Consider the following 212,259-nt stretch of genomic DNA (forward strand, 5'->3'; position numbering starts at 1 on the left):
TGAGAAAAGTAAAATGGAACATTACCTGTGTAATTGGTGGCCCAATTGCAATGCATAAAGCCAAGTTATCTGATACAAATATATTGACACTATAAGCTGCACAAATAAACTGGGAGACCTTGGCTCCATGTTTCCTAAGAGGGCAACACTCACCTGTGAGGTCACTGGCAGTGATTGTGTTGAGAAGGCCAAGCTGCTGTCCTGCAGACACCTCCATCCTCCCCCCTGCTCCACCCGAGCACACGGACGAAGAGCCATCCACTGCCAGACCCTCTGCCTCGTCCACTAAACGGTCCATCAGATCTCTGAGGAGTAAAAAACAACTGTGACTATTATGCAGCAGATTTTTAGAAGAATTTTTTTTAAACGCATACATAATGAGCTGTTTATTTTGGCTGCTGTGTATGGTAATGGCCCCAAAGGTTTACTGATTTTCCCCCCCATTACAATCAGGGCTCACAGTTAAAGTACTATACTGTATACTTTCCTACAACTAAAGTACAACTTAATACTACTATACTTAAATACTAGCAGCTTTACAAACGGTGATTCCAAGTCAAAAAATCATGAAGGCATGACCATTGATCTTTCTCTTATTTATGATATGCAGTCATTTTGTTTTTGTTCATTTGCATGTGAAGACTTTTTCTATTATATTCAATAACAATTTACTGTAAGCAATATGACTGACTTACGTCACACCAGGATAAATGTTATATTTCTTTTTCCCGAACCGGTTCTGCTGAACAAAATAATCAAAACGTTCAGACTTTTTCCACATGTAGTAAAAGGCTACACACTCTGCCACGGTCCTCGTTGGAACCTACAATGACAAAAGTGTAAAGGGCAGTTAATTACAGAGAACCGCATTTTATTTTGTTTTTCTGAATTTGTTCAAAACAGCAAAAATGCAATAAACAAGATGATTTGATCTGATGAGCTGCTTCAATTCAAATGAAGCAACCAACCTTGTTTTTCTGAATTAGATGGAAGTTCTTTTCATAAATCTGGAGCGCATGCTCAAAATTTCGACACTCTTCTTCAGACCACGGTGGCGATTCTTCTACAGAGAAAACAAACACAGTGACAGATTAATATTGTGCTTCCAAAACAATCTGGACCCAACATTTTTGTTTACTGTTGGGTAAAATTACCTTTTGAGGATTTAGGATTACTGCAGTACCGCATTAGGGCCTCGGTCATATTGTAGTTACATTTTACAAGCTCATACAAAGCCTAGAAAGAGAGAGACACAAATTAAATCATTCAGCAAATATAGCTACACCTGAAACAACTCAAAACTGAAACAAATGTTGGGACCCACTGTTTGAATAAATCAGCATTGTTGTCATAAAGCTTTTCAAGAAAACTAGAAAACCTGTGATCTGTGCAGACTGGAGTTAACATAAAATAAAGCTAAAATAAACCTGTTCATTGTCTTGTATGTGTCCTCCACATGTAGAGCTCTCTGTGCTACTGTCTGTAGTCTGAGACAGTGCTTTTCTGAGGTAGTCTTCCACCTTCCTCTCTGGCAACATGTCAGGACACCAGAGCAACTGATCCTCCTCCACATACACTGCAATATACAAAGAGAGACAAATTTACCACCATATTTATACAAACAAACAAAAAAATAAACAAGTAAACTGATTTTCTGGAAATCTAATTAACCAGCTTGTAAAATGATAGCTAATGTAATATAAAAACATACAATTAATTACTAAAGAAAATAGTTTCTGGGTTTTTAGTTATGCATTTCTACCCAATTGTCCCTCAAAAAATAAATAAATAAAAATAAAATAAAAAAATAAAGTTAATGGCCAATATGTAAGCTAAAAGATGTGTATAGTATGACTAGCAGTAAAATTCGAATGGATGTGCATTGTACAGCTGTGAAGTGCGGTAAGTTTAAACACATAAATGAAACCTTTTGTTTGGAGTCATCACAAAAGTGAACAAGAATGGGCATTGTGAGTTATTTGTCCACTGAGAGAATATAAACTAAAAAAATAAACAAACAGCCATGAAATTAAATCTGCCTGTTCTATGTGTCCAAACTACTCATTTGTTCTACTCATTTATTCCTGTAACTTATTTTAAAATGTGATACTTTTCCTTATTACATATGAAAGAGTGCATAATCTCCAAGCATAATTCTATATTTTGACAACACTACTGAATCACTCACTCTTATCATCACAGTAGAAGCTCAGGCCTACAGGAACTTCTGCTTGGTACTGTGACCCAACCATTATTTCCTGTAAGAAAAGTAAAACGGCTCAATTCATACTTGTAATAAGGCATTAACCATATTATTCCATCTTAATGTATGGTATGTTAAGACACTGACCTTCCTTGAGTCCTCTGGACTAAGACCCTCCTCCTCTCCCTCAGACTCCTTATCACCGTCATAAGTAGCGTTGGCTGAAACAGACAAAAAAAACATCATGAATCCTGGCATTAGAATAAAACTATAAAGAAGATTAAACTAGAACCAAGTTAAGAATTAATCATAAGAACCTTCAAAAACAGACACAACGCATGTAATTAGATAAACAAAATGAGATCAGACTGATTTTTCACCAAAAAAAAAAAAAATCCTAAAGATTAAAAATGATTCTTAAATTCTTTGTTAGTTTTGATTGTGTATGCTTTTTATTTTTTAAAGAACACTAAGAACAATTATTTTGATTGTATTTAATTATTGTTAAATAATAGAAGAAATGTTTTTTTCTAATCAGCATTGTATGCTGAGTCTACATATATAATATTTCAACGCAATTCAATGCAACATTTGGTCAGGAAGATGAATTTCTTACATCATTCTCATAACATTTCATATTTCTGTTGACTCACATCTGAGTGTTCTTGGGAAAAAGTCAGTGGCTTCATGGGAGGTAACAGAGGGGGTCAGATCATCAGCTGAAGACTGCGTCTCTTCCTCATAGTCTCCTGACAGCAGATCTTTGGCTATCTCTTCCTACAAACATGTCCAGAAAATCATCTCAATTTGTTTTTACTCCAAGTCAATTATGTTTTCAATTTTGAATTATGAAATCAAATTATCTGGGAAAATCACACAAGTTACCTTATCCAGGGTCATGTCTGGAAAGTCATCAGCTAGTTCACCAGAGGAGCTGTCCAGGCTCGACCCTGCAGCTGTGTTGACTGATGGGTCATAACGATAGATGGCCAACAGTTCCTCCAGAGGCATATTCCCTTCCTATAATCAAGTCACATCGGACATATATAGGTATATTTATGTTTTTAACAGTTATGAGGGTTTAATTTAATGTTGTTGTAACGTCTTCCAAAATGTTAGTTCCTTTTAAACAACAATAAACATCCATTCTGTCATCAACCTCTTTTGTTTATCTCTATAACAATAAACAAAGGTTAATAGGTTAGTGAGAATGATTAAGTCCTCTGTTTGGAAGACTTTCCTGTGTCAGAAATCTTACACAAAAACTGTTACAATGTGCTGACACTGTTCCGTAAACTATAGAATCACTATAGAATATTCCACTACACCAAATTATTTGTTAATTTTTTATTTGGTTATTTTTAACGCTCGTATTATGTGGCACATCCATTATACCACCAAACCTCAAGGAATGTTTAATTAAAACAGAACTTAATTATATGATGGTCATATTGGCCAATGAAAAAGCAAAGCTGCAGTTATAGAAAATTAATCATCACTGGCTGTCCAATCAGAATACAGATATTCGATAAAATATGCTAATGAATTGTCGACCATTAAAACAATTTCCCATCTTCGAAATCTCAGTTTAACCCTCTGACAACAAAATGCATATTAGATCGAAAAGATAACACAGCTAATGTTTAAAATCTTACCTTCTCCAGATCCGCCAGTTCAGCGCTGAAGTTCTTGTCTCCTTCCTGCGCCTCTTCTTCTTCTAAAGTCCGCTCATCGTCGTACTCGTGAACCAGCATCTCTGCTGTCGGGTCAAAGTCATGATCCTCCGAGGACAGAGAGCCAACTGTGCACAGAGAGCATTAATTTACATTTACAGCATCTACCAGACTTACATTATCTCATTTTTATACAACTCAGCAATTTAGTGTTAGGGGCCTTGCTCAGGGGCCCAACAGTGGCAGCTTATTGGAGCTGGGATTCAAACACACAACCTTCAGATACCACCAATAATAATAATAATAATAATAATAATAATAATAATAATAATCTTCAATATGCAATAATTAAAATAAACCATACATGAGCTACAATACAAAAAAACCCAAAACATTTTATTTGGGTACATACCAGGGCTTGAACTCCCGAGGGAAGCCTGAAGAGACAAACAGACGTATTATCGGTAAGTTAATTCAATATAAATCCCAAGAAAATAATCAATCTGTCGAAGAAATGATGCTTGAACGAGTCCTGGTTAAAGCTAACATTCTAACTGGTGGCTTTTGCACAGCGACTAATCAAGAGGCCCAAAGATAACCGGAGAAGCATCACTGGAGTTCAGTTAATGCTTAAATCACACTTTATTTAACGCGTACAAAACACAAAATGATAACATTTGCACAAAAACTCGGCTTTTGCATTATGTTATCCTCCAACAGAAAGTATTTATATTAGCATTAACGCTTTTTTTTTGCTAACGGAGCAAACCTGCTTGTGTCCGAGGTGCGGGGGGAAAAACATAAACAAACCTTTACAGCACGAAGTGTAGCCGTATTTCACCATTCAAACACATGCAGAGTAAACAAACGGCTCCTTAGCAAGCACATAACACCCCGTAAAATAAACCTGATTTCATTCACGATTTTCTCCGGTTGTTTAACCGAAATGAATAATAAATGCTCGAGCGCAGTTTTGTGCTGTGTTTTAGCCGCGGCTCTGAGCGGACAGCTAGCGTTAGCTAACGGGACCCGATAGCAAAAAGGCCCATCGAGCTGTTACATCCATCTATAAATACACTTTTCTCCTGCAGAGTTTCAAACCTGTAAGGAAAAAACCACGGTGTGCAACAAAGAGAAAGTGCATTACATAACGTATTTCTAAAAAAAATAAAAACCAGCCCCCAAAATCATCAAATAGACGAATTTTAAATCTGACACTTCTTTCCAGCTTTCCCTCTTACCTCCGCCATATTGGTAGCGTTAGCCTCATAAGCCAGCTCGCGCCCAGTACCCGGATGGGCTCGGGTAGCCAATGGAAGGTCCAGGCGGCGGTGCGGCTCAGTTTAACTTGACCACTGACTTTTAAATATGTTTGTATTAAAAGCAGAAACAAGGTTATTGATATTCTGTTTGGAAGACTTTTTAACTGGTTTGCATATGGATTTATGTCGTCATATAAATATTTATATATACAGTATTGCAAGGTTAAAAAAATATCACTGAAATCATCAAAATCTTAACACCGAGGAAAGCGCTGGTGAAACGTAACCAGGTTGTAAGAACTTCTTCCAAAGGCCAAAAAAAGAAACAAGAGCAAGAAAAAAAAGAGAGAGTAGGCAATTTATTGAAAACTGCATTTAAACTCAAACAAAAATAATTTAAAGCGGGTCATCAGCTTATCAAAAGTTTAAGACCATAGCCTTTAAAAGTTAAAATCTGTGCAGAAATATGGCTTTAATGTCATTGTGCTTCAGACGGTCATAATGTCATGATGTCAAATGACATTAGCAAATGCAAAAGCAAAAAAGGTTTCTGTTTTTGAACATGGCAGGATTGTTGAGCTGCACAATCAAGGGCTGTCACAATGTACCGGAGATCCCACTGGAGATGTTTCCTACCTGGCACAGTGGCACATCCTTTTTTCTTAATTGGAAAATGGAGCTTCAGGTTGTGCAGGGGCATCAAACGGTGGCTGGCTAAGTGCACTTGGTGCAGCAGACATCCCTCTTGAGTGAGGGCCCTCGTCTGTGTGGTAATGGCTTGGTCTTTCAACAGGACAAAGCTGCAGTTCACAAGGCCGGCCTGATGAAGGACTTCTTCCAGGACAATAACGTTGCACTTGGACCATCCTGCGTGTTCCCCTGATCTAAATCCCCTTTGAGAATGTTTGGTGTGGATGACAAGGGAAGTTTACAAAAACGGACGTCAGTTCCAGACTGTGGAGGCCCTTCGTGAAGCCATCTTCACCACATCGAGCAACGTTCCCACCGACCACATGGAAACAATTGCATCAAGCATGTTGAAAAGAGCGTTTGAAGCATCAACAAGAACGGTGGGGTTACTCACTCCTAAGTCGTTTTTTTTTTGACACTTTTTGTTCTGTTGTTGGTGTTTTTGGGCTATGGTCGTAAACTTTTTACATTTTGAAGCAGTTCTTACAACCTGGTTATGATCCACCAGCGCAGAATGCAAATACTTGGAATGTTTTCCCCAGGCTTAAGATTTTGTTCAGGAGTGTGTCGTATGCAAAGGTTTAGGAACCCCTGACAATTTCCATGATTTTCATTTATAAATATTTGGGTGTTTGGATCAGCGATTTCATTTTGATCTTTCAAATAACTGAAAGACACAGTAATATTTCAGTAGTGAAAGGAGGTTTATTGGATTAACAGAAAATGTTCAATATGCATCAAAACGAAATTAGACAGGTGCATAAATTTGGGCACCCATGCCATTTTGTTGATTTGAATACCTGTAAGTACGTAACACTGATTCATTTTAACACACATTTGGTTTGGTGAGCTCATTAAGCCTTGAACTTCATAGACGGGTGCATCCAATCATGAGAAAAGGTATTTAAGGTGGCCAATTCAAAATGTTGTTCTCTTTGACTCTCCTCAGAAGAGTGGCAACATGGAGGCCTCAAAACAACTCTCAAATGACCTGACAAAAAAGATTGTTCAACATTATGGTTTAGGGGAGGGCTACAAAAAGTTATCGCAGAGATATAAGCTGTCAGTGTCCACTGTGAGGAACAGTGGACTGTGAGGAAATGGAAGTCCACAGGCACAGTTCTTGTTAAGGCCAGAAGTGGCAGGCCACGTAAAATATTGGAGAGGCAAAGGCGAAGGATGGTGAGAACGGTCAAAAACAGCCCACAGACCACCTCCAAAGACCTACATCAACTTGTTGCAGATGGTGTCACTGTGCATCGTTCAACAATTCAGCGCACTTTGTACAAGGTGAAGCTGTACAGGAGAGTGATGCGAAAGAAGCCTTTTCTGCACACACGGTACAAACCGAGTCGCTTGAGGTATGCAAACGCACATTTGGAATAAGGTGCTGTGGAGTGATGAAACAAAGATTGAGCTATTGGGTCATAACAAGGGGCGTTATGCATGGCGGCAAAAGAACACAGCATTCCAATAAAAACACTTGCTACCCACAGTAAAATTGGGTGGAGGTTCCATCATGCTGTGGGGCTGTGTGCCCAGTGCCGGTACTGGGAATCTGGTTAAAGTTGATGGTCGCATGGATTCCACTCAATATCAGCAGATTCTTCAGAATAATGTTGAGGAATCAGTCACAAATCTGAAGTTACTCCAGGGCTGGATATTTCAACAAGACAACGACCCAAAACACTGCTCAAAATCTACTCGGGCATTTATGCAGAGGAACAAGTACAATGTTCTGGAGTCGCCATCCCAGTCCCCAGACCTGAATATCATTGAACATCTGTGGGGTGATTTAAAGCGGGCTGTCCATGCTCGGCAACCATCAAACCTAACTGAACTGGAGATGTTTTGTAAGGAGGAATGGTCCAAAATACATTCATCCAGAATCCAGACACTCATTACAGGCTATAGGCAGCATCTAGAGGCTGTTATTTCTGCTAAAGGAGCGTCTACTAAATATTGATGTGATTTTTTTTTTGTTGGGGTGCCCAAATTTATGCACCTGTCTAATTTTGTTTTGATGCATATTGCACATTTTCTGTTTAATCAAATAACAAATAACTGATAGATCAAATAACTGAAATTGCTGATCCAAACAGGGGGGCACGGTGGCACGGTGGCTTAATGGTTAGCATGTTCGCCTCACACCTCCAGGGTTGGGGGTTCGATTCCCGCCTCCACCTTGTGTGTGTGGAGTTTGCATGTTCTCCCCGTGCCTCAGGGGTTTCCTCCGGGTACTCCAGTTTCCTCCCCCGGTCCAAAGACATGCATGGTAGGTTGATTGGCATCTCTGGAAAATTGTCCCTAGTGTGTGAGTGTCGTGAGTGAATGAGAGTGTGTGTGCCCTGCGATGGGTTGGCACTCCGTCCAGGGTGTATCCTGACTTGATGCCCGATGACGCCTGAGATAGGCACAGGCTCCCCGTGACCCGAGGTGTTTCGGATAAGTGGTAGAAGATGAATGAATGAATGAATGCTGATCCAAACAACCAAATATTTATAAATGAAAATCAGGGAAATTGTCAGGGGTTCCTAAACTTTTGCATATGACTGTGTGTGTGTATGTATGTATGTGTATATATATATATATATATATATATATAAAACACTTTCTTTAACAATAGATATTGAAACACACACACACACGTTCAATCCTCTTATATATAAAGACAGATCTTATCATGCTTTATGCTGGAACCATTCATTTTACATTCTTCTCTACTAATGTTATCCGTTCATCTTCAGTATTTGCAAAACTGCTACTTTGTTCATGTTTAAGGTGGATCCAGAGCTTAGTTTTACATGTATCCACAGGGTGGCAGTAAAAGATATTACACTGGATCAAAAACAAATAGCTTCAAACTGAAAGATTTTTCATTACAACAAGAAGACAGTCCCTGTCCAAGTGTTTTGAAAGGCTTTTCCAATGGAAGTAGCTTTGCAGATAGAGACCTTAGCCTTGTTAAATACCTACGTAATTGTAGTGTGTGTGTGTATTTGTGTGTGTGCCACTTTATAAGCCACTTTATTGACTAATATAAACCCCTTCAGAATAAGAATGCTATCAAAATATACAGAAGTGATTTAATGTTCATTTAATACTAAAGTCATATTTTGGCTGAACTGTTAATAAAGACACGTCATATCTTAATAAACATATTTTTAGTTGTCAAAGGCAGCAAGACATTAAAAAAGAATTGCAACTTTATCACTTTTAACAATTTTAACTTTAACACTTTTTGTAACCTGTTGAGATTTTAAGAGTATAGATATTGAAAAAACATGCAAGGTTTTCCCACAAAAAAAACAAAAACAAAAACATTTTCCCACAAAAAAACAAACCTTCACTGGGTATAAAATCCCTAGTCATATTTCTTTCCTTTCACATTCATCAGAATCAACTTGAACCTGCTCATAGTGCACATCAATACAAGAATGCTTTGGATTAAAATTTCTTTTCAACATGTATTAAAATATGCAAATGTTGCATTATCTATTTAAATCTTGTATTTAAATACAAAAGTTCTATTTAAATACAAAAGTATGTATTCCTGCATTTATTCCAGCATGTATTTCAGCATTTCCACGACAGTCTCCGGATTTATGGCAAACTTTACCAGGATAAAGTTGATCCTTAAAATAAATGAATGAAAACTAACTATTTACATATGATACAACTGTCATGTACAAACTTTTTACAGTTTTAAAGACAAAACGTTTCACTTAAAGTCACAGCTAATCTGACAATTATGCCAAACTCTGGCTTAAAGACCCATTAAGCAGTCTAATGATGTGTATGTAGGTAGTAAGTTCTGCACTCTTCCATCCTGACTTAATATACACCATATTTGTCTATCACTGGCCATTCTAGATACTCCTTAACATATTTCCATTATTTGGTTACCTTTGCTGGGTCATAATACGCCATATTATATTTATAAGCCTGTTGTGTAGTTAAGTTAAGGCTCCTTAAATGTCCCAATTCAAATAGAGGTGACTCATAGTATGATGATGTAATCACGAAGCCCAGCTTGCTACCACTTATTATCTATCATAAGAGCCTTTTTCCGGACTCTAATGTACTTGACCCTCATGACTGCACCTAGAGCATACTGACCTTGGTGCTACCTGCGTTTCACATCATTGTATTCAGCACATTATCCTCGCCCATACTGTTCTCCTCTTAAACCAGGAAGTCCTAGTATAGTGAGACAGGCCTTAGCTGTGCTCACACATAAGCACAGTCAGCACAGGATGCCTCTCCCAGAGTCTGATAATCCTCTGTGGGAGCCTAATGCAGCCATCAGCATGTTTCCAGCTATAGATACACAAATCATAACACTGTTCTCTGGCTGTATAGCTCAGAGGATATGATTATCATTTGTCACTCATCTAATTAAAAGAGGCAAATCTCTGGATAAAAGTGTAACACTTTAGCAGAATGAAAAATCTTTTTATTTGTCAAATGAAAATAGGCATAAAACATTAATAAAATAGGTCATGACTTCCTGCCTATTCCCTGCATATGGTGGTGCAAATTTCGCATTGAAAATATGTCCTTTGGATGTGTATCATATGCTAATACCTTTTTTCTTTCCTTAGTTTTATGCATTAATTTTGCATTACTTTGTTACTATACTCTGCTCCTAGTGTTGTGTGTGCGTAAAGTAGATACGTGTCAGGATGATATTATGACAATCAGAACAAGCAATGCTGTATGCTGTAATCAGGCAATTTACACTGAAGCTTAAAATAGAACCAAAACCAACAAAATAACACTCGCTTTCTGACCACATAAGTGTTCCATATTTTCCCTGCTATTTTCAACTTCTCCCCGCACACAGTCACTTTTCCCCTCCTAATAAGTACAGCACTAAAAATTGCAGTTATTGCCTGTGAATCAAAATACAATGCCAGACTAGATTACTTTACAGGTGCAAAGTGTGTAGTATTATCTATTACTGTAAAAAACAAACCAAACAAGATCGAAAACCAATCTACTTTTAGAATATAATGTAGTGTGCAAAATTAAAAAAACATATATACTCATTTTGAGAATATTATATTGCATTATAATAATGCATTTAATTTGTTTTCAGTTACAGCACCATCATGGTCAGGGTCAAGATGGATCCTTTCATGGGAACACTTGATACAGTATGAAGACACATCCACATCCACATAAACTATGGTCTAGTGCCATTAATAAGCTAACTACTGTATAATAAGTATAAAAAATTACTAAGCATCATCAAGAATATAATGATCCAGTATATAAGGCCAATTAGAAGAAGCAGCCTTTATTTTTGTCACATATACATTACAGCACAGAGAAATTCTTTCTTTGCATATCCTTATTTTTTAGGCAGGGTCAGCCATGATACAGCACCGCTGGAGCAGTGAGCGTTAAGGGCCTTGTTCAAGGGCCCAACAGTGGCAGCTTGGCAATGCTGGGGCTTGAACCCTGATCCTCTATTCAACAACTCAGAGCCTTAACTGCTTAAGCCTCCACTGCTATGAATATGTTAGCTATGAATACATGATGCTAAAAAGTAGTTAGTGTTTAATCTTGGAATAACATCCAATATTCTCTGAAAGACTTATTTGAGCAAATAACTAAACCATCTTCCATGGCTTCAGCTGTGTGAGATCCTCATGAAATTTCTGTGTGGAAAGCTATTTGAAAGTGCATCTCAGAAAAGGCACCATATGTAAATGAAATAAGCCTGGGTTAGTATGCTGTTGAATTTCCAGGTTGACGCATTCAGCACTATTTTTAGATAAATATTAGTAGATTTGTGTGCATGAAAACCAGAGCATCCTACATTGCACACCAGTAAAAGTTATTATTTGATATTTACTGGACCTTAACACAGCATTCCTTTAGTCATACCTCTGCTTCCTGCCTCTCTAAGGAAGGAGGCCTCCTACATCCTCTGCAGATGCTTCCAGCATCCTCCTCTCTCTCCCGGCCATCCTGAAATGCCAACGAGTTGTCTGATCAACACGTACACCCCCTAGTTCCTCATTAACAAAATTAACAGTGGGATGCAAGAAAGAAAATAGTGTAATTATTCCCTTTGCTGTAATTCAGTTATAATTAGTTGGATTTGACCTTTATGTTTTGTGGAATGCGTACAAGAACTGATCAACTATTTCTTACCATTTTATGTAATGTAAGTGGTGCGTCGATTATGCTGGCAGGAATATTACAGATGCAGTCACAGAGGGTTAAGTGCAGAGGCCAGTGCTTTACCAATGCGTCATTAATGCAGTAAAACACTGACTCAGTGGCTAAATGAAATTATGTTCTAAAAAGCAAGGAAGAAACGGAAGCATACCATATATGGCAGTCCGGGGTTATTCCTCTGCGCGTGAGTCAGTGTTTAGCACGTGGGTGAGTGAAAACCCCTGCAATAATGATGGAGTTCCCTAGCGATGCCTAGCCTGAGATATACATCTGCATTTTGGTAGTGATGGACTTAAGTAGTGGTAGGTTTTAATGGATTTTTAACGGAGTGAAAAGCAAAAAAAAAATATAAGGTCAAGAGATACAGTACACTAATGGGGATAGACATGTTACACAAATACCTCTGAGGTCTAGTTATCATCATTCAGTCATCTTCAGTAACTGCTTTACTTCATTTTTGCAGAGAATTTGAATTGATGCCTATTCACTAACACTAGGTTGGAATGCAGTCTAGACTGGACACCAGTCATACCATGCACATAGATAGTATGACACGCATTGCCAATTCAACCCACCACCATATTTTTGAGAAGGATGAAGAAACTGTAGAATCACACACACATACATTGGGAGAACATACAAATCTCTGTATAGGCAGTAACCAGAGCTAAGGGTCAAATCAAAACACTACCCATTGCCCCATCGTGCCTACTCAGGGCTAGTTATCAACTCAGTTCAAGTGGGATTTAATGGTCATTACTGTATATACTCTGGAATTAAATGTCATTTCTCCAGGACTAAGGTGCAACACATAACAGTATTCACCAGTGTTAGACAGAACAATAAATGTACTGTAAACTACTGAGTAGTAAAGCAGCAATAAGTATAGCAGCATTATTTGCAACAAAAGATTCATGGTGTTTTTTATTTTAATGATCACTGTGTGGATCACAGATCTCCCAAAGCGTTTCAGAGAACCCTAGCAAGCAGTCTTCTCTGTATGTTTTCTTTGTCGTCATATTTTGCTGGTTAAAACTTATTCATTCTGCACTGAATTTACATAATTTACAGAATTAATAATTATGTAATGTGTACATATGTAATTATGTAATGTGTACGTTATTTCCACATTAATAAAATATAGGGAAAAAATACAATTACTGTGAAAAGTCAATATATTAGGTGGTGCAAAAGTGCTCACCTCCTTATCTGGAGACAGCAATCTATGAGTCAAGTAACAATGCCATACATTTTGAAAAGGACTGATGGCATTACTCCTTCTCTATTTCTCGTCAGTCGGAATGGCACTAGTTAATTGTGGGAGTCTGTGAGCTCATGTACGCAGAAGAGTGAAGATTGAAGTTTACTCCAAATGTGTTACTCTGCCCTGTGACACAGTATGAGCAGCAGTTTGAAAAGATGCTGTTGTTCAGCTTTACATGTATTGGAGAAAGCATGTGTTTTTTCCATCATCTGTTATTGGTAGCTGTCATGTGATATGGGAGAGTTAGCTAGTGGGTGAGAATTGGTGAGGCCAATCCGGGAGGGAAAATTTAAAAGGTAAGTAAGCTACAAAGTGGAATTTTGTGATATATTCTGGAATGCAGAAATTGATTAATAATTTATTATGATCTTGAATATCACTGCATAAATCTTAAAACCAATATATAATTATTAAGCCTTTCCAGACATTTTGAGAATTACATATTCAACATGATTTGGAAAAATTTCTTGTTTTCACTGCTCATATTTTAGCAGTAGAAATGCAAAGATAATTGATTTGATTATACGTTCAGGTAAAACTTTGTTTCAAACTCAGCCACAGAGTTGGGATAAATAATTTACAAGGATGTCTAAATATCAGCCATCTGTGTATGTGAGGCATACTCATGCTCGTGGGAATGTCCTAACACGTTGCGGACTGACTGTGACAAATGAAAATGCGCTATAACACCGCTTAGTCATCGTGATCACAAATGGGGAAGCCAGTTAAAAGCTGATGTCATCTGTATGTGCAAGTTTTGTTATCTGGCAAATAAGGAGAAGTTGAACTTAGGTTACTTCATCATCAACATCAAATGGAAATGGAAATCACCCCTTTTATGATGAATCAGAGGTTTGAAAGACATAAAAATGCATGGGAATGCAAACAAAGGAAATGCCAACTGCCTGTGGCTGTGCAACATTTCTGTTTACTGTAGCAACTCAAGTGGCATGCAAATGAAGCAGATTTCATCTTACAGATATTTGCTGCCAAAAGAACGTTCATCACTGAGATACTTGTGATTCTACATTACAGGACATTTTATATAAGGCATAAGCAAAACTGTTACAGAACATAGAACATATAGCATGTGATATCTGAACATAGCAGTCAAACCTCTGACATATTTGCCACAGAATGTATTAGTAATGCTACACATTATCTGTGCAAACTATCACACGAACAAAATGATGCATGTGACATCCCTATTACTGTTTACACCAGATGCTAATGTGTGGTTGACGGATATTCACAACATTTCCAGACACGTTTTAAAATTCTGTTTAAAATATGTAGGATAGACAATATTTGCATTATTCCCACATGTATAATGACAGAATTAGTAAATAAAGGTCTTTAAGACACATATATGTCTTTAAGGACCTTTTATTGGCATTTTTTTAATGCAGATCATTAATGCTGGGTCTAAATCTATATCAAACTCCAACCTTATATAATAGTTTTGATACTTTTAGTTTTGAAACAAAAGCAGCAGCAAAAATGATAAACAAAGCAATGACAAACTTGAAATACAATCATGCCAAAATGACTGAAAGTGTGTTTCTATGCTTAGAAGGAATATTAGTGAAGGTCAGACAAGGTTTACAAGTCTTTGTAAGAAAACTATGATGGCTATTCAAAACCCAATCCAGTTAAATTCCAAACCTCCCCAAACATTCATAGAATTCCAAGATCCTGAATATATAAATTATATTAGTATTAATTAAAAGTATTATTAAACATATTAATGTATTATAGTTAAAACCAAATACTTAAGTATTCAGTGTCAACCATCCAGTGTGACAGGGAGTGTGAAAAAGAGGTGAAGAAGCAAATGCAGTCGGGATGGAGTGGGTGGAGAACAGTGTCAGGAGTGTTGTATGACAAAAAAATGTAAGCAAGAATCAAAGGAAAGGTGTAGAAGACAGTAGTGAGACCAGCTATGCTGTATGGGTTATAAACTATAGCAGTGATGAAAAGACATGAGGCAGAGATGAGGATGTTAAGGTTTTCTTTAGGAGTGATGAGGATGGACGGGATTAGGAACGAGCACATCAGAGGGACAGCTCAGATTGCCTGATTTGGGGACAAGGTCAGAGAGGCTAGATTCAGATGTTTTAGACATGTACAGAGGAAGGAGATGGTTATATTGGTAGAAGGATGTTGAAGATGGAGCTGCCTGGTAAGAGGTCAAGAGTAAGGCCAAAAAGGAGATATATGGATGTGGTAAATGAGGACATGAAGGTAATTGGTGTGAGAGTAGAGGATGCCGAGGATAGAGTTAGGTGGGAACAGCTGATCCCACAGGCCACCCCAACGGGAAAAGCAGAAAGTAGAAGAAGAAGAACAATACAGTATGATTATACAATGTTTATATGAAACACTAATGAACAAATCAATTCACACTCAGTAAGCCTTCAGATTTTAAGAGCAGTCCGATGCTAATACTGTGCCTTATAGTTAAAACACCATCTTATTTATCTTCCAAAAATTCCACATCACATTCACGCTTCATTTTTTTCTGCACACATTTTTTTCTGCATGCAGTTTTATTTTCCATGTGATTTTTTTAAAAATTAATTTTCACATTCAAATCCTTCATTTAGCCAAACATTCATATAATTAATCTGAAAAAATTGAATCCAAGACAAAAGTAGCTAATTTCCTCTGACTGGCAACCTTGCTCGGTCAATATGGCATGACCAGCAGCTTCCCAAAACAATCAAGTTGAAACAGAAAACAGGATCTAGAGCTGGGAACTCCCTTTGCCTCAGTTAACTTTCTCATGATCAGGGTCACGGGCCTTTACTGGAGGAAAACAACATCATCAGTCATATTGTAGTGAGAAATCAAAACATGTGATAAACAAATACCACTATTACACTATTAACTCAAACCTTGTTCATTTTTCACTGTTTGACGTTCATTATGTCCAGATTTTTTTTTCCGGAATGAGAACAGTTGTTTTTTTTTTTTAAGCTAGGAGCAATTTCACACTATATAAACACAGTCTAAATGCAGAGATGCTCCGGAAGCGCTGTTCACACAAATGATTTGGTTTTCACAGTCCATCTAGCCCATTATTAGAAATACAGCCGTCTGCAGTGTGACTCATCTCAGCCATAATTAGCTTGTGAGATTTGTACTTAAATTTTGCTTGCCAACTCTGCCTTTAGCCATATTGAGCTGTATTCCTCAAATGGAGAGAAGCCCATTAGAGACTTCCACTTTCCACTTACGCTGTGCCACTAAAATACCCCTACTCACGGCACTGCTCCCAGTGTGCCAAATGTAGAAAACTATAATGAAAGAAGACTGCCTTGGACTATGTTTAATGAGTTTGTAGATGTTCTGTATGCTCCTATTTTTATTCATTAATTTATTTTTAAAAACCTTTTTCTCCTGGTAAGGGTCACAATGTTATTACGTAATTACTCAAATCAGAATCATCCCAGATATAGATATTACAGATATCTAGACATGACAAGAAGTAGCTTGAGGTTATCTGATTGATTTTACACTACTGTGAGAAATGTGTTCATTATATATCACAAAGATTCCAGTAAAAATAGAGAAAGAGAAAAATGAAAATTAGCAGCAGAATTTCCCTGTAGTTTCTGTACAAAATCCACATGATTTATCCAGAACTGTCACGTGTCAAAGCAGAGTGCTTATTCGCTTCCTTTGTGTAGAATAACTTTGCCAATAGGCTTTGGCTTTATTACACTGAAAACATCTTAAAGCTGAAAAAAGATTTATTTCAAGAACTCAAGAGACTTTCAATGATGTAATAATGTCCAATGATCATGCTGCCTTTTGGAATTTATTTAAAACTTCCTGTTTTCTTGAAATGTTTGAGAATACCTGTTTGTCAGTATGTATGAATGTGATATGAATTGCTAATGAGATTTGTCATTTGTTTGTTGTTAATTAAGATTGTTAATAAAGACTCACATTCCCTTAAATTGAAGCAGCCTGTAAAAATATCTGACTGCCACTGTGTTCCACTGAGAATTTTGTTTTTTAAAAAAATGAAAAATTGCAGCCTTTTGAAAAAGGGCAAGCACTGATGATAGAAACGTCTGTGTGATAGATCAATAAGATGTGAACACTTTAATGTGTTTGACTAAGCGATGTTTAAGACTGCCAGGACCACAGTTGTTCTTTTGGAAGTGGGCCGTGTGCAAGTTTCGTAGCTAAATGCTAATTACAAAATCATCACATTGTAACTGTCTTTGTAGTTAATTAAAGGTCCATGTTGTTTCATGCTTGTTTCCTTTCCATTTACGTTTTTTTTTTTTTTTTTTTTTTTTTTGAGAAAGCTGAAGAACAAGATTCATGAGAAAAACTAGTGCTCAAAAATCCCTGAAAAACATTGCACTGCATTGTTATTACAGTATATATCCTCTACCAAAATAGTAGTGTGTTTCGTTCACTTTGGGTGAGGGTATCATTTACAGACACGTGGTGTATTGTTTAGGTCAGCATGCAGCAGTGTGATGCTAGGGTAATTAATTCATTTATAGTACTTTATAGCTGATGAACTTGTGAATTGTTGGATGTTTAACCTTTTACAATTTTGTAATATCTAGTTGTGAAGGCACAATCTTGAGTTGTTTGTTCCCTCAAAGGAGATGAACAAATAACAAATGGTTGTATTAATGCTCATAAGGACTTGGGACTAAGAACTGCTGCCTCTCATTATTCACTGCTTTATTAGAGTACAGTAAATCAGAAATGCACAGATTCTCATCTTCTCTAGAGTACACTACTGCTATATACTGTACATATATAAAGAGGAGCTGTGGTCTTGAAGACAACAACCTCCTAATCAATACTCAATTTTCGAACTGTACTGTATATGTCTGTAGAAAGCACATTATTCATAATATCACTCTCTGGTGTTTATAACAGTTTATAATCACACCCTTCAGTGTCACCCAAATGAGGATGAGGTTCCCTTCTCAGTCTGTTTCCTCTCAATGTTTCTTCCTTCTTCCATCTAAGGGAGTTTTTCCTCGCTGCAGTCACCTCAGTCACCTCAGTCTTGTTCATTGGGGATAAATACAAACACATTTATTTATAAGTCTAATATTAATCTTGTCCTTTTTTATCATATCAATCTGTATAATATTAAACTTTTTGTACTATATTTCTTATGTTCTGTAAAGCTGCTTTGAGACAATGTCCATTGTTAAAAGCGATATACAGATAGAATTTAACTGAACTGAACTGAATATCAGAGATTTTCATCATCAGCAGTGTACAGTACTAATAGAATAAAGATTTTCATCATCAATTGATCACAGTACTATTAGATTGAGAGATTTCCTTCAAGTACGGTTCAAAAACATTGAAGATTCTTGGAACAAATAGAAAACATTGTCAATACTTGAGCTGCACTTAACCTCCATAAGGATCAGCATCACATCTGAGTGACTATCATCCTAAGAATGGGACAATATTGACTCATTCCCCAAAAGATATCAAGCTCTGCATGAGGGAGTATACTGTGAAAGGGACACTTGATATGCATTCTCCAATAAATAGCAACTACCCTTATTTGGTCCAGAACTTAAGTGAATAGAATGATCGCATCGCTGTGGTGGACATGGACAGTGAGGAAACAGCTCTAGCAGCCCTTAGTTTAGTCCCATAACTATGGTTATGTATGTAGCATTTTATTTTTAAATAAAAGTCTTTATTAATTTGTAAATCTAAGACCAAATATTGATAATATTGCTCTCATGCTCTTTAGGTCCTGCAGACTTCTAAGAAGTCCCTATGACCTGTGAAAACCCTTTACTTTATCAACATCTCATCTCATCCATCTTTCCCATAATTATTAGTGAACAGACACATTACTTAACAGAAACATTACAGAAAACACTGCTTTGAAATCTGCACTATTCAAAAGCTTCAAAAGGCTCCTCATGGACATGAGAAACTTTGAAACAGGCTTCTGAAGGTTTTATTCTGCCCTCTTCAACCCTCAAACACACACACACTTCAGACAGATATTGACATGTCTTATGTAACACGATACACAGTGTGAAGTATTTTTTATGGATTTTTACTCATCAGCTAATATTACGAGGAAAATGAATGCAATTGTATGCTTGAAAATTTGTAGCAGTTCAGCACAATTTATATGAAAAGGATGTAATTATTATCTTTTGTTCCACTTTCTTTTTTCTTTTTTTTTTTTACGGTAAATGGAAGCAAGATCCAACAATTGATTCATACATCTAATAACATAATTATAACCATAGTCTAATAATGTTGTGTGATGATCTACCGAAGACCATGCTACAGTATGAAATCTGAAAAGAAAATATAAAACAGAGTGTAAAATAGGATTCCTGCCATCTGATTTGAAAAACTGCGTAAGCAGAAGCAACAAAAGGGTTGAACATCCGGCAGGAAGAGGGTCAACCGGCAGAGTTCCCCAGGACTTCCTCATCATTAATTCTGGACATCCATTACTGTGTTCCTCCACCTTTATGCACTATATGACCAAAAGTACTGTATGTGGACACCTAACCTTCACAATCATATGTGCTTGTTGAACCAGCTTGATGCTGAGTTCAGCTTTTGCTGCTATAACAGTGTGCTGTGTGAACGGGGGCTTGGTCATGCTGGAACAAGTTTGGGCCTTTCTATATCATTCTAAACAAGCATTCAAGATAGTTGTATGCTTACAATTTGGAGAGGGAACATATATTAGTGTGGTGGGCAGGTGGCACATATTTTTCTTTTTTAATGTAATATATCTTAAGAGTTCACTAACACACTTCTTTCTGTGCAGTGGTGTGGTGACAACTGACGATTTGTACCACTGTAGTAAATAAGTTCACTTTCGTTAAGACAAGAACACTATATATTACTCTCTCATTAAGATTCACATCAGTTAAAGAATCATTTAATTGAACTAAATGCAGATAATAAGAAGGGGACTACATTTGGGAATAAAAAAATAAATTATTATATATCCTAGCTTGGTTGAGTATCGAAACACAAAATCAACAATAATATGTTACAGGGCCAACATGGTTTTTATTTGCAATTGCTCGTGATTTTTTTTTTTTTTTTTTTTTGCTCTTTGCTGATTTGGCTTGACAAGCAAAGTGGAAAACTCTGGGAGCAAAGGGTCGCTAACATTTCCGGTCCACATCACCAGCTCAGCATGCTGGATTGCTTATTATTGTCCCAATTTGAGTCATGTTGACCTAACTACCTTATGCAACAAGCTCAATCCAGCAGAGGATTTGTAAAAAGCATATTTTTAGAGTGTGTATACCATGTATTCAGTTAGAATGCAGAGCCATGTTGATGAAACGTCCTCTTCTGAGAGCTGTTTGTCTCACACCTTTCTTACAGAAGTAGTCCACCTGATCATTACACCTGCATCCTCTTTCTCTGCACTTTTCTTCACTTATCTCCAGTTTCTTTTAGTCGAATCCTGTCCTATCCTATCCTGTCATTCCCTTTGATCATTCTTGTTTCAGATATGAATAACTAACCAGTCATGACAGGGCCCTGTTTTTAAGGTCAGTTTGCTGCTGGGAGCAAAGCCATGTTTCATTATGATCAGATTGCTGTCTGATTGCCTACAGGAAATTGAATAAAAAGTCTGCTAAATCCAATACTCACAGCTCCATCTATATCATGCATTTAAAGCAATTGGCCTTTAAATCTTCATATATAAGGTGAGCTTGCTGCTTTTGGATATTCTGCATCATTATATTGCATAGTGGATTGCTTAAATCAGAGCCCTGGAGAAGAATTTGGAAGCAAAGCAACTGGTAAAGCATCAACTGTTAAAGATTTGTTTAATCTCATCTGAATACAAAAACGCAATGATTAATGACTAATTACTACTAGTGATCAAAGCAGCTTTAGTGATAAAAGCTTGTTTCTTTGTGCATGTCCCAACAATCAGATGAGGCAATTTTCTTGTCAGTGGTTCATTAGCAGTACTAATATAAAATGAATTTTTAAATTTCATTTGAAATTCAGTTTGTTCCCAAGTGGCTCTATAGTCTAAAGCAGACAGGCTGGATTTTCAAGGAAATTTATTTATTAAGTAAAGTCCACAAAAGTCTGAACTTCTTTAATGCTGCTTTTTAAAACAAAAGAAAGAAAAACTATTTATCCAGTTAGCTACTGCTACCACACAATTCCTTCCAAAATCATGACTCTTTAGTGTCTCCATTTTTGCTCCATTCTGGCAAAGAACATCTAGTGTGAACACCACTTAAGCATTTGCCTTATCAAGAATTTCCATTTATATGAAGCCACAGCACTGGACATTCAAGAGAACATAATCTTCTCTGGTTGAGTGGGATGATTTTACTCTTTCTATTGATATTCTTTTGAGTGCCATGTAATTTTGCTTGGGCAGCATTTTGGAAAAGATGATGAGATGTGATGTTGATATCCCTTTACATTACAAACATCACATATCTCCAGTAATTATGAGCAAACAGAAACATTACTTAACAGAAACATTACAGAAAACACTGCTTTGAAATCTGCGCTGTTTAAAAGCTTCAAAAGGCTCCTCATGGACATGAGAAACTATGAAACAGGCTTCTGAAGGTCGTTATTCTGCCCTCTTCAACCCTCAAACACACAGATATTTATGTCTTATGTAACATGCTACACAGTGTGAAGTTTTTTCATGGCTTTTCACTCATCAGTTAATATTATAAGGAAAATGAACACAACTTACCAGAATCAGAATCAGAAAGAGCTTTATTGCCAGGTATGTTTTCACATGCGAGGAAATTGTTTTAGTGGCAGAAGCTCCACAGTGTAACAGAATGACATATACAATATATACAATTTGTATGTACAAGTGTGAAATGTGCAATTGAAATATAAATAGTATGTGCTTTAATTAATAATGTGTAAGAATAGTGTTGTGTGTTCTGCGTATGTTAAGTGTTCGTCAGATGGATTGCCTGAGGGAAGAAACTGTTCCTATGTCTGGTCGTTCTGGTGTTCAGGGCTCTGTAGCGTCGACCAGATGGCAACAGTTCAAAGAGGGAGTGTGCTGGATGTGAGGGGTCCAGAGTGATTGTCTTTGCCCTTATGCTCACTCTGGAGAAATACAGAACTTGGAGAGTGGGGAGAGTTGTGCCAATGGTTCGCTCAGCAGTCCGGACTACCCTCTGTAGTCTTCTGAGGTCAGATTTGGTAGGTTGTTAAGGTTGTTAAGACCGCACCAGACAGCCAGCCATTCATCCTCCAGTCTGTAGGCAGGCTCATCACCGTCCTGGATGAGGCCGATCAGTGTGGTGTCGTCTACAAACTTCAGGAGCTTGACAGAGGGGTCATTAGAGATGCAGTCATTTGTGTACAGAGAGAAGAGCAGTGGGGAGAGGACACAACCCTGAGGGCCACCAGTGCTGATGGTGCGGGTGCTTATGCTTGAAAGTTCAATAGTAGTTCAATACAATTTATATGGAAAGAAAGTCATTCATCTCTTGCTCCAATGTTTTTTTTTTTAAGGTGAATGGAAACAAGCTTTGTTGATTTGCTTGGGCAGCATTTTGAAAAAAAAGGTGCTTTGGAACCATATGTTGTTTTTTGAGGCCTATAATTACAAAGCCTTATAGTACACAACATCTAAAATGTCAAAAAACATTAATGCTGCAATACCAATGTGAATATTGGTGCAGTGTTTACTTGTTGGGATTGAGAATCAGTGTGACATTAAGCTGAATTTGGGAATTATTTCTCTCTTTTGGAAGCAGTAGTGCTTCATGTCCAACCTACAAACATGTTCATACTCTGACAGAGCATAAACAAATTGTTATTTTATTTCTCTAAATGTATATCAGATGAAAGACATGCTACTTCCTCTTACATTTCATATATGTTGTTTGGCTCTACTCTATTCTAATCACTTTAAGTCCATGTACAGTTTACAAATGCATGGGTATATCCTAAAATACTACAGATATTTCAGTAACTCTGCTGTATTTGGTTTATTGATGGATGTGGAGAAGGAGCACCAAGCAAGAAATGATACAATCAGTAATGATCGACCAACCATGCTTCTTGTTGTACTGTAAACTGTAATTTCATTTTCTGTATTACATTATTTCAGTTTACAAATAAATGTTTTTGTTTTGTTAGATTTAATTAGCCACATCCACAGTGTGTTCCCAATGTGTAGGTGTTTGGTTAGTAGGTCTAGAGAACAAATCTGTTGATAGTTTTCTTGTTATCTGGATCACACAGGCAATTACATCACTATGAACAGAAAATAACCTCTTCCTCTGTGTGCGTGCGTGCGTGCATGCGTGTTTGTGTGTGTGTGTGTGTGTGTGTGTGTGTGCGCGCGTGTGTGTGTGAGAGAGAGAGAGAGAGAGAGAGAGAGAGAGAGAAAGAGAGAGCGAGAGAGAGAGTTTTAAAGTAGGTTTAATAGCTCCGAATTCATTAGTGCTCATTAGTTAATTAAATAGAGACAGAGATGGAGCAACATGGAACTAGTGCACTAAAGTACATTTAATAGCCCTGTGTTTTTGTTGTAAGAGTGTGTGCATGTTTGTGTTCTTTGGGGCTGAAGATTGGTGTTCTCTCTCTGTACCATGTGACAACTAAGTACCAATACCACCCCCATCTTCCTCTCTGAAACACACACTCTCTCACACTCACTCACTCACACACAGACACACACACACACACACATTCTGAGCTGATCCTCCCCCGGTCCACCTTGTTCTATGCTTTCTGGCTGAAACAGAAGAAAAACTCTATCAGCAGGGTTACACATGGTCCATGTAATATCACAGACAAAAAAGAACACAAGACAAGCAATTGATTTCTCTGTACCAAATACCAGGCTTCAGTCCTAGTAGCTGCAGGCTGAATACTAATTATGAAGTATTTTGCACAAATGGTGGACATGTTGAGGACAATTTGTTCTACTTACTAAAACGGCTTTCTGTTCATGCATACGGCTTTAATTTTTTTGCAGCACATCTATAAATTCATTCATATTCTTATAGTTGAAAAGCATATTTATAATTTGTATAGCTTCATGCTGAACGCATTATGATGATTTTAATGAGGCATATTTGAGAAATGACAAATGTTCAGTGCTACATGTGCAAAATGGAGACATGTAAACACAAACAAAAAGATGAAGAGAAAAAAATACAGAAGAGGGAGGACCTATTGGTGATGATTTAATACTGTCTGATAAGTCAACAATGGAATGAAAAAAAGTCAGCGGAAGATGCCAAGCACGTGTGCATGTGAATGAGTGTGCTTCACGGACAGAAGAGTGATAGAGAATGAATGAGAGAGAGAGAGAGAGAGAGAGAGAGAGAGAGAGAGTGTTTGGCTAATGTGAGTTTGAGCCTTATCATTATCCTGAAAGTACTAGACAGATTGAGAAGACAAATGCCAAAGTGTGAGTGCATGTGCCAATGTGTGAATGTGTGTGATAGTGCTTTTTTTTTTGCCTAAGGCGCTCTCCCTGCGTCATTTCTGACACCTGTTTCCTGCCCCCTGCCACGCTTCTGTATGACCCCCCCTCTCCGCCTACGGCGTAACAGCCGTCCTCTTGTTAGCACACACACAGCAGTGAACAGGGAGCTGGCTCCTCCACAGCTCACTGACTCACCAGCTTCAGTGGGAGAGAAAAGCCAATCACAGCTGTACAGCCAGGGAAAGTGTTGCTTTATGTGCTGAATGAGAGAGCCACTACTGCTGCACACAAATGAGCCAGCTCAAAATAAGAAATGATTGTTGGGTAATTTTACTCAGGGTAATTTATTTATAGACACATTGATTGTTGTGCCCTGGGCTTTAATATATAAAAAAAAGCTATCTTCAGCATCTAAATGGGGATCACGTTTATATGTCTCTTTTCTTAAAACTCTGACATCTTCACAATCATGTAACATTATCAGTCCAGAATGAACTGTATTTGATCATTTATTAGGTACATCAACACTGTGCCTTTACACATTGGCCACTGCTTTGTACACCTACAAAATGTACACAGACGCACTTAACGGTACATTGTGTTCCTTCACATACTGGAGCATAGAGTAAGGAGAAATAAGTAATCAGACACTTTTGTTTTGTGTGCATTTACTGAACGTGCTTAGAAATGTGAAAAACATTTTATATCTCTGCATAAAAATGGTCATGTTTAAAAAAAAGATTAATATAATGTGTGAACAATGAAAAATACATCTAGTGGCAACATATAATAAATACATTGTCATTTTTTTCCTAAGCTTTCATGCAAGTATCAAGGCAGTGTCTTAAATGAAATTAAATCGAATATATAATATTTTTTTTGCTTGTCTTGATAGCAGGATGACACTGGAATGAACTAATATCCTATTACCTAGAAAGTGAACCTGCAAAGTGTTCAATGTTTTGGCCAATAAGTGTCAACACGATTTTAACTGAATGCTGGCCATCTGATTTCCACCAGGATCAGAGACTGGTGGAAATCATCACCATGGAGTATAGAGGAGCTTCATGCTTGACCCCTAACATGCCATGGCACCCAAGAGGAGTGTCTTCTCTTCATGGACATGCTGCTTCAGGAGATCTGCACTAATGGGTTTCACCATGAACTTTCTCAAAATATAACATCATATTCCCAGTATTATCAGTGTCTTAAGGTGTGTCAGATCCTCATGACATTATGGTATAAATATCCTCAGGACATTGTGGAACTTGCTTGCTCAGTCAGACAACTTGCTGTGTGCAACAGACAGAAGTGTAAGTATCAGAGTTGCCAGTGTCATGACTTTTATGCCAAATTGAACAAGTTTAAAAATACTCCACATCCTCCATTTAAATGCAATATTGTTCTGCAAACAAAGATCAAAACATGTAGTGCAGACAATGTATCTGTGTGATAAAGAACTGTTTGAAACAGAATGTGTATCACAATACCAATGTGATTTTGTTTACCATTCAAAGGCTGGGAAAAATAAGAACAATGTCCCTGTTTTTTTCCAGTGTCTGAATATTTTGGGCTAGTTACAGATTTTTTTTTTTTTTTTTTTGGTTGGGATGACAATTTTGCAGAAACCTGGCAACCCTATGTAATGATATTAGCTCATTGGGAATCTCACCAATGCAAATGACTCTGTGTTGTACAAAGTGAACACTTGCCTGAAGCTCATTATTTGGTGTGACTTATCCTCACCACCTGGGTACAATGCTTACAGGAACACAGAGGAAATTCACATGTTGGACACTCTAGATAAAGTCTGTTGCATCTCTGCTGCTAAATCACCCAAGATTAGATGAAATATTACTCCATCCATGTTTACAGAGTGAAATGAGGCAACGTTCAAAGTGAGTGAGTCGAAGGGAGATGAAGAGTGAAGGAGCTATGTTTGACCTGATCTGATCTGACACATCCTCCTTTGGCTTATAAGCAGATCTGGTATCTCTTCACACCATAAATAGCCAATAGCAGCAGATCTGCTAACAAGCATGCCCCCGGGCATGAATCACTCACATGCCCACAAGCGTGAGACAACACACCAGCCATACTGCTCAAAAGAGGCATGATGAACATTAGGATAGAGACACGTGATCAGTCTTTAGTTTATAAGAAGTAGAATTACCCTCACATGAGGCTTCACATGAGAGCATACTTCCTTTTTCTCACTCTCTGAGCTTTATTTCCTCTCGCCTTTCAGCATTAGGACAAATTGTCACTCTGGGAGTTTATTTGTAAAAATATACTTGAAAGTATACTTTTAGATTTCAGTATGGGTTCAATATTTTTCCTAACGGTAGCATATGATTATTATCAAAACAACAGGAAAAAACACACCCACAGAGTTGAAATGGTCACTTTCTGATGCCAAGCATTACTGTAACCAGACTTCCTTTTCACACTATTGTTGTTCTATCCAACTGGCAAAACAAGGGATATCCAATTGGATATGTGCCAACACCTTCATGCTGTAAACACTGACTAACCCTTGCTTCTCTCAGTGCCTTTCACCATCGTTGACTGAATATGTCCAACATATGCCTGATCCACACCGTTTCTCAGACCACTTTAATGGCTTGTTCTATATCTAAAATGATATCTTTGTCATATTCTGCGTGGCCAAAAGGTTTGTGGACACATGACTCATATGTGCTTTTTTTAAAACATCTTATAATGTCCACTCTTCTGGGAAGGCTTTCTGCATAGAGCTACAAGACCATTCAGCCACAAGCTCATAGGTGAGATCAACCCTGGGGTGTAGTCAACATTGTAGGTCATCCCAACGGTGTTCAGCTCTGTGCTGGCCATTTGAGTTCTTCCAATCCAACCTTAGCAAAACATGTTTTCATGGTCCTTGCTCCTGGAGATTGTTACACTGCAGCATACAAAGACATTCTATAAAATTTTTGTTTCCAGCTTTGTTGAAACAGCTTGGGAAACAACCACAAACAGGCTCATAACCACATCATCACATGCCCATAATATTTTAGCCAGATAATGTACCTCTGATGCTGTGCCTTTTCATGATTTATACAATAAGTATTCAGAACTCCCTTCACTATTTTCAATGTTGTTATGTTGCAGCCAGATACTTCAATCGTTCATTTTTTTCCCTCATTAATCTAGACTCATTTCCCCATAATAACAAAGTGAATACAGAATTCTAGAAATGTTTGCAAATGTATGGAAAAGGAAAAACTGAAAAAAAAAAGATAAAAATACATAAGTATTCAGTCCCTTTGCAACGACACTTTATATTTAGCTCAGGTGCCTCACATTTTTATGTCATTATGGGGTACTGAGTGTAGATTAATGAGAAAAAAAAATGAATTTGAATGGTTGCAGTTTTAGGCTGCAAGATAACAAAATAGAAGAACATGAAGGAGGTCTGAATACTTTCTGATTGCACTGTATAACAACATTTGCTAAAACAACAGAAGCTTAAACTTTAAACAGAATAAAGTTTACTTTAAAAAAGAATGATTATTTACACTAATTGTACCAAATATAATATAGGTTTTATGCATGACCATCTTTTTATGTCTGGCTACTGTAGGTTTAAATGAAAAGCTGTTTCATGCATTGACTTTATCTTCACATTTTAATGTCAAATGTTTCTAATTGGGGCGCACGGTGGCTTAGTGGTTAGCACGTTCGCCTCACACCTCCAGGGTTGGGGGTTTGATTCCCGCCTCTGCCTTGTGTGTGTGGAGTTTGCATGTTCTCCCTGTGCCTCGGAGGTTTCCTCCCCCGGTCCAAAGACATGCATAGTAGGTTGATTGGCATCTCTGGAAAATTGTCTATAGTGTGTGATTATGTGAGTGTATGAGTGTGTGTGTGCACCCTGCGATGGGTTGGCACACCGTCCAGGGTGTATCCTGCCTTGATGCCCGATGACGCCTGAGATAGGCACAGGCTCCCCGTGACCCGAGGTAGTTCGGATAAGTGGTAGAAAATGAGTGAGTGAGCGAGAGAGTGTTTCTAATTGTATTTTTGTAGTTTTGGTCAACAATAACATGTCCAGTTTGTAATAGGAGATATAAGACAATTCAATATGAATTAATCATATTTAATGGCTAGGTATTAACAAAGCAATTTCGCAATGATAGCATTTTTTATTGGTTAAATGGAAATACAGTCCTGTATTGGTTTATAACTTATATCCAATGTTATGGAACAACATCCACAAAACAAGTTATCAAATTCCTGTTATCACTTATTGCAGATATAAAGTCATTCTCTCATCATCTTCTCAGTTTTTCTTTCTTTTCTTTTTTTTTTAAAGGAAACATGCAGCTTTTCATATTACTGATAAACCGTAGACTGTACTGCAGTCTGTCCTGAAGACTTTCCTGGGAGGACATTTAAAGAAACAAAGGTGAATAGGGAGACTTTTCTTTAAAATTGAAACACGTTTTTCTTTCTTAAAGAGCAACATGTTAATCTGTTAATATTAGTCTTAAATAATGCAGCGTGTCCACCATACAAGTTGCTATGATTTAGCTGTTACTACAGAAACAGAATGAGCTAATTAATATAAAGCTGTGATTTGCCTTGCTACTGGAAGTACCATCAGAACACTTTTTATAGAAAATTAGTCATAATCTTTAAACCACTCAGAATGGAGGATTCAGTGATGCTGTGGTATACGTTACATTATCAGACCTTATGATCAATATAAAACTGTTGGGTGTACAATTACAATGTTGTGGTTTTGGAGAATAAATTATATACCAATACATTATTTTTTATTCTGGAAGTATAGAAAATAAGTCAGTTTAGTAGCAGGAATGTTCCAATGTGAATTAAATTGTCATTTTTAAGCAGTACTTTCTGAAGGAAATTTTTTGTAGCGTGTTGTACTCTGTGATTTTGTACTCTGTGATTTTGCACTTGTGGAAATCTGTCAGATCTCAGAGAGAGCCTGACAAACATAGAGTACAATCTTAAACTCCTCTTTTATAATAGTGTATACTGTTGTTCAGGAAATGACAAAGGTCTGCCCATTATATGTGCTTGTAGTAATAATATATTTCCTTTATTTTATTTTATTAAAAAATAGTTAAGCGAACGATGACTGTACCAAATGGCAGATTGGATGCTGGGATCTTTTTAGTAACCATCTCACTCTTCTACAGTCTTGTGTGTCACATCATGCACGTCCAAAGCACATCACAAAATGTCTAATCTGATCCAATACCAATCCAGTCTTTCAGGAGTGGAGAGGAGAGGTTGCCATATTTGGTACTGGGAAAGTACATTTCTGTAACTAATTTTAAAAAATAACACAGTCACATGGTCTCTTGTTGCTTGTGGGCCACTAAAGCATTTCCCTGAATAACCGATTAACTGAAAAGCGTAATGATTATGACGATTTTGCTCTGTGTGCATAAAGAACTGTGAAGGAGGTTTGCTTGCTGAGTCGCTTAGGAAACCACTTCGGCTGACGTCAATTCAGTTTGCTACCTTATCGAAGAGGCGTTGTGTGTGTATGTGTGTGGGGGGGGAGCATTTTCAGAGCTATCAAACAGTTATTCATAGCCAATAGAGTCAGTTGGAGCTTGCTCAATTAAAAAAAACAGACATGCATGCTCTCTCTTAGAACAAAACCAGAACAAAGACTTTGTCATCCTTCTGAATACTTCCATGTCAGTCCAGCTTCATGTGGTTCTTCAAATTTAAATGAACTATTGTTTGGAAAGGTTTCGGTATGAACATAATTTTGTTTTTAACCATATAAACCATTATTTGAGCCATAGCGACTTCAGTGGTTGGCACATTTGCCTTACACCTCCACAGTTGGGGGTTTGATTCCCACCTCTGCCTTGTATGTGAGGAGTTTACATGTTCTTCTCGTGCCTCTGTGTTTCCTCTGGGTTCTTTGTTTTCCTCCCCAGTTCAAAGACATGCACTGTAAGCTGACTGGCTTAAATTGTCTGTAGTGTGTGAGTGCGTGTGCAGTTGTGCCCTGCAATAGACTAACATCCTGTACAGGGTGTACCATGCTTTGTGCCTGGAGACTCCTGGGATATGCTCCAGGTTCTCCATGACCAGTATATAGAATGAATGGATGGTGGAGTTGCTACACAACACCAGTGTTCAAGGCTTATTCTGTAACTCTGAATGAAATTGCAGTGTTTTTCAGATATTCCAGTTTCCTCTTCCTTTTTAATAATGTGCCAGTAGTATCAAAGGCTACTCTAAATTTCCCCTAGGTGTGAATGAGTATTTGATGCTCTATGATCGCTTAGTGTCATGTCTTGAGTGTATTTCTACCTTACACCTTGTCCTGTTGTCCTGATATAGTCTCTATATCTACCACTAAAGCAGTTACTGTGGATGAATGAACATTTACAAGTAACACCACACCCCCATTACCTCATATATTTTCCTGTATACGCAAATCTAGAGAAAACTGGATGACATCTTCTATGTGTGACGGTTCGTGTGGAACTGAAGCCCACACAGTTTTATACAGTACATTGGCAAATGCTGCTACCTTTTTTGTAGCTCCAGCTAAAGCACACACACACACCCACACACAACTGTTGGCAAGCTTCAAGAGAGTTAAGAAGACTTTTTCCGAGGTCACTGAATCTCACTGAACAATCCATACTGATGGTGTGTGGGCCTGTAGACCATCTGACATGCTCTTCCGTCTGAAGCCTCAGCAAGACAGAGAGTGGAAAGTCTCTGATACGTAAGCACACTACGTACGGAAACCAAATCAGATAGAACACTTGGCAAGTTGGCAAAGGGAAGTATCAACATATTTATTTGTGTATATAAGTCTGTGCTGATGGTAGAGAGCAGCCTAATTGAAACGTAAAGGAATACGGATTTTGAATCAACCATGACAATTACCTTACTCATTAGCAATTGGAGAATATTCAGGAGATTCTGTACACCTTATCTCATGAAATGAGTGATAGATTTGTCTGGCTGTTTGCTGCAGAATATCTCAGCCAACATTGTGAAATAAGGTGAAACTTCTACTTATTTTACTGCCCCAATAATGTAAAAGTTTATGCCTTTGTCATGGCTTCTTGGCTTTGTTTCCTCAGCATTAATGAAATTAATAATTATTGTTATAATAATATGTAAATCTTGACCCAGTATCATATATTATCACTGATTGTATGAACCTTTTCCTGAACACAAGATGAGAAAGTACTGTATTTACTTATTTTTAATACATCACTTCCATGAAAGGTGATCAACTCAATGACTGTTACTTAACATAACTGTATTTTGATAGGCACCTCATTTAAAAATGAGTCACATTTATTAATTAATTATTCAGTTATTCATCATGGTGTTTATGAATACACTTCATGGTGTTGTCATGGTTATAATGTTGGTTGCTAACAGGCTTTTGACCATGATACAGTTCAAACATGACTTTTGAACACCATGAATTTGTCCTTTAGCTTATTTTGCAATTCAGTCAATAATGCTCCTGTGTTTAGTTTTAAAAAAGAAAAAGAGATCAACGTCGGCTTGTAATAATGCTGTTGTCGCTTCTGTTACATTTTATTTATATATATATATATATATATATATATATATATATATATATATATATATATATATATACACATACATACATACACACACACACCAGCGAAATACAAGAAACATTTAATTACACTGCAACAATTGATATAAAAAACAGGACAATTTTATTTAGAGCAGTTTTTATCATTTTAATAAAAATAAATAAAATAAATATTTACATAATAAATATTTGCTAATATCTAACAAATGAATTGGTCTCACACATACACACACTGACATGCAAAAAAAGAAAAAAAATTGTCTCATCAACAGACATTTTTTTTTTGCTTTAAATCCAGCTTTCATCTCTGAGTTTCTCTAAATCTATCTAAAAGTTTCCATTGTCCTCTTTTCCCTGGTTCCAGCCCAGTCTCAGTTTTCCTCATTTTCTTAAAACATAATGCTACATTCATTTCTCCTTCCCTTATAACATCCACTATCTTCTTTTCACAGCACCTACTTCTATTCAATCAAACTTTCACTAACAGTCTTTCAGCATTAATTACCACTTCCACACTAATTAACAGTTCCAGTTTGCCTCTGTGCTTTAGCCAATGTTCAGTTCACAGATTTTTCGTGCTTGCACATACGCACGCACACACACGCATGCACGCACATGCACGGAGTGAGACACGCGGAGTCTCATGGCGCTTTTTTGCATCTCTGCTGAAGCATGTTGAGTGCGTAATCCATACGACTGCGCAGCTCTGAGGTGCAGCCTTCCCTCAGGAGAGCACTCAGTTTAAAAGTGGCGGATGTTCGCTCCTCGTTGATGTACGTCAAGAGGTAATCATCCTGCTGGGTGCACAGGATAAGTTTGGTGTGGTCGTGGTAGAAGTTTACCTGTTTGGAGAGACAGAGGCTGTTTGTCATCCTAGAAATGTAACAGGATGTGGAGCATTGTTATGCCAGTGGTGAGTCACTGTGATACCACTGTGTGCGTAGGCTTCTTCTTGATCTTAAAATAAGCTCACCGGATCAACTATTTAGAGCAAGAAATGTGCACAGTATTTGTAAAAGGAAATACACAGCGAGAGACTAGGATGTTATTTTACGTGTAGAACTGCATGCTGAATGAAGGTGAAATACTGAAGAGAGAAATGGTTGGTGAAATTAAAAAAAAAACTGAAGGACTCGTCAGGAAGCGTGATTCAATGAATAGGCTTCTAAGAACAGGTTGTGATTACCGCTATTACCGCTATTATAAATGCGATTACTGCATTCAAAAAACATACAGAAACGAGTTGCTTCCTGGATACCAGTGTATGAAGGAAGAATAGGCTGTAAAAGCTTCTTTGATTACCTGGAATGTGCCGTCATTGAAGAGCATCATAAGAGCCCGGTCTGACTTCAGCCATTGCAGCAGATAGAGTCTGGGCTTTTCAGCATCAGTGTCAATCACCATATCACCTCCCTAATGACATGAGGAAATATTAACTTTGATACAACTAGAAAATCATGTTTAGTTTTAACACAGCACAGCAACCTTACAGCTTCTCAAACTACTCATATTAATGTTATAAATGAAGACTAACAAGAAACAAATGATGCTGCTTCAGACTAAAGCCATGAAATATTTTTTAAAAAAATGTACATGACCAAGCATTTTTTTAAGTGTAAATGTAGGTTAATTTCCCACTCACATCCATCAGGTTTTCTTCCATGTAGTGAGCAAAGTACTTGAGGATAGTGACCTGGCCCACACAGTTCTCAGGAACATCAGTTGTGTACATGACAGCACATTGACCCATCTCAGCATGCTGCAATACAGTCCTGTCCAGAAAGATAAACACAGAAAGGGAACATTAAACAGGCTTGTAAACACCTCACATCGTTTGAGTGAAAATGCTAGGTTATTTAGTGATCTTAAAAGGATCTTTGTTAGTAGCAGTAAGATATCAATTTCTTACAACACTGCACTGTAGTTTTTACAACTATCTAATAAAGAGCTATTTTGCACTACTAGGTGATGATGGTCACTTTTCCCCTTTTGGGAGTACTCATGTTCCTCATGTATTTAATTTTACATTGCCTGTTGCTATCACACCACAACTTTCCAAACTACCCATCCACATAATTAATTACCTATTTACTACCTATATATTTGAGTATGTTCCTGCTATGAGCACACAACTTGCTACCAACTACCAACCTACCTATGTATCTAGCTACATAAGAACCTAGCTTATTAATCACCTATGTTCTAAGCTACTACATAACAAACGTAACTATTAATACCTGCATACTTACCTATGCAAGCATGTATCTGTTAACAAAACTATCTACAGTATTTTGAGTTGTCTACATACCTAAAAAGGACCCATGTGCTCAAGAACTACTTAACAATGACCTATCTTATCTTAATGACTACCTACCTACCAATCCAAATACCTGCCTAACCAATTAACTATCTAATTAACCAATTAACTAACTAAATTTTCATCTTTATCCCAAGTCTCATCTTTCCTGTTTTCACAATGTGTGAATTCATTCAAGCCATTTGTACTTATACTACATTTATCTAACAGCAACTAACAACTGAGTCTACCACCAAAATCCCTCAAAACATATGTGTTGTGTAATTGACATAACTCGTGTGAGAATCATAATGACGTTCAGCACTTGACAACTGTGCTCATTAAATCAAATGATTTGAGTTGGCAATTAAGCAAGCCCTAACACCTACGTTTTGTCAGCTAGGAGACTCATGTGTGTTCCGCTGTTGAAGAGGACGCCCACAGTGTTGTTGGCTAGCTGATAACCAAAGCCGTATTTGTTGGAATAATCCACCCACTTTGTTACCCACTGCATGCTGCTGCATCCGCTAGCCTTGGGTAATTTCTCAGCTGTGGATGAAGAATGGATTGTCATTTACACGTGAACCTAAAGTGCCTTCCACCTTGAATGGATTTTATGAATTTGTGAATACAGCGTGTTTGTATGAAGTACCTGTGGGCATGTGTTCGAGGCAGCCTCGTAAAACACTGGCAATGGCTTCTGCCACAGAGCATGTTGTACTGTCCTCCAGGCCTGCAGATCAAAAGGGAATGCTCAGCATCAGATTTGCTTATGAAGTGCTGTGAGACAAAAAAATCTGACAGTTGTCTGATTGATGGAAGAAATACATATATACACACACACACACACACCCACTTACATTCACTGCTGCTGCTGTAGCTCCCGAGGCTGCCTCTGACGATCATGAGGATTGTGTCTCGGGCTTCAGGCTGTGTGACTGTTGCCTGGGAAACAGGCTTTCCAGCCGGTAGTGACGGAGTCCCTCTTTCCTAAAAAGGCAAACGGAAGAGGAAGGGGGAATGTGAGGACTGCAAGTCATTGTCGTTCGCCCTGTTCTCCTCAGCTCCTGAGTGTTCTCAATGAAGAGTGAGATAACCCCAGCTCACCTCTGCAGTTGGCGTTGCAGGTTGCTTATTAATAGAGGCTGTCTTGAGGTCATGGCAGAGTTTGTAGATGTCGTCTTCTTCTTTGGCTGTCTTATCTATAATTGGGAGGACTGTCTTAATTAAAGAGCTATGATGTTATGGTAGATTTGTATATACTTAGTCTACTACTTACTGAGATTTTCATAGTATTTGGCTTTGTCTCTTTTGCCACCAAACAGGGCAGCAGCGGCTTTCCTAAAAAAGCTCTTGGCAGGGCTGGAGATGTGGAAGTCTGGAGCAGAGAAACAACAGCTGGAAGGCAGAGTCTCTGGCATAAAGCCCTGTGGGGACAGCAATCGCCAGTTAAGATCTGAATGTTAAAATCATCTAACGTTGTGGACACAAACTTCACAAAATAAAAAACTGACCTGTGAGAGAAATTCATGCTGTGCAATTTCATCGAGCTTCGGGCGATCCGCTGGGTCACGGGAGAGCATGCTGGCAATAAGCTGCCTGGCTGGGAGTGACAGGGAGGAAGGCAAGGAGTAACGAGCCTCTTTAATACAGCGATACGTCTCCTTTAGGTTATTGGTCTCAAATGGAGGTTTGCCCTGGAGCAGAGTGTACCTGCAGGGAAAAGGGTGAATATCAGTATTTTAAATATTTAAATTATCCTTTTACCATCAGTTTCTTCAATTACCATATGATTTTATTTGGTCATTTGGCTTTATTGGTCAAAGACATTTATGTAATGATCAGAATTGAATTTCATCTGCCCTGCAGAACAGTGCTTCCATTGTTTATTGGTTTGTTGTGGAGTAAAAGCAATAGAGGACTTACATAACACAGCCCAGGGCCCAGACATCTGACTCCCAGCCATGGCCCTGTTTATTCAACACTTCTGGAGAAAGGTAATTTGGTGTGCCACAGATCGTCTTACGCCTGTTGCTCACTGGCTCCAATTTGGCAGCCAGTCCAAAATCTCCAACCTTCAGCTCCATGGAGTCACTCACAAATAAGTTCCCTAAAGAGTAAATGAACAAAATTGACCACCGGTTTTGGAACGTTAGCTACAAAGGTTGCAGCAAAAAGCCTGTATCATTATTATTATTATTATTATTATTATTATTATTATTAATTTTAAGCTTCGTTTTGAGCTTCATACCAAGTTTGAGGTCACGGTGTAGGATCTCTTGATCGTGCAGGTATTTCAGAGCAGACACCGTCTGCTTGAGGTAATACCTCACCTCTGGCTCGGTTAGCACTTTGCGTGCCTTCAGGATGTGTGCCAATGACTGAACAAACACAGAATTCACAGAAAGACAAATTTGTAGGACATTCACATGCTGAACCACTGCTTTTATTCAAAAAATATTCTAATATTCTGAAACCAATATTTCTCAAAATGTTGCCCCTCAAAAAAGTGGCACAGATTTATTATTATTATTAATTTTATTTTTAAATACTTCTTTCTTTCTTTCTTTCTTTCTTTCTTTCTTTCATTTAAACTGTGCCAAGGAGAGGTGGTGTCATTTTTAAGGATGCATGATGACGGGCTGGATGACTCACTCTTCTGCTGCAATACTCCAGTAAGATGTAGATGTTATCTTTATCCTCAAAATGGTGATAGAAATGAACGATGTGTTTGTGGTTCAGTCCTCTGTGCAACTCGATCTCCCTGTTAATCTGCAAAGCAGCATAACACCGTGAATTAGAACAGAGGAATGACATGAAGCAAAAGTGACTGACAGCTAAATAACGGCGTGCGCCTTCGCTCACCTTCTCGCGCTGGTGCGGTTTGGCGACGCGCGCGTGCGGGATGATTTTGGCCGCAAAGACCTTTCCAGCTGACAGATCAGTCAGCTCGTAGCATTTAGCAAACCCTCCCTGTCACACACAGAGCAGGAATAAACACAATGCAAAGCAAAGACAAACTAACACTTCACTAAAGATAACGCGAGCGACTTTTCTGCGATGCAATTGCGCACCTTTCCAAGTACTTTTCCGCGACAGTAACACTTCCCAGTGACCGGATCCGTGATGACGCGTGAGAACTCCGTAGTGTTGGCACTCTGCTCTTCTTTCTTCCGCCGCTGCTCAATCGGTTTGTTAAGCTCACACATCCTGTCGTTATTAGTCGGCACTTGGTTAGAACCGCTCCTTGGGCTCTCCATGATTCATCTACAACTCAGATTTTGTGCGTCTCTGTTATTGCCGCTCGGTTTTATACCGAAAACTCCGCCCTCTGTCTAGACTCCCAACGCAAACACCAATTTAACGTCACAACCAAAGACATCATCGCGCATGCGCTTTGTATAGAGCATTTCAGAGTTGTGTGGTGTTACTTCTTTTTTCCCCATTAAAATAAACAAATGCAAGAAAACAAACAAACAAAAAAAAACATATCTTATTCACCAGAATTATTCTAAACAAACAAAAATAAGCATATTAAATACATTTAAATGACATTAGTGTGTGTGCCCTGCGATGGGTTGGCACTCCGTCCAGGGTGTATAATACCTTGATGCCCGATGACGCCTGAGATAGGCACAGGCTCCCCGTGACCCGAGGTAGTTCGGATAAGCGGTAGAAAATGAATGAATGAATGAATGAATGAATGAATGAATGAATGACATTATGTAGCACACACCATTATCCATAGCAACTGAGAGAAGTGATTTGTATTCTCTATCAAAAACATATCTTCATGCAACTATAATAATTCGCTGAGCAATAGGTAGAGTTCAGTTTTTTGTTTGAAGGCATGCAGTGACTCAGTTGTTCAGACAGCCTGTGAAAGTTCATTTCACCACCTGTCTTGACTCGTGTCTTCTTGGTACCTTGAAGGATGGTGGGTGCAGTTGAGTCATGCTAGAGACCTGAAGGGAGCCTGGTGCAGAGCAGGGTGTGATAAGTGTATTCAGCTAGGTTTTAGGCAAGAGATCAGCAAAGATCCAGCAGAGAGAATACAAAAACGTGTGCGATGTAGGATAATTTGGGAACACTGAAAACAAGACAAATTGCTGCATTGCAGTAGTCTAGACTTGTGATGGCCTGAATGGCTTCCAGAGACAGAAATATGAAACTATCTTAATTTTTTAAGTTTATTTTTGTCAACTGTTTTAAATAATTTTCTTGAAGGGTGACAATAATTCTGTACTTGAGTGTATTTCTTCTCAGATATATCACTGGTTCACAATTACATCCTCCCATCATGCTCTGCTCAATTCTGAACTAAACTGAAGCAACAGAGCATCACCTTGTGGTTAATGTGATGTAGGACTACCTAAAAAGGCTCATTCCATTACATAGTGTATAATGGATCTCCATAGTTTTCTGTTTCCCAAACATCTGTCAGCACTTCATTAGAAACTCAGACTGCGTCTTATGTTTAATGTTTTTTCTCCTTTGCTCAATATTTTGCATCTTCTCAGCTTCTTCTTTGCTCAATCCAACATTTCCATTAGGCAAATGATTCCCACTCCCAGTTCCCCAATGCGCATGGTCTCATAAAGCCTGCTTTAGACCTGATACCCAGGTATCACAATGAGTGGTCATTGACCATTTAGCCATAAACCCTTGAGATCCATTATTCACAGCAGGTGAAACACCTCAGATGAAATTTTGGTAAAAATCTTCACAAGTCGCTGGATACCAATCTACCTTATATCCATGAATATCCACTAATTTTTTTATATTCCTTTCCTCAAACCCACAGTCCTTAGTCCATTGGATGAAACTGAAACACAACCACCATCAGCACTAGACATCAATGAACCATCCTGGACCCTCATGGGGCAAACTTCAATCCTGAATGACTAGGAGCTTTAAAGCCCTGAGAAACATGGCTGGGACCCAGCAGAAGCTATTTTGGATGCTAATCTGATCCAATCGTTCTACACATAACAACCAGACCATCCAATTCTCAAACCCAGAGGTTGCCCAGAGTGATATTTCTACTCTCTGGAAAGAGTAGAAATGAGTGATTTCTGTTGTGCGCAGATTTTTAGCCTACTCACAATTGCATATGCAGTTGAATTATTCTAACCATGCTTCTCAACCAAGTACAAACAACATCCAATGATCAGAAGAATCACAAGTAACCAATTCATGTTCACAACCCATAAAATTATAGGCTAACACTCCCATATCCTATCATCACACACCATTCATAAACTTCACTGTTACTTTGCAAGATCTTGCTTCAGCATTTGCACCTGTGGCAAAACTGACCTGTGGTGTGTGTTCCTGTTTCTTGTTGGCTCTGAAGCTAGTGTTTGCTTATTACTTTGTTCATGCTGGTTTGCTGAAGCCTGACCTTTGGCTAAATTTGTTTGCTTATTTTTCATCATCATCTGTATAATATTCTCTGCGATTCATGACAGCTGGTCTTCCATCTGCATCCTGTCTCTAAATCCTTTTGAAGCGGTGTCACTGCACCTACAGTGATCTTGTGTCAGCTTAAACCTCATCAGAATAAGCATGATAATTATAAACCATTGTTCATGGTGAGTTGGAGGCAGCAGATGGCCCATGGAGAGATGAGATAGCAGACATGCTGAACTGTGTCTGCCATGAAGTCTTTGAGTGCAAAGCTGCCTTCTGCCCTGGGCCATGCACGTGAGCCACAACACATGAAAAGGAATTCAATTGATGTCCATTAGTGTTGTTTTTTAGTACAAAGAGGTTCATAATGCTGTAGGGCTGTATTGAGTGAGCACAATATACCAAGATGTTGTTCTGTAAGATGTTTTAAACCCAATTTCCTCTCAATTTGATTATTTGGCATTAACTAGCTAAGACGTGACCACCAACAGAAAAGGCTAATTGCTAACACATGATTCCTCTGAGACTCGTGAAATACAAACAGTTTTCATTAATGTTAGCTAATTTTGTTAGATGGTTGGCTAGCTTAATTAAACTAGTTTGCATTTGTTACAGTTAAATATTAGTGGGATTTCACTGAATATTGATTTGCACTGTGATGATCAAAATGATTTAATTAATCAAGAACATTTACTCTGAATTACTTTCTAATTAAAGATTTAGAAAGTTTTCATTAAAATTAAGCTAAGGTGGATCACTTGAAAAAAAAAGTGATTTTTAAGTTTATGTGTACTATGGCTGGCCATGGCTCATTCTCTATCCAAAATATTCATAAAATTGTGTGGAAATCACACTTTTTTTCACATCTCGAGGCAGACTGACTGCTGTTATTCTTTATTTAGCCCCACATTCAACATGCACTTTAAGGCTAAAAAGTCTAAGTAAAAGATTTGTTACGTACATTTATTTCTGTTTTCTTAAATAAAGATGTCAAAGTACAATTCTGGCAGGAAACAAAATATGAATTTGTTGAAACGGCAATTTTCATACTTTTTGAAATATTTCCCAGAATTTAGCTACTTCTGACAGGTTTTCTCATTGTGCCGTATATACAGTATTTAAAATAAAGCATTCCAACTTTTTTTATTATGCAAAATCTAATACTTTCACTTTTACTCGATTAAAAATATATGTTATGGTCACTAAAGTTAATATAACATTTCACTTAAATTGAATAATTGCTGTGGGTTTTAAAATATCCATTTGGCAGTAGTGAAAAAAAGGCTTGCAGTGATTTGTTGGAGCTCATGCTCATGGGAGTCTGCGAACTGTAGCCATGTCGTAGGCCCAGGCCTGGTCCAGTCCTTCTCCCTCTGATGCTGAAGCATGCCAGTGAGGGAATGGGAAACGACAGGCGATCACCCTGGCATCATGATCCAACTCCTGCTCTAACTTCCTGCCTAGTACTTCCATCTGAGGAGAACCCGATATGGCAAAAACATCAAACAGAAATATGTGTAAGCATCTGTGACTCATGCTCCAAATGTTGTTCACTAGGGTTATTTTAATAATCAGCAAATTTGTTTCTGTTGCTTGACTTTACTCCTCCCACTCCTACTTTCTTCTGGGCATATGTTTTATAAACACAAGATGCATCTGATATGCATATACATACCACTCCAGGTGCCAAGAAGACTGTCAAATTCTTATATCGGGACAAATCAGTCTGTGAAATATCAAATTACCAAATCAATTAGGCATACACCGCAGGAATGACCATAAGGTATGAACATATACATATTCCTCCAATTTGTAGTTTACAGACTAGAGATATAATATATGGCCAAAGGTTTGTGGACACCTGACTGTTACACCCATATGAGGATCTTCTCCATTATCTTTGTTTGCTCTACTATTAAGTGTTCCCTTGACCAGATATTTATGGCCAAAAACCTGACAAATGCTCTTTTAATTATTGAATGCCAAATCCCCACAACCGCAGACTAAGATCTAGAGAAGAAGAGTAGAAGTTTTTATAACAGCAAATGGGGAACCAAGATTAGTAGAGAATGTTCCACAAACACATATGAATATAATGGTCAGGTGTCCACAAACCTCTGTAAATTCACTCAGTTTAAACCAGATATTCTGCAATTCACTGCATAGTTTTTTTTCTCCAAATTACGAGCCAATTGGAGCCAAAAAGATAGATATTGTGGCACTATCCATTTACTTATAGACTGTAACCATTTACTCAAGAGACTCGTACACAAAGAGATATGAAGAATGTAAAATACCTTCCAGAAATCCTCATTCACAAATCTTGCTGTAGAATTTGGAAGTCCCATCCACCTTGCTCTGGCTCTTGCATAGCCAATCAAAATGGAGTTTATTTCAAAACCGGTACACTGGAAGCCCAATGACGAGGCAGCAAACACCTAAAAAAAGAATAAAATAAAGTCACTGAATGAGACTAAGGTTATCAGAATCTGGTCTAAGGCTGATTTTAAACATACTGGACATATTTTTTACATCATGGAAAAGTTGATTTTTAATTTTCCACAAATCCACGAACTGTATTATGATGAATAAATAAACAAGCTGTTAGGAAAATCTATTGGAAGTCTTCAGAATTTATTTATTCATTTAACCTTTGAAGATTGCATCAAGGGTCAATATACAGGTGCAACTCAATACATTAGAATGTCTTGGAAAAGTTCATTTATTTCAGTAATTCAACTCAAATAGTAAAACTCGTGTATTATATAAATTCAGTACAGACTGACTGAAATAGTTTAAGTCTTTGGTTCTTTTAATTGTGATGGCTCACATTTAACAAATCACCCACGATTTAAAAAAAATTGAATATGGTGACATGCCAATCAGCTAATCAACTCAAAACACTTGCAAAGGTTTAATAAGCCATCAAAATTGTCTCTCAATTTGGTTCACTAGGCTACACAATCATGGGGAAGACTGCTTATGCGACAGTTGTCCAGTAGGCAATCAGTGACACCCTTCAGAAGGAGGGTAAGCCACAAACATTCGTTGCCAAAGAAGCTGGCTGTTCACAGAGTGCTGTATCCAAGCATGTTAACAGAAAGTTGAGTGGAACGAAAAAGTGTGGAAGTGTCTGCCTCAATTACTGAAATAAATGAACTTTTCCACAACATCCTAATTTATTGAGATGCACCTGTATATGCATTAATTCAACTATTTATAACTTATTTATCTTACACACCCTTTTTGGCTCTCACTTTGAGCTGTACTTAAATAAATGCGTAAAATCTGCTTCATAAAGAAATACAATTAGAACACCAAAGAACAACAATTACAATTATTATTATTATTATTATTGTCCATTAAACATTAGGCATGAGGCTAAGTCTAAAACAAACAGGAAGCCAGGGCAACACACATACATGACACACGCACAAGCATTCATATACTCTTTCAAACCTAGTGGTAATTTAACACAGGTAATCTAACTACTGGCATCTTTTCGGCGGGTGGGAAGAAACTAGAGAACATCAGAAGAACCCCAATCAGACAGTAACCTGAACTCAGGACTCAACCAAGGATGCTGGAACAACACTATCTGCTGCACCCCCATACCACTCATGTGTGATATAATTATTATTCTTTGACATATTATTAGAAGACATTAAATACTGCACATTTCTTTTCTTCTCACTGTCATGTTGCTGAAATCGCAAATTTAACTATTACTCTTTGATGTACTCTGTTCCTCTGTTCTAAGCACTCACCAGTCTTCCATCTCCAGAACCCAGATCTGCCAGACAGCCTCTTCTGCCTTGCAGAAGCTTCATAATGTTGTGTGTTTGCACCCTGCTTGAGGGCAAGAACGGCACCTGCACAGTAGAGACAGGACTTATGTCTCTGCCTGGTGTGTCTAAGAGTTCATTGAGGAGGGTGGACAAGAAAGAATTTCATAAGTACGCATTCAGGTCATGGGGGAAGGTTAGGTGGATGTTTGCATGAAAAATACATTATTTTTATACTTTTACATTATTATACATAGTACCAGCTAAATGTTTGCATGCAGTGTAGGGAACATCGGCCTTAAATTAACGTAGGTTACCTTCATGTTGCATATATGAATTTTTGCTTTCTTGTTCAAAATGAATATCATCATATGCATGATGCACATGCTATAGATCACAGCTCTTGATCAGCTCTTGATCACAGAAATGGAAACAAGACCAGATGTAGAGACTGTATTTATTTGTTCTTCTGATTCAATTTAACCTTGATTGAAACATGATTTGAGGAATTACCTTTGATTTTTTTTTTTGTACTGAATTGAATGTATTTCTAAAACTGCTGACTTAACAAGTTGTTTTTCATTTTGAACTAGAAAAAAAACAACAGTTTATGTGGAAGGTTCTTTAATACAGTTGGATAAAAATGGTCTAAAGTGTTCAAAGCTGCCATCAAATCTATTCTGTAGAATCCAAATTTCCCCAAACTTTTGATTGACATGTTACCTTTAGACTTGTTGGCACTTTTCGAAAACCAGGGAGAGCAAAAACTCTCCAAAGTCCGTAAGAGGCCATAAGCATAGCTCCAGAGGCAGCCATGAATATCGGCTTATCATAAGCATGATGTAACTTTTTGTCCTGAAGTATGATGTCAATAGAGTCTTCCATGATAATCCAAGATGGAAATGCTGAAACAGAGTTAATGAACATGGGTGCTATTTTAGCATTTCTTCAATCTTTAATGAAACTTAGCAGTTCTCCCGTGAATAAAATATGTGCCCATTTATTTTATATGCCTTGTGAATAAAAAATAAAGCTCTACTTACTGGACCATTGACATTGGAAAAACTCACTGAGCCAAATAATCAAATCTGCAGATTTTCTCTGGCACCATTCCATAAAAAAACTTTTGTAGTTATAAGAAATTGAACAAACTGAATCACACAGAAAACATAAAAGCTATCTTCACCTCTCGCTGTGGATGACTGTGAATCATCTCTCTCAAGTCAAGTCATTAAGTTTTTATTGTGAATTAAAGCAATGTTTCTCCTGGAACCATGAAGCTACATAAAATAACACAGAGCTACATAAAGACAACACAGCTAAATAAAGGCAACACAGAAATATTTAAAGACAACATAGGGTTACATAAAGACAACATAGAGCTACAAAAGTCTACATAGAGCAGCATAAAGACAACATAGTGCTACAAGACAACACAGAACTACATAAACAACACAGTGCTACATAAACAACACAGCTCTGCATAAAGACAACACAGAGCTACATAAAGACAACGCAGAGCTAAATAAAAACAACACAGTGCTGCATAAAGACAACACAGAGCTAAATAAAGACAACACAGAGCTACATAAAGACAACCAGAGGTGGGAGTAAGTCACACATGTGCAAGTCACAAGTAAGTCTCAAGTTATGAATGTCAAGTCAAAGTTAAGTCAAGTCTTTTTTTAATATTTGCCAAGCAAGTCGGAAATCTCAAATTTGCGACTTAAGTCTGACTCGAGTCAAGTCGAGTCCCCCAACTCTGAGTCATTTATCTCAAGTCCGAGTCAAGTCTCAAGTCATGAATGTCAAGTCAAAGTCAAGTCGAGTCTTTTTTAATATTTGTCAAGCAAGTTTCAAGTCTCAAATTTGTGACTTAAGTCTGACTCGAGTCAAGTCATATGACTCGAGTCCCCCATCTCTGAAGACAACACAGAGCTACATAGAAACAACACAGTGCTGCATAAAGACAACACAGAGCTACATAAAAACAACACAGCACTGCATAAAGACAACACAGAGCTACATAAAAACAACAGCGCTGCATAAAGACAACACAGAGCTACATAAAAACAACACAGCACTGCATAAAGACAACACAGAGCTACATAAAAACAACACAGCACTGCATAAAGACAACACAGAGCTACATAAAAACAGCACAGCTACATAAAGACAACACAGAGCTACATAAAGACAACACAGAGCTACATAAAGACAATAAAGAGCTACATAAACAACATAGAGCTACATAAAGACAACACAGAGCTACATAAAGACAATAAAGGGCTACATATACAACACAGAGGCAACACAGAGCTACATAAAAACAACACAGTACAAGATAAAGAGAGCATAGAGCTACAAGACAACATAGAGCTATGTAAATACACAAAGCTACATAAAGAAAAAACACAGAGCTACATAAAAACAACACAGCGCTGCATAAAGATAACACAGAGCTACATAAAGACAACACAGAGCTACATAAAAGCAACACAGCGCTGCATTAAGACAAAACAGAGCTACATAAAGACAACACAAAGCTACATAAAAACAACACAGCGCTGCATTAAGACAACACAGAGCTACATAAAAACAACATAGCGCTGCATAAAGACAATGCAGAGCTACATAAAAACAGCACAGCTACATAAAGACAACACAGAGCTACATAAAGACAACATAGAGCTACATAAAAACAGCAAAAGTCAAGTCAAGAAGCTTTTATTGTCATTTCAACCATATACATTCAACCAAATGAGACGTTTCTCCAGGATCATGGTGCTACATAAAACAAAGACAGGGCTTTGTTTTACATAAAGACAACACAGAGCTACATAAAGACAATAAAGAGCTACATAAACAACCTAGAGCTACATAAAGGCAATACAACGCTATATAAAGACAACACAGAGCTACATCTCAAAAATTAAGTATGCATAGTTAAAAAATAAGTATGCATACTCAAAAAGTAAGTATACAAATAAAAAAAACACTATGCATACTTAATTTTTGAGTATGCATAATCAAAAATTAAGTACGCATACTTACAAAATAAGTATGCATACTTAAAAAAATAAATATGCATAGTATGCATACTCAAAAATTAAGTGTGCATAATATTTTTTTTAAATTCATATTAATATACTACAGTATGTATATTGTGTACTATAATCTGCAAACTTAAAAGACAAGAATGTAAATATGAATAATCTCTGAGTAAATATACAATTCTGCAGTCACAACACACACACACACACACACACACACACACACACACACTGATTCACATGAGAAAGAAAGCAGAAATAGCAAAGTATTAATTCCATTAAAATAGCTATAATCCAGCCAAAGCATGTATACTTATTTTTAAGCATGCATACGTAAGCATATACTTAAGCATGCATACTTCCACAAGCCATCAGTCTCCTCAATAACTTAACTGAACTGTACTGAGCACAACACACATATGCACATCAACTGTATGGACTGCACAGACCTCACCAACACACACTCTTCCAATATACATCCATCAAACTGTTTACATGCTGTTTTGCACACTGTTTTTGCTCTTTACACATGCTGCCTCATATTTCAGTTGATTGGTGTTTTGCACAATACTTTACAATACGTCATGTAACTGCTGCTATATAAACTCGTAATGCTTATAACTTCTGTCAGAAAAAAAACAAAGTCAGTTTTATTCTATTTAATCCAAGCGATGGCGCCAGAACTCCATGTTTAACAGCTGGAACCACATTCCTTGTGTGTGTCAACAAACTTGGCCAATAAACACGATTCTAATTCTGATTCTGATGTTTACTTTCCAAACAGACTCTAGAAAAGGTTTTAACGACAAAAACAAAGTCCAAATCAGTGCATATATAAAGTACACGTGCATAAAGTGAATACATTGAGTATGGGGTATAAACTATATGCATTAATGATGCAAACAAACAAACAAACAAAAATAACTCGTGAAAGTCAAACTTAACTAAAGTTAAGGTCATACACACACAACATTCCCGTTGAACTGACATCACACAAGCGAGATTAGTTTATATTAAAGACGGGAAATGCATATTGCAAAAGCGTCAGCGGTACAAAACTCAACACAAACCGAAAGTGTCTGAAGAAATTACGCAGTTCAGTAACTTACCTGAAAACTACGTTTCCCATCAGTCTCGTGCCAAGTGGGCGGGGCCTGTGCATGTCGTCACATGACGGAGTGAGAAAGACAACTGGGAATTGTGAAATCTGTCAAATTATGTCAAATAAACTTCATTAAAAATAAAATTCAGTTGTTGTGCCAGGTATAAAATAAAAATAATTTCTTCTTTTACCAATTATGTAATCCAATCTCCACTGTAAAATAGGTTTCACTGTATTGCTTTCATTGCATTGAATGTCTATATCTATATTGGCTAATTATTATTATTATTATTATTATTATTATTATTATTATTATTATTATTATTATTATTACTATTACTATTATTATTATTATTGTTATTATTATTATCATTATTGTTATTATTTGTTTCTGAATTTCTCTACTCATTTATGTAGTCTGTAATAATTAATTAATTAATTAATTAATTAATTAATCTATCTATTTATTTATTTTTTTTTGACTTGTTATAGTACCTCGAAGAACAAAAGTGTATGTTGAATCATTACGTTTGTAACTTTGCGTTGTTATTTAGCGACATTTGACCACCAGAGTGCGCTGTGGTGTGATGTTTAGAAGTATGACATTTTCTCCTTCTCCTTTGTGTCATACCTGCCAGAAAATAACAAATCGTGATAATAAATAAATAAATAAATAAATAAATAAATAAATAAATAAATAAAACTAATAATAATAGAAGCATAGGATATTGCTTATATTTCTGAAAACTATGTTTTTCAAAATTGTACACATTTCGGAAACATAATGTCTTAGTCACTATGGGTAGTGAAATGGTCAGATAGTATAACAAATTGTATTTGCTTCTGGTTTAGAGAGAAAGCTCTCCTCCTCTTCCTCCTCCTCCTCATCCTCCTCCTCTTACTCCTACTCTATTTGTATGTATTTCAGTCTCTATTCTTTCTTCTTTTACCAATTATATAATCCAGTCTCCACTGTAAAATAAGCTTTCATTGCATTTTTTTCATGCGTGCTCAGTATTTTTTGTAAGTTTATATTCAGGGGTGGCAGGTGGAGTTAGTATTATTTTTCATTGATTTGCAGTATGTCTTATTATTCTTATTATCATGAGGGCAAATTAGACATGGGCTTTAAGTTACTGAAGCTGTCAGTCTGTACAACCATGTACAAGCAATCGGTATTTTACATCTTAGGCGGTTGCCCATGGTTATATGAACAGAAAGCTCTAAAATACAAATAAATGCCTCCTACAGTAGGAGTTGCCACCCGGCAACTTTGTCGCGAGAAAAAAAAATACTAGCGCGCATGCGCAGCCTGGTTGTATTTTTATGTTCATCAATGTTCTGCGCAATAGATTTTCTTTTTTTGTGCAGTGTTAAAGTGGAATAGTTGTATATATCATAGTATCCTCTTTTGTTCATAGCACTTCATTTAGTCAGTCATCATGACTTTTTTGTTCACAGCAGAGATGCGAACTAAATCTATAAACTTTTAACTTATTGTAATGTGTAATGTCTGAAAGCACAACAATGCCACAATTCCTTGTGTGCATAGTGTACTTTGGAAGATAAAGTAGGCTTAGATTTGCTTACAGATATGTTGCTATACAGTTATTATGGTAAATCTGTGCGCATGCGCAGTTCAAGACATGCAGATAGGGCTTGTGACAGCTCCCATTTCCTCATATGAAACACTGACTGAATGGATTTGGGTGGAGAGTGAGCGCTTGTGACGTCCGAACCGAGCATCAGTCTGCATCTAAGATTTATTCCAGAAACCGACTCCACCTGTTCAGAAAAAGCGACCCTGAAACCACACGTCGCTTTTTAAACGTCTCTCTAAATTTGGAAATGGATTTATATGGAAAGGTAAGGTGGATAAATATGATTTTTTTTTGTCAAAACAGAGAGGCGGTAGCTTTTTGGAGATGATGATAAACAGTGATTTAGGAACATGGTTATATAAAGAAAGACTAAATACACCTATAAATCTAACGCAGTAAATTATGGTTTGTGTTTGGAAGCATAATTTGTGCAAAATGGAAGCGTTAAAGCAAAATTTTATCCCAATCTTAGAGAAGATGTGCTCAGTAGAAATATAAAAGGTTTATCTGTGATTAATAGTGTCTTTTTGAAAAGTTAGGCTCTATAAAAAAGGATTGGATTAAAGGAATCTAGTCTGTTTAGTAAAGTACTGAATTTTTATCTGAATACCGAATCAGTTCTTAAGATGTGGACAGCTCCTGGTGCTGATGCTACAGTTAGCAGTTAGCGGTGCTTTCTAACTTCACTTGCTCGTTTTCCTGAAACGATTTGGTCGCTACACCACTAACTATTGTTTAGTAAAACATTTTAAGCAAATATCACGAATAATTTCGTCGATATGTAAGAGGTTTTGAAATACGACACTAAGTCAATAAAAGGGGTGAGTCGTTAATGCATTTCCGGTTTGGTCCGCATGCGATACCGTGTAATATCGCGATACTTTGGAACTAACAATACAACCTGTAACTAAACTGCAGCTAAATCTTATCGAACGATGTATAGAGCTACAACTTTTACTAAATATGTCCATTTCTTGTATCATTTAAACATATTTCGAACCAGAGATTTCCACAAATTCACGAACTGTATTATGATGAATACATAAACAAGCTGTTAGGAAAAACTATTGGAAGTCTTCAGAATTTATTTATTCATTTAACCTTTGAAGATTGCATCAAGGGTCAATATACAGGTGCAACTCAATACATTAGAATGTCTTGGAAAAGTTCATTTATTTCAGTAATTTAATTCAAATAGTGAAACTCATGTATTATATACATTCAGTACACACAGACTGAAGTAGTTTTTGGGTCTTTGGCTCTTTAAATTGTGATGAATTTGGCTCACATAATTGACTCACATACTTCATAAGACCTAAAGACCTATAAGACCTTCATAAGAAAAAAAAACATTTTTAGTGAATTGTTGGCCTTCTGGAAAGTATGTTCATTTACTGTAGATGTACTCAATACTCCTTTTGCTTTAATTACTGCCTCAATTCAGCGTGGCATGGAGTGATCAGTCTGTGGCACTGCTGAGGTGGTATAGAAGCCCAGGTTTCTAGTTTCTCATTTTCCTCTTGAAAATACCCAATAGATAATCAAGCACACCAACACCAGGGTCATTTAACCAACTTTTGGTGCTTTTGGCAGTGTGGGCAGGTGTCAAATTCTGCTGGAAAATGAAATCAGCATCTTTAAAAAGCTGGTCAGCAGAAGGAAGCATGAAGTGCTCTAAAATGTCTTGTTGCAGTGACTTAGGTTTTCAAAAAACACAATAGACCAACACCAGCAGATGACATTGCACCCCAAATCATCACAGACTGTGGAAACATAACACTGGACTTCAAGCAACTTGGGCTATGAGCTGCTCCATCCTTCCTCCAGACTCTTGACTTTGGTTTCCGAATGAAATACAAAACTTGCTCTCATCTGAAAAGAGGACTTTGGACCACTGGGCAACAGTTCAGTTCTCCTTCTCCTTAGCCCAGCTAAGACCTCTAACTCAGGAGTGGCTTAACAAGAGGAATACAACAACTGTAACCAAATTCCTTGACATGTCTGTGTGTGGTGGCTCTTGGTGCTTTGATCCCAGCCTCAGTCCATTCCTTGTGAAGTTTACCCAAATTCCCGAATCGATTTTGCTTGACAAGCCTCTCAAGGCTGCAGTTCTCTCGGCTGGTTGTGTATCATTTTCTTCCACACTTTTTCCTTCCACTCAACTTTCTGTTAACATGCTTGGATACAGCACTCTGTGAACAGGCAGCTTCTTTGGCAATGAATGTTTGTGGCTTACCCTCCTTTTGAAGGGTGTCATTGATTGTCTTCTGAATTCCCAATGATTGTGCCCAAATAGATTGTGATTGTGTCCAAATTGAGAGACCATTTTTATGGCTCAGGAAATCTTTGCAAGTGTTTTGAGTTGATTAGCTGATTGTCACCATATTCAATTTTTTTGAGATTTGGTGAATTGGTGGGTGTTTTGTTGAATGTTAGCCAAAATCCTCACAATTAAAAGTATCAAAGACTTAAACTACTTCAGTCTGTGTGTATTGAATTTATATAATACACAAGTTTCACTATTGAATTACTGAAATAAATGAACATTCTAATTTATTGCGATGCACCTGTATACAAAATTGTATTATTAGTAAATTTACAGAAATTGAAAATGTCTATGTTGTTTGTCCCCTGTCATGTTATCAATTTTCCTTTGTTTTTCCTTTATTTTTTAAGATGGCAACCACTCAAGATGGAAAACAGAAAGATAACTCAGATCAAAACTTTGACTATATGTTCAAACTGTTGATCATCGGGAACAGTAGTGCTGGTAAGACGTCATTCCTGTTCCGTTACGCCGATGACTCGTTTACATCAGCTTTCGTCAGCACAGTAGGGATCGACTTCAGGGTCAAAACCGTGTACAGGAACGACAAGAGCATCAAGTTGCAGATCTGGGTAATGTAACAGGGTCCATCTCTTTAACGTATGCACCTGTGAAGCATTATGAAGAATGTAAACACATCTATGGATAGTTCATTCTGACTCTAAGCCTGATTAAACTTGGCACTGTGAACATGTTTGGCCATGTTGGTAATAATAGAAATTTAGCCACCAAAGTCTGTCCATCTATTCATTAGTTTAAATGTATTTGTAGACTGTAGCACATGTTCATAAAAGTCCTAGTGAAAATAAATCCTGATGAATATAATAACAGTCTTTAAGCAAGGAACATACAAACCCAATATAAAACAAACTAAGCACAGGGCCGCCTGGGCTAGGTCAAAGGAAACATGGCTTATAAAAGGATAGATAAGCATCTACTGCAGATGGCTGTATCCTGGCCCCACATCTTGTTATCCACAACATTGTGTGCAAAGCGCTTGGTGTGCCAGATCACAGCAGTTTGTCTTCTTTTTAGCCCTTTCACTGATGAAGACAGACAAGTGCCACATTAATAGCATCAATTCAGTATTAAAATAATTACTAGGGTGTCCATCTGTTCTAATAAGATGAGTATATCTGATAAAAAGTAAATCTGTGAATTTATGCAGATGAAATTAATTATTCATGCAGTATATTTTATTGAAGATTATATTTGTTTTGTGTATATTTGACTATCACTTATTAGTTAGCCAGGAAACATAATATTGTAGAGCTGGGGTTTCATTAACCTGTAGTAACTCAGCTGAGTTTCCTTGCTAAAATAAACATTCTACATAATATTTAGACTATTTTTACAAGAAGAATGAAAGAAAGTCTAATGAAGCATCTTCGATATGCTTTGTGCAGGACACAGCAGGCCAGGAGCGCTACAGGACCATTACTACAGCTTACTATCGTGGAGCCATGGGATTCATTCTCATGTATGATATCACTAATGAAGAGTCCTTCGCAGCTGTGCAAGACTGGTGAGTTAATAATGTGATGAGTCATGATTCGTTCAGTTAATTTAGCAATCCATCCATCCATCCATCCATCCATTATCCATCCATTATGCATCCATTCTCTATCCATTCATCCATCAATCCATTTATTCATCCATTTATCCACCCTTTCCGAGCCCACTCTCCCATCTTTCACCCACCCACCCACCATCCATCTATCCATCCCAAACTCACCCTCCCATCTGTCCACCCCAGCCTCCATCCATTTAACCATCCATCCATCCTTCCATCCACCCATATATCCATCCATCTACCTATCTAGCCTCCATCCATCTATAAATTCATCTATCCCAAACCCACCCTCCTATCTGTCCACCCACACACACATATCCATCCATCCATCCATTCAGCCTAGTCCCATCTAAATCCTTCATCACAATCATCACAGATGTTCTGATATCATTCTTAAAACACAGAAAAATATTTACTGATGTAAATGTAATTTTTTAATGAAATAAAATCATTAAAAACTATCATATCAATAAATCAGAGGTTTTTTGTAGCATGACGAAATGTTTTTAATGGCCTTGCAAGAGTAGGATTTTGTCAGTATTGAAGCTTATGAGTGTCACTGGCAGAATGGCAATTAATCCCAGCACAGCAGTTGATTTATGGTGGATCTAAATCCTCTGATGTTGGGACATAAAGAGGCTTTTAATGATGCACTGCTGTCTGTTGTGTGCTTTCAGGTCAACTCAGATTAAGACCTACTCATGGGACAATGCCCAGGTGGTCCTCGTTGGAAATAAATGTGACATGGAGGAGGAGAGGATAGTGTCTGTGGACAGTGGAAGACTTCTGGCAGAACAGCTGGGTGAGAGAAACAGTCCTGTTCAGTGTTGTGTTAGACAACTGGGTCAAAAGGAGCTCAGAAGAAGCAAAAATAGAATGTGAAAGCTGGAGAGAGGAAACATATTTAAACACTACCAGCAGGTCTAGAAATAGATTCACGTTCTCCTTATGAGCAGGTGCATAAGAATAGGACAGAAGAAAAAAGAGATGTTCGATAAATGTCACCTTTACTGTTACAATTTCGAGGTTTCGAGGAGATATTTTTTCCTTTTTTATTTTTCTTAATGTCTATCTAACACATATCAAGCATATCTGTCATCAGTACTGACAAGAATTTCAGTTTTCTTTGTATGGAGAAAATAAAACATTCAGCACTCTTGCTTCCTGGAGTTCTTTGAACCCCACTTTACCTCTGGTCTAGAGTTTAGTGAAAACCTTTTGCCATGACCTTACCATGGCATTACTATCCCTCCCCTGTCAAGGAAAGTGACACTAGCCAATGTGGGTGTCTGTGAGCTCACATAGTTATGAATGTAGTTAATGCTTTCCTCCAAGTGTGCACAGTGTGTTATGTTTTTCTTTGACACAGTATGAGCAGTAGTTAGATGTGACTGACTGGCTTCATGTGTCTTAAAGGAAGAATGCTTGAGTATTCATCCCTGGCTGGTAGGTGTGGTATGTTGGGAAGAGCTGATAGCTGGAAAAATATAAAGGTGGGATAAAGGGTTCAGATTAGGTGCATTCTCTCGCCACCTTTTGAACACCTTCTTTCTCTCTTCCTAAGGGTTTGAGTTCTTCGAGACAAGTGCGAAGGACAATATTAACGTCAAGCAGACCTTTGAGTGCCTGGTAGATGTTATCTGTGATAAAATGGCTGACAGTCTTGAGACCAACCCTGCTGAATCTACTGGCGCAACCACAGCCAAACTGACCGACAGCGATGTGCCGCCCCAGCAGTCCGAGTGCAGCTGCTAGTGATAACTAAACAGGCTGTAAGTGTGTATGTGTGTGTTTGTGTGTATGTGCGTATGGTTTCTGTGCTATTGCCAATCTTTCAGACAAAAAAATACATCACCGAACCCTAAGGTCAAAATGTAGTTTAGCGAGAAGCTTCGCAAAATTTTTTGGAAAAAAAATAGGAACGGTTTTCTCTAACTCTCTCTATCTCTAACTCTAGGATTATCTGTGCGGAACTCTTAGTTTAGATTGGTGAAAAACTCATAGATATGGTGATGTTGTGCCAAAATATCACAGTGTCAGAGGTCCCCTGTGTGATTATATCACTGTAAAGGCCTTAAATTATGCACTGAGGTTTAGATAATCGCAGTAGATCTCCTAAACTGCGCAATACGCTGTTTGTGTCATTTAAGATGAAAAAAATAAAAAATAAAAAAGCCATGAACTGAAATAGCAGCTGTGCTTATTCCCACTCGCCTCAGGGGAATTACTTATGTGACTATTGATTTCTTTCTACCTAATGTACATATATAATTGGTAAGCTTTTGTTATATCCTAACTAACGAGTGTTTTGTTGATTGAAGTCTATTACAATATGTATTAAAATGCTATGCCATTATAAGTGAATAAATGTGGCCTTAAAACCTGTAAAAAGCTTTTTGTTCTTTTTTCTTCATTTGTGAGGTTGTGAAGTTTTTAACTCCACGTTACACGACACGTCTGATTACAAATTCCGACAAAAAGAAGTGACACAGATGTACGCAGTCAACCCATGCTTTCATTTATTCTGGTGCATATAAAACATTTTTATTCAATTTTAATTTTTTTTTTATAAGTTTAACTTCTACAGTTCTATCCAATAGACTGTCATAAATAAGGAATCCATTAAACAACTACATTGTCTTGTGAAACCTCCAGATAAGTTGGCATTCAAGTCACATAACAAAAAATAGTTATCCCTAAATAGCTTCTTTTCTGATGATGTAAAAAGATGGAATGAATAAAAAAAAGGAAACAGAGCCACTGATTCTATCCATTTAGGGCAATTAGGAATCTACAGTATATGTGTCAAAATTAGTCTCCACTCAAGGATTGGAGTTTATAAAGACATACCATCCTTTATCCAAAATGAAAAAGCCTAATGTCCCCAATGGAAATGCAAAGTGTTTTTCTTTTCATATTGCATGTTACACAGATGTCAGTAAAAAATTCTATTTGTAATGATCTAGCATGAATCATTTGCTTCAGTCAAGTTAATTATTAACACAGACTGAGAATCCAGTCAGACTAAATGAAAAAAAAAAAAAAATAAAAAAAATAAACCCATCAATTTACACCAAACTAGAGCGATCAAATTCTGCTTTGGCACACATTCATACCGTCTCATCCGAATGTATCGGAACAGCAAGGCAAATTCTTTTCTTTTTGCTTTACACGGAAGACATTTGGGTTTGGGATCAAAACATAATATTAGACAACAGATCAGAAGCTCAGCTTAGCTCAGCTTTTATATATTGATACTGAATACATATAGATCAGTCATCAGAAATATTGGAACATGTGACTGATAGGTGTTTCCTGTTTCCCAGGTGTGTCGTGATTATCAGCTCTGAACATCTACGTCTGGTTTCGATCTCTGGGTTTCATTTGAGTTGAAAATTTGTCATAAAAAAGGACAACGGAACATGAAATAAACATTTTCTGTGGGAGAAATGAAGGAAAATCAATCAGAGCCACTGAACAAAAATTGAGTGTAGCCTATATATCCAATCTGTTATGTCCTTAATAAGGAAGAAACCACTGGTGTACTAACAGCCAGATATAGAAAAAGCCAGGCAAGAAAACAACAGCAGATGACAACAGAGGTGAAGGTTTCACAATCATCCATTTTAAAAGAAGAAATTGAGAGTAGAATTATAGAGGCCATGCAACAAGATCTAAAACAATTCGAAACATTCTTTCTACCAATTTAGAGGAATTCATACAAACTAAAATACAGTCCTATAAAATTGGTTGAGCTGCCTCCAAAGATGCCTTATGCCAAAGATGTACTAAAGATGTTTAACACATGTAGATGTAAATATCAAGAAATGAAAGCTGAAATTCTGATCTGTTGTCCCATATTCACCATCAGTGTCTACAGTGTCTAGCAAAAAAAGCCCAAGAATTTTGATCTCAATTCTTTCCAATATTTTCAGAGGGGACCGTATATATATATCACATCTTTCCAAAGTTTAGCACATAATCATATGCTGACAGCTTAGAAAAAACACATCTATCGGATCTGGTTAAAAAACAGCATTACAGTGTGCTGCCAAATGTAGTGACACCAAACAATCATCCATACTGGCCTTTTTCAACAACTGACAAAAAGAAATATTCATCTCTTACACCTGAAAATAAGGAAAACAACAATAAAATACATTAAGGTCAATTCCAGCCAGCAGTTTTTTTTCTTTAGTGCAGCGAGAAGATAAGAAACTTAAATAAAAAAGTTTATTAAGGCACAACCCTCTGGCCAAGGGACTGCTGTTTCTCTAAAGAAAGAAAACACACATAAAATTGGATTTCTTCACTCCTCCACACAAAACGATCTCGTAGGAGATGCTTATAGATGGGTCCTTAGTATACTGAAGAGAAAATAAAACATTCTCTCAATAAGAGTTCTGTAATACAGCAACACCATCACCATTAGGGATGATAGAATCATTTACAACATGGTAAGAACAACAGTATGTACTGTACAGCACAATAAATACATGTAAACGGACAGAAATGAGAAACCACTGAAAGCAAGGAAACTGACTGAGGATTGCTGATGGAGAGGAAATCATTTGGCAATGACAAGAAATAAAAAATAAAAAAATAAAAAAATCCAAGGTTGGGCCATTTCTAAATGTTGGGTCTTTATACAGTTTGTTTTTTTAAAACTAGTGGTTACGTTACAGTTACTGCATTCTAATCAAAATATACTCAGACTTGTTCACTCGTCACCTTGATGCTGCTACAGGATTTGATTTCACCATGCTACAAGCACAGAAACAATAATAATGATAAGAAATTAGAAAGAGGCTCATAATGGTGAACATGAACTGAACAGGTGTACTGGGACAGTTTTAGCACTGTGATCATTTAAGGAATAAAGAAGAAGAAGAAGAAGAAGAAGAAGAAGATGAAGAAGCAGAAGACGAATGGGAAAAAAGACAGAGAAGCAGAAGAAGAAGAAGAAGAAGAAGAAGAGAAAGAAGAAGACTTACTGGCCTTCAGCCTTAGGCTCATCTTAACCAGCTATATACTTTGAAGCACACTGCAGTGCAGTTTCACAATGAATTCACTGGCTTACAGATGCTAAAGCACTAATGTGATTGATACAGAACTGTGTTGAGTTTGAGCTGCATGCCTGGCACTGGTACTTCTCCACAGTCATCTAAAGATTTAGGAGCTACAGCTAGAAGGACTTTGCTTGTTTGCAGTTGAGACCAAAAGTCTGAGACTACTAATGAAAATGCTTCTAATTTGCATTAGTTTTAAAACTGCTAACTGCAAATTATATCACCATCAATAAATCAGCAAGAAATATTAATATGAATTTCTGAATTCCTTAGTAATTTATGCGTTCACCTTTTATGTGCACTCGAGCTGGCATGGACTCCACTCGTTTGTGTAAAACCTGATGATTCATGATAATTCATTCATCCTTCCTTCACTGGCCTTGTATAGGAGTTAGTCAATATTGCAAATTCACTTATGTTTAAATAGTGACCTAGAAATCCTGGACATTTAATATTCTAGATATTGAACAGTTCCTTTTTTTTGTTTTCAGTTTTTTCTGTTTTCAATGTAATCTTTCGCATCCTACAGCATTTGGTAGATACCCTTATTCAGAGCAACTTACATTTATCTCATTTACAGGAACATCAGTGGCAGCTTGGTGGCCATGGGATTTGAACTCATGACCTTCCGATCAGTAGTCCAACACCTTAACCAGAGAGCTTCTACTTCATATAGACAAAATAGTTGAATACCAAATGAACCTTCAAAAATGAAGCTACCAAACTGTACTGTTCCTCGTCACTGGGTTGCTACCATCAATACTTATAGTATTTACCTTTAACCTTTAGAAAGGTAGTTAATTCAACATATTTGACCATTGATGTAACTTTGAATCTTTACTGAGAGTTAAATATTTAATGATGGTTAAATATTGCTTTGTTAATTATGTATTCATTAGTATCAATATGTTCTAATGACCACATGTTAATTGTAATGTCAAAAAACATCCTCCACTTTTTGTTAGGAACATAACAACAGTTTTTTTTGTTTTCACAAAATTCTGTGCGTTATGTGTGAAATTCTTAAATATCAGCGGTTTCTGAAATACTCAAACCAGCCCCTCATTGTACTAACATCCATGTCAAGGGTAAAGTTGCAGAGATCACATTTTTTTTACATATTCCTAATAAATTGGTCAGTAAGCTAATAAAAGTAAGCAGTAAAGAGACATTTAGGGATCAATAGAGTGAAACAACCAATTACTGGATTTGCCATCTACATTTTGACCTGTATATGAATCTTTAGCCCAGATTTTGCAAAATGTTTTGAGATGAAGAAGCAGGAAGCTTCTGGTTTAGTCTATTTTTTGACAGGCAACAAAATCTTAAGGCTTGCCTAAGCAACATCGAGAAAATAAAAAATAAAAAGACGATGATTAGAGTCAGTTATTATGTAACTGATGGCCTGCACCAAACGGAGCACTCTTTCTATTAAATAATGAACAAAAATGTTATAAAGACGTCACATAACATAAAAATACCAACAACAACAACAACAACAACAAAAACACTCTTTGGCAGTTGCCGATTGTAATTTTTTTTCAGTTTGAATTCCTTGTGCCATGAGTCATTTCTATTAGCTTTGGTAATGAGTCTATCTACACTAAGCACTGCAAATAAAGTAGATCTAGACTTTGAGGAAGAAATAACATTCGAATTGTGTAGTGAACGTCTACCAGCTGCATGTGTCTCCATGCAATGAAGCTCCCACCAAACCACTAGTTTGATAAAAAACAGATGGTCTGATGGGTGTTTTGGCAAATAAAACTGAAAACTCTTTTAAATTCCACCTTAGTTAAAAACAGAAATATTAACAAATTACAAAAAAAGTGTGTTTCATGGAAAAGACTTTCCTGAGTACAAAAATGGTTTAAACGGCACTAGTCATGGATGAAGAGTTAAAAAAATAAAAGTAAAACGATCATAAGGATGTTGTCAGTGGCGGTGAGAGGGAAATGAATATACACTCTTGGATAGATGTACAGTTCACACATACACAAAAAAAACAAAAAATATGAAAAACCCTACAGCTTATCCATAAATAAGTGGCTCTCATGTCTAGTATAAAAAAGTCCGGATGCTATCTCATACTGTGTTACGTATTGGCAGTGTCCTGCTCTTCCTCCTCCTCCTCTTCCTCCTCCTCTTCCTCCTCCTCCTCCTCTCGTTCCACTAAAACACAGGGTTCTGATATCTCGCCCTCTTCCTCTCTCGGCTCCTCTCCTACCTCCTCCCCCTCAGTCACCTGTTCATCCAGCGGGAACTCAGTACACTCCGAGTCCTGTGTGCAAAGGGTTTTAGAGTCACTGCAGCTGTTCTCATCTTCTTCCTCTTCCTCCTCGTCCTCCTCGTCTGGAGGGCTGCCGCTGTCCTTTTCCGTGTCTGATTCTCCGTCCTCCTCCAGCGTGAGCTCAAACTGGAACTTGTCGTGGGTGGTGTTGCGCCGCCCATCTGTATTTGTGTCCAGTGAGGGGGATGGGCTCTGCGGGATGGTGCTCTGGTACCACTCCCTGTTGTCCTCCAACGTGTCCAAGATGTCCTGGGCATCAGGGTGCACCAGGTCTGCCCACGTTTCCCACAGCGGGTGGACAATGTAGTCTATAAAGCCCACCTGGAGGAGAATGGAGGCAATTCTGTCAGATTGTAATTAAGGCAAACAACCCACCCACCCACCTATCCATCCATCCATCCTTTCAATCCATCCATCCATCCATCCATCCATCCATCCATCCATCCATCCATCCATCCATCCATCTATCTATCTATCTATCTATCTATCTATCTATCTATCTATCTATCTATCTATCGATCCAGACAAAAATCTTCCAGCACGGGCCTTTGGCCCATATTATCATTAAGTTGAAAGTATTAACAGGTGATACTTGGTACTCCCATAAAATATGAGAGAATTGCATTCATCCAGTTGTGCCTGAGAGACCAAGAGAACAAAACTGGCTGTTCTCTCTGGATAAGAGGAATAGCTTTAGTCTCTCCTCAGTCTAGCCATTCATGGATGGTTATAAGATATCAAGCTAACAGGTGAGAGCTGGCTAGTGCATGAGAATTGCCAATGACTAAAAATTGCAAGACAAAATATAACTTGAAACTGACTGTCTAGACAAAGATGACTCTGCTGACGACAAGTCTGGACAGGTCAGACATTTGAACTTGACCCTGTCAGGACCAATTTCAGAATCTAATCAGTTCATCTTCTATAATATATGGAATGATAATTGGAATGTTAAGTACATATATTCAGTCACCTCTTGAAATATCAAGCTAACGAGAGTGTCAAGCATACAGACAGACGGCCCAAGAACATAATGCCTCCAGCACCTAGAGGTGAAATGTATATATAGTATAATAGTTCACAGGTCTGCAGTCTCTTACCTGGGATTTCTCAACTGAAGCGTTGTGTTTGTCACACATGGGGCTTATCTCCATGCCACGCTCCCTCTCACGGTCTCCCTGGCTGAAGAACTCCTCCATGATGCGGTCCGTCCACTGGCGGTACAGCTGCAGAGGCTTGGTGGGGTTACTGAGGTCTGCACAATGCACCATGTTCTGTAGCACCTAAAGTACAAGCAGACAAAAAAACAATCATCAACAGAAATGCAGAAAGTCTGACCCTGCTTATAGCTCCTGAGAGTCAAGCATGACATGTAATTGCAATCCATCACATTCTGTCATATATATATATATATATATATATATATATATATATATATATATATATATATATATATATATATATATATATAATGCTGCCACTGTTGTGTGGTTAACTTACCTGTATCCTGTCTGAATAATTATCCAGCAGCAGTACTCCAGAGCTGGTGACTTTTTTTGTCTCCACCATGGTTTTAAGATCTGCCAGTAAATTCATGTGTTTCGACATGTCCGTCGCCAGAACCTGCAAAAGACCCAAAACATGCTCAATAAAAAGCCCTTTAATGTACGGTGGCCGGGAAGTGCAAAACACATTAACAAATCCGAAAACACATTAACAAATCCGAAAACAAATTAACAAATCCCAAAACACATTAACAAATCAGAAAACAAATTAACAAATCCCAAAACACATTAACAAATCCCAAAACAAATTAACAAATCCCAAAACAAATTAACAAATCCCAAAACACATTTCGGATTTGTTAATGTGTTTTGCACTTCCCGGCCACCGTATTAACCTGAATGAAAGCGCTAATAATGAGATGAAGTGCAGATAAATAGTCTGTAACTAACTATGTCGATGACCATCTTGCGCAGCGACTGTCTCTGTTTCTTGGTGAGGTTCTGGAAGATGTCACAGTTCTCCTCCTGCAGCAGCTTAAAGCCCACAGCCAGGTGATGGTTCTCCAACACAGACGAGTCATTATACATCAGAGCCAGCTCAGAGTCTGAGGAAGAAAAGATCCATCATTTACCAGTGACAGATTTCATATGCATTCATGTTATGATACGCGTATGTGTGTGTAGGTACAAAGGGGTCACAAAGTGAAGGGAAATCCTAGCAGCTTTGGTTAATGCTGTGTATTTTTTTGGTTTCGCTGCGTTTCTGTCCTGATGGAAGTGGCGTCTTCCAGGATGACTCTGCCCCCATCCAGAGTACACGACGAATCTCTGAACGACCTACTGTGTAGGAAATTTATGTCAATCATACGTTATGGCATTCACACTGAACAGATCTAAACCCAGTGAATGTGGGATTTTGGAGCACTGTGTGAGACAGCGTTCTGTACCACTGCCATCAAAACTGAAATATTTTTTTGAAGAATGCTATTCCTCCCTGCAGAACACTTAAATGTTTTTTTCATCCTTTACTTTGCGACCTGTCTGTACGTGTGTACGTATTTGTATCTAGTCCACTGTGCTCGGTCTAGAGCAATGTGAGTTCTCTGAAACTATCTTCAATCTATTTGTGTTACTCAAAGGCCAAAAAAAAGCACAAAACATTATTCTAGGCAATATTATTCTAAAAATGGTAGCATAGAATCCGTACTAGTTTATTTTTAGAGGACAGAGGCATAGACACAAATAGATAATGGGTCATGGTGACAATATCTTGACTGATAAGCCAAGTTCTCACTCTGTCAGCTTGATGTGCTGTGCTGCTGGCAGGAGAGAATACACGACTTACTAGTGTTAATGAGGAACTGGTTGGAGACGCCAGGATGATCGACATCATGTATCGCGCTGGCAAATATGGCAGCAAGAATCTCTAAATCTGTGAAAACAGCCTATTGAACAAAGAACAGGAAGAGTGGAGAAAAAAGCATTTGTTTACTTGACTAAAATGATAAAAATAAAATGCAAATCACAAATGCAATCAGCTTATAATCAGTATAAAAGTGTGTTATTACACCTCCTTAAATAATAAAGCTGTTTAACAAACCAAACACACACTTTGTGTGTACATGCACATAAATATCTGATGCCTGCTAAAAACCCTTATTTGGCAATACATTTGTAAAACACATTTACATACACTTAGGTTTAATAATAATCGCACTGGAAGGTTTCCACGACTGATTTCTTTTCACAGCGTCACAAGTACCTAATCTATTAGTTTAGCTGCATTTCCTTGTAGTTTAATTAAATTCAAATGAAGTTTCTTCAGATTCTCATGACTGTAAGAACTTCGTGACTAAATGCTTCCAAACCTCCTGACTGAGTTTAAGTTTAAAAATAAACTGGTATGTTTTATGGGCTGAATTGAAGCAGGGCAGATCCTAAAACTGGTGATTGTTGTGTGGTACCTCGAGAGCAGGGCTGGAGAGCAGCACATGAGTGGACTGAGTCACGTCGGCAGCGTGGATGTTGTTGTGGTAGGCAACATCGCTATGGTAATGGTCTTCTAACGTCATCAGATACGTTATAAAAGTGTCAAGTGGAATTTTAAATGTTTTTAATAAGTCTCTCTCCTGTAAGGTAGCAGATAGGGGAAAAAATACATGAGGATCCACTGAAAATGCAACAGAAACGGCAACAGAATGATCAATTATCAATCATTATCAATGGGAATCTGGGAAATTTATAGATATAAAACAACAAAAAAGTTTCACACCTGGAATATTGTGTACATCATAACTGTTAAAGGTCTGTTGCCAGAGAACTCTGTGACTTTGAAAACATTAAGGCCCCATTTGTTCACATCTTCAAGCTCCTGAAAAGAAAAAAAAAACAAAAAACAATGTGATGCTTTATGAAATATCCAGTGAGAGTATCTGCTGTTCTCATGATGATAATGTACATTTCCCAAAAATCCCTGCAGTGCACAAGACACCTGGGGCTATCCATCATTTCCCAAACAGTTCAGTAGCATAAAAACAAAACTAAACAAATGAAACACACAAAAATTTTAAATAAAGCTAGCTAAAACCGATATTAAAAAAACTTGCCACTTTATATCCATAAAATGCTAAAATGAACAGCCTAAAGTATGAAATGACTTCAACACATTGCTCACACACTCTCTCTCTCGATCTCTCTCACACACACACACACACAAACACACACACACCTTGGCCAGTGATTCCTCTGTGTCTGTCTTGACTCCAAAGCGAGGGATGTTGGAATTGGTGAGGCTGGAACTGTGAGTGAGCTTCTTCACGCCGCTGATTTGGGACATCGGCCGCTTCTTCTTCTCTTTGTCCTTCTGTGACTGTGGAGACGGCATTTCCACTTCATGCTGCTTGTCTGCCAAGGCACGTTAACACACACACACAAGTGTAAGGGTAAAGCAAAAAAAAAAAAAGGAATTGTCTATAAAGCAGGAAACTGGATCCTATACTATTTTATCATATATATATATATATATTATTCTGTAGCATCTCTATGGACCCCACACCTACATCCATGGCTCATGGCATTATAACAAGATTATGAAACTATGTTTATGATTCTTGTTATCACTTACCTAAAAAAGTATTAGAGATGAACTCAGACACCTGGTTTCCAGAGCGGCTCATTTCAGACAGGTGGGTCAGCTCTCGGTTCAACATCCTCTTGAACTGTGAAGGTGTATGTGTACAGAGTTAAAACATTGGCACATAAAGAATTTTTCGGAACATTTCTGACATGAACTGCCAAAATAATCAGAAAACATTTAAATTGCTGTTGAAATGTCACATGTAAATTGATGGAAATAAAATTGACATCTTGAAAAAATAAAATCTCATGCACTGTTCCTTGTCCAATCAAAATAAGATAAAAACCAAAAGAAAATTCTAGATAATTTTGCCCTGTTCTTATTTTCAAACTATGTTTGGCTCCAGATGGTCTGAAAACTCAAGGCCGAGTTTCTCAGATGAGCCATAACACATGAAGACAGAATCTGCTCTATCTCACCCTTAGAAAAACGAGGTCACAGTGACACACTCAGTCACGAGGTAGGAGGCCTCGAAAAACATGGGCAGCAATGCAAGTCTACATGGGCCACAAGCCTGACAGCAAGCAGGACAAAAGACAATGTCAAATCGTGTTTAGACACAGAGGAATGAGAACCATTACAAAAGATTTACAGGACAAACTGTGTGGGAAGTGAGACATGGAAATGGCAGCAGTGAGGACTTGGCTAGACACTAACAAGATAAACAACAACATTTGCCTGTACGTTTAGAGTCATTATCTGAGAAACAATAGCAGGTCATTCATTCACAACCCTACATACATAATAGCCAGCCACTAACTCTATTAATCAATAAATCAGCTCATTTACACATCCATCCATCCATCCATCCATCCATATATTCCCCGCCCTCTCTGTGAATATTTGTCCATAGGTAGTACATTATCATTTTCATTAAAAAAAGTAAAGCCTTCCATATCTTAGGTGCTAATTTATGGAACAGTTATTTAATTTAGGAACTTCAGTTCCTAAAGCTGGGACAAGACTCCTCGGTAAATTCAACAACTCAATCAAGCAGTTTATTTACACATCCAAGCTTCTCTCTCTCTTTTTGTTTGTTGGTTCTAAGATTATATCTGTTTCTGTTTCATAAAAAAAACCCTTTTTCTCAGACATACTAATTTATAGGAAAAGGAACAAAAACCCTTTATTAACCCTTTAAACTCTCAGGGCCTAATGGTGGCTTAATCAAGACTCATTCTTCAATCAACAACTTAATCCATTCACATTTCCATGCATCCCCCTCTCTGTCTATGTGTGTATCTGACCATATGGTTCTGAGAGTATATCAGTGTCAGTGTCAAAAAAAACCTTCTGTCTCTGAGCTACTAATAAAAGGGGGAAAAACCTTATTCTTAACCCTTAAACCTGTCAGTGCCTAATGATGGATCAATACTCCTTGCTAAATCCATCAGGAAACCAGTTAATTTACACATCCACACATCTCTCACTCTTTCTTTGTATAATACTGAAGCTACAAATGATGCCAGTACATCTGTATAACAGTGTTATGAGAAAACCATCACTTCGTAATGTGGTTATTTATAGGAAGGGGAAAAAATCATCATTTTTAGCCACTTAAACTCTTAGGAACATATGATAAGCTCAGGTTTACTTGCCTAAATCTTATCTTTTTGTTCCTCTATTTAATTTGACCAGGTCATGTATGAAACATTTTGCAATCTGGTGTGTTTGTCTTATATACTCATTTTTTTGAAAAAATACTTATTTATACTCACTGTTTGCGTTAGTGTGAATATTGAGTTGTCATTTGTACCGAATTGTAATTAGCAACTAAACAATGGATTACTATGTGCATTAGTGATAAAACGTATATCTTTACAACTTTAGAGATGAAGAAGTGATGAATGTGCAAGATTTTGCTGTCGTTAATTTCTGTTGGTTTGTTTGTTATGCAATGTTCACACTGTGTAAAAGGCAGTCAGAGTTTGAAAATGGTGTTAATGCAAAGCAGCAGAAAAATAAATCATCAGGTTTTCAAATAACAACAACCCTATATAATCACTAGAAAATAAAAACTGATGCATCCTTTATTATGTATCAATATGTCAATGACCCGCTTACCTTTATGTATCCCCAAGAAACGGTAAGCAAGTAATTTGCCTCAGGCATTTTGAGAAACGAGCTTGTACGTATAACAGATAAAACTGCACTGCTTAACTGGAGAGATGAAAACGGTAATAATACAATATGAATGAAATATTCCTCTTCATATGTCCGCAATAAGTTAGAACACCATCACAGTCCAGACATTTCTCTGAATGATCCAAAACATCCTTCCTTGGTGTAACCTGCATTTATCACATATACTGCTGGAGCAGATTCCGAGTAAAACAGACAAACGAGGGAGCCGATAGCATCTTTCTAAGCACACAGCGAACTCAGAGATGCTCATGCCTGAGAGGCAGAAAACCCTCCGTCAACAGCTTCCAAATAAGGCTCTGTTTCACACCATCATCATTCAGGTGAGAGAGGCTCAGACTGCAGCCCCCGCTCCCTCTCCGACCATCAGGCTGTGAACACTGCTTGAGCTTATTGGTCAGACTGAGGTCTATGCAAAACTGAGAGGTGGGATCTGTCTCTCCAGCTCTGCCCCTCTCTTCTCCGGAGCTGTGCGGTTCAAAGCGAACACTTAGTGTAATCCCCATGATACCTGGTCATAATCAAATGAACATTGAGTACTGTATGTGGGGGACTATGCAATTGTGTGATTCTGCTCTGTGTTTGAGTGTGTGTGTGTGTGTGTGTGTGTGTGTATGCGTGTGTGTGCCAGTCAGAGTGAGGTAATCAGCACGACATGCTGATACGTAGGTATTGTCTCATCCTGTAATAAATATTCAGTGAAAGGAGAAGATTCACAAGGCTCGCTCATGTGGGGTGTCAGAGAGCATATGTGAGAAGCTATTATAATGACGTCGCTTTAAGGAGACATGCTCTGTTCTGTTCTGTGATAACATAGAGGCACTAAAGACAGTACTCCTTTGTCTTAGTTAAGTCATAATATGTTAGAATGTATGACTAAAAAATTGCAAAAGCATTTCTACTGTTCAATTTGGAGCTTTAATAATTTAGATGACTCCTGGGTAAATAGCCATCCTATATAATTATGGCCCCATGTACAACCATGATATTCAAAATACAGCTTTTGAATTTTTAAGCTTTTGAATTAAAAACAAAACAAAATTTTTAGCCCATGTTCTACTCTGACCTTACAGTGTATGGAACTAGAGTTAGTTACATTATTCTTTAAACCATGTCTCATAAAATCCATTACAATTTAGGATGCCTTTCTTTTTCTTATGTAATCTGATATCAAGCAATTACATTTTCACAAGATGTAACTGAGTGTTATAACACACATATCCACTTACTTTACAGTGCCAATACCAGTGTGCATTCGTGTAGCAACAGCACAATGCATAATAGGAAGATACAGGTCAAGAGCTTCAGTAAATGCTCACAGGAAACAGCAGAACTGGGAAAAAACATGGTCTCTTTGACTTGACTTTTCTGGTGGCATTGCTTTGGTGCCACATGGGTTGGTTTGAGTATTTGGTAATGGTAACAGTCACAAAATGGTGTGAAAACATCAACAACAGTTCAGAGTGTGTAAATTCTGTGTTGATAAGTATGGTCAGGAAGGATAAAGTAACTGGTGAGCAGAAAAGCAACTAAGTATTCAGAAATCATTGACACTTCTGCTACAACAGCAGAAGACCACATCAGGTTCCTCTCCTGTCTGCAAAGAACAAAATTAGAGGCCATCATTGTTAGACTCCCCCAAACTGGACAGTTAAGAAAGAGAACTGGTGGAACTCTAATATTCCACTGTAAAGTTTGCGTGAGTCTGGACCATGATAGCCTCAGTTTCTTGTTCTTGGCTGAAAATAAGTGGTACCTGACCCTGATGTGGTCTTCTGCTGTTGTAGCCGAAAATTTGATGAAGTGGATTAAGTTTATACACTAGTCTGAGGTTGCTTTAGGAATTTGGTTCTGTATGATGGAGGAATGTAGGATAAAAGCGGGTGAATGAGTTAACGTGCTATAAAAAGTCTTCATTCATTGCTTTTTCTGCAAGCGCTTTATACTGAGCAGGGTTGGGTTAGATCCGGAGGCTAGGCCGGGAAGGATGGGAGTGAAGTGGGAATACACCATGAATGGGATGCTAGTCCATCACAGGCGCCATGCACCCACACATTGAGTCACACCTAGGGGCAATTTATAGTTACCAGTCTGCTTACCAGCATGCTTTTTTGATTGTAGGAGAAAACTGCTTTAACCCATTAAATTCCAGAAATCGATCAGCAAATCAAAAATGACCTTCCTCCTTTCCTTAACTACAGACATTTTCACTCTAGTTACAGAAAAAATACTTCAAGATGAAGAACAGGAGGTGTGGGATTTTGGGAAAATTTCAAGTTTGCCTAGGAGAACAATCTCCTGTCCTGTCAATATATCCATAATAATGTAAAAATATTATGAATGTGATGCCCATATCTGGATAAGAAACATGACACTTAACTCTCAACTACCATTAAAAAAAATGTGTGGGATTTGATTAGCAATTAAGGCAAAGTCCATGAATGTAAATCCTGTGATAATCAGCTCTGGTCTTTCAGTAGTCCCAGAATAGCTCCATCCAATAATGTGGACAGTAGAGGAAGAGACTGAGCTGAAAGGGTGACGTGGGATTGTTTCACACTTCTGCTCCCTCAGAGACGACGGCAGAACGCTGCCTCATTTACAGCTTTCCTGGAGCAGATGAGCCAGTCAGAATCGGGCAGTGTGGGCTCATGCGGACACACGCGTGTGTTGTTTCTATTGTCGATATGTCTGCAAGGTGTTAAAACACTCACTCTTGGTGGCAAACGGAAAAAAAAACAAGATATGAGCCAATTTTTAGCTGTGAATTCTCTAAAAAGGTTTTATTCCTGTAGACTGAGATCTAAATAGCAACTCTATTTTGAATGTGTGGCATTAATTTAAAAATAAACTTCACAAAGAACTGTTAGTCCATAGATACAGATTTTATGAAATATTGTTAATCAACTATCTCTTTCATAACAAAACACTTTGCGCAGAGAGGAAATGTGTATATGTAAAATACTGACTATTATAGCTTTTACACACACACACACACGCACTACAATCAACCTCACAATCACTGATACTCTATAAGCAAAGTTAATAAACTTTTTTTTTTACAGATTTCTCTAATATGTGGCAAAAATTACTGACATACTGGCAATTACTGAGTATATAACATAACTGCGAACAAATTGCCACTCTTTTAAATTTGATCTCAGTCTCAATTCTTTCAGTGCCTTTGGTATGTGAGGTTGTACACAAATTTGCCAATGAGAGCAATGTTCCAGCATATGGAACAGTACACCATTTACTCATATGTGGACCTATTAAATCTCACAGAATTGCCATTTAGTTAATTCTCGGATTTGCCAAGTTCCTTCTCCTTCTCTATATTTAATGGCAAGTTTATTCATTCATTCGTTCATTTTCTACCGCTTATCCGAACTACCTCGGGTCACGGGGAGCCTCTCAGGCGTCATCGGGCATCAAGGCAGGATACACCCTGGACGGAGTGCCAACCCATCACAGGGCACACACACACACTCTCATTCACACTACGGACAATTTTCCAGAGATGCCAATCAACCTACCATGCATGTCTTTGGACCGGGGGAGGAAACCGGAGTACCCGGAGGAAACCCCAGAGGCACGGGGAGAACATGCAAACTCCACACACACAAGACAGAGGCGGGAATCGAACCCCCAACCCTGGAGGTGTGAGGCAAACGTGCTAACCACTAAGCCACCGTGCCCCACCCTCTTAAACTCATGTTTTACATTTTATACCATGGGTCTATGAAAAGTACTATATATAAAGACATTTGGGTTGGAGATTAAAATTGAATACGAGTCATCAGATTTCATTTTCTTATATTTATATAAGATCAGTCAATTTTTAGCCCTACAGACAGCTCCTTGACCTTCATTTTCATCTATCCTTTTTAACAACAAACGTGGTCTACACAGGTGAAATCCAGGGCTCAAACCAAGAACATATATCCAGACCTATTAATTATGTAAACAATCAATATAACAGCACACACCTGGCCAACGAGATACATCTCATAGTCACACGCTCCAATATTTTGATCAATTGAAAAAAGTTAAAACAAGAGGTGTCATATTGTAGAAGTTGTTTAACACATCTAGATGTACACAGAAGGAAATGAAAGCTGAGATTCTATCAGCTTATATTTATCTTCTGAACTCAATCATAAATGGCTTCGGTATATATTAACAACAAAGATATTCCTCCAGTGTTTTGCTAAAAAGCTTCGACTTCCATAACTGTGTAAATAATTCTTACTAAATTATTCTTACTAAATTATTCTTATTCTTACTTGAATACTAAATACACTTTTCTATGATATTTAACTTACATCCATCGCTATAGGCGCTAGCATCATTTCTGAAAATTATTATTATATAGTACTTAAATATATAACACACACACAAACACACACACATACAAATAATTAGAAAATGCTCATGCAGTTTGTCACTTCATACACTGTTAAAGTATTTAATTAGGAAACATAAAGTACCAATAAAAGCTGACACTGATGCTGGCACTGGTACTGGATTTGTGTTGTGGTGCTGCTGCTGCTGGCGAGCTTGAGCAACAAAGAAAGCTGACAGGCCTTGTGTGTTACCATGGAAACATGGGGGGCAGGCAGTTGAAGTGGAAACAACAAGACGTGAATGCTAGGTGCCCTTACACTAATAGGTGACCACTTCTTTAAGATGCTTGGCTGTGTACGTGCAGCATCAGCAGCGTGCTCTAAGCACTGGGATTTTGAGCGGTGGTGTTGTGGCGCAGCTGACTGGCTGGGGTTGATTAGCATGCTGCATGTGTGCTAAGATCCTGATGGAGAGTGTGCGCATGCTCAGTGCAGTAGACAAGAGATTTTTGCTACCATCGTTGTAAACACTAAGAGCAAGGTTTGGGCTTACAGAAACATGGAGCTTCACAATGCAGTGCGGCATGGCACAAACAGACACACACACACACACACATACACACATGGCAACAGGGCCTTAAACAGACACAATGTGCAGTGATAAAATTAGGTTATTGACAGGTAACATTGACGCTCCAAAAATGTGACACAAGGGACAGTGCATTAGGAAGATCACAAACCAAGTGCTGATCTAAACATTAAAGATAATTTAACTGAATGTAGGGTTACACTGAACCTGTTAATGGTTTAATAAGACATTCCCAGGAGTAAGAAACAAAGAGGTCTTTGGGGAAACTGATGAGTAAAGAGGGGACTCAAGAGTCAGAGACATACCAACAAACACTAAAAGAGAGCTCAGTACACCAGAACTGTTCTATGACACCTGGACCACTCTGTGGCATCATAACTCTCAGCTGAAGTAAAGCAATAAGTCTTATCTTACCTTGTTAGAGGCCATCTCGCTGACCGAGTGCCGGGTCTGCAGGGTCTCCAGCTGGTCTAGGCACCAGTCGAGCTCCTCCAGTGTCTCGGTGGCCAGCTTCTGGTAGGCCTCTTCTGCAGGGAGAGAGGGGAGTGAGGGGTCAGTTCTGAGGCCCTTCAATGGACTAGCTGAGGCTCCCAGCAGAGGGCCCAAACGGCCATACAGCGCCATGTTGGGGTGTCCCGGCTGGACGCATGGGTGGTTCTTCATGCTGTGCTCAGACCCTCCACGGTGAACATCAAGGCTCACAATATGAGCCAAAAAAACCAGTCCTCAGTTACAATATACAGAATCTCAGTCAGAATGATAATCCTCAAGTGGCAAAGTGATGCCACAGTCCAATCTCATGCGAAGAGTGTATCCCTAAAGAAAACACACAAAGGGGCCACACACGCACATAGGGCAAAACGGACACACACATTCACACACACAAACACACACAGAGTGATGCATCCAGTGATCTAAGGTCCAGAGTGCTGTTAAGTGCAGAGTGAGTGTCCCAGTGCTGGAGTAGTTTGCTGCTTGTGAGCAAGCCCATCTCTGCCCAGCAGCTCCGGCTTTACATCCACAAGCTTTACATCCATATAAACCAACCCAGAACAACAGCTAAAGGCATGATGTCTGAGCAACACACACAGACATACACACACACAGTGTATGAAGGGCTGACGCCAACAGATGACCGGTGTCTCCTCTGTCTCCAGTCTTCCAGCAGTAATAAGGGATAAAGAGCCAGAGAGGAAAAAGAAGTCTGTCAGCTGTGTGTGTGTGCGTATGTGTGTGTGTGCTAGCGTGGCGGATGCCCTGTGTGTGCGGGGGGTGGCCGTGGTGCGTAGCTGGCCGAACGTGAGCAGATCTTCCCTCTAAAACAGGAGCCTGAAGGCTGCCAGTGCTGCGCCGTGGAAGGAGAGAGCAAGCTGCAACCAAACCATGGCATGGAGTACACAGGATTCAATGAGGAGGGAAGAAGAGGAAGAAGTTGCTACATACAATACACAGGATACACAGCCATGGTGTTTCAAATTTTGTACTACATTAGGGGGAATTCTGCAAAGAACTAAACACTAACTAAACAGTTTTATTTGAAAAGAAAAAAATAAATAAATAAATACATTTTAATTAAATGTCAGATATTTAGTGTAAGATCTTGAATGACAACTGCAATGTATTTAATTAAACAACCTCTTTGGGGAGTACATTGATTATGATGCATCATGTACACGTGATCTACTCTCTCTAATGTTTTGTTAACCAGGCCATCAGACCATTCATTATTCTGAAGACTTTTAAATGCATTTCTAAATGAAGTTCTCCTTGATCAATTCAAATAAAACTTTGGGGCACTTCTGTAAAAGCACTTTTCTACACCGTTTACACAGAAGGTCTATGTGTCATAGTGACATTGTATTAAAATGATCCTTGGCTCATCACTCATTTAACAAAGCTCGGATTATCCCTGTCACTTTCATTCCTTCATTCCTTCCTTCCTTCCTTCCTTCCTCTTTCTCTTTGTCTCTCTCACTCTGCTATGCAGGACTGGGGTGCCACTATCTGAAAGGGACTGCACTGACGTCAATGGCATTCTTCTCATGCTTAGTGCGACACCAGACACCAGCCCGAGCGAGGCCACTGGCTCCGTGGACAGCAGGGCTGCTTCCATATTCTGGACTGGATCACAACAATCCGAATCGTGGACTCTGAATATACTACACACTCAGTGTTCAGCAATATAACAGTAACTGTAGCATTACTAATCTCTTAGTGTTACACCTTCTTAGAACCCAGATTGAAGGAAGAGTTCATTCAAAAATGACATTTACACAAATGTCCCCTTAAATGAACATTAATAACTGAGATATAACTGAGTGCTTGCACTGGAACTAGGGTTTAAGTGACACATGCTTTCATTACCTGCTACAAATATGGTCTAGTGCTCTAGTGAAAAATCTGTAGGAGCAAATGCCAGAACCAAACCTTTCCTGATTTTCTATGTGATTATTTGTGATAATTCTATGTGATAATTTTTTGGTAATTATTGTCTAAACATTATTTTTTTGTTGTTGTTTTTTTTTTTTTTTTAAAGAATTTTGTCTAGCTGGACTAATAATATGTCACAAACAACTTAAACTAAAACACTTCCTTTTTTCTTTACAAAAAATATATATTTGCTGTACATACTGTATTTCTGCATACTATTAAGTGCTTTATTTAATGTAAGCTGATTTGTAAGCAAGTTACAACTTGCAACTCAACTAACTTTGTGATAATTCTATGTGATAATTTTTTGGTAATTATTGTCTAAACATTATTTTTTTGTTGTTGTTTTTGTTTTTTTTTTTAAGAATTTTGTCTAGCTGGACTAATAATATGTCACAAACAACTTAAACTAAAACACTTCCTTTTTTCTTTACAAAAAATATATATTTGCTGTACATACTGTATTTCTGCATACTATTAAGTGCTTTACTTAATGTAAGCTGATTTGTAAGCAAGTTACAACTTGCAACTCAACTAACTGCTTTAGTTAATGTTAAAATTAAATATTTAAATTAGCTAGTTTACTAGCATAAACCAAAACAGCAACTTATAAGGACTGTTCTGGTAGCTGATATTTAAGGATAAAAGCCTGTTAAAGAAAATAGGCTGACATTTAAGGCATGTTGTACTTATATAATATTTATTTATGTTATGTTGTGTTAAAAGTTACACAATGCCGGCTAACTTAAATTAAGTATTTCTGTGTATTAGCAAGTTCATATTAGCTTAGTTACAGTATATAAACTAAATCAACAGAGACTGACTTATTATAACACCTGTAGCATAAAATGTTTAACACAATATACAGTTAGTATTAACTACATATTATCTAATTTTTATTAGCTGGCTAAGGATTTTGAGTTTCCATAAAAAACAAACAAACAAAAAAACGCCTTATGTTAGCTAGGTTAACAACTACACCGGTGTTTGTGAAGTAAAATTAAAAGTTGGTGTTGTATTAGAAGTTTAAAAGATTACTGTAGTTACTGTAACCTCTATGAATGATTTATTAAAATAATATAAATTATATTTTTGCTCCAATTTGGTGAGGTTAAACTAAATCATAAGTCTAAGCTAGCTAGCTAACCAACCTTAACTAAAAAAGGCAGGTTGTAGTTAGTTAACATTCAATAGTGTTGGAGGATTCGGATTATGTCAATGTTAAGTGGACATATATTGATAAAAATAAACTGACTGCTATTTTTAATGCTGCTAATTTCTAAATAATATACATATGACAAAATTTTCTGCAGAGTATTAGCAAGCTGATATAATTTTTCTTTTTAAAGAGCCAAGCAGGGACTTTTTCATTCTGTAGGCCTGCAGCTGGACTCAAAGAGTGACACTCATGACCTACTCATTGTACTCGTATCATAATGAGCAGAGAACTCTGACATCACATTGGTGCTTGATGCCTGATGCATATTCATCCACATCACAACCCTCATCTCTACTTTAAAATGTGCTATAAATATCCTGAGGAACATAAGCTAATCAATACAATGGCAGTTGTGTGATAAATTGATGAGTCCATCAGACGGCGTTGAGCCGTTTCTTATCACAGCCTTTTGTCTGGCTTCTGGTTTCAGGAGAGATTTTACAGCAGTTATTTTAGGCATGCTTGTGTAACAAGGTTTAAAATCAACACATTTATTGCTTTTAAAGTGATCAAATATTGTCAGGTATCAAGAGAAATACCGGTTTCAGCACTCGCTTGTAAACCTTTGTGACATTTATCCTACTTCAAGTGTATTGATGGCATGACCCTTTACTTATATAGGAACTGCGCATGTCTCATTTAAAATACAAAAAAATGCTTATACGCTTTAGACTTTTATCACTGTTTCCCTCCTCATCCATCCTCAAAAAACTACTCCATAATATTTGGATAAAAATACTAATAAGCTTGATATTATTTACCCATTTTCATCTGAAATACACTATAGTTTTAGTTTGCGTTTACTGTCTCTTTACTGTCTACTAGTTTTCTTATTTTGGTTGGCAGTTCAATCATTCTAGATTTCAGTTTGTCATGTTTTAAATTCAGCTTACAAATTTGTGCAGGTAATTCTCTAATTAAGATGTGATCACAGCTAAGATTTTCAATTAAGTAAATAAAAAATGTAATGTCATTATTTTCAATTGCTCCCAGGCACCTGAATTTATTTTGGATACTGATATGTAGCCAGTCATGGATGAAATTTGAAGTGACGTGTTATATATCAGTGCTGTAGATTTAGTCTGTTCTGAATGGTCAGAAAGTTTTGATTCTTGATCTTCTATAACAGCTGACCAATCACAGGTTTATATCAATGATATTCTTCTGAATACGTTATTGTTTCTATAGCAACAACTTATTCAAAAGAAATTAAATAGCAGACAGCAATAAATAAATAGCAATTAACAGATTTGTCATTATATGAAATAACAATCTATAAATCTTCATATTGCTACAATGAATAATGGAATTCTAATATTTTCAAATCTTCTCCCCTTTTAGTTTTAGGCTGCATCTTTCTGAGCATTAATAACCTTCCCTGATACTGTGTTATTAAAGTATTTTTCCAGCAGCAGGATTGAAATGTGCTATTAAAGTTTTTCCAGTGATGAATGAAGAAAGTTCAGGCAGTGGGACTGAGAGAGGAATCATGTGAAACACTGCAGCAGCATGTGATATGAGGCTTTGTGATGAGGAGGGCATGATGTGATAAACTTTGAGCAGCTCTGCTGTATTCAGACTGAGAACCCGGTGCTCTCACATTTCAGATTTTTTCAGACTCAAATTTCAGACTACACATCTGGCCAGGAAACCATGCATGCTATTCATCATGGCGACAGATTTGGACCAGAAACCATTGTTTCTTGCAAATTTGTTACACACACACACACACACACACACACACACACACACACACAGAGAAATAAAAAATGAATGAAGATACCCCACCTGTGTATGTAGTCTTTGTGATGGGGGGAGGGTTACACATCGGCGATCTCCTGATGGAAAGAATTAATATATGTAAGATGGCACACAAAAAACATTACGTTACTGAACTTTATATCCCCCAGAACAAAGCAACTCCAAGCTGCTCGTTTGCCCTGGACACAATGAACATGTCAGTCTAGTTGGAAAAGGAGCTATAACACACTAGATCCAGGTTCCTGAAGCTTTGTTTATCTTATGTTCTTGAGTTATGTGCTAACAAAGAAGAACTGGCTCCAAAGCTGCAACTTTAGTATAAATAGTTCTCCTTCCAGTTCAAGTGGAATCATGATTATATTTGTTCTGCTATTAAAAAAGCACTGAGTCCGGTTATTCCAGGATCAGGGTGTGTTTAATAAATCGATCAGTCAATTGATTTGCTTACTTGTTGGAGGCTCGTTCTTGTTGTACATTCGTCAGTGCTGAAAAATTATTCCGTACAGTTCTCAAGCTAGCCAGGACCTAAAGGATGACACATGTTTCAACATACATGCATACTGTAAAACTAAAAAGATAAAAGCTATTTAATAACAAATTCAACTATTTAGGCAACTTTTGAATAATGTTTAAATGATCACTGAAGTTCAGGTGTTCAGAAGTAAACTTCTGAGCCGAATTCAGTCTAGGAATACAAGCAAAAAATAGAAAGAAGGAAAAACCCTAAAACCTTAAATGGAGTGGTTCTTTACAGTAGTGGAAACCCATGGCATTGGCTTACCTGTGCAAAAGGGGTAACAATCATGTCATCTCCATGTCTACAGGGTAGAAAAGAACAAGTTTTACTGAGTACAGTAAACAATCAGCAAACATTCATATTTATCAGTACTCACTATTGATCATCCACTGTTCAGGTTTATCACAACACACAGCTTCTCAGATTTTTGCAGCCAGGGATATACATTATTTATATCTTCAAATATTCGGCTCATTATTTACATGTTGCTTATTCCTGAGCCTTCCACATTATATTTATTATAGACTAAGTGATCAAGGCTTTGATTAAACACAATCCATTCGAGTTATATATCTCTAAATAACTTTAATATCTCGATAGTTTGAGAAGGACTGCTGTATCAACAACTGCTGTTCTTTAGTGCTTCTGCTCACATGTCACTGGCGATGGAGGAGTTTCTCGACATGGACTTTGGTGAGAGGTCATAGTCACTGTCGGAGCGGTACAGGAACGACTCCCTCCGCTGGCTATGCACAAAGTTGGCCTGCAGGATGAGACCCGAGCCTGGGCTGGCCATCGGGTCCAACGGGCTGCGTCCTGACGACGTTCCATTATCCACATCAAAACTGTGAAAAAAAAACAAGAGTTAACACTCTGAACATAAATGGATAGCTTGAATTTTAGGTACAAGGATACAGTCAGGATAGAATTTAAACCCAAACGAGCGACAATATTTTAAATTTCGTCAAAAAAAGAGTAAAAAATATAAGTTTTAATACAATTCTGCTGAATTCTGAATCTGCTTTAACAGAAGTTGTTTGTGATTCGGACTGCAAGGCTAATCAAGTTTATATTAATTAGCTTGTTTTGATATGTTAGCATTTCCATATGAATAATGTAAACAGAGACTTGTATAGTGGACACTCCACATGATCCAAATTATTTAAGCTACATTATTAATTCAAATGTAAAATCTTTCAGTAAGGAGATTTATTCAACATTCTTGAAAGGAGTTTCCAGTATCAGCCCTCAGAGGTAATACTTCTATTATTACTAAAAATCTATGCTTTTCTAAACTTTAAGAGAGGCACATGAGGGAGTGACTACGTAGAGCCTTAAGCGCTCTTGCGTGGAGCTCAGGTGTTAAGGAGAACTGTGTTAACAAGAACTAAAGCAGAATGAAATGTAAGAGTAACAGCATGTCCTGTCAAGTTTTAGTCCTTACATAAGTTTCTAGGGGGGAAAGAAATCATGTGTCATGTGGTAAAAGATTCATCTTAGCTCATAATTAATTTTCTAAATAAACCCAGAGGGATTTTATAGGATTGAGGTCTGATGTTATTGCAGGCCTGTATGTCATCCAGGATTGTGGGAGTGTCGTTGCTGTGTTTTGATATGAAACACAAAAAGGCAAACTCAGAGCCTGGCGAATATCCGGCGACTCTGTTTAACGCCAAGTTCCATTCATCCAGGTGTCCTTTACCATTACACACCACACAATGGACACAATAACAATTGGTGGATGCAACAGATATTTTGTTTAGAGAGCTTATAGAACAGATGCTTTTAAATAATAAGGCAACAGATGAATAAATGATGATAAATAATGCCACAAAGCAAGCCAGTCCTGTTTTAACCAGTAGCCAGTCAGCAACTTAATCTACAAAACAATATCCTGCATCACATTTCACTAGTCATGCAAAACAGCTTATCTGGAAAACTAGAGGTAAGAGAATCAAAGAGGACAACAGAATCCTTATTAATTCACTTATATTTTAAGCTTTAGTATTTATAACTACTCAGCAGCAGTGGGTCTAAGGAGCTTATTTTTAATCAGGATTTAAACATCTGAAGAAACAGAGGTTGTATCCTGCTCATATAAAATGCTAAAATAATATCAAACCGTTAAAACATTTGTTGTTACTAAATTTTTTGTATGATCGTGATGGATACTCAGGACAGCACAGATCTGTTCTACACTATCTGAAGTTTCTTCCCGTTGATAAATTAGGACACAAGTGATGTCTATGTATGGTAAACAGACATGGCATTCAAAATAGATAAATTATTAATAGCATTATTAATTATTTTATTAATATTTGTATTAATTAGGTTAATAAACAAATAAATTGGGTTTTGGATCTGTTGAAATAATTAAAAAATGCAGTTACTTTCTCAAACACTTCACAGTCACTTTTTAAGTTCAACAAACACAACATTAAAAACATGTCACATGCTAGAGACTGGGGGCTAATAACACTTATGACATATTGAGCTATAATTAACAAGGTTATTACTGCTGCGAAGAAGCTGCCATGTAATCACACACTGCAGGAGATGTCAGCCATGTGAAGTATACTGTTTTTTAATAGTTGTGCTTATCTTCTAAAGACGCACTTCCTCGCCACTGATGTGCATCTCCTTGGCGATGGGCCGTACGGCAGCTACCTGGGATGACCCAGACTGCCCAGAGAGCATTACTACAATCCCAAAGCTCCTGGGATTCCCTCTGGCTTGACGTAGAGCGTGACGTGGCATTACGTCTCTCGCTTACCTCACTCTCAGTCCTCAGGCCTGTAGTCAGCGTGATTACACAGATGGGTGCAGCTCAGGGCACTATTGGCTAATACTGACTAATCCACTCTGCTTGATGTGTTAAGACAAGGCTAAACAATGCACACAGGTGCTGAGAAAACAAAATGTGACCATGTGCAGGGAGCCTCCGTGGACGTCACTACTACGGGGATGACGGCAGGCTTAATCAGTGTTATGTCTGAGCTTAGTGAAAAGTTTTGCCAAAACATGTAAGCGTTTTAAACTCCTCTACTATGAGCTTTACTGCAGAGTCTTATAGTCTTACACAACCACATGCTTCTGCATGTGTTATGCCTGAGCTTGCCTACTACTATGGTGAAGAGAAGCTACATTACCACACCTTTCCTGAAGCTGGACCTAGCATATAGTTTAGTATCACTCCATGCTAGAATCAGATGTAGGCAAGGAATAATTTAAAGGAAGACTACAACAACAGAAGTAATCTGGATGATATAATTCCTGTTTTCCAGTTTGTTTGGTGCCCTTTTTTTTAAAACTAGTAAATAAATATATTAAAACAGTTTTCATACAAACAACATTACGTTTTGGGAGTGTGAAGTTTACAGAATGCTAACCTTATTAGCTTCCCTTATTAGCTTCCCTTAGCTTGGGATGTGCAATTTGGCCATTTTTTTTACACCTTAAATTCTCAACTGAGAAATTTGGCTAGAAATTTAAACAGATAAAAATGTAATTAAAAAAAATACAGCTACATCTATTTTACATGTTTTTGTTGGACTTCAGCTTTGAGCTTCTGGATTTTGATAAGTATATATAAAAATAAATGAACCTGACAATCAAAAATCAGATTGGATTGTCGTTAGTCTCACAGCTCCAATTAAACACTAGTGAAGCAATCTGAGACAGAAAGAGAAACACACACTTCTATTCAAAAGATAAAAGAGACTGAGGGAGAGAATAAGTGCAACTGTTTATAGATTGCATATGTAACTGATAACAGGAAATAACTTGTTTTGCATATAGAACATTATATGTAGCTATAAATAGACAAGAAATGTATGATTCATCATTCTTTAATAAATAAAAAGTGTAATCCTTCACACATTGCTGTGATATAAGGGGAAGAAAACACTTCAGTTCATACTGTTATTAGCACATACTCAACTCTGGGGTTAGTGCAGTAAACCAAGCAGCTGTTGGTTATTTTACAAAAACAGCATCACCTGTAATCTGTTTAAACCGAAACCCTGACCCAGCATCAGTCCAAAATGTTCATGCTTTCACTAACACAGTTTCTCAGAACTGTCTCAGACTGAACCCAGCATGATCTCAGAGAAGATGTAACTTTTTCTCAAAAAAACAGCACAATGACCTTTAAAAGGAATCGCTGAAACTTTGACATAGAGCAGAATGCACAAGAGGAGAAAGTAACACGCTGTTCTTTCTCTCTATCACTGTCTCCTTTTCCTTCTGTCTGTTTTATGTGCACTTCATCACTGGCAAGTGAGTATGAAGTGATGACCTCCCTCTGTTCCTCAAACAAGGATTAGTGCATGCTTCAGTCTGCGTTATGTTACAGATTCACGCATATAAACAAACTGACTGGCTTAAAACATGGCACTGTTTGTTCTTTCAGTGTCTTCAGTTTGAGAGCTCTGTACCCTGATAGGACGTGAAATGTCTTCTCTATTTGATTACAGTGCAGCCTGACCCTGACCTCATGCTTAACCGCCTAACACACCTGGAGTATTAACAGCAAAAATCTACTTTTTATATGGCTGGAATGGCCCTTATACAGGATAAGGACATTCAAAATGATTATAAATAATACACTATACTATATGTAATGAAAGTAAAATAATGGTAGACTATAGCAGACAGACGTTCTCAAAGGAGCCCAAAAATCATGAATAATTTTAATACAGAAAGCCTTTATTCAAAATATTATGCACTTTATTTAAATATGTGCAATAATTAGCAGCTATTTACAGACAAACTGAGTATACATTCAGCATCTTTATGCACATGTTACAGTTTTACAGCCAATCGAAGCTGAAAGACAGCGTTCTCAGCACTGACCAATCACAGAGCTCTATTCTTTACTACTACTACTCTGGGTTCTGTTTTAAACCTGAAAAGCATTCTTAGCTATATTTACAGACCATAAAACTCTGGTATCAAATGAAAACGGCTTGAATTTTACTATGATTTTAAAAAGTGCAAAAGTTTGCATACCCTCAGGGAAAAAAACAAAAGATGTTTGTATTTCCTGTTTTGAAAGTGATAAAACTATTCTCTAATCATTTGACTCCAACACCTCATTTCATCTAGAAATATCTCAGTTCTGTTAGTTGTAATAATTATTCCACATTATATGTGACTGACATATCTGTTAGAAATCTGATAGAAGTCATATACTGTATATTATCTTTAGTTCCAACACTATAATTTTTAATAAAAAAAAAAAATAAAAAAAACATTTTTATGTTCACTTTATATTCTGAATTGGTTTCTTGTTCCAGGATCCGTCTATAATTTGTTGTAATTCTTTTTCGAATGAAAAGATAAATAGATGTACATTCATCCATAAACCATGGGGTGAAAACCTTTAGACTGTACTGCAAAAAACAATACAATGACCACATACAGATTTCTGTTGCACTCTGTTCTACTCTATTCTTTTCTTTTTGACAATCACTATGAAAAATCTGGCTTCTACCAACGACAAATATGAAACGAAGTATATAGAGATATAGAGATTTTTTCCAGGTATGTGTTAGCTGCTGGAAATCATCATTTCACTCATTAACATCACAGATGACATGAAAATAAACAATAAAATCAGCCTATACATGGAAAGGAATTCAGTGTGCTTTAGCTCACTGATTCTGGCAGCAAGGTCACAAACATTTCATGCTATTGAAGCAACTTTTTTCATACGTCATCAAAACTCAACATGGTATTAAGATAATATCACGACATCTGAATGTTTTTCTGCTAACATTTTAGCACAACATTCATAATCTGATCCTGTTTTACATAACAAATCTCCTATTTGTCTGATATGAATCTCAGGGCAATTTTCTTAAGAGTTGAGCAGCTTAATGTCTTACAGGAGGGAATGGGCTGGTCACTTCCTGGCAGGAAAAAGCCAATCAGCATCACAGATTAAACAAGCCAATGGTTTAACTCTTTCAGTAGCAGCTAATTATTTACACACACACTTTTTTTTTTTTTTTTTTACACAATTTTTGTGTAAGGCGTTAATCAGCTTTGCAGTCATGTACAGTACTTCAGAATAAGTAAATATATGTAGATACAACATATTTTGTTGTCCATGCTCTAGCACACAGCTAGACTCCACACCTTTATCTTTATTGTAGTAATAAAACCTGGGACTGATAGCTGTCCTGTATTCAGCTCAACTCTGAGCATTTTACTCCTACTGTTACCCAAACTGCTGATTAGAAGCAGGACACAAGTGTGTAAATCCAGTGGTTTCTTTATGTAGGGGAAAATTAATACACGTTGTTAAAACAGACAATGAACAAGTCTTGACATACTGACTAATAAGGGGATAAATAGACAAACTAATCACCATTTAAACACTGGAAAGGAAATTAACCAATGGCAAGTCACAAACAGAGGCATAAAGAGCATGAGGAGCTGTGCACTTAGGAGACTTGTGACATAAAATATCCTGGCTTTAGACTTTACCAGCTTGAATTTTTTCTATTCCTATAATAATCTAATACGACATATTACTAGGGAAAAAAACGTTAAAAGATAACGGCAAGATATACTAGACTCCTATTGAGAAAACGTTAATTTCGATGGTTGATATAATCGTGTTCAGTATACTTTTTCTTCCATTTTTAAGCTCTCTCTTCTTTTTTGTTCCATATTATGTAATAAAGCATTTGACAGCAAAGAAAACATGTATGTTCTATTTTTGATTTTGGCTTAAAGGCAAATTCTTGTGTTTAAATGTATTCGCATTAGATGCTACATAAAAACCTGTTTGACTAAGCAAAAACATCTGGCAACCACAAAGGTGTTAATAACATGAAGATGATTTACATAATGGGGGCACGGTGGCTTAGTGGTTAGCACGTTCGCCTCACACCTCCAGGGTCGGGGTTTGATTCCCGCCTCCACCTTGTGTGTGTGGAGTTTGCATGTTCTCCCCGTGCCTCGGGGGTTTCCTCCGGGTACTCCGGTTTCCTCCCCCAGTCCAAAGACATGCATGGTAGGTTGATTGGCATCTCTGGAAAATTGTCCCTAGTGTGTGATTGCGTGAGTGAATGAGAGTGTGTGTGTGCCCTGCGATGGGTTGGCACTCCGTCCAGGGTGTATCCTGCCTTGATGCCCAATGACGCCTGAGATAGGCACAGGCTCCCCGTGACCCGAGGTAGTTCGGATAAGCGGTAGAAGATGAATGAATGAATGAATGATTTACATAATATGATTAGGAAGCTCAGAAGATATATTAAGTGGGTACGCAAACCAGCTCTGAATATGCAGAACATTTTGGCGTAACCTTTTGGTCTTCGCTCACGGACTTTGAATACGGCCGCAACAGAATGAAACACGAAACAAGAACAATTCAGAGTTTGACATCTAATTAGCTAAAATTTTTATGTAGGTATATTATGTAGGTGTATTGTATACACTGGAAGCAGCAATAGAAAGTCTGATAAAACTTCTCAAGACCATACTAAACTTCACCATTGTAACCCAATCGACAGCTTGTGTAATGTACTAATCTAAACTCTATTCACTCATAATTTGGTTGTTAAAACGTTGCCACAACGTCAGGTATCACCGTCAGGCATGAATGCGACTTACACTGACAGTAAAGAATGTACAAAGCAGAAATCTGAAACTTTACTGCAGCGTTTTTCCAAAGTAGTTCAGGGAGTCACCTGCTCCCTCATATTATTCTGACCTTAACACATGCTTGAAAAACACACACACACACACACACACACACACACACACACACACACACAGCTAATGCATCCTACCCAAAGTTTACATAGTTGAAAGACTTCGTTAATAGTGATGACATGCTGCATTCCAGACACAGTGTGCCTTATTCCACACGTCCCGTCCTCAGTCGTAAACACATCCATGCAGACATAACAACCATCCATCGACTAATAGCTAATACAAACACACACACTTGTGTGTCCATAACAAAAACATCATAACAACAATGCTTTTCCATAGCAGCACAATAGCTTTAAATGGCTGTTATCACAAGCCTAAGTGAATAACAATTCATTCAGTCACAAGCGTAATCACAAAAGATAAACTCCGCTATGCCAACATGCAGTCCCTCTGAGGCTATAATAAGCACAAGAAGATAAGGAACAAGATGGGGCAGGAGAAAACAGGCCGAGCTATCTGCCCTCCAGCATGTAAACAGCACTCAGTAGTCTCACTGTGCTAACACAGAAACATCTCGCACCCGGGAGTGATGTTGAAAACACAGCATAGACAGTGTCTGTAGCCACAACGCACATAAAACATCAGGAGCAGTCGAGCACTTAACTGCAGTTAACCGCGTGGCATAGAGTTAATTAACTGGAGAACAAATTGACAGTTAATTCCACAGTTTGCCTATAAAACCAGCAAATATGACACTCGACACTCAGTAAGCAGCCAAAAAGCGCAGTGTGTGAGTGTGTATGTGAGAGTGTGATGGTGAGATCAAGCATGTGAGAGCGACAGGGGCTCAACAATGCCAGGAATGTCAGGAGAAATACCAGGAAAAAAGGTGCATGTTTAAGGATTGGAAATGAAACCGGAGGAAGAATGGACTTACATGAGGAAATTTAGACAGCTGGTTAAAAGAAAAGAGGAGATAAGAGAAGGGAAAAAGGCAGCATGCTGAGACAACAGATTGGGAAATAATAAAAAAGCACCAAGTAAAAAGTTTACCCTTCCGTGCATTTCAGTGAGCTGGTGGAGCGTGAGCGCGGCTTCATAACAATGCTCATGGTGGCTGAAAGTCTCCACGCCGCTCGCACTGACTCTAACGCAAACACAGCGTGGTTCTCTTCACGTGTTTCCAACTCACTGCACTCCCACACGCTTCTCTTTTCACACACACACACACATACACACACACACGCATACACACACACTTCTATCGACCACCCCTTCCTCATTGAAGTACTGTACAATGCTTTCTCTCCGCCCAGTGTTACTACAGTGTATGAGGACCTGCCCAATCTGCTTTCTCCCCCCTCCAACTCTCTCTATCACCTCAGGTCTCTCTCTCTCACTCTTTCCCCCGCCCTTCCTTCTGTCTGTTGTTCTCCCACACCTCCTTCTGTCTGTCTATCTCCTGCTCTTCCTTCTGTCTGTCTCTCTCCCACCCTTCCTTCTGTTTGTCTTTCTCCTGCTCTTCCTTCTGTCTGTCTCTCTCCCACCCTTCCTTCTGTCTGTCTTTCTCCTGCTCTTCCTTCTGTTTGTCTCTCTCCCACCTTCTTTCTGTCTGTCTTTCTCCTGCTCTTCCTTCTGTTTGTCTCTCTCCCACCTTCTTTCTGTCTGTCTTTCTCCCACCCTTCCTTCTGTCGGTCTCTCTCCCACCTTCCTTCTGTTTATCTCTCTCCTACTTTCCTTCTATCTGTCTCTCTTCCTCTCTTCCTTCTGTCTGTCTCTCACCAACTCTTCCTTCTGTCTGTCTCTTTCTCACCTCAGAACTTTCTCCCACTCTCCCACCCTTCCTTCTGTCTGTCTGTCTATCTCCTGCTCTTCCTTCTGTCTGTCTCTCACCCACCCTTCCTTCTGTCTGTCTCTCTCCTACTCTTCCTTAGTTCTGTCTCTCTTCCTCTTTTCCTTCTGTCTCTCTGTCGTGCCCTTTTTTCTGTCTGTCTCTCTCCCACCTCTGGTCTCTCTCTTTTACTCCTGTTTTGCCTTCTCTAGCTATTGGGCTCCCAGAGGACTCCAGTATAGACTGGTGTTCTGTAGTTGCAGTAAAGCACTGTAGTAACACGAGCAGGTCACGTGCGCAGCAGGACCCCTGAGCTCCTCTCAGGTGACAGATACACAAGAAAACCTGGTGTAAAAGCTTACACTGCTGCAGCTAAAGCCTGTTTATAAATGCAGCTCAAAGACATATTTTTGCAATATTTGATTTTAGCAGTGTGACTTAAATATTTATTAAAAAAACTAAACGCTTTAAATCAGTATTTATCAAAACATATTTGTTTGGGAATCTCTGGACATTCCAGTCAATCCAGCTTTAATTTTTTTTATAGATATATTTATTTCATATTTTAGCTGGTATTTAGCAAACTTTAGCTCAGAACCAAACAAATCAAATGGGATTACTATTACTATAAGTAATTTATGCTCTATTGAGTATGTAATAAAACTCTTGGTGGTGTGCAAATAATCAATAACTTGGTGATTTGATGTGAAAGAGGACTTACTCCTTCCACCCTGAACTTGATTCTTTTCTAATAACACTGATTCCTTTGTCTTTTATTTCTTTTACACCACAACCTGTCAATGTGTTCATTCATTTTATATTTATTAAAATGCATTTTTATACATTTCTAGCTATATTTACTGTTGGGGAACAGCATTCAAACAAGTCACACTTATATTAAAACAGATAGAAACAGTTGTTCCCTCATCAACTTCCCCTTTTCTTTCTGTCATGAAGTTAATGAGACCAACAAAATGCAGATCTCACATTTAACCACATTTAACCACATGTTTTTTTGGTTAAAATATATATTAGGCATGTGGTATTTGTTGACCTTGTTGTTTTAGGCTACAAGTCTGTTGCTGCTAACTACAGACAAAAACACAAAGAGGGTCAATAATAAAAGAATAAATAAAAACTGAAAATATGAATTAAGCAAAAAGTAAGAAATGTGAATACTTAAGGTTAAAAAGCTTAAAATAGAAAGACCGCAGAGGAAAAAAAAGAAGTAGTAATTTGTGTGTGTGTGTGTGTGTTTTGTCTGGACTACATTTCTTTGTTGAGGAAACAGAAGAATGGAAGTGGAAGAGGAGAGAAGCACTCCAGGAGAGTGTAAAAAAGTATTTGTGTTTGAGGAAACTCAGATCTACATCCATCTCCCATGTCAGCAATGTGACACTAGAATCAACAGACCTCACTCCAAAAATCAGCACAAACACAAATCTTTCAGTACAATAGGTGAGACCTAAAGCAAGGCTATGTTCTACAGTTTAATGTAATTTTTCACACTGCCATGCAGAGACATAAAAGCGTTGTGAGCTTTAAATCTGTTCACCCTCGCGCGACCTTGTTACATACTTCAGCATCTCCTCCACCTGTCACCCCGACTAAGCCTCAGGAACCAGTAAGAGTCTTTCATGGTGACGCAGAGCCATTAGAAAAACTCTCATCTGTCAGCAACCTGCGTCAGTCAGCTGCTGACAAGCATGTGGTGGTGTTTACTGTGTTGTTTGACGCACAAAACACTGAGTCTGGTGAAATAAACGACGGGTGAAAGAGACAGCTGAAACAAAATGTCTCTCTAACATCTGTGCTATAAGATTAATAGAAATTACAGCTTACGTAACTGGCTTTAGATCTGTCTATCAGAAGGGCACTACAGCATTAAAACAGTTGTCCTTCACCTCATCCATATAAACCATGCCAGAACATGTAACCGCCTAATAATTTTCTAAGTATTGACAAAAATCAAATAAATAAACAAACAAACAAAAAAATAATAAATCTTGCAGTAAATCTTGTGTGTCAAGTTAATATACAACATAAAAGATAAAGTATGAGTAAGATAAAACCAGTTGCACCTTCTTTAATTACTTGATCATTGGTCCAGACATTTTTAGTAAGCACTTTATTCTGGTCAGGATCACGGTGGTCATTAAGTCCGAATTAAACGAGTCTGGACTCACACTCGCACTCACACTCACAGCTCTAAATGCAGAGTGACCTAAAGTTTAACCTATAATCCCCATCTTAGAAAGAGAGCAACACAAAAATCTTACATTTCAGACGTCCTGTCTCATTTGTTATATGACCCAGATTTATAGCTAGATGGTGATAATGTCACTTTGATCAACAAGCTACTTCTCACAACTGACTACAATATTACATCATGTTAACAACCTGAAAACACATTTCTTGTGTAGTTAATAAAGGTTAGCAAAACAGATTCTATTTTAACCAATTACTTCATTCTATTGTGCAAAAAACCTCAAGAATCAAGCTACAGATGAAGCATACATGCCATAGACACTTAATCCTAAAAATAAGGCTGCTACTGTAGAACTGTTATGTGCAGCTTAACCTACACTCTTGTAAGGCTGAAGAAAACCTACAGCCATACTGCTCCTGTTCATATAAAACTGGACACCACTCTACTTTATTAAATGCTGTATTGGACCCATAAAACTCCCACACTGCCAATAGGAATCTGAAAAACACTGTGAATTTAACAAACTAGGCTGTAAGAATTCAAGGATCTGACAACAACCGTGTCACAATGCCCTCTTGTGTCTCAAAAAAGAAATAGCTTCACAACAATAAAATGTTGACATTAAAAGTTAAACAGTAAAAATGTAAACAAACAAACAAACAAACAAAAAAGACTTTAGGGAACTGCCCTAAGGTCTGATGAAGAATCCAACACAAGGTTATTCTTTTACAGACAACTGAGTATATGAGTTTTTCTGTAATTAATTCTTGTACTTTCAAATTCCATAGGCAAATCTCACGACAGAGAATTCAACTCTGAATCCTGTTTGATAAACAAACACACAAACATCTATAGAGCAGCATGTAAACAGGTGATGTAGGCGTGCGTACCTGTGAGATTTAAAGTAGCGTTTCCTCTTCTTGCTTTTAGGAGAGCTCATATTTAGAGCTAGTTGCCATCAGGGTAGCAGAGACAGACTGGCTGAGCTGCTCTACCTGAACACCTACCTAACTCCATGTTTGTGTGACAGATCCATGCACGTCACTATCCCCTGACCTCTCTCTATAATCCAATCAAATCCCAGTGTCCTTATTTGGTCTAGCGTAGTCTAAGAACAGGCTGGGCTTTCCCATCTCAACTCTTAGACGCATTAAACACAAATTAAAAACAGCAGCAGGAAAAGTAGAGTCATGATCCTGACTTCACTCACTTTCACTGACTCTATGATCTCCGTGTACACACATCATTGACTGGTTGCTAAAAGGTAAAAAAGTAAAAAAAAAAAAACATCAGCTCAAACAAAATTGTATACTGTAGAATCCCTCTGAGGGCAGAATAGGAACTATATGAACACAAGTCTCTATTGAAAATCCTGTACAATATACAGATTTTATTTGTGTCTGGGGGGGAAAATGAGCTATAGACTAATACAAAGCAATGCAATTAACATTATGATAGAAAGCACAATTGTATAATTGTGTAACATAATTAAAGGTAGATATACTGATAAGATCCAGAGTGACTCAGACCAGAATAAAGTAATTACTAAATATTAATAAATAAGATTCATGTTAAAAACTATAGGTGGGTGACATGACATTACAAGACATTTCAGAATCAGAATCAGAATCAGGTTTATTGGCCAAGTGTGTTGACACACACAAGGAAATTGATTTCAGCTGTTTGTGACTCTCAAAAGTACAGACATAAATACTATGAAAGTACTAGAGAGAGTCGTGCCGAGGCTGTCATCCGCGGTGCCATCTTTGATGATATGTATCATGATACTAACAAACTAAAAGTAAAAATATAAATGCATAAACATGTGAAACACTGAGTGATTTAACATCTATTTAACATCTTTGAAAAAGCTACTGGAAAAAATCCATTATGATTTAAAGGAACTAGAGTGAATATTTTTCATTTCTTACTAATGCAAATAATGAGGAAGAATATCTAGAAATTATTAGAAATTAATTAATTACTAGAAATAGTTTAAGCCTAATAGTGTATGCAAAGCTAGATATAAAACAGTTTGAAATATTTGTTTGTATTGCTTTCATGTCAGTCCTTTCACAGACACACCCCCAGCAAAGTGATGTAATCACAGTCTTTGCTAATGCTATCTGTAATCCGCATGCTAACTCTATTAACTAGGTTTATTTTCTAAATGAAGTCTTACCTAAAGCACCTTTAGATAAAATTTTAAATATTGTTAAATCGTTTTACATATTCAGTACAAACTTATTAAATGAAATCAGCCACTTTAAATTTGTTTAATTTATGATATTGAAATAAATATATAAATTATATATTTGTAATAGAATTTAATGAGGATATAATGTGACATAATGTATCCCAACATAAATTTTATACAATGATAGGACAAAAAGAAAGTCCAAATAAATAAATAAATAAATAAATAAATAAATAAATAAATAAATAAAAAAAATAAAACGTGCTAGCTTGGTGCTAACAATCCTTGCTATTGTCTGCCAGCTGGCATGTTGTTAATGCTAATCGCTTACTGTCCACTGTTGCTGTACGCAAGCTCAGTCCAGAGTGTTTAATGAATGTTTAAAGTTCTCTACAGTAAAACACAACTAGTAGCCACTCAGACCTGTGGCTCTAAAAGTGCAGTTAAAGTAATTTTTACGAGCTGTTCATACTCTGACATGACAGAGCCAACTCTGAACTAACTGCCTCTGTTTTTCCCCTCTTCACTCACTGGACATGACGTGGTGGGAAATAACATCGTTACAACTTGCAAATTAATTCTTACAAGGCCTTCCAAACACAGAATTAGTCGTTTAGAACAATACAATGTCCAATGTAAGACCGGTCTGAAGGTCTAAAGCCCAGAACACTGCAACAGAACCAAAAACTGACTGTTTCTCTGACTGTAAACATGGCTACTAGCGGTGCACATCATCTAGAGCCCGGCACCAGTCAAATGACTTGCTGCCTGATCTAATGTTCCATGTGGATTAGAATATGAAACAGGAGCCCGAGCTGAAAAAGTGAGAGACGCTTCAATCACTTGTTCCTTAGCAGGACTTTAGCGTAAAGGTTAGACAGAGACCTGCTTGATCAGAACAGAGTGTTCACCTCTGGAAATTATCTGTTGAACCTGTGCGAGCTTGAAACAAGCCATTAACCTGGGATTAGTGCAGGTACAGTACATGGAGTACAGCACTCATGTGACCCTTAAGAGAGGAAGAAAACTAAAGCCACTCTCTCCAGCAGAATGCAGGTATGTTCCTCTTTGGGATTTGACTCATGTTTTTTCCCTGTCTTAAAGAAAATACTCTCTTTAACTCACTTAAAGGCAGTTTAAAGAGAGCCATGACTCATTTCCAGCACTTCATTTTCCTAGTTAATATATTTTTCCACCTAGGTCTGGTTCTCTTGCATAATCAAATAAATGCATCTCCTCATTTTTATTCCTTTTCTTTTGCACCCCAAAATAGCATTATGTCTTTGACTTTCAAGCAGTGAACCTATGCTACAATAAAACTGGATACACATCTTCATACTGACCACTAGTTACTACCTAGTGAATGAAAACTTTCTTTTTATTTTCTGATTTTTGGGCACGATTTGAGTCACATTTTAGTAATTGTGAAAATCATTATAAAAATAAATCAGTACTCTACTAGGTAACTGCACCCACAAACATACTTGACTGACAGGAGATTATATAACTGTGGTCTGCCTAATAAATAAATTCACACACTGCATCCTGCACTGCATAATACTATGAGAAATAATACACTGTGTACTGGTTTTTCAGATTGTGTGGTTGTGGTACATCAGAACACAGATTATTACTCATACAGGCTTTTAAATAAATAAAATAGATCTATCATGGGATTGGCATCTATCCAGGGTTTTATTCCTGCCTCATGCTCAGTATTCCAGGATAAAGCAGTTAGTGAAGATGAATCAATGGAAACATTGTCATTTCTGCATTTACTAGAGATCCATGTAACATTTGGAAAACACAAGCACAACACATTTATTAGAGTGAGGAAACATTTCTGAGACCAAGTGTTAGAGAAAATCCCATTCAGTTGATAAACAACAACCAGAACAACTAAAAAATATGATTTTTTATATTTTAAGTTTATGTATTATGGTTCATATAATATGGTTCAATGTGTATGTGCATATATACATATGTGTGTGTGTGTGTGTGTATATATATATATATATATATATATATATATATATATATATATATATATATATATATATACACACACACACACACACACACATATGTATATATGCGTGTGTGTGTGTGTGTGTATGTATATATATATATATATATATATATATATATATATACACACACACACACGCATATATACATATGTGTGTGTGTGTGTGTATATATATATATATATATATATATATATATATATATATATACACACACACACACACACACACACACACACACACACACACACACACACACATTGTTTTATAAACATCACACGGTGTAAACATTGGAGTCTTCACCATGGTGCTATGGGTATCTATAACACCTCACAGCTCCCAGGTTTAGTTTACCCCAGGTCTGTATGGTGATTCACTTGATTCAATACACCTCCCAATATATGGTTTGGTTCTGCAAAATCAGCCCCAGGTGTTAATGAGTGTATGTGCATGGACCACTGCAATGGACTATTCATTTACAGAATCTGGCAGACGTCCTCACCCAGAGTGACTTACATTTATTCCCATTTGTTCACAATTGAGGGTTAAGGGGCCCAGCAGTGGCAGCTTGGTGAACCATGGATTCAAACTCACAACCTTCTGATCAGTGGTTCATGGTCAGAATGGTGACTGGGGTTCTCTCTCCCCAGGTCTAGTCAGTACAGCAGGCAAATTAGCAACCAGAAATCTTAAAATGGCTCAGAATGAATAATGAGGCATAACTGTGTCAGATCAGGAATTATCATCAAGTCTACAAAGCCACTGCATAACCAACAGAAGCTGAGCTGTGTGAAGGAGTAAAAAATCCACACTGACTGACACAGTCTTTTTCCTTTATCCTGTAGTAAAGCCTACACTCTGGCCCTTCATCACTTATAGTGATATCTCACCTGCCTTACCTCTGACATTTAAAAAAAGCCCTCTCACATCACCTACGGTGTTAGCTCATCCCAGCATCGACCTCAAAATGACTCGTTCACATTCATGTGGAGTCCTAAATTAAATGCATTATACTGGCTATTGTGTTACTGAGGAGGATTTTAAATAACCATGAACATATGGTATACTGCCCAGGGCTGAATAATAAAAACACGGCTACAGTTAAATAAGCTTAAAGTCACACTCTTGCATCAACAATGGAAGGAAGGATGTGTCACGTTAAGTCCTTAATACTTTTAGTGATAAAGCACAAAAATAATTTATGATTTTTTTTTTTCCCACTAAAAAAAACCTTGCAAATGCATATCAGTATTAATGATCCAACACACCAAAAGGTTCATGTTCTAATCACTTGAGGAAAGCAACACCTAGTAACATCCTGGACAATACATTACAAAGAACAGATGGTGTACATTAGTAATGTATAGGCTTATCTTCATGCTGCATATATGATCAACTCATATCTGTGTGACAGCACAATACACACTGGCTTTCCTCGTGGGCTAATAGCCGCCTGCTTCCTATTATTGATTACAGCAGCAACAAGCGCTATACTAGATATTAGTGATGAGAAAAATTTCCATCGTTTGCTCCTGTATGATTACACGAGTAATGTGCGGTCATAATTACGCACCTACTCGGTCGTCTGTCAAAACTCAAACAAATAATAAGGCTGCCAGATTCAAATTAATCCACTGAAAATCTGCACTGACAATGTGTGTATTTTAATAACAGTAGCACTGGATACATGTCTGATAGCTGCACTGTTGCCCAGCATTCAGTTGGCCATTGCCAGAGCACACACACATACACATATACACATTACATCTTTCAGTGTGCACCTCTGATATTGACCCATGCCTTTTTTCCATGCAAACAACAGGAGAGCTTTTGAGACAGCACTATTTCAACACCACAATGGCACCAAACTCCTGACCCACATTCATAACTCCTTTATAACAAGATCCAATATTAGCAGAGCAAAAGTGATTATTACCACTGATGAGATGCTATTCAGCTCCTCTCGGGTAGCAGAGGCAGAGATAAGGTGGTGTTGAGCGTGAGGCTAAAAAAAGGGCTCCTGGAAATCAATACCACCACAACCACTTTATTTAAACTGGGACCTGAGAACGATTATTGACAATTCCGTGGTATGTGAGGAAAACTGATATCGCTTCTGGTTCGATTTACATTCTGTTTACAATAATGTGCCATCTGTAGCAGATCAAAGTGGGTCTTAAATCAACGGACCAGAAAGCCAAGCTTCCAGCTGAGAGGTCCAATAAATCCACCTTGTGAAGAAAACACCAGAGCGTCACACCAGGCAAAGCTTGCACAGAAACAAGACAAGAATACAGGACATTTGGAAAAAGATCCAAAAGTCCACATTAAGCTCTACATAATGTAAATGAGCCCTCAGATACATAAAACATGCTACTAAAAAACCTAGAGTAAAGCAGTGAGCTGTAATATAACGCTGAAGCCACTCAGTGCCACTCTACTTTGTACAAGTCATCTTTACCATCTTCTTCGGCCCTTGATGTCAATGGGCTTGTTAATGGCATATGGAGAGCCATTGATGCAGGCGCTGCGGTAGCGGGCAATCCTCTCCAGGGAACAGAGCTCCGAGCTCACCGGCAGACTCATCGCTGGCTGACGAGAGCACTGGGAGTGATGAACAACCAGACGGATACAGATGCACAGGCGACAAAGGCTCTGTCTCTTTCAGTCAGATCGGAGGTGAGAGAAAGTGCAGGAGGAAATGCAGGCAGGTAGAGGGAGGGGATATGTGTGTGTGAGAGAGAGAAAGGAAGAGAGAGAGAGAGAGAGAGAGAGAGAGAGAGAGTAGCATCAAGAGAATGTATATTGCCAAGTTTTGGAGCAGTAACAACAATTAGGGACTTAATGAAGAGATGGGAGCCGGCTGAAGGGTGTGTGTGACCCTGCATGTGCATCTAGGTGTCTGTGCAGCTCTACTCCTTTTTCTTAGAACTCGACTCAATTTACAGCCATTTGTTAAAGGCTTTTATTTCCCAAGTCCCCGAGCCTAATAAGAGAGGCGAGAGTGACGTACAAGGAGAACATTATCAATCCAGCAAGCCGATCCTGCTGCCACTTCATTTCTGCTTAGAGTCAATTTAGCGTGCAAAAAAAGCAGTCCAGTGCCCCTTTTGCCATCGAAAACATTGAATTATACATTGTGGATCATGATGGATTGTGCAGCTGTACATGAATTCATTGGGTCTTGAATAACAAGGATGCACCAGAAGGTTTTAATCTGGGTTAGGAAAAGCTCGCAAACATTACAGTGTGTCTTATGCCTTCTATATATTTTTTTGTGCATTGTCTGGACACCTGCATGTTCAGACCCTAAGGCAGGACTTCAATTGATGCTCTTTTGCCTTCAGAATGCACCAGAGCCAGCATGTATGATAATTGGAATTTTTATGAACTCTAAGACGTGACCATGGCTCACCTCAGCACTGTAGATTCTTGGCTGCTTTGGGTTCCTGTTTCAGAACCAGCATGTCTAGGACGTCTATGAAAATTCCTCCTATGGGGACGTGGTCAAGTGCAGAAATGGAGGGTGGAGCTGAGGGAAGTGAGCGGTAAAGATCACACACCTGTGCCAAATTATAATTTGGGCTCTGTGTTGCATTGAGCTGCAGCAGGGATTAAAGAGGGAGAGACCAGAGTCAAATTAGAGAGAGAGAGAGAGAGAGAGAGAGAGAGAGAGAGAACAGAGCTGAGCGTATCCAAATGTGTGTATGTGTGTGTGTTGAAAATAGAGCAGTAAAGAATAAAAGCGCACTTATTAAGTGCAGTTATTCCAAGAATACCGCCTGTTTCCACTTTTTCAAATCTTCAGATTGAGTTACAGGATTTATAATGAACATCACAGCAAAGAATTTTCCTACCATTACTGTAAAAGCAAAAATCATTAAAAAAAAAAACCAACAACAAAGATCCCTTTCACATACCGTAAAGAGCTAAAAACACAAATGCTGACAACTGTAGCTTAGTTTGTTTTGTCACTGATAAATAAGAAGTAAAATAAAAACACTAATATAATACTAAGTAAGGAATAACATCAATTATTTTCCTCAACAACATGAGTTTTGAAGTGTTTTATTTATTTAATACCGTTGCAATTTGGAAACAATTATTGATTATTATTGAAAAATTGATTATTTATTAAAAAAACAAAAAATAAACTCACATCGTACTTTAATCCAATTATAGCTACATTAAAGCCAGGGACAGGTTGTAACAATATAAGTAACACTGCAACAAGTACTGTAACACAAGTAACAGTATTCAGCATTCATTACAGTTTGAAACATGTATATTCAAACTGCTGTTACATTATAAACCTTTATTAGAATAGTGTCAGAATACATCTCTCTTAATGACCACAAAAAGGCAGGGATAAAAGAATAGAAAAAAATTCTCTGATGTTTAGTAGCCAGCTTGTTGTAAGCACTGCACAACAATCCAGAAAGGATGCTCGGGCTAAAACCGCTAAAGCTGAAACTTTGAGCACACTGAGAAACTTTGAGTAAACTGAGTAAACTCTGAGAACCTTTAGGTAAACTCTGAGAAACTTTGAGTAAACTCTGAGAAACTTTGAGTACACTGAGAAACTTTAAGCACACTGGGAAGCTTTGAGTATACGCTGAGAAACTGAGTCAACTCTGATAAACCTTGAGTAAACTGAGTATGCTCTATAAACTTTGAGCACACTGATAAACTTTGAGTAAACTGAGTACACGCTGAGAAACTTTGAGTAAACTCTGAGAAACGTTGAGTAAACTCTGAGAAACGTTGAGTAAACTCTGAGAAACGTTGAGTAAACTCTGAGAAACTTTAAGTAAATTCTGAGAAAATCTAAGTAAACTCTGAGAAACTTTGCGCACACTGAGAAACTTTGAGCACACTGAGAAACTTTGAGTAAACTCTGAGAAGCTTTGAGCACACTGAGAAACTTTGAGCGCACACTGAGAAAATTTGAGTAAACTGAGAAACTTTGAGTAAAGTGAGTAAAGTGAGTAAACACTGAGAAACTTTGAATAAACTCTTAGAAAAGTTGAGTAAACTCTGAAAAACTTTTGTGTAAACTCTGAGAAACTATGAGCACACTCTGAGAAAATGTGAGTAAACTGAGAAAAGTTGAGTAAACTCTGAAAAACTTTTGAGTAAACGCTGAGAAACTTTGAGTAAAGTGAGTAAACTTTGAGTAAACTGAGTAAACTCTGAGAAACACTGAGTACACTTTGAGTAAACTTTGAAATTCAAGCTGAACTTGACACAGATTGTAGCGACACATTTTTTAAACTTGCTTTTGTTCAAGCATCAAATCAGAACCCTCATCTTATTCCTTCAGATCTTGTTAACCAATCCAAGTTTTCTAAATGTATTATATAACACCTAATACATGTGTCTGAATGTGAAGGGAATTTCTGGTGTACTTAATCGTTTTTTTTGTTGCTTTCTGTATACGCTGAACAAATTATTAACATACTCACTACATCTGACAAGATATTAGCCCAAACACTGCTCAATATGAAGCCAATTAAAACAAAGGTCATGTTTCCAGCTCTGCCTTTAAAACATCCACCCTAAAAGTATGATTAAATCTGAATAAATTACAATTTACTATTACTATTACTATTAAATGAAGACATTATTGACTACATCAGAGGAGCAAGAGAGAGAGAGAGATAGAGAGAAAAGATTGAGTATTCATCCACAGATATTTCAAGTAGATTAAGATTGACGTCACAGGGTTTAGACACGCAGTCAGCAGCTTCGATACAGTATCTGTGAAGCCACGTTACATGAAATAACTAAAGTTGTATCCAAAGCAGCTGAATCCAGTCAAAGCAGGTGAATGTAGTAGTGTATGAGAATAAAGCTCTTAATGTTACCATCACACATATGCCTCCTGGATTTTGTGTATTTGTCTTGTAGTCTTTTGTACTGTCTTTTTTCACCCGCACTGTTGCACACGTTGCACTTTTTGTAGCTAGGACTTAAGTCCTTAGATCTGAGTTGTATTATGTAGCTTTATGTCATGTACTCCGTCAGCTATATACGGTTGAAAGTACAATAAAAGCTCCTAGACTTTACTTGATTTGACTTGACTTGGACAGCGGCAGATGCATTTCTCTTCAGTACCACAAGAGAGCAGTAGAGCAGTAGTAAAGTGACAGACCTGCAACTCCATTTCCAGACCATCATCTACACCAGATTTGACAGCAGTGACTGATCAACACAGTGATGAGCAGAAATCTCAAAAAACAAACAAAAAAACAAGCAGATAGTTTTTGCTTCTTAAATGCATCCGTTATACTGCAATCGGGTTATTGCAATCTTTAATGACACCCATGGTGGGAGGTAGCTCTCTAGAGGAGACTTTTTAATGGGAGTGCCCATCATGCTCAGTGCCTCAGGCTCAGAAAACCTAATTACCTCTGCAGGGGGTCAGTCTGAGGTAGTCTGGATCATACTTTATGTCAGTGTACAGTACATTTCAAACTATCTTTGAATTCAGTGTAGAGGGGTTACAGGATGCAGCTTTTCTTTAAATCCGTTTAAAATCTATTTTAACTGTATATCAAATCGTGTAGCTTATAGGTGTGATACAAGGAATGTGTTTACACTGAAAAACTCCACAAGATATAGTATCTATCAGTATCTATCACTATCAGGGAGGCATATCAAATGAAAAGCTCAACATCGTGACGTAAAGAAACAATGCACAAATGCGTAGCTCTAAAAGAAAAAAGTACTACTGGCCTGTTGTTCTCCTAATTCATTTTTGTGCCACCTATTTGCAATGAACAATACAGAAACAAAAAGGGTTTACAATTGACAAAACATTGAAAACACCTGAATTATATAATAAATAGTGGTCTTTTTTTAAGAGATGTTGCTGAGACTGAGTTCGATGTTTGACTGCTGTTTGATTGGCCGGAACCAAATCAAACAAAAATTCTTGATTCTTCTATCTGAATCAGATTCAGAATCATTTCATTCGCACAACCACCACCACCATCATAATGTCCAAATACAAGCATTGTAAACACTGTAAAGCAACCAGTAAACTTGATTGTATTTTATATGGCAGTGAAGACCTGCAACTCCATTTCCAGACCATCTACACCAGATTTGTGTATCAGACAATTCTTGGGTTTTTTTTTAATTTTGTGCCATGTGTGTTTGTTTATGTTCTGTGCTTTCATGTGTGTTTGCCCTGCTCGATACTTAGGCCGTTCCCCACCTCTGCACACCAGTTCCCCATGTTTTATTAATCACCTCCCCTATTTACTGTATACCTGTTGTGTTGTACATGTGAGTCCTTCACGTAGTTGGGTGTCTCTTGTTGCAGTGTTACCTGGTTTCGGTATCTTGGTTTGTATTATGTTGCCTAGTTTTTCCCTGGTCTTGTTATTTTTACGTAAGTCCCATGTCTTACAGATTGCCTGGCTGTCCTTGCATTTGGGTCTGATTTTGTTCCCATGCAGGTGCCCACTTTCTGATAAGTGCAATAAATAGATTTACTACTACTACTACTACTACTAGTACTACTAATAATAATAATAGTAATAACACTGATATACTGTATAGTGATTACAGAATAGGCACAAACCTAATCAGGTCATCTTGTAATCAAAGCACTTTTCACTTTTGGGGGTTGTCAGATTTTTAAAATGCAATAATTGGTTGTAGAACTGTTTCATCGTTTTTCAGAAATATATACAGTAGTAAAATGTCAAAACTTCACTATGGGGAAGAAAAAGATGTAAAGGTTTGGAAGTGGATGCAAATTAGGAGCCAAAAGGGTTTATTTTCGGGTTCAAGTGTTAGGCTAATGATGTAAGCTGATACAAGCCAACGTAAAAACGTGCTCATTTTCCTTTCATGCAATAATCATCAAGTTTTAATTTATATATCAATAAACATTTCATTAGTATTACATACAAACAACATCAAGGATGTCCAGGAGCCTATTGTACAGTAATTGAATACATCAAACTTAATCCATCTGGTTCCTCTTTATTCCACCTCAGGGGTCACTATAATAATACGCTACAACTAGAGATCAATGAAATGCTTACAGGAAACAATATCCCATAAATAATGTTTTTATTAAATGTCTGCTTAGCTGGCATCTCTAATTTTTCTGCCTCTTCAACAACTAGAATTGAACTGTACCGAACACACACATACACTTCTCCTCGACTGTGTGAACCGCACTGGACTGTATAAATCTAATCACTCACTCAGCACAAATTGCTTCTATAACTTATATGAATATATGTATACATAAACCATCTTTGTTTACAATCCTATATTTTTGCATAATATACAGTATATAATGTACATAATTCACTGGTCGGTGATGTTTCGTGTATCCTGTAGTTTTTTGTATTTTCTGTTTGCCCTGTCTTTTGTCTCGCACTGTTTGCCATTGTTTTATAAAAACATTTATCATTTTATATAAACATTTATAATTTTTTTCATTGAAAGAATAAAGTCATCACTGCAAGACTGATACACAACGTGAAGGTACGACGTCCAGGTCAATATACAAATCATTTATAACAGCTTTACATTTTTAGTGCGTCTTTTATTAATTGTCATGTGACGGTCTGGAGTCCTATTGAATCTTCATTCATTTTCTTTAATATTTTCATTATCATAGAGTGTTTGTGAAAGAATACTCACTCACTCACTCATTTTCTACCGCTTATCCGAACTACCTCGGGTCACGGGGAGCCTGTATCTCAGGCGCCATCGAGCATCAAGGCAGGATACACCCTGGATGGAGTACCAACCCATCGCAGGGCATGTGAAAGAATAAATCCTTTTTAATTTTCAAAAGCACCATCAAGACTCATCATGCTAAATTAATTAAACACACATATTACACATATTACCCATAATCATTTGTACTGCATGTTTAAGCCAACCAGCAATATTGCAGCCTTTTCCAACACATAAACATGGCAATGCAATCAAATCTGTTCTACTCTGAACACAGTCTGAATAGTAATATGAAATCTGATCTCCTCTATGCAAGCTGGAGCAGAAACAGACCCCCTGCAGAGATAATTGAAGCTATCAGAGCTTCGGGCACAAGGCATTATGGGCAGAGTTTCACACAACATTCTACATAGCCATTCTTTTTCATCACCACTAGAGAGCAATCTGTCACCAGCCGAGAGCGTTTCTCTGTAGGTGTTTGTGAAGATTGGTATAAATATGATCAGTTGTAATAAATGGACTACAGCACAAGTGAATGCATCAGAGTGGTCGGCGACCACAGCTCGTTTTCCAGTTCCAGAAAAATGTATGTATACTGTATAGTAAAGTAAGTTTACTGAAGTATTATTCCAGAGTGATGATGGATTCTCAAAGCAGAAGATGTTGATAAATTTTCTATAACAGCACAACTCCGATTGTGGGTCTGGCAGTAACACAAATGACAGCTTTGTAACAATGCGCTTGTTCTAATACCTTATTGTTTCTATAGTAACAGCTCATTCATAGGGCAGACACTACACATAAACTAAGACTAATAAAGCTAAAAAAAGCTGTAAAAAAAAGAAAGAAAAAAAGAAAGAAAGAAAGAAAGAAAGAAAGAAAGAAAGAAAGAAAGAAAGAAAGAAAACAATGTGCTCTCATTAACAAACCAAAAAAGCATTGTGGTATATAATCAGGTATAATGAATGATTTAGTTAAGCTTACTGCTAGTGAAAGGAGTCTCCAGTGTCTGTGCCAACTGTAATCAATTTCAAAAGGCAGAAAAAGAGAGGACTGTGTGTGCTTGTAAGAATGCTTGTTGTGTAACTTATAATTATGAAATGTAAATTATATGAAATATTTGTCGTAGAATTTCCAGCGAATTAGCAGGTACTACACAAACCATAACCTATTTGAATGGGGGAATAAATATTAACCTTCCGACTAATTAGAATCAAGAACTGTAGAGCGAACTTAATAATAATACGCTCTGATCAGAAAACCTGCCAATGAACTGGAGCTAACTCAGTGTGGCTTAGTGCGAGAGCATTTTACACAAGGAGATCCTGCTCTAAAATGCTTTTCCTTGAAGATAAAGGATATGGTGTGAGAGCGAGCTGAATTCATCCATCACTGATCAGGAGCAGCCTAGGGATAAGCGACAGGCAATCTTACAGCTCCAGCCAGGGAGGATACGTCAGATGGCTTATCTGCCTTACACAATGCTCCTCTCACTCTCAGTGCAAGATTCCCTAAAGGAGCCCTTTAGTCAGGTTATAAATAAGATCTAGCCTTTAGTCTGCTTCTTTGGCTAATTTGGCTTGAAATCCTGCCATCAACACCAGTGTCAATCATCTCTTACAGACACACACACGCGTGTGTGTGCAGCATCCTGACAAATAAAGGTTAAAAATCAGCATTAATAATACTAATTGGGCTCTTTTAAAAGCCATAAAGTCTAAACCCCAAGGCTTGATGTAGCATGGGTGCACATTTTCAAAAACCGTGAACCGCCAACTGATGTCAAAAGGTCTCTACTCACAGCTTTAGGCATTAATTACTTTCATAATAAACCCAATTATTTTTAGGTTTCTTCAATAAATCCTGACAAAAGGAGGATGTCTGCTGTGTTTAACATGCACTGACACCTCACCTGAGTCGAAATATGTTTACTCTTGATGTCTGTAAGGTTTGGATGAGGCTGCGATGTGCAGAAGAAAGGCAGAAGAGATGCATACAGTAATTAGCCTGGAGCAGACCATGTGCCATGCACCTGATGGGCTGATGACGCGGCCACCATGCTGGTGTTTAGCCAAGAATTCATCTGGATCTGATTACACTCTCTCTCTCTCTCTCTCTCTCTCTCTCTCTCTTTCTCTGTGTGTGTGTGTGTGTGTGTGTGTGCATGTGAGCATGCTCTTATGTGCCCAAGTGTCTGACTAATTCTCTGCTGGCCCGAAGCATGTCACACAGAGCAAAACAGATTCCTGGGCAGCACCGGTTAGGATCCAATTAGTATAACAAACTCCGCTGTCAGATCTGCTAGTATGTGTTAAAATACAATAACTTCACTACTACAGTTTATATAAAGCACACTTTAGTCTCAACTAGAAGGTAATAACTGGTCTTTTAACCTCCAGTCACAACTCCAGATACAGAGGATATGATATCTTTTGTACACTTCTCTGGCTACATGCTTTTGTAGTGTGAAGAATGCAATCTTCTGTGCAGCAGAGTTCAGTGGAAACACAAGCTTGTGATCGTTATAAGATCTTTTCAGTCTTTAAAATTGATTAAAGAGTTTTTTTTTATTTATTTATTTATTTTTTTACGAGCAGTTAGTGAAGAGAAAGACAGACTCTCACACACCCATACACACACACACACGTGCAACAGTTTATTGGCTCACTTTGTTGCTCAATGTTACTTACTGAACACCTTTCTGTGCACACAATTCATGACACTTATGCTCAATTCTAATGAACACAATCATTCGTATTGTTCTGCACGTTCATGTGAGCCACCATCTCACTCTAGTCTGTTTATTAGCCCACCAACATACATACACAATGTACATTACTGGTATCACTGCATCTGTAGTTCCAAACTGTAAAGTACTGGGAAATTACACTGGGACAACCCATCGTCACCCAGATTTCAAGTCTGGTTCCTCTCAAAGTTTCTTCCTTATATCCTTTCAGGGAGTTTTTTCCTCAGCACTGTCACCTCTGGCACGCTTTTTGGTAATACAATTTAATTAAATAAAATTTAAAATGTATATATAATCCTGAATATTTCTGTAAATCTTTGCGACAATGCCCGTTGTTAAAAGCGCTATACAAAAACAAACTAAACTGAATGGAACTGAAGATGGTAAGAAAGGCATGGTCAGGAATGTTAAACTAAAATGTTGACAAATTCTACATGTTTATGTCTATAAATGATTTTACACTTTACAGACTTTGTAAAATAAACACAATTTGAAAAATATTGTATTTTAAAATCTGTTAGGTCTCAATAGACTGATGCCTACAAAGGCATTATACCAAGATTATTCAAACCTTACTATTATCTTATGCAATAAAATCACTGAAATGATTATAATACACAACTGCATTGTCCTGGTTTATTCTCTTGCTACTTGTCATCTACCTACTCTGCATAATTACCCAGTATTTTGGAGTTTATACCAAACACACAGAGTCGTACTGAAGTGTTTTGTGCTGCATTTCTACTTATTAAAACAACATCTTTCCATTTTCCACTTCTAGCTCATGCTGCCCTGAAGGTGAGCTTACTAGGCATTATTGCTTATAAGCAAGAGCCATCTAAACATCCTGGCTCCAAACCAACAGGTCACAGGTCACTTAGGCATTGAGTGATAACACCCTGCTTGAAGGAAAATGAAATACATTCATATATTCATAAGATTCATAAAAAAGAAAAGAATTAACAAAAAAAAAGTCGTTAACAAATATGATTTCGGGATCTTCAGGACTTATTCTAGACCTGCATTTTAAGTACATTATTTTAAAAGACAAAGGATAATAATAGCCATGATGGGGTTATTTCTGAAGCCCATAAATTACAACGATATATTTAAAATGGTATCCTCCCACCTCCTACCCTGAGCTCAAGAAGATCAAAGTAAGGTAGCTTGCTGCCTTGCATGAATAATTGCACTAGCCACTAGAGCATTAACACAGAGAAAGAACACAGAGAGTTTACGACTTTTGCCTTCCGTCTGCAGCAAGGACGTGAGCCTTTGTGATGCTTTTGGTAAAGGGCACATCATTTATCACGGCAAGAGTACTGTATGATTATTCAGACAAAACTGAGGAAAATGTTTCACTTGATCTTCTTTTCCTGATGCAATAGAAAAGCAAGACCTGATCAGACCAGAAGCAATATTCACACTGAGAAGGGAAAAAAAGATTAGACGAATACTCAAACGTGACTTAATTATATCGGCTGGAAGATTGATTTTATTTAGGCTACTGTTGTAAAACCTCCTGGTCTGAGAGTTTTATAAAGTCTCACAATAAGCACAAAGACATGAAAAGTGTTTTAATAAGTTGGGCCAAAATTAGCCACCAGAACAGCTCACATTTATCTAGAGTGACAAGTTAATTAGTCACTCGACTGGATAGTTCACATATCCTTAATATAGGCAATAACAAACGTTTTATGGTCCGGTTTAAGCACAGTTTCGACTGACATTAGAATAAAATGAGTAAAGACTGGAAAATGACTTGATTAATATTTAGAATTGTTTAAAAATCAATCAAAGAAAAATATCGATTAGATGAGTTCGCATATATATTCAATACCTTTTACTAGTTGAAGCTTTACTATTTTAGTCACATCCACAACATTATATTTTTTGGATTATTATTGGCTTTTTGATACTACTGTATATATATCTAATAATAATCTTGAATTCAGCGCTAGGCACGGTGGCTTAGTGGTTAGCACGTTCGCCTCACACCTCCAGGGTCGGGGTTCGATTCGCGCCTCCACCTTGTGTGTGTGGAGTTTGCATGTTCTCCCCGTGCCTCGGGGGTTTCCTCCGGGTACTCCGGTTTCCTCCCCCGGACATGCATGGTAGGTTGATTGGCATCTCTGGAAAATTGTCCCTAGTGTGTGATTGCGTGAGTGAATGAGTGTGTGTGCCCTGCGATGGGTTGGCACTCCGTCCAGGGTGTATCCTGCCTTGATGCCCAATGAGATAGGCACAGGCTCCCCGTGACCCGAGGTAGATCAAATAAGCGGTAGAAGATGAATGAATGAATGAATATTACAACATCTTCCAAATTTATTTCTAATGATGCATGATTAATTAGATGAAACCTTATGAATAACTATAAATAAAGTCATTTTTTTATATTAGCCTTTTCACCCTTAGTGTTTGTAGATGCATGCGTCAAGTAAGGAAACATTCTTCATTAAAGTAAGATAAGCTAACAGACAAAACAATGAATTAAGTGTATAATGGTTTTCACATCCAAATTTGTTCTACTTTAATTAAAAAAATATATATTTCTTATCTAAACCCAACAAAACGGCTGAATACGGATATACAAAATATGGAAGAAAAAAATTCAATGTATGTCTTGATCCGTTCCGCAAATGCAGTCATGTTATTCATCATCCGGACACATACAGTAACTGAAGAACTGTTGTTTCTTTTTTTCTTACTCTCCAGTCACATATTAGCCAAATGGTGTCCATGGCACAGGAATTAATTCAGAAGCAAATATTTTTCATGTATATAGCAAGGCTTATTTCATAATCTTTTCAAAAAGAAGAATCTGAGTGACAAAAACAGTCGAATGCTATTCAGTCGTTGCCAAGGCTACTCAAGTTTTTATGATTGGGGCATAAATCTGTGGCATGAGAAAGAATGAAAAGCTGATTTCTACAAAACAAATGAATGAATGATAAAGAAAGGAAAAAGTAAAGAGGAATACCTTGAGGTATATTAGGGTGAGCTTCAAACACTTTCCCCCCCTGTGACCAATACTACAGTGTAAGACTTACTGCATCTATAGCCATAGTATTAGCTTCTTAGATAAGCTTGTGTACAGTACATGTGAGAAAATACACTGAATGTTAACTCTAAGAGCTTTAAGATTTAGCTGCACTGGTCTTTTTTCAGCATGATGTGACTATTAGATCCTTTTATGTGTGACAGCTGATTGTATAAAATGCTAAAATGCTAAAATTCTAGATTACAACTAGCGGTAGTATTGAAAATCAAAAGGCAAATAAAGAAAATATTCACACTTGTGTACTTGTTAATAATGTAGAGAAAATTTAAAGCAAGACCCTACTTCAAATAATCTGTACATTCCCGAGCTAATAATTACTAAGCAACTTTCGCAGACCTTAGCAGCATTAGTCAGTAGTTCTCCATAACTGGTAAGAATAGGTTTGTTGGATAAAAGTGAGTTTTTGTTTTTTTTTCACCCTGACTCCAACCCCATGTGCCAATATATACATAAGGCTCCACTGCTTGAAACTGCTTGAAAGCCAAATTACTCAGCAGGCCATTCAAACAGTTTGAAGCTTTCATCCCCGTCACCAATAATAAATAGTCCATCATGGAAAAGTGCTGCCAGCATTTACTGTACTCTACTCATGCTTTATTTCTTTGCTGTTAAGTGTTTTTCTAAGCACAGATTTTTTTTTACAGACGGAGATGGGGCATTCTCGGTGAAGGGATATTGTAGGAGTGTCTATAAAATGACTGACAAGAGGCTCAGGTAAAATAAACAGCATTTTCCAAGTGGATTTTGTGAGCCACATACATAATTCACTTAATGATGTTTGACCATGTTCTACATATTCTACCAGTTACTTGCAACACATAAGTATGACAATGTTGGATGTGATAGTTTAGTCTTTAAGGTGTTGGATCACTGATCAAAGGTTGTGAGTTTGAATCCCAGGTCCACCATGTATCCAGTGCTGGGCCCTCGAGCAAGGCCCTTAACCCTCAGTTGCTCAGCCGTACAAAACATGAGATAAAATGTACATTGCTCTGGATAAGGGTATCTGGCAAAATGCTGTAAATGTACAAAAAAAAGGACCATTGCTCCTTCAAAAATGAATGTCACTGAGATCATAGTTTCTTACAGCCTTTTAACAAAAGTCCCATTTTCCTATTGCTGGTCAAAACACATTTAAGCCTTAAAATCACATTAAAATCCAACTGTTCCAATTACTGAACTCATGTCTTAGTATTTTATAAGAACAGTTTCTCAGACTGGGGGGCACGGTGGCTTAGTGGTTAGCACGTTCGCCTCACACCTCCAGGGTTGGCGGTTCGATTCCCGCCTCCACCTTGTGTGTGTGGAGTTTGCATGTTCTCCCCGTGCCTCGGGGGATTCCTCCGGGTACTCCGGTTTCCTCCCCCCGTCCAAAGACATGCATGGTAGGTTGACTGGCATCTCTGGAAAATTGTCCGTAGAGTGTGACTGAATGAGTGAATGAGTGTGTGTGCCCTGCGATGGGTTGGCAATCCATCCAGGGTGTATCCTGCCTTGATGCCCGATGAAGTCTGAGATAGGCACAGGCTCCCCGTGACCCGAGGTAGTTCGGAAAAGCGGTAGAAAATGAATGAATAAATGAGTTTCTCAGAATAATGGCTTACAGTGAAGTCGGTTTCATTTTTTGCTGCTTAATGCGTTCAAAATGAATGTGTTCCTAAAATGAAGGTTTTCATTCACATCATTCACAAAACTACAGCATTTTGTATTCATAAGATTTGCTTTACTTATGTAAGCGATAATAAGCCCTCATTTAAATATTATTATCCCCTACTTTGCATTTGACGTCATATTCAATTATTCTTCTTAACGACGTGCATCGTGTTTACTGACTGCAGACTCAACTGCGCATGCAAAGTAGCCTATTTATTTGGGCTCTTAGTAAATCAGAAAAATGTGCAAGAAACAAATTTTTTCCATACCCATGGTTATAGTCATTGTTATTATCATCACCACAATAACGGTTTTAACGGTTTGCTTGTTTATAATGTAGAGAAAATAACAAAAGGATTTACAGCTCGCTGTGAGGATTCACAGTTTAAAGCCTGCTTACACCCTACATCAAATAATCTGTACATTCTTGAGCTAATAATTACTGAGCAATATATTCGCAGACCTCGGCAGCTACAAAGAATTTAAAATAATTAGTTTTTGGTAAATGTTAATTGAGCATTAGTCAGTAGTCCGGCCCCCAGGTGATCCAGTGGCAGGATCCTGTGCTCTCATTGCCGCAGCCCGGGTTTGATTCCTAGGCAGAACGCTTACCCAGCCACTAAAGTGTTAAATCTCAGTGCCGGTCCCGAGCCCAGATAAAAATAGGAGGGTTGCATCAGGAAGGGCATCTGGCAAAAAACGTGCCAAATCTAACATGCGGACCACGTGATCCGCTGTGGCGTCCCCGAACAAGCAGCAGCAGCCGAAGAAAAAATATATAATAATTGTCAGTAGTCGAAGATTAGTTATGGATAAAAGGGGGCGTGGTTTAAATATTATTTAACTGATTTTTTTTGTACACCTTCACTCATACCCCATTCACCACCTACTGTATAAGGCTCCACCCCAGAATCTACAGTACTCTGGTTTAATTAGACCTTCCTGTACACCCAGACTGCTTTGAAGCCAAATTATATCACTGGAAACACTCAAACTTCAGCTTATACTGATTTATGAAAATGTCTCTGTCACTGTCTTTGTAATAAAAAATAAAATAGGTAAAATTAGTAGGCCATTCAAACAGTACAAAGCTTTTATCTCCGTTACCAATAATAAACAGTCCATCATGGAAAAGTGCTGCCAGCATTTACTCTACTCATGCTTTATTTTTTTGCTGTTAAGTCATCTGTATATCATCATCACCACAATAGCGATGCTTCTGTAGTATATTCTGTTATATAATCTGGTATCTGGTAATGTTAAGCTGAATGATCGTAGCGTTTGTTTCACAGATCTTGTAAAAAAAAAAAAAAGAAGAGATGTTAACTATGATAAATGGTGAAACGAATCTTTAATGCATAATCTACCTGATAAGATCTTTATGATGTGTAGTTTTTCTCAGACAGGGTGTTTTTAAACAGGAAGGGAGCAGGGTGTGATCTGATAAGCCACTGTTTTGGATTAAGAATGACGCATACACTGCGTGTGAGTTTGCCAAAAAGCAAAACAATGGCATGTCGCACAGCAATCATAAAATATGCGATGTCTTTTGCACTACTGTGACACTCAAAAAGAGAACATTTTACGTAAAAAAAAAAAAAAAAGGTGTAGTCATGCCGAAATATAGATTATGTATAGTATATAAATATTTCATTTACATCTGCATAAGATTTACATATTGTACGATGTTCTTTTATTTTAAAGACGTTTTAATAAAAAAAATTGTCTTGAGGTCACAGCATTTTCATAGCAAAGTGTTGTTTGTTAAAAAACAGGACTAATGTAAAATATTGTACAAATACAGACACTAAATGAAAGACTGGCTAAGGCTTATTAAGTGAACAGGATCATAAGGAAACATAATGTAATTTCACCAAATGTCTGGTGTGATGGATTGGGTTCTTGGCCTTTAAAGAAAAATGACTGTCAAGAAAAATACATGAGAAACCTGGCATCTTACTATATTAGATTTGAACTGAAGCACATTTATCTCTCGGTAAGATCGATTCAGCTGCTTCAGCCATTTGCTCTTTTGTCCATAAAGTGCCTGAGAGTTGAATTTAACATATTCAGATTTATAAATTGTGCAGTATGACACTTTTTCATTTTAAGAGCATTAAAGTCTCAGCAGCCTTGAAAACTAGGCTACACCCAGCCTACAAAACGCTACTTTATTTTGGAGACAAACAAAGCAAGTAAATAAACTGCAGATTTTATTAGGAACACCACACACTTTTCCAATCATTCGTTTAATTACCAATTAGCAATCATGTGGCATCAGTGCAATGCATAAAATCGCATTATAGTGTAGAATGCCTATTGGTGCCAGGGCTGGTATGAATATTCCTGATATTTTACACAGAATGCAGCCAATTTGCCACACTTCTGCAGACAGAAACGGTTTGTTTACTGAAAAAAAAAGCTTCCGTGACCACTCTTTACAACCATGGTGAGCAGAAAAGCATCTGAGAATACATCTCAGTCTGGCTGTTCTCCTCTGAGTTCTCCATTTTAAGACTTTTTGCCTAGATCTGCTGCTCACTGGATCCATTTTGTTTTTTAATGATTTCTCTAACATCAAAAACATAAACATGAACTTTCATGCAATATTGAAATATGAAAAATGAAAAATATGAAAAATCTATTACACTGATAGATAGACAGACAGACAGACAGACAGACAGACAGACAGACAGGTAAAAAGATTATTAATCCCAGAGGAATGGAAGCATCCAGATTTCACAAACACAGTAAACCTCCAACCCTCCACCCTCTCGCCCAAACATTTTATATTATATTATATAAAAATGTAAAATGTCTAGTAGCAGCGAATAGACAAGTAGGAAAAGATGGAAAGTAAATACAAAAACTACAATACAAAAATAAATAAAAAATAGCAAATACTGTACAAAAACTGTAGTCACTCGTCAGTTTGTACAGTACTGTATGTTTCCACCCTGCCATACAGAGATGTTGTACAATCTAATGGCCAGGGGGACAAAAGAGTTCCTCTGTGTTGTTATGGAATATTGTAGTTTAATGAACAGTTAAAGATTGATGCCCTGATGATGTTCGGCCAGTCTTTAACTCTTAATGCAGCTTAGGCGAGTCTGCATCTGCTGTAGCCTTCGATTCCTCTTCTTGGCTGACAGAATTTGAATTCATTGTGGTCGTGAGCTATTTTCTGCCTCAAGGTTCACTGTGGTGTTTTTTATGATATGCTTTTCTGCTCACCACTTTGAAAAACAGGAACGGTGGTGATTGTTAGTTGCTTATTAGGTAGGATTCTTGGCCATTCTTCTCTGACTTCTCTCAGCACAAGCAGGACTGGACTAGTACCATTTTGTGTAGACATTCTGCATGAATATGTGAATGTTCTTCAGTAAGTTACGCTTGTGACTTATGCAATGCAATTATGCAATTATATGCACAGCGCTGCTGTCATTGACTAGATAATTGCATGTATGTCTAAGGGTACGAGTGTTCCTGTTAAGATTTAACAAGTCCCAAGATTAAGAACAGAGCGTTATTTAAACATGTTTTTCATCTGGATCTAAAAACAGCTTGTGAGCTGGTGTTCCTAATAATTTCTCCCCAAAAACATTTATTTCTTAATAGAATAAGTATATGTGCATAGGTGACCGTAGTTAGCGTAGCCGTACCCGCATACCCTGGGGTTGTAGTGTTTCACATCTTCAACATTTCACTTCCTCTCTCCTGAAGCAATTCAGGTTCACATTTGCTGCTTTATAACACGATTAAGTCTTTTTCAAAGGCAACAGGACAACAGCAGCCACATGTATCTATTAGGACTAACAAGAGCAGCATGATCTGTGTAGTTGTTTCAAGCTGATAACCTACGATGTGGTAGAGTAGCAGCATCAGGTTGTATATTATCAGAGGTCATATTCAGTGATTAATCATTCAAGGACATTACACCGGTAAATACTAATCACCAGGGAAGGTGTAATTAGAACAAAAAACCTTTCTCTCTACTGCTTATTTAGCTTCTAGACTTCACTGGCAGGTTAGGATTTCTGGCTTTCAATTGGGCTTCTAGACAAATCCTCTCATACGCCAGTTCAGTCTACAGTCCTAACCCTAAACTTGCAAATCTTAATTTTTTACAAACAAACAAAAAAAATGCACAAATCAGTTCCAAATAAATCTATTACACAGCTGATTAAAGGAGTGAAAGTTACTGGGAAAAACTGTAACCCCACCCTTTAAATTCATCTTTCTATATTGATAAAGAAAAACTGTATAATTCTGTTTCTTTTCTTTTTTTTTGTATCTCCTGCCAGTTACCTACCCACCAGCCAGCTCTTCCCATCACACACAGCTTCATGCACATGCTTCCTCTGAGACAAGTGAAGCGAGCCAACCTCATCTTTTCAAACTGCTGCTCATGCTGCATCACAGGGCAGAGTAATACACTTAGAGGAAAGCGATATCTCTACTCTTCCACATACTTGAGCTCAGCGGTGCCCACAATTGGCTAGCTGTGATTTACAGTGGAGAGAGAGGGCACGCCATCCCTCCCACCCTGAGAGCATGGGTAATTTTGCTCAATTGCCTCCTGACCATGAATGGCTATAGCATTACCACAGATAGAGTCAGGAGTGATTTTCTGATGTGCCACTTGTGAGTGTGTGAATCAATTTCAATCGGAAATCGCTCAATAGCAAATAAAGGCAAAAAACCTGGATGTCCCCAAATATGCAAAGAACATTTGATACTTTCTGATTTGTTATACTAAAGTGTACAATATTGTTTTATTTTAGAACATTTAAAATGGTCCTCTTCTGAAGTTAACTCAGAAGTAACACATACCTACATCTAAAAGTAATATATACCAACATTTTGTGTGTGTTTGTTTTTATATTTAATGAAAAGAAAATTAGCTGAACAGATGCTGTGTAGGACGCAATGTAATCTTTCCAGAGTCTTTAATTCAGATATTTTTTATTTCTTTTTTCCACCCTAGTTTTACAGAGTGTCTGATAAGAAGGCCAGAGATATGTTTGCACAATGAATTGTATTAGTAGAACTAAACCTAAAACTAATCAAGTTTATTTGGTCTTGAGTGTACTTCTATTACTACAAATAGTGGTATTTGTATTATGTTAAGTTCCTTTAGACTTCTATGACAAAACCAGACCTGTACGTACACAAAGTCATAATCTAGAGAGCTTTTATTCTTTGTCTTGTACAGTATACTGTGTCATTCCCTACAGGTTGAAGTTTAACCCTAAGTGAACTAGCACTTGGGTGTTTAGTGTTGTGAGCTCAGCTCACCCAGCAGGATATGGCTAAAGTGCAGCGTTGTGCGTCACACATGAGGTAACAGTCCATTTCATAAGTACTGTATAGTGGACTTCTGCTACTCTGACAACCCTGAGCAATCAACCTGCCTTCCTGTATCCTGCTGAGCCCCAGCAGCTTCCTATGTGTGACCTAAACCTCAATTACAGCAGCCACTCAGTCTCGGCATTCGGTGCCAGAGCTTGTTTCAAATCTTCAAATAAACTGGGGACTGGAGCTGTGTTTGAGAGTTTGTTATGTGCTAGTTGCTTGGTAAGGCAGTTGGGAGAAAAAAAAAAATCAGCATCATGTGAATAAGCTGTCACATTATTTACGTTACAATCGACACGAGCTGCTCGTTCACTCGTCATTTCTTTCCTAATACTAGGTTCCTCCTCCCACTCACCTGAATTACGGTGTCAAAGACGCCACTAATTTCTGTTTCTGTCAATTCTATCTCACTGTCTCACTAACTGGCATGCAGAGATTGTAAGCACTTTACCTGCTGTTCTAAATAATCTCAAATGTTTCTCTAGGTGGAGTTGTCAACTGACAGAGCATGCAGATACAGAGCCAGCAAAGTATTACTGCCAACTGAAACGTGTACGTGAAAAAAATAAATATAGTCAATAACCGTTTGATGGAAAACTTGACAGATTTTTAGTTGAGGCTCGACCGATCACAGGCATTTATATTACGCATAAACTATGAAAGACAACCTCTGAGTCTGTCCAAAGGCTGGCCATGTTAAATTGGCTAACCTACCGATAGTGTACAATAAGTAGTTGTTATTAGTGAATGTACCTAATGCCTTATATTAATGCCTTATGTCAGGCTGCTTTGACTCTCCACACAAGCTTTACAACAAAAAGTTCCTAGCATTCTGCTTTTTTTTTGTCCACAGAGTGTAGCAGTACCTGTGCTATTACCCTGAAAAGGTCACGTAGGCTCCTGACTAATGCTGTCCTGCAGAGCTTTATCACTGGGACTTGGGAGGCATTAAAGTTTCCATTAACTAGTTCAATACACAGGAGCTGATAAAAAAAAGAAAAAAAAGAAAAGCATTCAAATTCATACAGCACACTGTAGAACAGCCGAAGAACACAATGACAGCGTGGGTAAGTTTTGACGAAGATTCCTCTGGTGTCTCTGTGATAGGGTTGTGAAAGAATGAGCCCCATGTGCCTACAAATGCGAAATGCTCCTGTGCGTTTTGTGTGGAGTGATTTAGCAAGATATGAAGCTTTACACAGCTGCAGAGAAAGGCCAGAGAGAAGACGGGGAATACTAATTCCATCACAAGCTGACGCTTGCGCTGACTGGAACAGCATCTAATCTGGTTTAATTACTCACACTCTCCACTCTCCGGAGAAGCTCGGCTGCCAACCAGTCAACGGCTGCTCGTGCTGTTGTTATCTCTAGTAACAGGACGGCAACTGCTGCACAACCCGCTACTGAGACTGCGCACATTAAAAAGCAGCAGAACGAGATGAAATTTTTAATGATGTCTTAATCTTAATGGTGAAACCTTTCGAGGGCAAACGGTAGCTGCTCAAGTCTGCACCTCTCTCCATTATTCTAGTGTGCTAGCACTGGACAGGAGTGATTGTTGGCGGCAGATTTGTGCTGACACTGTGTTCCTATTGTGAGCAGAGCTAACAGAACTACACCCACTCCATCTGCCCACCCTGCTGTCGAGGAGGTAAGCGGCAGATTCAATAAAGCATCAATCGGCAGCCGAGCCTCCTATCTCCGTGAAGAGAAGAAGCAGCAGGCTTGGCAGCGCTGCGTTCCAATATTTTCAATGAAATCAGCACTTCTGCAAATCCACAGCCAGGGGATTACATCCCGTACTTTAAGGGCATTACAGTGGGGAAAAATTGGCTGCTGCATTTTTGGAGAGATTAGAGGAATGTTATAAAACTGTCCTAAGTATTTAGTTTATTTTAGACTGAGTTCGACAGGAATGTAAATCCCATTCCAGAATTATACAAATTGATAAGCAATATTTCAGCTTCAAATGTGTTTTTCAAAAAGCAATACATGGAACTATTCATTCGTTCGTATTTTTTTAGAAATAATGCACTGTTTTTCAAACCAAGTCTGAATATTACAGTAAGTCCCACAAACTGATCCCAAAAGTCCAAGCAGTGTCGCTGAACAGTGGAATTATTACAATTCCACTATTATTATAACAAGAAGTGACCCAAGGGGACTAACCAACATCCATTTTACACTTTCCAAAGAAACAGTAAAAAGATTGCGAGACAGACGATGGAGGCAGAAACTTACAGCATTTCTCATTTCTCACAATACTAATGTTCCACTACAAGAAATTCTTTACCAGCACTAACGAATCAGAAGACTATGAAGAATTAGCATCCCAATGCCAGGAAATGGCTGAGTGAGACAGCGAGTGTCTCTGAAAGTATCTCTCATGCCATACTGTTGATCTAGACTGTATATGTAAAGCTTTATTATAGGATACAATACTATATGCTATAATGTGTATGCTATACGTTAATTTTTTTTTATCCATTACAAAAACTATGTCTATGTGCATTACGGGAAAGACTGTTGGAATCAATATTCTATTAACTATGCACCTGCATTATAATATGCATCATTATGAGTTCTATTATACACCCTATAACTGTTAGAAAGAGCTTTTCTCAGGAAAAAGGTTATGGACGTCTCACATTTCAGATACATTTCTGAGGCTGTATTATGAATTATATTTAGAGTTTTAAACCTTCATTTGGTTTTATTTCTTCCAGATAAAAAGAAACATTTCTGCTTTATGTACTAGACAAAAAAACGAATATTCTCTATTTTCTTTTCTTGTAATTTTTTTGTAATGTTTACGCAAATACATTTGAATACTTTTTTCCAATCTCTGCTTAAAAGGAAAATAAAACTCCATGATGCTGCACGTGGTCTATGTAAATATATAGGTACATAATAGAGTATTATGCCAAAAATGTCATTTCGCTGTACATTCTTTTTAGTGTTTTACTATAATGTGGCTCATAATATATAATTTTGCAAAATGCAAAGTTCAGTGATGATTATTATTAAACTACCAAATATTTAACAAAGAAAAAGATGGACATTTAAACAGCACCCAAAAAAAAAAATACATGTCACAATAATGATGATATTCTAAAAATCATGATGTAATTATATACAAGTACCTATATAACATCTCCACCTATCTCTAATAAACAAACCTTTATGTTACAACTGGTCATAACTGTGCATCACACACAGAACTGGCAGCATTTGTCAAGCTCTGTGAAATCTGACTCGAAGCTTTTTTTGCATCAAAGCTACTAAAAACACATCACATACAAAAACAAGGTACCGGTGACCTTAGAACAATGACTCATGATGGGGAAGGAGGGATAAGTAGCCCAAAGATCACGTTATATTGATTTTTGTGGTTGCCGAGTTTCAAAATCAACTATTGTACTGCTTTCATAACAGGCTTTTTTTTTCGATTTGTTAAAAGAAATAAGCCTTTCCTGTAAGCATTTTACAAAATGCAGGGTATTTTCATCACCATGCATGAGCAAAGCTACAAGCTGCATTGTGGAATGTGGTATGTTTTTGTTCATGTACACACCAGGAGCGTATCTGGTGAGATATATAGACTACAGAAAAGGAAAAGCACCTTAAACGATGGTGTAGAGTCTGATAGAAGGTCTGTGATGCTTTTGGGCTTTTTTTGTGGCTGGTGCTTCAGTGGCTCATGTGAATACTGATGGCATCACAAAAGGATTAGGATACTTCAGAACAAACCCTGGTTGCTTCTGACTGGAGGGTTCAGCCATGGCATTAAATAGAGCTTTCAACAAGATGATCATACGAATCAATTTTTGCAAAACAATAAATAAAACTAACATTGAGCAACGATGAGCTCAGCCTGAAGTCAAGACTGAAAAGAGAATTCCACTTGCACAACCTAAGAATATGTGTAACATAAAGGATAAGACCAGGTTTTACTCAAAAGTCATATTTACATTTTTTCTGGTTGGATTAATGGAGTGTGAATGCTCGTTTCAAGCCCAGGGAAGCTGATCTCCTGATCTCTTTAACACTGTGGTCTGGGGATTATTTCAATTGAACTGCAGCACGATCCATATCACATGTGAAAGCTATCTACTCTCTTCACCGTGAGCCAAGTAATGCGATTACTTTAATATGTTGATATATAAAGCCAGTCTTCCACAGCACTGGAGCATTGTAATTAGCTCACATGATTCGTGTGACCACTGGCATCTTGCGCAGGTCTGCATGGCAGATTTTTTTTTAAACTGTATATAAGATCAGCTCTTTGTCTGCAGGTATTCAAACCATAAAGCACTGGTTTGATCCATTAGTGCTACGAGAAATAAAACAGCAAATAAATGATTCACAAGGAATTCTTCTATGTGAACCCAAACCTGAGATTATGAGCCCCAACCTCAAACAAACCCAGAATTACAAAGCCAGATTCTCCAAATCCCAGGAAAGACTCAGTGCTGTTATTCACTTTAGTGTAATATCAATATCAATTGATCAAATATCAATTGTAAGCTGCAATGCTCATCATTTTAAAACAGTGTTTTGTTGAAAAATGCACATTTGCCCCACACCTCTGGGGTTTGGGGTTTGAGTCCCGCCTCTGCTGTATGTTTGCAGCGTTTTATGTTCTTTCTGTGTTATGAGGGGTTTTCTCATTGTACTCAGGTTCTCTTCTCAGTTCAAAGAAATGTGTCAGGCTGACAGGAATTTCTAAATTGTCTGGAGTGTGTGAGTGTGTGGCTGTGCCCTATGACGGGTTGGCACTCTATCCAGGGTGTCTCCAATCTTGTGTCCTGAGTGCCCTGGAATAGGCAGCAGGTTCCCTGTGACCCTGTGTAGGATAAGTGCTACAGAAAAAAAGGATGGATAAATGGATGGGTAGAATGGAGGTTATTATGCCCCAGCCTATTTGAGCTCATATTAGATTTTGCTTATATTAATAACTACTCCTGTTACCAACATGCACAATATATGGTCTTAAAATCATCAGACATAACCTACTTGGCTGTCAGTAATGGATCTGTATCAGATACTGAACAATGTTCAGATCTTTAGCATTGGCATCTTGTAGGAAATGAAAAAATATCAAACAAGTGTAACGTATTGGGGACACATGAGAGGACATAATTGTAATGTATCAATCAGTACACCAAATCACTGACTGAATACTGACCGAGTGCCTCCGATATATCATTATTATCAGGCAGGAAAAGCTGTGAGATGATAAACATTTATCACAGTTATGACATCTGTCAAGATTCTGCTGACAGGACAGTGCTTCAATATGGAGACCAGCACTGTGTCTTCCTAAAGCGCTACACTATGTCAGCCATATGAAGGTTTCTAAAGCACAGATGTTAAATGCCGTGCAAGGACAGACCGGGTTTTTATATGCAGGCTCACAGAACGAGAGAGAGACACAGAGGTGCTGTAAGGAGCTGTGTACTGATGAAATGCTAATCAGCCTCTCTAATCTGTGTTTGATTTACACTCTGGCTGCAAAAGTTTAATGCTGCAGAGGATGGCAGGAAATCACTCCACCATTAAACAGCAAATTTACACTGCATGCAAACATCGGCCGTTGGGCGAACAGGGTATACAAACGCACGCACGCACACACACACACACACAAACACACACACACACACACACATACACACAGATACACAAAGATTCTCTCTCTCTTTTATACAAAATCATAATACTTTTGAATACCATAAAACTTGTCATCATGCATAGAGGGCACAGAGAAATGCTCCAATTATTCACACACACACACACACACACACACACACACACACACACACACACACACACACACACACAGAGAGATTCTCTCTCTCACACACACTGCTCATCATGCATGAAGGCATTGAGGAATTTTACAGATATTCACGCGCACACACACACACACTCTCTCTCTCTCTCTCTCTCTCTCTCTCTCTCTCTCTCACCATATCCAGGAATGTCTTCTGAATGGTAAATCACTCAAGTGAATCATCCTCCTATCTCTCACCCGGTATGGTCTGCCACTCTTCATGAGGTCACAGGTGCTCTCTATCTGTATGACCCAAGTAAAATGCCTCTGTCAGATACCTCAGATATCCTGCTCTGCGAATCATGCTGTAGTGTGCGGTTCAACAACAAACATCCTCATCATGAAAACTTCATATCGCTTCAGCTGGTTTACATCAAATGGCGATCTGCTGCAAACCTTTATAAATTTCTTTCTCATCCACATCCCAGAAACCACAATGAGAAATAATCAAACCCCTGGACTGGAACTACGCTATCATATGACGTAAAATCTCACTCTGCGTAACACACTATCTGTGCTGTTGTTCTGGCAGAGACCGAGCGAATTCCTGCTGCGTGTCCCAGTGACGATACTACCGCATTGTTTTTTCCTGTTGCCAGTCATTTTTTCCCCTTACAGCCCCGGGTGAAGGCACGCAAGTTCACCGGGGCCATGACGAAGCACTTCCTACACTCGGCCTCCTCTTCCTCTGGCTGCTAACGTGTGTACTGTATGTGCGATTCTTTACGTGCATGGCATGTGAGGTGAACACACTGCAGAGCTTTGCAAGGCCAGGAAAAAGAGCTCACTTCACTTTCCCTGGCGTCATGCGTTCAACCTACTGACCTGCTAATGAGACTGAAAGCTGACCTCTGGCTCTTTTGGATTTTTGATCCTCTCAGTGCTCTGCTCTTTCCTCAGCAGAGACATCCTTCGGAGCCTGGCAGGCACATGTCAGACACTTTTAATCCCTCTTTCCCAGTGCTGTTTTGTGGCACCGTAACCTCCGGCATCTTGTTGCCTTTTCTCTAGTCTGAAATGCAGCAGACAGGAACATGCCCTGGTCTCCTCACAGACCTTTATCTTCCATTTTATCAGATCGCCCATCTTTTCATTTCCACTCCCTTTAACACTGCCTGTGCCTTCTGTAGGACGATATGAGCAATAAATATTAATGCGCGCTCTTACGTCCCTTACGCAGTTCACTAAACAACTCTGGAACCTAAGCTGTAATATCACATGCTGCTATTTCTGAAATTTGATTTTGTGATTTGTTTTCTGACCTGCAGTTAAGAAGGATGTTGGCATCAGAGAGCACGTTTCTGAAGGAGCTACCTGCTGCTATGAGTCTAGATGGAAAAAAATTAGGATTTAATAACAGTGTTGATTGGACAGAATACACGATGAGTGTATGTGGCCTGTGAACTGTGATCTAGTACAGTATTTTGTCATGAACACCATAATATATGATAAAAATCACCTGTATCATAGTTACTGTACTTGGCAGAAATATTTATTGCAATTAATTAGACATTCCATCAGCCGCAAACAGATTCAGCAATAAGGATCAGTTTCGTCTGTGAAAAACAGCAGAGCCTATCACATTAGCCAAATCTTCTCCCTCGTAACGACGTTTCCCCACAGCAGAACGCAGCAGATGGAGCTTTAAAATATCAATGATCCGCAACTGCAGGCGATTTCGGTCAGCCCTCAGCACACGCTGCCTCACTCATTAATTGGCCAGAGCAGGAGCCAAAGCAAGCATGGCCGTGTGGGAAGCAGCTCACGCTGCAGCAGGCCTGGGTTTGCAAATGGATCTGTGCTGTTGAGAAGAAGAGCGGACTTCTAATGTTGTGGAAAAAGAGTTGTATGTTTGAGTCAATAAATATTAATTAAAAAAAATCATTCTTGTGATTCTTTTTTCAGTTAAATTAATAGCACTAACAATAACAACTCATAAGAGGAAAATATTGTCCAGGACGTCTCCATGACTTACATACCTCACAGAAAGTGAAGAAAAACACGAGAACATTAATAATAAAGTCAAATTTGGAATCTTTTTTTTTTAAATATATAAATAATTTAGATGTGCACCATTCTAACCCTTAGTGAGATCAACACTAAGGATATTTTGAAGAAGGGAAAATTCTCAAATAATGGTAAAATAAAGGCATTTAGGGAGACTGGCTTGACTTGATAAAATAGAGATCATTTAAAAATGTGTGCGTATGTGTGTGTGTGTGTGTGTGTGTGTGTGTGTGTACAGTACGTGGTAGGCCGATTGCTGTCTCTGAGTGATTGTGTGTGTTGCAAGTTCCCTGTAGCTGAAAATGTATATATGGATGGATCATTTACTTTATAGAAGTTATAAATAGTTGCTTTTTTTCACCAGACCCTCTGAAAAAAGACTGCAGCTGTTACAACCACATACCTCACTGACGAGGACAGGGATTAACTAGTCTGTCATGACATAATTGCAAGCCTGTGATATGGAGACAGGAGTTCATAAGGAATCAGCAGGGAGGCTCACACGAGTGCAGCATGAGCGTCCCACTGGGTTTCTATCTCACCCACAAGTCAGTCCCCCACTTTCCTGAAATATACTTTCTTTGCATTGCACCAGCGCCCCTTGTCTGTCTCCGGTGTTTATTAAGTTTTCCCTGATGCTGGCACTTCTTTCACTTAATGGCACAGGTTGCATTTCCTGTCCTTATCATAATGGTCTCATAGGTGTCATTGTCATGAAACAGGAGCACTGAGCTGGAATATTTTATCTAGAGCCTGAGTAGGAAACAAATGCTGCCCATAAAGGACAGCTTTAGCACAATGACTCTACAGAGCACTATAACTCCAGCTGTGTGTAACAGACCGCGTATCTGTTGTGGCATTCGCCATCTATTGCACATCAGTTACGAGCTCAGAATGAGACAGAGGAAGCTGAAAAAGGTTTATTTGTAGAGGAATGGCAAATGATGAGCACTGAACAAACAGCTGCTGGGTACTGCTTATCTTCGTGGGCTTAGCAGTGACTGTAGAGCCATATGATTTATATAATTTTTTTCTTTTATTTTAAATGCCCGTAAGGTTGTACATAAACTACACTGTGAACGAAAAAAACATTGTGATGTTTATTAATACTGCAGAAGACAAGATTACTCATAACTTGATGTATGATGTATGTAGTAACAAATCAAATCTGTTTTAATTCATCATTCGGACAGCATAAGTATTCATATATTGCTTATTTCTAGCCCTTATAGTAAAATGTTTTCTTTTTTACAACATGAGTAAGTTTGGACACACTGCATTATGTGGCTATTTAGTGTCTCAGTATTCCAGACACTGATGCTACAAGTCTAGTTCCTCCCCACCACCATTATTGGTTAAATTCTGTTAAACTCTGGTGCATATACTTACTTACTACTGCATATCATCTTAAAGCCTCACAAATGTGCATGGAAAGCACAACACGACTCACTAAATCTTTTGTTTTTACACGATTTTAGAGCAATTATGCTCAATAAGATCACCTCACCTCTTGCTATGTGGTACACCTCTTACTTGTGCTACACGTGGCATGGAAACTAATGATGTCATCAACTAAAACACGTGTGCAGGGGACTTCAATTTCTGAACAAGTGCAAGCTGCATTCACATTGAAGGGAATCGCATTCGATCTGATCCACATGACAGCTTTCGCATTAGCAATATTTCATCGTGCTCATGTGCAAACCGTGCTCTGCTTTATAAAAAAACGTCCTTTAAACTGAAGTAAATCAGTTTCTGACATCTGACCTTGGTGTGACCTTGACCCTGTTTGGAACCAATTAAAAAAAATTAATCAGTTCTTCTGCTGGTTACAGTCATAACTCCATATAAATCCAAAAAAAATCTCAGCTTGCCACTCAGTGGCAGAGGCTGAAAAATGACAGTGAACCAAAATAGACATTTTTGAGACATAATGAATGAAATATTTTCTACTGTACAACATCTAAGTAAAAGGTATTCCCACCTCACTCCCAGTGCTCCTGAGAGAGGGTCTGGATCTCTGACAGCACTGTCCAGGATAAAGTGCTCACTGAAGCAGAATGAATATACGACAGTGTAGAAAGTTTCATGTAAACTGCAATGAATGCATGAATCCATTTAAATAGTCTATTTTATCTTGTTTATTAATGAGATAAATAAAGCCGGCCCAATAATGCATGTCCGCTAATGTCGAAATTTTCTACATTACATAAATGTATGTACATTACATACATGAATATGGAGCATGTTCAGTTTAATCAAAAGTGCTCAGAACAGGCTCTATATTTCTAGCTGTGTGCCTTTCTATTGGATAAAAGTCATTAAACCATCTCTCAAAATCATTTAAGTTTTGGTGCATTAACTGTTTCACTTGTGTCTAGCGTTCAGGTTCAGAGGCTATTACAGATCAACTAAACATAGACAGAAAAGCTTCATTGGAAGGCAAAGATTATTCAGAAATTATGCAGCAAATTTCACTTTAAACGCTCGCTCGAAGTAGTTAAAACACATCGGGGAAAATAAGCTCTGAAGAGGAACAACACATTCATCAAGTGCTCCAGGCGAGCAAATCCAAGCAACAAGGCATCAAATCAGTAGCTGTGCCCGCACGCTGTGAGGCTAGATTATATCTAAATGTCTTCCTGTAAACTGTAATGATTAACTGATGTGTTGGAAGTAATTCACATCATTAGATTTCTACCGTAAAGGCATTAATCAATTACAGCTTATTTATTTATTTATTTATTTATTTTTAGCAAACACTAAACATCATTAGTGTGCTAAGAAAAAAAAACGCTAGCAAATAGAACAATGTTAAGCAATTAATCCTATTAGCAGAGATACCGAAAGTCGGTCCCACCTCAGGGGTCACAGTCCTGAGAGAAATCCCGCCGTGACATGATCACGAGAAGGCGCAATTAGTGTCACAAAGCAATCAACTTTTCTCCTCTGCTTAATGGATTAACTGGCAGTTAGAACATTGGGGTCTGCATCTACAGGCTAGAGCAAGAAGAAGTCTGAGAAGCATAAGTGCCACTTACAGTGCAGGGCTGTGAACAGCAGGAAATGATTTACAACACGGCCTGACGCAACCTGTATTATAATTACAGCAATGTGATGAGCAAACCTAGGGCTTGTCACTGTCTGTTTCTCTGACAGACTTTCGATTGTCATTTTAAACCGCAGTCCAATGAGAATTATACTTCTGACGTCATATTGGTAATATTGGAGACCTGTAACCGTAGCTCAAATGAGCTCAGATTCTGAGAAAGCAAAGAACATTTCGATTCCTCCTTGGCTTTTACTTAGGATCATGAATCTTAGTCTTGTCTTCTTGCCAGGGTCAGAGGCAATCATGCTAGAAATGAGGTTTTCAGCTCTAATCCTCAGTGTCCTTTGTCCTATTCTGTGCTTCCAAATGCAACAAGAATACAATTCTCAGTAGGGCTGCACATCGATACAGATACTGGACTGGGTACCATACAGTACGATACCCTGTGCTGTTATTTCTACACACCTGTTTTATTGCTCCTTTTCCCTCTGTTTGAATAAGTCAGGCTGTACATTTTATATAAGAAATGTGGAATATTCTGGAATATTCCACTCATTTTAACAATCATGCTCACTGCTCTCAGCTCACTTGTCCTTTGTTGCAAGAAAATATCAACAGTATTATTTTATACAATCAGAGGTTTCCCCCATTTGCTATCAGACCACAGTGCAGTCTGTAAACTACTATTTCAATATCAAGAGCTTCAAACTACTGTAATAGCAACTCTACTGAAAAAAAATAAAATAAAAATGTCACTTGTTTAACGGTTAGTTTGTTCCATATTAATGTTGTGAAAATCAGGGCTCTGTGTTGCACTTGGAGAGAATGAGTCCTCACTCCTCTTGTTGTTGCATGTAACACTCTTGTTGTTGCATGTTGTAGCGTGAACACTATTGTGAGGGTAGAGGTGCAAACTGGAACTTGGCCACTAAATTCAGACCAAAATGGGCAGTGCAGCTTTTTGGTAGGAAACTTAATACATGTACAGACCAACACAGAAAAGAGAGAAAGTGAGGAAGAAAAAAAAAGTCATACATAATCCTCCCACAACCAGCCCGCAAACAGACCTCGTCGAATGAAACCGGAAAAATAATCCTTGTAATTAACTGTGCCATTTTTATCTTTGACTTATTTTGTATAATTAAAAAGGCACTCCACATGCACAAGAATTCAGTGTGTGTGTGTGTGTGTGTGTGTGTGAGTGTATATTAGACTTGAGCACAGTTCTAACCCTTAGTGAAAGCAACAAAGCAGTGACTTTGTTGAGGCAGTAAAAATAGCAGTGTTGTGTAATGCAGAAGAACAGAAGAGAAGGTTTGGAGGTTTGGATGCAGGTAGAGAGTGGGGTTGCTATAACATCAGTAAAGCGCTGCTTGCTGGATCTGAGCTAAGAGAGAGAACAGGGCAAAAGCCATCCGCTTGCTCTTCCTCCTCCACACAGCTCTTATGTGCGCTCTCTCTCTCTCTCTCTCTCTCTCTCTCTCTCTCTCTCTCTCTCCCTCTCTCTCTCTCCCTCTCTATACTGTAGTCAACAGAGATGAGATATTTTTGTGTGTTAACTTCCAGAAGAGAACAACATGGAATCTTCTCTCAGCGTGTGCAATGTCACCTTGCCAGAAACCCCACAAAATCAGTCCAGCACTGGCAGATGATCAGAGCTCTATTCTGATAACTGCTCTATGTTTGGATGTTAAATTGGAATTTCTGTAGTGACTAATTATAAGGCGATGTTCGGACTAATGTAGGTGTTAGCTGCCACTAACCGGATGGTGGCTGGGAATCAGATGAGAAGAATTCTCTCAAAACGCTCCAAAACTAAATTTAATGGTAAACTAAACCAAACCAAATATTAAGAGCCAAAAGTAAGCTCGGATCAGAACAAACACACTAGGCATTATGGCAGGACACACATTTTATGACAGCACACATATTCGTGTTACAGTACAATCAAGCATTTGGAAGACTCTTATTCAGAGTCACTTACGTTCATCTCATTTGAAGTTGAGCTGTTGAGGGTTAAGGGTTTTACTCAGAGGCTCAAGAGTGGCAGCTTGGTGTTCCTAGGATTTGAACACACACCCTTCAAATCAGTAGTTTAATATCCAAACTATTGAGCTCCCACTTCCCGGATTTTATGCACACACACACACACACACACACACACACACACACACACACACACACACACACACACACACACACACACACACACAGGTGGGAACATTTTATGATGCACTGCACCAAAATGAAATTGTGAAAATCCACAAGTTAAAATGAATTTCATTTTGAACCAGATTGTGGCGGATAATACACATCACATAACTGGAATAATATGACTACAGAGAATAATAAATGCATAGTCACATAAACAGTCTCCTCACCTTTTTGACACATGCTCCAAAACCCAGCAGAGTGCTCAGGGGGGAGCAGGTTATAGCTCCTAACCCTCTGAGCTGTTCTGCTAAGTGCCCGATCTAATGAATCTGATACTACAAGCACATGATGAGGATAATAGGTGGCTATTTTCATTTGCTCTCTTCCTCTCACTCAGGAACCATTAATCACATCCTTTCCCTTCCTCTGAAAAGCCACTTTCTTTTCTCCACTTTTTTTTTTAAACTCTGGCCTCCGCATAGGGCATATCAGCAGAATCAAGGGCTGCACAAATCAGATTAAAAAACACATAACGTACTCTAACGGAGAACTACGACCCGGCGGAGCTGAAAGAAATGTGATTAAATAGCATTTGTGAAATAAAGATGTATGAGGTGATCACGGACCTTCAGGAACAGGGATCGAGGCTTGTTTGACTCATGTGGTTTGTACTATACAAGTACAAATCAAAAGTTTCAGCCCTTTTTCAGTACTGCGATGTGGCAAGGCATTTTTTTAAATGATGATTTTAAATATAAAAAGAAAATCCAATGTATTTCATTATAAGGCCATTAGTATCCAATAAATACTAATTAATTCTAATTTTATTCAGAAACATATGAGACAGACTTTTCTGACAGACAAAAACCTCAGCAGTAGACATAATACCCAACATCATCATCAGCAAGCCTTGAGTGGGTTTTTTTTTTTAAACAGTAGTACCTGATTGAAAGCATGTGTAATTAAGTTGTGGTCTGACAGAGCAATTTATCAGTTCTTAAATACAATATGCATAAAAAATGAGATCACACGATTTCAGCTGAACCCTCATTCAACAGTACCTGAATAAAGAGACACATGACACTGTCTCTAGTAAGTTCAGGCTATTTAAACAGTTGAATGTGAAAGTTATTCAGATCACAGATAGCTCTTACGTTATGTCAAGTTATAATGAGCTTAATAACAGTAGGGAGATGGTGCTAGTTCAGTGGGTAATGAGCTAATGACTGGAAAATGAGTGATGGAAAATAGTGAGTGAAAAAAATGAGCAATTTAAAAAAAAAAAGAATTGTCTGAGAATTGTGTCTGAATTGGACCATCTAGTTTAATTAGAAGTTGTAATAAACCTACCTCATTATTACAAGCAACTCGTTTTAGTAATCATATATATTTAGCTCAGGCGTTGTGTGTGCATCCACATGCTAGGCTAAATAAAAACAATAAATGACAAGCACAGCAGATTAGCCTGATACTGAACTCCTGCAGGGCTTTCAGAAGCTAACGCTGAAGCAGCACATATCACTCCTTTGATCCACATGGAGAAGGCAAAAATGTCAAAAGGGAATTTAAAGCACTGCTAAGTATCGATCTGTTGCCCGGGTATATATTGATCTACTGTCCCTCAATGGCCAGTATGCACATAAAGTAAGAGAATCATCCTCTCGGGGGGATTTTTAATGACTGTGTAATGTCTCGAGACAACAATCTGACACAGAGAGCGGGTATGGAACCGTCCGTCTAGACCTTGAACGCAGCATTAAATGATGTGTGACATTTTAGTTTAAGACTTGCTTATTAATACTAAGAAAGCAAAGTGTTGGGAAAGCTTATCCTCACAATAGATAATACTGTAGAGAATATTAACTCTTTTATTGTGGTATTTATTTTCTGACCCTAACTGAGATCCACATTTTTTTTTATTTTATTTGACTGCAAACAAAAAATATCTTGACTTCATTGTGCACTTGGGCTGATTCTCACTGACTTTAAATAAACCACAGAAATAATGGTGATCTGACTTGAACTAAACTTCAAACTTCACAACCTGCAAAAAATGTACTCCTTTAAATCCAGCGACGCTCCATATGCCGTGCTGTTTCAGTCAGAATAAACCCAAACCTGCCAAAACCATGTTTATCCATCACTAACAAGCACAAATGCAAATTAAACAAGACAGGAGCCTCATTTCGCTGGACAGCTATCATTTACGGTCAACATTTATCATGCAAATTGTCAATTGTAGCGCTAAGTGGATGTTGGAATTGAAACCCGCCTTGGTGACTAGAGTTGCCGTGGCCTAAAATATGGCATCTATTGTATATTCCATGTATAATTTCACAGGTAAATGGCACTTGGCACCAGCGCCTGCAAATCACGCACCCAGAAATAAACTGGGCAAAACCCAGGCAAATTTACTGGAATTCAAATCATGATCTCAGAAAAATTCAGATCCCAACTCAGATCCCATTAGCCTTTATTCTGTTACATTGCTATCTATATCTATTTTACTATTTTCCTTTATTTGAAAATGGAAAGGAAGACAATAGAACAAAAACATTCCAATCAATATTAAAATAAACTGTAATCTTAAATTATTCTATAAACTTGATTAGGTTTATAAATTAATCTATATCGGATCCTGGAGAGTCTGATACTATCTGGTTAAATAACATTTATCAACTACAATAGAAATAGGTTTATAAATATCTGTATGATGTGGTGGACTGGAAAAGCCTCTCACATGCAGGGGGCAGTGGTGGCTCAAGCGGTTTAGGCTCCTTTGGGCCCTTGAACAAGGCCCTTAGCTCTCTCACCTCTATGACCCCAACCTCCAAAGATAAGATATGTAGAGAAAGAATTTCTCTGTGCTGTAATGTAAATGTCAGAAAATAAAAGGCTTGTCTCTCTATTCCCCTCTACATGGTATGAAGTTCTACAGAGTAGTTACATAATAAAAACGTTTCATTTTCTTTATTTGCATTCACATTCTGAGGAATATGATCGGGTTTTCCTTTCACTGCAAGTAATAAACTGTATATAACTGTGCACGTGACAAAAACGTGAGAATTTTGATCAGAACTGACTTTCTTTCTTTCTTTCTTTCTTTCTTTCTTTCTCACACATAGACAGTTTTGCAAAATACAAAAAATGTTTGTGGACCTACAACAATGGAAGCATGAAAGGGATGAAAAGGTTACTATACTGAAGATTTAGTTTCTACGTTTGAAGCATTTTTTTCCTTTGAATTTACATTTATTTACAACACTAAGAATCACTTCATTCAAACAGATTTTATAACACTGATCATTTATCACTATTCACTTAAGCACCACTTTGCCATTTATACAAATTGCTAACATTCAATACTAACTGAGTAACTCTTAAACATTGAAGTATCAAAAATATTTTATTATAAAATCCAAAATATCCAAAATAATATTCTTTATTATAAAATCAGAAATTATTCCAAAATAATATTTATTTCCTGTGAGTTGCTTTTTGCTGTCTGTTTCTTGGTATGTTGAAACTGTTGTTAATTTTGCATCACTGTAATCCTCATTCTCTCATTTCATTAATCTGTATCCAGATCGTATGCTAATGTAACCCTGACACACTTCTAGACATGATGTTATTGGAAGATAAACGTCATTGAGATAACAGTAACGTCGCTTCACGTTGCACTGCATTGCACAAGCCTGTTGATTATTTTCCGACATCGGTGCTGCATACTGTAGGTTTTAAAACAAGGCAGGCTGATATCTTTCCTCCCCCGACACTTAAATCCTATTTTTATCTGAGCTAAAGTAAAAAGCACTGTGCGCTGTTGAATCACACTTACATAATAAGTAATTAATGTGATACATAGCATCATAAATATTATAACCTTTGAAGCCTAAATGGGAATCCATAATTCATCATATCTACACAGTGGGATGTAAAAATAGGCCTCTTTCTTGATGGTAATAATTCATTGAGGACTGTGTACATTCTGTAGCAGATCTTTTGACAGAGAGTGAAGGCCTCTGCATGTAAAGAGTAAAATATTCAGTGACATTTTACTGAAAAACAAGCGCTGGGGGAAAAGAAATGTCAAAATCTGGTATTTTTGTTTGCTAGGCAAACTTTCCAGGAAGCTACAGCGCATTCTGCATGTCATATGAGCTTCTGCATAAAGAAGCTCAGGGATTAAAAAAACAAGGTAAACTTTAGCACCATTAGATTCCTTCCAGTACAGTCAGGAAAAAGGGAACTAAACTGTACTTGTCTTGAATGGACCTTTTAAGTACCTTTACCTAAAAAGTGTGTGTAGTGTACCTTTAAAAGCAATGGTCCATTATAGTACTGTACCTTAAATTATTTTTAAAAGTACGCTCTGTCCACATTCCAGGTGAACAATATATATTAAAGTACTTGAAATTAAAAAAAGCACCTTAAGAGTACCACCCAAGTAACAAGGAAAGGTGCTTAGTGCCTGACTAAGTAGAGTGGATCCAGAGTAAACATAAATGCAGGTTAGTCTCTGTAGAAAATCTCTTTCAGAAATGTCATTTAGTTCAGCGTCAGGCTTTGTGCATTCAGAAAACCACCCACAGCTGCATTAACGGTGCTTATGATAATTCCAAGTGTACTTTGTTTTCCCACATGGAAGTGACTATATGCTTTTCACAAAGCTTCTGCTTAATATGTAGATGAAAAAAGAGTCGGTCATAAATTCCAACAGTATGAACACCTTTCCTTCCTTCCCTCCTACGTACCTACTGTACCTTTCTTTCCCCCTCCCTTCTGCCAGCCATACACATCTCTCTCAGTCTCCCTCTCTGAGTCTGTCTCCCCTGAGGAATTCTCACTTAAAAGCCAGACGTTCTCTTCATAATGACAAACATCCTCCGTATAAGAAAACGGCACACCTGGGACACTAGTCTGCCTCGCTATGACGCTAAACACTGTAATGTAACGGTCCTTACTAACCCCACCAGAGCCAATTAAGCGCTTGAGGAATCTGAAACACAAGCACACACACAAGCGCGCGCACACACACCCACACACACACACACACACACAATGCGCAAATCTAATGTCTTACATTTCCAGCAAAACTGCAAAGCTTTAATAAAACCATGCCAGATGGATTCCACGGTCACTGTTTACATGTCACCAGGTATCTCTCAGCCTGATGCTGCAATGTGCTTCTCGCTAATTATTTCTTGCAGGGAATTATTATTATTATTTACTGAAGTTGCTAGCTGAAATGTAATATTCTATGCATTTTTTTTTGCTGTGCCAGTTTCCTAGTGCAGTCCTAAGGCACTTCTCCTGCATGTCTATTATTGACATCACCTTTATATATATTATATTTCATAATTTGAATCCTATTTCTGTGTGTCTGTTTGTCTGTGTGTGTAAGGGTGTGTGTGTGCATGTGTGCAGGGGTGTTGTGCCTTCTTCTATATTGCTTCCTTACAGTCTTTATCTTTCCCATTCAATTTAACTAGAAAGACATTTATACATGTGGTTATTGCACTTAATGTCTTTGGCAAATTTATTACTTGATATTTAAACCGAGTTTCTACACCAAGATGTAATAATACATTAATAAATAAATAAAGCCCTCCCTGTTTCTAGAATGCAGCCGCCAAAGATGGTTAAAAATAGCTCCAGCATATTTCATCGCCCATTTCTGTGCATCCTAACTTTATTATGATTCGATCTGCAATTAAACGGAGAGTCCGGGGATTATGAAATCTGTTACAGCTCACCATGGAAACTAGAGTGGATCAAGTGTGAAGAAGGCGACTGCTCCAGCTTCAGTGACGGCTTCTGTTCCCATTACAGCAGTGGACTGATGGGGGGAGATACGCAGGCACTATCTGTAACCCCTTGGGCTGGGGGCAGAGGGAGGGAGGGGGATTAATCCAGGTAATGTCCATTCTCTACCTGGTGATGGGCAGCCCACTGCAAACACAAAGAGCTAAATGAACTTCTATAAATAGAGCTGGGGTGAAGAGGAACTCTGGTCCTTCTTGTGTGATAATATTTCTAGGCATATGTGTGCTGCAGGAGGATTTTCAGACCTTCCCTAAAGCTTTTCAGTTGATTTTCTGAGCAATACAAAAACACGCTGGTGGATAAAAGCAGAGCTGTATGTCTACAAAACATAAAAATTGTAAGTTAATTTTTTTTTCAGATTCAACTGCCAGAGATGAAAGTGCTGAAGACAAAAATCTATGAGACAACATGAAAAAACGAAACCCTGTTGCTTTGGTGATTAGTGTTATTATAATTCAGTACCTTACAGGAACTATACACGGTAAAGTCAAACAATACTAAGTGTGTTCAATATGAAAATACTGTAAAGAAGAGTCCTGGGATGAGCAGAGCATAGTCTTTATGATTGAAGAAGGTAGTAAGTAAAAGTGTACGGTGAAACTATCCACTGAAGAAAGAATGAGCCTTTGGAAAGCATGGATTTTGGGAGTGCAAATCTTTAGGGTAGGTAAGAGTGAGCATTTAAAAAAAAATCACAAGATACATCAATACATCAATCACATCAATAGTATCTGTAATATCCTGATCACAGGCATCCAAATGGCGTGTTTTCTGGGAGGTGAAACCAAAGTGCCCGGAGGAAATCTATATGGAAATGGGGAGAACATGTAAAGCTCTGTATAGACAGTAACTCAAGCTTGAGATGGAACTGACCGTCCTTAGAGCTGTGAGGCAGAAATGCCTCCTGCTGCACCACAGTGTAGACTTTTGTTGTATGACTGTACATTTGTTGTTTTTCTTTTGTGGTTGTGTAGCAGATGCTTGAATGCAGTTGGAACTACAATAGTGAGTGCGGACGTAAATCACATATGCAACAGCACTGATTCAAAGACTCGCTCAAGCCAACTATTTGGATTTGACTCGTGACCAGGTCATACCTAATTTGCATAGAATTGAGAATTCAAACTCCCACCTCTAAACTGTTGCATTGTTACTTGCCTCCGTCACTGCAATCATGGCTTTGTGTTGTTCACGTGCACCAAAATGAACGGTGGCCTGTTGCTTTGTCCTGTGGGGTTTTAATCAAGACAATACAGCAAAAACCCTCTTTATACAGAAAAATCTCATGACAATTGTGCAAAAGTATTTATTAAATTCTGCGGAAAACTGCATCCTTTTATATACAATACATCAGACCATCCCACACACACACACACACACACACACACACACACACACACACAGAAAATTATACCCTTCTCTTAGATGTGTGAGGTAACAGGCAGGCTAGCATTAACAATGTGCTTCTCAATTGGATCGCAATTGGCCTGTCAGTCAACAAAGATCCCAGAAACTCTCTTCCATCTTTATCATACAGTAGGACCCAGGCTTGAGTTTGTGCACGGAGCCCAACAACACCTGACACTTACTGCCCTTATTGAATCTGGAGTCAAAAAAGGCTACTCTCTCAGGGACATTGAACAACACTTTAGACAATATTTTTAGCAAAATCTCACAGTTAGCCTTCGGTGGAAACAAACAGAGCAGTAGCTGAAAATGAAAAGTGGTGAATTCTTCAAATCTGTGCTTTAGCAACGTAAGCGATGAAGATTGGATCATCATGTGTCAATGAAACAGATTATGAAGTCCAAATTCGAACTGTAGTCAGAAGTGTTAACATGAAGTGTATTGTAAAACTAAACATAACCACTTCTAACCAAACGGTCCAAGTCAAATTAAATGAATGATTAAATGAACCTTAATCGTCAAGCATTAAGGTAAAGTGAGGCTCTTCATTGTCCTTGTATACAATAGAATGAAATTTAGTGTAGCAACTCTCAGTGAGCAACGAGGACATTTAAACATAAGACCTGTTTAAAAGAAATTAAATTAAGAATATAAGTAATAAATAAGCATAAATACACATTGTAAAATATAGATAAGATTGCACATACGGTTAATGCCTTGATTAGTAACAAGACATTTACAATTATTAAAAAGAAAAGTTAATGAATTGTATGATCTCTTCATTATACAGTAGTTCACCTCATGCTGAAATAATCACAGGCGATGAAGATTTGATGCTTGTCTGCGATGGTGTGATGTACAAATTGTGTACAGTATGTGACAAACAAGCTTCTTAGGTCACTGGGCTGTCAATCAGGACAGAAAAGAACAGCAGCTGCCTCATCTTTAAAACAGGCAATTAGACAGACACCTAACCTTCTCCATGCTCTACCACGGTTAGACATTAATTAGCACCCCTGTAAGTGATTCACACGCATAAATCAGCTCATCAAAATTACATAAGCACCAGACACACATTTAGACACCTGAAACACACACACACACACACACACACACACACACACACACAGGAATCACGGCTGCATTGGTAGAAGGAGATTGAATGGAGATATTGACAGAGAAAACCTTGGCTAAGTTTAAGCACTCCTGCGTAATTAGAAAGCTCGTGTAATAGCACATGGATTCTGCTGTGCTGTCATCACTCTGTTCAAATGAACAAATGATTAAATAGTGATTGACCTCTGAAGCCCTATATAATAAAATCTGTCTTGTCGTTCTCAGGTGTGGATTGACCTTAGCACTCCTTCTGACTGAAAGTAATAACCACTGTGAAATGCGCTCCCTATACAGTCGTGTGGACAATCATAGAAATGATGTTCAGTGACACTTTTCCTTTCACTAGCACTGAAAATGTCCATCTCCTGCCTTAAACTGCCGTTCAGCTACATTAAAGACGGCGTCTCTCTCTTTGAGTTTCCATTCTGACACTGGCTGCATGGTTTACGCTTGAAGGAGATTGTTATAGCCGGAGGAGGAATGGTCTAGGGTTGAAGTGTTGTTTTAAAAGAACATGCCAGTAAGATCGTCGTCCTGACATGGTGGAGGATCTGACCATCGCAGAAATGTCATCCACTGCACTGTAGGGGTGGTGAGAGATGGAGATGGTGTATAATTTATGACATGGCACGTAGAAAAGCAGCCGGCTGAGGTCTCATTACTGCACAGCAAGGGATTTTTTCCTCTCCATCCTGATCACTTCTGGTGCTAGACACAGACCATCTGCTTTAATCTCACCAACAGTACTTAACCCTGGTCCAGCTTCACTGAATCCTGCATACAGCATTTCTGACATGGTGAATATTGCTAGACCAATCATAAATGTGTTACCTAGCTGACTGGCCAAGTAAAAACCCCAGTGAGCTGCCTTTGTGTTCCAGTTGCCTAAGAACTGACTGGGATAATAATGTAAATTAATAGCATACAGCCAACGAGTTTGCTAGTACAGTAATACAGAAGGGAAACAATCATGTTTATGCTTATTAGCATATTAATAAGTCGCTGGTCAACCTTTTGGTGTGACGTTCTCTCCTCGCGTCACATAAACATATTACTATTATTTATTTTTTCCTGTTTCATCATGGCTTCCACATACTGTACATGCTTGCTCTGATTCGAGTTCTAGGTCTGATGCGAGCTTGTTCCTGAACTAATACTAAGTGGGATAAATCTGAATGAATTAGGTTTCATAAATGTATTTTTTTAATTACAACCTGACAGAAATTGGCTGATTTAACGATTAAAAAATTATTTAATCTATAAAACTGTAAAATGTTAATGCTTTATTTTATTCAGATTTTTTTAAACATTTCTCCTTTTTGCGTTAAATATTTTGGTTATTTTTATAAATAAAATACTAATAACCGTCACATGAAATCTGCTTGTCCCGGATGTCTGAGCTAGTGAAAACTTAAAGAAGCTCTATCCCTAACATCTAGTCTATGTACAAATATTATACACAGCAAATTCAACATCTTTTTGGACTAACTTATCTAAGAACAGTTATTTAATTTTAATAATAAATGCTTAAAAATATTGCTATCTTACAAAAATTCAAAACTACAACCATTTTACTGTAATAATAAAGGCCTTAGGATTACACAAACATGAAAGAATACCATATAGAAACTGTGTAAATTTATCCAACAAACACCAATTAATTTTTTTCAACACTTACTCAAAGGCATAATTAGGCAAAAGCTGTTTTTCCCCCAGAAAAGCCACTTTCATCTCTAAAAAATAAGTCCCTGGATTTAAACAGCTTCAAACAATATTAAAGTTGAGGTAATAAGTAAGCACTTCTCAATGGTAGACTGACATAATATACTGTACACATATCCTTAACTGCGATTTAATTAGAACCAAAAGCTCATAGAAAAAATTGAGAAACTGCTACAGAAGTGTGTGGGCATGTCAGACTGCATCCTGAGTGACATCTGCGTCTTCTGCGACAAAGTGGAGTTTCCACGGTGCTTTTGTTTCCTGACAAGTCGTGAATGTTGTGTTGGTGATGTGTTGGAATGTTGTGTTGGTAGCTGCTTTGTGTGCAAACCCAGAGCTACACAATCTATACAGCTGAGCATGGCACTGCAGATTGCAGACGCAGCATGCTATCTTATGTCTCATTTTCATCAAATGAATTACAATTAGCTTAAATGGCTTCTCATTTAACTGTATTTTATGAGGCAGCTTATTAACCATTTATTCTCATGAGTTTTGCTGGCAAAGCTTAGCAAAATCAGATTTTTTTTATAAAATATGAAGGAAATCCGTGTGAAATGTTTGTAAATCTAGCCTATTGTACTTTTTTTTAAATGAATCCCAAAAATATAAGAAAATATATGAAAATATATCGACAGGAGCTTTAAAATTTCAGAGCTTCAGAGTTAAGTTTACAAATCCCTTTTATCTGAAGAACTCATGAATAATGCATCTTTCCCATTAAGGATATTTTGACCTTCAAAATTACCTCACAGGCTTCAGTTATAAGGCAGTTTCAGTTAAACAGCTTTTCTGTTCTTTTCTCAGGACAAAGAAATCTAAAAATGTGGTATGTATGCATGTACTACAGACACAACGGAGAGAGCTTAGGTTGAAAAAAACGCTTGAGTTGCCCTTTAATAATAATTGATTACTGCTCACGCGCAGTTAATGTACGTAATCTGTATTAGGCTAATTGATGACTAAGTGTTTTTGTGGTTTAATGAATAGAGCTCTGAATGCATCAGAGCAGAAATGTATGTACTTCTACCTCTGCTAGGTCTTTTTATAATAATCACTGCACTATAATTATGACTCAGTACTCAATTAGTAATGCTGTTTCACAGTAAGAAGGAGACTGCAACTGTGTGTAGCCCAGAAGTGGATTTGTCCATCCCTATATTACAGTATGTATAGTATGAGGATCTCATAGGTACAGTGAGTCATTTGTGCCAAAACAGATATGAACACTGAGCTACAAATAGCCCAGAAGTGATGACTTTCTATATTGTTTTGACCCATGGCCAAAAGGATCTTCAATTCCTTGGGCTGAGACTATAGATGGAAAGTATAAAAATAGGATAGTAATAAATATAGTTGCTTAAATAAAATCCTTACATTAGTAACATCACATTATTTGGCTTTTGCAAATAATTAACTATAATTAAAAAATTTACTGCAAGACCAGAGCACCAAGCTAACTGGCTAACATTATGTACCTCATATGCATACTTTTATCTTTTATCCTTCTTATTAGCATGGGAAGTGGGAGGGACAGCATTAGTATCTCTCTCGTGTCAATCATAGTAACACTAACCAATCGTGGGCGTCTGTGAGCTCGTTTATGGCAAGTGGGCATTTAGCATATTCCTCTGAGTGTGTACAGCTGCCCTGTTATGAGCAGCGATTCGAAAAAGATGCAAAGTCTTAGAGAAAGTTTGCGCTACGCTTTCTAATCCTTTGTCTGGTAGATGTCATGTCACAGGAGAAAACTGACTAGTGTGTGAAAAACTAATAAAAACCTAAACAGGAATGCTCTGTAGTTATAAGAGTGATGGTTGTGGTCCTGGGCCTACTGATGAGTCCTGGGTTTGAACCCATTAGGAATTGAAAAGTGGATGTAATAACTGAGTGACCTATCATAATGCAAACAGTATGCATACACAGCTACAATTGCAAACTGTGGTGTAATATTACTCTATATATTTGTGTCTTAACACTTTTATATTTAAAAGAATATAAAATGGCTGTTTTCTTCATTTAAACTGATACACAGTTTTGTTCATAAACTGGCTAAATAATTGAGACAGTGAAATATTTTATAGCATCCAAAATAGTCATGATTATGGGTTGCTTATTAATGCTAGCAATAAAAAAAACACCAGATCATTAAGGAAATCAAACTTGACATATTTGTCCTGTTGAGTCCTGTTGACTGTTAAAACCTGAATGATTACTGATGAGCAGAACAGTCACTCCTGGCAACCAGGCTGAGACATCACATGCTTTCCCCAGAGTAATTACTAGCAGTTAGAGACCTTGATTAAGACTAATTGTAGTGAGCCGAATGTTAGGCCCCGCCTCTCACTGGACCTCGCTGCGTTAGGGGACAAGCGAGGACTGCAACCAACAACTCTATGATTTTGGAAGGTAATTAGCATCTCAAACAAAAAAACGTTCTTTGATTTTCGTCACCGCTCCACATGTGAATAAATCAGAAGAGGCTCCCTTGGTACAGGTACAAAACATAGATTGGGCTCTATCAAAGCCTGAGCTTTTCAGTTCCTGCAATGAATAGTGGGAACAAAAGAGATGGCAGCAGAGGGACATCACATCTTGCCTCATTAGGCTTGTATTTAATCACGCTTCTGAAAGCATGTTGAAAAAGGTGTGGAGCATCTGGGCAAATGGTACTTTTCCCTTCTTACATCTCACTTTCATTACACAACTCTTTTCATGTGGTGACTTTGTGCTCACATTCTTCAAGATGCTCATCAAGTCAGATGCACGATAGAAGATCAGTATCTCAGTACATATCAGTACACAGGAGGCTAAGACACCCCACAACCTGAAGCTTTGATGATCATTTGGCTGTGAGCACATATGGAACATGTGAAATAAATAAAGTGTCAATTATCACATAAGGAGCAGGCTGAATTTTTGTCATTTTGTTTTATGTCATGCTGTCTGTTATAGATATATTTACATTCCATTAATCTGTACATAAATAAATAAATTGCTATCTATCTATCTATCTATCTATCTATCTATCTATCTATCTATCTATCTATCTATCTATCTATCTATCTATCACCTTTTCATTTATAAGTGACACAAGATACTGGTAGATTAGGAATATACAGCTTCCATCATAACTAGTACACAAAAATATTTTGAACATAAATTTTGCAAAAAAATCTGAAAGGCATGATTTGAATCATCTTGTGACAGGTGCTTCCTAAAACTAATGTCTTTTGATTAGTTAAACCTCAGTTGTGAGAAACCCAGCGGAAAACACCAGAATCTCTCACTTGGTTGTTTGCATTAAATAACCTAACCAGCAGCTAATAGCTAATAGCCGCAAACCGGTGCTAACCTTAACAAAATTTCTAATATAGATATTTGGGTCAATACCTTGTTTCAAAACAACAGCTGACACGTACAAAGATTATATTTCATATTATATTTCATATGTTCACTGATACAAGCCTTTATCAGTAGCCAGGGAGACAACCTGTTAGCTCAGCAAGCTAATGCTTGCCTGTTGATGTTTTCAATTCAGTATTCATTCAGCATTTGGAAATGCATCTTTATTTTCGCAGATTTCGCAATAGGACTTCTGACAGGATTTCTCTCATATTCTTAACGGTTCATAATTATATAGAGCAAATGTTAATGATGCCATTTCTGATATCTTTAATTCTTGAATCTTCTCTATCTTCAAAATTACTGCTAGCTACAAGCTAGAGCTAACCTTAACGAGGTCTTAACGACTAAAACTATTAGCAAGAGCTAATCTGACAAAAAATTTTTTGTTGTTTTTTTTATCCATGTTTGTTCAATTATCACTGCTAATTCTGACTAGCTCCTGATGTCTTTCTCATTCATTCACAACAGGAGGTACAACCTATTACTCACGTTTCCACTCAAAAAACAAAAAAACAAAAAAAGGTGGAAATAATACCACAGAACATCTGAATCATAATGGGAAACTGCAAAATGAGTGGCACTTAGTGTCAGAATGCTTTTACTGACATGTTAGACACAAATCAGTTTGCTCTGGGTGATTGGCCTAATAGAACTGACTGAAATTATTTTCATTTTAACTGAACATTTAACCAAACCTTTACTCATTACCTGTTCATTAAAGGAAACTTTATATAGAGGAGTAAGAGTGTTAGGAAAGTGATATACAAAAGTAATTTCCATACCTGCTTGGAATGAATAGGGAAAAGAAACTGGCTATAAGTAGCACACTTACTATTAGAGCACTCAGTGATATGTTCTGCCATATCAGGTGTGAAATATTTCGCCACTGTTTGGTTTGTAGAAATTCATAAAGCACATAGCAACAGGATTTCATTTCCTTTTGTGTGCAAATTAGGATGTTGTTATGTTAATCACATGGTATCATGGTCATCTGTGTGATATTATACAATAGAAACTAGGGATGCATCAAGTAATGTGATTACATAAAATTATACATTGTAATATGTGACAGCACCAGTTACCTGATAAAATATCTTAAATAGTATCTTTAATACATGGAAAAATGGGACAGAGCAGATTCCAAAAGAATGGAATTTGTTCCTGTTTTGGTTGTGTCCATGTTCAGCATTGCATTTCTTTGTCATGTCCCAGTGGTGGTAAATAACTCATACAGTAGGAAACTCAGCACTTTTTGAAGGATTTCATAAGTATTTTTGTTTTTCCATAGCCTACTAGGGGTCATGTAAAATTTTCCTAACGGAGGTAAAAAATGTCACACACTGAAAGTCAACAGTGTCCTTACTAATTTTATATCAGTCTTTGGGCCATAAAATAATTTATTCATTTATACTGATTGAAAATGTCTGATAACTCAATTTCATGCCAGTGTAATTTTCGTGGCAGCAGAAAATAGCAGCAACCACTAGCAACAGAACTAAATGAAATTTTCATGATGCCGGTTGCTTAATATTAAATAGTTTATCAATTCAATATTAAATCAGCATTTTGTGTAGAAAAAAAAACAAAAAAAGTATCATCAGTTCATCCCTGACGGAAACATTTCATAGTCACTGTAAAAGTTTCCAACGTTAGTCTAAATCATTTACATTTCCTTTGTCCAGCACTGCACACACATGCAGGGCTTTTTTAATGAACATTATTCAGTCTTCTCTGTCTTCTATCTTGTTTTGCCTCCAGTACAAGAACAGCCTAACAAAAATTCCCACTTATTCTGTTGACGTCAATTGGAGTCTATGGAGACATGGGAGACCTTTCATAAAGATGACCTTCTGCTGTCTCCAAGTGGCAGCTGTTCCAAATCCTTTGCCTGAGAAAACAATCTTTGATCAAGGTTACTGCTTTCTGTTAGTATGGCTAAAGCCCTGCAAATCCACTGCTGGTTTGCAGGGAGCTTGGCACAGAAAAGCATGCTGATGATGTACAAAGTAAAACCAGCTTGCACAGAGATGGCTAGAGTTGTATTCAGCCCTGTATCAGGAACTTTAATAACTCAAGTCCATAAGCGAGGCTGATTTCTGATCACACACACACACACACTTTAGTTCAAGCCCTTGGTCAATATCACAAACCTTTGTGGGACAACTGTCCTAGGCATTTGTACAGTAGCTGAATACCGAAGCTTCATATCACTTGGAAAAAATTAAAAGAACGGAATCGTGACTGAACGTTTGAGTGAGTGTGTGTGGGAGAGTGTGAAAGACATGAAGAGGGAGAGAACAGCTTGCATGCAATACAGTGCAAAATCATTCTAATTCAATTTATTACTATAGTGAAAATAGTTCAGCCATTTTTGCATGAATAAACATCACACCTGATGTAAGACTTGGGCTAAAAACAGGTTGGAAAAAAATTCCGTCCTCATACACTGCAGCACCATCTCCATCAAGCAAGTTTAAAATATTTAGTAGTTACAAGAGAAATTAACGTCTGTAGTCTGGAGCCACTTGTGTGTCCTGGGACTCATTAAACATTCAAAGAACCCTTGAGAAACCTCCTTCTAAGAGTATTTGTGTTCAGGCCGGTCATTATCTAAACCACGATTACCGGTAATATAATGCCCATACTGTCCATACCAGTAATATAATAATGTGTCAAAAAAGATATTAGATAATTATTAATAATAAAGTATATTTAAGTATATTAAGACTAGTCAAAAAGGTTACTAGGCAGGGAGCGATGCATTATGTAAACATAATGATATCAATATATTATCAACATTAATTCCACTTGATGTGTAATGAGATGATAAATCTACAGAGCTGTTAATGTTAGTAGCCAAAAAATTTTATTAATTTTTTAATCTTGCCTTGGTTATCTTCCTGCAAACATGTTGACTGAGGAGACATTCAGTCAGCCTAAAGATGTCTAAAACTTTACTAGCTAAAGTTAAATTCAAATTCAAATTCCAACACAAACCTAATCAGTTCAGGTTGTGATCAGATGCCAGATGTCAAACTGTCCACAATGCAACATCACTGCAATTAAAATGGAATTTTTAAATGTAGTTTTCTTCTTTTAAACCGAACCGTTTTTTAAAATAGCTTTAATTGACTTGTGGTTGAGATACATGCAAAAGAGAAACATATGTCAGCTTAGGAAAGCCTGCAATTTTCTTAACTACAGTATATATAGTAGAAAATGCCAAATATTTCACATGTGAGTGTTTCCCCAGGTTACCACAGATACCACTGTGTTAGACAACAAAACAATGACATTGCTAAAAATAAATCCTTAAAATAAATGACAGCTACTAGCAGCAAATAACTGGCCAAGCACTTTCTCTCCACATCGCTTAGAAACAGAAGACAACCAAGTCACTGGGACAATCAGCACTTGGCTTGATGCATTCGATGGAAATACATCAATGCTGTGATATTGCCTCACCTCCTGTTTTCAGTAGCACTCCCAAACTATATATATATACTATATATATATATATAAGCTAAAATAAAAAATAAGATATATATATATATATATATATATATATATATATATATATATATATATATAGGGAAAATAGGAAAACCTGCCACTTTAAAAGGGCTGTGTAGACTTCTAATATCTATTGTAGATGCCAATGTGTTTGTTGTGTTAAAATATTGTTGTGAAATGGCCTCACCAGGGAGTCACCAGAAAGTAGAATCATGATTTGATTTTTAACAGGTCAAAAGTTTGGAATAATTAGTGATTTATAGCAACACTCTAGAGGTGAATTTATACAATACCTGTTGGAGTCTTTCAACCTGGATTCTCTTTCAGATTTGTTTGTTATTTCGTTGGGTTGTTTTTCACAATGGCATAAAATGTCTGAAAATCTAACATGCTAGCCCAATATGTCCATCCGGTATTAAATTACCAGCAGGGTATCGTCTGAACTCGGCATGGCCCAAAGATGCAGAGAAAAATTGTGATTGTATTTGTGCGCTGTTGCATAGTGGAATTATTACTGCAAATGTCTGTCCAAATTTGCCCAGTTGGTGAGGCTTGAGTGCTTGAGATGGCATAGACCAATACTGCTGTTCACATAGCTGAGATTGTCCTCTCTAACTGTGCCGGATCTAAAGTGTATGAAGCATGTCATAGACTCCCATGTGAGAGTAATGTGAAAACAGAATAAAAAGAAATATGCACCTACTGCTTGCCTTAGTGATTTTACTGCAGTTGCTATCACTTTAACCCTGATGTTAAATAATTATGACCACATCATTATATTTGCTTGTGTAAATATTGTGACAGATTATATTTAAAGTTGTCTTGCATGATGCAAACAATTATTTTCATAAACAAATCCACTCATCATAAAAAATAGCTTCCATTTTTATTCACCAATGACCAAATATAGAAAAGAAATAAATGATGCCAGAGCATTTACTAACATGTCTGGCAGGCAGACATCATTTTCTCCAGGCTCTCCCTGGCAATGCTACTCCCGCTACTGAGAGTTTCATTTCTGTCAAGCACCATCCTTGAGATCTTGTCCTGTGTTCAAATCCTACATGATTGATGGTGCCATTCTGTCGAGTTAAAATGAGCTGCATGATGCAGTCCATCTCAATCCTTACCCAGGTAAGTGAAAACTATCAGCAGGGCTGGGGCAATTCTAGAGGTCCTCAAATGGAAGAGGTATCTGAATGGGATATCTAAATATAGTTAATTTTTATACCCCGTACTGAGCAATTTTCTTTTAGTAGAACCAGGAAAAATCCTCTTTTCCAAGCTCTAACTCTTTTCCAAAAGAAACACCAATTGCAACAATTGCGTTATTGATATCTACTTAGCATCGTCAATTTGACAATTATTAAGAATGTCATGGCTAGAGGAAAATCTCCAGAAGACGGCCAGAGACATTGTCGCATTTGCTTCCAAAGTACAGAAACTCAAGCAGACATGATATTAAAGCCAGACGCTACTTGAAAGTGTTCACCTAAGTGGGCCACTCCTTGGAAGACAATTTCAGTACAAGCATAGCTAATGGTGCAAAGTGCTGCAGGTCAGTAATTGCTCACATTTGCGTAGATGATGCATGTTTTCTTTGGGCATGTCTCTGTGAGGCTGGAAAGTACATGGCAACAAGAACAGTAGCAGAAAAGCTAACCTCTATATCAGTAATGAGCTCAAGCTGTGGCTTCTTGATTACATGCCTGCACGCAGCATGAAAATATACATTGGGTAATAAGCTCAGATTTGACGCATTGGCTTCGGAAAGGCCTTAAATGGATTTTTGGCAATGTGTTGCACCATTCCAGCTCTTCTTTTATACCGTGCAGCACTGTGAGGGTTCCACAGCAGTCACACCATAATGAATATGATGAGCAGCATGAGCTGGGTTTGTGCTCTGGCTAAGGAAAATCTTTACAAGACAGCCATGTGAATAAAATACATACAGGATCATCAAAATGGTAATAAGATGGAAAGCACTAGTGGAATTTACACCAGGTGTTGGAAAGGCAGCTTGTGGCACAAATCCAGCTGCTTACAGGAAAAAAGCAGTGGTGCTGGTCAAGTCTTTGAAACAAAAACAGACAACCTGGTGAAGGACAATGAGAAGAATGTTGGAGTGATCCACTGAAAGGAAACAATTAGTTCCATCACTTCCAACAGTGTGGAGCAGAAGACAATGCAATGGAAAGAGGAAGCAAAGAGAGAGATAAAAGTACATGACATCTCTTACAGGAAGGTCCACAGGTACAGGCCTGGCACAAGCATGATTTATTCAGCAGCACAAGCCGCCAGGTGTTGTGAATAGGGCGGCGATATCAAAAGACAGAAATGTGCATTAAAATCTGCCCTCACATTAACATTCTGCTTTGCCTGCGGAAATTCAAACACCTTTCCTTGGAGCATGAGACTCGAAAATGAATAATTCAACCTTTTCAAACACAAACATGCCCCTGTATGATATGGACCGGCATCTTAATGCATTTATGATAAATCACAATAAGAAGCCAGTCTAAATTGTGTGACTACTACACGCACACCCGACAGACATTTCGCGCTCCTACCATGTGTGTGCCACGGTGAAACGCCTCTGCTTGTGGATGTTGTTGTTGAGTAGCATGCGACGCAGCAGGCGTGGCGAGTTACGGGGTGACAGACGGGGTGAGATAGCGGCGGGTGAGCGACGGTGCCCGCATGGGCGCTCCTGCTGCAGGAGGTTCTCCCTCAGGATCTTCACCAGGTCCTCGTTCAACCCCACATGCTTGGGCATGGGTGGCACAGCCAGCGTGTCCTGCTGTGCCATCCTGCAATCCTTTCTGCTTTGCTCCCTGCAGCTTTTAATCCTGTCCACCGGCTCCCAGCCCGTGCCAACGGGGGAGCAGGGCAACTCGGCAACTCCGTTTCTTAGCCACCTCCTCAGCACTTTGATGCAGGGGGAAAAAATAAAACAGGGAAGAAAAAAAGAAAGGAGAGCTGAGCTTGTGGAAGAGCAGAGCGAGCCGGTGTCGGAGTAGTGAGCTCCTGTCAGGACGGCTGCAGAGTGGAGTGGTGCGTTGTGGTGCTTAGAGTGGGAGAGCAAGATGAGCAAAGAGGAAGGGAGGGGGAGAGAGAGACAGAGAGAGAGACAGAGAGAGACAGAGACAGAGAGAGAGAGAGAGAGGGAGAGAGACAGACAGACAGACAGACGGACACTTAGTGAGTGAGCAAGCGAGTGAGTGAGTGAGAAAGGGGGAGGAGAGAGAAAGAGAGAGAGAGGGAGAATGAGGGAGGAGAGATTGAGAGAGAGAGCTGTCTGCAGCTTCCTGCTGCGCCTTGACTGCAAGCTGATGCTTCGATAAAGATGTGTGAACGACTATTGAATGTTTCAGTGTGTATGCGTTGTGTGCGAAAATGTGTGTGTCCTGGTATGTATCTGACTGAAGAGATAAGAAAACTTCATCTAGGATTACTTGGCAGATGTTCTAATAACAGAGCTGTTTTATTAAAGATCTCTAGACCCACACATATCTAAAAAAAAAACAACAGCTTTATCCTAGTCCATTTTTCTAAATTTGTATCTATCTGGAGCTCCAGTGTACACAGAGACAACTCCAATTCTAAAGCTATCACATATGAACACAACACAAAGATTTGTCACATGTCCAGTATAAAATGCACCATGACCAGATTTCAATTAGCATTTTACATGATCATTATTTTTTTTTTTTATGTTCCTTAACTGCTTTATCCTGCTCAGGTCACGGTAGATTTACTGTATCTGTCGTACATGAGATGTAAGATGGGTTGCCAGTCCCATCTTATTATTTTAAGGATAATTTCACATTCTTCAGTAACTACTTTATTATGAGCACAATTCTGGTGGCTCAGGAGCCTATAAATACAAAAGCAGTCTATGTAACTATTTAACTGTGTAACTAAAAAAGGAGGACTAGGAGGAAAAATATGGATTAGAGAGAAGCAGGCAGTGGAGAGTGAAAAGAAACATACAGTAGCTATTTTTATAATGTGTGCTAGCAGGGATGTTTGTTTTAATGTTTGCGGTTCCTAACCACCATTTAGGTAATCATTATTGTGCTCATAGTTCTTGTCCCACATACATAGAAAACTGGGTTCAGGGAGCTGCTGCGCATAAGAGAGTTTGATTTCCTCTCATACGGCTCTTGATGGCTGTCTCTCATCTCTGTACTTGTAAGTAACACAGTGGGGCTCATGCTATACTACATGATTCACCATGCATCATACAGTATGCTACATGCTACATGATTCAGCACTGAGAATATCACACATGCTCGAAAATATCAGAGTCTCTGTGATACCTTTTAGACTGAGGAAGGGTAGGGTGTAGTCTCTAGAGTGACCCAAAATTAGTCAGTGACTGGATAATCATCAGTTGCGTCAAGATGTGTAGTGTGCTGTAGTTTAGCTCTACACGGCTTCCAGGAAGTGGAAGAAAACTGGTGAACCAGGAGGAAACCCATACAGACCACAGACAGGGAGAAAATACAAAACTCCACAAAAGAAACTCCACAAATGAAAAATAACCCGGGATCATGATCAAACGGGGGACCCTGAAGGTAGCAACGCAACCTCCTACTGCAACCATGCCACTGATAAATTCAAATTTATTCATAAATCAACATTTCCTGGCTTGGATAAGCTCCAGGGGTACGTACACACTGCATGTCTGATAATATAGCCTTCTGCTTCTTATAGCTATAACTGTAACTCCCTCACTGCCTGATGTTCACTATGTTACCAGTTGAGAGAAGTGTCTTTCAAAATGTAATTAAGAATTAAATGAGTTAATTAAACAATACTGCCAGAGTAAAAGTGAGGTTATACTTTGATATGAGGGATAAATACAGATATAAAGCCCAAAATAGCCACACACATATTCTCAATACAGGTGCTTCTTTACGTTCTTTTATATTTTATATATCTGTAAAGTCATCAACACTTACATAGTGGCAAACACAAACAAGCCCAGTGACTGTTACAGTAAGTGAAGGAATTTGTGGAAAGTTGCTCGGCTAATCAAATTAATGGACCAGAACTAACTGTTGTATAATAATAATTAATGTGTAATTTTAATTACATTTTGATTAAATTTGTTAGTTTGAGAGTTAAACAGCAGATGTATTATTTAAATCTTTTATTTGAAATCTTTACAGCTCAGATTTTTACTCATAAAGGAGAAGTGAAATTTTCAGTCTGATGACATTACTTTTATTTTTATATTTAATATCACTCATGTCGTCTTCAATTCGGAAAAGTTAAATACGACTATAAATAACGTTTTGGACAGAGCACTTTTCAACAGCACTTTTATTAGCTCATTAACATTACTAGAAAATGAATTAATAACAGACATTAACCACATCAGCATTGCACCTGCTGAACAATGTTCCCATAGAAGAGCTGTTCTTAACCTCATGGTGCTGATCTACTTTATAGCAATTTCTGCTCTGCTCTAAAGATCCTGTTACATTTATCAGCTAATTACCAAACACCTGACGAACTAAATTAGGTGCCAGACAAAGCAAAATGCGGCACAGCGAGTCCTCGGTACACCGGGAGAGAACTGTCGCTGACGAGTGTTCTGTGAGTGCTTTGGCAAATTACAGACCTCGCAACAGCCTCGCAAAGCACAGGCTACTCTTTTACTGGCTCACTGCCAAAACAAATATGGTATGAAGACATGCCACACATGTGTTAGTATTGTCTCTTAATTTCCAAAGTATGATATAAATTTTGCAGCGTGATCAAATGCGACTGAGCTATGGGGATGTGGTAGCCTAGTGGTTAAGACTACTATTGGGCTACTGATTGTACTGTAAAAAAAGTGGCTAATACCATCAGATATAATATGGCTAACTTTAGATACATTAGGCCATATATAACAATAGAGGCAGCCAAACTATTTATGCATGCCATGATTTTTTCTCACATATCATACTGTTTCACAAGCTGGTCCCAAGCAAATATGACAACTCTAAAACCAATTAAGACCCTTTATAAGCAAACCTTAAAAATATTAGATCAAAAACCTATCAGTCATCACCACTGTAATATTATTACTAAATACAACTTATTCAATTTTAACAATTTCTCACATTATCAAGATGCTTGTCTCATTTTTAAAATCTTACATGGGCTTGCACCCCCACCACTGCGTGAATTCATAAAACTGAGGAATAACAGTGATAGGGCAAACAGGGCAGCTACCAGGGGAGACTGTGTTATACAGTATAGGCGAAGTAAGTTTGGTCAAACAGTCTTTTCAGTACGGGCCTCAAATTATTGGAATTGTCTCCCTACTGAACTCAGAAAGATCACCAGCTATTCATCATTTAAATTCAAACTCAAGAATTGGATTAAAAACGCTCAAAATTGCAATCATCAATAGTTAACTTATTTTATCTTTGGTACTGTCCATTTTTGTATTGTATTTATTATTATCTATTTAGTGTTTTAATTTGTTTTGTGTTTTTCATGTATTTAATTTTTGTACTATGATATTGTGTTGACCTGCCAATGGACTGCAGATGAAAAATAGCTCTTCAGCTAATTCTGGCACATTTACATTTTGAGTGTAAACAAAAAATGTTGATTGATGTGCATTGTCCCTTTCAAATAAATTAAAAAAAAAAAAATAAAAAAAATTGCAAGGTTGTAAGTTCGAATCCCAGGTCCCCCAAGCTGCCACTGCTGGGCCCCTGAGCACAGTCCTTAATCCTCAGTTTTATAAATTGAAATAAAAATGGAAGTCACACTGGATAAGGATATCTGCTAAATGCCAGAAATATAAAATGTAAATGATATACAGTGCACTCATGCAAACTCTTCTTCTATCTGATCAACTCCAGATAAAAGGAACTTTTCAGTAAAACAGCTGATTCACACTGTCTAGTTTGTCATTCCGCTGAGTATTAAAGAAACTGAAAAACCTTTATTCGAAAGACAATTTCAGATGAGATGATGACAAATAAACACTAATACACTGTAATAACATTGCCTCAGTGAAACTTGTGCATTTGTCTATTGTAACAATACAATAATACAGTTTTCTCAAACTTCTTGTGAGAGTACTGGTTTGCTTTGGGTACTTTGGTTTTCTCTTCCAGTCCAATGACACGTGCGATAGGCTGATTGGCATCTCTAATTTGTCCGTAGTGTGAATTGTGTGTGTTTGTGTGTGTGTGATTGTGCCCTGTGATGATTGGCACCATGTCCAAGGTGTCCCAGGCCTTGTGCACTGGAGATAGGCTATAGGTTCTCCACAACCCTGTGTAGGATAAGTCAGTACAGAAAATGGATTGTTGGATACATTTACATAACTCTCACGCTGTATAGTATTTCTTATATCAAGCATCTTTAAAATCACAGAATCCTGAAGCAAAAGTAGTACAACATTTTTAAAAAGATGGAACTGCAACCATCTCACAGAGACGTCCAGGTCAAGTTAACACCTTGACAGGAGCGTCTTCTGACAAGCAGGGTTGAAGAAAATCGGCATGCAAGTTCACTGCAGTTATCTGAAGAAGTAGAAAGCCAAAATGGGGTGACTGATCCCGTGACACAATACGGAGTACACTGCAGAGGAATGACATGCATGGATGCCATCCACAAAAGAAGCCTCTTAAGCCCCAAGATGGCGTCCATTATGTTAATGAGCTTCAAAAACATGTAAAAGTACTATCAGGGTTCCCACTCTTTTTCAGAGATCATTTTCCAGGACTTTTCCAGGACATTTCAAATTTAGCAAAAAAGACAAGGATCACAGATTCACGGCCTAAAGTAATATTTTCTTCTCTCCAGAAGTCTTAAAAACAACGTACACTTTATGGCTATTACTTAACTATACTTTTAAAGACAATTTGTCATGTGAATGAAATTTCAACATTTATAAAATAAAAAGACCGCACATATTAATACCCTTTCCTTTCTCAGGCCAATGCCGTCATGCATGCTTTAGTTTGCTGTGCATTCCCCTTGCAGATGATATTCAGATTAACAAGGTTAATATAACCTGCTTACCGTCACCATTTGCTGAAAACATTCGAGCACTTAAACCATTCCTAGCACCTGAAACCGCCAGCGTCATCCGTCACAGCAAGATTAAACAGCATAACAAAAAACCCGTCAAAACTCAGCGTCCCTGAACAGAGCGCTTTCTGTTACTAATTGTTTCGACCAGTTGTAAACTGTTCTTTAAACGATCAAGAACATTTAAAAATAGAGATGCTCCGATCAGCATTTTTGGGGTCGATCACCGATCACCAAGATCATGATCTGCCGATTGCCGATCACTGCCGATCACAGAATGGCAGAGGAATGGGAATCTTTTATCTATAATCTAGCAGAGCACCATTTTTAGAAATGAAATTAACTCTAAATTAACTGTATTGAGAAAAAAACTGTAGAAATAGGCTACAGTCAAGATCTTGAAGAACCACCGAGTGTTTATTTTAGAAAATGAGAACTTAAAGCTACTGTAGGCCATCTTTCCCAAATAAGGCAGAGTAACTTAAAATTATTCCAAACAAAGAGGGGTCAGGCAGACCAACACACATCAGATCAGCTTAATAGGATGTCGCCTCTTAATACACTGATTACATTTTATAATTGGCAGCAAAATGTAAAACTTGTTACACCAAAACTGGCTACTGCCACAAAGGACAAAACTATGGCAAGTGTTTTTTTCTGTTATTATTATGAACGTCTGATGTAGTTGAGGAACCAACTACATCAGATCCAAAAAATAAAATAATGAAAGCTACTGTAAGCCAATGCCATCCTTTCTAAATAACAAGGCAGAGAAACAACGAGGCCAAGCAGGTAGTTACCAACCAGATGAACTTGGGATGGTATGAGGTTACATGGCCCAGGCTACTTGTAAAATGTAAATAAAATTTTTAATATATTAAAATTAAACAATTGGCCACAAAATGTTTCAGACCAAAACATGCTGGGCCTCGGCCTACTAACACAGAGTACAAAATCCTTCATGTCTCAATCATAAAAGGCATCACTCACACTCACATCACTACTAGTTTAAATGCATCACTCACAGTCGGCTGGTTGAGGGATGGGGATGTTGTTGGCTTCGGCTGGTTTAGTTTCTCATACTCTGCATATTCATTTGTATGGCGTGTTCTAAGATGCCTAATCATGTTATTGGTATTAAAATGCCGTTGCTTGCTTCCACCTCGAGGGATTTCATCACGACATACATTGCAAACGGCTAACTTTACGTCTTTATCGGACACTTTGAAAAACTTCCAGACGGGAGAACTCATGTTGCCACTGGTAAGTGCCGCTCTGCTGTTGTTTACCTGTGCGCGTGCATGCACGTGTGAAAAAGTCGCGTGAGTAATTTACGTCACGTGATCGGCTTTTTTGATCAGCGCTTTTGGGGTTCACCGATCTAGCTATTTTTAGTCAATATCGGCCGATCATGATCGGTGGCCGATCAATCGGAGCATCACTATTTAAAAATAATCATTTTCCAGGACAACAAGATTTTTTCCAGGACAATTTATGTTTTCTTTCATTTTCCATGTGTTTTCCAGGACTGGAACATTGGTCATAAATTTTCTAGGATTTCCAGGTTTTCCAGGACGCGTGGGAACCCTGACTATGTATCTACACATGCAGCATGCCAAAAGAACGGGAAAAAACTCTACTATGCAACTAGGAACACTATTTTCAATGAAATAAGGCAGAATTCCAACAAGCAGTTAAATGGACACTCTGAAAACTTTGTAAACATGTCGTCCTTAACTGGCCTATCATGCCCTGGACAAGGAGGAGGCCAACAACAACAAGCTGGTGTGACAGGAGATCCTAACGCTTTGTAGCCAATCTCCCTAAACGCAGCAAGCATCTTCAATCACTGGAGCTACTCCCCAGAGCTGAATTTGTGCTCCCAGTTCAAGGAGCTCCTCTGAATCACCCACAGCTTTCTCCAGCCAGACATCCTGGGTCTAAAGGAAGTAATCATGTGAGTGGCAATGGATCGATTCATGCGGGTGCTCCCTGCCGACAAACAAAGTTTGGTGGGATTAAAGAGTGCCACCTTGCACCCGGAGATGCTGCACGCCCTTGGCCGCACCGTCAGGACACCAGTGACCACCAGCGTGAGTTTCGGACCACTCCCACTTATATATAGTAGTAGCAGATCAGATTCTGAATTGCACAGGATTCTATGGACAGGACAATGGCTCTACTGTAATTAATTGAAAGCCTAATATATTATGATTTTGCTTTGAACATGGCTCAGGTTTTTGGAAAGAAACTATCTCTTTTAATATTAATAATGTAGATTTCACTATTTATTCATTATGTTTTCAACTCAACATCTAAAACTCTGACGCATCTCGAGACGCTGCACTTGTTTGTGATATCATCCACCCACTTTGCTCTCTCCCTCTTGCTCCACCCCCAGTTGCTTTTTGAAGAGCAGAGACCTTTTCTCAAGCAGTGCAGAGAGAAATGTAATTGGGCCTCAAAAGCAACACTGCTTTTAGTCAATAATGTGGTCAGCATCAGTGTTGAGTCCCCGTGTTCTACTGTGTGGGCTGCGGTTGTTATCTGCACTTTTACAGTGAGAAAAAAAGGCCATTAAACTCAGGAGGAAAGAGCGTCATGAGGGCTTAGTGACCTTACTGCACCTCACCCATATTGCCTTCTTCATCTGTACAGTGTATAGAGAACAAACAACACAAATGTCGCTGATAGACCTGTATAAATGGGACATCGGGGTCACATGTGGAACATAGCCTTCTGAGATGAGGAGAAGTGGCGATTACTCAAAACGTTTGCTCGCTACCTCCGGTCAGGGTCCCAGATATTCTTTCTTCAATAAAGAGCCTTTTGTTAAAGAAATCCATCATTAAGCCCTTAGAGTTACAGCATATTATTCAGTTCCACTATCATTTGTTCAAGATTTAAAAAGCCTTTTTAATAAATAGCACAATATTAAACTAGTAAACTCTTGGTAATGTTCACCAAAAGTATGATTAAAAATAATGTATTAATAATCAAAAGAATGTTTTTGATCCTTAGTTCAGATTATATACTATTTCCTATTACAAGATTACAATGATCCAAATATAAAACTATTACTTACTAAGTTTATATTTTCCTATTGAAATGAAATTATTATTTCACTCATTTTAAGCATTAATTTTTTTTTTTAGAACAGAGTAAAACGATTATCAATAAAACAGGAATGTGTAAAGCTTAATATAAGAAAGAATATACTATAGAGAAACTAATTACTATTTAAAGCTAAATAGTAAAATATGCCTAAATAATAGATAGATAATAAATAATTGCTTAATCTTATTTTAACATTTTACTGATGCTGTGTGAGGACTGCAGGAGTTGACTGTCAGGACTCAGCCCGGACTTTGGCCACGTGCTCTTGTTTATGTTCCTTGTCACGTGTCTGCCCCGTCCTTGTTTACTCCTCCACGTCTCTGCACACCTGTTCCTCATGTGTTCATTGTCCTGTCTATTTAACTGTGCCGCATTGCCTATTGCAGCGCGGAATCCTTGTCTTCTGATGTCGTCTTTTGTCTGGTCTGGTATTGTCTGCGTCTGTTTTTCATGGTTTTAGTTAATAAATCCTGTTTATTTTTACGCTATCCTGCAGTTGGATCTGTTTTTATCCCCACGTTGTTGACAGTTGACTACATATTTTTTATGTGGTAGCCTGTTTGTTTGAGCCTCGTAGTGGTGTAGACACCGGGGACAATCAATTCTTTACTCAGAACACTGGATCAAAACAATATAACAAACATTACAAAGCCAATAATTATAATTTTGTAACTTACAGCTTCTTCACAGTGTGCTGTGCAAATTGCAACCTGAAGCAGATTACAAATCCAAAAAACGCACCTATCACAACTTTTCATATGTTTTTGATTGAAAGGATGTGACAAATAGTGACTATTTTTAAAAAAAATTAGTTTATTACTATGTTAGGAAAAGTAAAAACAAAGCTGCAGAGGTACCTGAATGCAGACACTTTAAATCTGACAGGTGCTGGATCATGTTTCATTAGAGAGTAATCTAAAATTTAGTTTGGATAGTCCACAATAGATTCACTGCAAATGATTTAACTGATTCACAACAATATTTAACAATTTTCACAATCTATCCTGGAACAATGTCATAAAATGCAGCAGGAAATTCCACAATGAATTTGAAAATGAAGCTACGGATATGTTTGAAGGCTATAGATGATCTGCTTAAACATTAATAATAATAAACTGTTGGCATATTGTCTAAAAGGCTGCTTGATTGTAGTCACGTGCAGTGTTTACAGTGGATCATCCAAATAAAGTGGAACACAGTCTGAAGATCCAGCCAATGACATCTCTCCCTCAATGCCATCTCCTTAAAACATGGTAGGACTTCCAACGTCCAATGTACCTGGTGCATTTCTAAATCCCAGAATGACATGATATGGTTTCATTTGTTTCAGCTGCATCATTAAGGTCATTAATTCAAACTATAAGCTTTTTATCCCACAGCTCTGTTAAGTTCTGATTGGTCAGAAGGTGTTGATTTATCTTTCTATAACAGCAGTTCTGACAATAGGCAGTAACTTAAATGAAAATGTTTCATGCTAATGCACTAATACTTTACTGTTTCCATAGTAACAGCTAACTAAGAGGGAATTATATATAGGATGATACATAATAATAATAATAATAATAAATATAGCTGCAAGCAGCGATGACGGGCCTTCGCACGTTTGTTCATCGCTATACGGTGCCTTCCAGAAAACAATGCACGGTGGGCAAGTGCATCAAGTGGGTAAATATCAGTGGACTATTTTATGTTGTTACTGACCCATTTGGGGACTGTAGGTAAATGAAACCCCACATTTTAGACAAACGGGGGCGCTAGTGAGCCACTTAAGAGACACACCTTTGTCTGACCTTTTTGTCCACACTTAACAGCCGACAAATGTGATGTATGTGTCAAATTTCAAGTTAATCTAAGCACGCCAAAAGACTTAAATATGCCTGAAAAAGAAAGTAAAGTTTGACACGTTACCATGAGAACAGTGTTTGAGATATCAAAAATCCGTTCGCAATTTCGCATCTGCAATATCTCTGCACCATGTTGGCCAAGTCTGGTCTCAATTGCATGAATCCCCTAGGAGGAGTATTTAAAAGTTTACTGCATGAAGCTGACAAAAAATCCACCTTTGTGACTGACACACTTCCTGGGGCCTGTTGGTGGCGCTATACCTGGGACTCACAATAAGCACATAGATGCGATCGGAATCCTTGGCCGAACATACACACCGCGTGTCATCACAATAAGACATTTTTTGCTTTAGATATTAGACACTTTCTGTTTCTCTGAATTCGCCATAATTTTGTCGCCTCGCCATGGCAGCACCGTTCGAGATATCGAAACTCACTTCGCAATTTAGCAAGTGCAATGTCTCGGCATCATGTTCACCACTTTTGGTGTCAATCGCATGAATCCTCTAGGAGGAGTATTTAAAAGTTCATTGCATGCAACTGTGAAAAAATCCACCTTTGTGACTGACACACTTCCTGGGGCCTGTTGGTGGCGCTATACCCGGGACTCACAATAAGCACATCGATGCGATCGGAATCCTTGGCCGAACATACACACCGCGTGTCATCACAATAAGACATTTTTTGCTTTAGATATTAGACACTTTCTGTTTCTCTGAATTCGCCATAACTTTGTCGCCTCGCCATGGCAGCACCGTTCGAGATATCAAAAATCCCTTCGCAATTTAGCAAGTGCAATGTCTTGGCATCATGTTCACCACTTTTGGTGTCAATCGCATGAATTCCCTAGGAGGAGTATTTAAAAGTTCACCACATGCAACTGTTGTGACTGACACACTTCCTGGCGCCTGTTGGTGGCGCTATGTCCGAGATTCACAATAAGCACATCGATGCGATCGGAATCCTTGGCCGAACATACACACCGCGTGTCATCCCAATAAGACATTTTTTGCTTTAGATATTAGACACTTCCTGTTTCTCTGAATTCGCCATAACTTTGTCGCCTCGCCATGACAGCACCGTTCGAGATATCAAAAATCCCTTCGCAATTTAGCAAGTGCAATGTCTTGGCATCATGTTCACAACGTTTGATGTCAATCGCATGAATTCCCTAGGAGGAGTATTTAAAAGTTCACCGCATGCACTTATAAAACAATCCAAAATGGCCGACTTCCTGTTGGGCGGAGCTCATAGTTTAGAGCGCGAAAGTTGTTCGGGTCGATGAGATCTATATGCGTACCAACTCTCGTACATGTGCGTACATAATTGCCCGATCTGTGCACCAATGTTTGTTTTTGCATTACAGGGGGCGCTACAGAGCCCCCCTGCCACGCCCGTATTCCAACCTTTGTCCAATCCTAGTGTCGCGCGACTCTGACGTGTGTGCCAAATTTCAAGAGTTTTCGAGCATGTTAAGGGACCCCAATTGGCCAATGTGTGGGAAGAGAAAAAAAATAAATAAATAAATAAAAAAAAAAAAAAAAAAATACCCCCGAGGAAAAACAATAGGGCTTCGCACCATTCGGTGCTCAGGCCCTAATAATAAACAGGCTGTTAGTAAAGTGACAAAGGTATAATCGTTGGTATGCTGATGGAGACAATTATTTTACATTAACATTAAGTTTTTCCCCCCGAGGAAAGACTTCAGGACAGAGGATTTTGTGTGTGAGCCAACATGACATGCTGCATTTCTTTGGTTTGTTTGTAGCTGCTATAACGGGAGTAACTAATTAGTCCAAGGACGTTCCTGAACGTTACATGTAATTATAAACGGATAAAAAAAGCTTCCTTAAAAAAATGATTGGAGTAAGAGAAAGTAATCATTACGTTTTAATAAAATCCAAGATTTTCTTGGAAAGACACGATATAAACTATAGCTATCATCAGAGAAGGACGTTTACTAGTCCAGCTGAGAGAAGATGAACGCTGGGGCAAAACTAGCTTAGCACTTTGAATTGAAGCTTTTCAATCACATCAATTATAAATGATTCCAATCAGGGTTAAAGCAGGTTGTCTATACTGCCAGCTGGTTATTAATATTTGAAGCCCAAGCACTCAGCTTGACCGAACTGTATCTAAATCAACCAGAGTCAGAGTCCACTTTTGCTCGGTCTAAAGAATAAAACGCTCTGTAAAAAAAAAAAAAAAAAATCAGTGGAAAAAAAATGCTCTTTGCAGCAATACAATTTTATAGCACGTAGAAGTGGCTCCAGCTGGAATCCATTTTGACCACAGCATGTGTCCAATGTGCGAGTCCGTGAATAATGATATTTTTTTGTATGGAAAGCTTGCTTGGGTAGTGCTGTGTGATGGTATAACATAACAAGGAAATCTGAAAGAGTCATACTGCTAATGTTATGTTTTGCCAGTATGAATAATACTGTTACATTAACGTCCTTTTATAACCGAATTCATTGCCCCCTACTATAAATGCAAAAAGCTTTTTTTTTTTCAAATAGCAAACATGCCAGGAGAAAATCTGAGAAAATAGCATTTCAATGAACTACTGAAGGCGACACAATAAACACAGCTATATTCTATAATATTCTAATGGTTTCCTTCAGTAAATAAGACAATATCTGAGGATGATTCATGAAAATCTGTGCTATTAGGTTGTACCTGCATTGTTGGATTGATCAATGCGAAAACATTGTGACGTGCTTTCTGGTCCAAACACATCCAATCTATAAAGGTATGTCGATACCAGCTGGCATTTTGAAATGGTTTTTTCCTTGTATAAATACATTAAAAACAGTCTCTTGTCTCATTGTTAGACTATCTACATTAGCTGTCATGCCTTTGAACAGTTGTATCCAATTTATTTGCTTATAAAATACGGTATGCACTATTTACGTGTAAGACCGAGTGGACGATGCGGATGGAGCTTTGAAAGAATGAGTAAACATGCCATTTGAAAATTTCTTTTCATCCACCTTCCTCTCAAACACCGGTGTGAGTGCATCTGGTTGCGTAATGCAGACTCCAGAAAACAGCACGAGATTTTGCCAACACTAGTCATGAATGCTAAATAGTGCAGAATCGTTACCATTTGACCTTAACAATAATTAAATTCAATATAATTGCTACTTGCAATCAGGTTCTGGAGGACATTTCTATTGTGAGAACAACAGCATCAGCTTAGTAGCAGCATCAGCCTAGATGCACAGTCCTGATATTTATAGGATGAACAGAAATGCTGGGCAGATGCCAATATCTAAAATTATATTTACACACACACACACACACACACACACACACACACACACACACATGCAATAATATATAGACAGATACAGAGAAAAAAAAGATTATTCTCTGACTGCTCCGAATTCGTTTTATATAACAATACAATTCAGACATCTATATACTAATACCTTATTGTTTCTATTGTAACCGCTCAGTAAATGGCCTAATCTAAGCCTGATAATAAAAGGATTTAAAAAAAACATTGGGTTTCACAAAGGAAAAACATTGCTGATATGGAAAGAATGATGGAAGACAAACATTGATATGGTGAAGGCATTTAGGAGGAATCTCGGGTGTCAGTGCTTTTTTAACCTTTGTGGTGCTTTGTAATGTATCCCAGCATGAGGAAGTCTTTTCAACAAAGTTTACACTTTCTGGATTCACTTTAATAAAGAGAGAGAAAACAGGATGCTGGTGAGGGATCAACCCCTTTCACATGCTGTAACATAAGCGATAACAGGATCAAATCTCTCTCACTCACTCATTCATTTTCTACCGCTTATCCGAACTACCTCGGGTCATGGGGAGCCTGTGCCTATCTCAGGCGTCATGGGGCATCAAGGCAGGATACACCCTGGATGGAGTGCCAACCAATCGCAGGGCACACACACACTCTCATTCACTCACACAATCACACACTAGGGCCAATTTTTCCAGAGATGCCAATCAACCTACCATGCATGTCTTTGGACCGGGGGAGGAAACCGGAGTACCCGGAGGAAACCCCCGAGGCACGGGGAGAACATGCAAACTCCACACACACAAGGCGGAGGCGGGAATCAAACCCCCAACCCTGGAGGTGTGAGGCGAACGTGCTTCAAACCATTATCAAACCTGTCTTTAATAAATTAAATGGAACTACAAACAATTAAAAAATTTAATATATCTTCATTAATAAATAAAACACATTTATTAATAATTTGTGAAATAACACACTTAAGATAGTGCTGTTGTGTTCATACCCCAATGTGGATTATTATTATGTAACAACATGGTCCAAAATCATCCCTTTAATAATACTCAGCCTTGGTATTGTGCTAAATGCTTGAAATTGATAACAATACTACTACTACTATTACTACTACTAATTTTTAATGTAGCCTAATATTCGTTTTGTACCCAGAATGCATTGTTAAATGTTAATGTTAAATTGCTAGTTATTAGTTATATTTGAACATATATCATAAATCATAGAAGGGTGTTTAGGTATCATAATCTGATATTTTTATTATATGGCGGCCTCTCAATAACTAACTTATTATTGATACAGATGTTTAATATCTCCTTATATTTATATATTATATTTATATTTATCTCCTTATATAGCAATAATTCTTGAGTTACAGTTGGTCATAATTGTGTGTGTGTGTGTGTGTGTGTGTGTACATGTATGCATGTTTGTGTTCCATGCCAGCGTCTAACTGGCCTCGGCATACCCTCTGAGAAGGCCGTCTCCATCTATCTGAATCATTAGATGAAGGACAGAGAGAACAGCGCCCTACCATCACTGGCCCATAGCTGTCAATCATCCTTCTACTAATAGAACTCTGAAAGAGCCTCAGCCTTACAAGCTAAATCAGCACAAACACACACACACTCACAGACACACACACACCTGCCACCTATGGTTCTCCAGAGTACCTGAGCCATCTCAATTTGTCAAAGGATAATAAGACATGCTACAACATCTCACACCTTAAACATCCTAATCTTGGCTTGTTACAGGCTCTTCAGATTCAAAGAATCTGTAACAAACCTTTATGATTAAAACGCTGCATCTTACACACACAAACACACACACACACCTTCTCCACAACCCCTTTCGTCTCACTGTGTGGCGTCTCCTTGTGTTTCACTGCTGTTACCCTTGGCAACATGAAGGGGGAGAGACAAGTATGTGTGTGTGTGTGTGTATGTGTGTGCTTGTGTGCGTGTGTGAGTGACTGCATGTGTGGCAAGCACCACAGCACTACACACTCCAGAGGAATGAAAATAGGCAAATCTGCAGAATGCATACCAACCAAAGCTAGCAGAATTCTCACACACACACACACACACACACACACACACACACACACACACACACACACACACACCCCACCACCACCACCACCACCATGTATGGTGACTCACATAGGCCTGCACAGACTCACACATGCTCTGTATTTACTATATCTGTATGTGCTTGACTGTTTCGCTGGAGTTCCCCTCTGCGCACTCTCGTGTGTCGCTTGTTCACTGAGATCTCTGAATGTTCTAGGGCCTGAGTAGCTGCTTTGAGTACTAACTGTAAAGCTTTACACAGCCACTTTACAAGCCTCATCCTCTGCCAGCTGCAAACAATAAAACTATCGGCACACAACTAAAGATAGCAGCTTAAACAGTAGTTCTTACCGACACACACTCTTGCTGTAGATCTGCTATGTGCGCACTAAGAACTAAGTGTACTCCTATTGTGTTCTATTGTGTTATAGACAGGTTTACAACCCTTAAGTGTGTCTTGTCTCTGTAGGGTCCCAATCAAACTGTGAATTCTACCAAGTGTTTTACAAGCACAATAGAAAATATTCCCCTTGTGGTAAACCAGATACAAATTCAGCTTTTTAGCCTGTTAAATATTTATATTACAGTATGAGCATCCGTTCCTCTGAGCCTCCCAGTGTTAACAGGGTACGCACAGTCCCTTTCTACAACACTGGCGCCATCCTGAGGAATTCTGAAAACAGTAAAGATGTGAACTGCGATACAGAAGGCACCATAAGCAGGAAGTAAGGAGGTAATTCCTATCACACACACATTCAATCAGAAAAAAATACATTCTCATTAAATCAGTTATTCTGGTAGTTTTACATCATGTGGGATATGATGGACGGTTACGGTGTTTACATACTGCACAACATATATTTTTTTAGTTCTTTAAAAGCATCCTAACTAAAGGTAACTGTTTAACTTATTTGCACAAGCTATAACTAGTTTATTTTAAAAAAGAATAACTGAGTAAATACATTTGGCATCTTAAAGGTACACTCGCTGATTTTCAGACCTTTGAGCAACGCTGAATTTCTGGCAGCTGTGAATAAATAACTGTTCAGTGCAAAACGCCAATCTCTGTCACATCCCTGACTCTGTAAACAAGGTCCAAATGACGTAGACCATCCCCTCCAAACAATCAGTACTCTACTCAGAGGCTGTACTTTACTGTCTCTCCAGGATGAATTCAAGCGTTCTAGACTTGCCACTATTTCTGATGGTGTGGTTTTTACAATAAACACTGAAATAAGGTTCTGTGTTTGTTTGAAATTTGAGTTTTGAAAGCTCTGATCTCTCTGACTATTACATTCTGCTTTCACTGCCTTGGTTATGGATAATTAAAACTCTCAGATGTCACAGTCTATGTTAGACATCTTTGCAGAAGGCTGGTACAAGCCTGTAATGCTACAGCAGACTGACAGGTGATATGTTGCTAAACCTCGAGCTTGTCAGTGACTGCCTGCGCTGCAGATTCAGCAGGGCCATGATTCTTCTTCACAGTAGTGAGGCATCTAATATGTAAAAAAAGGCACACTGGCACACAAGTCTTTCATTTCTCCACACTGAGATGATTACATGAATAATTGGCTGCAATCTGCATGCTACTCTTACCTTAGCTAAGATCACAGGGCAAGCTGGAGCACAAACTATAATGCACATCCAGACACACACTTAAATGCAAATGCTTTCTGCAACAAGACTACATTTAGGCACATAATGTATGAATTCATGATATAATAGTAGGTAAAATAAAAAATTCTGAAGTAATTTCAGAAATTCAGCCAATCTGTGGTGAACTTGCTCACAGCAAGAGAGAAAAGTTCCCATTTCTAAGATACACCGGAGAATGAAAGTGATGCTTAGACAAATCAGTGAAAGTGGAAGGAAACTGTGGAACTTTTTTGGACCACACCCACATGTTCACAGTCAAATATCATATTACATAGTGTTATTTACAGACCTCCTCTTAGTAACATCAGGATGATCAGTGACACAACACAGGTCACACTAACGTCACACAAGTTCAGGGTATTATAGATAACAAATCAGTAAATAAACCAAATTCATTTCAGCACAGTAACCCTGTAAGGACTCTGCCCGGACTCTGGCCACGTGCATCTGTTTACGTTTCTCGTCACGTGTCTGCCCCGCCTTTGTCTGCTCCTCCCTGTCGTCACACCTGATCCTTATTGTGTCATTGTCTCTTTGTATTTAACTGTGCCGCGTTGCCTCGTGCAGCGCGGCATCTACTGTGGTTATGTCCTGTTTCTAGTCTGCGTCCTGTTTCGTGTTTTCTGTTATTAAACCCTGTTTATTTATGCTATCCTGCATTTGGGTCCGCTTCTGTTCCGTGTCATTACAAACCCTGAGGCCAGACAGGTATATCGCTAGCAACAAGCTCAAATATAAAACTTATTGAAGCATTTGAGTAATGTAGACTATTTACAATTGAACCTAAATATGCAAATTGGTCATTAGCCTTGTGTAGTAGTAATAATAATAATAATAATAATAATAATAATAATAATAATAATATTTATTTTTACTTTTTCAGTGTTACTTTTTCACCACAAGATGGCAGCACTCTATTACATTCCACACACTTGTGCTCTGAGTACTGAGATTTAATGTGATATTTTATTAATTCAAGAATCTGAAACTCGATACTCCCAAGATTCATTTTCTGAGGTACTTCAATCGACTATCCTTGTAGATAATTATAACCGAAGCATTAAGCCGAAGATCCAGTTAGAGTGGGATTTGGGGACCCACGCCATCTGTTCATCTTGCTTTAAATTGTTCTGTGTTTAAAGCTACAAGTTTTAAGCTTCATATTATTCAGCAAAGTATGCACTGACAAATATAGAATAGATGTTTGTGCATTTTCTTCTGATATTTATGATATTTATGAGTCTGATGACTTGCGGGTGAGTCAACAAGAGCAAAATTACAGTGCGGTTGAAAGCCAATCTCCACTGGTTGCCTGGTATACAAAAATCTTTTTTGTAATCACTCGCTGCTGTGAAATGACAGGTCTTAGGTTTGCTTTTTTAAGGTCTGACACTGAAGAGTGTATTGTTCACAGCTGGAGATGTCATGTAACCCAGTCACATGGGTGAGATGAAACAACAGCACTGTCTCTTGCAGTACTGTTTCGAAACAAATCTGCTCTTGCGCCGTTGTGCAAAACATCTGCATGAATCCACTAACGCAGTGAGAATTTCCACCCCCAAAAACACAAATGTTTACATTCTTCTTCCTGGGTTTGGAGTGCCTACGTGCTTTCCATGTTACCTGAGCCAGAGGAAACTTAGAGGCTAACAGCTTGGTCCAATACACACACACGCACGCACACACACACACACACACACAGAAGCATGTACAGTATACACACTATGAGGCACACACAAATCTCATATGAAATAGATAGAGCTAGAAGAAATAAGAAATCTAATAATACTATCACTCAACCCGGCCTCAGAACTAATCTGGGTTTTGGGTCTCCTTGTGGCCCTGCTTGATAGAATGGCCCAGAAATGTCAGGAGTACAGTTGCAGCAGCGCGGTGTCTTGCCGCTGTTTTCCATGCAGGCAGAAGATCCGGCTCTGACCTTTCAACTGCAGCTAAACCAGCCACATCAGGCTTCTGACACGAGATATGTTAGACTACAGTCTGGTTCAGACAGCTGCTGTACACGAATCACAAAGGTGTCCAAAAGGAGGACTTCGAATCCCTGATATGAGAATACTGTGCTCACATATTTTTTTGTCCTTGTAACTCACACATAGCGCTTTTGCCTTGTCCTCAGCTAGCCTCTTATCACAGCTGGAAATGACCAAATACAATTACCTGCAAATACCATCACAGATCATAATCGAGAATACTCGATTTGTGGAAATGAGAGTTATTATCGCTGTTGCTCTTTAAAGTTATCTCTGCATTGTGTCACATTTCTTACCGTTATTCAAATAAATAAATGAATGAATGAATGAATGAATGAATGAATGAAAAATAGTCTATCAAATAAAAAGAAGCATTTACCACTGATGAGGTTTTGGTAACGTATGCTGTAATATCCTGTTATTACACAAGCATCAATATTGATACTTCGTTCATTTACTCGTATCATACCAACATGTGATACTATGAAATGTAATCCTAGTGCATGTACTCAAGCTAATAAACAGTCAACAATTAATGTCAGTGATCTGAAGGCAAAGGTTTGTGGACACCTTGAACACAGAACTCATGTCGTTCCCGATATTGTTGACACACAAGTTAGAAGCACACAGCTGTATAGGATGTTTCCACATGTTGTAGCATTGCTGTTTCCCGGTACAGGGATACACCTGGAGACAGGGTTTGCCAAAGTTAGAGTGGAAAAACTTAAGTGTCGTTCACAGAGCCCTGAACTGTGACACTGTCCGCTCTTGTAGTAAATGAAGAGCCTTTTCAGAAAAGTGGAGGTTATTATAACACCAAATGGAGATTAAATCTGGAATAAGATTCGATGGCTAGGCGTCCACAAACTTTTGGCCATATAGTGTATCGAGAGGAGGAACTGCAACATCTTGTAGAAAAGAGTACAAAACTGCAGTTGGCAAAGCCTAATCTAAATGAACATACTCTTGCTTACACCTACGGATTTCTGACCGACCGCCTGCTGTTGTCCAAGTGTTTTGTTAAATCATGATTCAAACACTACTCTGTCAGTAGCTAATGGTATGAACTGAACTGTTTCAGTTACTTTGATCTAAAAAAAAAAAAAAGCTAAGGACCTCTTAGAGCCTCCTATAATGGTAACTGGTAGACAGAGAGAGAGAGAGAGAGAGAGAGAGAGAGAGAGAGAGAGAGAGAGAGAGAGAGAGAGATGCATCAAACCCAAAGCCAGTGCGTGTGCATATGTGTGTGACATGCATTCACATCCTTACATTTGTTTCATCTCTCTTCACTAAACTAATCCTAGACAGAGGCTTTGACACTTCAAGGATGCTGCAAAACTGAGAATGCTATGACCCAAGCCTGGATCCTTGAAACCAGCTGTAAACACGTACCAGCTGTGGCCTTGCAGAACATGTAGAACGCTCCAATCCAGTCACAAATGATGAAATGCAAAAACGTTTCACAGGTCGCACTGAGTTCATCAACAATTCGAAATGATGGAGCAATAGGAAATAAAACCAATCCTGATTTACAGAATCAATATGAGGGCAAAGCAGATCTAAATATTTAACTTTATTTTATTTTATTTTTTTTTTAAACAGTGTCTCTTATACATACTCCCTGGCAAGTTGCAAATATTAAATTCCATGCCCGGCTATTAATCTCTCCCACACCCACGTGTCGATGAGACAGACTTCATCGTGCTGATTGCCAGGAGCTACATTCAGAGCCTATCAGCGGGGCCGGCAACAGGGATAAAAATGAAGCTTGTGTTAATGATTTCATTAAAGTCGAGGAAAACTGGACTAAAACACATTTCATTTCGACATGATGATTTCCCAACTCTGAATAATGCATGCTGCATACCCAGGCTCCGTGGCTGCAGATAAATGCGAATGTCGGCGGCATTTAAAATACGCCGGCTCTCCTACGTCCAAGCGACGGCCTTTCGTTAAAGCTGAGAACTCCCTGACAGCCAGGTGCACGATTACAAAACATGCCCTTTCTTAAATTTCCCAAAGAAAACCCTTCTCTTTTCGTATTGTGAATTATATTATGCTGTAATGCACACACGTCGGTGGTGGAGCTTTTAAACAGCTGCACTCACTTTGGAAACCAGGACACAAAAGGTAAGACAACCAAAGCTTTTTTCAATCAATAGCAAATGCACAGACACTCTTACCTTACAGATGTAATTGGGCATCAGGGACAAACCCGGAGAAAATCCATCATAAAGGGCATGATGGGAGAGAAAGACAGGCAGAAAGAGACTGTCACTTAAACATGTCTATCTTCTGGACATAAAGAACAATGGCACTCATGGAGTATGGAAAGCAGAACAAAAAAATGATAGCACTGCATATTAAAGTGTTATTCCCTATGCATTACTATGCCGTGTTCTTCAACTCAGAGCATCTTTCAGATCTTTTATTTGCCTCTTAATGTTGCTGAATAAGAAGGTAAGTTCAGTAAGACAAATGCAGTAAAAAAAAGGTTAACAAAGATGGACAGATTATTATAATATTTTTTCATGTAAATCCAATTATCACCCCAGAAGATTAATTCCACTTTGGCAAAATTGATCTCTCATAAATATTTATGGTCTCAAACCATTGAAGCCTATACAATGACAATAACGCATAATTGAATCGTATTCTGCACAACGCCTCCCGGGTGAGACAAATAAAATCACTTCATCTGGGTGCTCCTAACCGAGGCTCTCCACACCACACAGAATCATTGTTGACATCAAGGACGAGAGAGAGAGAGAGAGAGAGAGAGAGAGAGAGAGAGAGGTGCAGATTAGGATCGTTTTCTACAGTTTATCAACATGGAACACTAAGACTAAGATTAGATTCATATTCATATCTAGTGACTGACAGTAACTTGACTTTGATATTGTACTTCATGTTCCTGGTCATACTGTGCAGGATCACAAAGCCAATAAAAAGTGATCTTCAATCAAAATCCAAAGACACCAGACTGCCTCCGACTGTCTTCTTATTTCTGAATGTTATCTTAAGTTATGGCAGCAGAACACTGTGTTGTGTTAATGTCAGGAATATGATGAGGCATGCTGTTATTTGTTGGTTACAAAACAATACATAACAGCATTTCCCAAAGTGCTTCATTCTTGTATATGCTGGCAATTACAATTTCTTATTTAATAACAATAAAAAAAAAAACACGTTGTATCTTGATTCATTTAGAGTTACATTTACTGTTATGGAGCATCCACTACACAGGATCCTATCATCACTCATAGGTACAGAACTCTCACAAGAGCTGCTTTGTTTATTCCTCTTGAAGTTTTTATGTTGCCAAGAAGGAGAAAAGCAACCCCAACAATACTCCTCTTGAATACTTTCTCATGGGTAGAAAATAAAGCTATGACAATAACCATAGGACTGTTACAAAGCGCTGACACCAGAGACTCCTAACAAAAAAGCATCTTGTCACACAGAACCTTTAGGTGCCGTTCCTCCATGCAAGTCCCCAGGTAAGATCTTACCATAGAAAAAACAACATATATAATATAAAACAAAGACATTAAAATAAACATGGGAATTTCTGTTGTATAAAATCAGTGTGTTATGAAAGACACATAAGTAGTCACATTACTTCATGACCAAATTTTTATTAATCATTATGAAAAAAAACTTTTTTCATGCTCATATTCATCCTTACTTAATATTTTTTTAAAGTGTAAATTGACTCATGATCGTGGCCCAGCTAACCTTCTGTATAAACAGTGAATACATATATGGCAGGTCTAAAAGTGAACTGTAAATTTGCATTTGCTGAAGCAGGGCGAAGGGCTTCTAGCACTTACTCATTTTCTCATTTCATTGGTTTGGCAAGCATGCCTTTATTTCAGCATAGGTAATAATGTGCCCCTTAAAATGGCATTTGGTGGAAAGGAAAAGATGACATTACTGTCCCTGTCTGAAACATGCACAATCAAATATACTGGATAAGCTGGATATTATTTTACATTACTATCTTATCATGGTAGAGAAGCAATCTGAAACATGAGAGAGAACTCAGAGACCTATTTTTAGCTCAGTGTTTCAATACTATGAAGCAGTGATGAAAGCAGAATGTGTAATAAAAGAGAAAAGTAGAAGAAGAGAACCTTCAGCCCTTGATTTTTCGCAATGTAAGGCTTTCATAGCAATGATAATTTTTCAGGTATCAGGAAAAAAACATAAAATTGTATTTATTTATTTATTTATTTTAACACAAGACCATTACTCAACCTAACATTATTTACTGAACAATTTAAAGATTTTTAAAGATTAAGTCTCTAACACCTCTAAAGTACGTGGGTATTTGAGCCCTCCTGTTCTTGCCAATGTCCAGGAAACTCCACCCCCAGGATCTAGACTATCCAGAAAATTGCTGGCAGGAGTCCCATCCAAACACAAACAAGCATCAAGACCAAAAGACAGGTTTACAATTTTTTTTTGTTAAGGCCAAGGCTAAAACAATGTCTTTTTCACTATATTCCACATACTTACAGGTTATTTTTAGCTTAGTATATTTATTAACAGGCTAATTGCTTAACCATATTATAATAATTGTCACTGTTGTTTCTAATATATATGTATATATGTATGTATGTATATATATATATATATATATATATATATATATATATATATATATATATATATATATATATATAGAGAGAGAGAGAGAGAGAGAGAGAGAGACAGACAGACAGTGGAGACTCCTTCATGATTTTGACCCATGCCTTTGTTCACATACTTGCTTAAGAATTACTGGATTGCCCAAATAAACTAGACATTGATCTTACATGCTTGCATCTTGTTATTTCTGCACCTCAACCACACACTACAGCAGACTTCACCTAAGATATAGAGAATTATGGTTAGGGTTTGCATAGCTCTCGCAAGTCTGGTAAGCCGCGCCCTCTCTCTATTTGTATGCCAGCATAGACTTGGTGCATTTCCTGCTCTCCGTTGTCTGGGTTGCACCAAGCAAATATGATGGCATCAGGTTTCCATTGGACGGATCAATCTTGCAGTACAAACTATACTGGATGCACTTCCTAAGCCTGATGAGAGAGACAGAGTGAGGTTTGTATTATCACGGCTTACCGGCAGAGCAGTTCAAGGGGCTGAAACCCTTGTCGCATAACAACATCCAAGTCTGGACATCACAGCAGAGTTTTCCAGCCTGCTGAGAAGACGTTTCCATTGCACAGGTACAAGCCTACTCTAGAAATATTTTGGTTATGTCGGCCAAACGCAGTCGGCAAAACACAGGCCACTACACTGAGAGGACAACTGGAGACAGAGGAGTAATAAAGTCTCAATCCACCCCGAAGCACAGGACAGAGAAGATGATCTCTCCAGCCAATCCTAAGAACAAGGCTGACAAGGCAGCCACTCAAGCCAAGCCAAAGCTCAAGGTCAACGAGGCCACTCACATCCAGTCAAGTCAACTTCCAGGTTCTGGTTCGGATGTCATTGTGCCACCTTCCGGCACTGTGGATAATGTCATCGCACCACCTCCTGACTTTGCGGATGACAGTGACACTCCACTTCCTCTCTTCATGGATGATGTCATCGCTACACTTCCAGCAGACATCATTGTCCCGCCACCAGATGAATTTGCAGATGATGTCGACATTTTGCCACCTAACATGTCGGCTGTGATCCCTGAGTCATCGTACCCCTGTCCAGAAAAGCCTGCTGATGATGCAGGCATGCTGATTCCTTGAGACCCTGAACTCCACTCCTGACCAGATGCTGGGATGGTTTCCAGAGTCCTGTGCCTGCCTCCCATTTTTTTTGCAAAGAGAGTTGTTCTGCTTCCGCACTTCACAAACCACGTCGCTCCTCGTCCATGCTCTGTTAAGGACATTGCTCCACCCCCTGCTTCACAGAGGACATGACTACACCTGCCCACTGTGTTAAGGATGTTGCTCTTTTAGGGCAATTGCAGTCTCAGGGGCCCCAAAGTCCCAGGTCCCCTGCTTCAGGGAGCTGCAGCTTAATGAGAAGGTTCTGTTATGAATTCCCATTTCTCCTTTCAATTCTATAAACAGTATTCAAACCTGCTTTTGTGGTTTATGTTTTTGTTTATATAGCAAAAACTGTTGCTTCAGGTCTTGTCTCCACCCGTGTCCCGTGACTGGGTTAGCTCACCAGTTCTGTATTTATTCTGTGTTAGTGTTTACTCATTCACGTTTTTGTCTTGACTTGACAAGGTTTTGACCCACACCCATTTTTTTCAATCAACGTGTTAATAAAAAGTTTCATAAAAAGATTGTTTGAGGTGTTTTACTGCCAACGTTCCTAAGCTGACTAGAAATATTTATAACATTTAAAGTTCAGTTAATAATTTACATTTAGCAATGTGTTAATAGTAAACAGATAATAGAAGTTAACTGATGTTATTTTAGTCATAGACAGAATAAACAGTTCATGCAGGTTGTTTGATTAACATTTAAATAAGCAACTATCTCATGTGTTAGCTCGGTTGCTCTGTTTTTTAATATTAAAGTTTAAGGTTTTGTAATGTTGACTAATCAAGCTAATTAACGTAACTTAAGAAAACAATGTGTTCTTAACTTTCTTTTTAAGTATAAACTGTATTGTCCAGTTACATGGGTTCTTATCATATGTTCCAAATCATAACTGAATTATTGTATTTATAATGTGTTTGCTTCGAGTAAGGAGATCTTTGTTACTAACTATAATATTGAAAGTAGTGTACTGTAGTATACTGTAGTAAGCTGAAACCTAACAACACTGTACATTTGCAGCATCTCAGTGAAATAAGACAAAATGCTCACACAAGCCAAGAAAACTAAAACTAAGATACAGTAAATACATAACCACACTCAATGTCCTGGTAAATTCATGCCTATATACAAAATGCCACTGGGCTCCATCACTCTCAGGCAAATATGTACCAAGTTCTTTCCTTCATGGTACAAACCCTGAGGATTTTAGAGTTTAGTTGAGCGAGTGAGAAGGTGAATGTATTGTGCCTTTAAAACATTTAATTGGACACTAAAGGCCACTCTACCTTTACAGTTTAATTCCCCGGGGTACAAACAAGTCCCGGTACTGTAGCTTTTTTGACAGTAAATCAAAATTCACAGTCATACAGCAAGAGCTAGACTACATCAATTACCTTTTAGCATAAGTACTAAGGCTTTTCAGACTTTTCCAGACTACTTATTATACCAATTGTTTATATGTGATTTTCGGTTGATGGTTTAGGCTATAGGTTTGGAAAAATGTCTCTCTATTTCATTTTGTCCTCCATTATGTCTCCATATTATTGTGATGTTAAAAAGATGTGAGTGTAAATTCAGTTTTAAAATTATATCATTCCATCAATGCTGTTTTTTCACTTTGTGCTGTTCCCACCATTAAGTCCAAAGTGAATCACCAGACTATTTGGTCTACACCACTGTAATCCATTGAAGAAGAAAAAAGTAAACATCACGTTGACTGGTGTTTTGTAACAGTGCAGGATGTGGTGATGCATCATGTACACACAAGCCCACACACACACACAGACACTCACACACACACACACACACACACACACACACACACACACACACACACACACACACACACACACACACACACACACACACACACACACACACAGGCAGAATGCTGCAGAACCTCAGGAGACTTTACACAGGGAGTTCAATAAAGCTGGCCCAATCCCCTACCATGTCACATAGCACCAGCAAGTAGGGATCGAAACTGAGCTTGAAGAAAATATATTGCAAAGAAAATATATTGTAAAGCGTTAAATGGACAGTTTGTGGTATAGAGAGGATACACCTGTACACTGTAGTGGTGTAGTTGTGTAAAACTGACATGCTTATCAAACTACTGGAAACTCCACAGCAACTTAAAATATGAAAAAAAGCTAACCGGCGAACCAGAGGCAATTTATCACTTTTCACTTAATTTTTTGCAAAAAAATAGTGGGGTTCCAGGTTGATAGGTGGTTTCTGGGTACAACCCAGGGATAGGGTGATTCCGAGGAAGTGGAGCAGTACTCGATCCCCTGAGCTCCATCTCTCCCATTGACTTTGATTGCACATTCTGCTCCACATGGTACATTAAGTGAGGCTCCCTCACTCTGCCTCTCAGTGGCTAACCTCATTATTCTTGTCTTGAAGGACTATATAGTAGAGCAGAATGTCCTTTACAACTCTGTAACCTATTTTCTTCTCGCCATCCCAGCCATCATGAGAACTAGCTGGAAACAATGTAATCGAGAACCGAAATTGAATGCAGTACAGTGACTCTGTCTGGTTTTTATTCCCTCCGCACGGATCAGGTTTAGGAAACAAATCTCTGCCCTCTTGTTTTTTTTAAGCTACAGTGTGTGATTTTTATTTTTTTGTTAAAAAATAAAAATCATTATTAATTTTTTATCTTTTTTTTTTTTTTTTTTTTTTTTTACAAAAAACAACATAAAAAAGCCTTCTACATAATTGCCCCCTCCAAAACAACTGGAGAGACCTTCCTGAACTGGTAGACAAAATGACAGAGATAATATTAACTGGGCCCTCGTTTTGTTGACAGATTTAGATGTTGGTGGTCTAAAGTGTTTTTTTTCTCCCATTCATGGAAACTGGTACTGAGGTTTGTTCTCTGAGCAGACATTGTATTACAGTATATCTGCCAGAAAGTGAGAAGCACTTCATGCCTCATTACATCTTCAGTAACCACATTATCCTGGTCAAGGTCACAGTGGCTCTAGAGCCAATCCCAGCAACACAGGGTGTGAGGCTGGAATACACACCTAGAGGTAATTTACTAGAGCGAGTAGCAATCCCCAGTTCACTTATTGGAATGTTTCTGGAAGGTACAAGGATATTAGAGATCCTTCAAGAAACCCATGTGGACACTGGGAGAACAGATAGTACCAAGACCTCTGGATCAAACTGAAATTTTCCTCAAACTCAGCTAAAGCCATCCTTTAAGCTTCCTTCAAGCAGCTTGTATAGAAAATAAAGAAGCATGTTCAGGGGTAGCCTGTCTAATTAATAACTTCCTCTCAAATTAAACACATCTGTTGGTGGATGAAATCAAGAGCGGATTGTGCGAGTCATCTCTACCAGATGGCATCAGAATGCCAGAGTAAAAGGAAAGCCCACTGAGACACGCTAAAGCCACTCATTACTGCAAACATTTTCACATTTCTGCACTTGCCATGTCTGGCTATGGTTCAACTCCAAGTTTTTTACAAGTGCACTCTTATGTACCACACTAACGGACATTGATACATACCAATCAAAAGCAGGATCTGTGTAAGCTCTCTGTAGATCAACTATCCAGGTGGTGATGAATAGCACTTAGTCTGTACAGCTTGATCGATTTGTTCAGATAATTTGCTTTAACAAAAAGCTAGACAATTTCGTTATGTTCTTTACATTCTCATTACTATTTTTTTTAAGTTTTGTCACTGTGTAAGAACACCACTCAGATTGCTTGGTACTGGGCTTAGACAGTAAAGAATCAGTGTGACAGACGCTCAGCTGGGCTTGGCTGGGGTAAACTCAGCAGGGCAGAGAAACTACAATGGAATCAATAGACATGACAACATAGTGGAAGCTGGGAATCCAACGGCCAAGAGAGAAAAAAAACGTTCCCAGACGCAGCAGGCTACAGTTTGAGAGATGGATAATCAAAAGAGCAGTATTCTCAGCTGAATCAAATCCCAGAAGGTGATGTCTATGTCTGTACAGTCTGCACAATACATTATGAGGACAAAAACTGTGACAGCAATATCCCTGCTTTTCTTATTTATTAATTATTTTTAAAAACTACAGTCAGCGAACAACGTAATTAAACAATCAACATAAAGATGTGTGCTCCCACAAGCTGATAAATCTCTGAAACTGTATTGAAGGCACTAAACAAAAAGATATTCCCTTCACTGAGAATTCCTTACTATGATATCTGTCTCTATTCCCTCGAATGTTGACAGAATGCTTTTGCAGATAGTCTGATAACATCCTACACATAACTACATAAACTACATTTATTAATTAATTGCATTCTCCCTATAAAGTCCACACACAGAGCTTTGTTTGCTGCACAGAAGACATCAGAGACTCCTAAACTTGTGAGATTCAGCATAACAAATGAATGCTTGGTCAGCTTGTCCTTCTTACCAGGGGACACGTTTCTATACAGGAAAGCACATCAAATTAACAAAAACTTTGCTATTATTCTTTCAACTCAACAATTCAAAATTGTGATAAAATGCCTGTCGCATATTATGACTTCATGACCTTGCATCTCCTGGCTTCATTAAGTTCACCATTAACTTTCAGCAGGGACGCAGGGACACGGTGGCTTAGTGGTTAGCACGTTCACCTCACACCTCCAGGGTTGGGGGTTCGATTCCCGCCTCCACCTTGTGTGTGTGGAGTTTGCATGTTCTCCCCGTGCCTCGGGGGTTTCCTCCGGGTACTCCGGTTTCCTCCCCTGGTCCAAAGTCATGCATGGTAGGTTGATTGGCATCTCTGGAAAAATTGTCCGTAGTGTGTGATTGCGTGAGTGAATGAGAGTGTGTGTGTGTGCCCTGTGATGGGTTGGCACTCCGTCCAGGGTGTATCCTGCCTTGATGCCCGATGATGCCTGAGATAGGCACAGGCTCCCCGTGACCCGAGGTAGTTCGGATAAGCGGTAGAAGATGAATGAATGAATGAATGAATGAATGAATGAAAACTGTTCAATTAACAAATCTGCAGTGATTAATGTGATAATTACAACTAGGTCTAGTCATGCAGTAATACATTGGCAATATACTAGAATCCTCGTAAATATTTATTTTTAATTTTTAAATCATGCCCTGCTTTTATTTGACGATGTATTACAGCATTAAACAGCACAGTATAAATATCCGCAGGTGCTTGTGTTTAAAGCCCTTGTTCTAGAAACTAAAGCCCTTGTTCTAGAAACTAAGAAAAATCCATTTACCATGGAATCATGAATTTCATGCTTATAAAATCAACTTAGAACACGCATCATCAAACACTGAACATGAATACTTTCCCCATGTGCACACTGACAAACTTTCTGGATTTAAGTCACTGACTTTAAGTGGTCAGCTCTGAATATGGCCTGGATGTGTACACTCGCAACCAAAATTTCCAACCATTATAAGTGATGTTTTTCCCCAAAGATCTGAATATAGCTTTCCCTTTAGTCACTGTTGCTACTGAAAGTCAGCCAGTTGGGCGATCTTCCTAACTGTAGCTCCTGCTGTCCGTGCTCCATGACATATCCTCCTGCTCCAAATTCATAAAGATTGTAGGTCCAGAGCGCTTGTTTAGGGTTCTTATAAATTGCACATAGCAGGAAGCATCTGCATTCATCTAGAACTTTTTCTTTTAGAACTTTCTTCTTTAGTTTAAGAGATACACACAGACAATGAGCACTGTATTAGTGAACACTATACTGAGTAAGGCCTCCATTTGCTCTCGAAACAGACTCAGTCCTCAGTGGCTTTCTGCAATTTACTGAAAACATTCATTTGAGATTCTGGTCCATGATGACATGATTTCATCACACAATTCATGTTGCAAATCTCCTGTTCTACCAAATCTACAAACTGTTCCGTTAAATTCAGAGCTGGTTACTGGGAAGGCCACTGAAGAACTCATTGTAATGTTCAAGAAGCCAGTTTAAGATGACTTTTGCTTGGTGAATTATCTTGCTGGAAGAAGCCATTTAAAGAGAGTAAATTGTGGAGATGAGGGATGCACATGGTTAGCGAAAAATACTCAAATAGACTGTGGCATACAACTGATGATTGATTTGTATTAACATGCCATTAAGTGTGCCAACAAAACCCTCCAAACACTATTACACAACCTACACCAGCCTGGACTACTGACAAAATGCAGGTTGGCCCATTGCTTTACGCATTTGGTGTCATATTCTGACACTACCATCTGGGTGTCTCAACAGAAATCAAGATTCATCAGTCCAGGCTACATTTTTCTAGTCTTCAGCTGGTGAGCCTGTGTTCAATGCAGCGTCAGCTTTCTGTTCTTGGCTGACAGAAGTGGAACCTACCAAGCTTCAGCTGTTATAGCACATCTCCCTCATGGTTTGATGTGCGTTATGAGATGCTTTTCAGTTCACCATAATTGTACAGAGTGGTTATCTGAGTTATGGTAGCCTTTCCGTCAGCTCAACTCATCAACAAGGCATTTCCATCATTCAGGTTAGAAGAAGTCCCAGGTTTTCATTTCATTGATTGTTATAGACTAGATATAACAGTGTATGGAACAGGTAAAGAAAATCTTGAATTTTGAACTGCTGATCTCATTGGATTTTTATGCGATCAGCAGTTACATAAATACTCAAACCAGGCCGTCTGGCAACAGCCAAAATTTCTTTGATTACATTTTGTACTACTATAATAGATGATTAATGGTGAACATTACCTGAAGCTGCTGGCCCGTATCTGCATGATTTTAGGTGCTGCTCTGTTGCCGCATGACTGAATGATTAAATAATTGCATAAAGGTGTAGGTGTACAGGTGTCCCTAATAAAGTGCTCAGTGAGTGTTTACATGTCCTGCTCTACAGTAAGACTGACTACTCTGACAATATTGTCTGACAGACATGTACTGTTCAGCTTAAGCTTGCACTGAATGACCAAATAGATCACTCTGTCTTTCTCTGAAAACCTGCCACTGAAGTCAGAGTCACGTTCACAAGATCTCAATCAACTTCCCGCCTCCGAGACCCAATGTAGAGAGGACTCGACCATCCAGCTGAATCCTCAATTTGCTGGTAATTACTTAAGACTCTGCAGAGGATAAGTAACCGTAAAAATTTAAAAACACTTGTGTGATTTGTGCACAAAAAATACAATATTGAAATCTATATTTAGAAATATTATATGAACATAAATGCTTAATAAGATCACTCAACAGCATGTCTGTAAACAGGAGACTCATGGCGGATATTCAGAGAGATTCAGTCATACTTTGAAGATTGAATCAGCTCCGTCGGTAACTACACGCATGCAGATGTGCACATACACACACACACACCCACACACACACTGCAGGTACTGTGAGAAAGACTGTGACTGCAGGTACTGTGAGAAACAAGGCTCAGTAATTAGTAAACCTCCTCTGGCTTCTCAAACATATCAAAAAGCTTTAGCGTTGTCTACTTTCCAGCAAAAGTTCCACAATGACATAAGGATCCCCAGCAGTTAGTGGCTATTAGAGATAAGTACATTTATAGTGATCCAGTGGTGAAATGTAAACCATTAAAGCAAGAGCAACTAGAGTTTCTGATGATAAAATCATGTTTGATACAAAACTGTCTAGTGTAAGTAATTGCATAATCACCTCAACAGATCATCACTCAATGTTGCCAAAAATGTAGGTCTTTTATTGTTTTTAATTTTGCAAAATAAGTCAGTGTGTCGCTCCAGGGTACATATCACAGATTATGCTGTTCACACTTTATATTAATGAAGCTGGATAAAAGCTGAGCAACTCTTTCTTCAGCACAGACTGCACAATGATGATTTGCTAGGGTTGATAAAGTAGGACATATTGGATTTACAAACTGCCTCTATAAATTATTAAATGTAATGTTAAATTCAACTCTAAAAAACTGCCTTTGGTTACAGCTTCATATTATTCACTCGAAAAAAAAAATCTGTGTATAAGACTATATTCATGCTTTTCTCTAATCTTGATTAAAGCAAAGAAATTAATTTAAAAAAAAAATCATTTATATTCTATCCAACAGTATGGTATAAATTATTTAGGTTATTTGTATTATGGAGTTGTGATTGGTGACGGTGAATACAAAAGCTACAATGAGTTCTCTCAACTCAATTGGCTTTTTCTAAAAGCATTATTGTGATTTGTTCTCATTTTATTAGTTAAAATAAACTGAAAAATAAATTATTTAAAATACTGTCTGTTAATCTGAAAATAAAGTAACAAATAGGAAAGTTAGATATTTAAATCTGGACCTGTCAAAGAGTTGTAAGACAAAGGGTTAATCAGTGTGAGTCAATTAAATTTACTGTAAATAAAGTGCATAATTTCTATTTCTTGTTTTTGACAAAATGCCTCCTTTCTCTAGCTTTTCAAAGAGGCTACTTTTGCAATATTGCTCATCTTGAGTGAGGAAATAATCTTTACCATAAAACAAGGGATTGAATCAAATCTTTGAATCTTTGAGAGTGTAGGACTTTCTTTTTTTTTCAAAACAAAAAGGCATTTCTTCAAAGCATTGATATATTCAGGGATTCATCTTTTATTTAAAAAAGAAATCCTACAAGCTTATAAAATCCTAGTGTCCTATATTACTCATGGATGAGTCAGGGGACCTAATGTGTGTAAAATGAGTGTCAGGTTCATTCTCTCAAAAAAATCATCTCTTGTAATGAGTAAATGGATTGTAAATTGACTTAAAAAGCAATTACAGGCATAAAGATAAGTAGCGTGACAGAACTTTTCAGTTTGTGCTCAATATAACCTTGATGTGTTTGCTTATTTAAGCAGAGCAGGGTCTTAGACATAGTTTAAAGCAAAGCCAAAAGGTGAAATTGAAGACCATGTTGTGGTTGGCAGTGCTCATTAAACTGAGCTAACATGTTAGACTTAGCGATGTTTGTATACAAAATCTATGCAAAGAGTAGAAAGTGAAGGACTTATTTGCCCATGAAAAGGCTTCTAGACCTCAGATGATTACATTCATCCACATTCCAACTTAAAGAGGGTCATGAGTGAAATAACTTCTCAGGAGGAGTTTCTGTATATCTTTATGTCCTTAGGCACAAGTGTTTCCCGGTCATTCCCCCTGAGTCCTACTGCACAGTGCTGAATATTTTGGTACATTTTCTTGCTCTACCACACCCAGACGAATGATAAGGAGAGTACAGAGAAAAATAAAACACAAAGGAAATTATTTGCTTAATAAAAAGCAATATGTAGCAAACTATTTTTTAAATTGTGCAGTATGGTATTAGCAGTGATATAACAATAATGTAATATGTGTAATATGTTAATATTATCATATGCAGGAGAAGAGTTTACACACTACAGTACAAAGATAACATGCAATATGAGTATCTGTCTGGCTTGCACGTTGTGCATAGATATTTAGTATTTTTAAGGCTGGGGAAAAAATTGTTTTGAAATCTTTGTGCATGTCTAAATACTACAGAACCATCTGCTACATGTATTTGCATGTCAGAATTAATGAATTTTAGTTTATGTCCTAATAAGAATCGTGCTGGTGAGTTACATAATTATAATTACATTAAATTATTAATAAGTAAATTGCCCTGCAAACTGTAGAATACTCCCTGCTATAACAGAAAAAATGACAGTCCAAAAAAATCAGACTAATAATAATATAGATGTTTATAAGACAGATTAGATAACTGAGGGAAATCAGTAAAGCACTAAAACACGGGTTTACTGAAGAGGGTCTTGGATTAACCCCATATCCTGCACATTTTAGAACTGGCTCCCAAAAAAAAAAAAAAAAAAAGCCTTCCCCTTACATTTTAATTCATTTTAATGCACAGGTTCCCAGTCGAGTTTCTGGAGTACCCTCTGTACTGCCCCTGTCCATGCACAGGTTCCTAGCCCTGGTCCTGAAGTACCCTCTGTACTGCCCCTGTCCATGCACAGGTTCCTAGCCCTGGTCCTGAAGTACCCTCTGTACTGCCCCTGTCCATGCACAGGTTCCTAGCCCTGGTCCTGGAGTACCCTCTGTACTGCTCCACGTAAAACGTGTGATTTAATCGAAAAGATATAAGAAACCCGTGGTCTAGCAATTAAGAAAGGTCACGTGACTAACTATTTGTCTGCTTTTGACAAACGCAGCTGTAGAAAGTTCACGTCAGGGTGAGTGAAACTCATCAACCGGCTCTAATTCTAACGCTCATTATCCCTCATTCTCAACGCACAACAGAAATAAAAGCCACATAATAAAAAAGGAGCGGAAGTCCGCGTCTCACCGTCGGAGTCCTTGAAAGGACGATGGCCACGACATCCTGGATTTTTTTAGACCGGGGCGACCGCCAGTGTCCACAGCGTACGTGTGCTCCATCGTCCTCGGACTGAGGTATCTTTCGTTGTCCGAGAAGCCGCGCTGTCTCACTCGGTGGCTCTTCCGCGATCCGTGGCACTGCTGAGACTGGAGCTGAACCTGAACGTGAACCTGAGCCTGAGATTGAGGCTGAACAGCCGCTTGGTCCTGTTGTCTCCACAGATGTTTGGGAGCTTGAACATTTTCCCCGCTGCTGGGAGCGAGGCACGGAGCCTTCACCCCGCAACCGGCATCCATACCCGCGCTCTTATATATAGAAATAATATATAACACACACACACACACACACACACACACACACACACACACAACTTATCCGAGGCTCCTAAAGTAACTTACTGTCAGTTCCACAAAGTTAGGGACCCCTTTTATGTCCTTTTATGGTCACAAATGTAAACAAAGCCACTTTACACTGAAACATAGCTGCTTATAAATAACACTAAACTATTCTTCACCGCCTTTAATTTCCTCTTCAAGCGCCTAAAAGAATATTTATTCGTCATATTTTAACGTTTCAATCCTATTTGACTACGAGTTTCTTTCTACAGGCTTTTCGAAGTCCGTATAATCACCCAGCGTTTACAGCTTGTATAACTAGTGAACAGGAGCTCGCTTGCCTATAAAACCTTGGCCACGCCCACTTCAACCAAGCTGCGCCCATGAGCAGCTCCCTTCCCAGGCTAACACCTCGGATCCACCTACTAGGTAAGCTTCCACACACCATTCATGCTATTGTCTGAAAAGGCTGGTGTGACGTTTTTTTTAGCAAAGCAAAACAATTCTTAACATGCACATGCCAGTGAATGATGTACAGAGTTCAGTCTTTATTGTCACATGTCTTCAGGATACAAAGTATACAAATACTACTGAATTCCTGTCTTACAATAACATGCCCTTTTAACTAACACCTATGACCTAAACCACAACATGACAACCGGAGAAGACACTTGCAAATGTGCAGAGGGTACTGGGCATGATTGAGACTAGTGCATATAATATAAATACAGCAGATTACAGTGTAGGGCAAGTAGTGTTACAGAGGTACATGGAGGATTTGAGGGGCAGATAAGATGGGTTGAGTACGGTGGGTTAGAATTGCTGCATCATTGCTCCAAAATCCATGGTACAAACCTCAGTTCAGCTGTATGTCTGAAGTGTCATATGTTCTCCCTGTTAATTCATGCTTTTCTGCGTGTACAGGCTACTACGTGTGAATGAGTGTGACCAGTGTTCCTGGGATACAGTAAGCTCTGAATGTACCATGACCTTGACCAGGAAAAAGCATATAAGACACATACGATTCATTTATTCATTCATCTTCTGGGTAATATAGGAGCCGTTTTTGTTTTGTTTTTTGCTTTCGGAACAATGGACATGAGGCAGTGATTCTGACCCTGGATGGGACACACTATTCACATGTTAATGCCTATTTTTTTGGAGGTGTAAATCCACAAAGGCAGTAACACAGTTGCCTCACTATCCACTGCATTTTCATGCTACAGAAGATAAACGAATACACTACTGCCACTGCTGCTGTGGTTATAGTATAATGCTACATTTAAGATTATTAGGACGGAGCCATAAATTAGTGTCAGTACACATATTATTTGTTAAGTACTCCAGGTTGCCATGTCAGTTCATTTAATGGTGCAATCCATCAAGTTAGGGTTTCCTCTCAACACAGGTGACAGGTGCTGATACTTTCCTGTAGGTGTAAAATCCAAACCGTAATCTGACAGAAAGTGCTGAAGCACAAAATTTTGCTCGCCCTGACCATGAAATTGCATTTGATGATAAATCTGTTCACCGGTCTTCCGTTCTCCTTATCAAATTTTCAGTCAGACCTCATTATCTTTTACTTCCTCTGTTCAAGCATAGCATGAAACCTAACAACTGTGAGACTGACTTTCAAACATCTAAAACCACCACGAAGATTAACCTAATAGGTGCCTAACATGTATAGTATATACGTATCTATATTAAAATTCCGCTTCTAAACTCATATCAATATATCACATGACCCCACACTATACGTACAGTACAACATAACAGGTCATATTCATTTACACAACATTGTTCCACACATCAACTTAAGAACATCAATAGGTGCATGTATACTTTCCAAATTATGAACACAAGCTCATTTATGATTTGAATACTAATGTATTTCCCCATTATTATCAAAAGATCAAACTACATAGATTTGCTAGTGTATGAGGTTACAACATATAGAAAAAATCAATCATTTATTCAGGGTCAGTTTCAACATTCATTAACAGCTGATTGCAGTCCTGTCTTGAGGGTATTCTGGAATTGAGTATGCTTTATCAGTAGAGCTGCATCATTCTACCTAGTGAAATAATGAGTTTGCATTTAATGAGAGCGCACATAAACATGTATTAGACATACCCTTACATTTTGAAATCAGCCTCTACCATAATCTTTAGAATTAAACCTGTGACCTGAAATGGCATCTGAGATTTATTTTTGTAATAAAATTGAGTTGAAAAGTTACCCGACATTACCCGCTGCCAGTCCTGACCACAGCTCTCTCCTACTCCTTGTGGATACCCTTACTCTAAAAGGTCAGCATCAAAAGCTTCATGCTAATACAACAATCCATGCCGTCACACATCTCACAGATTACTAACTACTGTATCAAAGAGGAGTGACACGTTGTGACTCGAGGGACCTGCATAAAGCTATGTTGTATTCTGAGTCCACTGTTGTTTTCCCCACTACTAAAATGGATGTTTTGTCATTAATATGATATTGACCGGGAAAATGGTGAGTGAGAACAAGAAGTTGATGCTCTTTTGGTTTTAGGAGCTAACAACAAAACTGTTGTCCCTTATGTTTAAGATCATTTACATGTTTTATCCTGTTAAACATTATTGTGAGTGGGCTAGCAATAGATACAACATGACATCTCACAGAAATGACACATTCGAACATATGATCGCTAAACACATCACAAATATATTAAATATAAACACATTTGCTGTGTTTCAGGGATTAGATTCTCTTTAATAAAATGAATAATTTACCTATACCACTGATATTGGTACTGATAAAAATACCGGCTGGTTCAAACGCTGCATATCTTGTCTGTTGCAAGCAGATGGCAAAGCATACATCTCCGGTGTATTTCAGACCATATGCCAAAGAGGCAAACTGTTCTTGCACATAGCTTAGCATCTGATTGACAGCTCTCAGTCTCTAGATGGAACACATGCCACTTATCTCGTTTATTTGACATGAACTCCAACAATAACAAATTGTTGTTTTGACAGGAATGCCTCTTCCTCCTAACCTTCACAGCTCAGTTGACAGTGGACACTTTCGACTAAGCTAATGCCACGGACTACTCAAATTCAGCGTGGCAGAGCTGCTACGGTATTCACATCATGACCCAAATTACAAACACAGAACTCATTATTAATGGCGTAATGGTGTAATCATGCTTCTGAGCTAAGCATCGCTCATTTGTGAGATTCATTTTACACGGCAAATCCGAATGCAAGCACGAGTTCAAAGCTGTTGTTCACACAGATCAGACCAAGGAAAGCTCATCCGGAAAAGAAGCATTTCAAACGTAAGCATGAAATTAGTTTTATAACTCGAATTAGTTGCTACACAAGGGTACAAATCTTCACACCAATGTTTGACATTGTTGTAACGTCAACTAAATCTGCACTGACAACTTTATTTTATATATGACATCAGTCGGAATAAAATGTATGGGATGGCAAAGAAACCAACAAGGTCAAAGTATACAGTAAATTTAGCAACATGGATTAGTGGAGACAGTTTCTGCATTATTATGGTTCCTTCAAATGAAACAAACATCTCAGATGTTGCTTTGGTTTCTCAAATAGGTACAATTCCCCTGTCAGAAACCAAAACAAAACCTGAACAAAAGCTTGGTGAATAAAGGATAAGCTGCAAACAGTACCTGCTGTTCTCTGCAGAGGTGATGGCGATGAGCGGTGGAGCTCTCAGGGGGAGGCTGGTGGGTCGCGGCTGTGCCGTCTCTGTCTCTGGCCTTCTCTCGCAGTAGTACTGCTCAGCCTGGCGGAAGGCCAGTGGCGGCAGCTGCACACTGCGACACGAGAGCCTCCGCACTGTGAAGGGCTCAAAGCAGGTGAGCGAACATCCGTCAGGAGACAAGGAGGAGTCCGACACCTGAGCAAAACATGGTCAGAGTGGGAGATGTTCTTCAGGGGTTTTTTATTTCTGGGGACATTTTTATGCAGATATTTGTTTGAAAGTCATGACCAGGGTTTCATTTATTTTGTCTTTCTTCTCTGTAGGAATAATTCAGAAACCTACAACTAATAAACAAATATATTAAATTAGTCACTATCTTATTGATTGATAAGATTGATTGTTTGTCTGCAATAATAGTAACATTATTCTATATAGACAAGGAAATTATTTAACTATAAATCTGTTCACTATAACTCTTCACCCTCCTGCCATCTGGAAAAAGCTACCGAAGCATTCGGGCCCTCACGACCAGACTGTAACAGTTTCTTCCCACAAGCCATCAGACTTCTCAATAACTGAACTGTACTATACTGACCACAACATACACACACATCTGTATGGACTGCATAGACCCTCACAAAACACACACACTGACACATCATACTGTTTACATGCTGCTTACAATCCATCAAACTGTTTACATGCTGTTTTGCACACTTTTTCTGCTGTTTTTGCACAATCTGTCCCAACATTTCAGCCGTTTTTGCACATATTGTACAATATCTCAGCCATGTCGCACATACTATACAATATTTCAGTCATTTGCTGTTTTTTGCACAATTCTATATATTATCCCAAGGACCTGCTGCTAAGAAACTGTGTTCATTCTAATGTTACTGCACGAAATATTGTTTGAACATTCAGTATTCACACACAGTATATACACTGGTCGGTCGGTGCTGTTTCTGTTACTGTTTACTGTTCATTGTCTTTTGTGTATTGCATTTTTTGTACTTTTTGTATTGTCTTGTAACTTTGTGTCTGCACTGTCTTTTGTCCTGCACTGTCTTTTGTCCTGCACTGTCTTTTGTCCTGCACTGTCTTTTGTCCACTCACTGTCTTGTCTGTCTTGTTTGTCTTGTCCTGCACTGTTTGCACCAGGTTGCACAGTTGCACTTTATGTGGCTAAGACTACTTACAGGTCTTTAGCCCTGTCTTTGTTTTATGTAGCACCTTGATCCTGGAGAAACGTTGTCTCATTTCACTGTGTCTCATTTCACTGTGCAACAGCTATATATGGTTGAAATGACAATAAAAGCTTCTTGACTTCACTTGACTTGTATATTTTGAATAAAAATGTGTACATATTAGATCAATAACAGACAGTTAACTAAACACTAGGACTACGTAACTTGCTAGCTTGTAGTACTAGAAGCTCTACATAGACATGTACTACAATTACATACATTTTATGCCTTTCAACACACTCTAAGAAATTCTGATCAAGTTGGTTAGCTGAAAAGAATTTACCACAACGATATAGGTATTTTCGATGTGACATTTACTAACAAAAGTTTCAGTTCAAAAATCAGTTTGCATATGTTGTCTTGTAAACTCTTGAGCAAAAAGAAAAACACAGCTCTATCGTATTAAATTCTATTGTTCTACAGGTTTAAAAAATATCAGAAATTTATCAGCCTTGTGAGAGGCTAAACATTTTCTAAGAAACAACAAAAGGAATAAAGTGACAGATCACATCTGTTCCCCATTCTGATGTCAGAACTGAAGTTCTTGCAGCAGGTACAAATTTACTGATGTTCTTATTGATGTGGACAGTGTGTGTGTGTGTGTGTGTGTGTGTGTGTGTGTGTGTGTGTGTGTGTGTGTCTGCAGATGTAACAGAAGAATATATATAAATGATGATGTTTTGCAGCATAAATGTTTTCTGTAAAACTTGTTGTGACTCAGCTGTGACTTGCAAATGTGAGGCTTATAAATTCATGAAGCATCTCTCTATACAAAATACAAATGTATACATATTTCTTGTCATTCTAATGCCTAGTCATAACAGGATGAAAAACAGGGTTCTGTTGATCCCTTTTTTTCTAACAGTATAATATGCCTGGCTGAATAATGTTGTTTTTGTCTGGTGCGCTCTTCATATTTGATGTATGAACAATTCAATTTTCTTTAGAATTCGACCAGAGACGTGAAATACAGTGAAATATACATATATATTATTTGGCATGTATCATGGAATTGCTTAGAAATACAAACAGACTTCACTTTTAAAGGTATGTTAAAATCATATTTAGTTGTGCCATATTGATGATAGTTTTATTAACAATTATTAATTGTATTACACCGGTTTTGGTCTGTTACTGTATATCAGACAAAACTATGCTGTTTTCACCCAGGAGCTCAATTGAAACGCCTTTCTCCTTCCAGAAATGTTAAATCAACATCTCTTTACAGAAAACCTATTTAACTTTGTTCATTTATAGAACATTATTAATCTCTTTAGTGTTAGCTTTAGATTATCGAGATCCACTATACAAATCTCGGAATGAGTCACGAAATAGAATCACAAATCAGAGTCAGCTCATCAAGGCTGTGGGATAAAGAGTAAAAGAGTTTTTTTTTTTACTTTAGTCAGTGCTCCCTGGACAGGAATGAATTGAAAAAATGCAATTTAGGGGAAGGGTTGTAAGTGTGCGTGAAGGCTGGGCAATAAGGTTACAATAAGATGGGCGATAGGGGGCCGTTATCATTTTGTCACTTCTTGTAGCATGTGATACAAGCTGCTTACACTCACTAATATCATCAACAAGCTCCTTCCAATCTTTATTTTTCTTTGTACGCATTTAATAAGATGTCAGATTTGACAAGATGACAGAAAAGGTTTTAACCTTCACCGTAACTAAACATTTGGTGTTTGCCACTTCAGTGATGTCATAATGCCAGGTCCACCATGTACAATTCATCTAGAGATCACCAGAAGAAAACCTCCCTCGTAATTTGAATGCCTTCCTTGGTTGTTTTGCTGATTGTCTATGTACACCTGTCTTGTGTTTCTCTTGGTTAATCTACTAGTTTATTAGTTTAGTGTTTTCCCACTTTAGCTGCTTGGTATTTGTTTGGTATTTTATTGTATTGTGGACATTCTTGTTGCCGCTTATGTGTGTGTGTGTGTGGGTGGGTGGATGGATGTGTTTACTATTCAGAGGAACAGCAGTAATAAAAAACGTGTAGCTTAGAGTTCACTATAAATCTTAAATACATAAAAAAATTTTTACTCAGTAGTATCACCAACAATCGCTGCTGCTTCCTTCCAAGATTTATTTTTCCTCAGAATCTCTTTAAACATTTAATGAAAGATTTGAAACGATGGCAAAATAAGGTTTTAAACCTTTTCTTCTACAGTAAATTGAAATTAAAGCAATGAAAGGCACTATAGTTTTGAGTAGGAAACTGAAACACACATCAAATCACATGCACTAGAGGTTTGAGTCAAGGAATCATTTGAGTCAGTTTGCTGACTCAGTGCTGTCATACTGTCACGGCCACCGTGGAGAATTCCACCAAAAGAGCATCTTCCTCATAGTTTGAAAGCCTTCCTTGGTTGTGTTGCTCATGGCCTGTGTACTCCTGTCTTGTGTTTTCCTTGGTTACTCCCATTTTTTAGTTCTGTATTTTTAGCCATGTTTTATGTTTATATGTTTTCAAGCTTTCTGAACCTTGCCTTGAATGTTTTTGCTTTGTTTACACTTTGTCGTAAAAAATAATGAGGGGCTGCACCTTCATCTACCCTGCTCACATTTGTGCTTCTGATTGTTGATTAAAATTGTGGCCAAGGGAAAACGTCTGTTGCAGGCAAATCTCTCAGGCTATAAAATATAAATATAAATATAAATATAAATATAAATATAAATATAAATATAAATATCAGTCATATAAAATTCCAAACCCAACCCTAACCCAACAGACGTTTTCCCCTGGCCACAAGTTTAAAAATAATTAATTGTTGCAAAAGTATGGTTATAAATCATTCATAATTCATTACCAGAAATCGAAACTTTAGTGACTTGCGGAAAAACTGTTGGGAGGTCTAACGGAGGCAGTTTTACAAACTGCTTTTCTATTATTTGAAACATTCTGGATAAGTGTATTATAATTATCTGCAAGACTGAGGTGATTATCACTACAAAACATAATTTCAAGTAAAATCTTTAAAATATCTACTACCCCCCAGTGAAGTATGTTTAAATAAAATATGGCTGTTTGGGTTCTTCATACAACATCTTTTTTAATAATGAAGTTATGCATTAACTAATTCCTCTTTTCTCCATGACGCATATATTCTATTTTTCTTATGAATTTCATTTCAAAATTCAGCCTTCAGGTGCAAAACAACCCCAGTGCAAATTAGCTGGCTTGCAAAAGTACTGACCCCTAGAATTTATCATATTTGTCTGAATAACAAAATATAAATACACATTTTCTTCGTGTAATGTTTTTATTTATTAAACTTACAAAGTCAAAATCAATTATGGTTCAACAAGTTTGAAAAATCAGATTTTCACTTTACAGGTTAACTATCAAAACCTGAAAAATGCTGCTTGCAGAAATATTCAAGCCTCCCAGTGTCTGGAAACCCCAGATGAAAGATACTGTCCTAACAAGGACACCTGAGGATTTCCACTTCAGTTCTAAGGTCATTGAGGAGACATTTTCTTTCATTCTGAATTTAAGGACTTAAAATAAAGACTAAAGAGAATTCTACGGAAGATAAGGTAATAGAATTTCATAACACTTGGATAAATAGAGATGACGTTTAAGCTGCATTACACTAGCCAAGCACTACAAAGACAAGACATGTGAGGGAAGCCATAGTGAGCGGCTGAAGGAGAAATAGTGCACATTTTTTTACAGCATGATTGAGGGCTGTATTTGAGGCTGGCCAGAAAGAAACCATTGCTCAAGAAGAGCTATATAAAAGTATTAGAGTGATCTCTTGAGGATGTGTGGTACAAACTAAACAAAGGCCATAAATCAATTAACACCACCGTTAGGATGAAACATGGTGGTGGTAGCATCGTGCTCTGGGGATGGTTTTCATCATTACAAACTGTTTCGCTTGTCAAGGCAGATTGGTTGGAACAAAAAAGTAGGGTTTTTTACAAAGAGAATCTGCTCCAGTCTGCTATATAAAAAAAGAAAGGCTTGGGGGAAATGTCACCTCACCTCTCAGCTGGACAATGGTCTCAATCAGAAGATCATGAAAGAAGTCTGCCTTCAAAAATGGTCAGAAATCACTCACAAAACTGGCCGGAGCTTAGTACAACAAGCTTAAAGCCGTTACAGCAAAAGGTGGCTCTACCAGGTACGAATATGAAGGGATTGTAGAAGGGTTAGAAAATATGTATCAATCTGGAGGGTGAGAAAACAAACAGATGAACCTAATGAAAAAAATCATTAACTACTTGACACACAGATGTCACTTGGTTCATTCTTTCATCCTCATTAACAAGTAAAATGAATAATATGTAAGGTGTTTTACATGCTTATGTTGAACAGTTAAGATGAAGTGCTGCCTTTATGTAATTCCTAACAAAACATTTAACCATGTGTCCATTAAAGAAAATGCTGACTAAAATCAATACATACAAATGGCAAATATTGACAAAAAACAACACAATGAGCCACCGTGTGTGACCAGAACAGCTTGAGTGTACATTGGCGTAGATTCGACAAGTCTCCGGAACCTTCTTCAAAATGATTACCTCTCTGGTGCCTTGGTGATGGTGTTACAGAGAGCTGTGGAACACATCACTACAACAAAATTTCCCAGAGGTATTCAACAAGGACGAAATCTGGCGAGTTTGTAAACCCTAGCATATAATTCTATATAATCTTTATCAGACTTCTGAAACCATTCAGTGAGCCGTTATGCCTTGTGGATGAGAAATTATTAGCACTCAGAGCTTTTTATTTTGCTTTTTGCCTTTTTTCCTGATACAAATAATTAATTGTATCATTAATTGGACCTGCTCTGCATTTTTAGATATAAAACATGCTAGAATGTTCCATGTTGTATTCTATATTATGTGTTACACCTGTCTGAACACCTTTAATTTTTCTCCACTCATTTATTCTGCTTTAATTTGCAACCCGCATGTAGGTGTGCATTAATAGTGCCATGGTTTCTATATTCTACATACATACTGGAAAATCCTAAACATTTCCTCGTTAAGGTGGCCGGTAGACAAATCAGATACCTGTGGTCAGGGGTCCTCATATCCACGGAAGAGAATTTGTTGTGTCAATGCAGTAACATAAGTGTTTTTATAATTTTTTGTGTCAATCATTCTTTGGCAGCTCAGTAACAGCTGTGCATGGCTAATCATTTAAATATCTTAAGTCAGAAACAGCAGCGCATGAGGGAATCGTCTTAATACATAATTTCCATCTTTAATTTATCCCCCCACCCATTTTTTTCCTCTTCTCACACTCACATTTTATCTCTCACTCTTTTCTTGATACCAATCAAAACCATCCAGAAGTTTCTATGTTACACATATTACTTCTTACTGTATGTGTGAAGCAGGACCACTAGCATGATAATCAGGAAAAATGTAGGTTTTCTGAAATCCCTTCATTCCTTCCCCTTTCATTCCTGTCATGATTGTCAATTCTGCCTTCTGTTGATTCCGAGCTCTGCAGACTGATAAGCCTTTCATCTCTGTGGACTCACGTCTGTATCGATCAGCAGGATCTACTTTCACCAAACTAGGCCCAAGGCATGTGGAAGTACTCACTGGGCTTCCTCATCATGCTTTATCCTATCATCCAAAAAGTAGTATCATGCTGATACTGAAAACCATGATTATATTTAGGGATTGACATTAGTTTCTTAACTCTTAAAGATAAATGTAGACTCTGTGGGCTTTAACACTTTTAGTGTTTCATAAGTATTTCTACTAGTACTAATATCCATAGAAAAACACCCTCCAAAAAAGCAAAATGGGTTCGTTTTTTTTCACACAAATGTTTTTATTGTCAAAGTAAAAGGTGATATCAAACCCATTTCTGCTCTCTGTGACGCCCCGAGTGCTTGTTCATAAGGCTCTACTATATAAAGGTGTCATCTTCGAGCACTAAATTTTCTGTGTAAGGTTATCCCAACAGAAGGAAAAACATCTCACACTGAAAGCCAACAGTGTCCTGACTAAAATCTTTCAGCCGTAATATAATTCATTTGTTTGTACTAATTGAAAATGTCTGATAAGTCGTTTTCCACTCTGCTGGCAGAACAGAACACCAGTGAACTGGTAAAAAGGGTTAATTCGTATTAGATGAGGTATTTTATATTACTTTAGAACTGAATTACGTAAGGCTCTGTTCAAAGTGAGCTTTCTCAGGGGAGAAACCTTTCAAAACATTTCCATCACGAAAGCACGGTTATGCCATTATTCACCTGAGGTGTTTTTTTGTAAAAGTCATCACATAAAAGTCGTCATCTCGTTCATAATTAATGACTTTTTGATTAGATAATGCTGGGAGCCACATAGTATGCCACCTCTGAAGAGAAACATCGAGAATATATTTTGTCTTCTGGCCTGACCTTAAGTTGCAATGAGTTCCACCCATGAAAACAAACAAGCTCTATTTGTCATGTCATGAAGACTTGGCACGATTCACAAAGAAAAAAAAACAGCCATCATTCTTTTGCGATTTGTAGCCTAAGAGTAAATGAGTCTAACACGATCTATGTACTATAATGCTACAAGAATTTATTCAACCGTGACAAGAAGCAGCTAGATGATGAGAAGGCATGAGGATGCATGAGAAGCCATCAAGGTTTTTGCCAAGTTCAGCAATGATGGTCAGTGCTATGCTATGTATTTACCCTGAATACAGCTCTGTATCTAAAATGAATTGAATGAATAAAATGAGTGAAATGACACTCCAGTAAAGGTTTGCCTAAAATGTTGTGAATTTACAGCATCATTACTACTTTATCAAAGTATGTGGTTATGAATTGTCCTTCAAAAACACTGCAAAATTATTTTTCTCCCAGTTCAACCAGCAGATCGAGATATGAACTTTACGGTCATCTCAATATCGCTATGCTCTGAGTCTAGTTTTCAGACAGAAATATAGCTTCACTTTAAAAGCATGTTTCTAATAGTCCTGTCGAGTTGGCAGGTCTGCATTACTTATGTTTTTTATTAAATCTGTGCTTTATTTCTGAAAGGATCTACTAAAAAGTCCCACCTAATACCCAATGCTGTTATTCCATAGTCTCTTTTTTCCCAAACAATAAACTCAGCATCTGCGAAATAAGTCAAACTTCAAACCTTAAAGCTTTACAAAATCTGGCACCTAAAGAGGAGGCAATGTGTCTTCAATAACACCTGAAGTGTTATACAACGAAAACAAATGAACCTCCCATAAACATTCTGCCTTTCACAAACAGCCTAATTATTACCTGTATGGAATGCGCAATCATATCATTTAATAAGAGTAAATAAGCAAACATAAGATTTAATTAATGGTGTTTTCACAGATGTGTTGGGGATGCAAACATTTTAATTAATTCAGTTGAAGCGGTTGCAGACTATTAAACATAAATAAAGTGGAACAGGCTTGATACTGAGACTGTCAACCTTGAGATGTTTCGTTTGCTATATGAAACGAAGGTGTGGTATAATGAGAACTTAATGTATAATTAATCTAATTTTGCATAATTATTTAATTATGGTGGTCTGTGTATTAAAAACTAATAACGGAATGCAGTTTCTTCCTATTAAGGTACAAATGAAAATCAATATCAAAATATAGATTTATCATTATTATTCTTGACTCTATACAAAAAATGACAACATGCACAATATATTTATCTCAAGGAGGATAATAATAATACTTTAAACATTGTTGAGCTGTTGTCATGCAAGACTAAATTTTGGATCATTAAAATCTATCTCTGTCTAAATACTGATCCTCTTGACTTACATGCTGATCCTATTTCACTTAAAACATTACAGCCTCTCTTAAATTATTTTCTTTTTTTGCTGATACAGTAGCTATAGCTTGTATGGTGACTTTACCACTAACGATGAAAAGAACACTGTGGTATTTTCAGTCAGAATGATTTTCTCAGCTTTACCCCAAGCACAAAAACTCTGTGTTTTCTCTGGCTAAACATCAGCAAAGATTCATCTTTAATACACTGTTTTAGCATGATTTCACAAATGCAGTGTTTATACTGTTTAAATCAAACCCTGGTGTTTTTTTTTTGGTTCATTTAGGTAAAAAAACACACCAATGCACTGGATAAAATCAAACAGCGAGTCAAGAGTTTGAGGTGGTGAGACACTGAGACGGTCTCAGCCTGGTTCCAAGCGAAGTTTGAATGCAGTAAGAAAAGCAATTTAACTTGAAATCGACCCAACTCCAGGAATTGAACCAAACATACTATTGTGGGCTAGGGTTATTTTTCAAGCCTGTAAACTGAGCTTCATCTCGCAAACTGGGCCAAAGGACAGAGCAGAAATGTCATGAATTCTGGATATTTGGTCCAAAAAGAACAAAAAGAGAAAATCATCAGTAGGTGTTAGGACATTTTGAGCTCTAAATGCCAAAGTTAATGTGAAACTAAACCAAACCAAGAGTTTCAATATAAATTGCTGTTGTCAATCAATTCACATCTGAGACACCCATACTGTTCTGCTTAGGCACAAACGAGTTTTGTAGTTTTAGTTATCTATCCATCCATCAATCCATTTATCCATCCATCCATCCATCCATCCATCCATCCATCCATCCATCCATCCATATATCCATCCATGAACACACACACATACACCAAACCATTTACACATTATAGACAATTTAGAGATGTCAATCAGCCTATTATGCATGTCTTTGGATTGGGGGAGGATTCCCTGAGGCATGGGAAGCACATGCAACATCTGTACACAAGGGGGAAGTGGGATTCGTACCAACAACCACAGAGGTGCGAGACAAATGAATGATTATTATTTCACACTTAATATTATTATTACACACAAATATTTGAAATCGTGTTGCCGGGGAACGTTGAATACTTTTTAAAACTTTAGTGACACCTTTAATCTGCCTCTTTTGGCACTCTGCCTCAGAGTGTTGTAAAATTCCACATATTAAAGTGTTAGTCGTCTCACACAGCTGAGACAAGTGGCTCTGGGAAGACACCGGGGGGACGACAAGCTTCATCCCCTCTAAATGTGAAGTGATATGTGAAGTGTGGAGGGAACCAGACTGCTTAGGGCAGTGAACCAAGTCTCCTATCAGAAGCAAGACAGCAAGACTGTGATAGCAGCAAATTGGAAATAAAAGTGAGCAAAATGTCCTAAATCTACCTGGAATATCCCAGCGTAAAGCTTTAGTTCCGTATTTCTAATACAGCCACGTAAAGCTATTTAAAATACCTCATTCGTTTAATGTTGTTCAATGGAGTAAGCTTAATGGACAGAGAATAAGTATTGGTCTAGAACGAACAGAATGAGTGAATGATTGTTTTGTCTACTTTCCGTATGCCGAAATTCAACATCAAAATGTAGAGAAATTAATTCATATTGACGTGTCACTGAAAACATGGTAGTGACATAAGTGACATAAGTGTGTTATAATCAATCAATAAATCAATCAGTCAATACATTCATTCATTCATTCATTCATATTCTACCGCTTATCCGAACTATTCTCGGACTACGGGGAGCCTGTGCCTATCTCAGGCGTCATTGGGCATCCAGGCAGGATTCAATCAATACATCAATTAAATAAATTATTTATTTGTATAGCGCGTTTAACAACTGACATTGTCTGAAAGCAGCTTTACAGAACTATAGGAAACAGAACACAAATTGTAAAGTGGTTCAATCTAGTAAGCTTAATAGATGGAGAATATGAATATGAATATATATTATAGTTTATATATTTCTATTTCTAGTAGTTTTATATACACAATAATTGACCAAACGGCATTAATTATGACTCAATGTAATCTAATATAGGAGCCCTACATGGCTATGTACAGATTATCCAGGTCTTAAATAGAAACTGAAGGTTTAAGCCAATCTTAAAGGATAGTTTTCTTTGCTCCTTTGAGTATGGCAAGAAGAGCTACAGGAGTCTCGTGATTCTATGTTCAGACTAGGAAAACATGCTGGACTAGTTTGAATAAGAAACTTGGTAAATGAATTAAGTGACTATGAGTTATGCTCTAAAGGTGGCTCAGGGCCAGTGAATGTGTTAATAGTATGAGGTGGAACTGAGGAAGGGTTCTGTGGGAAACAGATGCTGGATGTGCAGGAGTACCGAGTCTAACATCTCTCTAATCTAAGTGATGATATTGTGCCCTTGAGCTACACCCTCCAATCAATCTTCTTTGGTCCTGAACATCTGGCCAAATGCAGAAGCAAAATGTAATTGATTCTGAGATATCTCGTACATGTTACACCTCAACTATTCACTTATCCTTCTTGTCTCCCTAGAAATAGGATGTTGTTGGCTTTTGACCTCCTTTGGTAATTCTTGTGTTGCTCTATTATAAAAGGAAACAACAGGAAATGCGGCAAAGGAGAGACGAATGCTAATGAACTTGTACCATCTGTGCAAAGTTTCCAAAGGTCAAATCTAACTGGTCTGCTGAACAGTCATGCTTAGAGCGTTGATGCTACAGTTTAGATAGTGGGAAAAATACATTCTTCAGCTGTACCCAGTTCTGTTTTCTCTCTTATCTTCATGGGAAAGTTACTTAATCTGTTGATCCTTTAACTCATTAGTCATGGTAGAGATAATAAGATAAACCCAAGTTGCTCTACATAATACATTATATTTTTAAGTGTGTATGTTTGTGAAAGCGCAAAATGCATCATGCACTCACGCTTTCCATCTGGCTTTCTCCGCTACAGGTATTTTCTTGCATCGTGGGGCCCTCGGCTCAAACAGAGCGGCCCGGACACTGGGAGAAAAGCTTTCTGCAAGAGATCAGATAAAAAAAAAAATCAGTCCCTTGATGAAATATTTAACAAACATGAATGATGTTTGTGAAAGAAGCAGACAATTGCAGCAGCAAGACTTGAATTTGATGTTCTAATGCATGTGCCATGCTCTTTAAAAAAAAGGTGAGTATTAGATGAGACAAAAATTCTCAAGGCCTTGAGAATTGAAAGTGCTTTGAAAATCCTCATAAATCCCTGCCAATGGAAATGAATAACTCAAGATGATCTGTGTGATACAAAGACAACCATATTACATGTTATAATAACATAATCCTACACCATGATCCATGTACATTGCACTTGTTCTACTGCCAAAGACAGACATCGCCCTTCCAAAGTGACTGACTTTATTACCTTAGTAAGCAAGTACTCATAATAAGCTCTTACGAGCATACTCAAATATCTGACTAAAAGCTGTTCTGATACGCCATTCAGGAAACTCGAATCAGTGAGATTTAATGCTTTTTGTGCCAATCCATGTCTCTGACAAGTAGCTTTCCTTGTTACAGTAGGAAACCACATTACTGGCTTGATTGAACTCACTTGAGATTGAATTGGCCAGACTCAAAATGTTTGGCTTTTGAAGGCACGATTTGGGTTTGGAGACGGCGTGTCTGCTATATTTCAGTTCTCTGCTTTCCTTGCCCGAAAGTTTTTTAAAAAGTAAACATCGAGAAAAATGAAACACAAGACACCAGAATACGAAAAACTTACAAAAACAGGGATTTGAGTGAGAAAATAAGAAAAACAATAAAATATCTTTTATGTCAATCCATGCTGAGGGCCAGATATTTGGATTCTCTGTGTGAGTTTCTGTTTAAAGCCCTGATCGTGTCCTAGTTGTTGAAGACACCTTGTCAAAGGCTTCTTCCCTGTTGTGTGCTCCATTTCTGCTTTGGAACTGTCCAGCACCATGTCCATCAAGGGAATTAAAGCTTTTCTATGCTTGCTTGGATGTAGCCACCAAAACTGTCTTTAAAATCTTCTTTGCTAACTTTCATGCTGACAAAGTCTAAAAATATCAAGCTGTCAAGGAACCGCAAGAGTATCGACTTAAAGTAGAATCTGGGAGCCCATTATATCATGAGAACCCCTGGCTTACTCTATATCTTGAAAATAATGGAAACTCTAATTGGCTGACAAAAACATTACAAGCTACCCAGTTCCCATACACCGTGTCTTGGTGGAGTGATTTATATCAGATCATGCCTGGTTGAAAGTAATCAATGGGCAAATGGTGTATGATCGTCCCTGATGATATACTGTATGAAGTACGTACTGTAAAGCGTGTCATGATGAATTCATCTGTCATATTCATTAAACCTGCACGTAAATATCCGTGATTGGATCTTGAGGCTTCAAAACAAACAGCATGAAACTTGGCCCAAGTCAGTTGGCCTAAAGGAACATAATGTACTCTGGTCTACATTTATGGCATTTGAACAATTGAGGATTGACAGCTGAACAAGCTTAGCTTGGTGGCCCTGGGATATAAACTCATGACCTTCCAATCAGAAGTCCAACACCTTAAAATCTGAGATACCACATACCCTGTGTCCACTTCAAAGTTACAAATATTGTAGTACACATAAACAGAGTTAATAAGTGGAATTTTCAATTGTAGACCGTACTCCACTTGCACTTGACATAACACACACACACGCACACACACACACACACACACACACACACACACACTGCATAGCTTGTACTGAGTTAAATCCACAGATCCATTTGAGATTTGATTAGTTGCGACAAATTGTTTGTGATTACGACTCTTGTTCTTAACACATTGATATCTAGTCTAAAAAGAAATGATTTTGAAAACAACTAATTAGTATTTAAGAGAAACAGCTTCATTATTCTGATTAGGTTCAGAGTACTTGTGTGCACTACACTTGATTTAGCGCCTGCACTTGCACAGAAGCCAAGGTGAAGAGCGGGATGTCAGGTACTGTACATCAAGCTCTTTCACTTCTGACTTGTGAACAAAAATGAACAAATGAGCTTTCTTAACACCTCAGTCACTGATTATATACAGTACACTGTATTACTCATTTGAAAAGTTATTTATTTACCTCATGGATTTTCATGGATTTTTCTATTACATGTCATGAGCAGGAGTAATAACTACACAGAGCAATGGCTATTATCTTTGGAGATCATTCATTATAAACTCTCAACTATACATAGATCGCTCTTTTGAGCCAGAATACCACCATGACATCTAACACAGCAGCAACAGTGCAAATATATAATTTGATTAGGGCAGGGTGTCAGACTCTACTCTAATGGAGGGCCATAACAACGGCGAAAGCACCTAATCAGCCAATTACCTGTGCCTTCATGAGCTGAATGTGCTGTGTTAGACGGGAAAAACATCACAACTACATCCTTTGGAATTTACTTTTAATTAGTATCCAAAGAACATCCAGATTTCCTTATTACAGTTTACCAGAGAGTAATACCAAAGAATAACTTTGTGTGTGTGTGTGTGTGTGTGTGTGTGTGTGTGTGTGTGTGTGTGTATCTTCATATCTTTTCTTTTAATGATAATAATATCCTTCTGAAAGCCGATTGTTCATATTTCAGAATAATTTTTCTGCTTCTTTTAAACACTCCTTAGTCTTATAAGCTCAAGACTTTTGAGATTACAATATTTCAGGTGCACACATTCTTCTCCATGTTTAAATTAGCATTTTTCACATTGTTATTGGACGTTTTGTGTGTGTGTGTGTGTGTGTGTGTGTGTTTGTGTGTGTGTGTGTGTGTGTGTGTGTGTGTGTGATATTGGTTTAACTCTTGTTATCCCCCCAGTTTCCACCTAAAATGGACTGACTATTTCTCCCTTGCTTGTCTTGAGAAGCTCTAGTACATTCAGAAGGTTTCTGGCTCCTTCATGTGGTGGCACTGGGAATGTCCATCCACATTATAAGTTGTATTTAAAGGGCAAAACAAAATCCTTTGGTCACCAAAAAGGCTATTTTATTCTGACTGAGATCTCAACATGTCTATATTCAATAAAACTAAGCAGAAGTGAAATTTTATTTGATTGCTCAGTTCAAAAATGTTGTATGGATATTTATTATATGATCTATAGTTACAGGTATACAGGTGTAGACTTTATATTTTTAATGTAATACTGTAGTTAATGCACTGTTCCCTAGTTTGAGCTTGTGAAAGCCTAAACAGCGTATAACTTCAGGCCTCGATCACTTTCGTGAAGAATCATTTCACAAAATCCTACTGTTATATAACACCATAATTAGAAAGCACAGCTTTAAGAAGTGATATAAAAGATGTAACATTGTAGAGACTTGAAATAAACACCCACTTGATTTATAAACTCAAGAATGTGGCCTCAAAACTTCATTTCCCAAACAAGTTGTCCAGAAACTGTTGTCAGTTTGTTTCTTTCATTCTGTCTCTGTTACACAGAAAGTATTTCAGCATCCTGACACTTCTGATACTATATGTGTGAAGTCAGTAACTTCTTCCTTTCTTGAAGCAAAAAGGAACAAATAGACTTGACTCAAGACTCAACATTCACTCATTATGTTACACGGGAAACAACACTCCTGCTCTTTTATTGAAACGAAACATTTCCTTGCAAATTCCACCATATAAATCGCAGGCCAAAGATAGAGAAAGTTCACAATTGTTGATGGAAAATTTTCCATGGGAAACTCACCATGTTATGCACTGTTTAACTTACAAATGAAACGAAAATAACTTTGTACAAACCAGGCATTTATTCATTTGCTTGTTTATTTAGACGAAGCCTTTATTTGCCACATATAGATTACAGAGAAATTCTTTTCTTTGCGTATCCTAGCTTGTTTAGGGAGTCGGGGTCAGAGGGCGAAGGGTCGGCCCTCATAAGGGGCCCATGGAACAGATAGGATGTGGAAGATTTTAGGTTTAAATATTTTAAAAGTTTAAATATGTCATTAGTTAAAGATTGGCACATTGTAGATGCACATTTTATAGCCATGTTTAATGTTTAATAAAACATTTTCCTTTCATCACTTGTGCTATAGCAACTACACCATTGTTTACTCACAGCTTCTCTGTTTTGAAGATATTCAGACAAAAATTCATCTCATCACAGATTTACAGAAAAACTGCAAAAAGTCCAAGTATTTTGTCCTAAAAATGTTCCTATGTTTGGAAACTAAGAGTTACAGCTTTACAAAACATTGACAATAGAGACTCGTTCAAAAACGCTACATCTCCTTATACGGAATATTTCAGCTGATTTAATCGGTTTATGTAAAGCATCCATGATACAGCGTCCCTCTGTGAGCTTTTACTATAGAAAGAATATCTTACAAAGAGCACATTAATATAAACCTGGCCGCTGTAGATATTGCCACAGCTGCTATTACAGACAGTTACAGTAATAAACACCTCCTGATCACTCAGAATCAAACATTCAGAACTGTTGATATTCCACATTATACTCAAGTTACAAACACAAACACAGACTGATTAGATAAACTTGAACCTACAGATTCTTGCGTAGTGTAACATAATCCCATGACACATTACCAGCTGTGTTGTGTGCTCATACACTATGGCTAAGTCATTATGTGTCATGAGAGAGGACCTTCAGTCCATCTGTTTTGGAGTCAGTCCTGGAAAAAAACAATCTTTTTACTTACTTTACTGTGTGTTTTCCTTTTTTATCTTTTTGTATTTTGCTCATAAAATAGGTTGCATTTATGAATTTTAGTAGATCCTTAAAAAAACTATAAGGTATAAGAATGTCCATTAAAGCTTGACCAGGAATGAGAAGTGTACAGTATTTAGACAAATGTATGCAAAAGAGAAGTGAGATTTGACTAAAAGCTGTTCTGAGTTTAAAGGTTACATTGTTTGCATGGCCATATAGTTCTAAAGTCAGTTTCAGATAGAATTGGAGTTTGGGTGCTTAGGATTGCAGTAAATACTTTGGTTCTCTGTGTGGATATTGACCCACACCCTGCCCCAGGCCAAGAGACCAGCAAAGAGCTCCCACCCTTCTGTAATAACAGACATGTGTGACTCTCATCAGCACTCAAACTAACTTCTTTTGTGCTTTTAGCTGGATTTAATAGTGGATTTTTATTTATTTATTTATTTATTTTTTAGCAAAGGTCAGATTCCATTCAGTTTCAATTTCAGTTGAACAACTGTCTTGCAACTGTTCATGCAACTGTTCATGATCATGATTCATTATACAACCACAAAAGCCAGGAAATGCTGCAAGACATCATGATGGTGTTTATTCTGCACTGTTTATTAAAAAGGCGTGAACTCTGCAAAGTGACATAAATCTTCTTTCTTTTCCAGCACGTTTAATCCGATTAGCAAAGCAATTACAGCAATTGATGCACTAAATTTATGCAGGGATGCACTAAACCTCTCAATTATTCTCATGCTAGATTTGAGATTGACCTAAAATAATAATTTGGATTCAAAGTTGTAGTAATCAACTGTTTATAAACAACTAAATGCATTTTTGTGCCGACGTTCTTTACCAGCTAAAGTTATTTCTACAAATTCTAATCAATAGAGAAATTTGAAACTGCTTTTTTATATGTACACATATGTAACTGCAACTGTACTGACTTTATGTAACTGATATGTATGTGACTGATATGTAACTGACTTTAGGGCTTACATTAAAATCCTTGAAAATGCTGAACAATTTTTTTTAACCCAAATTTCTCCCTCTCAGTTTTAGTCATTGCTCAATTTAGCTTTTAAGTAACTGGAGTAAATGAAAGCCAACATACAGGTGAGCACCATCATTTCGTCATAACCTGTTCATGTAATGCCACAGAATGGCTGGATGTACACTAATGTAGAGAATATAGTAGAGCATTCTTTGGGAACAAGATTATGCCTAGTTGTCAACTAGCATTAATCTAAACCAGAGAGTGAGAGAGAGAGAGAGAGAGAGAGAGAGAGAGAGAGAGAGAGAGAGAGAGAGAGAGAGAGAGAGAGAGAGAGAGAAGAGGCAGTCTAAAAGGCATTAACTTACATTAACATCGGTCCTGAAAACCTCAAACCTAATCATCACTGCTTGACAAAGTTCAACGATTCCTCATCTTTGCCCTTGCCTGGGGTACATTAACACATTAACCTGGGACTGCCAGACATATCTGTCAGCTCTCTGACTCGCTTCTCCATTATAACCGTGTTTGATTAAATGTGCACAATGTGAGCTGAGACTGAGGAAAATGAAAGGACGGCAGACGGAGCACAGACTTTATGGATCTGTTGCTACAAGCAATGGAAACAAAGGCGACTGTGTCCCTTCCTCAATAGTTAGCAAACCATTTAAGCAAACCACAAAGCGTCATTTGCATCTCAGAGGTTAACGTGACACAAGAGTTTCACTGTTCTGAAGAACAATAGATGGCTAAAAGCACGGTGAAAGGTGGGCACATAAACCCAAACTAGAGCCCCCACTTCACTCCCAAGAAAAAGTTCATCTGCTACACATCGTTTGAACGTAAGTTATAGCTGAGAATAACAGATCTTACCTTCAGATTTAAATGTACATAAGCTGAATCTTTGCCGTGATGTTAGTAGGTTTAAATACAGTGCCGAATCAGCATTCATACACAAGCAGCGAAACTAAAATGTTACAGACTGAAATGCAGAAGTTCTGCTGTCATAAATGACATCTTTAGATGGCTAAAATGGTACTATAAATATAACTGATCACATGTCCTTCTGAAACATACCAGTTCTCCGAATCAGTGTAGATCAGAAAGTAACATACAGACAAATCAAATCTTTTCTGAAAACAGTCTACCTTAGGAATTTACAGTAAATGACTCAAACATTAACCATAACTATGAGCTTTTATAGACCTTTATAGGCTTAGCCTCATAAGTGCACGACTTATGACGCAAATCCTGAGTGTAATGGTTAATTTTTATTATTTTAAATGACATTCTCCACGTTTAGTAAATGCAATAACAGCACTTCAGTCAACTTAATCTGATCATAATTACAATTATGGCATTAAAGTAAACATGCAGTTCCACATTTAGTGTGAGTGCTTTCCAGTATGTCAAGCTGGAGGACATTTTATGCATAACTTCATGTAAATGAGACAGCTACATTTCTCCATCACTATGAACATTATAGCCAACACAGTCCATTTACATCATTTAGCAGACCTTCTATCCAGAGCAACTTACATGATCTCATTTTTATACAGCTGAGCAATTGAGGATTAGGGGCCTTGCTCAGGGGCCCAATAGTGGCAGCTTAGTGGGGCTGGGATTTAAACTCACAACCTTCTGATTTGTAGCCCAACACTTTAACCACTAGTCTAACTCTAATGCTTTAATCCTGTGTGAAACATTAGGACTTTAGGACTTATTTATTTATAGTAAGAGAAAGAACATGCCAAACAAGAAAGTGTTACTTTTTTGTTTTCTATTTTTTTTCAATGCAGCCGCAAGTTTTCCGAAGAGGTTGGGCTCCAAAAAGTCACCTTGCACCTGCCTCATGCTGTTCAGTACTATTAACATCCGAAAGATTTACACACACACGCACACGCACACACACACACACACGCGCGCGCGCGCACACAGATGCACAGTATTCCAAATCCAAATCCAGACATAGGACTCTTAGTCATCCTAAAAATATCGACTTCTCTCCTCTGTCCCATCCTCTGCACTGCTGTCAGAACAACAGAAGACAAGAATATTTTAACAACTTACCGTTTTCCCTCAGAAAGGAATGCAGAATGTGACAGAAGAGTTCACCCCCCCTCCCTTAGGGATTCAGCTGCAATACAGTCCACACCAGAGAGGCAGAAAAAGTGTCCCCCAGTGTTTCCTGTGCTAGGGAGACTCAGTGCTCTGTGGTTTAAGGATGCAACAACAACAGTGTTCCCAGTGTCTAAACCAATCACGTTGCTCCACTGCCCTCTAAGGCCCGCCCCCTCCCCCTTAGCTCCTCATGCTGAAGCTGGAACCAGAGCAAAGGCTTCTGCAGCATCACAGCAGGACACCAGCATTGACCACTGAGCCACGACTCACAAGCTCCGATGATGATTAGTGGGTTGATGAACACATCATTTATCATTAATGCACAGGGGGAAGTTTTACGTCATTGTCCCATTCAAGCCGTCTGACTCTGTGCTTTCATGCTGTGCAAGGGCTTTGGTTTAAAAGCTGAATGTTTGATTTGTAACTTAATCCCCAAATCGGATGGCTATGACATCAGGCTGCAGGTTATTTTACGTCAGAGATCATTAACGATAGCTCATTGTTTTCTTTCCCACAGTCTGGACCATCAGCATCACTGACAGTGGCGTCAAACAACCCAAACACTAACGAAATCCTCAGGGCTAAAATATTTGCTCTGGGTAATTTGTTGGAACTTAAATAATACATTCAGGAAAAGTTTGTTTATTTTTACAGTCTCAAATAAATATTTTATCTAGCTTTGCTTGCCCGGAGGAATGAAAGGAATCATTAAACTTATCCAAGAATTCTGTTGTTAGATAACAAGATCTTGATGAACAGAAATTATAGGGTAACATACACAAATATATATACACAAACATTAAAAGAAATCTATTTTATGGCATGCCATGGAGTCCTCTTGGTCATTATTTAGCTTACTGACTGGGTGGAAAAGTCTCATATGTGAAGCAAATAAGGGTCTGTACAGAAACATAATGTTTTTCTCTTGGTTCCTTGTTAATATTTATAATGTGTACACATTGAAGCAAGATGTAGGTTTTCAGTACTACGGTGCAGCACACGATACTGTACAGTAGCATGGAACAAATACATGATGCAAATACAAGACATAGGACAGTACAACTGAATTGTTTTATTTTTAACTCTATCCTTTACACAATCATAAAAATGTAAATCTAAACACTCCAAGTAGCAGCAGGATAGGTTCATGTAACCACATTGCCTTATAACAGCTTACAGCATTGTCTCTGTGTCCATGCGATACATTTGGTTCTGTAATGCGGACATGAGAAACAGGACTGACAGAGTTATGATGTTGCAGCAGTGTTGGCAGTGTTGATGCGACCTTTTGGGATTGTTTTTTTTCTAGGTTGCAGTACCACTGGAGCAGATTGTAGATTTCTGCCGTGCTCAAGGGCAGCACAGCAATGATCAAAAGAAGGGCAGAGAATTTACTACCTGCAGTCTTTTGCTAATAAGTCAACATGGCTAGTGCAAACAATCTGTTGGTTGAGTATATAATTGATAAGGTTTCCAGTGGCCTGGGTTATTGATAAATCTGTTTTCTGAATTATAATCATCTTCTGGAAGAAATAAAACTGATTAGTTAAAGGGGCTGAATCTTCTGAAAATTTTCAGAATAGTACAATTCTGTAGAGAGTTTTTCATTCATTCATCTTCTACCGCTTATCTGAACTACCTCGGGTCACGGGGAGCCTGTGCCTATCTCAGGCGTCATCAGGCATCAAGGCAGGATACACCCTGGACGGAGTGCCAACCCATCGCAGGGCACATACACAGTCTCATTCACTCACGCAATCACACACTAGGGACAATTTTCCAGAGATGCCAATCAACCTACCATGCATGTCTTTGGACCGGGGGAGGAAACCGGAGTACCCAGAGGAAACCCCTGAGGCACGGGGAGAACATGCAAACTCCACACACGCAAGGTGGAGGCGGGAATCGAACCCCGACCCTGGAGGTGTGAGGCGAACGTGCTAACCACTAAGCCACCGTGCCCCCCTTAGAGAGTTTTTGTTTTTCTTTATTTTCTACTGTGTTTTATATACTTTAAATAAATGAAACATTTAACTCAGGTAATTTTGCAGGTTCATCAAACTCTTCTGCTGGTTTGTTGATTTTGTTAAAACTTTCTATAACACATATGAGTTTCCTGGTCAGTTCATTACAGATTCAGCCTATCTCTACTGTTATAATAAGCTCCACTCTTCTGAGTAGGCTTTCCACTTGATATTGTCATGTGCGTAGGGGGATTTCACTCAGCTACAAGATCATTAACGAGATCAGTCGCTGACATTAGGTGAGGAGGTCTGGGGTGCGGTCAGTGTTTCACTTCATCCCAAAAGTGTTCAGCGGGGTTCAGCTACCTCAAATTCTTCCACTCCAAATTTGGTAAAGCATGTCTTTATGGTGCATGCTTTGTGCACAGGAGCATTGTCATGCTGGAAGAGGTTAAGGCCTTGTAGTTCTAGTGAAGTGTGAACAAGGAATAAAAAAATCTATTTTAGTGTAAATAATCCACTTTGTTTACATTAATTTCACTCATGAGTTTAAGTGTGTTTCCAGCTCTGAGGAAGGCATTTCTAGAGATTGTTTACTCTATGATATCACCTGCCATGTCTGTGACTGATCACCTGCATGAATGTATAGCCTGGGCGAGAAGAAAATCAGCCGCAGTCTTGCCTATTTATAAAATTCTGTGTTTCTTACAACCACTGGTGATACTGTACAAAATAATCCATCTTGAATACAGCAAATAATCTGATATGGATGCCAAAAATAATATATTAGGTGAGGGTTTTGGCCCTGTTAGCTCTTTTATCACAGACATCCCTCTGCTTCAGCTCTTTAACCCTTAACACCTAAAACTGTATTCATGGATTGTGTCCAGTCTCAGATGTGGTTTTGACAAATTAAGAAGGAAGAACCTATGCACATCACGAGGCAGGATTTATGCACAAGTCTCTGTTTTGAGCTACATGCATACAATCAACCTCAGAGCATTATGAAGCTTATGATTCAGATTAACCATCTTTACTGTACTGTCTATAGAGAGAAGTCTTTCTAAAGTACTGTCTATAGAGATCATTTTTCACAGTGCATTCTCTTTTCATTTTCCTGAAGAGATTTCATTTCATTACACAGATTGATTACAAAGTCTTTTTCATGAGTAGCATTACTATTAATACAGTCTGAGTTCAAAATCTTGCATACATTAACTTCCTGGTTTTACAGTTGAAGAGATACAATCCAACTGTGATGCTAACCCTCATCAAGCCCACTTGGGATGGTTCCTCATTCGCACTTGCTTTTATAATACAATATTAGCTTAATCATTTACTATGTTTTTTCTTGTAGCTCCTGGATGATATGCTGCCAGTTTTAGGAACAGAAAACAAAAATATAAGGATTCTGTATTAATATTACGATATAATATTTTAGTTAATATAAGTAGAAAATGTCCCTTTATTAATATTACCATTGTGTGTCCCTCGTGTTGTGTGTGCAGTATACTAGCATAATGTGGACATTCACATGTTTGTCCAAATCCTGCTCTACCATTTTAGCCTTTGAATCCACAGCATTATTTAAACTCTAACATTGGCTCTGTTTTTAACAATGTACTTATGTCATCTGTCATCATCAGCACCCAAATGTGTTGCTACGGTTCACATCCTGCCAAGCTGTAGTGCCAAGTTCTGGGATAAAATGTTCATAAATGCTACAGCCCATCTGTTTGCAATAACCTTTGGTCACAAAATCGTGATGACACCAGGTTAATGGTTTCAATTGCAGCACAAGAACAAGCTTTTTCTCTTTCCTCTCAACCACATTTAATATGTGCACTAGAGCGTTTAATCTGTTCTCCAGCAATCAACTTTTTTCTTTTTTGGCAAACCTGTGTTAGATTTATTTAGCTTTCACTTTGTACACACATGTGGTTACCTGTTATCTCAGACTGATAAATGTGTAAAAGTGCACATTTTGGGTACTTTCACAATTGACTTTTTCACACAATTTATGATGTCTGGAAGTGGACCATTAATTTTTGGTCAAAAAGGAACTTCCAGAGTTAACAAAAACTTGTGGTACGTGGTACTATAATGTGATTTATTTTTGGGGGGTTGAGGGTCCAAACAACCTTCCAATCTGTAGCCCAACACCTTAATCACTGAGAAATTATGCTTTCCCCCAAAAAATGAATTGGGAACTCACCCTTAAGCATTCCTTTTTAACATAGATTTGTCACGACCTGATGCTTCACGCATTATGACCCATGTGCCATGACCCAGATTCAACTGTTACACCACATTTGCTCATACATACCATAGAAAAGTGCTGCGAAACAAAGA

At 38.0% G+C, this 212,259-nt stretch overlaps 5 protein-coding genes across 14 annotated transcripts in view; 1 reads left to right on the forward strand and 4 right to left on the reverse strand.

The window, feature by feature from the left end:
* Positions 1 to 5,204, reverse strand: part of mier3b (mesoderm induction early response 1, family member 3 b) — a 10,551-nt gene extending 5,347 nt beyond the window's left edge. Inside the window, exons 1-12 of the mRNA XM_060881888.1 lie at positions 5,118 to 5,204; positions 4,289 to 4,313; positions 3,859 to 4,004; positions 3,089 to 3,223; positions 2,857 to 2,980; positions 2,351 to 2,424; positions 2,189 to 2,258; positions 1,428 to 1,576; positions 1,155 to 1,236; positions 969 to 1,063; positions 696 to 823; positions 154 to 305 (exon numbers count right to left, since the gene is read on the reverse strand). Of these exons, the coding sequence (XP_060737871.1) occupies positions 154 to 305; positions 696 to 823; positions 969 to 1,063; positions 1,155 to 1,236; positions 1,428 to 1,576; positions 2,189 to 2,258; positions 2,351 to 2,424; positions 2,857 to 2,980; positions 3,089 to 3,223; positions 3,859 to 4,004; positions 4,289 to 4,313; positions 5,118 to 5,126 (1,189 nt within the window). The 5' untranslated portion in view covers positions 5,127 to 5,204. The remainder of the gene's footprint in view (positions 1 to 153; positions 306 to 695; positions 824 to 968; positions 1,064 to 1,154; positions 1,237 to 1,427; positions 1,577 to 2,188; positions 2,259 to 2,350; positions 2,425 to 2,856; positions 2,981 to 3,088; positions 3,224 to 3,858; positions 4,005 to 4,288; positions 4,314 to 5,117) is intronic.
* A 27,234-nt stretch (positions 5,205 to 32,438) lies between these two features.
* On the reverse strand, positions 32,439 to 37,996 carry plk2b (polo-like kinase 2b (Drosophila)). Its single transcript, XM_060881238.1, has 14 exons — positions 37,707 to 37,996; positions 37,498 to 37,605; positions 37,288 to 37,404; positions 36,884 to 37,013; positions 36,559 to 36,742; positions 36,147 to 36,345; positions 35,912 to 36,059; positions 35,740 to 35,834; positions 35,493 to 35,622; positions 35,285 to 35,365; positions 35,022 to 35,181; positions 33,979 to 34,108; positions 33,639 to 33,749; positions 32,439 to 33,178 (listed from the first exon to the last, which is right to left on the reverse strand). Exons 1-14 carry the CDS (start codon positions 37,890 to 37,892, stop codon positions 32,978 to 32,980), a joined length of 1,980 nt encoding a protein of 659 aa, XP_060737221.1. The 5' UTR covers positions 37,893 to 37,996; the 3' UTR covers positions 32,439 to 32,977.
* A 2,990-nt stretch (positions 37,997 to 40,986) lies between these two features.
* si:dkey-190g11.3 (uncharacterized protein LOC567059 homolog) lies at positions 40,987 to 48,027 on the reverse strand. 4 transcript variants are annotated; one of them, XM_060881239.1, is made up of 7 exons: positions 45,016 to 46,765; positions 44,873 to 44,930; positions 44,553 to 44,734; positions 43,812 to 43,916; positions 42,342 to 42,482; positions 41,720 to 41,770; positions 40,987 to 41,517 (listed from the first exon to the last, which is right to left on the reverse strand). In XM_060881239.1, the coding sequence occupies exons 1-7, from the start codon at positions 45,040 to 45,042 to the stop codon at positions 41,356 to 41,358; spliced, it is 726 nt and encodes a 241-aa protein (XP_060737222.1). In that variant the 5' UTR covers positions 45,043 to 46,765; the 3' UTR covers positions 40,987 to 41,355. The 4 variants fall into 4 exon arrangements, with proteins under 4 accessions (XP_060737222.1, XP_060737223.1, XP_060737226.1 ...); XM_060881240.1 differs by lacking the exons at positions 44,873 to 44,930; positions 45,016 to 46,765 and adding an exon at positions 47,992 to 48,027; XM_060881243.1 differs by lacking the exons at positions 44,873 to 44,930; positions 45,016 to 46,765 and adding an exon at positions 47,953 to 47,964.
* A 1,640-nt stretch (positions 48,028 to 49,667) lies between these two features.
* rab3c (RAB3C, member RAS oncogene family) lies at positions 49,668 to 55,852 on the forward strand. Its single transcript, XM_060880835.1, is given in 5 exon segments — positions 49,668 to 49,850; positions 52,262 to 52,483; positions 53,318 to 53,436; positions 54,162 to 54,286; positions 55,049 to 55,852. Coding segments are annotated over 5 exon segments (840 nt in total). The 3' UTR covers positions 55,240 to 55,852.
* Positions 55,853 to 55,979: 127 nt separating this feature from the next.
* pde4d (phosphodiesterase 4D, cAMP-specific) lies at positions 55,980 to 208,013 on the reverse strand. Of its 7 annotated transcripts, none has more exons than XM_060880828.1 (17): positions 207,893 to 208,013; positions 200,045 to 200,138; positions 188,081 to 188,310; positions 79,142 to 79,333; positions 78,753 to 78,789; positions 78,420 to 78,496; positions 77,999 to 78,048; positions 72,976 to 73,088; positions 65,473 to 65,566; positions 65,077 to 65,252; positions 64,621 to 64,719; positions 64,313 to 64,477; positions 63,694 to 63,793; positions 62,799 to 62,953; positions 62,344 to 62,466; positions 61,944 to 62,126; positions 55,980 to 61,164 (listed from the first exon to the last, which is right to left on the reverse strand). In XM_060880828.1, the coding sequence occupies exons 2-17, from the start codon at positions 200,084 to 200,086 to the stop codon at positions 60,649 to 60,651; spliced, it is 2,352 nt and encodes a 783-aa protein (XP_060736811.1). In that variant the 5' UTR covers positions 200,087 to 200,138; positions 207,893 to 208,013; the 3' UTR covers positions 55,980 to 60,648. The 7 variants fall into 7 exon arrangements, with proteins under 7 accessions (XP_060736811.1, XP_060736812.1, XP_060736810.1 ...); XM_060880829.1 differs by lacking the exon at positions 207,893 to 208,013 and adding an exon at positions 206,696 to 206,719; XM_060880827.1 differs by lacking the exons at positions 188,081 to 188,310; positions 200,045 to 200,138; positions 207,893 to 208,013 and adding an exon at positions 184,034 to 184,413.
* Positions 208,014 to 212,259: the final 4,246 nt, after the last annotated feature.

The sequence above is a fragment of the Tachysurus vachellii genome, chromosome 11 (assembly GCF_030014155.1).
Source record: "Tachysurus vachellii isolate PV-2020 chromosome 11, HZAU_Pvac_v1, whole genome shotgun sequence".
NCBI lineage: Eukaryota > Metazoa > Chordata > Actinopteri > Siluriformes > Bagridae > Tachysurus > Tachysurus vachellii.

Excerpts from the sequence above, each read along its gene's own strand:
- plk2b (XM_060881238.1), bottom strand. The coding sequence starts at position 37,892 with ATGGAGAGCCCAAGGAGCGGTTCTAACCAAGTGCCGACTAATAACGAC. Across the intron at positions 36,346-36,558 it reads TGGGCCCTGGGCTGTGTTAT|GTACACTCTGCTCCAGGGCA; the intron begins GTAAGTCCTCTA and ends TTTTCCCTGCAG. Across the intron at positions 33,179-33,638 it reads TCAATGACGGCACATTCCAG|GTAAACTTCTACCACGACCA; the intron begins GTAATCAAAGAA and ends CTCTCCAAACAG.
- pde4d (XM_060880827.1), bottom strand. The coding sequence starts at position 184,362 with ATGGATGCCGGTTGCGGGGTGAAGGCTCCGTGCCTCGCTCCCAGCAGC. Across the intron at positions 79,334-184,033 it reads TCCTTTCAAGGACTCCGACG|TTTTGATGTGGATAATGGAA; the intron begins GTGAGACGCGGA and ends TTTTTTTCACAG. Across the intron at positions 62,954-63,693 it reads CCAGTTCCTCATTAACACTA|ACTCTGAGCTGGCTCTGATG; the intron begins GTAAGTCGTGTA and ends TTTCTTCCTCAG.
- si:dkey-190g11.3 (XM_060881239.1), bottom strand. The coding sequence starts at position 45,042 with ATGATTCACAGTCATCCACAGCGAGAG. Across the intron at positions 44,735-44,872 it reads TTTCCAATGTCAATGGTCCA|CATTTCCATCTTGGATTATC; the intron begins GTAAGTAGAGCT and ends ACTCTGTTTCAG. Across the intron at positions 41,518-41,719 it reads TCTTCTTGGCACCTGGAGTG|ATGGAAGTACTAGGCAGGAA; the intron begins GTATGTATATGC and ends GGTTCTCCTCAG.